This window comes from Arvicola amphibius, chromosome 6 (genome assembly GCF_903992535.2).
Source record: "Arvicola amphibius chromosome 6, mArvAmp1.2, whole genome shotgun sequence".
NCBI lineage: Eukaryota > Metazoa > Chordata > Mammalia > Rodentia > Cricetidae > Arvicola > Arvicola amphibius.
In genome coordinates, this window is record NC_052052.2 from 31,258,828 (window position 1) to 31,541,034 (window position 282,207).

The 282,207-nt window shown below is 47.2% G+C and overlaps 11 protein-coding genes and 1 pseudogene across 14 annotated transcripts; 8 read left to right on the forward strand and 4 right to left on the reverse strand.

The window, feature by feature from the left end:
- The first annotated feature begins 4,441 nt into the window (after window positions 1-4,441).
- On the forward strand, window positions 4,442-53,146 carry Ccdc30 (coiled-coil domain containing 30). Its single transcript, XM_042055348.1, has 14 exons — window positions 4,442-4,558; window positions 6,125-6,259; window positions 10,425-10,588; window positions 14,898-15,117; window positions 22,450-22,629; window positions 23,961-24,170; window positions 28,251-28,405; window positions 33,260-33,404; window positions 42,352-42,464; window positions 46,585-46,726; window positions 49,327-49,463; window positions 49,782-49,896; window positions 52,636-52,703; window positions 52,951-53,146. Exons 1-14 carry the CDS (start codon window positions 4,442-4,444, stop codon window positions 53,144-53,146), a joined length of 2,097 nt encoding a protein of 698 aa, XP_041911282.1.
- LOC119816304 lies at window positions 34,763-35,637 on the forward strand (annotated as a pseudogene).
- Window positions 53,147-57,815: 4,669 nt separating the features above from the next.
- Ppih (peptidylprolyl isomerase H) lies at window positions 57,816-73,112 on the forward strand. The gene is made up of 10 exons (XM_038335340.1): window positions 57,816-57,924; window positions 58,088-58,152; window positions 58,464-58,487; window positions 58,734-58,778; window positions 59,813-59,855; window positions 61,915-62,007; window positions 63,706-63,793; window positions 64,374-64,414; window positions 65,220-65,309; window positions 72,963-73,112. Exons 1-9 carry the CDS (start codon window positions 57,859-57,861, stop codon window positions 65,286-65,288), a joined length of 534 nt encoding a protein of 177 aa, XP_038191268.1. The 5' UTR covers window positions 57,816-57,858; the 3' UTR covers window positions 65,289-65,309; window positions 72,963-73,112.
- Window positions 73,113-81,467: 8,355 nt separating this feature from the next.
- Window positions 81,468-97,682, forward strand: Ybx1 (Y-box binding protein 1). The gene is made up of 8 exons (XM_038334197.1): window positions 81,468-81,753; window positions 82,167-82,230; window positions 89,516-89,549; window positions 91,929-92,018; window positions 92,361-92,663; window positions 93,305-93,387; window positions 96,345-96,610; window positions 97,303-97,682. Exons 1-7 carry the CDS (start codon window positions 81,594-81,596, stop codon window positions 96,577-96,579), a joined length of 969 nt encoding a protein of 322 aa, XP_038190125.1. The 5' UTR covers window positions 81,468-81,593; the 3' UTR covers window positions 96,580-96,610; window positions 97,303-97,682.
- Window positions 97,683-114,400: 16,718 nt separating this feature from the next.
- On the reverse strand, window positions 114,401-118,721 carry Cldn19 (claudin 19). Its single transcript, XM_038334772.1, has 5 exons — window positions 118,499-118,721; window positions 117,228-117,392; window positions 117,038-117,122; window positions 115,171-115,323; window positions 114,401-114,449 (listed from the first exon to the last, which is right to left on the reverse strand). The coding sequence occupies exons 1-5, from the start codon at window positions 118,719-118,721 to the stop codon at window positions 114,401-114,403; spliced, it is 675 nt and encodes a 224-aa protein (XP_038190700.1).
- Window positions 118,722-124,471: 5,750 nt separating this feature from the next.
- On the reverse strand, window positions 124,472-138,063 carry P3h1 (prolyl 3-hydroxylase 1). Its single transcript, XM_038334771.2, has 15 exons — window positions 137,541-138,063; window positions 135,614-135,766; window positions 134,891-135,080; window positions 134,178-134,309; window positions 133,406-133,545; window positions 131,120-131,209; window positions 130,773-130,825; window positions 130,482-130,603; window positions 128,749-128,876; window positions 128,531-128,626; window positions 127,916-128,066; window positions 126,321-126,438; window positions 125,646-125,721; window positions 125,283-125,423; window positions 124,472-124,946 (listed from the first exon to the last, which is right to left on the reverse strand). Exons 1-15 carry the CDS (start codon window positions 138,012-138,014, stop codon window positions 124,791-124,793), a joined length of 2,220 nt encoding a protein of 739 aa, XP_038190699.1. The 5' UTR covers window positions 138,015-138,063; the 3' UTR covers window positions 124,472-124,790.
- A 186-nt stretch (window positions 138,064-138,249) lies between these two features.
- On the forward strand, window positions 138,250-146,032 carry C6H1orf50 (chromosome 6 C1orf50 homolog). The gene is made up of 5 exons (XM_038334876.2): window positions 138,250-138,381; window positions 138,498-138,613; window positions 144,023-144,109; window positions 145,191-145,322; window positions 145,801-146,032. Exons 1-5 carry the CDS (start codon window positions 138,303-138,305, stop codon window positions 145,984-145,986), a joined length of 600 nt encoding a protein of 199 aa, XP_038190804.1. The 5' UTR covers window positions 138,250-138,302; the 3' UTR covers window positions 145,987-146,032.
- A 308-nt stretch (window positions 146,033-146,340) lies between these two features.
- Tmem269 (transmembrane protein 269) lies at window positions 146,341-166,257 on the forward strand. 3 transcript variants are annotated; one of them, XM_038334874.1, is made up of 8 exons: window positions 146,341-146,474; window positions 148,780-148,858; window positions 154,664-154,735; window positions 157,664-157,793; window positions 160,755-160,852; window positions 161,796-161,939; window positions 162,516-162,719; window positions 165,980-166,257. In XM_038334874.1, the coding sequence occupies exons 2-8, from the start codon at window positions 148,834-148,836 to the stop codon at window positions 166,099-166,101; spliced, it is 795 nt and encodes a 264-aa protein (XP_038190802.1). In that variant the 5' UTR covers window positions 146,341-146,474; window positions 148,780-148,833; the 3' UTR covers window positions 166,102-166,257. The 3 variants fall into 3 exon arrangements, with proteins under 3 accessions (XP_038190802.1, XP_041911283.1, XP_038190803.1); XM_042055349.1 differs by lacking the exon at window positions 146,341-146,474 and having other exon boundaries at window positions 146,843-148,858; XM_038334875.1 differs by lacking the exon at window positions 146,341-146,474 and having other exon boundaries at window positions 146,843-148,858; window positions 162,519-162,719.
- A 7,189-nt stretch (window positions 166,258-173,446) lies between these two features.
- Window positions 173,447-179,043, reverse strand: LOC119817678 (small vasohibin binding protein). The gene is made up of 3 exons (XM_038335037.1): window positions 178,899-179,043; window positions 178,370-178,519; window positions 173,447-173,802 (listed from the first exon to the last, which is right to left on the reverse strand). The coding sequence occupies exons 2-3, from the start codon at window positions 178,481-178,483 to the stop codon at window positions 173,716-173,718; spliced, it is 201 nt and encodes a 66-aa protein (XP_038190965.1). The 5' UTR covers window positions 178,484-178,519; window positions 178,899-179,043; the 3' UTR covers window positions 173,447-173,715.
- Window positions 179,044-186,755: 7,712 nt separating this feature from the next.
- On the forward strand, window positions 186,756-196,972 carry LOC119817815 (erythroblast membrane associated protein (Scianna blood group)). 2 transcript variants are annotated; one of them, XM_038335234.1, is made up of 11 exons: window positions 186,756-186,848; window positions 187,021-187,359; window positions 188,759-189,040; window positions 190,769-190,885; window positions 191,462-191,494; window positions 191,924-191,956; window positions 193,623-193,643; window positions 194,595-194,615; window positions 194,711-194,737; window positions 194,827-194,853; window positions 196,257-196,972. In XM_038335234.1, the coding sequence occupies exons 1-11, from the start codon at window positions 186,761-186,763 to the stop codon at window positions 196,970-196,972; spliced, it is 1,704 nt and encodes a 567-aa protein (XP_038191162.1). In that variant the 5' UTR covers window positions 186,756-186,760. The 2 variants fall into 2 exon arrangements, with proteins under 2 accessions (XP_038191162.1, XP_038191164.1); XM_038335236.1 differs by having other exon boundaries at window positions 188,765-189,040.
- Window positions 196,973-200,262: 3,290 nt separating this feature from the next.
- On the forward strand, window positions 200,263-204,905 carry Znf691 (zinc finger protein 691). Its single transcript, XM_038334465.1, has 2 exons — window positions 200,263-200,349; window positions 203,454-204,905. The coding sequence occupies exon 2, from the start codon at window positions 203,463-203,465 to the stop codon at window positions 204,312-204,314; it is 852 nt and encodes a 283-aa protein (XP_038190393.1). The 5' UTR covers window positions 200,263-200,349; window positions 203,454-203,462; the 3' UTR covers window positions 204,315-204,905.
- A 24,697-nt stretch (window positions 204,906-229,602) lies between these two features.
- Window positions 229,603-258,399, reverse strand: Slc2a1 (solute carrier family 2 member 1). The gene is made up of 10 exons (XM_038333692.1): window positions 258,186-258,399; window positions 246,090-246,185; window positions 234,851-235,011; window positions 234,462-234,702; window positions 233,795-233,957; window positions 233,515-233,702; window positions 233,140-233,244; window positions 232,623-232,724; window positions 230,960-231,163; window positions 229,603-230,670 (listed from the first exon to the last, which is right to left on the reverse strand). The coding sequence occupies exons 1-10, from the start codon at window positions 258,201-258,203 to the stop codon at window positions 230,470-230,472; spliced, it is 1,479 nt and encodes a 492-aa protein (XP_038189620.1). The 5' UTR covers window positions 258,204-258,399; the 3' UTR covers window positions 229,603-230,469.
- Between the last annotated feature and the right edge of the window lie 23,808 nt (window positions 258,400-282,207).

The following is a 282,207-nucleotide window of genomic DNA, read 5'->3' on the forward strand; positions in this document are numbered from 1 at the left end:
TTCATCAAGGAAGCAGGCAGGAGTATTCCCCCTGCATATTTTTGAGACCTGTAGGAGATCTAACCAAAGGAAGAGTCGGCCAGAAGTTGACTATACAGTACCAACTCCCATGGAGATCTATAGAGATTTCTATAGGGAATTACTTGTAACCTATAGAGGTCGTAGCATGCCCAAAGTTGTGTACAGAAACCACTCCACCTAGAGGTGAGTGGGCAGTGTTTTGCCCTCTGTCATGCCTTAGCCATGTATGACCCAGAGAGGTGACAGCAGTGAGATCTACTTACCAGTCTGCGCCCAGGAGGCATGGTTAAATTCAGAGCAGTAAGTGGGCCCCACCTCCCAGACAGAACAGTGACTGTGCTGTGTTCTGAGCCGTTAAACGGTTCCTCAAAGTCTGGGCAGCTGGCCCTTGTGAAGGAGGCAAACCTGCGACAAGTCACCGGCTTTCCTCTCCCTTTGCTGACTAGGTGAGCTCCCTTTCGACTCAGAGCCGCCCTCAGACACTCAGCATTTGCATCCATTTCCAGCTTCAAGCTTTGGTTACAGGTCTCATGAAGTATGTGATTGCTCAAATGCATACCTGTATTCAGTGTGCCATAAGTTATGGTAAATTTTATATGCTATTTGTAAAATATATTTAAATGCTTTCCAATATAAAATAAGCTATGTTAATTAGTGTTATATACTAAGTATAAATTATTTTCCAGTTTTCAAATATATTAGTTGAAAAGGCTATCTTAAATATTTTTTTTAAAAATCTATCTTAAAAATAGCCAGTTGTGATAGCAGACATGGTTTTGGGAATCAAAGGCAAGCAGATGTCTGTGAGTTCAAAGCCTGCTTGGTCTACATAGTGAGCTCACACAGCCAAAGATACATAGTGAGACTGTCTCAAGAAAAAAAAAAGTTAGGGGCTGGAGAGATGGCTCAGAGGTTAAGAGCACTGACTGCTCTTCCAGAGGTCCTGAGTTCAATTCCCAGCAACCACATGGTGGCTCACAACCATCTGTAATGAGATCTGGTGCCCTCTTCTGGCCTGCAAGTATACATGCAAGCAGAACACTGTATATGTAATAAATAAATAAATCTTTTTTAAAAAAGTTAAAATACGTGACATTCTTCTTTTTTTTTGCTTATAGTCTTTTGTTAAATTTTTAATGATTTTTTTGAGGTTAGAATTATATCGTTTCCTCCTTTTTCTCCCTCCAAAGCCTCCCATGTACACGTCTTCCACCATGTTCTCTTTCAAATTCATGGCCTCCTTTTCAATTATTGTTACACACACACACACACACGGAGAAAGAGAGAGAGAGATTCCTAAATATATAACTACAACCTACTCAGTCTATATAAGTTACTGGTACATGTGTGTTTTGACCCGTTGGTATTGGATAACCAACTGGTGACTCTTCCTGGGGAAGATTGCTTCTCTGCTCTCAGGATCCCTTCGTTGCCTGTGTTTCTTTGTCTAGGGTTGAGACCTCATGATCTTTACCCCATCCATGCTCATGTGCCTATTGGTGTTCTTGTTCTGGATGGCGTTCTAATAGTAAGAAAATACAAGGAAAATGTAAGGCGGTCTTAGTTTGAAGAGTTTAGGTGTGTCGTGTCCCCCCCTTTCCCCCCCCCTTTCTATTAAAGCATCAGGCACCATGCGGGTGTGCCTGGGGCTAAGGAACTCCTGCCTTGAGTGTTGAATGCATCTGAATGTCTTGGGGACATGCAAAGGTGTTCACTAGGGCAGATGTTGAGTGATAACAAGAGAGAAGATGTTTTGGGGAAAAACATCTCCTCAGGCCTTGCTATAGGTCGACACAATTCTCGACATTTTCTCCAACTACTGTCAGAAGGAGTCTAACTCACCCGAGTTTTTGTGTCCACTTTTAAGTAGCATCCCCTTCTCCTTCCTAACTCATCAGTTTGGGATTGCCCGTTCTGTTTTCTGGACCTTGAATATGAGAACTGTAAATAGTAACTTGATTAACGCAACAAGATGCTTTAGAGCTTTTTCTAAAGCTTGTTCCTTTTGGCTCACTGCCTAACAGCTAAAGCTCAAACCAGTAGGTCAGCTTGTAATTAAAGTGAACACTTGATCTAACCCAAGAAAGAAGGTAAAATTGTTGGGAGACACTTCATGGGGTTTGTCTTAGAGAAAGATACCCAAGCAATGTAGCTTGGGGCTAGAGAGATGGCTCATGGTGCTTACTCCTCTAACAAGAGAATCCAGGTTCAATGCCCAACACTCACATTGCAGCTCACAGTCATCTGTAATTTGAGTTCGAGGAGACCTGACGCCCTCTTCTGGCTGCCATGGGCACTGCATTAATGTAGTGCATATATACACCTAAAGAGCAAACACTCATACACATAAGACAAGAATAAACGTGTCTTTTCAAAAAAAAGAATGTAACTCATTTTGGGACCTGGCAAGATGAATGGGTGGGTAAAAGTGCTTGCCATACAAACTTGGAGACCCAAGTTCAATCTCTGGACCCACAAAAAGGTAGAAAAAGAAAATAGACTCCCCAAAGTTGTTCTCTGACCTCCCCATGTGCACCATTGCACAAGTGTGCCCACACATAGCTTGTGTGCACATGCACACACCCAGTAATTTAAACAAATATAAATTATTTTAAGGCTATTTTAGTAACTCTTGAGTATATTTTAACTGGTGATTTATTTGGATTGAGATTTCCATCTGAGAGGCCAAGTTATCAGTAACGTAGGAAGACGGACGAGACACCAGTATGAAAGACCAAGAGCCAATTAAAGTGCAAGATTTTAATGAGGTAAGAAATGAAAATAAAAGATGACACTCTGCTTTGAGACAGGTTTCGTACAGCCAGGCTGACTACAAACTCACTATACAGCCAATCCTAATCCTCCTGCTTCCACTTCCCACGCCCTGCTTGAAAAGATAATTCTTCAGTTCTATTTCTTAATACAAACCACATACGAATGAGCAAAACGCTGCCAACAGGCCAAGGGTGTAAACAGCCCTGGGGATGACCCATCTCCAGCTCATTGGGATGAGCTTACAGAAGGTCTCCTTGGAGAAGTCAGCGAGGCTTGTGGGAACCACGGGGATCTTGGAGAAGTCAGCGAGGCTTGTGGGAACCACGGGAATGATCAAGCTTATTGCTTCACCTGGATGGGTGAGAGTTCAGAACAATATGGCACTTTGTCTCTGAGCAAAGTGTTCATAAATGTCCAGGCACTGCAGTCCTTGGTTTTCATAAGGGGAAACTGAGGCTAATGGTGGAATAGCCATCTCGTACACTATTGGTGTTAAAGCACAGGCGGCGCGGCTCTGCCCTACCGGCTGTGTTTGCCTTGACAGCCTGTCCTTTCCATGGAGCGCGTCAAGGGGACTCTCACTCCGTGCTCACTAAAGCACATTTTGATTATAGATGGACACCCTGGTAGGCTTCATACACAACAAGAAGTGTGCATGACATGACTGTACAGAGCAGATATGGTAAGGACTTATAAGAGGTGGACTTGGAAGTGAACAAATGCTGTCTGACCTTGAGATGTGACTTAATGTCTGAGACTGACTGGTGGCCTGTGGGGGACGTGTGATGACCGTTACGTTCCTATCCCACACTGCTCCTCCAGAGACAATGTGAGATTGTTCAGGTAGAGCATTCACCGTAGTGTCTGATGCATGATAGCCCCTCCGTGAACGTAGTCATTCCAGCCATTACCCCATTTGTCATCAGAATTACATTTGGGGAGATTCGATCAGCTTCTTACGTTTGGGGCCTGGGGAAATGGCTTAAGGGCAGTGGTTCTCAACTCTCCTCATATTGTGGAGACCCCCAACCATAAAATTATTTTCATTGCTATTTCATAACTGTAATTTTGCTACTGTTATTATTTGAAATGTAAATATCTGATATGCAGGATGGCCTTAGATCACCCCAGTGAAAGCGTCGTTAATGACCCCCTTTAGGGTCGACCTACAGGTTGAGAACCACTGGATTAGAGGGTACAGGTGCTTGCTGCTAAGCCTAACCAGCTGAGTTTGACTCCTGGGACCCCTCACGTGGTGGAAGAAGAGAACTCACTCTCACCAATTGTCCTCTGACAAACATTATGATGCGTGTGTTCTCCCTCACACTAAATAAATCGTGAAATTTAATATATCTCATGCATGATTAACATTTGTAAAATGTCTTCAAAACCACAAAGTACCCCTGTCATGGTGGCTATGTTGGAGGCAGGATAAGGCTCACTACATGTAGCAGCTCTGTCAACTGGCTTAGAGAGAAAAATATGTCCTATGAACTAGTTTTCCTAAGTTTCTATAGCCCACACAGGACTTTAGCATCCAGTTAAGCAGGAGGTTATTGTTATTAAATTTTACAGGTAACAGTGCTATTGTATAATAATAGTTCATAAAGTGAATTTTGCAAAATGCCTTTTACAGATACTGAAAATGAGCCAAGAGAATATTAAAATATTTGAGAGTGACTTGTCAGAGGAGAGACAGAAGCGACAGCAGCTGGCGTCTGCCTTTCTTACTATTCAGAAGTCCTTGAGAGTGGACAGTGAGGTATCACATTGCGGGTGGCGCTCTCTTCCTGTTTTTCTACTTGAAGGATTTCATGTGGCCATTTGTTCCTATTGTTAAACAAACTATGACCTTGGGGAGACTGATCAGTAGGTAAGAGCCCTTGCTATGCAAGCATGGAGTCCTGAATTTGAATCTCCAGCACCATGTAAAAAGTCAGGCATGACTACATGTGTCTGAAAGCTCAGCGCTGGGGACAGAAATCACTGGCCAGTCAACCAAGCAGAAACAGCAGTCTGCCCACTCAATGAAAAACCCTAAAATGAACAGGCAGGGAGTCATGGAGGAAGACACCCAGCTCTCTCTCATGCCCGGGCCATGCAACACAATAAAAAAAAAAAAATAGAACTTAGGCTGAGCACTGTCATTCAGTACCATTGGCTGTGACTTCCTTATAGTCCCAGAGGCTGGAAAGTCCTGGCCACCTTCTGTGTCCTCTTAACAGAGTGTGACCCATGTGTCTCTTCTCTTCTTACAAGGGCTCCAACCTGTCAGACCAGGGCCCCACCCTTCTGTTCTCATTTGACTGGATTTAGGAGCCCCTCCCCACTTGAAGCTTTTTTACAGCCTCACCCCCACCTTCCATTCCCTCTGACGTCAAAGCTTTCAGAGAACATCAAATAGCCCTTTCTCCTAAAGTGTCATGTGACCTATTAGCTACTGGGTATCACAAACTGTCACTCCCTCATCATCCCCCATCAAACACTGCATATCCGTGCAGTCTGTGCGAAAGTGTGAGAAATTGCGTGACCTGCATCAAAACGCACAGTCCAAGGACTGGAGGAAATGCTGGTTAATGAGTCAGCGAGCACACATTGTACAGCAGCAGGATCTGTAGTTAAGGGCACAAGTCAGAGAGATGTGGGAAGCGGCTTCCCAGTTTCCTGGCTACCTGAGGTGAAGTTCCGGTAGTCTGCCCAGCCCTAGTTTCAGAGGTAGCCCTGCTGGGGTGCAGATCAAAGCTACACCACACTGTAGCACGAAGTTCTGTGAAAGACGCTGCGAGATGCATTTTAAACTTGTTAGTTATTGTATGTGTATATATGGTCAGGGAGAGAATACATTGTCACTGCACAAGTGCTGAGGCCGGAGGACCACTCTGGAGCCAGTTTTCTCCATCCTTTACATGAATTCCAGGGATCAAATTTAGGTCCCCAGGCTTGCATGGGAAACTTGTTCACCCACTGAGCCATCTTGTCAGCCCTGTATTTTTAAGGCAAATAATTAATGCAGGCGCTGGTGACGATTTTACTTTCATTCAAGCTTTGCTTTAATAAGTGTAGACACCCAGTCTTTCAACCTGTAAATACTGAAACACTGCGTTTAGGAACATGTAATGGTGAACAGTTCATTTGGACTATTTCAAAAATCCTTTGGAGAAACTTTCTTCCTTTGCAGGGAAGTAGACTTGATTTATCCTACAAAAGATCTTCTTTTCTTTTTTGTTTTTTTAATGTTTTTATTTTTTACTTTAGAAACTTTATTATTTAAAATGAGTTTAGATTTAAATATATTTTTATTATAAAAAAATCTTCATTTGTTAAACAGGAATTCCAAAAATCAAAGTCAGAACTCCTGTGCCTTTATAAGGAGATCCAAACTCTTCCACGGGCCGAGGGCAGAGACCAGTTTTTAGTGGCATATAACCTGCTACAGAGAGAGAATTCTGAGTTAGAAGCCAAGGTGAGATTAAATTATTGATGACTTGAGTGTTCAATATTTAACATGTCTTGTGTGTGAATGGAATAAAAGGAAACTTTAAGTAGCAGATTTAGAAATCAAAGTTCCTTTTACTACCATATAACAAAAGGATGTATAGCGTGGGTAATAAGTCAGGGCAAACATTTAGACTTCCACCGCCTGTGGATGTCTGACCTTAAATCAGTTCCTGCCAACTGAATTTCTGGAGTGTGGATTATGGTATGGAATGTAGGGAGGAAACGGTCCAGAATCCAGGGAGATGTGTGGGCAACGGTTACAAGCAGCCTTTGTTTGTGGGACACTGTTAGCAAGGTGAGTCATCGGCACCCTGAGCAGTCAGCCCTACTCCTTAACAGAAATGGAGAAGAGGATGAAGAGGAGGAGGAGATAATGAAGGAGAAGGAGACGATTGGAGGAGGAGGAGAAAGAGGAGGAGGAGATGAAGAGGAGAACAACAACTCAAAACATTTCTAGTCTAAGATACAATATAAGATCGCTGAAAGCTTTTTAAGCCCCTGAATCTGCCCACAGGAGTTGTCTGTCTGTCTATGAGGTTTTTGAAGAAGTCTTTGTTTGGCAGCTTGAGCAGAAAGCATAGACTGGGCGGGTTAAATGACAAGCATTTATTGCCCACAGCTCTGCAGGATGGAAGTTCACAGTCAGGGCACCAATGATCCCCATTTGGTGAAGGCTGCTTTCCAGCTTGCAGATGGCCATCTTCTTGGAATGTTCGTGTGTGTGTGTGAGTGTGGACATGCTCGTGCCACAACATGGGCAGCGGTCAACCTCAGCTGCCCTTCCAGTTGGTTTGAGTTAGGGTTTCCTATTTTTGGTTACTATCTATGCTAGGCTAGCTGGTCTGCAAGTTTTGTATATCCTCCTGACTCTGCCCCATCATGTTGTAGGAGCGCTGAGATTCTACACACACTTCCACCCTCCACGCACCCCCACACATCCCCCTATCACATCTGACTTTACGTGAGTTCTGGGGATCCAAACTCAGGTCCTATGTTTTCACTTCAAATGCTCTACCCCCAAGCTATCTCTCCAGCCCAGATGGTTCTCATAAGAATACCAATGTCATCATGAGAGCTCTGCCCCTGTGCTTCCTAAGGTCTCCTCCTGAGACCACCTTATTGAGGGTGAGGGCTTCAAGTTTTTATTTATTTTTGTATGGTTTTAGTTATGAGTGCTCTGTCTGCATGTACATGCTAGAAGAGGGCTTCAGATCCCATTAGAGATGGTTGTGAGCCACCGTGTGGTTGCTGGAAATTGAACTCAGAACCTCTGGAAGAGCAGCCAGTGCTCTTAACCGCTGAGCCATCTCTCCAGTTCCAGGTTTCATTTTCAGTTTAGGGATTTTGAAAGAGTCACAGCCTGTTATTTGGAAGAACGTCCTTCCGTTTGGGTTTGTCTGCTGTTTCCCACAGTTTAATGCAAGCTGCTCATGCTGGGCAGGAGTCCTGTGGAAATGATGTCTCCTTCCCAGGATGTTTTATTGGGAGACTCAAGCTATGTTGTTTGGCTGAGATGCTCTCTGTTGTATCTCTCCACTGTAGAATTTATCAAGTTTCCCTTTGCAATGGTAATCATATCATGGATGGTTTCTTTGGGATGCTGCATTCCTGCCCATCAAACTATTGCTCATGAAAAGTTTTCATTTTGAGCCTCTGTATCTTGACCAGCCCCGAAGCTTCTCTTCGGAACAGACAGAGCTCTAGACTTGAAGGTGTCCTGCTCGGTGGAAGGCGGGCTGTGCCTTATGGATTTGCCAAAGCTTCTTATTTCACAGACTTTTTGTCTAGGTCACATCTAGACTCATGTCACAGAAATTTGTAGCAGAAATAGGTGTGATTGTGTAGGCTAGCTCATTCAGTTTATAGGAAGAACCCAGAGGCCCTGGGCAATTGAACTACCCGCAAGCAGCTTGGCATTTCTCAGCCTGTGCTCTTTCTGTCCTACCCTAAGGTCTCACAGACTGGAGCCCTGACCTTAGTTCTTTGGTATTTAGACGTGGCTGCTGATTAGACTGAACTGTTATTACTAAGATCAAGTAGAAGCTTGTCCTTTCCCACATCATCCATCTCCTAGAAGGGCCAATGGGGTTAACTTTCTCCATGATAAATAGCAACATTTTGGAGCTGGAGAAATGACTTGATGCTTAAGAGCACCTATTGCTCATTCAGAGGATCCCAGTTTGATTCCCAGCACCCACATCAAGAAGCTCACAACTGCCTGTAATTCCAGCTCCAGGGGACCTGATTTCCTTTTCTGAATTACCAGGCAACTTCATGTACATGCTAATATATACACATAATTTTAAAAAGATAAAAAGAAATATGTTTTTATAAAAAAAAAAAAAAGAGGAGAATTTCCAGCTGCTTGAGACATCCCAACGTTGTATGTGGGTCCAGAGGACCCAGAAAATGCTTGGTGTTTGTGTTACTATTGTTTTTTTTTTGTTTTTTTTTCAAGAGCTAGTACTATTGTTTTTAATTTGCTAGAATATTCATCCCAAGTTCTGCTGCCTGCTGTCCTTTAAAAAGTAGGATTTATTGTCATTATGTAATGTTTGCATTTTCAGAATAACTGTAAAAACTAAGTAGCATTTTGGAATTTATTTTCCTGCTTGCAAAATTAATATATGTTCATTAGGAAAACAATCTCCCAGCTGGGCAGTGGTGGCGCATACCTTTAATCACAGCACTGGGGAGGCAGAGGCAGGCAGATCTCTGTGAGTTCAAAGCCAGCCTGGCCTACAAGAACTAGTTCCAGGACAGGTTCCAAAGCTACAGAGAAAGGAAGGGAGGAAGGAAGGAAGGAGGGAGGGAGGAAGGAAGGAAGGAAGGAAGGAAGGAAGGAAGGAAGGAAGGAAGGAAACCATCTCCTAAGATTTTCCCCCACTGCCTGTCTTCTTGTTTCCTCTCATGTTATGGCCTTCTCCCTCCTCTTCAAAGCAACTTGGGTCAACTGTGTGTCTGTCTTTGACCACACGCTCCCCACGCTTCAAATAAGCCATCCATAGCCTCCAAGGTTCAAGACCCACCTTCACTGGAAAGGGACAGCCCTTGGGAGAGCTATGTGGACTGAAGTCTATACTGCAATCTGTAGTTCCTCTTGAGAGGACTGGAAAGTCTTAGGAGACCAAGGGAATCCCTTAAAGTACATGGAAATTAAGCTTTGGATTTTATTCCTTGGCTCTCAGAATCGAGTACAATTACTGTAGGAACTTTGCGTTCTCAGACAAGCAGTTGTTTACTCTGATTCAGGACTGTGACGTGAACCATCTTCTGTTCATAGAACTATTTCCCAGCGAACCTCTCTGCTGGAAGGAGGTCTGCTTGGATTTCGTGTGAACATACCACTAGACACCATTGAGGAGGGGAAATTTCAGGGTCTTCCAAGAGCAAACAAGCAGAAATTAATGTTTTACTTAGTCCTGCCAGATTCTCCTAAGAATCTTATACCCCCAAGCAGTTTCCACCCAGACACCGAGCCTGAGCCTCACAGTAGCCTTTTAAATAAACTGCCACATAGGCTGACATTTAGGGGCCACCGCAGTCACCAAGAAACCTTTACAAGTTCAAGTGTTTTCAAATAAATAGGGTCAGCCTGGAAGAAATGTCCCTTTTATAATAGCCTTCTACGATTTTCTCGAAGCAACATGTTACTGCTTTATGAATCAGAGAAGTGCAGTCAAAACGTGGGCACGAAAGTGTGTGGTGGGCACGAAAGTGTGTGGTGGGCACGTCAAAGCCTAAGAATTGCTGGAGTTTTGTTGCCGCTTGTTTCTTTGTTCCTGCTTAAAGGTACAGCCCCTTATAATCAGCAATCAATCGACATACCAACATCAAAGACCAAACTACCTGTTGGTTTGGTTGGTTGGTTGGTTGGTTGGTTGGTTGGTTGATTGGTTAAACTGTGGAGTTACATACAGTCTAGTGTAAGCATGGATTACGTCATGATGCCTACTAAGTATTTAACTAGATGTAATAAGACTTACTGTAGGGCCTTACTGTAGGGCACCGGTTTGACTAGCTTAAGGCAGGAATGAAGCATTGGGTGGCGTCGATATGCTTTTTTTTTTTTTCACAGACGTACAAGAGTTTGCAAAATAGGACATTTGCTTTCTCGCTTAACTTTGCAGGTCTTGAAGTTTTCACAAGAATTGGAACAGTTAAAATATTGCTCTGTAGGGGACAGAACTGCTAATTTAATGACAAGCAAGGACCTCTATGAAGATCTGGTGTCTAAAGTGCCACCTTTGGAAGTAGAGGTTCTGAGCCCAAGTGAAGAAAGACAGGCACTCTGGTAAATTGAGAAACTCCTGAACACAGTAGTAATTGGAGGGGGATTTTATTTGGCTTGGTTATCCGAAAGATTTGATGTTCCTTTTCAAGAGATGTAATCAGAAAAGAAAATTAGTTCTGAGAATTTCCTAGAGTTTGTCTTTTTTTTTTTAAACCACTGAGTGTTGAGTGCTATGGAAGAGAGCAGGTGGGCTGGGCAGTGTGTAGGGCACCGCTTGCAGCATAGGGCAGTGGGCTGGCAGTGCGCTGCTTTCTGATTTAGCACTAACATTACAGTTTGAAACTTTCCCTCTTGCTTTTGAAAGTTAGCACAGGCTTTCTGCTGGAATTTAGGAAGGACGTAAAAGTAAAAGGGGGTTACAATAACCCACAATCCTCTTCAGGGAGAGACACCCACCCACCTCTCTTCTGTGCACACAAGTATGCAGGTAAATTGGATTTGGTTTTGGTTGGTTGGTTGGTTGTTTTGTTTAGTTTTTGAGAGAGGGTTTCTCTATATAATGGCCCTGGCTGGCCTGGAATTCACTCTGTAGACTGTAGGTGGGGTTTCCTGTCCCAACTGCCTGGTCCCAAATAACCAACTCAGAGGCTGAATATGAATTATAAATGCTTGGCTGATAGCTCAGGCTTATTACTAGCTCACTCTTAAACTTAGATTAGCACATATTTTTAGTTATTCTTTGTCACGTGACTCATGGCTTGTTGCCTTACTTTTACACATCCTGTTTCATTGGTGACTGGCTGGCATCTCCCTGACTCTGTCCTCCTTCTTCCCATCATTCTCAGTTTAGCTTTCCCGCCTAACTTCCTGCCCAGCTACCAGCCTGTCAGCTTTTTATTAACCAATGAGAACAATACATATTCATAGTGTAGAAAAGGATTGTTCCACAGCACTAGACCAAACTGGACTCGAACTCACAGAGATCCGCCTGCCTGTGCCTCCCTAGTGCTAGGATTAATGGTGTGTGCCTCCACTGCCCGCGGTAAGTTGTTTTTACACAATCAAAGCTGTACTCTGTAAGGACTTTCTGTTTTGCTGACCTTATTTGACATTATATCTGATAATTGAGTTTTCAGAACTCTTCTAATTTTTTTTTTGTTTAATTTTGCTACCTAACTCTGTTTTTACAAATTCTAACCAAAATTATCCTTCACAGGAGTTTTGGAGATTTTAGGCAAATGGTCTGCTCTAATCTAGTACAAAAACTAATAGAAACAAATGACTTTGTGTGGACAAAAGTCTAAAGGTCACTGAGAAGGAAGCAGTAGAAGCCCATGCTCCTTAGACACTGACCTAAAGGGCAGCCTTTTTTGTCTATTTTTTTTTTATTTTTATTGAGCTCTACATTTTTCTCTGCTCCCTTCTTTGCCTCTCCACTCCCCTTCAACCCTATCCCAAGGTCTCCATGCTCCCAATTTACTCAGGAGATCATGTCTTTTTCTACTGCCCAAGGACAGCCTTTTCTATGAACTGGGGAGATTGGGTCCTGATGCCACCAAATTTATTTCTGCATGAATGTTCTCAGATAAATATTGCTCCTGATTTTTCTGCTATGTTAAAAATTTCTTTTAACTTAAGAATTAGCTTGGCGGGGCTGGAGACATGGCTCAGTGATCAAGAGCATTGCCTGCTCTTCCAAAGGTCCTGAGTTCAATTTCCAGCAACCATATGGTGGCTCACAACCATCTGTAATGAGGTCTGGTGCCCTCTTCTGTCGTGCAGGCATACACACAGATAGAATACTGTATACATAATGAATATATATATATATATATATATATATATATATATATATATATATATATATAAAAGAATTAGCTTGGAGTCCAAGATTCTCAAGCAAGAAACTGAGAGGTAGAGGGGAAAAGGCATCTTGGAGAGATGGGGTTGGCAGGTGTGGGGTGGGAAGGGCATCTTGGAGAGATGGAGGCAGTTCTCTAATAGTGAGCCCCAAAACAAGGAACTGAGAAGCTGGTTCACCATATTTAGGTTTGGTGGCGGGATCAAGAAAGCCTAATTCTAGAGCACGGGGACAGTGTGACAGGTTTCAAGGGAAGTTGTCCTAGCAACTCCTTAGATGAAGATGGAAGGTTACAGGCAGGTCGGTTAATCCATTGTGAGCCACGATGAAGAAACAGTAGCCCGGAGCAAGAAGCTGTCAGGGTGTAGCAGTAACCCTGGAAATGCTTCATGGAAAGAACTGACAATATCAGTCAGAACTGCTCAACCATGCCTGGCTGCATTGGGTCACCAGTGGGGAGACTTGCCACGGTAGCAAGGCTGGTTGGTACCTACATCCCTCTGTGCAAACAGGAGCAGTGTTTCTCCACAAGCTGCTGCTTTAAAAACGCATTATTATGGGCAGATTTGAACACTGAACTTTTCTTCTTATGAGTTATTTTATTACAATTACAATATTTTTATGGAGGCTGGGGTTACAGCTCAATAAATACCACAGCACCTTCCTAATGTGCATGAAACCCTAGATCCAGTTCACAGCACCACACAATATATGTTCATGGTTATAATTTTTCAGATTCTCAACATTTTAAGATAGCTCAGGGCTTTCTTTTTTAATTAATTATTTTTATGTGTATGGATGTTTTGCCTGCATGTATGTCTGTATATCACATGTATGCCTGGTACCTCGAGGCTGGAAGAAGAAACTAGATTCCCTGGAACTGGAGTTAGAGATGGTTTTGAACTGTCAACTAGGTATTTAACCCAGGTGCTCTGCAAGAGCAACCAATGTTCTTAACTGCTGAGCCATCTCTCCAGCCTCAGATTCTAAGTATTTTTATGGCTCTTGATTTGTGTTGCCAACTCCTTCTTGAATGTGAGTAGCAACTATGATTGGTGAAGCATGCAATGCTGGGCTCCAAGGTGCCCCAAACAAACTTCAGATTGAGGGACTAGACATAAAAGTGGGGCTGGGGTGTAGCTTCATGGCAGAGTGCTTACCTAGCATGCAGAAAGCTCTGCCCCAAAAGAAAGATAGCAGAAGCAAAATGCAGCCAAACCACCCAGCATGCTTGTGTGCACTGTAGTCTATACATTCTCTGAGGGCTGAAGCTGCGCCCCTCCTTCTGTGTCTGTGGCCTAAATTCTCAAGGATGCCCCCTCTTTCTCTGGCTTTCCAGCCCCTTCTGCTTGCTCTTTACAAGCCTTTGGCTTCCATCTAAGATGACCCCTTTACCCATCATCCTCCTCTTCCCATGTCCTTGGGTACAGTGCCGAGGTTTCTGCCCCTGCTCCCCTGTGTCCAGATCCTCAAAAGCATTCCTTATGCACACCCTGCCAGCCTAGTCCACCATCCAGTCGTGAGTTTGCCCAGGTAGAAATCCAGATGCAGTCTTGTCTCCCTCACCTGCCACATCTGGCTGATGGTGAATGTCATGAACACCGACTGAAAGTCTCTCCAGACCCACTCCTGGTTCCCACCCCTGATTTTTATTACTTTTATTATGTGGATGGAGACAACAGTCTCTCATCAAGGTTCCCTGGCATGTTTTCTTTATTTAAAAACAAAAGTAAAAGCAAACCCATTTACTTAACTGGGGAATGGGAGGTGCAAGCATGCCATAGCACCTTTGTAGAGGTCAGAGGACAACTTAAAGGGCTTGATTCTCTCCTTCTACCATGTGAGTCCCAAGGATTGAACTCAGGTCATCAGGCCTGGCAACAAGCACCTTTCCCCACTGAACCATCTTGCTGGCCCCTGCAGATCTTATTTGTTAAACCATCCTGGGATACTTTGTTTTCCCATGTTCCTATCTGTACTAAAATCTCCTACCAACATCTGTGTGTGTGTGTGTGTGTGTGTGTGTGTGTGAGTGTGTGTGTGCAAACACACGTACACTTTTACTCCTGTCTTTCGTTAGCTCATGTCAATGATTAACCAAGCCATATATTACTACTCAGCCTAATTACCGTCTAGATAGCCTTATTTCTCAATTATAAACCTCTTATAGCCCACTGTAGCCTCGTTGCCTGTTGAAGTACCTGCTTTTGAGTGGCATTTGGAACTCTCTATGACCTGAATCTGCCCAGCACAATACTAAAAGTCCAGAAAGGACAAAAAAAAAATGTAAACTGGTCGTTGAGCTGTAAGTAAAAATGTATGATGGGTCATCTCCTTGACTGTGGGAGAAAATGTAAGAGTCAATGCTATAAACTTCACCCAGAACAACTTCCAGCCTTGCCATTCACGTTTGAAAAAAAAATCCCCTAGCGTGTAGGATTTTCTTCACTCGTCTGCAACAAGATTATTTGTTTGATAGATTTTTTTTATTGTTATATTTGTGCCAAGTTCCAAACTAGGAGAAAGTAAGCAGGAAGAAATGCCAGAGGAGTCAGTGAAGGCGGCCACTTCCCCAAGAGAGAGGCGGGAGGAGCCACAGCAGAATGGAGACTGGAGAGGCCATGTGCAGCTGTTGGCCACGGAGCGCAGAGAAGTTGGGAGGCTTGGAGAGGAGCTGAGCCTCCAGCCTCAGAGCTGTGGGGATAGTTCCGATGACAGTAGCACCCAGGTAGGTGCTGCAGACACACGCTCTGCTCCGGGCCTGGTCCCTCTGACTAGCCTTGGAGACAAGCATCGTTTTTACCACCTCCTTTCTTGATGTCTGTTTCTTCTATAACATTACAGCCATGGCTTGACTGGTAATAAACTTACGACCGAAATCTGAACCTGTTGATTCACTTCGTTATTGAAGGGTTGCTTTTTTAATTACGGGGGAGGAGCAACGCAGCCCTGTTGAGCGGGTTCTCTCCTAAATGCAGCCCTATTGAACGGGTTCTCTCCTCCTGCCTCCCTGTGGGATTTTGAGCATGGCCCGTAATCTCAAGGCGGACTCAGAAGGAACACATCTGCCTCCGGTGGATGGAGTGGAGGGTCAGCAGCGTATGTGCCACCCTCCTATTGCAGGGAGCTTAGTAAACCAAGTGTTCCTTTTAGTAGAGAAAATGGCATCAGAGAATGGTTCTAAATATGGCCCCTTGCTATTGATTCAGGTCTGTCTGTAAGAGAATTAAAGGGAGTGGCCGCCCGCCCCACTTTGGTTCTTAATCTCATAGGACTCCATTGTACAACGTACGATTTCTCTGTAGATACCTTCCCAGAAATTACCTTGCGAGCCTCAGAGGACTGTTGTATTTGCAGGTAAACTATCTTCAAAAAATGCCAGGTGCTATCCTGCTAGCCCAGGATTTCAGAGGCAGAGGCAAGAGGATCAAAAGTTCTAGGTCACCCTCTTGTTACCTAGTGACTTTGAGTCTATCCTGGGCTGTAAGAGAAAAAAAACATGTTGACAAAATGTGCTTGAGAAGTAAGTCAAAGGAATGCTTTACAAAAAGGGAGGCTGGAGAGTTGACTCAGCAGTTTAGAGTGAGTACTGCTGGGACTGGAGAGATAGCTCAGAGGTTAAAAGCACTGTCTGTTCTTTCAGAGGTCCTGAGTTCAATTCCCAGCAACCACATGGTGGCTCACAGCCATCATATAATGAGATATGGTGCCCTCTTCTGGCCTGCAGCATTCATGCAGACAGAACGCTGTACACACAATAAATAAATCTTAAAGAATAAGTACTGCTCTTGCAGAGAACCTGAACGCAAGTCCCAGAACCCACAGTGGGTGACTCCCAATTGCTGTGACTCCAGCTTGAAGGGGATTTAGCATCTCTGGCCTCAGGGTACTTGTAGTCACGTGCACAGATACACCCAGAGAGACATAGATCAACTTTTTGGTTTTATTATTTATTTATTTTGAAGCAATATCTCACTGTGTAACCTTGGCTGGTCTGGAACTCTATAGAGGCCAGGATGAGTCACAGAGATCTGCATGCCTCTCCAGAGTGCTAAGATTAAAGGCATGGGACACCAGGACCTACCCAAAATAAGTTTTTGGTTTAAGTGTGTGTGTGTTTTAGTGTTTTGTTTTGTTTCAAGACAAGGGTTTTTTTTTTTTTTTTGTATAGCCTTGGCTGTCCTGGAACTAGCTCTGCCTCCCGAGTGCTGGGATTAAAGGTCACCACCACCACCCAGCTAGTTTATTTTGTTTGTTTGTTTTGTTTTTTAATGTAAGTGAAGGACTGGAAGTGTAAGCTTGCCCAGGACTGAATCCAGCATGGAGAGAGAATAGGAGAAAGAGGAGAGTAAAACATACATTTGGAAATGGAATTTAAAATTAGGAGAAGCTATAGTAATTAAAGAAAATACAACTAGGTTTAGTGGTTCATGACTATAAACTCACCGGAGACTGAAGAGGGAGGACCACACGGGAGTTCAAAGGCAGCCTGTGCTGCAGAATGAGACCTTGTCAGATCTCTCTCTCTCTCTCTCTCTCTCTCTCTCTCTCTCTCTCTCTCTCTCTCTCACACACACACACACACACACACACACACACACACACACACACGAAAGGTGATTAAGATCTTGTTTGACTCTGAAGCCCAAAGAAGAACAAGACATCAGATGCCCAACAATAAGTCCCATTTGGATGGACCACCAGCTCTCCCTTTCTAGGACGCTGGGCCAGAGTCGTAGGCTTGAGAAAATGCTGAATGGGATGCAAAGATGACAAAACCGTTGTTTTTGTTGTTCGAAGTGTTGTTGTTGTTTGGTTGATTTTGGGGGTCGCGGTGTTGCTTTGCGATGAGGCTAGCCTGAAATTCAATATAGAGCCCAGGCTAACCTCAAACTCAGTCTTCCTAGCTCACTCCTGAGTGATGGAATCACTGATGTGCTATCAAGCTCAGACTATATATTCACCTGCATATAACTTGATGTCTGAAAGGTAATTGCTGACTAGTTTGTTAGTTTAATGTATCTTTCTCCTTTGTTTGAAGCACTTATTCATCAACACCTAGTAACCAAAAAAAAAAAAAAAAAAACTGGGGGGGTAGAGGGAAGAGGGGGAAGAATAGGAGGGCAGGGAATGGGGTTTGATTGATCAGAACTTTATAAAACAACAGAAACAGGGACACTCACAATAATGGCAAATAGACAGTTTGGAACTACAAAATATGCAAAATTTTCTAAGAAAATTTCGAGCCTCGCCACTTTGCAGAAGGGCAGATAGTTCTACATCTCACACAGCCCCTTGAGACTTCATTCCAGTGTTGTTCCGTAGGTTTTTCCCCTAATGACTGTGAGTTACTGAAAAAATTGAAGTTCTTATGTCTTCAACCAAAACGGATTGCCTGGGATGCAGTGAATACGGGTGATGGAGCTAACGCCGCATTAGGGTCCAGCTAGATGGTTTGTGGTCCAACAGGACCCGCTCTTTCTTCCTGGTCATGCTAAGCTCAAGGTGAATGTTTAGCGCGTTGGAGGGGTGCCCAGCACTGTCGAAGTTTACCCTACGTTGAAAGGTTCCGTATCAAGATGAGTGAGTGCGGAGTCCACTCACACTGCCCACGCAAACCACAGGGACCACTCTGAATTGTCATCATCTGCCTGCGCGTGTCAGTTGTCATAGAGTTCTGTATGTCTTGCTGTGTCTCTGTATTAGATAAGCTCAGGGTCTGAAGATGATCTAGAGAGCTGTGTCACCTCTATAAACAGGGCCAGGACCTAAAGCCCTACTTACGGCAGCTTCCAAACAGACACCAACACACATGCCTCAGCTTTGCCCAGGAAGTTGGTGGCCAGAGATCTCCCTCCTTGTCTTCCAAGGCTGTTCTCTCATGTCTCCCAGGGGATGTGCGGCATCTCTATGGGGCTCACCACACAGCACTTGGAATAGTTCGGTTTGGGGACATAACAATTGCTTGGTCTTGGTTATTCTGGGTGAAAGATGTGAAAAGTTTAGGGGAAAGATATTAATTTTATATTTTAATTAAAAAAATGTGTGTGGGTGTTTTGCCTGCATGTATGTCTGTGCGCCCTGAGACTGGAGTTACACATAGTTGCAAACCTCCTTGTGGGTTCTGGGAATTAAACCCAGGTCCTCTGAAAGAATAATTTGTGCTCTTGACCATTGAGCCATCTCTCCAGCTTCTCAATGTTATTTTTAAGTGCAATTATTGACATAGTTTGAACTGCATAGGTTCAAATGTTTGGATGCGTGGTCCCCAGTTTGTGGGAAGGTTTGGGAAAGATGAGATGTTGTTGGAGAAGGTATGTCACTCGGGGCAGGCTTAAGATTTCAAAAGACTAGCACCATTTCCTTCCCAATGTGCTCTCTGTCTCTTGCTTGTAGTTGGAGATGTGATTTGTGCTCTTAGCTGCTCCTACCACCATGGTCTTTGCTCAACCATCATGGACTCTAGCCCCTGGGACCATATGCCTAATTAAATTGCTTTTCTTTCTTCCTTTCTTTCTTCCTTCCTTTCTTTCTCTCTATTTATTTACTTACTTACTTACTTACTTATTTTGGTTTTTTGAGACAGGGTTTCTCTGTGTAGCTTTGGAGCCTGTCCTAGAACTCACTCTGTAGATCAGGCTGACCTTGAACTCACAGAGATCTGCCTGCCTCTACCTCCCAGTACTGGGATTAAAGACTTGTACCACCACCACCTGGCTATGCTTTCTTTTATAAGTTGCCTTGGTCATAGTGCTTTATGATAGCAACAGAAAAGTAACAAATGGGGCTGGGGAGGTTGCTCAATGGTTAAGAGCACTGGCTGCTCTTCCAGAAGACCCAGGTTCAATTCCCAGCACCCACATGGCAGCTCACAACTGTCTGTAATTCCAGCTCCAGAGGATTCAACAACCTCATACAGATATGCATGCAGGCAAAACCCTAATGCACATAAAAATAAAAATAAACAAATCATTTTTTAAATAAAGGTAACTAAGAGCCCATACAATGTAAGCATTTGAAATAGGTGCTTCAGTTGTCACTTTAGAAACAGCGTCTGTCCTGTCCTAGCTTCTTTCTGTTGCTGGGATAAAACGCTCTGACAGAAGCAACTTAGAGGAGAGGGTCTGGCTCCAAGTCACAGTCCTTGGCTGAGGGTGGGCGGGGCAGGAGTGGGCGGGGCAGGAGCTCAACCAGAGACTGAAGGCGGCCACTGTCATTCCACACAGCATTGCCTCTACTAACGCACTCCCAGCAGAGGAAGTACAGCAGAAACCACGGAGGAGCTCTGCTTGGTGGATGGCACAGACTCCACCAGCTTCCTTAACCACCTGCCCGGGGAATGGTGCCGCCCATGGTCAACTAACAATCAATCAGTATCCCATTGTGAAAACAGAACTTCCTTCTGTAGTAGTTTGACCAAGAGGGAACCCAAATTTGAATTTACTACTTCCTTCCATCTGTGGTCTGCAGGTGGTCTATCTGTGGGGTGTGTGTGTGTGTGTGTGTGTGTGTGTAAAATGTGTCTTTATTGCCTGTTTGTTGTGCCTGTATCCTGTGTCTGTGCCTAAAAAGAGGATTTCTCTGTATTTACTGAGTAGCACAGAAAATAAGGAATGGATTTTTTTTTTTTTTTACGGAGCTCTTTACCAGAGCTTTACAAGCAAAGAGGTTATTTACTGACCCCAGTAGATCAAGACCTCACACAGATATTATCAGCCTGTATCCACGTGTTGCTTCCAACATTTATGGGATATTTATTTTGTTTAAGGTTGCTTTCAATATGCTAGCTATTTTCAACAAATGATCACCTCCACCACCACCACCACTGCCACCTACACATACACACACAAAACATAGCATTATTCTCTGTCAAAGTATGGAAGAGTCCACAATTTAAGATTAAAGCTGTGCATTTAACTGAGGCTGTAAAAGCCGGTGTGTGGGAAATCCAGGACATAGTAAGGTTGGTTAGACTGGTTAAACCTATGCTGAGTCCATAGTAGGACAGCAGGCTAAGTGCATAGTTTCTTCAATTATCTCGAGGCATATTATTAACTCGGCTGCAAGGTCAGACAGAAGTCCAGGAGGCAGAGGCAAGCAGATCTCTGAGTTTGAGGCAGCCTTGTCTACAGAGAGAGGTCCAGGACATCCAGGGTTACACAGAGAAACCTTGTCTTGAAAAAAACAGCCGGGCAGTGCACACCTTTAATCCCAACTCTTGGGAGGCAGAGGCAGGTGGATGTCTGTGAGTTCAAAAGCCAACCTGATCTGCAGAGCTAGTTCCAGGACAGCTAGGGCTGTTACACAGAGAAACTCTGTCTTGAAAAGCCAAAAAAGAAAAAAGAAAAGAAAAAAAAGAAATTCTGAAGGATGCTTGGCTTGATGACTCATTTTATTGCCCATGCCATCCACGTCCCCGGACAGGAAGATGTAAAGCCTGTAGTTTTACTCTATTTCCATAATAGGAATGATCTTCCCATGAAACCAGCATTTGAGCTTTGGTTTGCATTTAGGTTTTCATTATATTATTTTTTAACATTTATTTATTTATTATGTATACAACATTCTGTCTGTGTGTATGTCTGCAGGCCAGAAGAGGGCACCAGACCCCATTACAGATGGTTGTGAGCCACCATGTGGTTGCTGGGAATTGAACCCAGGACCTTTGGAAGAGCAGACAATGCTCTTAACCTCTGAGCCATCTCTCCAGCCCCTATTATTTTTTTTAAGCTGGGCTAGTGAAACGGCTTGGTAAGAGGCACTTGCTGTTCAACCTAATTAACGACCCGAGTTTCATCCCCAAGACACATATGTGGAAGGAGAGAACAACCTCCTGAGAGTTGTCTTCTGGTTGCCACACATGTATAGCAGCATGCATGTTTACATGTGTGTGCAAACGCACACATACACACACACAAATTAAAAGGTTAAATGTGGAACTAGAGAGGTGGCTCAACACTTAAGAGTGTCAACTGCTCTTTCAGAGGACCCATGTTTGATTCCCAGCACCCACATGTCAGTTCACACCTGTTTGTAACTCTAGCTCCAAGGGATCTGACCCACTTCTGGCCTCCTCAGGCATCAGGTATGCAAGCAGTGCACAGGCATACATGCAGGCCAAGCCCATAGACATAAAATAAAATACAATTGTATATTAAACATTTTTTAGAAACTACAAAATATGTTGGGTGGTGGTGGCAGAGGAAGAGGCAGGCAGATCTCAGTGAGTTCCAGGCCAAACTGGTCAATAAAGCGAGTTCCAGGACAGCCAGAACTGTAGCACAGAGAAACCCTGTCTCAAAAAAAAAAAAAAAATGGCTCAGAGGTTAAGAGCACTGTCTGTTCTTCCTGAGGTCCTGAGTTTAATTCCCAGCAACCACATGGTGGCTCACAACCATCTGAAATGAGATCTGGTGCCCTCTACTGGCTTATAGGATATATGTAAGCAGAATACTGTATACATAATAAATAAATCTTTAAAAAAAAGACAGCAACAACAACAAAACTACAAAATAGTATGGGTTCCTGGATTTTTGTTTTGCTTTGTTTTGTTCATTTGTTTGTTTTTCGAGACAGGGTTTCTCTGTAGCTTTGGAGTCTGTCCTGGAACTAGCTCTTGTAGACCAGGATGGGCTTGAACTCACAGTGATCCGCCTGCCTCTGTCTCCCGAGTGCTGAGATTAAAGACGTGGGCTACCACCGCCCAGCAGGTTCCTAGTTGTTTTAATTGTTAATGAATTTTGTAGTTCTGAGACTCAAAAGGGTGTGTTTTACTCTAAAATCCTCTATTCTGTTTGCCTTTCATTGATATGAGACATTAAGAAGGTTAGTGGTCCATGCACATCTGCTTTGTCCCCATAATTCGCTGGCCTTTTCACTCCAGTGTAGAAGCTCTTGGGCTACAGGAGCATCACCAAGCAGCCCCAGGTGTAGAAGCATTGTTTGCTGTAGGTGAACCAACACCCGAGCACTCAGGCTCCTACAGCCGTGCTGACAGCTTGAGCCCACACATCACCAGTGCTCTCTCGAGTGCGTCTCTCTCTTAAAATGTCTGCCTCAGTACCTAACATCTGGAGAGAAAGCGAACTGCCAGCACCACGGGGAAGTGCAGCAGCTGCGACAGAACCTGCACCGCCTGCAGGTCCTGTGCAACTCGGCTGAAAAGGAGCTGCGCTACGAGCGGGGCAGGAGCTCGGACTTCAAACAGCACAACAGTTTGCTACAGGAGGAGAACATCAAGGTGAGTCTCCCAAGCACATCCTTTTCTGCCCGGCCCCAGCTGTAACTGGGCAGAGCCAAATCGCTGTGTTCATAGCTCCCTTGTTCCACCTTCTCCAGTGCTATTGGACTTGCTGAGTTTTTTGCAGCAAAGTTTTACTTGAAAATGAAAACTCTGGGTTTCCTGATAGGCCAGAGTTCCTTCTCCTTTTGAGAAAAAAAAAATGAAGCAGTAACAGATTGGCTAATAATGTTAATAGTTTGTCAGTACCCAGTGTGTCAGTACCCAATGAGAACACGAGGAGAACTGAGACATTGCACTGGCTTGATGGGAAGAAAAGGGAGTGTTCACTAGGAAAGGGGCAGTTTATTAACGCTCAGTCTCGAGTTTCTTCTTTGCGTTACCACAGAGATAAGGCTAATGAGCATTTGTTTCCTATTGACCTTTGACCCATCGATTACAAGAAGCCTTTGGCTCTTAGGTTGTAATCTCTTCATACATTTTCATCCCCCTTGAGATCTGACTTTTACATGTCCCTTACCGTCTTTGGAGATGACATCTCTCTTGTCTTCCGGAATTAGTAAGAGCTCATTATTTCAGTAATGTCCAACTCACGGCTGAAGCGCTCTTTCCTGTGTAGTATAAACAGTTAGGGTTGCTGGTTGGTCCTTCTACTTTTTAAAGGATGTGGACATGTATGCCCAGGTATGTGTGCTCATGTACATAAGCGCGGCTCTCTGGGAAGACAGCGAAGGGAGATCGCTCAGCTATGGGGCAGTGCATGGGTTACTCACGTCCTTATCTGGCCTGTTTCTATCTGCGCTGGGTAAGAATCAGCATCGCTTCCATCCTCACCAGTTCCTGACACTGTCACACTTTGAAACTTACCTGCTAATATAGTATATATGCATAGCGATAACTCCTTGAGGTTTATTATCATCATTAATAATATAGTTGCGCGTGTGTGCAATGTAGGTGTGTGTGTGGTGCACATGTCCCATGGCATACACACACACAGAGGTCAGAGAACAGCTTTTGGTAATCAGTTCTCTCCTTCCACCATGTAGCATCCAGCGGATTTAATTCAGGTCATCAAACTGGGTGCCAAGCACTTTTACTGACCAAGCCATCTTGCCAGCCTCCATGTTTATTTTTAATCTTTGTGTGTGTGTGTGTGTGTGTGTGTGTGTGTGTGTGTGTGGTGTGTGTGTGTGTGTGTATGTGTGCATGCGTGTGCGCTTGCATGCTCTGGGCCTCCAACCCGGTGCCTCAGAAATGCCAGACATACTTTCTACTATTTAATTACATTCCCAGCCCTGTTTTTATGATTTGTGTTTATGCCCCATCTCTAGATCAAAATCGAACTCAAGCAGGCCCAGGAGAAGTTGCTGGACAGTGCCAGGATGCAGTCCTCGCTCACAGCGGAGTGGAAGCACTGTCAGCAGAAAGTCAAGGAGCTGGAGCTGGAAGGGCTTCGGCAGGCTCAGAGCATTAAATCCCAGCAGAGCCTGCAGGAAAAGCTGGCTCGAGAGCAGTTGAAGGCGGCCGATGCACAGGAGAAGGTAAGTATCTTCACGCTCAAGAAGCAATGTGCAGAGAGAAGCAGTACGCCATGTTCACATCTAGAGCCCTGCTCCCTGAGGACCTTAAGAGACGGTTGTGTGCAAACCTGGACACACGCTAATCTTTTTCTTTACTCTCCCTGTGCTTTCCTCTTTTTCATAATTTTAGTCCATCTGCCCCTACCATTCTAATAAGTTTTATATTTTTAAAAAAAATTATGAAGATAAAAATGTAAATTCTGGGACTAGGGAGGTGGCTCAGTCTGTAAAGCGCTTGCCCCACAAGCATGAGGACCTGAGTTCGGATCCCCAGAACCCACAGTGCACGCCTGTAATCCCAGCTTTGTAGAAACAGAAACAGGAGGTTCCCTGGACTTGGTTGGCCAACCGAAGCTGAAGTAGTGAGCTCCAAGCCAGCAAGAGACCCTGCCTCAAAAAACAAGATGGAGAGAGACAGAGGAGGATACATCATCAACTCTTGGTCTCTGCACATCTATACACATATGGGTGCACACACACATCTATATTTATATAGATAGATAGATACATACATACAAATATAAATCTACTTAAAACTATAACATGAACTTAAAACTGATTGAAGCCATAGGACATTTTTTTAATATTAAAGCATTTTTCTCTCATTTGAATTGCCTTCTTATATGGTTTTTATTTTGTAATCTCTTAAAAAATAGACTTTTTATTTTATGCATGTATGTATGCGCACCACGTGCATGTCTGGTGCCTTGTTGACAGAAGCTGCTAGTCATTTCCCAACCACCCTGACTCAAAATAATCACACAGAAACTATATTATTTGCAAGACTATTTGACCAGTAGCTTAAGCATATTTCTAGCTAGCTTTTATATCCTAAACTAACCCATCTCCATTAATGTGTACATCACCACGAGGTTGTGGCCTACCAGCAAAGTTTTGGTGGGCTCCAGCGGAGGCATCTGTCTCCTGTGGGCAGCTACATGGCTTCTCCTTGACTTCACCTACTCTGTCCTCCTCTGTCTTCTTGGAATCCTCACCTTGCCCTATTCTGATAAGTCACTGGCCAAAATAGCTTTATTTTTTAACCAATAAAAGCAACACATAGACAAAAGGACTTCCCATAGCATTTCCCCTTTTCTGTTTAAATAAAAAGGAAGGTTTTAATTTTAACATAGTAAAATTACATATAACAAAACAGTTATCAAGCAAGAATTATAGTTGTAATATTTATATCTACTATCTCTTATCATAACTAAGGAAAACTATAATTGTAACTATCTGCTCTTCAATGCCATCAAAGACTGCAGTAAGATATAACACTACCTAAGTTAACAGGAAGTGCATTGCGAGCAACTTCCAAAACCCCAGAATTGACAGAGACATCTCACTGCCTGGACAGTCACCCAAAGTTCTTCTGTAACATTGGGGCCGGGCGGTGGTGGCGCACGCCTTTAATCCCAGCACTCGGGAGGCAGAGGCAGGCGGATCTCTGTGAGTTCGAGACCAGCCTGGTCTACAAGAGCTAGTTCCAGGACAGGCTCCAAAGCCACAGAGAAACCCTGTCTCGAAAAACCAAAAAAAAAAAAAAAAAAAAAAAAAAAAAAAAAAAAAAAAAAACATTGGGGCACCCATCTTCAGCCTACTGGTCCATAGTATCCGGCAGACTTTTCCATGAAGAAAGGAAATTTCAAAGACAGTTCCACCTATATTGGCAGTTTGTCAGTCACTTTCTTCTGTGTCCTGCAGAATGTCTGGCAGAATCATGAAACAGGAACCCCGCAGGACCATCTCACCTTTAGGCAATTTCAGCAGTCATCTCTCCATGGGTTCTACACAGCATAACATCAAGCAGTTCAGGCAAGAGCAGTCTCTTGCCCAAATGGCCAACAAACTCTATAAGTAGCCTCTTTGGTGCCCATCATCCTCTTGAAGTAGATTGGTGCTTCCAGAAGCAGATGAGTCTCACTGTCATGAAAAATCCTCAGTTCTTAAAACATTTTAAATGCCATATTCTGTAAGTCTTTAAAAGGTTTTAAGATTATCTATCTAACTGAAATATATCTTTATATATCTAGAAAACCTAACTAGCATGACTACAAGCTTGACCATTATGGATGATTATCTATTAATCTATATTTCTTAATTATACATTACATTTTTAATGTGATGCACAAACACAATACCTTAATCAAGAGCAGAAATATACATTCAACAAAATTGACCTTAAATTTGTATCGATAAATCAAGACCCATACCGATGTAAATCTCTATAGCATATCCCCCTTTAAATGTAAACAAATATTTATAAACAATATTTTGGAATTTGGGCATAGTTCTCTCCAAGCTGCTTCCTGCTTTTTGTTGGGCAAAATAATTTTTGAGGTGTTCACAGCAACATTTCAGGGAGTCTTGGTCCATCAAACCACATTAGTCTGGAAGGAAACCACAGGTTCTCATCCTCTGTAAAAACAAACAAAAAAAAAAGAACGTCTTTTCCAAAGCACAAATCCTTAGACCCAAATTTTGAAGTCAAGATACCTCTAAAACATATATGTTGGTTTAGCTTAGCAGCCTGTACAATGAAATGTCTCTCTGTACTTAGCTTATTTACAGTCAAAAAATTCAAAGACAACACAATAATATACATGAGCCAGACTCTGTGTATATTCTATCTTTACGTGGCTTATTTTTCTTACTCTATTGCGAGGGCTGGATCCCTGGAACTAGAGTTAACAGACGGCTGAGAGCTGACGTGGGTGCTGGGAACTGAACCCAGGTTGTTTTCGAAATCAGCAAGTGCCCTTAACCACTGAGCCTTCTTCCATCTTGTAATTTTAAGATTTTTGCTGTGAAATTAGCTTTTATCAAATATTGCCCCTGCATTTTGTATTGCTTAACACCAGGTACAAATAGAATATAACAGCTAGATGGTGGTGTTACACGACTTTAATCCCAGCACTTGGGAGGCAGAGGCAAGCAGCTCTCTGAGTCCTGAGTTCCAGGCCAGCCTGGAGTGAGTTCCAGCCAAGGCTACACACAGAGAAATCCTGTTTCCAAAAAAAAAAAAAAAAAAAAAACCAATGGTTTATAATGTGTGTGTGTGTGTAGCTAGCCCCCTCTTTTGCTGTCTTACTGCCTTGAAACTACTAAACAGCATATGTGTGTCAGGAGATGAGGGTGCATTCATCTTCAGAGGGACAGCATTCCAAACAGCATGTCGGTAAAGATAAGCACTGCCCACTTCCCCAGGACACAGTAGATGAGCCGCTGTGTGTGTACAGCAGTGAACAGTGGGTGTGACCAGGACACCAGGAGCTCACTTATTGCTGCCTGTTGCTTGCAGAAGCCAGTGAACAGAAGCCAGGTGTGGTGGTACATGCCTTCTAGCAGGTGGATCTCTGGATCTGAAGGTAGCCTGGTTTACACAGCCTATTCCAGGCCAGCCAAGGCTTCACAGGGAAATCAAAACAAAAAAACAAACAAACAAACAAAAAACCACCCAAACTTTGCTTTATTTGGAGAGCTAGCAATCTGAAAAGATGGCAGATTAACATTTTAAAAAAACTGTCTTCTGTCTCAGCCTCTAGCCAGTGATTACATGGGGAGAAGGAGAGGTAGAACAGGAGCAAGCAGGCAGCCCATGAGAGTATAAATTGGCCCCTCCACTCAGGGGCTCAACCACGCTTCTGGTACTCAAGATATCTGTGACCCTCTGCCACCCTCATTCTTCCCTTGTCCTCTGGATGTTTTTGCTTAGGTCCTTGAAACGCTGAGTCACCATTAGTCTCTGCTAGCATCAACTTTGTCCCTTCCAGGGCACCCGGACTGGTGGGGGTTAGTTAACTGAGAACACATAGACCATTAACATGTCTGCGAAGCTACCAACCACGTGCACATACAGATTCCTTTTCACAGTGTGAAGCATGAGAATATCTTTATAACACAGAATAGGAAAGTGTCCCTAACAGCCCCTCCTGTCTTTCATCATAGGTCCTTGCTATAGTTCAATTTAATATCGAGTTTGTTGTTGAAGAGAGGTCAACCTCCCCCTCCCCCTGATAATGCTTCACTTTTTCATCCAAGATTTTGGACCTGCAGCAGAAATTAGACCATGCTCGACAAGTCTGCCTTTCAGATGCTTGTCTTCTGCATAAGAAACAGCTAGAGGAGGAGATCAAGGAAGCAAGGAGCAGTGAGGCTAGGCTGCAGCAGCAGTGTCAGGAGGAGCAGCGGAGGAGGTAAGGACCACCAGGGTGTGGGACTCCTAGGGGGGAGGGCTTACCAGCAGCATTGGGTAAACTGCCTTAACTGGATTAGCCTGTGAAATCTGACACATTGCTTGCCTTGCTCTCTGATGTGACCTACACAAATTCAGATTTCATTGAAGTTATGTTTTTATTCATTGGCTAATGTCCTTTTGGTAGTTCTAGATCATTATAGAAATCTTTGGCATCAACAAACTGGTTAAGGTTAAGAGCCATCCATGGTTTTCCCCTTGAATATAAGTGCTATGATCCTGACTTAAAACATCCTCTTGGATACCCTGGACCTCAATGGCAGGTGCTTCTCATTTGTAGAAGTTCAGAATGAGCCATACACATTTTGAGAAAATATATTATCCACTGAAAACACACAGAGAGGTTCACACATACTTTGTAGCTCAGAATCCTATTCCCAGCTATAGTTAGAAGTTCTATTCTAGGACCCAGCACAAAATACTACTGAGTAAATATTTATTGAATGAATGAATGTTTGAGTATGTTCCTGGCTTCATATTTGTGTACATGAAGACCGAATACACTCAATGAGATGCCGTGGGGAAACACTTGTTTTCTTAACCTTCCATGTCTTGCAAGTCGGTGGGTTAACCTGTCAGAGTGCAGTTAGATCCTAGCTGGTAGCAAGTACTGGTCACAGAAGGCAGGAGGGCAAACCCTGAGCTGACACAAGTCTGATGAATGACAGCGCTTGCAGATCAAGGGGCAGATAACAGTAGCTGTGGCACATTGAGGAGTGCCAGCAAGCTTGCCACAAGTCCAGATAGCTGAAATAAGAAAACCATTTTAAAAGTGATCTGGGGAGGACTGGAGAGATGGCTCAGTGGTTAAGAGCACTGGCTGCTCTTCCAGAGGTCCTGAGTTCAATTCCCAGCAACCACATGGTGGCTCACAACCACCTGTAATGAGATCTGGTGCCCTCTTCTGGCGTGTGGGCATACATGGAGGCAGAATGTTATATACATAATAAATAAATAAATCTTAAAAAAAAATAGTTCAGCCCATTCATCATCAGACTTACCAGATCTGTGTCACAGAGTTGTTAATGATGTTATAACAATATAATAATATCCTTTGTTGTCCTTTCAATACCCGTGGGACCAATAGAGATGGCCCCTGTTTCATTCTGTGCATCTTGGTTCTCCTCCCTAGATAGAGGTTTGTCAACTGTCTTGGTCTTTTCAAAGAACTTCCTTTTAGTTTTATTTCATTTTCTCTATTTTTTTTTCTGATTCCATTTATCTGTCTACCTCCCCACTCCACACTTCTTGACAGGGTCTCATGTAGCCCAGGCTGGCCTCCGATTCACTATATAACTGAGACTGGCGTTAAACTCCTGATCCTTAGGTTGCCACCTTCCATGTGGCATGGGATTACATGTGAGCCACTGCACCCCACTTGGTTTGAGACCACAGAGTCTCACTTTGTAGTCCAGGCTGTCTTGAAACTCACTATATACCCAAGCTTGCCTCGAACTGACAGCAATTCTTCTGCCTCAGCTTCCAGAATACTGGAATTGCAGACATGCACCACCACGCCTGGCTCAGGTTCTCGTCTTATTATTCTTTTCTTCTGTTTGTTCTGGGGTTATAATCCTAGTCTTCCTCTGGCTTCTTATGGTGGAAAATTTTGAGTACTGGTTTTAGATGTTCCTTCCTTTATAACATACATATTTACTGGTACCAGTTTCTCTGCTTCTGGTGCATTCCATAAAGTCTGTATGTTCTGTTTCTGTTTAATTCAAAATATTCTTGACTCATCATGAAACATCCTTGCCTCTGTAACACTTAGGAGACTGTTGACTCTGGACATCTGTGGTTTCCTGTTGATGGTGTATGGTTTCATAAATACTATCATTTTAAATTGTTGTATAGTAATCTCTTGCATAATGACAGTTAATCTTGGTTTTCAACCTGATTAGCTTTAGAGATACCCAGAACATTGGCAAAGCATACATCTAGGTATCTGTGAGGGTTGCTGGACAAGACCAGGATGTGGGTCAGTGTACTGAGTGGGAGAGACCTGCTCCGAATGAACGGCCGCTTCCAAAAGTCTGGGGCCCAGATGAAATGGAAGATGAGGGGAGAAACTGGCTCTCCAAGAGCAGGACCATCTGTGGGATGGGAGTGAAGTGATTGGTGGGGTAAGCTGAGAGGTGACGATTACCTCTCAGCGGAAGGAGGACAGGGAAAGGTCACGTGGATGTGGGAGAGTAGCCACTGGTGAGAAAATGAGTCAGGTGGCCGGATTCACGCAGAGGTGAAGGGCAGTCCACACTGAATAGTGGGACTCTACTGGAAGAACGGGGGTGGGGGGCAATGAAGGATGCTATGAAAGGGATTGTGGAGTTGAGAGTGGAGCTAGCAGGTATGAGACACTGGGGTCAACCACGAACACCAGAAAAATGATGGAGGGTGTTCTAGGAGCCAGTTGTGACTTAGGAAGGAAACTGTCTCCTGCATAAATGATGGATTGGTGAAGAGAGTCGGACCGTAGGGAAAATGGAGGATCTTGGCGGATCTTGTCAATCTCAAGACCTGCTAGTCTTTCATCGCTGAAACTGTATTTTGTGAAGTGTCTGTTCTATTTGGTAGTTCCTAGCAAATCCCAGAGTTGCTTTTTTTGATTCAAACTTCTCATTTTTCAACTCCCATTTGAACTCCCAGACTGTGCTGTAGACAGCCCAAGGTCATCTCAGTTCTGGCTGCCCTACATCCCTTCAGCTCCAGAGCTTACCACTTGCCCATGCCCTTGAGCCAAGACTAGGGATGGAGCTAGCTGTCACTGGATCTCACTCTGCTTTCCCTCAGCTCCCCAGCCCTCATGAAAAGTCTGCAAAAGAATTCAGACTAGACTTGCAAAGTGTGATGCAGAAGACAGCTTACTAGAGACCGGGGAGACGTGGGCAAATGGACTCTGTGTCAGTCCGCATTTTAGGTGGCATTTGATGGTTTCTGAGGTCTCTAGGACAAGCAGTTTTCCCATTCATGTGACCGACAAGCCTGTCTAGGTTGACCTGCAGAAGAAAGCAATGTTTTGTCCTTGTTCTTTTTTTATGGGTGGCGTAGGGGAGTGCTTTTGAAACAAGGTCTCTTTGTGTATCTCTGGCGATCCTGGAACTCACTCTATAGACCAGGTTGGTCTCAAACTCACAGAGATCCACCTGCCTCTGCCTCCCTGAGTGCTGGGATTAAAGGCATGTGCCACTACTGCCTGACCTGTTCTTTACCAGAATATCTCCAGCTTTGCAGTAGCCTTGTAAGGTTTAGGGCTCTTGAGGCCAGCTTCAATACTTATTATTAAGGATGCTCACGGTAATTCAGGATGTCATGTCTCCTCATAGAGTCAGAAATAGGACTCAGGTCTGTTCACAGAGGTTTCTGCCCCACCAGGTCCCGCAGTCATTAAGTCCCAAAGGAATACACAGAGGTCTACATTCATCATAAACTGGTTGGCCTATTAGCTCAAGCTTCTTATTAATTATTACATCTTAACCCATAATTCTTGTCTGTGCTAGCCACGTGGCTGGGTACCTTTCATCAGCGAGGCATTCTCATCTGTAGACTGACCTTTCCTCTTCCCAGAATTCTCCTGTTCTCATTGTCCTACCTCTACTTCCTGCCTGGTTGCCCCACCTATACTTCCTGCCTGTTTGCCCTGCCTATACTTCCTGCCTGGCTACTGGCCAATCAGCACTTTATTAAACAAGTACAAGAAACAAATCTTTACAGGGTAAAACCATTGTCCCACAGCACAGGTCCATTTCCCTGGCTGGTACTTAACATCCTACTGTCCCCATTCTTTATAAGCTATGGATTATGAAGGAAGGGTCCAACCCCAGTGTCTTCCAAGGTTGCTAGCTAGCTAACAAAAACATAAAGAAGAAAAAGATTATAACAGCAGGAATTGCTCACATATACATATAGTGATTTGGATAAAGCAAAAATGGCAGTGAGAAAGGTGTAGGGTTAGGTGTGGTTGGTAGAATTACGTTACAATAATCCTTAGAGTGCCCTGCACTTACATCCAAGAACATAAGAGCAAGAGGTGCAGAGCCAAGAGCCAGTGTCTCGGATAGTCTACCATCCAATAACCTGCAAAGCTGTCTGTCCAGTGTTAGGATTTAATGCCCTGGCATACAGTGGCATACAGGTGAGATTTTTGCCCATCGGTGCTATTTCATTATTGCCATCATCATATTCTTTGAGATGACTCTCCTGGATATGGAGAATCTCAGTTTGAAACCTCAGAAAGTCTTTCCAGGAACTGTAGTTTGGCAAGTCTCTCCAAAAGAGCAGGTACTGATGGCACTCAATAGGACAGGTGAATTTCCCCATCAGTGTAGCTCAGTAGTCCACGATGTAGCTGTAGCAGGTGCTGTGTGTGTACCAGCACCTGCAGTGTGTGGATTCAGCCGTAGCAGGTGCCATGTGTGCACCAGCACCAGCAGTGTGTGGAGTCAGAAGGTTTCGGGGATAACCTGTAGAGCACTAGGGTAAAAGGAACATGGATTCAGGAGAAGAGCCCCATGTCAGCCTTGTCCTAGATGTTCTTGGTGCCATGTCTCTCTTATCTCTGCCATAAAGAAAATTATTTCTTCCTTATGGACTTGTTTTGATGGCAATGGGAGAATTAAGAAAAAGCTTCTGTTAGGTAGGAAGTTCCCTGCACAGGTCCTTTTACCTTACAGATACATGACTTACCTCACTACTGGACCCACAAGCTCCCTCTTGCTGGCACAAAAGTTGTAGGTCTAGGACTCATTTGCAGAGTGTGGCAGTACAGAGTGATCTGATGTGCACTGATTGCCCTCAGGGTACTCCTGGACCAGGACATAAATGAGCTCCAGAAACAAGTGAGAACCTTGCAGGAGAAGGAGGACCAGCTGGAAGCAAGCAATTCCCAGCAGCGAGAGGCTCTCCGCAAGCAGCTGGAAAACGAGAGCAGAAAGTGTGAAGAGGTAAGGAAGTGGCGGACATGCTTCCCCGTTTTCCTCTTCCCATAGACAGGAATGCGTGTTCATCATTGCTATTTAGCCACTTACCATGGAGTACACTTTACCTACTGAATTTAGCTAGGAAAAAGAATCTACCCTAACTATATTATATCCAGGTGAAGGGGTGGGAATATGACCTCCCCGTAGCCTTCTGGGCTGTTTGGCTAGGCTGTAAATTAAATTGGCAGGAGCTGGAGATAGTTCAATGATTAAGAGCACTGGCTGCTCTTTTGGAGGTCATGAGCTTGATTCTAAGTACCTACATGTAAGCTCCCCCTGTCTATAACTCTAGTTCAGATGGATCCTACATCCTCTTCAGAACTCCTCAGGCACCAGACATGCATATGGTGCACAGATATACATGCAGGCAAAAAATCCATATACATAAAATAAAAATGAAAAAGATATGTTTTTTAAAGATTAATCAACATAGGGCAAACAAGGAGGAGCAGGACCACTTTAATTACATGTATATGCATGAGTGTCCCACAAAACATGATACTTGAAACAGGTCAGTCACCCAAAGCTTGTACAACATCCTGAGCTATCTAGAAAGAGCCTTGGAACCTCTGGAGCACAATGGAGACCAGCTATGGAAGGGCAGGGTGAAGAAGGGGTTGTCTCAGATACAGATAAACATCCAATAGGCAGTACTGGTGCACACCTTCAATCCCAGCACTCGGGAGGCAGAGGCAGGTGGATCTCTGAGTTCGAGACCAGCCTGGTCTATAGAGTGAGTTCCAGGACAGCCAAGGCTACACAGAGAAACCTTGTCTTGAAAAACAAAAACAAACAAAAAAATTGAGAAAGAAAGAAAGAAAGAAAGAAAGAAAGAAAGAAAGAAAGAAAGAAAGAAGAAAGAAAATGCCTTACTTCTGGCTCTTATGGAGGCGTCCTGTTCTGCTGTCATGTTTTGGGGTGATGTGCCCTGAGCCCCAACACAGACAAGAAGGTATTTAATACATAAGGAAAAACACTTGCAAAGCTGCTGGATGGGAAATCAGAAGGACCTGTTGTGGGCTCCCACTCTGGCTTCCGGGGATGTGATGCCGTCTTCCGGCCTCTGTGGGAGAGGCAGACACACATATACATAAAAGCAGGAATATCCAGAAGTTAATGTCAGATGCTGAACCACAAATCTGGAAAGTCTGGAGAATGCCAATCAAGATGAGTGACAGAAAAACTACATGTAGGTTCATAATGTTTAAACCAAACTTCAAAGAAAAGGGGGAAATCCTGCAAGAAGACAGAGGAATAAAATACTTTCTCAGACAAACAGAAACTGGGGAGTTTGTTGCCTGCAAACCAGCTTTGAAAATGAGATGTTCTTTAGGGGACTGGGCAGTGATGGCTCATGCCAGGTGATACTAGGCATGTGCCTGGGCTCCCGGCTATTGTGGGGCATTGGTGGCAGGCACAGGCAGTTCAGAGTGTGAGGTGTCAAGTGTGAGGGGTCAAGGAAGGCGGCAGGTGGTGCAGCCATGGCAGCAGGGGAGAGTGTGGCTCAGCGGATGGTCCAGGTGGAGCCATAGAAGACAGGATTGGACATTGAGAAGGATCAGATTATTGAGATGGCTGTCTGATAACCGACTCTTATCTTAACATCTTTTTTTTTTTTTTTTTTTTTTTTTTTTTTTTTTTTTTTTTTTTTGGTTTTTCGATACAGGGTTTCTCTGCAGCTTTAGAGCCTGTCCTGGAGCTAGCTCTTGTAGACCAGACTGGCCTCGAACTCACAGAGATCCATCCATCTCCCTCTGCCTCCTGAGTGCTGAGATTAAAGGCGTGCGCCACCACGGTCCCGCTTGATCTTAACATCTTGACTGAAGGTCCCAAGCTGATCAGCGAGCAGCTGGAGGAGTTGCTGGACAGCCCATCAGACTGATGCAAGGAGCATCGTGGGACGTCTGGCATTAGCAAGGCAGTGAAGGAGAATATGATTACATTTCTTGACAAACACACACCACAGTTCATGAACCATCTTCATTCTAGAATAATTGGTGTGAGCTGTTAAGGGCTGTGCAGACGCTGGTCTCCAGAAGAGTGGGGATTGCTGCAAAGAAGGCTGCTTCTCACAGAGCACTCGATGATACTCAAAAACACCAAGGAGCTTTGGTTTTACCGAAATAACATCTTCAAGAAAAAGACAGAGGAAGAGGAAAGAACAGAAAATGGGGGGAATGAGAGGACTGTGAGTTGATGCCGGCTCTCGAGCTGCCCAGCCCTCCGAATTCTCCAGAAGCCACTTTAGTGTCTCTCTCCTGCTGATGACTCAGCAGGACACCCTTTCTAAAGAGAGAAAATAAGTTCCCTTTGCATCTCCGGAGCCCTCAAGCAGACAAGACATCACGATTAGTTTCTTCTAACCTGCTGTTTCCATTCTGACACAGTGCCTCCTTTGTGAGCTTTAGGCCACGCCCACCCCTCAGTCCATATCTGCATTTGCTATGGTCCATAGGCCATTCCTTTTGTTTGAAAAATAAATATAAACAAATGAAAAGACAAGAGAAAAACAAAGCAATAACAAAAACCACAAAAAGACAAGAATCTACCTAAAGCAAAGAAGCCAGCGGCCAGATGGCTCACTGGGTAGAGAATCTTGCTGCCAAGCTGCAGACAGCTGAAAGTTGTGTCACGTACGCCAAGGCACAAACACACACAACAAATAAATAATTATGTAATAAATATGACTGGGCAGTGGTGGTGCACACCTTTAATCTCAGCATTCAGGAGGCAGAGACAGGTGGATCTCTGTGAGTTTGAGGCCAACCTGATCTACAGAATGAGCTCCAGGACAGGCTCCAAAGCAACAGAGAAAACCTGTCTCAAAAAATCTAAATAAACAAATAAATATGAAGAGATGGCTTGGTGGTTAAGAGCATGGGCTGTTCTTGCAGAGGACCGAGGTTCAGTTCCCAGCACCCACATGGCAGCTCACAACCTTATGAGACTCCAGTTCCAGGGGATCCATTGCCTTCTTCTGGCTTCCTCAGGCATGGCGCACACATGGTTCACAGACATACATGCAGGCACAAGCACACACACATGCAGACACACACAAACAATAATTAAATGTATTTCAAAAAGAAGGGAGAGCATCAGAGAAAGACTAAGTGAAGATATAATGAAAATTTTTATTCCGATTGATCTTGCATAGTTGTTCAAAATAATAATGGCGGGCACTGGAGAGATGGCTCAGAGGTCAGAGGCACTCGCTGCTCCTCCAGAGACCCTCGCTGAGTTCCCAGCACACGTGTAGGGTGACTCACAACCACATGTAACTCCAATTCCAGATGTGACACTCACTCTTTTTTGTCCTCCTGCATACACTACATTCACACAAACAGACATGCATATACATGAATGGATCTGGAGTAATCTTAAAAAATAATAGCAATAATATAATTATACTAAAGTTGTTTTATGCACAATGCTATATGTAAGGAAAATGGATGTCAGCAGTGATACAAAGGATGGGAGAGAGGCATCACAGTTGCTGTGACTGCACTGTGCTTGCACTGCCTGAGAAACGGTACAGCATTATTTGAGAGTGAACTTGAGGTCTGCACATGTGTCCCATGCATTTAATCCCAGCACTTGGGAGACAGAGGTAGGCCAGGCGGACTGGCCTAATCCGTGAGCCCCAGGTCAATAATAGGCCTTGCATGAAAAAATAAGGTAGGGCTGGAGAGATCAGGTATGCAGGTATGCAGGCAGAACACTGTATTCATAATAAAAAAATCTTTAAAAAAAATAAGGTAGATGATGCCTCAGAAATAACACCTGATTGTCATCAGACGTATACACACACACACACACACACACACACACACATCATAAATACCATCAGAAAAGGAAGGAAGGAAGGAAGGAAAGAGGAGGGGTGGGAGAAGAGAGAGAGATCTGGAACTTGGACTGGTTATAGGTATATTACAGTCTATGGCCGTTGTTAGGGAACAACTATAAAACTAGAAAGAAAGCTGAGGGGCTGGAGAGATGGCTCAGTGGTTAAGAGCACTGCCTGCTCTTCCAAAGGTCCTGAGTTCAATTCCCAACAACCACATGGTGGCTCACAACCATCTGTAATGAGGTCTGGTGCCCTCTTCTGGCCTGCAGGCATACACACAGACAACATAATAAATATTTTTTTAAAAATAACAATGTATAAAATGTTCAGTTAAAATCACAAAAGATAGGAGGAGCACTCTGGAGGCAGAGACAGTTGGATCTCTGTGAGTTCAAGGAACTATACATAGAAAGTTCCAAGCCAGTTGAGGAGACGTAGTAGGACCAACCAAGATGCTGTGGCAAAAGGATTGTGAGTTTAAGGTCATCCTGGGATGCAAAGTAAATACACTATTTCAAAATACTCTGCTATCAAAAAGATATTCAAATTGTTTATCAATCACGGTGACCAAAGAGCCACAATCAGCTGGCTTGTTATAAGTCAATTCATTTGATGGTCCCTGTTGCCTCTGAGCAGTAACAATACCCACCCTCATCTAGGATTTAAATACTGTCACCTGTCCTCAGGAGTTCTGTAGTACTGTGTAGGGAGCCATGGGACTGGAGACAATCCCCACCCTGCTTTGGGACCACCATGGTGGAACTCATCACCCATGGTAAACTACTCCAAAATTCCTTTATCAATTTTTGGTTTCCTTCCTCTTCATTGTGTCTAAGTATAACATCTTAATGCCATTTAATATAGGTGGCTTCTGAGTCCAAGCTTCAGTAAACCAACCTAACTATTTAAAGATCCTCTTAGAAGTTCAAATTAACGTTTCAAATCCAGGAACTGGAGAGATGGCTCAGTGGTTAAGAGCTCTTGTTGCTTTTACAGAGAACCAGTGTTCAGCTCCCAGTGCCCACAGCAGGCAGCTCACACCCCACATGTAACTCCGGCTCCAGGGATTTCAGCACTGTCATCCAGCCTCTGTGGGTACCTGTACCTGCGTGCATAAATACACACACACACACAACATACACACACATACAACGTATACACAGAGAACACACACACAACATACACACACATACAACATATACACAGAACGTACACATAACATACACACACAAAACATACACACATACACTTAAAATAAATCATTAAAAAATTCAAATTCTGACTCTAATAAGCACATCCATATCAATAATGTTGGCCTGTTCAGTACTGCAGTCCTTCCTTCCTACTTTAGTCTCCTGGAAATCTATTCCTCCGCATACGCCTCAAGTTTCTGGCACTTTAAGATGCCAAATTCTGCCCATATCCCTGCTGTTCTTTATAAAATCATGGCCTATATTCCGCATCTTCTCCCCCAGTGTGTGATAGGATCTAACTGTGTTATGACTGGAGAGACAATAAGAAAAGACATGGTGGTGATATTCAGATATCTTTTAAGGACATTAGCACCTTTTTTTGAGACAAGGTTTCTCTGTGTAGTCATGGCCTACCTCTTGGATTCCCTGTGTAGCTGAGATGATCTTGAACTTCTGACCTTCCTGCCTCCACCTCCCCAGTGCTTGGACGACATGTGTGTGACACCATGCCTGGTCTATGCCAAGCTGGGGCTCATACCCAGGGCTTCATGCATGCTAGGCAAGCCCTCCACCAATAGACCTGCCTCTCTAGCAACAGGCACCTTCTTCCAAGCCACCTCCTAAGATGCATTCCACACAGATCCCCAAAGCAAGCATTTCAAGCCCTGCAGCCCGCAAGGTGGGGGCTTCTTACACTGGCACAGGGGGAGCTTGCGTTTGAGGTCCTGGGAGATGTCGTTCTTCCCAGTTGTCTGAGCACCCCCAAGCCCTGTGTTTCACATGAGACAGCAAGACCATGAAACCAATCTGTGCTGCCATCCACTTAATGAAGTGTGATTTTTTTTTTTTTGTTACACTGGCCTTCTAACTTCGAAAGAGGTTTCTCTGACTCTACCTTGTTCTGGCAATTAGACCCCTGAGTTGAACTGTGCTCCTCGGACGTTCGTTGACTTGCTCAGAGGTGTCTAGCTCACCCTGCAGACCTGGGACTGAGTTGTTAGTCCCATCATAGCACTGTCAGTTGAGTGGGTGGGTCTGTTTACATCTCTGAGGCAGAAGACTTGAGAAGGCACCTAAGGGAGAAAAGGTTGATTTCTCCTCTTGGTGTCAGAGGTCTCTGTCCCTGGCCTGGGACAAGTATCATGGTAGGAAATGCCCGGTGGAACAATTGTTTACCCGATGGCAGCCAAGAAGCAGAGAACAGAGGGGAAAGGGGTTGAACCTTTCTAGGCCATGCCTGGGTGATTACTTCCTCTAGCTAGGTTCTACCTCATTGAATCCAGCAAGGGGTTATTAATTCATTATTTAGTTCAGAAGCCTCAGGATCCAGCCAATTTCCCCAAAGCCCATCATCGGGCATCATGCCTTTGACATGAGCCTCTGAGGGATGCTTCATGCGGTCCCCATAGCACTTCCTTCCTACAGGCAACTGTTAGCTGATGATGTAATCAACTCTTTTGCTGTGTGTGCTCAGTGACAATGAGATCAGACTACAGGATTAAGAATCGCTAATCAGGGCTGGAGAGATGGCTCAGAGGTTAAGAGCAGTGGCTGCTCTTCCAGAGGTCATGAGTTCAATTCCCTGTAATCTGTAATGAGATTTGGTGCCCTCTCTGGCCTGTAGGCATACATGCAGGGAGAACATTACGAAAGAAAGAAAGAAAGAAAGAAAGAAAGAAAGAAAGAAAGAAAGAAAGAAAGAAAGAAAGAATCCCTAATCAGCTAATCAGCTGGGGTGGTGTGCATGTATTTAGGCAAATCTCTATAAATTGGAATCTCTGTAAATTGGAGGCCAACCTGGTCTACACAAAGCAAGTAGTTTCAGGACAGCTATGGCTATTACACAGAGAAACCCTGTCTTTAAAACACAAAGCCCTAATTCAAAACTTGGAAATCTAAAATGCTCCCAAATCTGAAATTTTTGGAGCTGGACCTGGTGGCGCATGCCTGTCATTCTAACTACTTGGTAGGCTGAAGCAGAAGGATTGTTTTTAGCCCAGGAGTTCTAGGCCATGGTGAAAAACACTGCAAGAACCTGTCTCAAACCAGACACACACATGCTGGAAATGTTTTGAATGCTGATATGACACTGCATGCAGCCAGCTCCACACCCAACCTCTTGTCATCAAACTAGAGCTGCACACACACGCACACACACACACACACACATACTCACACACACTCACACACACATACTCTCACATACACACACACTCACTCACACACACTCACAAAAACATGATACTCCCAGGCTATGTGAATAAGGTGTATATGAGACACACATGAATTTTGTCTTTGGCTTTGGGTCTCATCCCCAAGACCATATAGCTCATCGCGTAATTGCAAATATCGCCCAAATCCTGAATGCCTCTTATCTCAATCATTCTGGGTGAGGGGGTTCTTGACCTGAACCTTCGGATCTGACCAGTCAGATCCCCACTTTGAGGTTCTAGTCACCACAGCCACTTCTAGATGCAAATATCTTATGGGTCAAGGTCAAGAGAATTTCTTTAATTTATGCACACGTTATAAAAAAAAAGCAAACTGCCTCCTTTCCTCCTCTACTATCACATCACATCCATGAACGTGGAGGCTCATGTGACCTCAGAGATGTGTCACTTTTTTGGCCCACCAGCAAGCCAGTGACACCTCTGAGTGACCAGAAGTTGGATACCTTTCTTTCTTTCTTTCTTTCTTTCTTTCTTTCTTTCTTTCTTTCTTTCTTTCTTTCTGTCTGTCTGTCTGTCTGTCTGTCTGTCTGTCTGTCTGTCTGTCTGTCTGTCTTTCTTTCTTTCTTTCTTTCTTTCTTTCTTTCTTTCTTTCTTCCTCCAAGACAGGGTTCCTCTGTGCAGTTGACTGTCCTGGAACTTGCTCTGTAGACCAGGCTGGCCTCAATTTCAGGGATCTGCCTGCCTCTGCCTCTGCCTCCCGAGTGCTAGGATTAAAGGCGTGCGCCACCACTCCCTAGCTAGTTGCGTATCTTCTAATTCAATTCAGTTCAGACACAATCACCCTGAAGACTGTTTCTTTAGACCTGTGAGTTAGGGTTCAGTCCTCATGACTTCAGACCCAGGGGCAAGGCTGTGCCTCTGGAATTACTTGTCTCCCCCACAACCCCTTTTTTGAGACAGGTTCTCATGTGGCACCAGGTGGCCTCAAGTTCTTAAGTAGCTGAAAATGCCTTTGACCAGTTGCTAGGATTATTAAGTAAATTCCCTTCATATAATTTTATGTTAGGCTGGGAATCCAATTTAAGACTTAGTGCACAGCCAGATAGTGGTGGTGCACACCTTTAATTCCAGCACTCTTGGGAGGCAGAGATAGGCGAATCTCTATGAGTTCGAGACCAGCCTGGTCTACAGAGTAAGTTCCAGGACAGGCTCTAAAGCTACAGAGAAACTATGTCTCAAAAAACAAAAAAAAATTAAAAAAAATAAAGACTTAGTACACACTAGGCAAGCATCCTGCCAGAGGAGCCACTTCCCTATCCTGGCCTGGCAGAATTTCTGACCAACCAGAAATGGACCAGGGCCCTCGGTTCCTCCTGAGACTCAGCCTTTGCTAGGGCACTCACACAACACAGGGTTCGGTACACTTCTGTTTCCTGGTTTGTTACAAAGGGCATTTTAAAGGTTAGAAATAAGCAACCAGACAAGGGGACACATGGGGTGAGGTCCCGAATGGTCCTGAGCCAGGAGCTCCTGTCTCTCTGCAGTAGGGGTGATCCAGCTCCCAGCACATGGAAGAGTACTTTTTCGTCTCCCTGTGTTCAGCGGTCCCTAGACTCATCAGAGTCATGTGAAGACTTCTATGCCCAGGCACAGACTGCTCCCTTTCCACCATCACCCCCCCACCTTTTGTTGGTCTTTTTCAGTATGTCAAGAGCAACCAGGAACTGTCAGAGAAGCTATCAAAGTTACAGCAAGAAAAGGATGCTCTCTGGCAAGAACACGGGCGGTTTTTGGAGCAACTTGGTGAGCATGTGAGGTAAACACAGCAGGTTCCCTGTGGGCAAAGAGGACACCGGGGCTGTTCTGCCAAAACAAAGAATCAAACAAACCAGAGCAGTCACACTGATGGGGCCATCAGCAGGATTTCCCTGTCCTATCTGCACGCTGTTCCAAGGAAGATGCTGGGCCCAATTCCTTCCTGAGAAGAGGGACTTAACTGTTTTCTGAGCTCTCTATATCTTGCTTTCTTCAGATATACCCTCTCATTGTCTTCAAGGGTTTTCCCTACATTCTTTAATATTTACTTATTTGTTTTTAATTTCTGTGTATGTGTATGAGTCTGCATGCATTCATGTGCACTGTGTGGGAGCCCTTGGTGGCCAGTAGAGGGTGTCAGAACCCCTGGAATAGGAGTTACCCATGCTTGTGAGCTGCCATGTGGGTTCTGGGAACTGAACTGGTGTCCTCTGCAAGAGCAACAGGCATGCCTAACCACTGAGCCATTCCTCCAGTCTCTTTCTTCCTTTCCTCAGTCTGGACAGTACGTGCCTGACAACCAGGGAGCTCAAAAGTCTCAGCTGAGACTTTGGCTTATACTTGGCCAAGCACATTAGCCATCACTACCATGTCACCTGCCTCCGTGGAGCCTTCCTGGGACCTCCCTGAGGCCAGGCACAAGTCTCATTCTCGCACTGCTAGCGACAAATCCTGTCAGCATGCTGGTACCAACCTGCTACAGAACTCCCCCTGCTGGTGGTTATGAAACTACACTATTTTACTCAGTGTATTTCATGCTTTAGCCAGCAGTTGGCGCCAGACAGCGCATAGAGCAAAAATGCAAGCGGAAAAAGCTTTGCTGGCTCTAGACCTGCTGGAATCCGTCAGTCATCCCGCCACAGCCCTGGTTCTGTTTGGAATAACTCAGTGGTCCAATGATTGAATAGTACTATGCCTCATTAATGCACTGGCAAGCGTTCAAAAGCATCTCTCCTCTACTGCCATCGTGATGGAGGAGTTGCTGTTTCTCCACATCCCTCTTTGTGGCAAGTACCATAGTCGAGGTGGGGAGGGGACCTTGATGAAAATTTCCTCCAACTTTCTTGCTTTTGATGTATGTAGAACACATGTCCAAAAAACTAATATACAGTTCATTGCATTGTGACAAGTGCGTATATGCATGTAACTCTCACCTCTATCACGACGTGGAACGTGTCCCCCCACTGCTGAATTGTCTCCTGTTTGTGTGCAGTCTGCTGCTCTCTCTTATCCTTAGAAAGCCACTGTTGTGACGTCTGTGCTTTCTAGATTTCTGAACAGACTCATTTTGCACGGTATTCTCTTCATGTCTGACTTCCGTCACCTGCCATCTCCCATTATTTACATATACACTTAGCCAGGGCTTTCCACTCTATTTTGTGTGTGTATGGGGGGCGGCGGGGGTTACATCTGTGAGGTTGGATAATTTTCCATGTTATTTATGCATGACCTTTAGAAAAATGGATCCAACCCTGGCTGCATGTGCCCGGGTACTGACATACATAAATTTAATCAAGATCTATGGGGGCGGGGGGAGTCAGTGATTTCCCAAAGTATCACCATATGTTTGTAACATGTATCCAGAGTTGAAGAGCACAGATCTCCGAAGCACAGTTTTTTATTTTTTTAATAATTCATTTAAATTCATTTTATGTACATTGGTTTGAAGGTGTCAGATCCCCTGGAATTGGAGTTACAGACAGTTGTAAGCTGCCACGTGGGTCCAGGTCTTCTGGAAGAGCAGCCAGTGCTCTTAACCACTGAGCCATCTCTCCAGCCTCCGAGACACAGTGCTTTAGAAAAGAAAACTGTCGTGATTTTACTGTAGTGGCACACACCTATAATCTCAGCTCTCAGAAAGTGGAGGCAGAAGGATCAGGAGTTCAAAGCCAGCATGGGCCGCAATGTGAGGCACTGCCTCAAATCCAGGAAGTCCACTGGGGCCCCTGTGAACACCTGGGAGATGTGGAGGAGGGAAGGAGGGTTGATGTACTGTGAGGTGCTCTACCTCTGATGCGCCTCAGGATCAGTCCCGCCACCATTCCCAACGCCACAGGAAATGAGATTGTGCATGGGAGGGAGTCAGCTTCTTGGGAACTGAAAATGATCACAGAAGTGTTTGTCTCACACTATGTAGTAGCTGCTGTGCAAGGGCCTCGGATTGGAATGGGTCTGTGGCAAATTTACGAATGAAGCTGTCTATTGTGAGTGCTTTAGTTAGGGTACTGTATGAGACACTGAATAGAAATGGCTTCAGAGGCCGGGGGCAGCTCAGTCAGTAGCATTACATGAGGGCCTGAGTTTGGGTCCACAGAAACCACGTAACAAGCTTGTAACCCTGGTGCTCAGGGAGAGGAGGAGACGGGCAGATCCCTGGAGCTCCTGGCCAGTCAGCCTAGGCAAACGGGTGAGCTTCAGTTTCAGTGAGAGACTCTATCTACATATAAGGTGGAGGGTAACACCCAGACATCGACCTCGGGCTTCTGTAATTAACCACACATTTATGCATGCCTGCATGTACACATGAACACACATACACGCATGCACACATATACTCACACACAAAGCAGAAGATATAAAACTGGACATGGTGATGCATATCCATAACCCCGGCACTGGGATTTTGAGTCTGAGGCCAGTCTGGGCGACATAGTGAGTTCCAGGCCAGTCTAAGCTATACAGCAGGACTCTGCCTAAAGAACTGAAAAGGGGCATGCAGTATGTGGGGGTGTTTCTGTCTTAGCGGACAGTGCAGACACAAGCAGTCCAGGCTTGCATGGAGCTTCACTACATCAGAAGCCTAGGCTTCTATTATTCTGCTGTTGCCCAAGCATCTTGTAGGGGCTTTTTGTTGTTGTTGTTGTTGATGTGGTGGTGGTTGTAGTCAGGGTTAGTTGGTTAGTTAGTTTTTGATTTTTCAAGACAGGGTTTCTCTGTGTAGCCCTGGCTGTCCTGGAACTAGGCCAGGCTGGCCTCTTGGAACCCACTCACATGGCTGATGACATTTCACTACAACAGCTGCATCTCGGTCAGTAAACAGGCAGAGAAAGCAGTGCATGCTGGGTTCCTTTAAGGCACGCTGCTTTCCTCTTTATATTTTGTTAGCTAAAATGGATGTGGATTTATGTAGCCGTAACAAAAGCTAAACAAATCTAGCTATTAATTTCGATTTTAATTTAGATATTTAGATTGATTTAGGTTTTTTTTTTTTCAAGACAACCCTTACTCGGTCAAAACTCATGGATTCTGTAAAGACAAAAAGAAAACAAGGGGGACTGGAAAGATGACTCAGAGGTTAAGAGCACTGACTGCTCTTCCAGAGGTCGGGAGTTTAGTTCCCAGCAACCCCATGGAGGCTCACAGTCATCTGTCATGAGATCTGGTGCCCTCTTCTGGCATGCAGGCATACATGCAGACAGAACACTATGAATAATAAACATTTTTTTAAAAAAATTTTAAAAAAGAAAGAAAGAAAACTAGGGGCGAGTCAGAGGCTCAGTGATAAAGGCACTTGTCACAAAACCTCAAGCCCTGAGCTCAGTCCCTGAGACCCACATGGTAAAAGGAGAGAAGCAACTCCAAGTTGTCCTCTGACCTCCAAAAACATGTTGTAGAAATAATAATAATTTTTAAAAATTTAAAGAGTGTAGGCTGGGTGTGGTGGCACATGCCTCTAGGTTCATCACTTGGGAGGAAGGCAAAGACAGGTGAATCCCTGTGAGTTCAAGGCCAGTCTGGTTCATATGGAGAGTTCCAGGCCAGCCAGGGCTATATGATGAGACCCTGTCTCAAAACAAAGCAAATAAAACAGTATAGGCAGGAACTAGAAAACTGTTAGTAGTAATTCTCATCAGTGGGACAGGATCAGAATTCCTGTGTCCAGGGGGTTCCAGAACTAAATTCAGACACTAAAGCTGTCATCAGTTCAAACCAAGGTGGTCCAGAGGCTTGAATTCATGGGACTGTCTGAAAAGGGGGGGGGGTTATTTCGGATTCACCCACACATGGCGTCAAGAAGTGAAGCAAGAAAGCATCCCCACTAAAGGTCCGTAGGTCCCAAAGGAGGCCAAGCAGGCCCTACTTGTATTCGGGCAAGTTCATACTGAATTTTGCTTTTATAGAAACTACAAAGACAAACACCACTGCCACAAAGCCAAGCTTCAAAAGGTCAAGGACCATCTAACCCATGAGTTAGAAATACGAAATAAGAGGATTAAAGAACTCGAAGATGAAACTGGGAAACTGCAGCAAAAGATTGAACTGGTGAGGAAAAAAAGAAAAAAAGCCCAGAGCACACTGACATCACCGGTGGTTAGCCGTTCAAGAGCGCTTGCCTATCTCTCATTACCCACGGCCCCACCTTCCATCTTTCAGTGTGGTGAATTCTCTTTATTTTTAACGCATGTGTATGTATGTGCACACATCCTTGTGTGTGCATGTCTGTGTGTCCGCGTGTGTGCATGATCGCTTATATGTTGATGCATGTGGATGATGTCAGGAGACCAGGTCAGGGGTCATCTCCCAGAGCATGCATGGAGCTCCTCCTTTCTCTCATTGGCCTGGTATTCACCAAGGAGACTAAAGCCTGCAGGGGCCCAGGGATCCCCATCTCTTTACCACTCATGGCTGGGATTCCAAGCGTTCAAGCCATGCCCAACATTTTTAGGTGGGTTCTAGGGATCAGACTCAGGGTCTCATACTTACAGGGCACGTTACTAACCCAGCTAACCCCACCAGCCTCAATGTAAAGAATCCCCTAAGGACCTGCAAGGCTTTTAGGGTTGCTAACCCAAATAGGATATTGAAGAGGTTCCTCACTAGTAATCCGCCATTGTCTCACCTACAAATGGAAATATCCATCTTAGAGCAATGGCGCAGGAGTTAAGAGTACTTGCTGCTTTTACAGTGGACCCAGGTCTGGTTCTCAGAACACTCATGGTGGCTCATAATCATCCAGTTCTAGGGGATCTGACACCCTCTTCTGGCTCCATGGGGCACCAGTCATGCATGTGGTTCGCATACATGTATATGTAGGCAAAGCACACATATACATAAAATAAAAAGAAATCTTTTTTTAAAAAAATTAGTCTTTTGTGTGTATATGTGCATGAACTTGGTAAAACAGTGTCCCCCAAATTCATGTCTCTTACGTAGAGTACCAGATGCAACCTGCCAATTTGGAAAGCCTGCCTTTGCAGGTGTAGTCAGTTAAAATAAGGTCATCCTAGAAGAGAGCAAATTCAAAGTCCAATTGTCTGTGTCTTTGTAAGAGGAGTGGCAGATGCACATCCCATGGAAAGGAGCATCTCATGAGGACAGAAGTGGAGAGGGAAAGGGAATGTCTATAAAGCCAGAGAACATGGAGGATGCCAGGCAACCATGCAACAGGAGGAGGCTTGGAACAGGCTCCCTGTGAGGGCTCAGGGTACAGTCCAGCATAGAGCACTTCCCTGACAGGCACAAGGCACTGACTTCAACCTCTCCAGTACTGACAGGGAGACCTTCTAGGTCCCTAGACTAACCCTGCCAACATCTTGATTCACATGTAGGCCTCTAGAATGGTAATAAAGTCAATTTGCCCCATAAAGCCACTAGGTATGTAATAATTTGATTTGTCTAAGACCGGTAAGGAGGCTAAGTTCTTAACTTTCTCTCTCTGCCTAAAGATGAATGTAACTGTGGGCCGGCTAGATGACTCCGCCAGTTAAAATCTCTTGCTGCCAAGCCTGACAACCTGAGTTCAATCCCCAGGCCTCACATGGTGGAGGGAGAGAACTGATTCCTGCTGCTTATACCTAGTCCTCCACATACATGTTGTGGTGCACACCCATACACACATAATTGCTTAAAATAAATTAACAAATTAAAAGAGAACACAGCAAGTTGAGCATGGTGACACAGGCCACAATCCCAGCACTCAAGAGGCTAAGGCAAGACTCTCACCATAGAGTATATCAAAACAACAACAACAAAATATCTGTCTACAAAGCCGGTGGAAATGTATCCAGGGGCAAGAACATGGAAAGCAGTTGTACTTTACTGCTGGTTTGATACCTATTGGGATTAAAATACAGAAAAGACACTGTTGCTTGCTTGAAATTGAGTGTCACAGTATTTCGTTTTTCTTTTTTTTTTTTTTTTCTTTTTTTTTTTTGGTTTTTCGAGACAGGGTTTCTCTGCAGCTTTAGAGCCTGTCCTGGAACTAGCTCTTGTAGACCAGGCTGGTCTCGAACTCACAGAGATCAGCCTGCCTCTGCCTCCCGAGTGCTGGGATTAAAGGTGTGCGCCACCACCACCCGGCCACAGTATTTCTTTGTTGTTGTTGTTTTGTTTTGTTTTTTTCAAGACAGGATTTCTCTGTGTATCCCTGACTGTCCTGGAACTCCCTCTATAGACCAGACTGTCTTGGTCTGGGACTCTCAGAGATCCACCTGCCTCTGCCTCCCAAGTACTGGGATTAAAGCTGTGCCCCACTATCACCCAGCCGACCATGGTATTTCTAATTGTGAATGCATAATTCCCTAAGTAAACACCACCAACAGGAGGACATCTAGTATAACTAAGGATGTTGGCAGCAGAGACGTGCCAACAGATTTGGGGCCAGAAACAGAGAAAGCAAGAGTTACTGTTAAGACATGGGAACAGGGGCTGGGAGATGGCTCAGAGGTTAAGAGCACTGACTGTTCTTCTGGAGGTCCTGAGTTCAATTCCCAGCAACCACATGGTGGCAATCTGGTGCCCAGAACACTTTAAACATAATACCTGAATCTTAAAAAAAAAAAAAAAAAAAAAAAAAAAACAAAGCCATGGGAACAGACTGAAGTCTTTCATGTATATGTTGTTCTCCCTGTGCTCATCCCCAGGAGAAGGAGTTCCAGGGCCAGATCATGACCCAAAATGACATCCTCCTCCTGGAAAAGAGGAAACTGCTAGAACAAGTCACAAATCAAGAGGAACTGATCTGCAGCAATAAGTCCACAATCTCTGCAATCCAGAGCAAGTAGGTGCAGCGGGTACACAGGTGGTCCTGGGGACAGTCGGGTGTGGGGGGTGGTGTCTGAGAGACTGTTCTGCTGACTTCTGCTTCCAGGTGTTCATGCAAGTGGAAGGCACCGTGGCATTAAAGAAGTTGCCGGGGTGGGGGGAGTCTGTATAACAGTGGTAAAGCACATGTTTAGCATGCTTGAGGGCCTGTGTGTGATTCCTGCACAGACAGAAAGGGAAGGAGGGAGCGAAGGAGAGAGGGAGGGGGAAAGGGAAGGAGAGAGGAAGCAAGGAAGACATTTCTAGCTATGCCTCTGATTTATGCCATGTTTAGGGCATTTTTACTGGATAAAGAAAACCAGCAACTGCAGGAAAACTGTCTCCGGCTCATGCAGCAAATCAGTCTCTTAGAACGCATTATAAGGAGCATCCAGATTCGCAGAGCGGAAGTAAGATGTGCACTTCGTACTGGGTCCTGACTCTAAGGTTTGGTTCACTGGTTCTCTCTCTTGGCTTCTTCTAAGATACATGGAGCAGCAAACCTGTGACCGTTCTTGGTGACTCCTGCTCATCATTGGGTCAATTTTGATAACCATTTTACCCTGTGTGATTCCCAAAGACATCTGTGTATGCCTCTGAGCATCTTTCTTCACGTGCTACATTGTCATTACCTTTTCTCTTCTCTATATCAATAACTCAGCAGTGAGGTCCCAGAGGGCAAGAACTGTAGCTCATACATGACCATATCCGAGGACAGACATAGCTCATACACGACCATATCCGAGGACAGACATAGCTCATACATGACCATATCCGAGGACAGGCATAGCTCATACACGACCATATCCAAGGACAGACATAGCTCATACATGACCATATCCGAGGACAGGCATAGCTCATACACGACCATATCCAAGGACAGACATAGCTCATACATGACCATATCCGAGGACAGATATAGATCATACTTATCTGTATCTGCAGACAGACACAATAGAATGCTTTGAGAATGAATGGATGCTGTTTTCCCAGATACCCCTCCTTCTGAACAACCCTATTGGCAGTGTATTAGTCTAACCCTGTTTAGAAAGAAAGAAAAACAAATCTGAGGCTCGGAAAGGTGGGTCCAGTGAAGCCAGTTTAGTCTTCTAATGTCAAGACTAAGGAGGAGAACCGAGTCAGAGAAAAACATGTTCCAAATTCAAACAGACGAATAGCCAAGAAGAACTGAGGAGACGGGTATAGGCTCCATCGAGGTCCAGCGTCTGGCTGGTGAAGACCGAGGGAGTTCAGTAAGCAGAACTGATGCTGAATCCAGGGTAGAGGTTGCCTCCTCTCTTCCATGTGTGTATCCCCTGCAAGGCATCCCCTTTGGAAGATGCTTCTCCATAGATCTGGTGACTGTGAAGTTGCTACAGTTGCTATAAGTTCTGTATCTTGTTTATTCTCACAAAGGTGACAAAGGCTACCCGAGGTATTTATTTTCTAGTCTTCATCCAAAGCAAAACTGACATGACCTGGTTGCCAATAATTTTTCTATTTGCTGGAGTGAGTTTTTTCTCAACTTTCTACATAGTCATTCATCAACCATTAGCTCCAGCAACTCGGCCAAATCCTGGACTACAGAGTCTGTGCTTTCTTAAGTCTTGACTCCAGAACAGAAAGGCACACACACACACACACACACACACACACACACACACACACGAATAAATATGATAGAATTACAAATTGGAGTTAAAAGACTAAATGGAGGCTGGACATGGTGGCTCACGCCTGTAATCCCAGCACAGAGAAGCCTGAAAAAGGAGGGTAAGAAGTTCAAGACTTGCTTCTGCGACTTAATGATTTCAAGGCCAGTCTGGGGCACATAAGACTCTCTCAACCAAGGGAAAAAAAACCAGCAGCAACAGTATACACACATTCAACAACAACAAAAACCAACAAAGCTGGATTGGTAGAGTGGCCTTAGCCTAAAGACCTAAGCGTTCCCTGATACCCACAGGTCAAAGAAGAGAACCAAGTCCTCTGACCCCCACATACACACAAATTAATTAATAAAAATAATTAAAATATAATTAAATTTCTTAAAAACAGGGTGCACTTCTGTAAGTCCTGGATGGGGTCACTTGACAAAGAGGCTTCCAAACAGGAAACAAAGAAGTGAAACTGTCACTGTTGGCTGATGATATGATCTCACATACAGAAAATCATAACTGCCCCATACTCCCTCTAAAACTCCAGTAGAACAAGAAAAGAAGACAGTTAAGTTACAGGATCACATACAACCAAGCACCTCAGTTCACTAACAATGACTCACTTGAGAAAAAAATAAGCCAGCAAGACGGCTCACTGGGTGAAAATGCTTGCTGGCAAGCCTGATCACTGAGTTCCATCCCTAGAATGCACATGGTGGAAGGGAGAACCAGCTCCCACAAGATATTTTCTGGTCTCTGCATACAGACAGACAAACAAATGTAATGGGGAAAGAAAGAAATCAGGAAAGAGACGAGTGTAGAATGCTTGTCTGGGATACTCAGCGTCCTAGTTCAATATCCACTGCCTCTCCCCTCTAAAGTTTGGGCTGGGGCTGTAGTTCAGTTGTTAGAATACTTGGCTAGTATGCACTTGGCTCTTGGTTTGCTCCCTAGCAACGTGTGTGTGGGTGAGAGTGTGTTCAAAGCAATAAATATGTAGAACCTGTGTGTGTGTGTGTGTGTGTGTGTGTGTGTGTGTGTGTGTAGAGAGAGAGAGAGAGAGAGAGAGAGAGAGAGAGAGAGAGAGAGAGAGAGAGAGGGGATGGTGGAAGAGGGAGAGAAGAAAGTGAAGAAGTGAAGAAGGGAGAAGAGAGAGGGAGAAAGAGAAGAGGGCAGGAAGGGAAGAGAGGCAAGAGGTATGGGAAGGCATTGGTAGGGGGAGGACAGCTATTCATTCTCTACCCTTCTATTCTTATATTGCTTGTAGTATGTTGTATGGTTTAAGACTGAATAGGGCTGGAGCGTTGTTCAGTGGTTAAGAGTAACTGTTGTTCTTGCAGAGTACCTGGGTTTTCTTCCCTGCACCCACAACAGGTGGCTCCCAGCCACTGGTACCTCCAGCTCCTGGGAATCTCACACACATACATACACATACTCACACGCAAAACAAAAATAATAAATATTTTAAAGTTATAATATTTTTTCTTTTAGGAAACGATAATCAGCGGCAACGCTGCTTTTGAAATACTCAAAAAGATACTACCTTTGCAGAGCTCCAGGTGAGTCACTGCACCAAGACAGCCGCTACCTGCACACCTGGCTCCTCACCCCCTTTCTAGTCCTACAGAATGCAGATCTCAGGCAGAGGGTAATTCCTGAGCATGGGCTTCCGGAAGCCTTTGTTTTGTTGTTTTAGTTGATCCTGACAAACAACAACTGTCCCTATCAATGCCATAGGCCCGTAGCCACGCACATCCTCCAGGAAGTTCTGTGTATGTTTATGTCGTCACACGTGGCCTTTCTCAGTTTCTCAGGAACAGGTTTGGTATTGACAGCTGAAAATCTCCAGGAGACTGAACTACATAAATCAGAAGGAACCACAGCAATCCCCAAGTCCCCTGAACCTCTTTCATGTTCACAGAATTCTGAAGGTGGATATATAAATGTGACTTCTCTAAAAGAGTCATACAACATGCAAGGGGACCAAAAGTCGGGACTGTGACATCACTGCTGTCGAAAACAATGCTAACTGGACCTAGTGACTCAGAGCATGGATGTAAAGACGCAAACTGACCTGGAGAGGACTCACAGAACACCCTGGAAAGCAACAAGGAGTCTTCAAATCGCTGACTAAACAGTCATTAAAAACTTTCTAAAAGTGGAGTTGTTGTTTGTTTGACAGACCCACTATAATGATTTTTTGTTTTATTTTCTGTGTATTGATGTTTTGTCTGTAAGTGTCTGTCTGCTCCGTGCATGAATGGCCAGAAAGGGCATTGGTTCCCCTGAGACTAGATTGCAGACAGCTGTGAACTGTTAAGTGGGCGCTAGGAATGGAACCTCAGCCCTCTGCAAGAACAAGTGTTCAAAACCACTGTAACGTCTCCCCAGCCCTAAGAAACTAATTTTTAAAAATAACTTTAATAGGGCTGGAGCAATGGCTCAGAGGTTAAGAGTGCTGATTGTACTTCCAGAGGTCCTGAGTTCAATTCCCAGCAACCACATGGTGGCTCATTATGAGACATGGGGTCCTCTTCTGGTCTGCATGGATAAGTGCAGAGAGAACTCTGTATACATAATAAATAAAAAAACTTATTTTAAAAAATAACTTTAATAATCCCCCACCAGACAAGATTAATGTCACACACAAATATTCTCCGCATTGGTCATGGCCGGGAAGGGACTAGCAGCTAGTGAGTAAATTCACTGTTTAGACCATACCTTTTACTTTACAAGAGCCAGTGGGGTGGACACTAAGAGAAACACACTTGTAACTTAACCATTCTTTTTTTTGGTTTTTTTTTTAATATTTATTTATTTATTTATTTATTATGTATACAATATTCTGCCTGTGTATATGACCGCCGGCCAGAAGAGGGCACCAGACCCCATTACAGATGGTTGTGAGCCACCATGTGGTTGACTGGGAATTGAACTCAGGACCTTTGGAAGAGCAGGCAATGCTCTTAACCTCTGAGCTATCTCTCCAGCCCCTTTTTTTGGTTTTTCGAGACAGGGTTTCTCTGTGGCTTTGGAGCCTGTCCTGGAACTAGCTCTGTAGACCAGGCTGGTCTCGAACTCACAGAGACCCGCCTGCCTCTGCCTCCCGAGTGCTGGAATTAAAGGCGTGCGCCACCATCGCCCGGCCTAACTTAACCATTCTTTTTTTGCTTTTTTTTTTTTTTTTTCGAGACAGGGTTTCCCTGTAGTTTCTAGAGCCTGTCCTGGAACTAGCTCTTGTAGACCAGGCTGGCCTCGAACTCAGAGATCCGCCTGCCTCTGCCTCCCGAGTGCTGGGATTAAAGGCGTGCGCCACCATCGCCCGGCTAACTTAACCATTCTTATCCAAACACATTTCATTTTGGAGTTAGTTAATCGCTTATTGTCCTTATTCAAATATGTTTTTTGTTTGGGGACTTTTGAGACATCAGCTCATGTGGCCCAGCTGAGCCTAGATTTTGATGGGCCAGAAGATGACCCTGAACTCCTAATCTTCCTACTTCCACCTCCCAAATACCGGGATTGCAAGCACGCTCTACCACATCCTGCTAACACATGGGTTTTTATTTTAAGTTTTCATTAGCTCTTTGAGAACTTCATCTAGTGTGTTTTGAGTATAATCAACCCCTCTCCCAACTTCTCCCAGAGCCACACCCCTACCCTACCCTATGTACCCAACTCGATGTTTTGGATTTTGTTTTTTTTGTTTTTGTTTTTGTTTTTGTTTTTTTTTTTTGGTTTTTCGAGACAGGGTTTCTCTGTGGCTTTGGAGCCTGTCCTGGAACTTGCTCTTGTAGACCAGGCTGGCCTCAAACTCACAGAAATCTGCCTGTCGCTGCCTCCCAAGGGCTGGGATTAAAGGCATGCGCCACCACTGCCCAGCCGATGTTCTTTTTTAAAGCTCATCAAGACCAATTTTTGCTGCTCATATGTTCATGTGGCCTTCCAATGAAGCATGGACGACTTAGCAGTTGCTAAGACACTATTAAAGAAAACTGATTCCCCCCCTCTCCCAGCAGCTACCGATTGACAATAGCTCCTTGAAATACGTATTTTTTTACAGCCATTATCATATTGTACATTCATAATACAGTTTTTTGTGTGTGGATGTCCATGTAGAGGTGAGGATTCAACACTGAATACCTTCCTCGATCTCTGCAGTTTTTACAATCAGTATTTCTCTGTGTGTGTGCATACCTATGCAAGCACTGAGGCCGGAAGAGGACATCAAGAGTCTTCCTCTATTATTTACCACCTATTACTTTGAGGCACAAGCTTTCCTTGTAATGAATAATTAAAATGCAGGATCCCAGGTGGCAGCAGGCAGCAGAAATGCTGCAGGTCCCCAAGCAGTGTTAGCGGGGCCCTGTGGCAGCAGGCAGCGGGCCCTGAGAGCAGCCAGTCCCAGGCAGGGACAGCTACAGGTCCCTGAGCTGTGGTTGGTCCTGGACAGGGCGACACGAGACCAAGCTGCAGGTGGCTGGTCCCGGGCTGTGAGCCAGACGGCGGCAAGAGAAAGACGGACGTGCAGGCTGTGCCAAGTGAGGTCAGGCTGGAACGTGAAGATCAGCCTGCCTCAGTGGATGGGGGAGGGAGTGGGCGTGGCTTGTCTCTTAAAGAGACAGAACAATTATTACACTCCTTGAACCCGGGGTTCACATTTTCTCAACTAGGTTGGAAGCCAGTAAGCCTTCGAACATCTTGTCTCCGCCCTCGTTGGAACTGAGATTACAGGTATGTGCACGATACCCAATTTGTCACATGGGTGCTGGGATGCTCTGGACCTTGTAAGCATTGTGACTCAGATGGATAGGGATCCTGGCAGTTGGGATTCAAGAAATACTGAGCGTTACAGCTTGGGTGGGAAGAGTATTCTGGCAGTCGGGAGCCAGAGAATACTGAGTGTAACAGCTTGGGAGCCAGAAAATATTGAGTGTTTCAACTCGGGTGGAAGAGTGCGCAGGCAATCGGGAGCCAGAGAACTCTGAGGGTTACAGCTAGGATGCAAGAGTGTTCTGGCAATTGGGGGCCAGGGAATAGCGGTAGCAGCTGACAGCCCTGCTCTATGGAAAGGTTTCCCCAATGTAACAACTCTGTTCCCACAGGAGAGGGCTTCCCAGGCAAAGTTGTTACAGTTTGGCTCCAGTGCTCAGGAGTGTAGCAACTCTGCTCTGCTAGGGGTAGGGTTCTCCAGGAAAAGGGTTACAGCCCTGTTCCGCTCTGCTCCTGTCTCTGACTGCAAAGTTGTAACAACTCGCAGCTGCTAGGGGAAGGAGCCCCCAGAGAAAGTGTTAACAATCCCACTCTGCTCAGCTTGCTCCGTCTGCTCCATCTCTGCTCTGGGAAAAGAAGGTCTTCACCTAACTTCTCCTGCAAGGAATTTATTGGGAGGGAAGAATCCAGGAGAGTGGTTGCCTCTACCAGGGTGGAAGAGGAGCCACCGCAAACTGAACAGGTGCAGGACTTATATAGATAGGGCTTCTTGGGATGGGAGTCGGGGGAGCCAAATTGTGTTTTCTTCACTGGCCTTTATAAGCTTTTTGGCTCTAGTTTTGGGGCCAGGGCATATTTTTTTCACTGACTCTGATTCTAGGGTCAAAGTGTGTTTCTTTGACACTGGTTTCAGAGTCACGGTGTATTTCTTAGGTTCTGGGTTTGGGGCTAAAGTGTGTCTTTCACTGGTTCGGGTCTCAGAACCATGGTGTATTTCTTTCGCTGGAGCCCGGGAGGGGGTCTTTGACTGCCCCTTTTCTACTACAAACACCCTAAACCATCTGTTCAGCCCTGATTCCAAAAGGATATGGCAAACCATGTATGTAATCCCAACATTTTGAGAGGCTGAGGTTGGAAGATGGTGCGTTTGAAGCCAGCCGATGAAACACAGCAAGACTGTCTAAAAATAAAAACATAAGGTGAAAAAAAATTTCAAAAAGACCTCAAGGCCCTAAAGGACATAGCAATCTAATGTCCTCCACAACAGAGGCAGAAAGGGTAGGCATTTCATCCTTGTGTCCAGTAAATGGCTAACATTCCTGTTCGGTAATTGAGAAGAGTGGTATGAGACGAGGCTAGGAAGGGGCAGGGGAGGGGTCTCTACTTCCGGGCCTTAGCTACCAACGGTGGCAACTAGGTGCCCTTTAGAGCTTCGCATAAACAACTGCATTTATTTTAAATATGCCAAGCCCCACACGATTTACAAGCACAAAGGTTGGTTTTAAAACTGCAGCTCTGAGGGAAATGAGCTGGAAGCTTGAGGCAGAAATGAAATTACATTTCCAGCATCGGGAATAAGCAAGCCTACATATCAGACCAATTTAAAATATGGAGGGCGACCCGGAGGGTTCTCCTCTCGTGGGTGCCCCTTCAGGGTGGGGGGGGGGGACACACGACACATCAAGTGTGACAGTTCAGCAAATGCTGCCTGCAGGAGATTCATTTGTATTGCACTAGTACAGTCAGGCGAGTGGGGAGCCCGTCGCCTTTGGCAAAGATGCCTGCGCTTCCTTGCTTCTGCATCTTCTCCCCTCATCCCCGCCTTCCCTCAGCGTGGACCTGCAGACCCGCTACGTCGCACGCTTTGCAAGCTCCCCGCAGGCCGCCCCACACTTCCGGGGGCGGAGCCCAACCACGGTCGGTTTCCCCTGCGTCTGAGCTTTGGATGAATTCCGCCAGACCGGTCGCCGGAAGCTGTGCTTCTACTTCCGGGTCGGGGCCATGGCGGTGGCAAATTCAAGTCCAGTCAATCCGGTGGTCTTCTTTGATGTCAGCATTGGCGGCCAGGTGAGGTGTGGGCAGCCCAGCGGACCTGCGCGGGCGGGCAGGACACGGGTGAGGGGGGCTGTCCTCCCGAGACCGGCTGGGCCAGGGCGGCGGAGGTGGGAGCTCCTGAGCTGCGTGGGCTGCGGCCGTGGGCGCTGAGCCTTGCGTCTCCCGTCCCTTGCAGGAAGTTGGTCGCATGAAGATCGAGCTGTTTGCAGACGTGGTACCTAAGACGGCGGAGAACTTTAGGTAAGGAGATGCTCCAACTGAACCAGAGTAGCTGAGCTCGAAGCCGGCCTTTACAATGTCTGCCCTTGTCCATCCGTTCACTGCCTTGGGAGCTCTGTGTTTTGGGTATTACCCTAGCTGGGTAGCTACCGGGTTTGACCGTTCTCGTGTCAGTTTCTGTTACTAGGCTACATGCTTGCATGCCCTGCTTTTGGCCGACCAGTTAGTGAACTTGGTGGCCCCACTGTGGGTACTCTCCTCTCCTGAGATTAGAGATGCTTCAAGCAGTGATGACGTGGTGACTGAATCGTTCACCCTTTCTTTCCTTTTAGGCAATTCTGCACTGGAGAGTTCAGGTTAGTCTCGGATGTGTTTGACCTTTCCCTTACTCCTGAAGGGTGTCCTGGGGGTTTGGTGAGGATATTGGGGAACCATGGGCAAATCTTGAGTGATGGAAGATGATATTCAGAGGGTGTCACCATTATTGATGTGTTCTTTAGCTCAGTTCTATCCAGATCTTTATGAGAGTCCGCTTAGCTTCCAGTGTGTCCTAAACGGGAAGAACCCCTCATCACTCCAAGCCTCCTTCTTTTTGGTTACAGGAAAGATGGTGTTCCGATCGGGTACAAAGGAAGCACTTTCCATAGGTAAGACTTCCAGCATACAGGAAATGCGGTCATCGTTTGGTGTCTGTACAGGCAATCCTGTACACCTGAGTACAAAACCTATGCGTGGTTGTTGTTTAAAGTGTCCGTGTTCAGGGCTGAGGATATAGCTGGGCAGAGAATTTGCCCAGCATGCATGAGGCCCTGGGTTCACACTCAGCACCGGATAGCTGGGGCACAGCTCCCTTTGCACCTTAAGTCACCCACGCTGGCTCTGTGTAATACCGTATTGGAGAAATGATGGCAAGGAAGACACTGAATCAGTTCGGTTACGGGTGCGCTTTTGTATGCTTCCATACCCGGCTTCTATGTGGGATCTGGGCCTCATATCGAGGACTTTATGCACTGAATCATCTCTCTCGCTCCAGGTTATGATTTTAGTAGAGGCTTTTGTAATAATCACTGTTATCAGGAAGTCATCTGTAGGAACCTGACCTTCATGAACGCCTGGCTTTCTGTATTTACCTGTTTTTGTTAGGGTTTGATAGAAGTCATACCACTTTAATCCTGAAAAATTTTCATGTCCCCCATATCAGGGGCGTTAGAGCTGTGGTCATTAATCCTCCCCGGCATTCTTGTGCAGTAGTGTGTGTTATCCACATTCTTTATGGAAGGAAACTGAGGCCGAGAAAGGCTAAGGACTGAGCCTGGGTATAATAGCTTACGTTACCGTGTGTGTAGTGGTCCATTGCACATGTAGTTGCTAGTGTTCTATTCCCCCAAATTGAGCCCTTGACATGTTTTTCTTTTGGCAAATATGTTGTTATTTCTTCCTGCCAAGTTTCAGCCCCTTCCTACTGTTCAGGTACTGACTCATACACCTCAGATCAACCCAAAGATGCCCCTGAAGTTAAAAACTTTCTGTTAGTAATCCCTCAGCTTGCTCACTCCAGGGGTGAAGACTCATTCTCCGTGCCACCGTGGTAAACGCTGTACTTCAGAAAAACTACTAATCAACCGTGTCAGTGACTAAACCACTGATCCTTCCCTCAGGACTTTTTCTTATTCTGTTTCAGGGTCATAAAGGATTTCATGATTCAGGGTGGAGATTTTGTTAATGTGAGTACTGCTTTTTTACTGGGCTCTTCTTCCAGTCAGGCCCCAGTCTTGAGATCTAAGAATACTGCTAAGTTAAGTGGAGAGAGCGTGGACGTGGGGATGTACTGTAGAGTTGCTGGCTACCACTGTCTGTGTCCTCAGAACACGTAACCCTACCAAACTTGAATCATTAAGTTCCATTCTCCAAACCTGAGCCTTTTGTAACCAGAAATTGGACTTTGCTAGGATACCTAAAGATGATCCGAGGTGGTCCACGTAAATTGTTCACAAAAAAACTTCGAAATTAACTGCAATTTTTTTCCCCCAAAAGAAAGTGAGCTGGCTGTTTATGTCTCCTATTTTTCCTTCCACTTCTGGTGTCACTGTCTAAAACTCTAGTTTTTTGTTTGGTTTTTGTGGGTCTTCCTTTCTTTTTTCCTTTCGAAAGCTGAGGTTTTAGCCACAACCCAGTTAGTGGCAAGGGATCCGATTAGGAAAGGCAGGTGGTTCGAAGGGGCTTTGCTCTGCTTGCTGAGGTATCCCTGGGATCTCCGTCCTTCGCTGCTGACATTTTTTGTGTCCACACTATTTGTGTTCCCATCCCAACTTTGGGGTGTGTCCAGTAAGCTAGGATTTTTCTTTCTTACACTGCTTTTCCCTTAGCCGCTCGCTTCTGCGCATGCTGTTTTTTTACCATCAGTATCGCATAGTTGGGTATGGTGCCAACTCCGTGTGTCTGGGAAACGTAAGTGTAGATTTAGATTCCTGGGAGTTTTTAGGATCTTACTCCCCGTACAGAGGGTAGCATAGGATCTTACTCCCCCTACGGAGGGTAGCATAGGATCCTGCTCCCCCTTCGTAGGGTAGCAATGGGAGTTTTAGGCCTCATCCTGGGGTCACTTGTGCTGTGATTCGACTGTAGTTCTATAAAACTGGGAAATCTGGGAGGCTGGAGAGGGAGCTCAGCAGGTCAGAGCACCTACTGTTCTTCCAAAGGACTTGAGTCCCTGTCTCATCGTTGTCTGCACCTCCATTTCTGGAGTATCTGACGCTTCTGGCCTCTGTGGGCACCTAAACTTACATGCATGTACCCACACCACACACACAACAAACACATAATTAAAAATAATACAAATAAACCATTTATTAAAATTGGAAAGTTTGGGAGCCAGAGAAATGGCTCAGAGATTAAGAGCCCTGGTGGCTCTTCCAGAGGACACAGGTTTGATTCCCAGCACCTACATGGTAGCTCATAGCCAACTCTAACTCCAGCTATATGAATGTGAAAATGAATAAGAAGGGGTATATGGGAGGGTTTGCGGGGGGGGGGGGAGGAAATTATGTGATTATCTCAAATTTTAAAACATTTTTAAAAAATAATAAATCTTTTTTTGTTTGTTTTTATTTTTTCTAGACAGGGTTTCTCTGTGGCTTTGGAGCCTGTCCTGGAACTAGCTCTTGTAGACCAGGCTAGGCTGGCCTAGAACTCACAGAGATCCGCCTGCCTCTGCTTCCTGAGGGCTGGGATTAAAGGTGTGCGCCACCACCACCTGCCTGCCTAATAATAAATCTTAAAAAGATAAAGAACCTAGACTTTAAGTGCAACAGTGTTTCTTCTCTTTGCCCATCCAGTGGGTGTGCATTAGTGGGCATGCATGTGTGGAAGCCTGTGGGTGTGTGTGTACACTAGTAGGCACATGGGTGAGCAAGTCTATGGATGTTGAATGTGTGTGTACGGGAAGACATTAGGTATTCCCTGTCAGTCACTTATTGTCTTAAGGAAAGGTCTCAGTAGATCATTTGCTGTTTGGTTCAGTGAGGGTAGCTGACTGGTTAGCTCACGGTATCTGCCTTTCTCCACATGTTAATTCTGGAGGCATGTACAGCCATGCCTAGCTTTTTTGTCCCCCCTTCTTTTTCTTCTTAATGTGTGTGCTAAGGATTTGAACTCAGGTCCTCATGGTTGGATAGCAACCAGTTTTATCTACTGAGCCATTCTCCCCAGCCCTGTGAGTGTTCTTCCTCTGGTTTCAAGGGTGCCAAATACTTCAGATGACTAACATATCTCTGCTCTACTTAGGGAGATGGTACTGGAGTCGCTAGCATTTACCGCGGTCCATTTGCAGATGAAAATTTTAAACTTAGACACTCGGCTCCAGGCCTGCTTTCCATGGTAAGTGAGGTTCAGTTAAGATTTGGGGTTGGAGGAAGAGCAGATTTCTGGTGCCTTGTTGAGGTCCAGCTCTGTCTCTTGGAATAGGAGCAGATGCTTCTCTTACTTCAGTCAGACCTCTCCTGCACCTACACTTTCCTCCTTCCTTGGTCTGGTTTGATGTTGTTGGCTGGGGTCTAGCAGCTGTAGAATGGAACCGAGCTCTGACTTGTGTTGTTGCCTTTATTGGTATGAAGTGTGTGGATGGGCTTTAGCCTTAGTGTTCAGACTGATGCTCATCTGCTTGTTGCCCTGGCTGCTCTGATGCACTCACTGCAGTAGCTGCATGCTGGCCACGCTCCTGCTTCCCTTTCTCTCCATGCAGTTTCCTTCCTAGTCCCATGTCCTGCTATCTCTCCCCATTCCTAATCCCCGCTCAGACTCCCTTTATCTAACTCAGCTCTGCTCACTGCTTGCCCCCTTCGCATTGCTCGCCCTCACTCCTCCTTTCCCTTGCTCCCCTCTTTTCTCCCTCACCTCCCACTCCTCACAGTCCTGCCATCAGCGCTGCAGTCCTCACCTCCTGGTGCTGGTGTCTGTGTGTACATCCTCTGTCCTTCCTGCCTGCTCTTCACTCTTCTTGGGCATTATGAGAATTTGTGAAAATTTGTCCACAGCCGTTCCATTCAGGCCTTAGGGCAAAGCACAGGGACACAAACATGACCCCTGCCGTGTCACATGTAACGTCTAACCCAAATTTGGTACCCAGCACCCGCATCAGGCAGCTGACAACCGTCGGCAACTACAGGTCTTGGGGATCCTTCATGAATATGGTGTACATAAAATTATAATGGGAATACATAATACAAGTAGATAAATTTTAATACATTGCAAAACCACTTCAAACAGCTGATTTCATAGGCAGTGTGTCTTTTCTTAACTACTAATCAATTTGTAAGTATAACCCAGTTATAACTAATTTGCAGCTAAATACACTAAGTCAAGTCATGTAAGAAGGGAAAGGGGGATAACTCAGCAAGTAAAGGCAAGGGATAAAGACGCCTGCTGCACATGCCTGAGTTCAATCCTAGTCCCGTGTCATGGTGGAAGTAGAGAACTGACTCCACAAAGCTATTCTCTGACCTCATAAACGTGTACACGCATGCACGCACACAATTTTTTTTTAAAAAATTTAAAAGAAAGAAGCAGAAGGGGAACCATTAGAGACAAGGGAACCAGTTAGAGAGATGAGAGGATGTAGGGGAAGAGAATCAATAAGAACAGAGTATAATAAATGTACATATGAAAATGCCATAATTAAAGCATTACTTTGTATGCTAACCTAAAACTTAATTAAATCTTGTCTTTGCTTGTTTTAAATGAGCAGTCATTCCCATTACAAAACCTTACACTAGGGGCTCAGCGGGTAAAGATGCTTACCATCAAGTCAGATGGCCTGAATTCAGTCCCCAGGACCTACATGATGGAAAGAGAGGCCTGACTCCTACAGAACCTGACAAGGAAATTGTTCATTGATTGAAGAACGTAGATCCTCAGGGGTGGAGCCTATGTCCTATTTGTCTGTCTGTCCTTATCTAGACCTGAGCTCATAACAGGTGCTCAGTTGGGTTGCATTTAGAGCTGTGTATTCTAGGAAATCTTGCCCTTCACCCAATACAGCCAGAGAAACTTACTGCAGGTACGTTTGGTTCTTATCAGGCAAACAGTGGTCCCAGTACAAACGGCTGCCAGTTCTTTATCACATGTTCTAAGTGTGATTGGCTGGATGGGAAGCACGTAGTGTTTGGTAAGTCTTACTCCCATCCCATTGTCCCAGTCATCTATCTGCCACATTTTCCACACTCACTAAGGCTGATGGTAGGGGTGGCTGGGGCCGATGGACGTGGTGGGGTGGCTGGGGCTGGTGGACGTGGGGATTGGCTAGAACTCATGGAAAAGACAAGGGTGCCGGGCAGTGGTGGCGCACGCCTTTAATCCCAGCACGTGGGAGGCAGAGGCAGACGGATCTCTGTGAGTTCGAGGCCAGCCTGGTCTACAAGAGCTAGTTCCAGGACAGGCTCCAAAGCCACAGAGAAACCCTGTCTCGAAAAACCAAAAAAAAAAAAAAAGACAAGGGTATTCCAATCAATACTCATGAAATAAATAATGAAGAAATGCCCCAGAGATAGCATGGATGAGTGTGGTTCAATCCTGTATCCTGGTTTCCTGCGTATATTCCTTATGACTTCGGGCAAGTCAGCTTGCCTCATTGAACTCAGTTTCCTTTCGTTGTAAGAGGGTTTGAGATGCCAACTAAGAATGGGCACTGGGAATTGAGTGCAGTACCAGCACCAAGAAAGAAACCTGACTTAATGTTCTTCCTGCAGGAAAAATCATTGATGGACTTCTAGTGATGAGAAAAATCGAGGTTGGTCCTGCTGGGGTGGCCCTGTAGCCTTTCTGATCAGTGCCTTGTGCCTATTAATGAGGAGCTAGAGAAGGGTAAACGGGCTCCAGTTTCCTAGATAGACTTGTCACTGTCTGCAGTTACGGCCTTCTCCTTCCTTGGGGAAGACAGGAGAGGTCAAGCCTTCTTGGCTCCGTTCATTATCCTGCCCAGTACATCCTAGGGTTTGGCTTCTGATCCTGATGCCCACTTGATAAAATTCCACTTCTTGGCATTGCATTCAGGATCCTGAATCATGACCTGTACCCTGCCTATCCCTCCATGACCCCTTCTGCCACTGCCTTCTCTTCTCTGGTCAGTGGCATCACACTCCTGGCTCTTCTTTAAGGAGGTTGACCAGAACAGGTGCGTGCCTCCTGCTCTTCCCAGCCCCAAGCTTTGACTCCAGTCCTCTCTTCCTGAAGAGCTCCTCCTTTGGGATCTTATCTGCCCTTGATGGCTCAGTTCAGATCACCCTCTTCTGTGACTCCTCCATAAGCTGGGTCCCTGGTCAGTGCTCTTCCGACTTGCTACATTGTTAGGTTGTGGAGCCAAGGCCTCTGAGTGTTACTTTTCTGTTGGGTCTTTTATACTTTAATGTCTGTCAGGACACACACCACATCAGTCTGATCCTGGGCCCTTGCTTAGGGGATGGGGATATGTTAGACTTTACTGTCTGTCAGGATGCATGCCGCATTAGTCTGATCTTGGGCCCTTTCTTGGGATGTAAGCAAGGCACTGAGCAGGTGCCTTAGGGCATCTCATGTTCTTATGCTTTGTTTTCTAGAATGTTCCCACGGGCCCTAACAATAAGCCCAAACTGCCAGTGGTAATCTCCCAGTGTGGGGAAATGTAATCTAGACCAAGACTGAACCAGGTAAGTGATCTCTTCTTCCAGTTAAGAAAAGGAATCATGACTTGAGGGAGACTTTCCACTCTCAGATGTGGGTTGAGTCCATTCCTCTGCATATGAGCGTGGAGCAGGCATTCCTCAAAGAATGTCTCCTCAGCTGTCAGGAGAGGATGTCAGCCTGAGGGTCACTGTGAGGAGCAAAAGGGGGGACACTCTAAATAATCCTTTTCTACTGCTCATCCAGTGTCACCCTGAAAAGTATCTGACTCCCAGGTGACTGGGACCAGCCTGCTATCCAGTCCTGGAGGTGTGGGCCTCACGTGCAGCTTCCATGGCTTACTTTCTCTTACTTGCCACTGGCTGCTCTGCACTGGGGCCTTTTGGGAAAGAACTAAAAGGCACTCCCAGGAGCAAATTCACGCTCTGAGGTGACTGCTAGTGACGTGAGTGGCTTGCGCGTTAGCACACGCGGGGAAGATGGGTCCGTCCACCTCTGTGAGAGGTCGTGGTATTTTGTTGGTCTTTTCAGTTTTTTTTAAACCTACAAGAAAATTTGGAAAAATGTTGATTAATGACCCATAACCTCAGAGCTAGTGATGGACATTTGCTTGTAGCTGTGCTGTCCCCTCCCTCCGTTCGCCCTCTCCTTCACTGTCTTGTCTCTCTCCTTTCCTGCCCTCATTGCCTTCGTTCTCATCCTAAAACTGCAGATCTCTTGACACTTCACCCTCAGGTGCTTCAGCAGGAGCCCTAAAAACAAAGCTAATTACTAAGACTAAATAAACAATGATATTTGTAATATATATTCAAAATCAGAATTACCAGTTGTCTCCAAAGTAACTTTTAAATAATACAGAAACTTATTTTATTTGTGGTGCTAGGGATTTAACCAAGATTTGTACATTCATGACCAACAGGCTGAAGAGATGGCTCAGGGGTTAAGGGCACTTACCACTCTTACAGAGGACCCAGCACTCATACTAGGCAGCTGACAACTGATGGTTTAATACCACTACCGCCTGGCTAAAAAAATCCCCAGCACTCAGAAGGGGTCACCATGCCACCTGTTTGTTTCTTTCTATCGATCAATAAAGGTCTCTGTAGCAGGATAGAGAGATGGAGAGATGGCTGCTCTTCCAGAGGTCCTGAGTTCAATTCCCAGCAACCACATGGTGGCTCACAACCATCTGTAATGAGGTCTGGCGCCCTCTTCTGGCCTGCAGGGAGACACACAGACAGAATATTGTATACATAATAAATAAATAAATTTTAAAAAAAAGAGAGAAATGAAATGAAAATGTCCGGGCTGGAAAGGTGGCTCAGCGGTTAAGAGCACTGACCGCGGGCTGGAGAGATGGCTCAGCGGTTAAGAGCACTGCCTGTTCTTCCAAAGGTCCTGAGTTCAATTCCCAGCAACCACATGGTGGCTCACAACCATCTGTAATGAGGTCTGGTACCCTCTTCTGGCCTGCAGGGAGACACACAGACAGAATATTGTATACATAATAAATAAATAAATAAAATTAAAAAAAAAAGCACTGACCGCTCTTCAGCACACATGCACATGGCAGCTCACAACTTACTGTCTCTAAGATCTGACACCCTCACACAAACGTGCATGCACGCAAAACACTAATGCAAGTAAAAACAAATAATTTAAAGAAAAGTCTCTAGTTGAGACTGACCTCAAATCCATAGTCCTCCTGCCTCCCAGGTATGAGATTAGAAAACCACCCATACTAGTTTACTTGCCTCAGCTTCCTGATTACCAGGAATATTATCACCTAGATATGGTGGCACACACCTTTAATTCCAGCAATTCAGGAGACAGGCAGGCGGATCTCTGAGCCCAAGGCCAGCCTGCTCTACAGAGTGAGTTCCAGGACTGCCAGGCAAAAATGAAAAAAATTTAGTTGGGTGTGGTAGTACACACCAGTAACTCTGTAATCCCAGCCAGGGAGAGGTGGCCAAGAGGTGACAAGTTTGAGGACTGCCTGGGTATAAGAATGTTTTCTAGGCTAGTCTGGCAACTTCGTGACCCCATATAAAAGAGGGACCAAGCAAAGTCTGCTCAGTGGCAGGTAAAGGTGAGGGCTGCCAAGCTTGTAGACCTGAGTTTGGTCCCCAGGACCAGCTGGTGGGAAGAGAGAACTGACTCCTGCAGATTTCCCTCTGATGTGTGCTGTGGCACTCACACATCCGTACGTACATGCACAAAATGAGTAAATAAATAAATGCAAATTTTTTGGTGGAGCTGGTTGTGGAGGCTTGCACCTCAGGATCTTAGCATTTGGAGACTGAGGCAAGACTGCCACAAATTCACAGAGGGCCATGGTGGCAGCAGCTTGGCCACCAGCAAAAAAGAAGGCTGGGGTGTTGCTCAAGAACACAAAGCACACACACAGGGTCTATCCCTTCTACAGCAAAGGACAAGAACACAAAGCGCACACACACAGGGTCTATCCCTTCTATAGCAAAGGACAAGAAAAATATATATAGAAGTTCTAATTTGATGGTGTCAAGATTATTGGTCCCTTAATAACTTTCCTGCTTTGTCTTATCTAACTTTCACTACCTCCAATCATAATATCCTCTATAGTACTGGGTCTGTACCCTTTGACATTTCTGTACTTTAGCTGCATGCTTAGAAAATTATATCTGTTTATTGTAGGTAAGAATAGAGGTTAAAGAACAACTTTTTAAAGTCTGTTCTCTTCTACCCTGTGGTCCCTGGAATCAAACTGAGACTAAGCAGCAAGGGTCTTAACCCTCTGGGTCATCTCACTGGCCTGGAGTCTTGTTTGTTTGTCTGTTTGCTTAAATATTTATTTATTATGTATATAGTGTTCTTCCTGCATATGTCCTTGCAGGCCAGAAGAGGGCACCAGATCTCATTACAGATGGTTGTGAGCCACCATGTGGTTGCTGGGACTTGAACTCAGGACTTCTGGAAGAGTAGCCAGTACCCTTAACCTCTGAGCCATCTCTTCAGCCCTCTTTTGTTTTGTTTTGTTTGTTTTTGTTTTTCGATATAGGGTTTCTCTGTGTAGCTTTGGAGCCTGTCCTGGAACTTAACCAGGCTGACCTTGAACTCAGAGGTCTATTTGCCTCTGTCTCCTGAGTACTGGGATTAAAATAAAGGTGTGCATCACCACCATGTGACTTTTGTTGAATTTATTTTGTGTTTATTTGTGTGGGGGGGAGGACAGGGTTTCTCTGTAACAGCCTTGACTGCCCTGGAACTAGCTCTTGTAGACCAGGCTGGTCTCGAACTCACAGAGATCCGCCTGCCTCTGCCTCCTGAGTGCTGGGATGAAAGACACGCTCCACCATGGCAGGCAGTCTCTTATTTTTTAAGTAGAGATCAGTTAGATACCAAACAACCTCAGTGACTGTATCCACATCATCTGTGACATGCTTGTGCTCAGAGCATCAGGAATTTACGGACTTTGGGTGACACTCCACGAGGCAGCGAGGGAAAACCAAGCACTTTGGGGAGGGCTGGAATGAGAGAGCTGAGGCGGGGATGCACAGGCGCTCCTCGGGAGCTACCTGTGGGCCAGTGCTTCCCTCTCAGGCTCAGTGAACACCACGAGCCTCTCTCCCCACTTCAGGAGCTACTGGCTATTCTCTCCTGGTTTCTCTCATTTCTTTGATGTCTATTGCTAATGATGAGATTTCTGATCATTGCTAAATGATAGAAGATTACAAAAAAAAAAAAAAAGACTGAAAAACATTAAGAAATCTCATAAAGCCTACCTAAAAATTTAGGTCTTTTTAAAACTGCCTGCTTTCACCTAGTGAGGGTTATGTTTTACAGTGGTCTCTTTGGCCAGTGCCACTCTCATGCCGTGAGGGTGCCCCATTTTGCTTTGTAATAAACTCTCTTCCATACATATATAAAAGATAAAATTGAAAAGATTGTTCAGGTTGGGTGGTGGTGGTGCATGCTTTTAATCCCAACACTGGGGCAGGGGGCGGGGGTTATTCAGGAATTTTTTTTTTTTTTTGAAAGGGGTTTCAAGACAGGGTTTCTCTGTGTTGCCCAGGCTATCTTAGAAATCACTTTGAAAACGACACTAGCCTTGAACTCTACTTGAGTGCTGGAATTAAAGGAGTTCACCACCACTGCCCTGCTCAGGAATCATTATTTTAGGGGCACAGGGATTGTAGCTTAGTGACAGGGTCCTTGCTTGACAGACAAGATTCACTGCCCAACACAAGAAACAAAACAAAACAAAAAACAACCTTTTTTACATTGGAGTCTCTTTTCTGAACAGTTCTTTACAGAACTGGAAAGCCCTTTTGGGGACTTTCAGAATCATTAGCCGGCCTCCCCACTATTAGCAAAAGTCATTTAGCTCTTTGTCTGTCAAAGTCCCTGTTGTGGACCAAGTGAAACAAATTCCTCAGTGGTCATTCACATCCCAGAGGCCCTCCAGACTGGGTATGTCCATTGGACAGCCCTGTGCAGTGATGGAAATGTCTGTGTCTGTGCTCAGGTAGATGGCAGAGCTAGTTGCAGCCCTGTGTGGTTACAAAGCATGTAAAACTTGGCTGGGGTGGCTGAGGGGATGGGCATTTTGTTTCTTTGTTTTTGTTTTTTACTCACAGGGATCCACCTGTCTCTGCCTCCTGAGTACTGGGATTAAAGACGTGTACGGCTACCACCCCTGGCTTCTTTGGTTGTTTTTGTTGTTGTTATTTTTATTTTTTTACTTACAAGGAAGGGAGGACTTTGAAACAGGGTCTTATATTTCAGCCCTAGCAGACCAAGAATTCACTTTGTAACCCAGTAACTGAAACTGTAGCAGGCCTCCTGTCTCTGCCTCCCAAGGGCAGAAATTAAGCATGCATCACTATGCCCAGCTATGTTTTATTATTTTTGAGACAAGGTCTCAGATAATCCAGGCTGGCTTCAAACTTGCTGTAGCTGAGGATGACCTTGGATTTATGATCCTTCTGCCCCCCCCCTCTGGGTCCTGGGATGGGGGCGGAGATATTTGGTCTGTGTGGTGCTAGAGATTGACCCCAGAGTTTCCTATATAATAGGCAAGTGTTTCACCAACTGAACTACATACCCAGCCTCTCCTGAATTTTTAACTTCATTTAAATTTTTGTTTTTTGAGACAGGGTTTTTCTTTGTAGCCTTGGCTTTCCTGGAACTGGCTCTGTAGAGCAGGCTGGCCTCGAACTCACAGAGATTCACATGCCTCTCCCTCCCAGACACGCACCACCACCTCCCAGCTACTTTAATTAAATCTGAAGGGTTACATGTGGCTGTAATGGCTGCCGTATTATATAGTGAGCCTTGGACTTGCGCCCCAGTTCACTCTCCAGCCCTGACTTGCTCAGGCTTATGCTGTAGCTAATACCTAGGCGCATGGCGGTGACATCAGTTATCCTGGGTAGTTCAGCCACTGCAGAGACTGAGGAGCACAGAAGCCCAGGAACTCAAGGTTAGCCTGGGTAAAGCATAGAAGTATAACATGACTGCATTTTATTTTGAAAGCAAAGTACCTGTGGAGCAAGCTTTCTGTGCACCCCTCACCCCAAGTGTTTTTTTACTATACCAAGTGTTTTAGGTGGAAGAATGGTAAAAGAGCCATATAGATGATTTTAAGACATATTGGGCAATTGTTTGTTGTTTGGTTGGATTTTTTGGGGGGGGGGGGGAACTGATTTGTAACAGAGTCTCATCATTGTGAGTATCCAAATTACAGACATGGGTCACCATGCTAGGCATTATTTCTCATACTTTAATGTACTCCATTAATGTACTCCCGGATCCTCATCTTTTTTCCAAACACTAGACCTTCAGGTCCCCAGGAGCACATGTGAAGACATGTAGAACACAAGAGCAGTAGCGACTGTGTGAGCATGCACACCTCTAAGATCCTTCACCTCTCCCTGCGCTGTAGTATGTATTAACTTGTGTTCACTTATTGTGTGTGTTATGTGTGGGCATGCATGCTATGGTGCTCAGAGGAGTTTACAAGAGGGCTAGTTTTGATGAGTTTTCACAGGTAATAGTGAGTTGTGAAGCTCAGCATGGGATTGACAGGGTTTGTCCTTTCAAGGAGTAAGCCAGCCCAGGAGGAGATGACCTCCTGATGCTCCAGCCAGAGTCATGCCAGCAAGGTGTGCCCCCATGTATTTGTCTGTTTGTTGGGTGTGTGGCACTGTTCTCTGCCACAAGAGAGGTAGAATGTCTGGCTCTACTCCAGTCCAAAGGCAAGGCCCCTACACTGTCTTCACAGTCACGGTGTGGCTCTTCTATGCACTACCATTCAGCCTTATGAAAAAGAAAGGATCTGTGTACTGGGAAGATTTCAGAGTAAATGAATGACTACGGAGATGATTGTGCTGCACAAACGTGGCACTCTGTTGAATGTTTTAGAACTTTTGGGGCTAAATAGCACATTGCCACTAAGTAGAGGCAGCAAAGACTTTCTTTTCAGTCTATTTTTTTCCATTAATATTTGAATTCTACCCTGAACTTAAATCTTCTAATAGACACATTGTGTGTATATGTGTATATATCCCAAGTCTTTCTATTCTCTCCCTGAAGTATGCCTATGGCTAACATCAATTTAGAAATCCTGTCTGGGGGGCTGGAGAGATGGTGCAGAGGTTAAGAACATTGACTGCTCTTCCAAAGGTCCTGAGTTCAACTCCCAGCAACCACATGGTGGCTCACAACCATCTGTAATGGGGTCTGGTGCCCTCTTCTGGCCTGCAGAAATACACACAGACAGAATATTGTATACATAATAAATAAATATTTAAAAAAAAAAAAAAGAAAGAAATCCTGTCTGTGTCCCTCTTCTGGATTTAGCCCAGTCCGTGGTTCCCACCAGGTACTATCACAACACTTAGCACAGTGAGTGTATTGCAGTGTATATATTAGGCTAGCTTTGTCTTGACTGGGAACACCTTGAAGCAAGGGCCATATTGAGAACACAGTGCATGATGTCATAGACCTTCATCTCCAGTACACTGAACTGTTTATAATGCACTTATGCATTCTTACACACTGAGGACCCAGGGTAACTTGTGAAACCAGAACTCACTGTTCCTTAGAAGACGGTGTGTCCACATAAGGGGGCTGATGAGAGAAAGGCAGTGGTACACATCCCTTACTCTTAGTACAGCAAGCTCTCAAAGCCTGGTGAAGACACAAACCTTGAGCCAGACAGAAAGCCCCAACATTGTTAATTCTGTGGCCTTAGTCAAGTCATTAAGCTTCCTGGAACTCATTTGTCCCTTTGCGTGGAGATAGTATATACAGGCCAGGAGCTAGTACAGCAGGTAACAACACTTGCTGCTAAGTCCAACACCTGAGCTGAATCCCCAGGACCTATGTGGTTGAGTGACCCAACTCACGCAGGATGTCCTCTGAGCACCATAGCATGCATGCCCACACATAACACACACAATAAGTGAATACAAGTTAATACATACTACAGCACAGGGAGAGGTGAAGGATCTTAGAGGTGTGCATGCTCACACAGTCGCTACTGCTCTTGTGTTCTACGTCTTCACGTGCTCCTGGGGACCCAAAGGTTTGGGAAAAAGAAGATCAGGATCCGGGTGCATTTGTTTCATAGAGGTGCCCTTCCTGTTCCTTTGAGCTGTTTATCCCTATCTTCTCACTGACCTGTCTTTACCATTTAGGTCTTCTGTGTTGGGTGACACTCCCCCTGAGTCTGACAAGCTGAACTGACCTCTGCCTCCACAGTGTGTGAGCCAGAACCTGGAAGTCTCACAAATCAGAACCAAGATCTTGTTTAAATTTTGAACTGTAAATAAAGGATTTTTTTTTAATGTTGGTGTTTGTGTTGCCTACTTTTATAAAGTCAAGCAACGCCAATGTTTATTCAAATAGGAAAGTTTAATTAGGTTTAAATGAAAAGTCCCTAGAGCCGGATACTTTAATGTCAGCACCTAGGAAGCATAGGTGAGTTTAAAGCTTGCCTGATATAGTTAGTTCCAGGCCAACCAAGGCCAAATACCTATCTCAAAGAACAGCAGACAAGCAGTAAAACTCTGCAGAACCGCTTTATCAGAATAAGTAGAAAGGGGTGTGGGGTGGAGAAAAGGTAAGGAAACCCAAGTATCAGAAAAAGCAAAAGCATGCTTAGGTCTTGGCCTGCATCCAAGAGACAGGGAAGGTTGTACCTGAGTCAAGATAGGTCAGGTGGGCAAACGAACCAGACTTCGCTGATGTTGGTGTGTGTGGTTTTAAGTGGCAGTAGGGACAGTCCTGTCTTCTCGCCCCTGTGCTTCAGCTAGGACTGGCTCTCGTCAGAGGCCAGCATGGGGAAGAGCGAAGTGCCGTGTGTGTGTATCGAAGCCTCCAACTTGGCAACAGTGAAATGCAGGCCTGTTCAGCAGTAGGTAGTCCAGGATATCCCAGCAGATTTGATCCCTTTAGCTCTGGAGCAACTGGTCAAGGGGTCACTATCTCAGGATGTGTGGGGAGGAGACCATCTGATAGAATGCGTCTTGATCAAGCAGGAATCATGGGGTGGAGGAATCTTCAGGACACTTTTGAACCCAGTTTCCTAATCTGTAAAATGAGGTGGCTGAAAGGGATGGTGGGAGGCATTGTAAAACCTGCCTGAGGCAGGAGAACTGCAGTAAATTCAAGGACGGCCTGGATTACTCTGGAGACCCAAGGAGGTTAGGAGTAGATGGGTGTGGTGTCATGCACCTCTTATCCTGTCCTTGGGAGGTGAAGGCCAAAGGATAGGAACTCAAGGCCAACCTTGGCTGTGTGACACCTTGTCTCAAAATTCAAGCAGCCACACAGGACAGATAGATACCATACCTTGGAAAATTTTGGAATAGGAATGATCTAACATGGAAAGATTCCACTGCCTATGGAGTATAATGTGAGGATGAGAAAGTTACTATGAGCTAGAGCGTGGTGGTACACGCCTTTAATCCCACACTCAGATGCAGGCTGATCTCTGAATTCAAGGCTGGATTACACAGTTCCAGGACAACCAGGGCTATGTAGCAAGATGCTATCACACACACACACATACACACACACACACACACACACAAGAAAGGTCCTCTGATGTAACTTTCATGAGGTATTTAATGTATCCATTTAGCAAGACCCTGTCTTAAATATACACAAGAAAGTTCCTCTGGATGTGGGGTAAGGGGAATGCTACTCCATTGCTGGTGGGAGTGCAAACTTGTACAGCTGCTTTGGAAATCAGTGTAGTGATTTCTCAGAAAATTAGGAAACAATCTACCTCAAAACTCAGCAATACTGCTTTTGGGTATGTACCCAAAGGACAATCAAACCACAATGATATGTGCTCAACTTTGTTCATAGCAGTATTATTTGTAATAGCCAGAACATAGAAACTAGAGGCCCATCAACTAAAGAATGAATTGAGAAAATGTGGTACATTTACACAATGGAGTACTACACAACGGTAAAAAATAATGACATATTGTAATTTGCATGCAGATGGATGGGTCTAGACAAAAAAACATTGAGTGAGGTAACAAGTATATGTGCTCACTCATAAGTGACTTCTAGGCACAAAGCAAAGGAAGAAAATGAACCTACAGTCCACAACAACTCCAGACAACCAGACGACTGTAAGAGACTACACGGATCTATATAGATCGAAAGGAGAAAAAGACAAGATCTCCTGAGTAAATTGGGAGCATGGAGGCCATGGGAGAGGGTAGAAGGGGAGAGGAGAGGAAGGGAGAACAGTAGAGAAAAATGTATAGCTCAATAAAAACAATAAAGAAAGTTCTGTAATACAACTTTCATGAAGCATTTAAGGTGTCCATTTACAAGACCCTGCCTCAAACACACAAACACACAAGAAAGGGCTGGAGAGATGGCTCAGAGGTTAAGAGCATTGCCTGCTCTTCCAAAGGTCCTGAGTTCAATTCCCAGCAACCACATGGTGGCTCACAACCATCTGTAATGAGGTCTGGTGCCCTCTTCTGGCCTGCAGGCATACACACAGAATATTGTATACATATAAATAAATAAATAAATAAATAAATAAATAAATAAATAAATATTTAAAAACACACAAGAAAGTTCCTCTGATGTTATAATGTTCATGAGGCATTTACCATGTCCATTTCTATATTTTGGGAGGATAGAGTCTGCCATGTAGCCGTGTGTAGCTTGGAACTCACTGTGTGGACCAAACTGGGGTCTTCCCACCTCTTCCCCCTACTTACTGGGATTACAGCCATGTGCCACCATACCTATCCATTCCTATTTCTCCCATCTCGTGAGAGATTCCTCAACTATATGGGCAGATGAAACAGTAAAACTCTATAACAGAACTTGCCTTAAAGTGCCATTTCTGTGTCAGGGACAAGGTAGTGAAAACAAAGAGACCCTAAGTCCTCTAGCTATGTAAACAGACTTCAGATGATAAAGAAAAAAAACAAACTCATGCTAAGCAGAGGTCTGTAAGTAACCGAACAGGGCGGAGATATCAAGAGATGGAAAGATGGAACAGCTGTGCCGTAACCCAGCATCTTTGTGATCGAGTGCAGCTGAGTTCACTGACACCTGGCACTGCTGCCATGCCATCTCTGCTGCTGTGCCAGTCTCTGCTGAAGCTGGAAGAGGAGTAAGATGTGGCCCATGCTTATGACAGGAGACAGGTAGTTTTTACTTGGGTGGTAAAGGCAGGAAATGTGGTCTGGTGTCTTTAGTTTTGATGGGTTTTTAGTTGTTTCTTCAACTGCTGTGTCCCTAACACCTGGAAAAACTAAGCATTGAATATCTAGTAGGTGTTCAATCAGTATGTGTTACATAAATCAGATATTCAAGTAGTGTAGAAAGTTGAGATGAAAGGAAAAGGTTAGATTTTAAAAACAAACCCTGTCTCGAAAAACCAAAAAAAAAAAAAAAAAGATTTTTAAAACAAACAAACAAACAACCCCCACTTTAACAAGGAGAGGGATTTTCGGGCCTGGAGAGATGTCTCATCCAATAAAAGCCTTTCTGGACGAGTATGATAGTGTGAGTTCAGATCTCCAGAACCCATCAAAGAGCCAGGATGTGTTTGTAGTCCCAGTAGTTGAAGAGCAAGGTAGGAAGCTGAAACTGGAGAATTCCAGGAAAGCTTGCCAGTCAGCAACCCTGAAATATTCGGCACAACAGCAGAACTTCTCTTGAGAGAAGCTGCCCCAAAGCATCAGGAAATCAAGGACTGACATTTGTGTCCCAAGACCCACACACACATAAACACATGCACACCATATACACAAAGATAGCAAAAATTTAAAGGCACCAGACACTTGGGAAAGAGAAGCAAGTGGGTCTCTATGGAGGCCAACCTGGTATACATAGTTCCAGGCCAACCTAGGAGTACAAATCCTGTCTCAAAAAAAACAAACTTTTTCCCGGTGGTGGTGCAGCACGTGCCTTTAATTCCAGCACTCGGGAGGCAGAGGCAGGTGAATCTCTGAGAATTTAAGGCCTGGTCTACAGAGCTAGTTCCTGGAGAGGCGCCAAAGCTACAGAGAAACTCAGTCTAAAAAAAAAAAAAAAAAAACAAACAAAAAACCAAAACAAACAAAAACCCAAAACAAACAACTTTTGAAAGCTTGGAAGAATTGATGTGTGATGTAAATGTTGTGTTGACTGAGACTAGGGAGGAGGGCCTGGATGAGTCAAAATGTGTTCCTAGGGCTGGAGAGATGGCTCAGAGGTTAAGAGCATTGCCTGCTCTCCCAAAGATCCTGAGTTCAATTCCCAGCAACCACATGGTGGCTCACAACCATCTGCAATGGAGTCTGGTGTCCTCTTCTGGCCTGTAGGCATATACACAGACTGACTATTATATACATAATAAATAAATATCTTTAAAAAATGTGTTCCTAAACCAGAAACCAGAGCCTGTGAGGGATGGGGGACACAGTGAGAGCTACTTTCTGCAAAGGAGATTCCTGGGCTGTGTCCCCTTGCATTGCTTAAATACAGGAACTAGAATTGTGTGTAAGGTGGTTCTTGGACAGATTGGCAGCTATAAACTCCGAAAGTAGTGATGGTGGTGGGTAACTAGCAGAAAGTAGATGTAGGAAGTGAGTTTCAAAAGGACCTGTCAATCTTAGGGTTCATCTTTGTGTTATTTGTTTTTATTTTTCTGAGATAGTTTCTCTGTAGAGCCCTGGCTGTCCTGGAACTCACTCTGTAGACCAGGCTGGCCTCAAACTCAGTGATTCGCCTGCCTCTGCCTCCTGAGTGCTGGGATTAAAGGTGTCTGCACCAGTGCATCTTAACATGCTATCTTCATGTTTCACCAAAGCACAGAGTACCCAAATGAGGAAGTAAGGACACCCCTAAGACAAAGACAGATGTGACAGAATTGGCATTTTACCTCAAGATACCATCTTTCCAAAGCAGTTAACATTTATTTCTTTCCACATCTTTTGTATGTATATGTCATGCATATGCAGGTTTTGTGTGTGGGTGCTCAAGAGGTTGTCCAGAATTCTTTGCTAGTCCGTCTTCTTCATGGAGACAGATCACCACAATTCAACCCAGAGCGGACTGATACAGCTAGAATTGCTAGGTAGCTTGTCCTAGGGATGCAGTCTCTGCCTCTCCGGGCTGAAATTATGAGAGGGCTGCCACACCCACTCAGCATTTATTTTGGGAATCCAATTCCAGTCACGCAGATCACGGCTTGCAATCTAACCACGGAGCCATCTCCCTAGTTCCTGCTCCTTTAATCTTACGGGTTCTGTCCATGCTGGCCTGGAACTTACTATGCAGCTCACGAAGGCCTCTAAATCAGAGATCCTTCTGCTTCAGCCTCTCAACTTCTGGGAGTACAGATACCCACCACATTCTGTTATCATGGCTGTCATTGCTGTTTGTTTGTTTGTTCGTTTTTGGTTTTTTGAGACAGGGTTTCTCTGTAGCTTTGAAGCCTGTCCTGGAACTAGCTCTTGTAGACCAAGCTGGCCTCGAACTCACAGAGATCCGCCTGCCTCTGCCTCCCGAGTGCTGGGATTAAAGGCGTGCGCCACCGTCGCCCGGTTTGCTGTCTTTAGCTTTATAATTTTAGAAAAATCTCAGGCCTGCAGGGCATGCTGAGGAAGGGTGGCTAAACAGCAGCTCTCTATCCACCGTGCTGCCCCAAGCCTTTTCATCTGAATTACTGCCCAGATAACCCTGTTGCTACACTGTATCATTAACCATATGATTATTTTCAACCCTTGGCACCACAGAAACAAAAGGAGCATATATTAAAACATTACACAGCTTGACACAGTAGCACACATCTTTAATCCTAGCATTTCAGAGACAGACACAGGAATCTCTGTGAGTTCCAGGCATGGCGAGACCCTGTCTCAAATCAAAGGAAAACAAAATAACAAATACCTTAGGCACGAGATAGGTGCTCAAGCAAAGATCAGGCAGGAGGGCACGTGCTTAGACAGCTGCCACTCAGGTCATGGATTCCAGGCAGCCTGAACTTCCAAGTGGGACTCTGTCAAAGGGTGGGTGGATCTCTGTGAGTTCGAGGCCATCTTGGTCTACAGAGTGAGTTCCAGGACAGCCAGGGCTACACAGAGAAACCCTGTCTGTGGGGGAGGGGTCATAGAGGGGAGAATGTTGTAAAAGCGATTTACAGATTTACAGTGGATAGGACTTTTCGTATGTACTAACAGGTAAAACCTGATAGGCTGGACAAGGCACGAGTGGGTGGGGAGTTACTTTAAAGAAGTCATACCACATTTAATTGGGATATAATGGAGTCACAAAAGAGTTCAAGTGTTTGTAAGGTGGCAACCCCAGCCCCGAGAGGCAGAGGCAGGTGGATCTCCGTGTGAGGCTGAGTTCGAGGCCGGCATGACCTAGAAGAGCTAGTTCTAGGGCTGTTACACAGAGAGACCTGGCCTCAGAAAACCAAGGCGGGAGACTGGGTGCAGTGGTGCAGGCCTTTAACCCAGCAGGTGGGTCTCAAGGATTTGAGGCCAACCTGGGCTACACAATAAGACCCTGTTTCAAAAGACAAAACAATAAAAGAAAAACCCTGCATGTTTTTAATAGTAAAACAATTTAAAGATGACGGCCTTGTGACAAGTAAAGGCTACATCCCATTTCTAGGTCAGCTCTATGAGTAAACTGTCTCAGGGCCAGGAAGACCGCTTGATGCTGACAGAAAGGGGGATGACCTGAGTTCCACACCGGGGGCCTACACAGTGAAAGGGGAGACTGAACTCCACAAGATGTCCTCTTACCTCCATTGTGCCCCCCAAAATAAAAATAGAATATTGTCAGTAAAAAAATTTCAAAACACACGTACCCTCTGCTTTCAGAGCTAAAAGTTGATCCGTTATAACCCAACAGCCCACAAAACTTTAACATACTATGTTTTGCTGGACTGGAGAGATAGCTCAGCAGTTAAGATCACTAGTTGCTCTTCCAGAACACCTGGGTTCAATTCCCAGCACCCACATGGCAGTTCACAACTGTCTTTAACTCTAGTTCCAGGGGATCTGACACCCTCATACAGACATACATGCAGACAAAACACACCAACCCAGTGCACATAAAAACAAGAATAAGTCATTAATTTTAAAAAATTAAAAAAATTAATTATTTTTGTTGTCCCTGCTTTAAGCAAAAGTAATCACCAAAAGCAATGGCAAAGTAGCCTAAGTGGCTTCAGGATCAGATTTTCCAGAATTGACTGAGGAGACCTTTACCAAGTGGAGTGGCAGGCCTACATGGAGCAGGCAGGAAGGGTTATTGCACTAACTTTCTTCTTGTTATCCCCCAACTCCCACCCCGACAAGACAAGGTTTCTCTGTAGAAGCCTGTCCTGGAACTAGCTCTTGTAGACCAGGCTGGCCTCGAGCACAGAGTTATCTGCCTGCCTCTAAGTGCTGGGACTGAAGATGTGGGCCACCACCACTCAGCCTTTTTGTAATTTCTATTGCGTGTACTTATTTACTGGGAGGTGGGAGGTACATGCCACAGCGCACATGGGGAGGTCAAACTCAAACTTGCAGGAAAAGGCTTTCTTTTTTTCACCCTGTGGGGCTCAGGGATAAAAATCTTCAGGTAGGTCTCAAGTGCTTTTACAGAGCCATATTGGATCTCCCTAACTGCGTTCCCTATTTCCACCCTTTCTCTTTCTGCAGCCTTAAGACGGGACTCCCTATTTACAACTCCAAAGCTACCTTCCTCACTGAGACCTCAGGATAAATCTCTACAATCCAGATTTCCTTCTACTCCAACAGAATCCCTTTATTTGCATTTTCCTTGAGGCCCTATCTTTTCCTAGGCCTTTGCACAAACCTACCTTTGCCTGAAATGTCACCACCCAACTCTTCCTGTTTCCCTCCCGGAACGCTGCGCTCATCCAGCTACGCCGTGTTGGGCGTTTAAATTTCTGCTTCCGTCTGAAGGCAGAAACTGACGGGCAAACTATTTCAATCCCCAGTCAATAGTAGACGCCTAATAAAGAATGAATGAAGGTAGGCGGAGGGCCTCGGTAACAGAAGGCAGCCTGCATTTTACAGGGTGTAAAAACATGGAGAGCAATCAATTCATGTCTACATTGTTGCTTGGGGAGAGGGCTGTCTAACTTAGCCAATAAATAAGAAACTAAATTAAATCTAATTTGTGGCCAATATGAAACACATTCCTCATACGGCCGGGCAAAGGAGCACCTCCGCCCTGAACACGCTGATTTCGTGGCAGCCGGAGCGCCTGCGTGGTCCATCCAAGGTGACTGGACCGTCAAAAGCCTGAACCATTAAGGAGGCCGCGGCGCTCACCCTGTCGAGGGAGGGAGCCCCTTCTAGAAGCCCGGCTAGGCCCGGCCACCGCGGCCCACGTGCGCGACGAACGCAGCCCCGGGAAGGCACATTCCCTCTACGCGTCCTCCCGGTACTCTATGGTGCTCACGGCCGAGGAGCTCATTCTAGTTCCGGTCTCTATGGCGGCGAAGGCAGGAGCGGCTGTGGGTCGGCCGAATTAGTCGCCCAAGGGTCCAATGAGAGCGCAGGAGCCATGGAGCGTGAGCCAATAGGCGCTAGGGACCCGGTCAGGTGGTGGGACCGACGGCGGCTCGGGCCAATGGGAGAGGACGAGGGCGGGCCTATCGCAGGGCTTATCCCGCCCGTCCCGCCATTCTCGCTAGTTCGATCGGTAGCGGGAGCGGAGAGCGGACCCCAGAGAGCCCTGAGAGCCCCACCGCCGCCGCCGGCCTAGTCACCATCACACCCCGGGAGGAGCCGCAGCCGTCGCCGCCGGCCCCAGTCACCACCACCGCAACCATGAGCAGCGAGGCCGAGACCCAGCAGCCGCCCGCCGCCCCCGCCGCCGCCCTCAGCGCCGCCGACACCAAGCCCGGCTCCACGGGCAGCGGCGCGGGGAGTGGCGGCCCGGGCGGCCTCACATCGGCGGCGCCCGCCGGCGGGGACAAGAAGGTCATCGGTGAGCGCCAGAAGGGACCGGGGGTGGGGCCGCGGGCCGGACCGTTAGGCGTCGCGGCCCGGAGCCACCGACTGCGCGGCCGCCCCTCCCCCCGAGGCCCGCGGCGCGCGCACGCCCGGCTCCCGCCGCTGCTCCGGCCGCCGCCGCAGTCGCCGCCGCCCCTCCCCCGCGCCCACCAGCTTCGGGGCCTCGTGCGCGGGATCCCCGCCCCGCCGCCTACGCAGCCGGAGCGGCGCGGGCTGCTTTTCCCCGGCGCTCACGTGCTCGCCGCCCGGGCGCACACCCACCTCGGACCCGCGCTGCCCAGCGCACCCACGTGTGCGGGGAGGGCGGCTGCCCGGGCCCGCGGCCGGATCCTGGACCGACTTCCAGGGCCAGCTGCTGATTGGACGTTGTTGTGCTTTGTTTTCCAGCAACGAAGGTTTTGGGAACAGTAAAATGGTTCAATGTAAGGAACGGATACGGTTTCATCAACAGGTGAGATGCCGGTGTGGAAAGCTCGGGCCCGCCTCCGGCGTGGCTAATCTCCCGAGCCGCTGCCGCCGCGGGCCTGACAGGGAGCGGGGTTGGAAGCGTGGTGTTTGGTCCTCGGGTGCCGGGATTAGTGGCTCTGTAGACTTGCTTTGTTTTGCCGTTAAATACCAATCTCGAGCGAGCCTCAGAGCGGTGGTGGCACAAAGCAGGTCAAGGCAAGCGCGGCACATGAGCCAGCCCCATAACAGTTACCTTGCCTCAAACTGAGGCAACTCCAGGCTAAGCACGTTTTAACCTTGACATCCTTTTCTGCTTCCTGGCAATTGCTATGTAAGAATGTGACCCCCTAATTACCATACAGGTGATTTTTTTTTCACCTTGTTAACCTCTTGGGGAACGTGATTTGACATGTCAAGTGCCCGAGATGTTATCTGTACTGGAAGGTTATGTTGCCTTTGTTTAGTCGACTCAAATATGCAGTCGTTTGAGTACCTCGAGCACATTTTCTGTAGAACTCTTTCAGCCCAAGAGGGCTCTTATTTGTCCAAACGGCAGATAATACATCCGAAGAAAATGGCTCTTCCTCAATTTTTATTTCTTCTACTTCCTTGTCGGGGAATCATGCTGATCAAATGAATTTTTGTTCAAGCTTGGCTGTAGCTTATTGGCGTGGGTTTAAGTCCTTGGGAATTTAACCTTGATCGTAGTTGCAAACTACACCTTAATAGATCCGTAGAATGGTTTGTAGCCCGTGGTGTGAGTGCAGGCAGTGCCTGCACTCTGGGCTCCCTTGTGAGCCCGGCATCTTTTTCAAGATGGCTGCCAAGGCTAGTGCAGTTGCATGGGTGTAGAGCACCGCGAGTGCCAGCAGCAATCCTGGCCGTACAGCTGTGAGACTTGGCGCCATTTCAGCATTACTTGCTTGCTTAGAAGGCGTTAAATAAGTAGATAGTGAAGAGAACGCTTACGAGTGACAGAGAGTGCTTGTGAAGTGGACACTACCAAATGGGACAGCTAGGCTTTTAAAAATAACGGAGTGATGAAAAACCGTTCATTGATGGTCCACCCCGTGTTGTGGAAACACTCAAACAGGAGCGATTACAATCACTTAATGGTCTCTTCTCTACAGTAGCAATTACAGAGAAACATTTTGTTTTTCCAGACTCTAGGATTTTCTAGTGTCGTAGGCTGTTTGCTTTCCTGACCGATGCTACATTTTCCATGTTTTGTTTTTCAATGGTGATTAGTGAGCAAAGAAGAAAATGGAATGCCTTGCTTGTGCGTGGTTGGTGGCCTGTAGGCTTTTAAGCTGCAGCTGATTCGTGCTTTGATCGAGGTTTCTATGCTAACAGTCGCAGATGTCTGCACCCTACCTTTCAAGGGGCGGTTTGAACCCTTAGCCCAGTGCAGCTGACAGCCTCCTTGGCAGCCTTTTTAGTTGGATAAATTGGGGGTTTGTATGCATTTAATACATTTTCACATTTGCCTAGGCTTTTCACATTTTTTAAGCAGACAGTTTCTACCCAAGATGAGTATATTGCAGTTTTATGTTGTGCATTGTGTGGATTACAATCAATGACTGATCTTAGTAGCAGCTTAGTTGATCATTCTTAAGGCAAGTTAAATGTAATTGGCTTTTGATGATTCTTTGTTAGACTATCCTGACCCCTGTTACTGATTTAACTGATTAAAATGTGCTTTGCTTCTCATCAGGCCATTATATTGATGGTGTGGTTTTTAAATGAGATATACTGAAAAGTCTGGTTCCAGTGAGCGAGGTTTCTCTTGGTAAAGGAAAAGTAGAGAATGTAAAATAGGAGGTATTTAGTATTTGGGATACACTGAATTCTGGATTATGTGTTCTAGAATCTTTAGTTATTTTATAATTCAAATATAAGATTTGGTGTCTCCTCTGGTGCCTTTTTACAACTTGGTTAGAATTCTTTGTTCCAAGGCAATTTTTTAAAATGCTGCTGGTTTTTTTTGTAAACTTCTCAAAGGTGTTGCAGATGTAACAGACGGTGTAGAGTGCTTGTCTAGTGTTCATAAAGCCTTAATATCTTCTTTAGCACTGCATAAAAAACATAGTGTGATGCATGCATGTAATCCCAGAAGGCAAGACAAGTTAAATAAATCTGGGTGTGGTGGTTCACACCTTTAATCCTAACACAGAGGCAGAATCAAAGAGGTTTTAAAGTAGCAGAATTTTTAGTTCTTTAAAGACATTATAATCTAGGAATTGAGAGAAAATTGGTTACTTTATCCCTTTGTATACCATGTTTTTCATGTAACTTAGTTTGTATCCCTTCCCCAAGTTACTCTCTGTGCTTGATATAGAGACTGGTCCATGCTAGATAATCATGAGTCAAGAACATTTTTCAGTGGAGTGTGTTTCTTTTATGGTGATATAATTTAGGTGTTTGGGGTTACAGCTCAGTAATAGAATTTAGAATCCAGAATACCTGAGGTGAACTTAGGTTCTGCTTGTGGCCTCAACCTTTACATATGACATCGTTGCTTTTAATTTTTTTTGTCATGTGTTTGTATTGAGGGCATACCTGTCTATAGCATTGTGTATAGCATTGTGTGCAGGACAGAAGACAGACCGAACTGACTTATGGTTCAGCTGAGCTTTTCTCCAGCTGAGCTATCTCCCTGGCCCAGTCTTGCATATAATTCTCTTATGTTACTTATTCCCATTTCTCTCTGTACATAGGCCTTTTTATTTAGCCCATGATCTAAAAAGTTTAGCTTTATGTCCTTAATATAAAACTTAATGCTGTCAGTGTTAGTCTCCTTTGGTTCTCCACCCTTTGGGGGTTTCCATGTATATAACTAATGACTGCAATAACAGTGATGTGAGTAGTTCAGGATCTGTTGCTACTGATCAAGATGATCTAATTGACTTAATCATAAAACCCTTTGAGACTTATTCCTCAGGAACACAGGTTTGAGTGACTTGTCTCATAAACATAGGAAGTAGTAGAAACAAGATTTGAACTTAAGTTTTGTGCTCTGGAGTATTTAACAACTGCCGTGTTATACCATCTTAACAACTGAAGTGTCCACAGAGTTTAGTTAGTGTGCAGGTCAGCTTTACAAATGAAAGAGCTTGCTTACTGTCCCAAACTGATGTTGAGATGCAGTTGAGGAATTAAAGGAAAGAATATTGGACTTCTAGGTTTTTTTTTTTTTTGTTTTTTTGTTTTTTTTTTTTTTGAGGTAGTAAGAAAATGTGTCTTTGGGGATGCTGAGATTATAGGTGTTTCCCAACTAGACCTGGTTGGTTGGGTTTTGAGAGGGTTTCTCTGTAACAGCCCTGGCTGTCTTGGAACTCACTCTCTGTCCTTGAACTCCAGAACCCTGCCTGGCTCTGCCTCCTGAGGGCTGGGATTAAAAACATGCACCATAACAGCCTACCTGTCTTGGTTAGTTTTTAGTGTAAACTTGACATGGCCTAGAGTCACCTGGAAAGGGAGAAGCTCATTTGAAGAATTACTTACTGCGAATAGGGAAACTCTGCCTCTGGGGTTAATGCCACACTATTATACCTGGCCTTATCACCTGTGAGGAGGGGTGGTAAAGGCTGCTTTTTACTACTTAGCTGAGGTTTCACTCCAGCAGGATGGACAAAATTTGTCTTGGTCTTCATACTGGTAGGAAGCTATGTAGTCACCAGAAAAACCAAATGTGGCACATTAAAGAATACAAGAAAGCCTTGTACGCTTGGGTACAGCTGTGAAGGCCAACCCTTTTGAAAGTGCTTTAAGTACAAAGGGAATTATCCTGGGTAAGGTAGGGATTGAGGTCCAGCCTATCAAGAATAGCTAGAAAAATCACTCCTCCCTCCCCCAGTGATGGTTGCTTGAGTTTCACTGGGGGACAAATGAAGTTCTGGTTGTTTAGTTTGGTCAAGAGGATTGTACAGTGGTAACATTTGTAGAGTCCACTTCCAACCAGAGTAGCCAGTGTCTCTTGGCCTAAGAGCATAAGTATTGACAGTGTAATGCCTTTTCATATTGCTTGCAAAAAAAGTTAGCTAAGCCTATATTGTAATACTGCAAAGCCTGTAGGACTTTAATACAGTGTTCTTGGTAAAAATGAAAATTTTGTAGATTGGAAAGATTGTGGTTAAAATCTGGGCTTTTAAAAAAGTCACCCTAGTAGTCCTTACTGTGGATCCACTATAAAACAGGTGTTACACAAGGTCTGGAGGACTCTATGGCGGTGTTGGGCATGGACTCTTGGCTTTCACACATGAAGACTTGAGTGAGCTAGCTACCTGTTGGTGTATTGATTACTGATCTTAAGATGACACACGAAGGCACTATTCAATCACTGGCTTATAACTTGGAACAGGATCTTCACTTTGGGGGGGCAAGTAAAATCATTTACTCTTAAGTCCCCAGAAAGAGCAGCAAGGGTATTAGCCTTCTGTTTTCCTTTCCTTGAGACTGTAGTTGGAGTTGGGTGGCCTTCAGGCCTGTCTAGACCCTTGGAAGCATCTATGGTCACATCTGCCTAGAGAACAACTAAGGAGTTAAGTGGGATTTGTGATTTTAGGTCAAGCTTCAGGGCTTGGAAATTACAGCATGTAGAACATTTTATTTTGAATGAACTTATGGTAGGTCTTATTTAAGGCAGTAACCAAAACAACCTTGTTAGTCTGGGTAGATTGAGTAGAATAGGCATAATAATTATAGAGCTAGGGTTTGAATGATAGGCATAGATAAATGTTGTAGAGGCTTAATGGAAATTTAGATTGCTGTAGTGTGTGTCGTGGGTGGTGATGAATGGGAGAATCTTCATTTGTCCTCCTGACCACATCAGGAACTCAGAAGGAAGGGATCCTTGTTACTACGAGTCATCATAGACACAATTGTTTTAGTCTGCCTCTGAAGGTAAAGTGCGGTTCAGTGTTTAAAAACACTAGATGCTCTTCCATAGGACCCCAGCTCACTTCCAACACTTGTATCTCAGCTTCCCAGGCACCTGCACGCACTATCATTTACTCAGAAAGACACACAAATGCAAAGAGCTGCAGTTGTATTTCAGTTGCCTGCTTTGTGAAGATGGTTACACGGTGTATTTAAAACACCTAGTGTGTAGTGTTTAAAAGTTAATCGTCCAGCCGGGTGGTGGTGGCGCACACCTTTAATCCCAGCACTCGGGAGGCAGAGGCATGCGGATCTCTGTGAGTTCGAGGCCAGCCTGGTCTACAAGAGCTAGTTCCAGGACAGGCTGCAAAGCCACAGAGAAACCCTGTCTCGAAAAACCAAAAAAAAAAAAAAAGTTAATCGTCCATAATTCAGGCTGCTGTGTATGTGTGTGCTTCTTCCTGACATCCACATACACTTTGCTACTCTTCAGTAGGCTAGTCTAGTCAAAGGTCAGTAGTTGCTGTATTTGTGGTTTGGGTTTCCTATTTCTGTATGTATTCACAAAATAATAAAGTATTTCTTAAAGAATAGTGCTGTTTTATTGCTAGCATAATCTTATTTTTAAAAGTGATCTAAACCAGATTCTTAAAATGTTGTCCTAGATACATGGTATTTTATAACGCAGAAGTAAGTTCATACATAATAAAAATACCCTTGGAAAATTTTTCACTGAATTGAAAGCATACTCTTGATTTTTGAGATAGGGTCTCTGTATAACCCTGGCTGTTCTGGAACTCAGAAATCCTACCTCTGCCTCCCAAGTGTTGAGATTAAAGGTTTGCACCATCACACCTGGCTCATTTCATTATTTTATTGCATTTATTTATTGGAGTTGGGAACATTTGGAGGTCAGAGAACAACCTGCAGGAAGTATTTATATGTGGGTTCCAGGGGTCAAACTCACATTGTCAGTAAGTACTTTTACTTGCTGAAACATCTTATTGGCTCCATCAGTTTAAATAAAGCATACTGATTCAATGAATGGCTACATTGGATGAGGTGGTGCACACCTTTATTCCCAGCACTTGAGGCAGATCTTTTTTGCTTTTTACCATAATGCCAGTGGCGCCTTTGGTCATTAAATACTATGAGAGCCTGTGCTAAGCCATTTCTCTGGCTGACTAATAGTGAAAAGAGCGTGGAGTGGGTCACTAAAGGAAGGAAATCTGTTTCTCCAGTGGTTCTTCAGCTTCTCAATGTTTTCAGCCTGCCCACACTAAAGTTAAGACAGAAATGATTTTCTACTTAGTCCCCACTTCCAGTTTCTAGTTGTCTGTTTCTTCCATTTTGGTCCCAAGAAAGATAGTCTAAATATCTTCATTGGGTGGTCGTTTAGTAAAAGATGTAGTTCCTATCGGATCTTTGACCTAACTTGCTGTGTTCTGCTTATTCAGATGTTCCATTACATTTTATGCAATAGTTTTCTCATATCACATTCTTCTAATGAAATACCGTCATTTCCTGGTAAACCCCTATAACTAAGCCCAGCTAGCACTGTGAAAGCTGAAGCAGAACTGTCATAGGCTCAAGATCAGGCTAGACTTAAGGCTGTCAAAAAATAAAGCTTTGCTGGATCTGTTCACTTGACTAAGGATTGTAGTGTTCATGATGGGAGGTGAAAGGTGTGGGGTGTAAAGGAAACAGTGTTAGGCACATAAGTGCTGTGTATGTAGTTTACATGAAGTTTCATTCTCTGTGTTGTGTTTTCTAGAGAACTTTCTGTGGTGGTTTTATTACCTTGGGGAATTGAGAGTTTAGAAGTGGTGAGGAGGAAGTGAGAATGACGACTCCTGTTAGTAACGCTGGTCAGTAGGTAAGGGTGTGTGCTAGGTTATCGTTAATGTTTAATAGGATAAGGAGTGGAAGGGGCATTGCTTGTCACTCTGTCCTATTGAATTATGGCTCTTTTAGTTACACTGCCTTAGACTTGTTTGCTTTTCTTACAGGTTGTGAGTGGGCTTATCTCTGTTTCCAACAGTTTTTAGTCTTTAAAATAGTTCAGGTAGCTTGTGTTTCACTGTTATTTTCTTCTTTCCCTGCCTACTGATAGGTAGAGCTGAACATGTGAATAATTGGTTTCTCCGAGGTTCCTAATGTTGTCGCCCCTGCTCACGCTCAAAGTTAAAAGATAGAAGTGAGTTTCCACTTAATCTGAGACAGCTGGGAAGTCTCTGGGAAAATCAAGGATGTCCACTGTACAGGATGTTCTTTTTGGTTTTTCAAGACTGGGTTTCTCTGTAACCTGGTTGTACTGGGACTTGCTTTGTAGGCCAGGCTGTTCTTAATAAGCTTTAGGTAGTGAAACGTACATTGATTTTTCATTTGTTAATCTTGGTCCTGTCTTGTAGGAATGACACCAAGGAAGATGTATTTGTACACCAGGTGAGTGCTTATCTTGATTCTCTGCACTTCTGACTCAAGGCTCGTGAGAAGAAATGGGTGGGTGTGTTTTCAGACATGGTTCTTTGCTAAAGGTTAAATCCAAGGATGAGTATATTTAGTTCCTGAATCTGAAGAGTAATACCATGACTAAAGTGTAGAGTGAAGCTTTGCACTGGAGAGTCCACTTCATTTTAAAAAGTGTTACAATTAGGAATCTCATTAATTTAAAACGACTTTTTAAAATATTGAATCTGTTAACTGACGGCACGTAGTTTTCGTGCCTATTTCAGACAGATAACTACCGTGAGTCTAACTTGAATAATGCTGCTATAAATACGTGGAAACATTGGCAAGACATTTCCAGATGCTGTTATTGTCGGGTCCGCCTTTGGTAAGGACAAATTTTTATGGAACAGAGCTACAAAACAGTTACCTGAAGGAAATAGGAAGCCAGCACTGTCGAGGGTGGCTTTTTTTATTTGTTCTAAAACATTTTTTAAATAGTGGTGTTCTGTTATCACCTTTAGAGTTGGCTGGAAGCTTAAATACTAGTATTGCAGCAACGTTGTTGGTCAGTAAATTAGCCAAATATAAACTACATACAGATTACTAGGAAAATGACTAGACATTGAGGATTTAAGAATTACTGGTAAATGCTGGTAGGTGGCAGTGCGCACCTTTAATCCCAGCACTAGAGAAGCAGAGCATGCAGATCTCTCAGTTCAAGGCTACACAGAATAAACCCTGTCTTGGAAAAAAGGAAAGAATTGTTGGTAAAATAAGATGTTGCCAAGTAAGTGGTACACTGCCAGCATCAGCCTTGTATCCACACAATGAAGAGGGTTAGGAAATGTGTCACTTCCTGTGTGCTTCCAGGCAATCAGATTTTCACTAGGACTGTTGAAATATCCACTTGTGTTGAAAGTTATTTTAAGAATTTTCAACCCCCCACCCCCTTCTTTTTTTTAAACTGATTGGAGGTCAAAAGTTTCTGTACTCCTGTGGCAGTGTCCTCCTTAGGTTAACAGGGTAGCATTTTGTAGCTCCTTGAAGTGTCCTGCACAACATACATTGAGAGTTTTCTAGTGTGTTCAAAACCCTATGGAAACATTCAAATTCTAAATGTAAACTAACTGCCTAGACAAAATGTTACCTTTAAAAGATTAATGTTCTTGTTTGGGTAAGGTGACAATCTTACCTATTGTTGCAAGTTGGAAATAATATGCAGACTTAACAGACAAGAAGCAACAAGGCTTATTATTAGTCTTGCTGCCATTGACAGCCATGAAAGATTGGAAAGGGCTAAAAGATGTTGACTTAACTTGTTTGGGGATTTTAATACATACTTCTGCTATTCCTTATGACTGCAAATAATTGAGAGTTGGCTACATATATATGAAACTATACGACAGTTCAGATGACAGATGAGATCAATTATTTGACTCAACTCACTCAGTCTTATCCCACAAGGTGTCACCAATATGCTTTCCTATTTATTTTGCAAGCGGTTTCAACATAGAGCTGTTCTTGGGACTTAGGCTGCTCAGGTCGTGGTGGTGTATCAAGTAGACTGCAGTTCTGGGCACCGGAGCTTAATTGGCCTCAGATTGTTGGTTGTCCGGCCTCCTCTGGAATGGAAATGCATGAGTGATCCTGTAATGGATACTGCTGTGATGTGGAATGAACGTGGGATTTGGAGTCCCAAGACCTGGATTTAGAAAAGTTCCCCAGCCACTTTATAGCTGTGTGACCTTGGGCACTTCATAATTTTTCAAGCCCTATATAATGTTATGTTAGACTTTTCTGGGGAGGTAATAACCAACAGTCTCTACAGAGAGCGAAATATAAGTGGCATAGATACACGTGAAATGCATTTCCCTGGAAGTATTCATAGACAGGATGGAAGGGATTTTGGTTGACATTTGTAATTGCGTTTGATATGGTAACGGACAAGAGTTGGTATGGTCAAAGTTGAAGCATATAAAAACTAAACTCGCCTGTCATCTAAACTGGCTGTGTGTGGGGCTAGCTTCTACTATTAAGTGCAGTCTTTGGGGGATAGATGGAGGCCTTACTTGTTCTTTATATGTCATGCTTTTGCAAAAAGCATCTTAAAACATTTTGTTGTTTGTCTTGGGTATTAAATTACTTTAGTTTTGTAAATAGTGATAAATTGTTGGGGCCTTGTAAGATTGGAGTCCTTTGGTAGAGGTTGGGGGTAACATTGGTCCCTGCTATCCTAAATTGACAGTTTGGTCTTACATAAAGCAAATATTAAGTATATATCCAAGCTAAAAATGATATTGACAGTGGTACATTTTAAATGAAAAAGCACGTTCTTCTCCCCTGTTAATCTTATTTTTGGAATGATATTACTAGACTGCCATAAAGAAGAATAACCCCAGGAAGTACCTTCGCAGTGTAGGAGATGGAGAGACTGTGGAGTTTGATGTTGTTGAAGGAGAAAAGGTGAGGATGCTTTTTGTGTAAAGGTTTGACTTCGGTATGGAAATAATGTGGATGTGTCATCCATTAGGATGGTGGCTCTAATTGGATGGATGATATGTTCTGGTGACCATGAACACAGGTGCATCAAGCCTACTGTGCTGTGCTGGCTGCAGTTAGAGAGCAGTCCCTTCAGAGGAGTGAGGAGCCGATGATGTCATTCCTATGCACCCTTTGCTCATGCAGACAGCCTCCCTCCATTTTGTTTTCTCTTAGGTTTTATTTTTTTCCCCTCCCCACCTTGTGTGAAATTTATTGAGTATTTGGATTTCCTTTGTTATTTTCAATAAATAATGGCTTTTGTAGGGTGCGGAGGCAGCAAATGTTACAGGCCCTGGTGGAGTTCCAGTTCAAGGCAGTAAATACGCAGCAGACCGTAACCATTATAGACGCTACCCACGTCGTAGGGGTCCTCCACGTAATTACCAGCAGAATTACCAGAACAGTGAGAGTGGGGAAAAGAACGAGGGATCGGAAAGCGCTCCTGAAGGCCAAGCCCAACAACGCCGGCCGTATCGCAGGCGAAGGTTCCCACCTTACTATTTGCGGAGACCCTATGGGCGTCGACCACAGTATTCCAACCCTCCTGTGCAAGGAGAAGTGATGGAGGTAGGTGTCAGTGTGTGTGTAAGGGCATTTTTGTGTTGTCTTCTCAGCTTTGCTGTCCTGGGAACGGAAGCCAGGGCTAAATGAGAACCAGTCCTACCTACTCCTTATAACAGCTTTATAGAAAGACTACGGTTTTTTTTTTGTTTTGTTTTGTTTTGTTTTTTGGGTTTTTCGAGACAGGGTTTCCCTGTAGTTTCTAGAACCTGTCCTGGAACTAGCTCTTGTAGACCAGGCTGGCCTCGAACTCAGAGATCCGCCTGCCTCTGCCTCCCGAGTGCTGGGATTAAAGGCGTGTGCCACCACCGCCCGGCTAGAAAGACTGCAGTTTAACTCCTGGAAAATCCCCTAAATTAACCTGTTACTTACAGATTTCACTTTTGCTTATGAAGAACCGCCAAGGTTGTTTATTTATGGTATGATCATAATTACTTATTAGATACTTTACACTGGAATTTGGCCAGGATGTGGTGGTATTTGTCTTAATCCCAGTTCTCTGGAGGCCAGCCTGGTCTACGTATCCAGTTCCAGTATAGCCAGGGGCTATGTAAAGAGGCCCTGTCTCAAAATAAAAGTTTGAAGTTGCCAAATAGGGATTTTGTTCTTATTGATTCAGTAGATTTTAATTTCTGGTGTCTTTTCAGGGTGCTGACAACCAGGGTGCAGGAGAGCAAGGTAGACCAGTGAGACAGAATATGTATCGGGGTTACAGACCACGATTTCGCAGGTATGGTCCATCATAACCTGTTTCTGTTACATTCTTAAGCCAGATTTTAGAGCTTTCCAGCATCGTGAGTTAATACTTCACATTCTATTTCACAGAGGTGTAAGAAGTCCTGAAGTGAGTAATCTTGTTTGTTTGTTTTAAAAGCAAGTGTATGGAATGCCAAATTTCTATCCGTGAACAGGTAAAAGTATTTAAAATTACAGTATCTAAAACATGGCTTACTTAAAGAGAAGATAAGAGAAGGTAGGAGTATTTGTTGCCTGTTTACAAGCATCCATGCTAGAACCTGTCTACCTACTTAAGTATAGAAAGTTGTGTGTTTAGGTAAAAGGACTATTGGAATAATTGAGACTGCTGGACGTAGGCCGTGTTGGCAGTGGAGTTGTAGAGCTGTGACGTCAGCTCGGGTCACTCGTGTGGAGCACTCGCACTAGCAGCCAGTTTCTCACCCTGCTCAGAACTTGTCTGACAAATGATCATCCTGGCCATTTTTTTTTCCTTCATCATTGGACATTTTCAATCATTTTTCTCCATTTTTTAAAGATTTATTTATTATGTATACAACATTCCATGTGTGCCTGCAGGCCAGAAGAGGGCACCAGATCTTGTTATAGATGGCTGTGAGCCACCATATGGTTGCTGGGACAGCCCATTTTTCTCCATTTTTAAAATGGAGTCTTTCACTAGGTCTGGAACTCATTTCTTTGAGCTAGACTGGCTAACCAGTGAACTTTGGGGTTTCTGTCTCTGCTGGTATCACAGACAATAACGAAGCTTTTGGGGGTTTTGTTTTTTGTTTTTCAAGACAGTCTCTGTATATCCCTGAGCTCTCCTGGAACTCGTTCTGTAGGCCAAGCTGGCCTCAAACTGAGATACTCCTACCTCTGCCTTGGTGTGCCACCACTGCCCAATCACCCAGGTTTTTATGTGGTGCTGGTGATCTGGGCAGAAGTCCTTAGACTTGGTTGAGCATTTAACCACCAGCTCCTCTCCCTGGCTTTGTTTTTGTTGTGACAGAATTTAACTGAGTTACCTGGGCTGTTAGCCTCAAACTACCAGACTCTACTCTCTGCCTCAGCCTCCTGAGTGGCTAGATGAAAGGTGTACTCCAGGGCATCCAACTTGGCCAGTGGTGGTTTGTGTAATTGTAACTGACCCAGAACTCAACGAACCTTACTTGCCTCTGCCTTCTCAGGGCTGGGATTAAAAAGGAGCACACCTCCACTCCTGTCCTCCTTTGTTTTGAGACAGGGTATTTCTGTGTAGCCCTGCTGTCCTCAAACTCATATCCAAATCTGCCTGCCTCTACCTTATTAGTGCTAGGATTAAAGGGTGTGCCTTGTCCTGTTGGTGGGTTTTTGTTTTGTTTTTGAGAGTTTGGGAGCCTGTCCTGGAACTCTAACCAGGCTGGCCTCAACACAGAGATATGCCTGCTTCTGCCTCCCAAGTGCTAGGATTAAAGGTGTGTACCACCATCACCTGGTTCTATCTTTTTAATTAAGATGAATTAGGAACATTTTGCTAGTTCACTTTTAGGTTTACTTTATTTGAATGTGTCTGACACACATGTGCTGGCTGGCACCTTTCTTTGATCAGAAAGCATTTTATGCTCTAGAACTGATACTAAGAACAGGTAATTGTGGGTGATTGGGAAGCAAACCTAGCAAGAATAAGAACTTGAACTGTTAACCATTGGTATATCTGGACACTGAATATTTTATTGTGTTGTTGTCCTTGTGCTGAATTCTTCTGTCTTTTTTATGCTAATGGCTCTGTTTTTAAGATGACATGGAAATTCATTTAGTGCTGCACCCGTTGCCACACTACAAACATGTTCTCAAAGCAGTCTACGCAGAAGTCTACAGGTGTCAACATCATCTTTGTGTTTTCTTCTGTTTTGTTTTTTTTGTTTTTTTTTTTTTTTTCAGTGAAGAACTTCAAAATCTCTTTGTGTCTTGTGCAGACACCCCTTTGTTTTGATTGTTTGCCTTCTATAATGGGATGGTGGCACACTCATTTAATCAGGAGGCGGAGGCAGGTGGATCTCTGAGTTCTAGGAGAGCCAAGGCTACAGGGAAACTTTGTCTCAATGCCCCTGCCCTTCCAAAAAAAAAAACCCAGATAGATATAACCTTGTCTTACACAGACTTTTGATTTGTTATAGCTAATGTTCTTAGTTTTTTTAAATAGGGATAATTAGGAGTCGTCCATGTGGGTCCTCTGTGAATAGGTGTTCTTAACCATGCAACAATCTCTCTAAACCCTTTAATTTTATGATAACATTGCTCTTTTTTTCAAGACAGGGTTTCTTTGTAGCTTTGTGGCCTTAGCTCTTGTAGATGAGGCTGGCCTCGAATGCACAAAGATCTGCCTGCCTCTTTCTCCCAAGTGCTGGGATAAAAGGTGTGCACCATCACTGTCCAGTGATAACATTTCTCTTTTAAAGTTTGTATAAAGAGTAGAATTTTCCAACCATGCCAGAAAAGTCACTTCTCAGTGAACGGCTTGTCAATTTAAGAAAGAAGTAAATGAAGCATGTTGTCCCTTGTGCATAGCACAAGTACAAATAGAAATACGTAGTACAAATACAAAATTCTAATTGTGTGTTCACAGTTGAGAAGTATAGCTAATTTTGATGGAAAGGAACTGAGAAGACTGGGGTCAGGGATTTTTTTGGTATAAAAAAATGAAAATGATAGATGGGCGTGTGCATCAGAACAGTTATAGGCAAGAAAATAAGTTGAATCAAAGTGTTTACATAAAAGTGAGAGTGCACCATTATGGTGCAAGCCCAGCTTTACTGGTTTATATGAATGGAGTAGAGAATACGCTTCTTATACAGAATCACCACTAAGCTGTCTGAAAGTGGTTGGTGCAACTAAGTACCAAGTATTGCCACTTGTGGTTGGGTTAAAGGACAAAGGCTATTCTTGTTCCTGAGATTATATTTATTTCAGGGGCCCTCCTCGCCAAAGACAGCCTAGAGAGGACGGCAATGAAGAGGACAAAGAAAATCAAGGAGACGAGACCCAAGGTCAGCAGCCACCTCAACGTCGGTATCGCCGCAACTTCAATTACCGACGCAGACGCCCAGAGAACCCTAAACCACAAGATGGCAAAGAGACAAAAGCAGCCGATCCACCAGCTGAGAATTCGTCCGCTCCCGAGGCTGAGCAGGGCGGGGCTGAGTAAATGCCGGCTTACCATCTCTACCATCATCCGGGTAAGTATGGTTTGGTGCCCTCTGGCCTCCATTGCACTGTTTCCTAGTGCATAAGAAACTAAAAACGGTGATAGAAAAAGTGTCATTCACTATGTAATCCAAGTTAGACAAAATGTCCCCCTTTAGATCATTCTTCACATGTGCTTGTGACTGCGTTTCTGAATCAGTCAACTCTGACCTTGGCAGAAAGCTAAGCAGAGTCTTACTTAGTTCCAGTGCTCTGAAGAAATGTGGATTTCAAGGTTTTGGAAAGTAACCTTACAAAATTAATAGTGCCCACCTTTAATTCTAGTACTGCAGGTAGAGTTAAGCAGATCTCTAAATTTGAAGCTAGCCTGAAAAGCAAGTCTTCCTAGCTTACATTTGGCATTACTTGCTGGTAAAAGTAATCTCAGCCGGGCAGTGGTGGTGCACGCCTTTAATCCCAGCACTTGGGAAGCAGAGAGAGACACACAGATCTATTGAGTTCAGGACAGTCAAAACTATACACAGAAATCCTGTCTTTTAAAAAAAAAAACAGAAAAAGTCCTGGTTCTGCGGTTGCCATTTTCTCCTCCAGATGTAGTAATGTGTTGTAAACCAATCTTAGGCTGAAGCAAAATGAGGTGGTTAAAATGTGACTGTTCCTAGAGTGTGGTCTGCTATGTGAAGACTTCGGAGGATGGTAGTAAATAAGAGTCTTCTCTTTGCAGTTTGGTCATCCAACAAGAAGAAACGAATATGAAATTCCAGCAATAAGAAATGAACAAAGATTGGAGCTGAAGACCTTAAGTGCTTGCTTTTTGCCCGTTGACCAGATACGCTAGAACTATCTGCATTATCTATGCAGCATGGGGTTTTTATTATTTTTACCTAAAGATGTCTCTTTTTGGTAATGACAAATGTGTTTTTTAAAAAAAAGGTCTGGTTTTTCTCAATACACCTTTAATGGTTTTTAAATCGTTTCATATCTGGTCAAGTTAAGATTTTTAAGAACTTCATTTTTAATTTGTAATAAAAAGTTTACAACTTGATTTTTTCAAAAAAAGTCAACAAACTGCAAGCACCTGTTAATAAAGGTCTTAAATAATAATGTTTGTCTAGTTTTGTCTTAATTTAGTGATTTCCTCCCATCTGCAAATAGATGGTTCTAGTGTTAGCCACCCCCTGGGAATAGGGTACTTCCTTAAGATCAGCCTGTCTGGGGTGCTTAATGTGATAGTTTCTCTGTTTTTTTAATGTAGATTAGTTCATCTGTCCAGAATGCTGTAAGGCATCTTTCTTTTGCTACAAAGTCAAAGGGTAGAAAACTTAGGAAGTGCTTGCTGTTCAAGTCCAAGTGATGCCCCTGTAGAAAAGCTCCACAGAATTTGTGTTCTAGCACTAGAGAATGTCTGAATGGGGAATAATGGCTGTAGTTTGTCCACCAAGTCTTCCAAATTTAGTACCATTTCTCTTTTGTTTCAAGGCGGGGTTTCTCTGTATAACAGTCCTAGCTGTCCTATGACTAGCTCTTGTAGGCTAAGCTGGCTTCGAACTCAGAGATCTGCCTGCCTCTGCCTCCTGAGTGCTGGGATTAAAGGCGTGCATCACCACCGCCCAGCTAGGACCATTTCTTTATAATAGAAAGTAATAAGAATTGATGGGTCATCCCTAGTAAAGTAAATACACTGTGGGATATGTTAGTGTTTGCTTATACCAGCCATGGTTTCTGAAAAAATTCTGTGGTCAAGAGTGTAGTAGAGAAAATTACTGGCAAGATATGTATAGGTGAGTGTATCAGTATGGAGACAATTATCTAATGTGAACGTGTAGCCAGTTTTCTAGACAACCAGGAGATTAATATATGCATTAAAGTGTTTTATGTCACTTTATATTAAAATAACAGCAACTCGGTCACCTTAGACTTATAATCTGGTAGTTGCTTGGTCTTTGAAGCTAAGTGCCTTATAGCAGCCTTACCTCCTGTTCCTGGAGAGCTGTGTGTCCTCAGTCCAAAGTGGGAGCTTGAAAGCATTGGTTTTGGAATTAGGAAAGGAATCAACACATCAACTAACAACGAGGAAAAGCCAAGGAAGTAATCTGCCCTTTCTATCTGGTCTGCTCACAGAAGGCGCTACCCGTGATTTTGGATGGGTCTTCTTGTGTCAAGACAATCAGGACATTCCTTTGAATCATAGCTCCCTACACCCAGGAGATTCTAATTTGTCACTGCAGTGGTGCTGATATTGGCAAATGGAATCTCTTGGGAAGGAAAATGACCCAGGGGTTATAACTGTAGAATACCTCTGGATACCAAGTCTTAGAAGTCTAAGAGTTGGGACAGAGATCCAGAAGACAGATTGTAAAATACATTTTCAACAGTGGAGGTGTGAAGGTAGAGGGTGAAGAAATCTAGAGACATGGCAGCTGTGCTGGAGTGGAGAACACACAAGATGGGCACTTCAGCCCATCTTTAGGTAAGTGTTGGAGACCAGCTTGGTGTTGATGGGTTGATGGAAGTCTGATGTGTGACAGGCATGACTAAGTTAATGGCCATGGCTGGGCATAACGAGAATGTGATGGTCAGAAAAATACTCACCCAAATGTATAGAGCTCAGTCAGTGAAGTTAAATGGTATGAAAACTAGGGAGTAAAAACATTACTGTGGCTGGTGGTGGTGCACGCCTTTAATCCCAGTGCTTGGGGAGGCAGAGGCAGGCGGATCTGAGTTTGAGGACAGCATGGTCTTCAGAGCTACACAGAAATCCCATCTACAAATGTTACATACTGTGCTTATAAGGCCGCTGGTGAGAGCAGGTCAGGCCGTCCATGGTGACTAATTGTTGGAGGATTAGGGCTGCCTTGGTGGATGCACAGTCAGCTTCCTGGAGCCTCTCATCTGTTGTAGGGGAGTATCTTATTGCTGTGACAAAACCAGGAACAGCTAACTTGTTTTTAAGAGGGGAAAAAAAGTTAAAAGGGTTGTGTTTACAGTGGTATCAGTTAAGAGTCCATGGTAGCCAGCAAAGGCATTGTGTTAGGACTGAAAGCAAATGCCACCACACCCTTTGGAAGCTCATGTCTAATCCACAAGGCTGACCACAAACTCAACATGGCCTCAAGTCTTCGGAAACATTAAAACTACACCTAATTTTCCAAGCAGCCCAACTGAAAACCCAAGTATTGGGTCCATGGGAGCCATTTTCATTAAAACCTCTTCACTATCCTCCAGAGGCCCTTTACCACACTCAACCGCATCCATATCCAGTGACCGAATTCTGTGGTGGACTTTCAGGCCCACTCCACTACTGGTCATCTGGTAAGCTCTCTGCTGCATACTTCCCACTGAGTATAGCTTAGCAGGGTATGGTGGTACACCCAGAAAGGCAGAGGCAGAAGGACTTGTGAGTTGGAGGCCAGGCTGATCCACATAGCTCCAAACGACAGATCCCTGTCTCAAAACGAAAGTCCACAAACAAGTGTCTAGAGACTTAATCGCCCTTTGCAGGAGCTTTAACGTGCATCAGTTCTGTGCCCAGTTTGTCCCAGTTTCCTTTTCCTGGAACGTGCTAGGCACCATATACATCACAAAGCTTTCATACCATTTCCTCTTGGCTGTAACAGTTCCTGCAGATAACAAGTGACTTTCTCCCTCGGTTCTTTTAAGGCCTGTGGTTTAGAAGTTCATCCCTTACTGACAGGCTTAAAAGTGGCACCCTCTTGCTGTGCTCTCCTGGTCGCCAGGGTTCCTGTTCTGTTTATGTCCAGTCTATCTCTGGTAGGAGGTGAGCCCTATAAGGGCACGAGGGCTCATGCTTTGCTGAGTTAAAGACAATGTCAGATGTGTTGAAAATAAACAACCTTGAACAGTGAGGGCAGTAGCTGGAGGGGAAGGTGACTATAGTCGGGCCTTAAGTTCAGTTTAAGTCTTGTGATATGCCTTGCCTTCATGCTGTGTCAACAAGGCAGAGAGGAACCACTCCCATTATGAGGGCTCCGCCCTTATGACCTCATCCAAACAGAATGACTTCCTGCTAGGACTTGGATCTGAAATATACCCCAAAGGCCCATATGTTGACAGCTAACTCTTGCCAATAGCACTAGGGATGTCTGAAGGAAGGTCTCGTTTTACCAGGAAACATACCCTCAAGGGTTGTGAGCCTCTTGTTCCAGTTCTTTCTTGGGCCATGAAGTAATAAGCAGCTTGCTCTGTGTGCTTCTGGTGTGACACACTGCCTCACCACAGACCCAGAAGTTAGGGAAGAGGGCCAAAAGTCACAAAGAGAAACCTGAACCGGCTTTGGTACTGTGCTTGCATATTCTTAAGCACTCTACCAATCCCTGTTTCAGGACCACTACTGAAAGCTCACAAGAACCCCAAAGGCTCCATCATCAAATACCCTCACATGGGTAAGGACTTGAACACGAATGTGGTGAGGGGACACCCTGACACAGTTGCATCCAGCGCATTGTATAGTTTGCATATTAACCAAGTAAGTTGTGAAAGTGTGGATTAATTACCCTGGAATGGAGGATTCAGTATAGGTCAGTAAAGCTGAGGGAAGTTGGGATGAGAGAACATGATTTTATGGGGATGGAAAAAAAATCAGTTTTAGGGTCGGGGCTGATCTGGGAGGAGTGGAGGGACTGAATATGATTACTCTAAAAATTGTAAATGCTTTATTCTCTAATCTGGTACCACTAGCTCATTTTACCTGTTTTAAATTATTTGGTGATGGTGGTGGTTTGGTTTGGTTTGGTTTTGGGTTCTTTTGGCTGTCCTGGAACTAAGTAAACCAGAATAGCATCATACTCAGATCCTTCTGCCTCTGGAGTGATGGGATTAAAGGTGTGTGCCACCATGCCTGGCTGGCTCATAGCCCATTTTGAGACAAAAACCTGAGTTTCGATTCTGCCAGTGCCTCAGCCACCGTCATTCTAAAGCGAGAACTGCATTACATCAAGGACCAAGACTGAACAGAAAGACCTTGACTGGCAACCTGGTAGGCATTAAGTTGTAGAACATTCGGTTCAGTAAATTCCTTTTCAGCGCAGTTATTCATTTTGTGACCTAGAAAACCAGATCAGTGTGACATAGGAGAAAGGCAACGATAACACCAACTAAAGCTCTCACACAGGCCTTTCTCAGAGGGTGGGACTCCATGGACACTGTGACAAAGGAAGGCCAGAAGAATGGCAGGAATGCAGACCAAGTCCTGACATTGTTATTCTCTATATCAACTACTTCCAGACTTCTTAGGTGCAAGAATTAACTTTATTCATTTATTTGAGACACAACCTGGGTATGGTCCTGGTTGCCATACTTACAGACCAGGCTAACATCAGATTTGGGATCTGCCTCCCTCTGCCCTCCCTCTGTCCTGGAATTAAGGCTGTATGCCACTATCCCCAGGTATGTGTCATATGTATGTAGTGCTGTGTATCAAATTCACAGCCTTGGATATGCTAGTAAGTACTCCATCATCAAGTACACTCATAGCCCTTGGATTTTTGCGAAATGGCCCTCATAATCTCAGGTATTTGCATATTTGGTACTGTTTGGGGGAGGATTAGGTAATGGCCCTTTTTTGGGGGGGAGTCTTTGCATCTGCCTTTGTCTTGCTGGTTTTTCATAGCAACAGAAAAGTAATTAATACAGACTGGTACCCCAGCAATAGAATGGTCCTGCCTTCATTTATAGTATGTGTATCATCTGTGTTTAGTGCATGCATGTGAAGTTTGTGGGTTCACATACTCAGACACATTTGTAGGCCAGAGCAGAATATTGGGTGTTTTCTATTGCTATGTGCTTTAACTACCTTGGGACCAGGTCTCACCAGACTAGAATAGAAGCTCATCATTTGAGCCTTGCTAGCTAGCCAACAAGTGAAGAAGGATGCTTAAAAGAAGTCCCACGCTAGCTCAGAATTGAATAATAGATGGTTATTCATTTAGGGGTAGACTCACAAATCAGAATCCTCTGCTGGGACAGAGAACAGCAACCGAACCCGCAGCCAGAAAAGAGGCTGGATGCACGCTTTACATTGGCATAAATAGTATAAGAAGCCACACCCAAGTGCAGTTACTTAAAGGCTACTGGCTGTAGGATTTCCTACACCAGACAAGTTCCCATAATCTTCCCGTTTCTGCTTAGCAGTGGATGCAGTCACAAGGCATACATAGTTGTGCTAGCTTTTTACACACATACTGGGATCCAGACAGGTGCTCATAGAGCACATTCATGGCTCTTACCCACTGAGTGTCTCCCCAGCCCTACGGTGGGTTTTCCCTCTAAATGAACTCAATCCAGAAACTCATCCAGGGGACTGGAGAGCTACACTGTTGCTCCTCCAGAGAACCCAGGTCCAGGTCCCACTGCCCATGTGGCAGCTTAACTCCTGTTCCAGGGGATGTTGCCTTCATATAGACATACGTGCAGGCAAAGCAACATGTATGTTTGAAAAGGGGAGGTTGCTTGAGATGACTCATTGGTAAAGAGCACTGACTGCTTTTCCAGAGGATCTGGGTTCAATTCCCAGCACATACAAGGCAGCTCATACCTGTCTGTAACTCCAGCTCCAGGAGTTCCGACACCCTCACACAGACACACAGGCAGAAATACCAATGTGCATAAATAATTAAAAAGAAAAACTCCTTCAGACATGCTCATCAGGTTGCCTCCTCGATTATCCTAGATTCTGTCGGTATTGACAGTATTAACCATCAAAGACGCCTCCACTAACATCTTCACTTGCACTGTGCTGGCTCTGCCTTTGCTTCCCCGTTTTTTTTCACAGACACTATTAAAATTCTCAACATTGTCTTCTTGAGGCTTGAGTACTTGGAGTGCCCAGACACCAAAGCGACGTGGAAGTGTGAGCATGAGGGGCTGGGATAGCCCTGTGTGGTGATGCCTGCAGTTCCGGCACTGGGAGAGCCAAGGGTATCATTGACTGCAGCCTGGGGATGAGACTATCTCAGAGAGATGGGCCTTCTGGGAAGATGTGTGGAAGCAGCCAGAATCTGAATACCCAGAACTGGATACCACCGAGAAGTGGTTTCTGTTGTTGGAATGGAAATTCAGTCTGGACTGTTGTAACTTTATGATGTTAATGTAACTCCCATATTAACCACCAGAAAAGTAGGTATTTAAATATACATAGAGGAAAAGTGCTTTTCCCCCCATCAGGACAGGGTAACTCGCTTTGTAGACCAGGCTGGTCTCAAACTCACAGAGGTCCACTCTGCCTCCCGAGTGCTGGGATTAAAGGCGTGCGGCATTACACCCAGCTATGAAAGAATGCTTTTTGATGTTTTACTGTGAAAACAATCCAGGGAGTGGGCTTTAAGGAACATAGAAAAACAGCAAGAGGTAAAGTGATCCTCACCAGCAAGTACTTCAGGGGGAAGAAGTGGGCTCTAGTCAAATGATGGAATTTAATGGATAAAAACAGTGACCCAGTTATATGTCCTCCACAATAGATACTGCTAGATTTTGAGATAAAAATAAGAGTGGAAGAATTTAATTCCACACAAATATTTAATTGTAAGAGATCCCAGTGGTTATATTAAATTTTTGTATGTGTGGTGTGGCCAGAAGTTGACATCTGGTGTCTCAGTTCTCCTTATGTTTGGGCTGGAACTGTTTCTCTTTTCCTTGAGCCAAGGTATCTCACTGAAGGTGGAGCTGCTGGCCAGCAGTCCATGAAGATTGTCTCGCCTCCACCTCCCCGATGTTATTATAGGCAAGCTGCCCCTTGGGATTGTCCTGTGTTGGTGAAGAACCATGTCATCTGCTTAAGCAGCAGGCATTGTATCAGCCAAGCCACCTTCTCAGCCTGACACCATATTAATAAAGCAAAAGTGTATTTCAAATCTAGGAAGTTAATAAGACTGAAGGCACTCAGTAAAAGCCGAGCAAGCCTGCCAATTCAAGTTGGATACGCAGAATCATATTAAAGCCAGGTGTGGTATAGCATGTGTAATACCAGCATGGCTGAAATGGGGGACTGAGACTGGAGAATTGCCTGGAAGCCCGTGGGCCAGCTCTCCCAGAGTAAATCATTAGTGCAGCACAGGAAACCAGAGCCCCTCAGAACAAGGTGGTAAAAAAGATCTGCCTGGGAAGTTGTCCTCTGACTGCACGCGCTATGGTACACATGTCAGCATGCGTGCATCCACAGTAAATAATAAGTTTGTAAGGCATGATGTCTAATTTTAATAAACTCCAAGATAGGCGGAGTTTGTTCGTTTGCAGCTGCCCAGACCCGAAATAATCTCACAGAAACTATTAAAACACTGACCAATTATTTAGGCGTATTGCTAGCTAGCTCAATTTAAAATAATTTATATCTTAAATTAACCCGTCTATTAATTTTTGCATTACCATGGGGTTGTGGCCTACCGGCAAGGTTCCAATTGGCTCCCACAGGCTTCTTTCTTTTTCAGTGACTACATGGCATCTCCCTGACTCTGCCTTCTTTCCTCCTCTATCTGCTTGGAATTCCCACCTTACTCTATTCTGCTAAGCCACTGACCAAAACAGCTTTATTCGTTAACCAGTAAAAGCAACACATAACAGAAGGACTTCCCACATCAGCAGTTAACACAGATGAGTGGGTGGTAGTGGTCAATGCTGAGGATGGAACCCAGAACCTTGCTATACCACTGAGCTGCTTCCTAGTCTCAAGGATACAACTACTGTCTCAAAAGAACAGTACTCATAAATGATAAATGCGCGGACCAAGAAAAAAAAGCTCAAATTACCAAACTCAGAAGTGAAAGTAGGAGCCAAGTAGAGTGGCACATGTCCAGTCAGAGGCAGAGGCTAGCCTGGGCTACAGATTGAGTTCCTGGCCTTCCAGAGCTAGCTACGGCGTGTGACCCTGTCTTGAAAAATAGATAAGCCTACAGTGAAAAGCCAAAAGGTAGTCAATTAGCAAACACAAGTTGGTTTACCTGATAAAACAGACCAGATAGTTAGAAAAAATAAGGTCACTACATGTAAATAACAGTAGTAGTTAATCAGGAAGTTATAGAGTGGTAAACATTAAGTCCTGACAGTAATATTTTCCATTGTTGTCTCTTGATCAGCAAAGACACCAGGGGCAAAACAATGTACACAGAATATGTTATTCAACAGATAGGGAGGGAGTACATATGCTTCTCAGCCAGTAGTCTCTAAAATAAGTCCTAGAACACAAATAAGAGTCTATACAGAAAAGAACTAAGGTCATTTTTTCCATCCTGTCAGGTCTTAGTTCAATAAATTAGAAGTTAATAGCAAGAAACAGCAGACCATGACAGATAAACATGGACACTGAGCAGTACAACCTTGAATGGTCAGATAAAATGGAAACAGCTCACTAGAAACGTGGGAATATGTGGCTAGGTGATTCTAAGTACAGTTATGAGGATTACATTAAGACGTCAGAATATGATGGGTAGTGATGGTGCACGCCTTTAATGTCAGCACTCAGGAGGCAGCGGCAGATGGATCTCTGTGAGTTCAAGGCTAGTCTGGTCTACAGAGCTAGTTTGAGGATAGCCAAGGCTACACAAAGAAGCACTGTCTTTTTTTTTGTGTGTGTGTGGTTTTTTTTTAGATTTATTTATTCATATATATACAGTGTTCTGCAGGCCAGAGGAGGGCACCAGATCTTAACTACAGATGATCTTGAGCCACCATGTGGTTGCTGGGAATTGAACTCAGGACCTCTGGAACAGCAGGCAGTGCTCTTAACCTCTGAGCCCTCTAGCCCAAGAAACACTGTCAGATGCTGGGTGGTGGCAGCGCATGCCTTTAATCCCAGCACTTGGTAGACAGAGGTAGATGGATCTCTGAGTTCGAGGCCAGCCTGGTCTACAGAGTCTCAGGATAGAGAAACCCTGTCTTGGAAAATCCAAAAAAGCGGGGAGATTTGTCAGAACGTTGGGCTTGGGAGGTGACATAGTAAAGTTTACCATGCAAGGACCTGAATTCTGATTGCCAACACCTGCCTTAAAAAAAAAAAAAAAAAAAAAAAAAAAACACCAAGTACAATGATTCACATCTGGGGTAGCACCAAGAGGAAGGTCTCTGGTGCTCATTGGCCAATCCAGCTAAACTGGTAAACTCCGGTTTGAGAGAGACCCTGTCTCAAAAACTAATGTGAAGAGCAACAGATACTCATTGTCAACCTCTGGCCTAACGCATTTGCACACAATTTTTATATATACTCAAATATGTAAGTATTTTAAAGACCATCTTGAATAAATAACCTAATGATGGTATCTCAAAGCCTTAAAAAGAACTCGAATAATCAACCCAAAAGCTGAAGATGGCAAAAAGTAATGAGGCAGAAATTCTAGAAATACAAACTAAACAGTGAATAGGATAGATTAAAGACTTGATTCTTTGCCAAAGTAAAAATGACAAAAGACCCGAAATAATAAAATTAGAAACTGAAAGGTATTTCTAGAGATTCCTGTGAAATTCAGAGGTTTATGAGGGAATATTTTGAATTTTTTTTTTTTTTTTTTGGTTTTTTGAGACAGGGTTTCTCTGTAGCTTTGGAGCCTGTCCTGGAACTAGCTCTTGTAGACCAGGCTGGCCTCGAACTCACAGAGATCCGCCTGCCTCTGCCTCCCGAGTGCTGGGATTAAAGGTGTGCGCCACCACCACCAGGCTGAAAATATTTTTAATAAATCTGAAAATCTAGAAGAAATATGTTCCTAGACATATGATCTACCAAAATTAAACCAAATGGGTATAGCTGGCAAGTGACTCACCTCATGAGCCGAGTTTAATCCCCGGAGCCCTGTAGTGGATGGAGAGAACTGATTCTTACAAGTCATCCTCTGGCCTCCACCTCACATCCACAAAATCAAACTTAAATCAGGAGGTTATAAATAAATAGGAAGGAACCGCTTGGGTGAAGAGACATCCTCCAGAGTCGGGAAACAGCATTGCCGACTGATCCCAGGACATGACATATATAAAGATCTGCTTGCAAAACGTAAATGCTGAGACAGAAATCAGTCAACTAGGCTAATAAGTGTATCCGTTACTTTACTCATTACTACAGCGAAAGCCTTGGCCAGGACAACTTACAGGCTTTACTCTGGCTGACGGGTCTTAGCCTGCTTTCTGTCACACTGCTAAAACACTGACCAAAACTGACCTGGCATGGGAAGTGTATTTCACCTCACCTTTTAGATAGTCCATCATGAAGGGCAGTCTGGGCAGGATGCTGGAGGACAGGTATGAAGGCATGCTGCCCACTGGCTTACTACTGTTCACACTGTCCACGTTCAGGAAGCTGGGATAGATGGATGTTTGTGTTTAGCTTACTTTCTCCTTTTTACCTAGTCAGGAGCCAACCCCAGAAAGAAAACGTTGCTGTTCACAGTTAAGGTGGATCTTCTATCCTGTTCCTCTGTAGATTATCCCTCACAGGCATGAATAGACTTGACTCCTAAGTGATTCTAGATTTCATCAAGTTTGCAATATTAGCCATGAGTTGAATAAACTTCTCAAAATAAGATATACAATGGCTAACAAGGACGTCCTATTTCAAGATTCCGTTTCACCCTAGTCGGAACAGCTACCAAGAGAATGAATGACATCAAATGCAATCACATAGTAAAAGCAGGTGGATTGTGAGTTCAAGGCCAGCATGGTCTACCTAGGGAGTTCCAAGAAACCAGAGCTCTGTAGAGAGATCGTATCTCAAAAAACAAAAAAGCCTGCGGAAGTGATATTTAACCTGATTGTGTGGTAACTTAATATAGTTCATCTGTGGGTTTGGATTGTAGTGCATAATTGTTATACAAAAGGAAAATAAAATTGCTCTAGCTGAATAATAATTTTAAAATGTATTCTGAAGTTGCCTGATAGTATGTTTTAAACATTTTATTGTTACTTTGCGCATGTGTGTTGGGTCAGTTCTCTTTTTGTACCGTGTTGGTCCTGGAGGTTGAACTTAGGTTACCAGGCTTGGTCGCTTGTGCCTGAGTACTTCACTAGCCTCTGTCTTAGGATTTTGAAGACTTTCTTTTTTTTTTCTTAACTTTTTAAAACCTTATTTTTATTTTCTGTGTTCATGTGTTTTGCCTACGTGTATGTATGTGCATTGTGTGTGTGCCTGGTGCCTCTCACAGGTCAGAAGAAGGTATCAGATACCCTGCAACTGTAGCTACAGATGGTTGTGAGCCACCATGTGGGTGCTGGGACTCCACCTGGATCCTCAGCAAGAGGAACAAGTGCTCTAAACTGCTGAGCCATCTCTACAGCCCTTTTTTTCTTCTCCCTTTTCCTCCCCGTTTTGTGGTGGCTGTTATTTTGAGCCAGGGTCTCATAGATCCAGAGTGGCCTCAATCCACTGTGTAGCAGAGGAAGTTAGAGGCTGGTCTTGAACTTCTGATCTTTCTGCCTTTTTACCTCCCACATACTGGAATCACAGGTGTGTGCCCCACACCTGACTTTGTTTATTTTATTTATTTATTTTTTTTTTTGTGACAGGGTCTCAGTCTGTTAGCCTAGGCTGCCTTGGAATTTGCTGTGTAGCCCAGATCTCGGTGTGCGTGCATGCGATCTTTCTTAATGCAAATACTCAATAGTTTCCAAAATAACATAGAGATAGAGGGAAGTGACCCTGATGCTCGGTGCTCGGTGTATGTGTGGTGTGTGTGTGTGTGTGTGTGTGTGTGTGTGTGTGTGTGTGTGTGATCTTTCTGAACGCAAGTGCTCAGCAGTTTCCTAAAGAACATGGTGATAGCCAGGCTGTGGTGGCGCACGCCTTTAATCCCAGCACTCGGGAGGCGAGGCAGGCGGATCTCTGAGTTCGAGGCCAGCCTGGTCTACAAGAGCTAGTTCCAGGACAGGATCTAGAAACTACAGGGAAACCCTGTCTCGAAAAAAAAAAAAAAAAAAAAAAAAAAAAAAAAAGAACATGGTGACAGAGGAAATGACATTGATCTTCAGGGTCGCCCTCACCCTAGACATGCTGTTCATCTCTCAGAGACCACGGAGAGCCCTGAATATGGCCTGGAGGAGGCGAAAATTCAGATACCAAATGGGGCAAGCCTTGTAAACCACCCTAACTTTGGAGTTAGATACCTTCCATGGACACTCCATGCTAGTCCTTTAGACTGGCCAAGACTGTCATCCAAAAGGCCTGAGGATCTAAAGAGCCGATCTTAAAGATGTTCCTGAATTGCTTGTACCTTCAAGCATCTGGCTAAAGCAAGTTACTGAAGGAAAATGCCATAGTGCTAGGTGTACACTGTCTCCATGAATGGTTTTTCAAATGTCAAATACAGCACCAGTTTAAGATACAGAACATGACCTAAGAGAAAAGACATGAACTCGGCCCAGTAGGGAAAACATTAGAAAGGGAGCCATGGAATCCAGATACCAAATGTCAGAGGATAAAGCCGCTGCGCAACACATTTTGGGAGGAAGAGAGGGCTGGAGAAGGGTGGCAGTGTATGAGCTGCTCCGTGTGGACCATCCTGGCTTCCACATTGCGTCAACCCTCAGTATCGCAGAAGGTGACGAGTCCTTGCAGAGAAACAAACCAGCTGGCTACCTGTGATCAGGAAAATACAATATCCAAGGAAAAATCAATAGGCAGCGTTAAAGGCCGACTAAACACAGCTGAAGATAAAATTAGCTCCCTGAAAGATTGCAAAAGGCAACCGTATCAGCTCACATTTCATCTTGAGGTTAGGGAGGTTGCTTCACAGAAGCACCATTTGGGGTGAGACAAAGACACCCTAATGACTACACCAGAAATCTCTAAGAACTGATAAACAGTTCATCAAAGTAGCAGGCTACAAATCAACCCACGATAAGCAGGCACTTTCCCGTATACAAATAAAGTATGCGGAGAAAGAAATCTAACAGTTCTGCTCACCATAGCTTTAAGAAGACAACCGAGGGGCCGGGTGGTGGTGGCGCACGCCTTTAATCCCAGCACTCGGGAGGCAGAGGCAGGCGGATCTCTGTGAGTTCGAGACCAGCCTGGTCTACAAGAGCTAGTTCCAGGACAGGCTCCAAAGCCACAGAGAAACCCTGTCTCGAAAAACCAAAAAAAAAAAAAAAAGAAGACAACCGAGGAAGAAACCTAACCAAAGATCTGGAAGACTTGTACAATAAAAACCTTAAAACACAGGAGACAAAATGAAGACACTAGATTTCCTTGTGCTCATGGATTGGAAATATTAAAAGTATAAAAATGGCTATCCTATCTAAAGCTATCAGCAGATTCATTACAATTCCCGTCAACATCCCAAAAGTCATTCTTCATAGGAATAGGGGGAAGAAGCAATGCTAAAAATTCTTGTGGAGACAGGTGGATCTCTGTTAGTTCGAGGCCAGCCTGGTCTACAGGAGCTAGTTCCAGAATAGGCTTCAAAGCTACAGAGAAACCCTTGTTTTGTTTTGTTTTTTTAAAAAATTCTCATGGAGAAGGTGAGAGGTCAGCTCAGTTGGTAAAGTGTTTATCCAGTGTGCACAAGCCCCACGTCTGGTCCCTACTCCCTGGCTCTACATGAAATAGTCATAGTAGTGCATGCCTGGAACCCCAGCACTCAGGAGGTGGAGACAGGATAGTCACAAGTTTTTGGACCCTGTCTCTAATTTTTGCTGAGCTAAAGGAGTGGCTTGAGCCCTGGTTGCTGCTTCCAGAGGAGCCAAGTTCAGTTCCCGGTATCCACTTCACCTGGTTCTCAACCACACTCTGCCCTTATCCAGACTCTGGCTACCTGCACTCACTCATATGGCATACATCCGTACAAACACATATACACAATTTAAAATCTTTTTAAAGCCAGGCAGTGATGGTGCACATAGAAGTCTTGTCAAAATGACTCGTTTGACAGGAGGCCTGGGGGGAAACTGAGATGGTGAGTGGCCAACAGGCCAGGAAACACACTGATAGAGCCTGAGGCACCGTGAGACTCGAATGTGCTCAGATATCAAGTGGGTTTTTTTTATTTCTTTATTTATTTTGTATACAATATTCTGTCTGTGTGTATGCCTGCAGGCCAGAAGAGGGCACCAGACCCCATTACAGATGGTTGTGAGCCACCATGTGGTTGCTGGGAATTGAACTCAGGACCTTTGGAAGAGCAGGCAATGCTCTTAACCTCTGAGCCATCTCTCCAGCCCCATCAAGTGGTTTTTATTCCTTGGTCAGGGTGAGGATGATGACGGATGCAGCCAGAAAACACTGGAGTTCTCTTCAAACTTTTTATTTTTCTTTCATTAGCAAACATACAAAGAGAGGGGTAGAGTGGACCTCGTCAGGGGATGGAGCTTCCCAATATCATAACTTTCCTTGCCCATGAACTTGTTCTAAGAGACGTTAAAGCAAATCCAGCTATTGTTTCAGTTGTACCTTACCAGGTAAGAATCAAAAAATTTAAAAAAATAATAGCCGACACTCAAGTGTCGTTATAATACAAAGTTACAGTATTATGTAGCACAAAAATAATTTCTTGAAATTGTCTCAAAGCCTTCTGTCATATTCTTGGTTTTCAAGGTTCTTCTCAGCCTATAGCTTCCTGGTCCTTTCCCCCAGGGTCTGGGACTTCAGGAACCAAATGCATAGGCATGGTTCTTAAATGTATACAATGCCAATTTCACTTCTGGGATTTTGTTTACTAAAACACAACAGCAATGACTTTAAAACCATCCCTTTGTATGTGAGCTTATCTTCCCCAGCGTCTGCCAGAGCCCTCAGCCTGAGACCAGAGCAGTAAACAGCAGAGTGGACACAGAGTCTTAGTGTAGACGTCTGGATGGGGTCGCTTCAGGAGATGCCGGGAGGTCACAGCCCTCAAACTTACAGCTTTCACTCCTTCATTGCCTCCCACACACTTCCTCCCCACCCCAGTACCTCACGGTTTTAATCACGCCTAAATAGGTTGGGTAATCATTAAGATCTGACCCTCTGCCCTTCTAGTCCCCAGTACGGGGAAGAGTGGGCTTCCTTAAATGGAGGAACAGATAATGCCACCCTACTTCCAGGTCCCGTTCTTGCTTGGAGCTCTCTTCGCCCACAGCCTGCCCCTGAAACCAAGATGTAGCCAGTACATTCTGCCTCCAAATTCCCCCACCAAATTTTGAACCTCCTAGCCCTCAGACTCTTAAGAGGGCACACAAAGCTTCCTGCCAGCTTCATACTCAAATGCTGCTGAGTACCAGACCCGGGGAGGGGACATCTGTGTCACACTAGGTTCATGGGCTTCAAACTCTGTTAGTCAGGCTGCATGTGACAGGATTCAAAGTGGAAATCATTAAGGACAAAGGAACATCGATGGGAAGGATGTGGGCGTCTCCTCCAGGGGTCTGGATTCCGGAAAGGCAGGAGGTGGATGAGACTTCCTTTCTGGTCTTGCCTCTCCCCCGCCCTCTTCTGGCAGGCTCCTCACGCCCTCCACAGACCATTCAGAGGGTCTGAGTGTAGGCCTCAAGGAAGTACCGCCAGTGTGAAGTACACACTGCAAAGGAACTGTGTGAATTCTGATGCCTGGGTTCACCTGACCAACTAAGTCTTCATGTCTGGGAGGAGGCTGGGCATCCACTTCTAAGAGACTCCAATGTGCACCTAAGGCCAGGAACCCCCTGATGGTTTCCAGCACCCAGAGAGGACTCAGCTGCAGTTCTCACAGCTCGAGGGGCCTCGCTCAGGAAACCTGTTTAGGATCAGAAGCTTCCATGGGGGTTGACGGCTGCCGCCAATCAGAAGATTAATTGGTCACAATTTAGCAGGTATATCATTATGTGGCCATAGCAGCTCTGTCGCCTGCTTCCCCCCTCCCCCACCACTGTCAGCTGTAGTGTTTTGGCCTTTGCACCTCGGGATTGCACAGTCAGTCTTGAACAAGAAGCTGAACGAGGTTCTGGGGATTCAGTCACTTGGCGGGAGAGATGGTCACAGACTGGAAGTGGAAGAAGCTGGCGCTAGCTAGCTAGCTAGGAAGGCGTGTTGGAAGCATGAGAGGGGTAGTGGTGGATGTCTCTTCCCAGGAGAGGGACAGACCTGGAGTCCAGGGAGAGGGTTGAGTGGCCGAAGCCTGAGAGTGAAGGCAGGGGCCAGCGCACTCTGGATGGGAGCACTGAGGGTGAAGGACACGGCTGGCCCTTTGCTGAGCTTTTTTCCCCTCAGTTCCTCCAAGGACTTCACCTCTTCTAGGAGGTCACACCTGGCCTTAAAGACCCACAGCCCCGTCACCTGGCCGCACTTCAGCACAAGGAAGCTGACAATCACTGTAGGATTAGGGTGAGAGCTGTGCTGAGGGCTTGGTGTCTGTGCAGGACAGTCCTCTCTCTCCTCTTCCTCACTGAGGGAGCTCCTACAGTGTCCTGTCACTCAGTGGTGACCCAGTCCTTAATTGGGCCTTACAGAGATTGTCTTTTTCCTCGGGAGGGCTCCCAAGGAGAGCCTAGGACATTCTACCTTACCTATGGGATGGTCTCCATGGCAGGGGTTCCCTCACCCTGAGGTCCTGCACCCTTCCTAGGCCAGGCTTTAGGTGGCCTCTAGGACTAGCTGTGGTTTCCCCTCATCCAAGTCCTGGTACCAAACTCCAAGGTGGGGCAGGCAGCTCACGGAGCAGGAACTGTAAATGCTCCCTGCTTCCTCTGCCTGTGTCCTCGAGCCCACTACAATAGCCCTAGGAGTTGGTTCTGACCTCTCTAGTCCAGACCCCACCCTAGGCGCGTGGGAACAGACAGGATGACATCACACTCGGGGCTGAATGTTCGCTTCTCTTTCCATAAAGTACCAAACACACCGTCTAGATGTGGTAGTGGGGAGGACCTGGCTGGGAACCCGAACTTTACACACCCAGGGGGCCCTTGATGGAGGCGGGCAATTTAACAACCGGTCTGCAAGTCAAAAGAGAAAAAAACTGGTTAGTGGGACGAGCCAAGGTGAAACAGGCAGGGGCTGTGGAGTCGGGGTCCAGGTACAAGATTCTTAGGGCAGCCCTGCCTGGGGTCCATTCCTGGGGACAAGAGTGAGACAGTCTGACCTTGTGACCTGTATGGGTACCCAAACAGTGTTGGGCAATTAACTGCGAGAGCCTAAGGCCCGTTCTAACAGACAGGAGAGCTCTCTGAAGCTCAGTGTCCTTGGGTGTCGTGGGGGACAGACCTTGGCCTAGAGAATTTTCTCTAGCTGGTTGCTGTGAGGAGCTGCTGGGTGGGTACAAGGGCTCTCTGGCCCAAAGTGCTGTGCGCTGAGATCCTTCTGTTGCTCTGGGATCCTCAGGGCCCAGCATATAGTAGGCAGGTGGCCCCTTCAGTGAGTAAGTGCGCAGGTGAAGGAGCCTGAGGCCCTGTGTGCTCATTCTGGTATAGACAGAACAGGCTTGGGTCTCACTGGGTGACGTGTTGCCTGGGTCTTGCTTCTGATCTTTTTGAGTGTCTTGACTCTGGAGCTCAGAGCCTGTGTTGAGCACCGGACGCTGGCACTCCAGACTGAGTTCAAGGGATCCGTACCCTGCCTACCCTTGCCCAGGGTATCATGGAGGCTGGCTGGAGTTTGGGCAAGAGGATTGCTGGAAAGATGGGCTGGGCTGGGCAGGGCAGGCTGACTCAGACGTACTCTCGGGCAGCAGTTGAGGGTCCAGAGCGATAAGGCTGTGGGATGCTGTTGACTCTCTCCGGCTCTGGGCATGTGCAGCAAAGAAAGGAGCCCCCCAGCATGGCCAGGCCAGCAGAGGCCCAGCCGACAAAGAGAGCTGGACCAAATTCATACCTGTAAGAGGTAGGGAGGGCTATATCAGGGTGCAGACCCCAGACCTGCCTGGTCCCAACCAGCACCTGGCGGACAGAAGACCGCATACAAGATATCCCAGGCCTCCTCCTCCTTTTCACATGAACTAGGGTGAGTGCTCGCCCTGCCTCCCTCCCCGGTAGCATGGTCACAGCACATAGCTCAAGTCTAGGTAGGCAGTTTGGGCTCAGTTCCTCATCTGGCTGGTGGACGGATGGATACAGAAATCCAGATGGATGCAGCGGGACAATCTGTGGCCTTCTTTCCCAGTCACAGTCTGGTCTACGGACCAGCATCCAGCTGGGGTGGCTCCTCACTGCCCTCTAGAGATTGTTGCTCTTCTGTCTGATCCTCTGGGCTCTCCACATCCAGCCTGGCTCTCCCAGAGTTTTCTTCCCCTCCTAGAACAGCTACCTTCAGGGCCCAGTTCCTTTGGGACCTCCAGACTGGGATATTTGCCTTGCTGCTCTCCTCCACCCTAACCAGAAGGATCTTTTGTTTTGTTTTGTTTTTCGAGACAGGGTTTCCCTGTAGTTTCTAGAGCCTGTTCTGGAACTAGCTCTTGTAGACCAGGCTGGCCTCGAACTCAGAGATCCGCCTGCCTCTGCCTCCCGAGTGCTGGGATTAAAGGCGTGCACCACCATCGCCCGGCAACCAGAAGGATCTTTTGACCTGTACCTGTAGGGCAGACAGAGGCTTAACTGTGTTCCCAGGACTCAGCCCAGGCAGCCCCCACTTCAGGCTGTCCTAAATTGATGGTCCTAGTCCCAGATTGTCTCCTGGGATAGATCTTGCATGGCAGGTCTTTATGCTGTAGCTGCCCACCCAGGGCACAGTTCTCTTGTCCAAATTCTCTGTTTTCTCCATTGAGCCTTCCCATAGAGGCAGCCCAAGCATCCCTTCCCATCCCCCTCCACCTCAGAGTTGGCAGGATAACTGGACTGGGAACTATCATTCTTTGCTCCTGGCTGGGCTGGGAGGAAGGAAAGAATCAGGTACTTCTGAAGAAGAACCCAGGTTCTTCTGAAAACCCCTCCTCCGTGCCTTTAACCCTACAGATTCTGACCACAGTAGCTCCCAAGTACACGGCCTGCATCCCACTGCTACCTCCCTCACCCAGAGCCCTCTACTGGAGACCAAGGCAGCGGCTGCTCCACTGGGCTGGTCTCTCCTCCCTGCAGCAGAGGGCAGCTGCGGCTTCACCCAGGCTGAGGCGCAAATTCTCCTCACAGCTGCTGGGCCTTACCCTAGCTACCCGTTTGCTCCAGTCTGTATTACCAGTGCCCCACCCCCATTCTACCGCCTCCTCCAGGAAGCCACCTTGACCTGCTGCCACCAGCGCCAGCGGAAGCAAAACTGCCAGGCATCCTGAGCCCTGTACAAAACCTCTTTTCTCATCACCCCTTGGAGCCTCAGAACCACAGAAGAGCTGGTTCTGGCACGAAAAGGTTAAATCGCAAGTGACCCAGGTCACTGGCATGAACATAGAGCTAGACTTCAGACCCAGAGCTAGGGCCCTGCTCAGGGGCCTGGCTGCACCAGAATGTTCTCAGCAGGTCTCCTGTCCCTCCCAAGGACCTTCATGTGACTCTCCTTTCTCAGAAACTAGCTGGGGCCCATTCCCTATTTCTTCTTCCAAGTGGCAACTGGAGCCAGGGGAGGACAGATAGGAAGGAGGCCCAGCTCCGGCACTCACCTGGCATTGACAGGAGTGCTGGGGTTGAAGAATTCCTGGGTCACCAGGGTAGCATACCACGAGACAGCGGTCAAGGTACAGAGACCTAAGGACCAAGTAAGGGGGGGTGCTCAGCTCTGCCCGGCCCTGCCAGCCACATGGGCGGGCTAGCTGCATAGTCAAGAGTGGGGGAGGAGGTCAGGGCACTCACCTGCCAAGAGGAAGAGGGCACCCCCAGAGATGGCCACACGGCCCTTGGCGATGGGGTTACTGTCTCCAACCCGAGTGCACTTCATGCCCACGACACTGAGCACCATGGCCACAAAGCCCAGCAGCACTGCCACGACCATCAGGGCTCTCGCTGACTGGATGTGACCTGGAACAGCAAGGAGGTACTGAGCAGCAGTGGGGAACTCGGGGGGGGGGGGGGATGGCAACAAGGAGGAATGGGAGGAACCCAGTGTGGAGGGGCTTGAGCAGAGGTCCGACCACTTGCCTGCTAGTAGGAAGAGACAGTGCGTGGATGAGAACAGAGTGTGTGTGTGTGTGTGTGTGTGTGTGTGTGTGTGTGTGTGTGTGTGTGTTGGGGGGATTCCCACTGGCTCTGACTGGCTCCTCTGAATGGTGCTGAGTGACGGGATAGCTTGACCTTGCTCTTCTGTTGCTTTCTCTCGGGTCTGGTGCACCCCCAAGAAGCAGGAGAGAGGGCCGGGTGCCGCTCAGAATTGCCAGTTCAGAAAGAACCAAGAGTGTGAGGCCCACCTAAGACTAGCGTGGTTCCCAGCAGCAGCCCTGTCAATCATCCATGGGAGCGGTATGTGTGTGCTGGTCAGTTCTAGGCTGCAGACAGCTCAGGGGACCAATGATCTGCCTGGCTCAGTGTGCAGTGAGGCTGGCTGGTGGCCGTTCTCCTCAGGTACCTGCAGAGCCCTGTTGGAGCGCAGGAGGGATGGCCCTGCCAAGGTCAGAGCTGTTATTAGAGTGTCTGACTGTGAGCCAGCTTGACAGTCAAAGTGCCACATCCCAGGAATACGTGTGTATGTGAGCATGTGCATGGGTGTGTTCTAGTGCTTTGTGTCCATCTGTGTGAGGTGTACACGTGTGTGTGTGTGTGTGTGTGTATACACGTGTCTGTCAGTATGGAATGTGGAGAGAAGAAGAGCAGATGGTGTTAATAGGCTTATGGAGCCAGACCCTCATCTCAGTCCATTTTCCCATGGCCTATGTATTAGTTAGTGTCCTGGTTAAACAGGAGAACATCAGAGTGCAAAGGGTTGGGTGAGTAGCAAGACTATGGTGTCAGGACAGGGAGTCCAGGCCTCCTGTATTGATGCCTCTCCAGAGTCCAGAGACCTGGCTGGCCTGGACTCGCCAGTGTACACAGGACGGCAGTTAGGGAATCACACCGGGCTGGAGTGTGCAGCCCAGCGAGCCTGGCCTAGACCTCCCCAGTCCCCTCCCAGGCTCCCGCCTGAAGCCTACCGTCCAGGGCCAGAAGCGAATCATAGAGCTTGCATTGCACCTGCCCCGTGCTCTGAGAAGCGCAAGACATCCACAGCCCTTCGTAGAGGCCCACGGCAGTGATGATGGCGTCGCCTGCATAGGAGGACTGCTTCCACTGTGGCAGGGCAGTGCTGGCGATGATGCCCACCCAGCCACCCAGAGCTAGGAAGTAGCCCAGGAGCTGGAGGCCTGAGTTGGCCATGGCCCAGGGAGGAGTCTGAGGATTCCAGGGCTCAGAGATGGGTCAGGGTCCTGAGGAGCGCTGTGGTCATGGTGAGAGTAACAGCTGGAACAGGGAAGCTAAGTGGCACAGGAGTAGGGGAGGAGAGGGGACAGCTGACCGGCCAGCCAGAGGCAGCCCAGTAAAGGCAGTGGCTGCTGGATTCCAGAATGCAGGGGGCGGCCCAGGGGCTGGAAAAGGCCAAAACCCGCCCACAGCCAGTCCTAGGCAGAGTTCTTGCCCAGCTTCTTGGGGGTGGAGGGCTGGACCTAGTGCCCAGGATGGGGTACCCTTGCCCTCCCTGCCTCAAGAGTAAGGAAGGGAGGGGCTAGGAGGAGTGACTCTCAAGGCCTTTCCAACTAGGGAAACCCCTTCAGGAGTGTAATTTCAGCGGGAATTCTTCTAATCCCTACGCCGAACTCCAGCTCGGTGGATACCGGTTTTGCTGTGCTTTTGTCCCTGATCTGAACCTGGGCTTTCTTGCCCACTGACTTGAGGATGGAAAAGAAAAGAGATTCTAGTTATAGCAGGAAAAACTAGAGTTAGACATGCGTGTATGCTTGTGTGTGTGCACGTGTGCTCGTTTGTATGTGTGCACATGCACATGTGTGCTTGTGTGTGTGCATGTGAGTGTGTGTTTGTATGTGTGCATGTGTGCTCGTGTGTGTGCATGTGAGTGCGTGTTTGTGTGTATGTGTGCACGCATGCTCGTGTGTGTGTGCATGTGTGTGCGTGCGTGTGGTGTGTGTGTATGTGTGGAGAGCATGCTTGTGTGTGTGCTCGGTATGAAAACCAGGCCTCGCACATGTGAGGCAAGCACTCTGCCACTGAGCTCTACGCTCTAGAGTTAGTTTTTGGTAGGGGCTCTGAGGCCAGATGTGTAGAGACTAGGCTAGAATGAGGTGCTGAGAAGAGTCCTGGGTACCTGGAAGCCATGTGTGGCAAAATAAGGGGAGACAAGCCAGGGAACATGTGCTGTTGGGTCTGTTTGGGGTCTGAGGAGTCAGGAGAGGGACCCCACAGTTCCTGGGCCAGCAGTGGCTGCAGGCCAGCTTCAGATGTGATGGGGAGCTGGGGAGACCTGTGCCAGCATCTGGCATGGGCCTGGAGGAAGAACTGCTCAGCCAGTTAATCCCTTTGCTGGCTGGCTCAGCAGCTCCTGCTGGCACCTGAGACAGCAGGCCTGGGCCCCTAGCTCCAGAGCAGCCTGGCAGGGGCAGTGGCCTCTGCACATTCCTGGGGTTCAGGCTGCCCCCTCCTAGACCCCTGTCTGCCCCTTCTCACTCAGCCCTCAGGAGCAGGGAATGTTTAACTCCCCTGGGTCTCATTAGCAATCTTCTCACGTTCATTTCAGCCCCACAGGCTTGGCATGGGTGCAGGAAGAATGTTACACCCCTGCTCCCACTCCGGCCGGCCTCCCAGCCGCCCCCCTGCATCCCCTGCATCCCACTGCCTTTCCTGAGCTGCAACATGGCCAGCTTCCTCCCCCACAGCCTCAGCCCCCACCGCAGGGACAAACCCCCAGCCTGCTGCTTTGCATTCTTCACGTGGGTGCCTGGCACTGTCAGACAATGGCAAGCCTGTATGCCCGGTCAGGGCGTGGGCCCTGGTATGGCCTGCAGCTCCAGCTCCAAGCTAGGAGGAACCTGGGGGAAGCTGGGCAAGGGATGAGTGCTGTTGGGTAGACAGTGTCACACACTGGGTCCCTCTGACTTCCAGTGTACACAGGACCTGCTTCGTGGGGTAGCCTGCCAATCCCAAAATGCCAATGGGGTCCATCCAGAGTGGTGATAGAGATGGTTCTGACTTCAAATTCTTCCGCCATGCATAACAAAACGATAGGATCAAAAGAAGGAGGGGGTGGTTACTAGAGCCCGGAGTGGGGCAGAAGATACAAGCAAAAGACTCCTGGGAGACAGCGAGACCCTGTTAACCTCAAGAAGGCTTCCCCGGGTAGGCAGATAACTGGGATGTGTGTGGTGCTGGTTTCTATGGCCTCTACCCATGTTTTTACCTTTTTGGTTTTTTTTTTGGAGGGAGGCATAAGATGCTCCCACCAAATGAGATGACTGTGTAGCCTTGGTGTCTTCATCCCTAAAGGGACAGTGTTTTGCGAAACTGAGAGGATGCTTAGGGGCGGCAGAGGTTCTGCCTATTGAAAAGGTCAGACATGGCCCCTCCTCCGAAAGCTGGGCCTTGGCCTCTGTGAGGAAGAACCAGGACTCATTCTGACCTTGGGAACACTGGTCAGGTACCTGAGTCCTGGAGCCTCAGGGGTACACATAGCACTAGCTGGGACCTCTGTCTTCAGACATGTAAGAGCTGAGGAAGACGGGAAGAAGGTCACTGTCTGCAGAGCTGATGTGTCCCAGATGTGAAGTCTGAGGGCAGCAGGATGCCTGCCTGATTGTGTCTCCATTCTGGGCATTCCCTCAAGCCCCACCCTATGGACCCAGAACCTCTATGATTCTTCTTTGTTGTTTTCTTTTTGAAACAGGGTTTCCCTATGTAGCCCTGTTTGTTCTGGAACTTGCTCTGTAGACCAGGCTGGCCTCAAGCTCAGAAATCCACCTGCCTCTGCCTCCTAAGTGCTGGAATTAAAGGTGTGCACCCCCATTGCCGAGTGTAAGCCTCCATGATTCTTATGTCCTCCCCTGAAGCTCTCCCAGTTGCTTTTCCCTTTGTTATCTGAGGATTTGGGTCTGTTCTACCTAAATATCCTCCACTTCCCCAACAGCCTCCCTGCACCAATGCTCCATCTGGAGTGTAAGTCCTGCTCTGAAGAGAAGTTCCCTAGCCTGGTATAGCTTCTCCACCCTAGGGAACCTACCATTCTTGGTAGCCCTGCATCACAGTGACTCTCAGGAATGCAGAGAGGACCAGAAAGCTCAGGGTCCCCAGCCCAGCCTCTCATCAGAGCTAACAAGAACTGCCTGGGTGGACACAAGTCACAGTTTAAAATACAATGCTTTCACTTCTGGAGGGTACTGGACTTTCCTCAGCTACTGAAAAGCCTTTCTGTTAGGTAAGTCCCCAGCTTGTCTTCATCCTCAGCTGATAAATACGGTAATACCATTTGCTTGTCTAGCTCATGAGGTTATTAGGGCCATAAACTGCCATAACAGTGGCTGACCCAATCTGTCCCCAAGACATTGGTCCTAGGACATGTCTTCCCCGGTGCTGCTTCATCCTGGCATGGCAGAATGCTTAAAGCTGGAACCTGGCTGTCACCTCTTTCACTACTGTGCCCAGCTGAGGGTGGCTTTGGTAGGTAGGTATGCATTGATCATTGATGGACTGGTATGGAGGTTCGTTGTTTTTTCCTCTCGTCATACCAGGGACTGGTCCACTGTCCTCTCCCATGGCTGGTCAAGAGGGTCTGATTCAGTCGGCTGCAATCTATTATTTTCCTTGTAGGTGCCATGGGAAATTGGAGGTTTAGAAATGGTGCCAACCTTACCACCCCCCAACTGGGTTAAGTTCCCTGAACAGCCACAGGCTCAGGACAAAAATGACGCACGTTAGGCCACACAGCAAGAAAAGAAAGTCAACCATGTGCCACCCTCAGCTGCTTTTCCTGTCCAGGCATAGTTGAGCAGCCAAACTGGAATCCCACAGTCCTCTGCAGCTTCCCATCCACTGCAGCTGGCATATTGTCTTCCTCCTTCTTAAGGGCCATGAACAACTTGAAGCTTCACTAGGAGTCTCAGGTAGTTCACTGTTTGACTAGGACAAGGACATCTTGTAGTGCATGGGGCAGTCTAATGGCATCTTTACTCCTTGGGAACAGCACTATGTACAAATCTTTGGTACCTCTACCCCAGCTCTGCAGCTTCCCTAGGCACCAGAGACCAATGAGTGCCATGCCCATATCTTCCCTGGGTTTGCTGAGTTGTTCCTGATGCCTATGAAGCTCCTACAGGCTGTCTCCATCCCAAGCAAGCTTCCTCATCTTGCTGACCCGCTCTTCTACATGCTTTCCTAACACAGGCCAAGCATGTGCAGTTGCATCTCAGCTGGGACCCTGACATCACTCCTGGCTTCTGGATGAGTCTCCCAAGTTTAATTACACACATTTGCCTTGGTCCTATTGCCACTGAAAACATCTTACCTTTTGTAAGCTCGAAAGAGGTAGTCTGCTGTCAGTATGTAGTTAGCATGCATTGAAATTGTAAAAGCCAGCTGGGCAGTGGTGGCACACACCTTTGATCCCAGCATTCAGGAGGCAGAAGCAGGCAGATCTCTTGAGTTCGAGGCCAACCTGGTCTTCTACAGAATGAGTTCCAGGACATCCAGGGCTACACAGTGAAACCCTGTCTTGAAAAAAACCAACTGGCCAACTGACCAACCAACCAACCAACAAACCAACCAACCAACCAACCAAAAATTGAAAAACCCATCTGCCCCAATATAGTAACTTCTGGAAAACCAGGATGAGGCTGATGTAGAGTACTGTAGTGTAGAATTTTTCCCCTTTTTTCATTTTCTCTTTTTTTGGTTTTTCAAGACAGGGTTTCTCCGTAGCCTGTCCTGGAACTAGCTCTTTTAGACCAGGCTGGCCTTGAACTCACAGAGATCCGCCTGCCTCTGCCTCCTGAGTGCTGGGATTAAAGGCATGTGCCACCACTGCCCGGCTTTTCATTTTATTTTTTAATTTTACATATCAGTCCCAGTTCTTCCCTCCCCTCCCCTCGTCCTGTTCCCCCTACCTCCCTCTCACCCTACTCCCCACCCCCGTGAAATTGTTTCTATTGTATCAGGTTGCTGTGTGAGAGTTCTTTTGCAAATATTCTTGGGCATCTTGGGCTCAACACATGGGTTACTCCCATCTTAATGAGGAAAGAACTTGGTCGCGTACTTCATGTTTGAGATTATCCCTCAGCTCAGGGCCCAGGCCAGGTCCAGGCATCAGAGTCCCTGTAGTTGGAGAAACAGGTAGTCAAAAGTCACCTGATATGGGTACCAGGAAGCAAAGAGTAGCAAAGACTCTTAACCGCTGAGTCATCTCTTCTTCTTCTTTTGTCTTGGGGCCCTGACTTGACTTTCTACAACAAAGGCTTAGGCTATACAAACCACACTTATGATATTTACACATTTATTACATATCTCCTATAAAATACAGCTCTGTGAGGACCAGGCTTGCTTTGCTCCCTCTCATGATTCCATTACGAGGCTGCTGCTCACTAAATAAATATTGTCTGACTGACTAATGATTGTTCAGGTGCAGGTTCCTACACTGTCCTGTGGCATCTCAAGCGTGGTGAGGGCTTGGTGCTGGCTGTGTGGCCAGAGGAGCTGAATCTCCAGTTCTGTGTTTCTGGTCTCTCAGGGCATTGTCCTGCACATGAGGCTCTCAGGTACAGGTTCTGAGGCCAGCAGAGCAGGAAGCAAACATGCCAGAGCACTGCTGACTGCTGCTCTCTGCCAGAAGGATTAGCAACAACCCGGATGCTTCGTCCACGGCTTTACAGTTTATGAGGTGCTGTCACACTCAGGGCTGTATCTGGGCCATACACGTCCCGCAGACGGTGGACACAGTGAGGATCAAGATGCCCCTTCTGTACCTGGGTTCAGCATCTGGCCTGAGGCTGCACAGGAAGTAACCCTGCTGGGTACTGGGCCAAGCCTTCCTGTGTAGCATGGGCCACCACACACTGGCCAGAGAAACTGCTACCAAACACGGTCTCTGGGGTAGAATGGAAATACTTCCTCTCCTGGAACAAACCACTAAATGAAAAAAAACGCGAATCATTTATTCTTTGGTTGTTTATACAGACATTTAAATATCATGCTGCCATTAGGCAGCTGCCTACGTAGGCCCCAGGGTGGTTCTGGGCCTATGTCCTGAGCCTCCAGCCAAGCCCGGAGGAGTGGCGCCCTGCCGCGTCCACTCTAAGAACAGTAGCACCATGGGGAAGGCTGTGGGCAGGATCCTTTGGCTGGTGAGCGGACAAAAGTGCCCCTCACTCTGCAGCCGAGATGCTGGGAAGTCCAGGGTGCAGGACAGAGTTCCCATGGGTCCAGTGACACCCATGTGTAACCCAGCTGCTGTCATAGCTCATCTTTGTGCTGTAACTCTCTGCCTGACAGAGACTTGTCTCCAGGTTTTGGGGAGCCCTGTTGGTCAGGCAGAGGCTGCGTCTGGGGGATGTCCACTTCTTCTGGGCTGAACAGCATCTTCACCAGGTCATCTGCCTGCACCCTGTCCTGCAATGGCAAACCATTTCTCAGCAAGCAACCCCCTCCCCCATCCTCTTAGCTGCTGCTTCCAGAGAGAACGGCAATGCTGCTGTAGGACCACCTCCTTTCCCAGCTGGCCTAAACTTTGGTGCCTAAGCACTGGTAGTTGGAACAGGGTCCAAGGAGTGAACCAAGGACTCCCATCATGCCTACGCTGGTCCCCTACTCACATGTGAAAAGGGTGGTCCAGGGAGGGTGAGGCAGCAGTGCCTGCAGTGAGTGCATGGGGTGGGGAGGTCCTAGCCCAGAGCTACCAGCAGCAGTTCTCAGAGGAAGGCCCAGAGCCTCCGCACACCCTCTTACTCGCTCGCTGTGTCGAGGGTCCAGCGTGAACCACAGGGCAATGGCACAGCGCTGCCCCCTGGTGACAGCCTTCACTCCATGTGGGTTCTCAGTGCCGGAAGAGAATCCCACAGCCCTTCCACACTGGGGCTGCACCTCTGCCTATGGAGAGGAAAGAGGCGAAATGGGAAAAGTCTCAGGAGAGTAATGGGTAATTAGGACCAGGACCAGAGGACAGTCAAAGGAGAGCTGCCATATCCCAAAGTCCCTGGCTTGGGGACAGGTACCACTGGGGGAAGCCCAGTGGTCATTCTGTGCACTGGGGACATCAGCTCTAGAGAACAGGGCTTCTGTCCCCGGGAATGAGGACAGAAAAGCACTCACCGTCACAGTCTTGGCATCTAGTTCAGTGAAGTAAAAGTTTCCTCCATCAAAGTCGCCATTGAGGTATAGGATGGCACTGGGAAGGCAGGGAATCCAGACACGGCTTATCACCTGCTCCCTGGAACCCCCCTCTGTGTGCTTTCTTTTTTTAAAGCTTTTTATTTATTATGTATACAGGGTTCTTCCTGCATGTGTCCTACAGGCCAGAAGAGGGCACCAGATCTTATTACAGATGGTTGTGAGCTACCATGTGGCTGCTGGGAATTGAACTCAGGACCTCTGGAAGAGTGCTCTTTACCTCTGAGCCATCTCTCCAGCCCCCACTGTGTGCTTTCAGCCAGCAGCTGGAGGCCAGAATCTTTTTTGAAGCTATAAGCATCTCACAAGGTACCCCCCCCCCCCCGGCCTGGGAGACGCCATCACACCCTAGCTAGTGAGCTTGTGTGCCCAACCCCGCATGCCCTCCTATCACACCCTTCCTGAGGGCTTCCCCTACTGACAGTCTTCCTGTGTCTTCCTGTGTGGAAACTAGGGTGAGGACTGGCCCCTGCAGACAGCTTGCCTCTGCCTGTGTGCACCAAGGGTGGGGAGGCAGAGTACAGGACATGGAGGGACTTCCGAGGGCAAGTACAGTGCCCAGTACAGTGCCCTGGCACCCCCCTGTGGTGCACTTACCTGTAGTCCCGGAAAGTGTAGGCAGGGGGCTCCTTGATGCACACAAGGGTCTCAGCATTCAGGATGCAGTTATCCACATGGACTGGGTGGCTACTGTCCTTCCTCTCAGCCTGCGACTCTGAGGCCAAGAGAATCCATGTTAGAGCAGGACATACAAGAGACACAGTGAGAGACTCTCTTGTTGACACATGGGGCAGGGGACAGAGGAGTGCACTCAAATGTATGTGAGTCTATGGAACTGTCATGGACTGGGCTGTGAGGAGTCTTTGGTTAAGCCACAGCTTAGCGATGCCAACAAAGCAGATTGGGCTGAGTGCCATCATCCTGGGAGAGCTAGAGACTTTCTTAAATAGAAGGACCGTAGCAGTAAACAGAGGAAGCTGGTGGGCACAGCAGGCCTGCAGGAGGGGTGGCGCAGCTCAACAGAAACAGCATAGTGTAGCCAGAGAAGTGGGGCTCTGGGACTAGGGATGGCGGAGAACCACACAGGGAGAGAATATGGAAAGAGAACAGACAGGGTGACTGTAAATGCCAGTGGATCACACCTTCCTCCAGTGTAAACCTTGGCACACTTTGTGTGGGGATGGCAGATGCTGCCCCATTGGGTCCAGCCAACCACCCGCACCTGCCTGTCTTCCTCTACACCTCTCCTGGGGCATCTCTTCTCTCTGCCTCCTTGCCACTTCCAGATTTCCAGCCTTCATGCTCACCTACTATGGTCACTGCTGACCAGCTCCCCCGCCTCTATTCTGCTCCACCTGCTCCCAATCTTGCCACATAGAGCAGCAAGATTCATCTTTTAAAAAGGAAGGCTCTGCCAGGCCCTGCAGTGTCTGCCGATTCCTCCCCGTGCCAGCACTCCTCCACCTCGGGGCTCTGTGGCATGCAGCCAAGTGCCTGACACATTCCTGCTGTGTCCAGATTTTCTTCGAGCTTTTAACACCCTGAGGGAGAGAGAAGTGCCAGCCACCTTCCAAGGAGGTGCTGGTGCCAGAGTCTTCTGAACGCTACGGCAGGACAGAGCTGGCTGTGGGCCACAAGTGATCCCTGCAGCCTGGCTCTGCCTCCCCCCTGCTCAGGAAAGTACAGGGGGTATCAGGAAGAAGAACAAGGTCCTGTACCTCTCTGACTTCATGCCCTAGCTCCCACACAAGACTGGTATCTAACAGTTACTAAGAGAGCTAAGAGAGCGCTTGCTTGCTGCCCAGTGCGGGACCAAGTGAAAGCAGACAACACAAACTCCAGAACGTGGCTCTCTGAGTTGGCAACATTCTCAGCTCCCATGGTGCTTCCATTCTGTTAGGACTGGTCTCCCTGGCTTGCAGGGCTTCCTGTTTCCCTGTGGACTCCATAAACACATCCATCTTGCAAACTTCCCACCACTTTCCCTGGAAGGCTTCCTGACCCCTGGCTAGTTGACGGGATCTTTCTCCACGCTACTGCCAGATTCAACATGTTGGGCTGCAGCCTACGTACTTGCGCAGGTTTCTCAGCCAGCATGAAGGGACCACGCCCTCTTCTTCTCCATGTCAGTGTCCCGTGCAGCGGCAGAGCACAGCCTACTCGCGAGAAGCTGCAGGGGTGATGAGGCCTACCTTCTATTGCAGTGCGGCACACCAGGTGGGAGTAGGAGAAGTAGAGGGGTGTGTCCAGGCGGAAGTAGGACTCCATGACACGCCGAACCTTCTCTGTCACATTATAGTACATGTGGGCACTCTGCAGAGGAACTTTCCCTTCCTGCCCAAGCTGCAAAGAACACTGGTGGTCAGCGGCCCTGCCGCTCCTCTCCAGGCTGCCAGGACACTGAGGTACAGGCTGCATAGCGAGAGCATCTCCCTCCCGCTGCTGACGGGGCAAACTCTCTGTTCACTAAACCCAACATCTCCTCTCCCCTCTCCTTCATATTTCATGTACCCTGTTGAGGAACACGGCCTCTGGGGTCAGCCCCGATTCACAGCCAGCCCACACGCCTGGGGACCCGTCTCGTCTCACTTGCCTCATTTTTATTACGCCTTGTCTAACAGCCAAGATTTACAAGGAAATCTCGTTGGCAGAGCTTATCCTCACTCCCCGGCAGCTGGGATGTCAGCAACGAGACAGTTCTCCCTATCTACCTCCCACCGCACTCCTCCAGAGCTGGAGTGGCCTCCTCCTCCCTGGCCAGTAGGTTCTCCCTGCCCCATGCTCTAGAGAGCCAGGACGGACTTTACCTTGAGAGCCTTGAGGACAGTGACACCGTAGAACTTTTCATTTGGGGTGTGTGGAGAGGTCTGACCTCGGTAGCCATCTCCTGAAGTTGCTGCTGCCTAATGGGCCCAGAGGACAAGACGAAGTTAGTCAGGGCAGTGTCTGATGAGAGGTGACAACTAAGGGTAACAGGGACCCATGCACTCAGGAGGGGAGCGCTCGGAAGCGGGGCGACGCTTACGTTGGTCAGTCTCTGCAGCTCCTGGCACTCCTCGTCAGAGATCACACCATCCATCACCACCCGCCGGGAGCCATTCAAGACTTTGGAGTTCATAGTGAGACTGATGCCTTCATACAGCAAGGGGCCACCTGCAAATCAAGGACAAGGCTGACGAGTCCCGCAGAGGCTCTGCCCAAGGCCTCCTTGGAAAACACAGGCATTCTAGAGAAATCCCTCCTCAGTCATTTCCAAAGGGAGGGTAGTCCAGAGGACAGAATCAGGAGGTCCAGATCCTGGGCCTCACTCTGCCGACAAACAGCTGCCAGCTCTTGGGCCTCTACCCACTGAGTGAACGGCTACATGTAGTTTTAAAACATGCACTTCAGGGGGGCTGGAGAGATGGCTCAGAGGTTAAGAGCATTGGTTGCTCTTCCAAAGGTACTGAGTTCAATTCCCAGCAACCACATGGTGGCTCACAACCATCTGTAATGAGGTCTGGTGCCCTCTTCTGACCTGCAGGCATACACACAGACAGAATATTGTATACATAATAAATAATTAAATAAATTAAAAAAAAATGTACTTCAGAATTAAAGAACTAACTGGGTTTGAGTCCCTGAATCCCCCACTTACTGTGAGACCTTAGCAAATTACTTAATTTACTAAAATTACTCGGAGGTTAATTTCTTTTAAATATTTTATTTTTATGTGTGTGGGTGTTTTGCCTGCATGTATATCTGTGTACCACATGTGCCTGGTGTCCAACGAATTCAGAAGAAGAAATCAGATCCCCTGAGACTGAAGTTACAAACAGTTATGAGCCACCCTATGGGTTCTAGGACTCAAACCTGAGTCTTCTGGAAGAGTAGTCAGTGCTCTTACTGCTGAGCCATCTCTTCAGACACATTTTTATTTTCCTTTTTCAAGACAGAATCTCATTGTGTAGACCAGGTTGGCCTCAAACTCAGAGATCTGCTAGCCTTTTTTTTTTTTCTAAAGATGTATTTATTATGTACACAGTGTTCTGCCTGCATGTACATCTGTATGCCAGAAGAGGGCACCAGATCTCATTACAGATGGTTGTGAGCCACCATGTGGTGGCTGGGAATTGAACTCAGGACCTCTGGAAGAGCAGCCAGTGCTGGATTAAAGGTAGGCACCGCCACAGCCCAGCCCAACCTTAATTTTTGATCAATTACTCTAATAGCAGCTACCTTAGGAGTTTGACAGCAGACTAATGTGAACACACAGAGAGGATGTGAGTGGAGGATGCTTGACTACCTACTGTGGATACATGTATGGTCCTGGCATTTGTGTGTGGGAAAGGATAAGAACAGAGAGGAGCTGACAAAGGCAATGGAAGAGGAAAAGGCAGGAGAGGAGAAGGAGAGCAGAGAGCGGCCATCACCGGGGGTTGGGAGCACGGCAAATGGAGCAGAGAAGACAGGAAGGTTTTGGCTTTTAATAATACCATGAGTGGTCAGAAGAGAGTTTGGAGAGGGAGACAGGAAGGTTTATGCCATCCACACTTACTGTGACTATGCTAGTCTAACTGACACAGGAATCTCACTTCTAAGGCAAAGGCCCATTCTCAGGGCTGTCTGGATGTGGAGGAAGTCCTGGTGCCTACTGTTCAGGCAGAAGCTGGTATATGATGGGCTGAGTAAAGCCCTACTGGCTGCTGCCGCCTGGTGAATGTGGGGAGACCTGTCTGGCTGCCCACTCTGTGGGCATGCCCCCCTCTGCTGGCTCACCTTCCCTAGTTAGTCTGCTCACATCCAAAGACTCCTTGGTCTTTTCCTCCACGAGGGTCTCGATCTCCTTCATAAGGTCACCAATCTCCTGGGAGATGCGGGCTGCAGTTTCACGTTCTGACCTGTGAGCATGGCAGTGTTGAAGGTTGTGGGGGCCGGCCCCAGTTCCCACCCCAACTTCCCAGACTGAACCTGCCCACCCCTGGCAGGAGTTCTCATCTGCCTGGGCGCAGGAAGCCTCAAGCGCTTCGTCAGACCGATCCAACCATGGCATTTCTACAAGGCCCTCACTTCTGTTTCTCTTGCAGTCTCTTGGGAATCACCTCTTCCGGGGTCCACGAGTCCTGAGGTGGGTCAGAATAACAAGTAGGGTGACTTAATCTTCCAGGTCCCAGTGTATGACACGGGGCTTCCAGAAGTTCACTGCCTCAATGCCTGTGAGGAAGTGGGCTCTTGAAACCTGTCACTTTTAGTAGCCCAGGGTTCCCTTTCCTCTTCCATTTTGCCTCCCATCCTCAGGGTCCACACATCCCATTCTTGGCTCAGCCCCAGTCTCTCCTCAGAGTTGTGCAGCGTGGACTCCCTCACCTCTCAGTGCCCCCCTCTTTCCCTTCCTTCTAGTTCCTGCTGTGGCTCACCGGATCCACAAAGGGAATTCCAAAAATGTCGTAAGCGAAGAAAAGCAGTTCTTTCTCCAGCAGGCTTCGTTGTCGGTAATCCTGGGCATTCTGAGGAAATAAAGACTCTCCTAGAATTTAGCTCTACCCTTTAGCCCTAGGATGGTCCTCCCTGGCATTTTACATTTCCCTATGTGACTGAGGTATTTTCTCCCCATCACAGGTTATGTGCTGCCCAGTCTGGGCCAAAGGTCTTTCTTCTGTGCTCAAGAAGACACTGAGGGCAGCATAACTCAGCTATACTGGATGGAAGATCCCAGTGGATCTCCCAAACAGATCTGATCATTCTCAGAATGGAACATGTGCTTCACAACACCAATTTTTTTTTCAATTCTGGGAACCGAACCCAGGGCTTCAAGCATGCTAGTAAGCTCTCTGCCAACAGAGCTGTATCTGCAGCTCTCCTTTTACTTTCTTTATTTTATTTCTTTATTTTGTGTGTCCTGGAGCGTATGACTTCCACAGTGCACGTGTGGAGGTCAGAGGGTAACTTTGTGAAGTCTATGGTGTCCATCCACCTTTATGTGGGTTCTGTAGATTAAGCTAGGTCACAAGCTTGTGTGGCAAACAATTTTTTAAAAGAATCTTTTATTCTATTTATTTATTGTATGTGTATGCACATGTGTTCACGTGTCTGTGTGCATGTGTGCGTGTATACATACAAATGCTGCAGCGTAGTTGCAGAGGTTGGAGGATAATTTGCAAGTTCCCTCCTTGTATCACGTGGGTCCAGAGATCAAACTCAGGTCATCGGTCTCGGCAGCAAATGCCTTTACCCACTGAGTCATCTTGCTTGCCATTTTTGTTTTGAGACCAGGTCTTACTATTCAGCCCAGGCTAGCCTTTGCTTCCTGAGTGGGAGCCCACGGGTTAAAGAGGAAGGAGCAGCAGGACTGAGAGTGATACTCCACTCAGACCCAGGGATTGGGTCCTCGGGCCCATGTTCTTGCTACTTGGCCACCTGCCACCCCATCAGAAGGACCAGACCCCATCCCCCTGAGGGCAGGCAGCTGCAGAACAGCTAAGCGTGGCATTCTGACATCCCATGTGTGCTCAGGGGGAGGGCTTACCCAGGGCAGGGAAACTGAGTCCTTTCTGGGGTCACATCTTTCCCCAGGTCCCCTGCTAGGATCCAAGCAGCAGAAGGAAGAGAAAAGGACAGTAATAAAGGTGAGGATGTTCAAGGGGAGACATGTTAAAGGAGTCATCAGCTATCAGAATCGCCCAAGAGGAAGAGAAAATTTTAAGAAGTTTAAATTGTTTGCTTCCTCCTCCAGATGCCAGACACCAAGCCACATGTGCGACCTCACTTAACTCTCACCAACAAGTCAATGAGGGTACAGGAAGCAGACCCCATTGCTGTTACTTGTTAGCCTACAATGACCTACTGCGTATCAGCCATGTGTCAGGAACCATGTCAGTACAGGGACAAGGCAGACAGCAGATCCCTGCTGCCACTAACTAGTAAGATCCAGCGCACAAGTTATTTCACGGCTACAGCAGGCAGAATGCCTGCACAAACGACAGTCGTGCTGATTACAAAGGGGCAAGGCCTGGGCTGGGGCTCAAACCAATGCTAGCGACTCCCTTCCCGGTGGAGAGTTCTAGGTAAACGTTCCCAGGTGGAGTATTTTCCTTCCCCTTCCCGGGCTAATAGGTCATAAGGAAGGGAAAAAGTATTAACCAAGCAAGACAAAGACAGGAAAGACCGTCTTAAAGCTAGATGGCCACCATCTAGTGGCCAAGAAGGGTAACTACAAGAAAGCAAGTGTCACCTGGAGGAGCTGACAATAGGATTCTTTTCTCTGGAATCTCAATTCCAGAGAGGTGTGGGAGGAACCGTGTCGTCCCCTCAGATAGAAGTCTTTCTTTCTCATTCTAGAGCCGTGAGAAATGCTGACTGATAGGAGAGAACAGACAATGGCAGAGAGACATGCACTTGGGGGTGGGGGAACAGAACCAGAAACCCATTATGAAGGAAACAGCGCTGGTGTTGGGCAATGGCATCCAGCAGCATCTGGGTTGGGTGTCAAGCAGGGCAGAGAAACCTCTGCGTTCCAAGCTGAAGAGCACACATCCAAATTCAGAGGCCGCTGTCAGGTTCTGGCCTTCTGCAAACCCCTGGTACTCCTCCCCACCCTTAGTGACAAGCTGAGTCCAGAACCTGTCCCACCCAGCACCAGTAGCACCCTTCTGCTTTCTGATTGGGTTCAGCCAGGAGCTGTCCTCACTGAGCGACCCTCCTACCTCCCGGGGACTGATGGAGCTGGCTTCTTCTTCTCCAAGCATGGCTGTGTAATAGGCCAGATTCTGGTTCATCACCTCATCATTAGGGAAGAAGAGGAGGTAGGTCTTGGCGCATTCAATAGCCTGTGTATAGTTCCCAACTGTAAAGGAAGGAAAGAGAATGTCTTTGGGAAAGGGTGTAATCATGGGTACCAACATCCATTTAGCATGTAGTTGCGGAGAAGCCTCGAGGCCATGATGACAGGGCAAAGCAGGGCTTGCTACGCATGACTGTTTGGAAGAGGAAGATTATAAACAGATCCCTCAGCTCAGCTACACACGTACTCGTGGACACGCTATAATGGCTGGAGCCCGGTAGGTACCCAGCAAGCAACTGCTGATTTGCTGTCCCATGCCCCCTCCGCACCCCTCCATTGGGTATTTTCAGTCTCTTTACTGGGAGCAGGGCTGGGCATGTCCTGTGAGCCAGGTCAACAGTAGCACAGCCTAACTTATGCTATCCATTTTAATTCAAATGCAAAAGTAGATTACAAATGCACAAAGAGGGTCAAAAGAAAGAGGCCCTGGAGTCCTCTGTTCTTAGCTTTTGGGCCACTGACATTGGCTACCTCAGCCAGTGGCTTGTGACGAAATACCCAGGGATCACTGGGCATGTGGCCTCCCATAGACACAGATGTCAGACACATTGAAGAAGCAGAGTGGCTGCAAACCCTGCCTGTCTGGCTAACCTTCTTGCTGAGGCATCAGAGAAAGGAAAGAGAGTAGGCCTTACTGTTGTAGTAGGCAAACTGTAGATAATTATAATGTGAAGGAAGGAAGTCTTCGAAAGGCTTTTCTCGACTTGGGTGGGAAGCCAGCTCGGTGACACAGCTCTGCTTACAGCTGAGGACCTGGACATAATGATCTGGAAGGAATCAAAGATGACGAATAAGAAAGCCATGGTTTAGGATTCAAATTCTAGCTAAGATGGACAAACTGAAGTGGAAAGCAACCTTTGTGTGGTGGATATGCACATATATTTGTGCAGGTGTGTGCAGGGGTGTGGTACGCGTGAGTGCACATGTGTAGAGGCCAGAGGTGATGCCAGGGGTCTTCCTCCAGCATTTCTCACCTTATTACTACTTTTTTTTTTCGAGACAGGGTCTCTCACACAGAAGCTCATACATATGATGAGACTGCCTGACCACCAAGCTCTAGCACAGGGATTACATGGATGTGCTGCTGTGCTTGGCTTTATGTGGGTGCTTAGGAATCTTTTGCTTGAGGCAGAGGCAGGCAGATCTTTGTGAGTTCAAGGTCAGCCTGGTCTACAGAGCAAGTTCCAGGACAGCCAGGGCTACACAGAGAAAGCTTGTCTCGAAAAACATTAAAAAAAAAAAAAAAAGAAGAAAAAAAAAAAAGAAGAGACTGAGGATGAGGCTTCAGGTAGTGTGCACGCGCATCAATCTGCCCTCCCAGCCCCGGGAGGCTGGAGGATGGAGGTACCTGTGATGGCCTGGAAGAGGTCGGCACTGTAGTCCAGGTAGTTGTAGCCATTGTAGTCATAGGGCCCCTCGCAGAGGGCACGGCACTCCTCATCAGCCACAAAGTACTCTTGCAGCGCCGCCTCTAGGTGGGGCACAGCTTCCTGGGGCTTCTCCTCGGAGTAGAGGCGCACTCCTAGCCGGAACTCATGCTACTGGAGAAAAGGTATACTCAAACAGGCCCCAGAGGAACCCCTCACCTTGTCTGGAATCACTGACATGAAGGTTTTAATCCCTACTTCTAAACTGTGGACGCAAAGGGGGAGTCTGGGTCAGCTACATAAAGAAGCTGTGAGTAGATGGGCTTCCCAATAGCTTTGGATACACACAGAACTCCTAGTGCAGGGGAAGGCAGAGTTTGCTCTGTAATCCTTACACATTGCTGTAGAGCCTACAGTTTTCAGATAACGGGCTAGAGAAAGATGGTTCAGTGATTAACAACATGTACTTTCAGAGGATTTGAGATTAGTTCCCAGCACCCACAAAGGGTGGCTGGCAACTGCCTATGACTCCAGCTCTAGGGGCTATGATATTCTCTCCCTTCTCTCCCAGCCTCTTCAGGCACCCACATAAATATTCTCTCTCTCTCTCTCTCTCTCGCTCTCTCTCTCTCTCTCTCTCTCTCTCTCACACACACACACACACACACACACAGACACACAGAGGGTGAGGGGTGTCTTTTCACCATATGGGGCTTGGCCTCGAGATCCTTGAAGTCTGCTTCCTTTACCCCAGACATGGTTTGGTAATAGTCGAGGTTCTGCCGCATCTCCATGTGCTCAGGATTGCCCACAAAGAAGGTGTGTGCTGCTGCCACAGCTTTCTCTAGCTTGTTTATCTACAGATGAAGTAAAAGACTGAGTTCCCATCCAAACTCTGCGGGGTTTTCATTGTCGCTGGGTTGGTTTCTCTGTGGGTGTGTCTACTAACATGGGCTGTTGCCCTGCAGGTCAGCCTCAAACTCTCATCCCCCGACTCAGATCCCAAGTGCTGGGATGGCAGGTGAAACTTTGTCTCCAAACAAACAATTGAAATGTAGCGGCTGAAGAGTCTAAAGCCGCAATGATCTGGGAATAGGGCAAAAAAGGCGGTGAACAATTACACTGAGGTAAGAATCCAGGGGCTGGGACCAGAGGACCGCCACCATGCCCAGCTCGCACTCCCCAGTGCTCCAGGATGGGTGCCTTCCTTCCTTACCCACCCCACCTATGAACCTTTTCACCTCTAGGCACTGGTGGACTACGGCACAAGGGCTCTTTCTCCTCTTTCCACTGCCACCACTTTCTCCTTCCACCTATTCTATCCATCTGGCTTCCAGAATTAGCCTTCTGAAAGCTAAGTCTGATGGTGGTTGTCCCAAGTGTGCAGAAGGTTCCTCTGAATCCGGCCTCCCTAAACTTTGTGGTCACTTCTGTTCTCCACATACACCCCCACACCGGAGTCACTCCGGTGAACTGCCCCCATGGCACGGAGTGTATTATGCTCTAGCTCTTCTTCCCCTTGCTGGGGGTGTGTGTGGGGAACCATTCTTCAACGCCACCTCTTCTCTCAGGCAGGCCTAATTTAACTGAAGTTCCCCCCTTTGTGCTCCCACAACCCTAACTATCTGCATAACCACTTTAGCTAGCCCTTAGTGCAGTGTCTCCTAGCAGTAACACAAGGAAAAAAGAGTCAACCAGTTATTTTAATCACCTGCCCAAGAACTGGAATGTAGCAGATATTCAGTGATTGTCAATGCCAATAAATTTTAAGTAGTGCTTTTAAGTGCCATGACCTAAGTCAGAACCCAACCATTTGGGGCTTGTAGGTCCAGCTCTCCTTCCAATAACCAGAAGGGATGGAGGGCAGAAGAGGAAATCTGAGGTCTACAAGAGCCTTCAAACCTTTTAGGGAGAATCGAAGGTCTCTCAAACTTGTTGTAGTTGTACAGTCTGTGCGCGCAGCCCCACCCCCAAATGGGACTAATAGAATCTATTCAAAAGATACTGCTTCACGGCAAATCAGTTAATAAACGCCAAGTGCCCCGAGTCCTGGAAGTACACGCTGCCAGACAAGTCTGCTCCAAGCCCGTTTGTTGGTTTGGCCTTAAAGCGCTGCGGCATCCCTGAAGACAGTCATTTTCTTTAAACACAAATACAAAAACAAACAACAAAACCAAAAACTGGCATACTAGCCAGAGGGTCCTCCACAGGGAAGAACCAGGCAGCCCATGCTGGCGACGTGGCAATCCCACGTCCTGAAGGCGCTGCTCTTGAATTCGGGAGCAGGAAAAGCATGATTGGAGAAGGAACCGGAAGGAAGATGCTGCAGAAGCGCCTAGCTTCTCACTTGGACCACTTGCAATGAAGTAGGGCTGGGAGACCCAAGCGGTCGCCTCGGTTCCCTCTAGGAGGCCTTTCCAGAAGGAAAGGTCAGGTTCTTCTGGGCTTGGGCTGTCACTACTGTTTAGACCTTTAGGGTTAGCATCTGCCCATAAGAACTGGATGAAGGGGCCTGAGTCCGCCAAGGGCTCCCTAGCCAAAAGGCCCCTTTCCTCCCTGCGGACTCGTTCCTGCTCTGCTCCCCGAGAACCCCAGGTCTCCCCGGGCCGACGGGCTCCGGGCTAGTCGCACCTTGAAGTAGGCGACTTGCAAGTAGTTGTAGGGACTCCTCTTGTTGAACTCCAGGTCCAGCTCCTCGCTCATCAAGTGGGCAGCAGGAGGCCCGAGGCAGCGTCGCAGGCAGGCGGCACGGCGCAGCAGGGCCCCGAAGAAGCGCAGGTCGCGCAGGGCGGTGGCGCCTAGGTCCTGGCTCAGGTTGGGGGCCGGGCCGAGATCGAGGTCAGGCGCCCACGGCAGCTCGGCCGCGCAGCGTGTGCGACAGCGGAGGCGGAGGGCACGTAGAGTGGCCCGCGAGCGCAGCGCCCGCTCCATGTTCAGGACCACCCCGGGCCAGTCCCCGCGCGCGTAGGCGGCGGTCCCCTCTGCGTAAAGCAGATCAGGGGCTGCCACGTCCCATCCCGACTCAGAATCCTCCGCCGCCCGCGACACGGCAGCTGCGGCGACGGCCAGCAGCGCGGCCAGCAGCCTGCTGGCGCTCATCGCCATGGCCTGGCTCCTTCACTTAACGGGACAGCTCGCCTCGGGCACAAGCCAGAGTCCCGCCCCACAGAAGCCACACTCGGAGACGAGCCACGCCTCAAGCCCCGGAGTCCGAGGCCAGGAAGTTTGTACCGCCTCTTGCTTTCAACCAATCGGAACATTCGTTCTTCGCGGGGCTCCGCCTCCAAGCTCAGACACGCCGTTCAATGGCTTGCGGATGAGAAAGCTCCGCCCACAAACTGTTGTGCGCCTGCGCTTCATTTCCCCCGTGTGCGGTGGGGCCGAAGTGCTGTCATGGCGGACCCGGCGGCTCCCGGCCGGTTGGAAAGAGGCAATGGAAATCTAGGGGTACAGGAGGCGGCGGGTCCTGGAGGTAGGTGGGGCTGAATTGTCCGGGGGAAGAGATCGTTGCCGGGCGGCTCGTTTCTGCTGCCTCGCGGGAGGCTGAGGGCTACAACTTATGCCGGTGTTCCCGGGTGTGTGTCGCAGGAGCCCTGGTGGAGCTCACCCCGACCCCCGGCGGCCTGGCTCTGGTGAGCCCCTACCACACCAACCGGGTTGGGGATCCCTTAGACCTCGTGGCGCTCGCCGAGCAGGTGCAAAAGGTGAGGAATCGCCATCTCCGTACTTTAAACCCTGCGTCTTTGGGCTCCGACCTAAAATTTCATCTGCGTCCTCGGACAGCCTGTGAGCTCGGCAGTACCTACCATCCCATTTTACACACGAGGAGGATCACTCTATCTCCAGTTCTTCGTTGTTGTTAGCTTGTTTTTTATACAGGGTTATCATGGAACTCACTATTAGACTGGTCTGGTTTCCAACTCAGTTCCACCTGCCTCGGCCTCCTGAGTTCTGGGATTAAAGGTGTGTGCCAGCAAGCTCATCATCTATCCCATAAACAAAAAATTGGTGCTGGAGGTGTAGTTTAGTGGTCACATCACTTGCCTAGTCTGAGTTTGATCCTCAGCACCACCAAAAACAACGTGTAAAAAGGGACAGGGTAAAATTCCCGTTTTAGATGAAAACAACAACTGGAGACAGTTTCATCTTGCTGGATAGCCAGGCTGGCTTCCTATTCAGCCTCCCAAAGGCTGGGTATTAACGGGGGCAGCCACACCTGGTGAATTTCAGTGGGTTCAGTATTCCTATGTGCAGAGCTTAGACATCAGTTCCCATAATAGGTAAAGAACATTTGCAAGATAATGGAAAAGGCAATAGAAGTCTGGGCACGTTAGCTTTGGACGGGTTGTCTGGAGCTCAGGGTCTGTAAAATGAATTTGAGGTGGGAGAGCCCCTAGGTCCTTCTCTTCTCTGAGCAAGGCTTCCAGCTGTAGAATTCTTTTCAGTGCCAGAGCCTGACTACTTTGAAAGCTTCTAGTGTCCCCTCCCTCTTGTGTAAACTAGCTTATTTGGCAATAATCGTGTTCAAAAGATTGCTTTGGTCAAGAAAATTAATGATAATGTGGCCAAATCCCTCACATAAAAAGCTATGTATGCTGTTTTATTTGAGAAAACTTCAAATGTTTAGGGAAGCGTCTTTAATTAAAGCCTTACCTTTTTATAATAATGGAAATGGGAACAAAATAGAACTTTTGTGGATTAGAAGGCTATCATGGGTCTACTTAGTCAAATTGCTATTGAGAGGGAAGTATCAAGGTTCAAAATCTTGGGCAAACAGTACTTTGAGTTTCTCTGAGTGACTATCACCTCAGCCAAAGAAAGAAGGAATATAGTTTTTGTCTTTTATACCATAACCTAGTGAAATATAAAGGTTATATTATTCTGTTGCCTCCAATTCTCCAGTATAACCGATCCATCTTGGAGAAACTGAAGAAAAAGATGCTGTGCAAACAAATTGAGGGCTGGAAAGATGGCTCGGTGGTTAAGAGCACCGACTGCTCTTGGAAAGGACCCAGGTTCTGTTACTAGCACCCACATTACAACTCAGTCATTTGTAACTCCAGTCCCAGGGGATCAAATGCCCTCTCTGACCACCGTGGGCATTGCTTGAACATGATGCACCTACACGCATGCAGCCGGACACCTGTCCCCATACAAGAAAAAACTAAAGGCTAAGTGAATCAACATACTCACGGTCTACATATGAAATGCACTTGCTAAGAGGACTGACTCCTGGCTCCCTTAAGAGTGTTCAGAAAGCTTGGGAGATTTGGTACTGAGGCATGGATTTTTGGAATTAGACTCATCTGTGTTCAGATCCCTCAACTGCCATTTATTAATTGTAAAACCTCAGTTGCTTCACCCAAGTCTTAATGCCTAAGTAAGGTTATCATATCTAGAGAGCTAGATGTCATTATTAATACAGAGGTTCTTGGACTGGTTAGGTACAGGATCAATGCTTAGCAGTTATAAGTACTCTTTGAGACTGAAGAGATGGCTGAGGGGTTAAGAGTACTTGCTCTTGCAGAGGACACATGTTTGGTTTCTAGAAGCTACCTGGCGGCTCACAGCCATTCATTACTCCAGTTCAGTGCCCTCTTCTGAATTCTTCAGATGCCAGGCACACACGGTGCACATACATTCAGGTGAAACACTTATACACTCATACTGTCTTAGTTAGGGTTTCAATTTCTGTGAAGAGACACTGTGGCCGCAACAACTTTTATAAAGGAAAACATTTAATGGGGGCTTAGAACTTCAGAGGTTTAGTCCATTATCATCTTGGTGGGACATGGTGGCATGCAGGAAGACATGGTCCTGGAGCTGAGAGTCCTACATCTTGATAGGCTGGCAGCAGGAAGTGAACTGAGACACTGGGTGTATCTTGAGCATTTGAGATCTCAGAGCTTAGCTCCACAGTGACACACTTCCTCTAAAAAAGCCATACCTACCTTAACAGACTAAACCTCTTAATAGTGCTACTCCCTTTAGGGGCCATTTTCTTTCAAATTATTGCATTCCACTCCCTCTTTCCCAAAGGCTTTTAGACATATCATAATGCAAAAATCAGTCCAACTTCAAAAGTCTCCATTGCCTGTAACAGTCTCAAACTTATTTAAATGTCTAAAGTTCAAAGTCTCTTCTGAGATACATGTAATCTCTTAACTGTAATCCCCTGTAAAATCAAAATAGAAAAGCAGATAACATACTTTCACTTTATAATGGCACAGGATGTACATTACCATTCCAAAACGTAGTGAAGGGAGTAGAGTGAGGAAATACGAGACCAAAGCAAGACCGAAAACCAGACAGACAAACTCAAAACTCTGCATCTCCATGTCTGATGTCAGAACTTTCCAGATCTCCAATTCCTTTCAGTTTTGTTGATTGCAACACATTTTTCTCTCTTGGGCTGGTTCCACTCGCTGTTAACAGCTTTTCTTGGCAGGTATACCATAGCTCTCTGGCATCTCCAAAATCTTGGGGTCTCCAACAAAATCCAGGCTTCACTTTCACATCTTCATGCAGTGGCCTCTCTGGGCCTCCATGCAGGGACACCCATGCCTGGCCTCAGTGGCTTTCCTTACTCATTGGGGGAGGCTCCATAATGCTTCTTCTATTCTTGACTCTAAAGCCAGAACCACGTGGCTGAAGGTGCAAAGTTCAGCTGGTTTCAGTTGCTGAAGTAGACACCATGACCACAGCAACTTTTATAAAGGAAAACATTTAATTGGGGTAGCTTACAGTTTCAATCCATTATCATTATTGTGGGACATGGTGGCATACAGGCAGAAATGGTGCTAGAGGAAGAGCTGAGGGTTCTCTATCTTGATCTGCAGGCAACAGGAAGTGAACTGTGTTCCACACTGGGTGTAGCTTGAGTATAGGAGACCTCATAGCCTACCCATACAGTGACACACTTCCTCTAACAAGGCTGCTCATCCTAGTAGTGTCATATCCTTTGGGGGCCATTTTCTTTGAAACCACCACACATATAATAAATAAAAGTTAAAAAAATACTTTTCATTTCTTTTTAGTTAGGTTCTAGTTTACATGCTGCCACCTTAAAAGGAAAAGGGGTTAGAGAGATGACCCAGCCATCTTGTTTGTTTATTTGTTTTGAGACTTGCTGCTCTTGCAGAGGACCTGGGTTCAGTACCCATTTCCATGATGGTTTATACCCTCTACAACTTTGATTCCATGGGCCCTGATACTGTCTGGCTTCCTCAGGCATCAAGCAAGCACATGGTGCACATATATACATGCATGTAAACATTCGTATATAAAAAATAAATTTATTTTTGTTTTTTTTTTTGTTGTTGTTGTTGTTTTTCAAGACAGGGTTTCTCTGTACTTTGGAATCTGTCCTGGAACTCACTCTGTAGACCAGGCTGGCCTTGAACTCACAGAGATCCACCTGTCTCTGCCTCCCAAGTGTTGAGATTAAAGGTGTGTGCCACCACTGCTATGCTAAAAATACACTTTTAAAGAAAAGGGGGTTGATTATGAGGTTACCCCCATTCTGAACCTGCCTTGCATATGGAGGCAGCTGCTCTTTTCATTAGCCGTATGGATTTTCTTGTCTTAAGAACAAAGTGCATCTTTCCTCATGGGCTGTAGGACCATCTGTTGCTGCCCTTTCCCCTTTTAAATTTATTATGTGTATGCGCTGAAGTTCTAGGTAGGTATGATGTAGGTGATCCAATAGAGGTGATGGGCAGAGTCCATCACAAGTATCTTTTGATTTTATTTTCTTGCTGTTTGAGACACAGTCTCAGTATGTAGCCCTGGCTGTAGACCAGGCTGGCTTCCAACTCACAGAGCTCCACTTGCCTCTGCCTTCTGAGTGCTGGGATGAAAGGCATGTGCCACCACATCTGGCTTGATTTTCATTGTAAAACCCATTTTTTTTTTTTAAATTTTAAAGGAGCAGTGGTAGCACACACCTTTAATCCCAGCACTTGAGAGGCAGAGAGAGGCAGGCAGATCTCTGTGAGTGTGAAGCCAGCCTAGTCTTCAGAGCGAGTTCCAGGACAGGCTCCAAAGCTACAGAGAAACCCTGTCTCGAAAAACTAACCAGCCAACAAAAAAACCTTCATTTGAGCTGGGTGGTGGTGGCGCATGCCTTTAATCCCAGCACTTGGGAGGCAGAGGCAGGCAGATCTGGTCTACAAAAGCTAGTTCCAGGACAGGCTCCAAAGCTACAGAGAAACCCTGTCTCAAAAACCAAAAAGTGTTCAAACATTGAAAACAAATGGGTTGAGTGTGGTGGTGCTCACTGATAATCTTCATATTTGGGAAGAAGAGGCAGAACGGTTGCAAGCTTGAGCCAGCCTGGGTTCATTAGTGAGTTCTATAACTCTAGTAGGAGATTGGTCTTTCATTTCCAGCCGCCCAGACCCGAATAATCACCCAGAAACTATATTAATTACAACACTGCTTGGCCAATGACTCAGATATATTTCTAGCTAGCTATTACATCTTGAATTAACCCATTTCTATTAATCTGTGTATTGCCACAAGGCTATGGCTTACTGGTAAAGGTTCTGGGTATCTGTCTCCTTTAGTAGCGACATGGTGTCTCTTTGACTCTGCCTAATCTCTCTCTTTATCTCTGTTTGGATTTCCTGCCTGGCTTTACTGTGCTAAGCCATTGGCCAAAACAGCTTTACTCATCAACCAATAAAGCAGCACATATATAAGGACATCCCACATCACATAACAGCCTGGACTCCACAATGGGAAAGCAAAACCAAACAAGGGGCTTGAGAAATGGGAGGACTTGGTTGTGCAGAGAGGAAAGGGAGTGATCATTAGATGGAGGACGTGCTCGTGTTTGGTGGCAGGAGGTGAGGGTGCGGAAGCACCAAAACCTTGTGATTAGAGCTGAGAGCGAACAGTAGTGGAGATAGATGAAGGGTGCGGGGTCATTACAGTGTGGGCTTCTCCTGAGTTGGGCCCTAGGGTGGGTGGGAATTTACATGGCAATGGAATAGAAAGAACCCTTTAGGTAGAAGCAGAAGCTGTTGGCATAAGTCACTGAATTGCATCTTGATGTGACCACAGGTGCCACTTGCCTTTTCACCCTACAGTATGGTTTCTCTCCTTTGTAGGCTGATGAATTCATCCGAGCAAATGCTACTAACAAGCTGACAGTCATTGCTGAGCAAATCCAACACTTGCAAGAACAAGCTAGGAAGGTGAGAAAGATAGATGTTCAAGGCCAGTGCAGGTTAGGCAGGCTTTCCTTTTCCTTTGCTTGGGAGGGTTAGCTGAACTTATAATCATGGTGCCTTCTTTGTTTTTCATACATTCTGAACATGTAGACCTTTTGATTAAATGCCAGAAATATGCCCAAGAGGTTTCATTAGTTTATTTTGTGTTGCTATGATGAAATACCTGGAGCAGGTTAGTCCTATAATGATGTTTATTTTGTACATACATTTAGAGGTTCGAGGGGCATGGTGCTGGTGTAGCTCAGCTCTGGGGAGAACTCTCTGGGTCACATCTAGTCACAGCAGAACATGTATGGGAGAACAGACACATCTTGAAACGAGGCTACAGATTCAGGTGTCAGGCCCTGGCTTTTACAACATCGAGTCCTGGTTTGTGTCTTTATGTCGCTCTCCCCAGAGTTCCCTTCTGAGAGCAGTGCCCTCCCTCTTACGTCACTGTGCTGGTGGCCAGGATCCTAGCATCCTTTAGGAGACAAATGACATCTGAACCATAACAGAAGTTAAGCAGAAGTGGGTTTTGTTTCCTATCTAGGAGAAAGGAAAGATAAAGCTTTTTAAGGGAAGAAGAGTTTCTTTTATTTATTTATTTGTTTGTTTGTTTATTATGTATACAATATTCTTTCTGTGTGTATGCCTGAAGGCCAGAAGAGGGCACCAGACTTCATGACAGATGGTTGTGAGCCACCATGTGGTTGCTGGGAATTGAACTCAGGACCTTTGGAAGAGCAGGCAATGCTCTTAACCGCCGAGCCATCTCTCCAGCCCCCGGAGGGAGAGTTTCTTAAGAAATGTACTTTACCCAGAAAAAGAAGAACTTAGAATCCCCCAAGTCAGCCACACCAACATTTAAAAATCTTACCCCTCTAATAGCTTTCCCAGCACAACTTATATAACCTCCACTCTTCCAAACCGTTTGCACCCCAGTAGTGAGCCATTGCTGCTGGGGAACCAGACTGCAAGCTTGGAGTTTGTGCTTTGGTTAGGGTGATGTGGGTGAGGCCGGGTACCTCTGACTCATCTCCTGCCTTACCTGTGTGGCTGGCAGGTACTGGAAGATGCTCGCAGAGATGCTGACTTGCACCACGTAGCTTGTAATATGGTGAAAAAACCTGGCAGCATTTACTATCTTTACCAGCGGGAAAGTGGCCAGCAGTACTTTTCCATCATTTCTCCAGAGGTAAGAACATTCATTCTTAACTCTAGACCAGCTCCAGCCTTTGAGAAATGCTGGGCATGTTTGTATGAAAATGTAGCCTGCAGCTTGGTCAGTGGTTTCCTAGAAAGTGAGGTGATGTGAGCCCAGGTATGATGAAAAGTTGTATGTGTGCTTGAATGATATTCTTTCCTTTTTTCTTTGTTTTTGTTTTTCAAGACAGGGTTTTTCTGTGTAACAGTCCTAGCTTTCCTGGAACTCACTTTGTAGACCACACTTGCCTCAAACTCACAGGGATCTGTCTGCCTGACACTGTCCCCAAGTCCTGGGATTAAAGGCGTGTGCCACCACCACCTGGTGATACTCATTATTTCTGATGTGTAGTATAACTTCCAATGATGGTTTGAATAGTCTGAAGTGAAAAGCATAAAAAGAAGTCTGTGTAGAGAAAGAGCCCTGTTCACTTCTCATCCTGATGAGGACTTGTTCCTTTGCCCTCTAGGAATGGGGAGCAGGCTGTCCACATGACTTCCTTGGTGCCTACAAGCTGCAACATGACTTGTCGTGGACTCCATACGAAGACATTGAGAAGCAAGATGCTAAAATTGGCATGATGGACAAGCTGCTGAGCCAGCCCATGGCCTTGCCCCCATGCACCGAACCCACCTTCCAGGGACTCACTCACTGAGTGTGGCTCTGAGGAACAGCGCTCATGACAAAGGCCTGACCACCAACCGTCTCCTTGTCCACATTCTCTTCCGTGTGTGTGTGTGTGTGTGTGTGTGTGTGTGTGTGTGTGTGTGTGTGTTGGGAGGGGGCTCATGAGGACTTTGGGTTTTGGGGTGAATCATGAACTTCTTGGAAGGAAAGCCTGGTGAATGTAGACATTCACCAGATAAGGATGGTGAATGGAATCGCTGAACTCGTGTGGGATCTTCCTGGGCCCACTGATGCCCAGTCACTCGGTTTCAGAGGATTAGCTAGTGCTTTCCTTACCTCAGCACTGGGGAAGGAAGAATTCTCTTCCCACAACAAGCTGGTGGGTCATTTCTTGTCTTTTGTGTCAGGTTGGTATTGAAGCTGTCTACGTAGATGCTGTGCCAATTTAAGGTTGATTCAGGAATTGCAGTGTTGCCTATGGAGGATTAAAAGAAACAGACAACTTGGCCTGGCTGGGTGAGAGTGCTGATTCTAGAGTTTCAGTCCTCATAGCGTCCTTCTGGTTTGCCCTTCTGCCCTTCCTGCCTAGTGAGAGTGACTGGAGCCTGAGGCAGCCATCCTAAACCTCGCAGAGGCTTAGAGCTGGAAGAGGTCGCAAAGGCTGCTGCTGTCTGAACCCACTCTGAGCCTCCTTAGGACAGCCTGAGCTCAGCACACCGCAGGCCAAACCCATCAAATGGCATTTTTAAGATAGAGTGTGGAAGGGCTGGAGAGGGGGTCCAGCAGTTCAGGGTGCTTGCTGCTTTGCTAGAGGGCCCAAGCTCCATTCCGAACACCCATGTCGGGCAGCTCACAACTACCCGTTTTTTTGTTGTTTTTTTTTTTTTAATTTTTCGAGAGAGGGTTTCTCAGCAATTATGGAGCCTATCCTGGAACTTGCTCTATAGACCAGGGTGGCCTCGAACTCACAGAGTTCCTCCTGCTTCTGCCTCCTGAGTGCTGGGATTAAAGGCATGCACCAACACCGCCTGGCCCACCTGTAACTCTTAACTCCAGGAGATCTCATACACACTTGATTTCCATGAGCCATACAGACACCCAGATATACATATTTATACATTTAAAATCTTTTCAAAAAGAGACTGTGGAAGAGAGTAGAGCAGTGGGGGTGAAAACAAGAAAAATGACTCATCTGTTCACAGATTGTGGGTTGACTGGGATTATTTATAGGTTTTCTGTAGCCCAGGTTAGCCTGCAGCTGACTAGCACAGGCTAACCTTGATCAATGTGATAATCCTGCCTTAGCCTCCCTAGTGGACTGAACATCACACCTAACATGTTAACAGTGATTGAAACTCATTTCTATTGCTTACTGAATAAGTCATAAACTGTAGAGGGACCGGGGATATAGCTTAATGTTAATGTGTTTACATAGCATGCATGAGAGTGTTTACACAGCATGCATGAGGCTCTGGTTCCATCTCCAGTACTGTACACAAGCAGTACCGAATGGGGCCTTTTGTGCCCAAAACTCTTTTTTTTAAAAAAATATTTATTTATTATGTATACAATATTCTGTTTGTGTGTATGCCTGCAGGCCAGAAGAGGGCACCAGACCCCATTACAGATGGTTGTGAGCCACCATGTGGTTGCTGGGAATTGAACTCAGGACCTTTGGAAGAGCAGTCAGTGCTCTTAACCTCTGAGCCATCTCTCCAGCCCTGCCCAAAACTCTTATGAGTGAACTTTTTTGGATTCTACCTCGTTTCCTATTTGTTTAGCTGAGTTAGCTAAATTTATAGCATAAGCAGAGTGACTGTTTCTTCATTGCCATGTAGTCTATTGTAATGTGTTCTAAAGAACATGAGGGATATGTGCTGGAGCCCACAAGCCCAACTTCAGGTATACACTGTCTTGGTGTTCACGGCTTCCCTTATGAACAGTGCACCTTGTGAGCTAGAAGTGGTCCATGCCTAGCACAAGAAGCCGAGATCTAGCAAGGAACATGGCCATTCAGTTCACACAGAACTGTCTTGTGTGAGCTGCGGAAAGCCCCTCGCTGGGAAGCGGCAGACCTGGTAGACTTTACTGGGGTGTTTTGGATCCTAACTCCAGAACATTGCCCAGGTCTTGAGGAGGTTCTGACCTGGTAGTAATGACGGGTTTTGAGTAGTGCATAGTTTGTAAGGAGGTAAGCATTGTCGCAGGGCTGGTGGTTTAAGGCGACACTCACCTACTTATGGTTTCACTGCCTTCAGCCTCAGGGTTTCTTTGGTACTGCAAGGCTGTAGTCAGGTTTTTGGCTAGGGCTGGATTCTCAGGGCCTTACTATCTGCTTCCAAGCTCATGTGATTTTGGCAGAATTTTGGTTCCTTGAAGATTGCTGGGCTACCTGCTGATGGATAGGTAGAGGTCTCTCTCACCTTACCACAGGAATCCCAGCAGACATAGGTGGACTCTGCATCAGAAAGGATGGGAGCTCACGAGCAGAACGGAGTCACACCACAGAAATGACATCTTTGCTGTATTCTGTCTAGAAGCCAGTCTCTAGGCCAACCTATTTAAGGGAAAGCATTACACAAGAGCGTGGAGATCAGAATTCAGAGATCAGTGTTGAGACAGAAAAAGTAACCAGTTTTGGGTAAAAGGCGATTGTGGTTGGGTGGTGTTGATACCACGGATCTGGACTCAACACAGCACTGGCAGAATAACCTCCTGGCTACATTCCGGTTCCCTCTGTCTTTCTCAGTTCCTTTGGCATGCAGTATCACGCTGAATCACTGAAAATGTAGATGTCTCTCACTTTTGATATTTCCAACAGCGAGCTGCGCCTGGAGATCAGTGGTTTCCAAAGAGAAACTTCTTGTCCAAGAAGATGTACTTCCCATTTTGGCCACCAGGTAGTGCCAGTGCTCTTACCTGGGTAATCTGATTGCCTGGCTGAGGGATGGCTAATGATGATGAATGGGGGATTAGGGCCAATGAGTGTATGCAGCAGCTACTCTCCGTCAGCACTCATCCCTCTGTCCTGCTGATTTCCTAAGCACCAAGTGCCCTCTCATTTCCAGGTTCTAGAGGATTATCTCAGCACAGGGCCCTGTTTCAAAGAAGCCCACAGTCTGCTAGGGGAACAAGCAGGTTAGCAATTACAATGTGGTACAAGGACTTAGTGGAGGTATGCATAGGCCATTGTAGAATACAGGAAGACTTCCAGTGTATAGGAGGCTTGTCTTTCGGGGTGTAGGGAGGGTTCTTTTTGGGTGGAATTTATTGGATATGCTCTTAACATCAAGCAAAGTCACCCTGGTCTTTACAAGGGGTGTGGTAAGACTGTCCTGGCTAGAAAACTCTAACTAAGGAGGTCAGTGCCAGGAGAAGGAATGCAGTTGACAAAAATAGCATGAAAGGCGTTGCTGGCAGCCTGGCCGCTTCGGCAGTACAGCAGCTGAAGTGAACGCTGGCTGGGGCGATGGGACGGAAACCAAGGTCTGTACTACTGGACTCGAAGACGCAGAGGCTGGTTGGAGGGAAGGGCGTGAAGAGCTTCCATTCCCTCATCCTGCAGGAACCAATGAGGGTCTGGACTAAGCTCGCAGCACTGGAGTGTGAGGTGCCGGATTGTGTCAGTTGTACAGGAATTAATTCCTCTGTGTTCACATATCTGGAATCTGAGTGCTCCTAGAAGTCAGTGGCCTGTCACTTTGGTTTTTTTTTTGGGGGGGGGGGTTTACCAGGGGATCTGTGCACATAAGCAGGTACCCACAGAGGCCAGAGATGTGAGGCTCTTCTCTGCAAGAGCAGCACGCACTCGCCACCCACTGATTTCCAATTCCCTGTTTGGTTTTGACTTTTCCCCCTTAGAGCTACATAACAGTGGTGTGACTTAGAGTGAGCGCCGTCTGCGGTGATGATGCATAGCATGTTGAGGTGCGATAGACTGCTACCTTGTTAGCTAATAAATGTGAGGACATGCGTGAGAGGAGGAGATCTTAGGAAGTTCTTGAATTTCTGGCCAAAGTGTGTTGATCCACTCAACAAAATGTGGAAGAGAAAGACGTGGGGTTTTCACCAGAGAAGACCGCTTGGACATGGGTTTAAGCCAATATAAAGTCTTATTAGCCCGCGGGTGACTACACTGGGTATTCAGGAATCCCAGTGTACCCTCAAGCCTTTCTCAGGGTGACCTTTCAAGCACAAAATCCATGTCCTGGGTTGACATCAGTTAACAAGCACAATCAGCCAGAAGCAGAGCTACAGAAGCCAAAATGGAAGGTTGGTGCATTCAGAGACTTTCCCAGAACTATGGACTTTGATGGATTAGGTCTTTGTTTGCATCTTGGCAGATGGTGCTGTCTACATGTTTTACAGCCTGAATGATACTTCCATCATGGAGTCAGTTGTGCTAACATCTGGGACCCTGTTACAGACATTCTGATATTTTCTAGCATAAATAGTGATCTGTATTTGCTTCAAGAATCTACCTTGCTGACTCTGCCCAGGCTCACTGGGTGTAGCCATTGACTGAGCGCCTCTCCACCCCAGGGGTCTGGAAGGAGGCCTTACTTGTGTATTTACCTTCTCAAGCCATTACTTGTTCCCCAAACATGGATGATACTAGCCATAGATGAGATGATGCTCTCTAGGGAACTGCACAACAACAAGGGAGCGTCTGTTTTGAAGAAGTGAAAAAAGGTGTATGGGGAACTGGGGAGATAGGTAATAAAATACTTGTCGCATAAACAGGACCTGAGTTTGATCCTCAGCATCCACATTAAAAAATCTGGGCATGGGGGATGGAGTGATGGCTTGGTAGTTAAAGAGCACTGGCTGCTCTTCCAGAGGACCCAGGTTCAATTCCCAGCACCCACATGGCAGCTCACAACTGTCTGTAGATCCAGTTCCAGGGGATCTGACACCCTCTCATGCAGGCAAAACACCAATGCACATAAAACTGAATTAAAAAAATCTGGGCATGGTCGCACATGCTTGTAATCTCAGTGCTGGCAGGATGGAGTTCACTGATGAGCCTAGCCTAGTTGGTGGATCCCAGCCACCCCCCCAAAAGAAACCCCAACAAGGTGGACAGCCTTTCTGAGAATGTGTACATACACTCAGCCTCCAAAATCAAATGAAAGCACAATGAAAGTGAGCTAATGAGGGAACCGCTCACTCAGTGTTCAGTGTTTGGCATGTAGAGGAGGTTAGCCATGGCCACAGAAGTAATTTCCCTAGCATTATACTATGCATAAACAACTGAACCCATGTCTCTGGCATTCACCGTGTGTGCCAAAGGTAAGTTTGTTTCGTAAGGAGCTGGTGCTTGGAGTGCCTGCCTGGAGAAACTGGACTTGGATGGTTGTAAACATTTGATTCAGTGGAGTTGCTCACTACTTGATAGTGTGTCGGAACCCACTCTGGTAGAAATCAGCTGGGAGTACCCTGGGATGGGGCACTGAGGCTGGGGCTCCCACACAAGTGCTTGTCATCTAGATTTGGAATATTGTCCTATCCTCTTCTACTTTACTTTTTCTGAATCCAAACCTCCTCTGGGGTCAGGTTCTTGGCACTTTCTCCCTCCTGCATGCTCTAACCCATTCCCATGCCTTAGCGCCCTTAAGCTGCCAGCTCACACGTTCCAAGCTCTGATCTGAGTTCTGTTCATGCACATTTGTCCTGCTGCTATACTTGACCCCTTTACTACTTGACTCAGTCATTACAAACTTAATGTGTCCACAGGAACTCTGTTTACCCCGAAGCCTTCACATCCTTGGCATTCCCATGGTCACCTATCTCACGTTATTTATTTATTTATTTATTTATTTATTTATTTATTTATTATGTATACAGTATTCTATCTGTGTGTATGCCTGCAGGCCAGAAGAGGGCACCAGACCTCATTACAGATGGTTGTGAGCCACCATGTAGTTGCTGGGAATTGAACTCAGAACCTTTGAAAGAGCAGGCAATGCTCTTAACCACTGAGCCATCTCTTCAGCCCCTCTCACGTTATTTAGTTCACAAAAGCTACGCTATCTTTTATTCCATTTGCTCTCCGCATGCCAGTCAGCTCTGCTTTTAAAATACATCCCCATATCTGACCCCCTTTTCCCTTGGTCCAAGCGACCTACATATCTAGCCTAAGGCAGTAGTTTCCTGGTGGGTCTCCTTGCTTCCTTCCCCACCCTGAGTGTTTCCACAGACACCACCAGCAGCATCCTTTATCGCTAGCAGTATCCCAACATCTGTTTCAAAACATCCCCAGGCTCCGTGTGACCCTCCAGAGAGACCGCAGAGGGCAGTGGTGTTGACTGCACTTGTCGCACGATCTTGCCAGCCCTCCACCCTCCCAGCCCCGACTCCTGCCTGTTTTAGTTTAGAGACACCCAGGTCTGACTTTAGTGTCAGATTCTTTTCTGGTCTCAGCTCTGCAAGTTCTTATTTTAATGTTAGGTGCAGGGGATTAAGTCTAGGGCCTTTGAACACACTGAGCAAGTGCTTATAATAAGCCTACAATCCCCAACCCAGGTGGGGTTGGGTGGAGCCGACAGTAAATGAACTTGTTGATCCACCATTTCCTTGACAGGCAGGGCCAGTCTAAGACCCAGGAAGATACCATGGATGTCCTCCAGCCTAGTGTCTGATGGCCTCTGGGCTCAGTCAGGTCCTCTCTCCCTTGCTGATTGTTGTGTCACATGGCCTCTTAGCCCCACCCTTTCTATTGCATATTCTCTGGGCTCTGGATACTCCTGCTGGTGTACTTATCCTTAGTGTGGAGTGGATGTGGGACAGGTAAGGGTGGACCCTACTTAGAACATTGTCCAACATGGTTTCTTTCCAAGTCTGAGTGTCTCACACCTGTAATCTCAGTACTTGGGAGACTGCGGCAGGAGGATCACACAAGTACAAGGCTAGCCTCAGCTATGTAGTTTCAGGTTAACCTTGTCTACAGTGTAAGACAGTGTCTTAAAGCAAAAACAAAAAATAAAGGCTTCTGTCCTTGTTCAGGGCCTTCCTCACACTCTTAGGGCTCCTCCCACACTGGCTGCCTCCCCATTCCCAGACACAGCTTCCGTCTTACTACCTCCTTTCTTTACAGTGACTACCAGAACCACCCTTCTGAAAGAACCCTACCTAAACACATTGTCTTCATTCTTGGGTCTCAGTTCCTCAGATCCTCGTCCCTCTTAGAAATGTTCTTACATGTCTACACCACCTCGTAGGTACAAAGAACCAGTCCTATGAAAGGCCATACCTGCTCGGAGCTGACCCTCAAGGGGCTCTTCATGATGTGGATCCCAGCCTGCTTTTTATAGTCCTTCAACTCACTCCCAGCCCACCTCCAATCCCAGGCACTCAACCAGCGGGGGCTCCGCACTAAGCGGAAGCCCTCAGTGAATGATGGTTTTATCCAGCGGATGGAGAAAGCAGACCCCTCCCTCTGCGAGTCCGCCATGCCCCGCCCCCTAGCGGCCCACTGCAAGATCTGTAAATTAAGGTGCTGGTGCCTCTGCCCTAAGACTCCTCAGCCCCTCCCTGACCTCGGGATTGTGAGCTAAGAGCCAGGCTAAGAGACTGGACCCACATCCATGCGCCCTTGACTGGGCTGGACCCCTCCACCTCAACAGCAGCAGGAAAGACTGCTGCGGGGCTCCAGCCCCACCTAGAAATGTCTGATCCCCAGGTGAGCATTCCCGACTGACATGGAGCTGGTTAGGCAATAAAGAGGTACTGGGACATCAGGCCAGCCAACCCCTCGTCATCCGACAGAATTAGGTTTAACGGGGTTACCCGGACAACCCGCGGGGAAGCTGGCGAGAGAGCAGTGTTGTTTCCTGTTCTCAAGTGGGCAGGTTTCTGCAGGATATGGCCTCTGGCCTCCAGGGAAGGGGTGGCAGTGTGCATGATGAAGAAGGACAAGAAACACCACTGCTGGAAAATATACCTTCATCCTCACCGGCCACCCATGGTGTCTGGTGAGGGAACCCTTCTTCTCACTCATTCCTCTTTCTAGAAACCCACAGTCACGTGAACTCTGTCTGCGACTTCGGCCTTGCGGTTTGACCTTCAGTTTCCGTTCCTCGATTTCTCACCACTCCTCCTTCCATTTCCTTCCCAGACATCACAGGGCTGGCCCACAGTCACCTCCGGGAGAGCCCCAGCTTAGAGCTCACCAACTTGATCTTCAGTCACCCGGCTTTGGGGTGCCAGGACCTCGCTGTATTTTTAATTCTCTTTGGCTACTACACCCTCCCCCATCCTTAGAGACCCTGATAAATGTCACCACGTTGTTGAAACCCTCCCTTGGCCTTGCCTCAGACTTGGTCTTTGCCTCCTGGTATACCTAGGGCAACTGGAACATGCCCTACTTACACATAACATGTCTCTCAAGCTCCTAGTACATGGAGACTCTATCTTCCAAGGCATCACATAGGTCTTGTTCTATTTACCAAAAAGACAAAGTCTGGCCTAGAGAGGCATCGGAAAGAATAAGTGAACAATAAGGATTGAGTTGAAGGGGATGTGGGGGGGGTCTTCATCAAAAATGGCTTTTCGGAGGACTCAGTGAAGAGGACTAGATTCTGGGTACATTAGAATCCGTGCAGCTAAAGACCTAAGTGGTGTATTGTAACTAACATTAGAATCTGTGCAGCTAAAGACCTAAGTGGTGTATTGTATTAACTAACATTGAGCTCTTTTATTGTTAGGCCTCATGCTTGGCACAGGGGACCCAAGTCTGCACTCAAGTCGTGTCCCCTCTAGGAGAAAAGGAAGACAAGGTAGGCGAAGCCAGTACAGAATGGCAGGTGTTGCACGGTGAGCACAAGAAATCTTCCAAGATAAGCATTTACAGGCTCTGTGGGCTGCCAGGAGGCTCCTCAAAGAGGACCAACCCAAGACCTAAGAATGGACCCCAGAGAAGGGTTTCAATCGGGCTGGAGAGGGGAAGCTGGAGAGCTAAGCAGGGCTGGGCTCCACAGAGGGATTGAGAAACTGACATATGACCAAATCTGCTTGGGGTAGAACCCAGATTCTACCCCTCCTCTGAAAGCCTCCCCCAGGCAGGCCAGTCCCTACCAGTGCTCACGTGGTCCTGTCTCTTCTTCCATGCTGGGTTGCGTCCTCTGCTTGACTGTTCCTTGAGAGATCAGCTCACAGTCATCTCTGTGTCTGCAGCACCAAGCATCAGCTTTGCTCCTAAACACGCATCCTGCTGTAGGAGTGAGTAGATTACTCGCTATTTCTGGGGACTTAAACTGTCCTTCTTCTCAAATCCCCATCCTTTGGCTCCTGGGACCTGTGTATAGTTTTTACAAATCATATTTAACCAAGAAAGGGGAGACTCAGTTCAAGTCCCCGCTCCACCTTTTCTGAGACAAGCCCTTTCCTATTTGGAAGGCTCACTTTCCCACCTGTAAAATCGTGTGCTTGTGTCTCATTTCTCTAGACCATGGTTCTCCACTGCCTAAAGCTGTGACCCATTAATATATAATTCCTCATCTTGTGGTGACCCCCAACTATAAAATTATTAATATATAATTCCTCATGTTGTGGTGACCCCCAACTATAAAATTATTTTTGTTGTTACTTTGTACTGTGATTTTGCTATTATGAATCATAAATATCTGATATGCGACCCCTATGAAAGGGTTATTCAACCCCCGAGAAGGGTCACCATCCACAGATTGAGAACCACTGCTCTAGACAGACAGACTGACCGATTGTTCTTTGAAGGCAGCTGCCCAGGGGTTCTCTTAGCTTAGACTAAGCATAGAGCCTGAGAAACATTCCTGTTGGCTGACAGATGGCAGACTACAGAGAACACTCAAGGTAGAACTGATCCTCATCCTGTAACTTCCGAGTGACCGCTCCCAAGGCTTTCCCCTCTCTGTTGTTTGCTTTCCTTGGGATATATAAGCAGGGATGACAGCCCTAGCCAGACTGAGCTCACATGGCCAAAGGGGATCCCAGGTGTCCAGTGCTCTGTGAACAGGGTAGACGGTACAGCAGGTGACTAATCATTAATTAACGCTAAAGCATCTGTGAAGTGGTACAAATGAGGCAGCGTCTGTTGGAAGACTAGCCATCTGCTCACCTGCCCTGAGAGGCAGAGATGCAGAGTTGCTGTTCTTTAGGACGATGGTAGGTGGACCGGCAGGTGACCAGGGCCTGGCCCAGGCACTGAAGTATCCAGTCCTGCAGGGCTTGGCTGCCTTAAAATAGGAGAGATGGCTGTGTAGATTGATGGAGTGGGATGGTACAGCCAAAATCTTCTCCCCTTCACTCCCAGCTTTCTCAGTCTTACATCATTTCCTATTTTAGGTGTTAATCCTGATGGCTTTGGTCACATGGTTGTTGATTCTTGGGGTGACCGAGGTTGTCTATGGGAACAACAAGCCCTCCACTGATGCCTTAGGATATTCCAGTCCCAGACCCAAGTCCAGCCCCTTGTAGCACTGAACATCTTGGTGGCAGCTTTCTTCTTCTTTTTTTTAAAGATCATAGTTTGTCTCAATCCCTTTTTTATTATTAATTAATTAATTAATTAATTTTTTGAGACAGGACTCACTATGTAGCTTTGTCTGTCCTGGATACTCATGACGTAGACCAGGCTGGCCTCAAACTCACAGACCCACTTGCTCTGCCTCCCAGATGCTAGGGTTAAAGATGTGTGCGGCCACATCTGGTCTTGTCTCAATTCTTGCTCAGACCTTAAGGGCTGGGAACTGACCAGAGGGCCTGTTTGGAGGCCAAGCCTGAGCCTCGAAATGAGTGAAGGATTTAAGAGAAAATGGATGCGAGAAGGAGAATTACTCATACCTCTCAAAGATAGGGCTACTCTGTGTGACTGATGTGTTTATCCCAATGGTGGGGCTTGTCTGTCTCAGAGAGGACACAAATGGTTGATGTTTAAGGAGCACATTTGTTTGGACATAGTGTAAAAACAAAGTTAAGACTGTGAAGACGGATAGGCCAGCTGGCTCCCTGCTGCTGTGAGAGATGCCATGGTGGTCAAAGGCCTGGCCGTGGCCTGTGCTGGCATGCAGAGGCTATTTGGTAAGGCTATCCCAGTGACTTCCTCAGTTCTAGTTCCCAAACCACCTCCTTCTGGGGCCAGGAACAGCAGCAGATGAGGAGCAAGCAGCGGGGTTTGCTTCTACTAACTTACTGTGTGACATTGAGCAGATGTTGCCAATTTGCTAAACTTGAGGTTCTTCATTCACAAAATAGGGGAAGAAAGAGTATACCCTTTAAATTAGCCCAGACCAGAGGAAAGAACACAGTGGAAGGTGCTGGGGAGCCACTGAATGCTGTCCACATCCATTCTGTAGAGTTGATTTCCTTCTCTGTTGGAGATGGGACCAGTGTTGTGTTGTGCTCTCAGGTCTCTGAGGGAGTGGCATAGCCTCTCTAAAGTCAGCCATTAATCTATGACAAGCTGTATCTCTCAGATGGAGGCCTTTGAGGTGTCAAAAGGCTCCTGGGAGGATGTCTGTGCCATGGGACCAGGGCAAGAGAGGATGGGATGACCATGTGCATTCTTCACCTGCCCTACTGCTGAGCTTATCTCGGGTGTCTCCTTGCTAACCTGTATTCTCAATCAGTGAGATAGGATGTGGAGAGGCAGTTCTGGGATGGGGTCTCTGAGAGCTCTTTCAAGACCCCTTGACCTTGGGAACCCTGTGCACCTCTCTTCTGGGCCACAGGTCAGGACATCTTGAGTCATGAGCAGACCATTCCTCAGGTGGCGGAACTTTCCTGGAAGGATGTTATTAATGCCTTGTCCCTTGCCAACATGGTCCTGGGGCTCTTCTCCATCTTCTGCAGCTTCAGCAGGTAGGTCTGGGGCACAGCCTTCTCTTAGTCTGAGCAATGGGAGGCGGGGACGGAAACAGGATACTAGTTTCAAAGCCAGGATCATGGCCTTTATGTTGCTACCTTTCTGGTAAGTGACTTCAGTTCCGTTACATCTCTGAGCCTCGGTCTCCCTTTGTACCACGAAGAGTTTGTGTTATAATTAATCTTCCTTATTCCTTCAAGCTATAGCAGTTCAGAATGGCTGTAGGAGAAAAAAAAAGATGCATAGTAGTATTCATAGGCCCTCCCCAACCTCCTTCCTCTCCCTAATGGAGCCCAGGATGGTCTTGAACTCACTATGTGGCTTAGGATGGCCTTGAACTTCAGATCCTTCGGCTTCCACCTCCCAGCTCTGGGACTGTAGGTGAGTCACCTCACTTGGCTTCACTCATATATTCTGGCTCTTGAATCAGAACATACGACTTGAATACCCGACGTTAGCACTTTTCTGGAGATTGTCCTACTTAAGGTGCCACCAAGAAAGCAGGAGCAGTTTATGTTCCTGTAAGTTGGGTTCTATTTCGAGGCCTTTGGCAGCTCAGTTCTTTAAAGGGAACTCTTTCTGACGCACTGCTGGTGTGCCTGATTCTCCAGGACCAGCATGTGGCTTCTTTCTGTATCCAGTTTTCATCCATAAACCTGGAGTCTAATAAACGGAGAATGCACATCTGTGGTAGGAAAATCTCAGTTTAGCCAAATCCGCTGAGAGGGTAATTTTGTGTTATGATTGCAGGTTCTGTTATTTTCATTTAGCCTCAGGACCCTTTAAGATACTCAGTTGTAGTTTAAACAAATGTTGAAAGTTGTTTGGAGATGGCTGAGGTCAGAGGTCAGGCTCTCTGCTTCTGCTGGGTCACCTAAGCATCGTAATCCAGTGCAGGGTTGGCAGTAGACCTGTAGGCAGGTTCCCTTTGGACTGTGTGGCCACTCGCGAAGGGACCATATGGGAGCATCTCATGATGGATGAGGTGCAATGAGGAAGGTGAGGGCCAGCACTCAAATGTGAGAGGATATGGGAGACACTGATGGATCCTTGCCACACACGCATCAAACCCAAGAGAACTTGGCAGACACTGGCAGATCCACACTACAGGTGGAAATGTCAACACCCGTCGCTCATCCACGGAAAATCAGCAAGCATATCTATCTTGGCCACACCCTCCGGTGTCTGGCTGTGGTTGACAGCTGCAGACACTGTCCAAGAACAACAGACTGCATAGGATTCTCAGGCTCTCTTAGAGGGCTCTGTCTACATTCTAGCCATATCAAAGACTAGAAGTCATAAAGAAGGTGATCTCAGGCCAAGTGGAATTAATCTAAAGCTCAGAAATGGAAAGAACACGCAAACCCTGACCAGGGATAGATAGCTCATGGAAAAGCACTTGCCTGGAATGTGTGAGGCCCGAGCTTCAGTCTCCAGTACTGAAGAAGGAAAAACACAAAGTACCAGATGGTTAACACTGTAGGAAGGTCAGAATTTAGTTAGATATGGTGGCATAAAATTGTAATCCCTGAACTTGGGAGGTGGAGGCAGGAGGATCCAAAGTCCAAGACCAAGTTTGGGGGACGATCGCTCAGGCAATAAAGTTGTTGTGGCCCAAGCATGAGGGCCTGTGTTCAGTTCTGGGCAGCCATGGAAGAAAGCCGAGCACAGTGTGTGCCCTCAGGATCCCAGTGCTGGAGAGGCAGAGACTCTGTGGGGCTCACTGGACATCCAGCCTTGCCAGACCAGTGAGCCCCAGGTCTCACTGAGAAACCCTTCAGGGGCAGTGGCTCCTGAAGAACAGGTGTCTCAGCTACTTTCTCTGTTGCTGTCATAAAACACCATGACAGGCAACTTAGGAAAGAAAGCCTGTAGCTGGGTTTAGTCCATGAGGGCAGAGCAAAGGCAGGCGGCAGAAGCCGCTGATGGTGGGCGTCTTGATCTGAAAGCCGGAGGCAGAGAGAGTGATGCTGAGAATGGCAGGAGTTTTTTGAAACCTCAAAGTCTGTCCCTGTGACACAGCGTCTTCAACAAGGCCACACCTAATCCTTTCCAAACACTTCCACCGACTGGGGACCAAGTATTTGAACATATGAGCTATGGGGGACATTCTCATTCAAACTACCACAGAACGAAAGAAAGGAAGAGGGGAGGGGAAAAGAGAAGAGAGGAGAGGAGATCACATAGCACAAATCCTTCATTTCACAAGTGGAGAAAGAGACACAGACAAACAGTAATTTATCTGAAAAGCCACAGAGGGATAGTGGTAGAGGCTGCACTAGGAACGAGGAAGGAGCCTGTGCTGTCACATACATTGAGGCTTAAGAATTGGAAGGAGTTGGGTGGTGGTGGCACACGTCTTTAATCCCAGCACTCAGGCGGCAGAGGCAGGTGGATCACTGGGTTTGAGGCTAAACTGGTCTACAGAATGAGTTCCAGGACAGCCAGAGCTACACAGAGAAACCCTATCTTGAAACACCCTCTCCCACCAAGAAAGGAGTTGGAAGGGACTTTGGTGATTATTGGAGGGTTGCAGGTATCAGGGAACCTCTTTAAACTATTGGTTGGGGTTGAAAGATGGCTCAGTGGTTAAGAGCACTAGCTGCTTTTCTAGAGGATCTGGGTTTGATTATCCACACCCACATGGTGTGGTTTACAGTCCTTTATAACTCCAGTTCCATGAGATTCCACATCCTCTTCTTATCTTCCCGGGTACTGTATTGAATGTGGTGTACAGATGCATAGACAGGCAAAACAACTCAGACACATAACATTTAAAGAATTATAAAAAGACTATGTATTGGGAGTTTGGGAGGGATAGAGCCTTCTATGAGGGGTGAGTAAAATACTCAGAACAGTGTATGCTGGAAGGGATGTGAGTGAGCGAAGCGTAGGTATTGAGTGTGGGCTTGTCCAGTCGGGACTACGAGAAGCTGCCCTGCTGGCCTGCACTCTAGGAAATCCCACTGTGCTTCCTGGATGCTTTTGATCAGCTTCCTGTTAGACATGGCAGTAGGGACGATGATCAGGCACCTCAACATCTGCCACAAATTAGGTGAGTTCAACCTTGGGGCCCTCTAATCCCTATCCTGGGGGAACATCCATCCAGGCTACTACCGTCCATCCCTCTGACACCAGGCAGACCTTCCTCAGTCACCCCCAATTGTTCACATGCCAATAGAGGAAGCCGTCCTGCCCCGGGAGTGAGGCTATCTGCAGCCTGGACCCATCTCCTGGGCTGGATCCATCTCCTGCAGCCTGGACCCATCTCCTGGGCTGGACCCATCTCCTGGGCTGGACCCATTTCCTGAAGCCTGGACCCATCTCCTGGGCTGGACCCATCTCCTGGGCTGGACCCATCTCCTGGCTGGCTGGCTCCCCCATCTTAGCCCTGCCCTTACCCTCAAGTTTGGTTCTTATTTTCCTCACCCCTCTGCTCCAATCCCATTTCCTCTTTTGGTTTATGTGATTTTGCTAAGGATTCTGGTCTTGTGTTTATACTCTGTAGTACATTATTATGGTTATTGTGAGTTTTATGAGGTAAGATTTCACTTTGAGTTAATCCAGCATTTTCTTTGCTGTTGATCCTTTCCTGCCTTCCAAGTGTTCCCTGGGCTCACCTTCATTCTTAGTGAGGAATATGCGTTGTAGATTTCTTCGTGAAGTGAAGGGGATGATGAGGGTCAGTGAGAGGGTGAGAGACATCCCCAGGTGAAGCAGCTGGTTCAAAATACCTTGAGATGTTTCCATATAAGGTTTTTCCTGAAAAAGGTCCTGAGGCTTGTGAACTTGGGCTTGCATATTGAGTGACAAGGACCAGCAGAGAGAGAGAGCTGGGAGTGGGGGGACGACCCAGGCTTTGATCCTCAGACCATCTTGAGGGAGTAGCTGCTGCCCTCTGAGACCCCAGCACCCCAGCTGTCCCTGCTCCAGCCACCCGAGAGAGGCTGGGGTGTAGATGTAGACTGCATGCCTGTGAACCTTGACCTCTGAAGCAGGACTTGAACTGAACGACTTCGCTGTCTTCACCACCTTTGGCCTGGCCTCTGCTCTGCTCCTTGGTGTGGATGGGCCTCTGAACGGGTTCCTAGCTGTCATCTATGTGTTAACAACTTCCTTCCGCCTGTGCTTCTACTCAGCTGGTGAGTGGAACCCAGTCTATCTCAGGACTGTGATAGGGATCAAGGGGCAGGAGAAACTGCTGGGAGCCAGAAACCAAGGACTGCTCATGGACTCCTCCTCCTCATCATGAGTCCCATGCCTGCTGGAGGTTGAGGGCCGTATTGGCAGAGCCCTGGTCTGGGAGACACAAGTCCTTGCTTCTCTAGGAGTTATGTCTCTTTTCTGTACTCTATCTGTATTGTAGACACACTCCAGAAATGGAGTTCTAGAGAACTCCAGGTCCCCCAAACAAAGGAAGCTGTGGTAGTGAGGACAGCTCGGAAGAACTCACGGAAAGGGGGTGCAAACCCAGCATTGAGCTCAGCCTGGCCTTCCAAGGACCTGTTAAGGTGTGGGCACACTGGGTCTATGCTGATTGCCTGCTGTCCCCCAGAAACCAACCCAAACCTGTGCAGCATCAGCTTGTAATAACCGAATGACCTACATACTCCTCCCCACCCCTGGGCTAAGGGAATTTGGTAGCTCAGGGAGAGGAGACCCAAAGTGATAGGTGTCCTTGGAGCCAGGAAACAGCTCATTCTATGATCTCTCCCTAGAAGGAGGTCCCTCTGCATACAAAGGCCTACCTTGTCCCTATGCTTCCTGTGTTCTGGCCTCCACCTGCTTACTGACCAAGGGCAACACATTTATTCTCTGCTGCATGGCTTCACTCATGATTCTGTTCATGATCGACCAGAGTTGCTACCCACATGATGAAATCCTGGAGTCAGAGAACTGGAAAAAAGTGGTTTACATAGGAGGTGAGTTCAAATCACTGCCACTAGAGGTTTACGGTCACACTGTCTGTCCTCCCAGCGGCTCTGTCCATGCTCTTCGTCCTCACGTATTCTTCACCGTCAACTTTGTTGTTAACCAACATAGGACACACTTTAAATGCCTGAAAATACTAAATGTGCTCACACCCACAGAAGTTTTCTTCGTGCTCTGATTTCCAGTGCCCAGTACATGTCTACTTCATGTTAATGAGGTCAGTAGAATTTAGGGGGTGCATGCTTATGTGCCAGGTACAGGGGTCACTCTGGCGAACTAGACATAGTTCCTGCCTGAGACGCCAAGAAAGTTACTGAAAAGCAAAACAAACTAGCTAATAAAAATGGTGAAGATAATTGGGAACAAACAGCTGGGTACAGTGGCCTGTGTCTAATTCCAGTTCTTGGGAAGCTGAGACTGGAGGATCCTTGCAAGTTCAAGATATAGTGAATTCCGGGTCATATCCTGAGCTATAGAGTGAAATTCTGTCTGAAACAATAAAGTAACAACAAGCAGTTTTGATGCTCTGGGAAAGTACAGGGTGACTCGCTGGTCACCCTCTGAGGTGGCGTGAGAGGAGAAAATGCTCTTCAGGGAGGATGTTTAAGCAAGATTGGAGAGATGAGCTCACAGAAGAGCAGGAAGAGTGGTTCAGGCAGAAGCTGCTGTCTTGTGATGATGGGAGGCCGAGAATGTGCTGGAAGGGAGCAGTGTGGCTGAACTTGTGTGGAAAGCCAGTAACAAAAACTTAAGCTAGTGAAGTGGGCAGACTGGGCAGGATTAGGATTAGGGATTGGATGCCTTGGGAGGGATCCAGGTAGCAAGTGATACACGATGAGGGCAGCCGCTTCCTGGCGTCGCCTGGGCTAACAGAGAACAGACAAGGGAGCACCAGGGGGAGGTGTTCAGAAGTGGTGGTGTGAAGGCTGGAGAGAGGCAACTGGACGTGAGGTAAGTATCGGAACGAGAGCTGACATTGAAGGAGGAAGTTCATGTAGGATGCTCACAGTTTGTCCCGAGTTAGGGCTTCCTTTAAGTTGTGCAAGCCAACAAGAAAAGCATCCTTGGGGGCTTGAGTTTCTCCCATTCTCCCTTTGCTGGCAGTGCACTCTGGGGCATAGAGCCTGCTTCCTTCAGGGTCATATCTTATGTGGCATTAGTACAGTCTCCTTGACCAAGTTCTGGGTGCTGACTCTCCTGTGCCCTAGGTGGCAGAGGCAGGATGGTGAGGAGAATCTGGGTTTGTAGCTAAACGTACCTCAGTTGAAGCTCTGACTTCCGCATATGGGTGTATAAACTTGGACTAACACCTCACCATCTTGAACTCAGTTCCAAGTTCCTGAAGCTTACAGGCTCACAGCAACTGAATGAGGCAATGAGGTAGTCCTGTGGTAGGGTCCTGGACTAGAAATGGCAATCGCTGGGTCCATCTTTTCTACCTCCTCTCTCCCGGCTCATAGTAAGTGTTTTCCTCAGAGGTCATTGTTCCTGGAGTTGATCCCCGTTGCTCAAAGTAAACCACACACATAGCATGAGACTCCTGGGTTGCTTTGCTGTATGAGTTAAGGAGGAAGTGGCACCTCATAGATTCTGACACCTGTTAATGCCAGTATTGCGCACATTTCAGAGTGGACGCTGTAGATATCCCGCTTGCCTGGGGACGGCCGGTCACCTTAGACTGAAGACCCCTCTTTCCTACAGAGCTTCAAGGAGCTGGCCCATGGCTAGCTTTGGGGGAGATAATGTCATCTATTTTTTAGGACAATTCTGACTTTAAACCTTGCGTCCTTGTCTCAGCAGATTAATGATTGGTCTCCAGTTATAGAATACAGAAACTCTAGCACATTAACTGATTCTTTCCCCTGGAAGTGACATTTCGTTAGGTCACCTGTTATGATCTAACAGGTTCTCACAGAATACGCGTTGGTCAGGTTGGGCTTGTGGTTCAGTTGGTAGAGTACTTGCTTGGCTTGCACGGATCCCTGGGGTTTGATCTCTGGTACCGCACTGGCTGTGGTGGTGCGCACCTGTAATCTCAGCACTGTGGAGCTGAAGGCAGAAGGATCAGAAGTTCAAAGTCATCCTCAGTCACAGAGCAAGTTTGAGGACAGCCTGGGCTACACGAGAGCTGGTCATAAGACTACTGTTTCCCCATATTCTTGTTAACTGAGGAAGAATGTCTAGCTTTTAAAGGCCAGGCCTTGAATAATATCCCTGTGTAGGTTACTTCCTCCTGATCTCTTATGAGGATAGAGGTAATTCTAAGTCATAGGAGCCTAATGAAGTGTAAGTGAAGCAATTGGTAGCACCTGGCAGAGTATCCAGTACCGAGTAGATGCGCCCCTAATTTGGAGTCCTTGTGTCTGATGTGTTTTATGTGGAATTCCATTGTCTTGGGAGTTCCTGAGACTAGATCTAGGTCCAGTGATTTGTTAGGACCGGGCATGCTGCTGTGCTCATAGCTAAGACTGGTTAGGATACCAGGAGGTAGGCCGGTGAGGTTACACCTGACTTCATCCCTGCACTCGGGAGGCAGAGGGAGTTGGAGCTCTCGAGTTCTAGGTTAGCCTGGTCTACAGAGTCAGTTCCAGGACAGCCAGGGCTATAACAGAGAAACTAAAACAAACAAAAACAAAAATAAAGGATGTGGCTCAAAATCACGAGAGGGAAAAGGTGCGTGGGAAGTGACCACAGAAGAGAGTCACACTCTACTTCCCAAGCCCTGAACTGTGGTCATGCACATGAAACATTGTCTTGCAGGGAAGGTCATCAGAGACTCACATAGGTGCCCTCTGCCTTGCAGGTACCGAATGCCAGACTCGAGAAGGGAAGTGGCTGCTCAGCACAGACTGTATTTGCACAGGCTGGGCGGAGCGAGTCACTGATTACTCAGTGCTATTGGCGTGAGCCTGAGGCCACTCCGTAAGCAGCCTCAAGCATGGAACATTGCATGTTAAACTCCAAACAATCAGGAAGATGTTTTCCCCCTGAAAAGGCTCTGGCCAACTTGAATTCAGTCTTGGCCAGAACTTGGCTTCTGGTCTGAGATCAAACAGAATGGACCCCGAGATTGCATTAGCTTCCAATTAGGGGCTTACATATACTTACTAAACTGAACATAAACACGGGGCTTTGTCTCTCTTGCTGCGGTCTCCTCGCCTCTGTGAGAGACGTGTGAGGGACCGAGGGTGGGGTAGGAGCCCCGTGAGGCACTTCATGAGACTGAGTGTCTGCTTCTCTCTCTCTGCAGGTGTCGCCATGCTGTTCCTCTCCCCGTTCACACTCACAGCCTTCTACTGTCTGATTTGGTCGCTCTCCTACATCTTCTTCCCAGATGCCCTGTGGGGCAAGGGGGTTTGTATTAAGCTCTAGCGAGGGGGTACCATGACTTCACTACTCCTGCTGGCTCTGTGGGCTCTGCACTTAGCACGCTGGACCAAGACCTGCCTCATCCTCACTAAAGCTTTCCTGGTGCCTGTATTGTCATCTGCTGTCTCTTGTCTTGAATCACAGTGACCCACAGTGGGCCCAGAAGCCTTTGTTTCTTTCTCCTTATTCAGGGTTCAGGTTCCCTTTTGGGTAATACTTGAAACAGGTTTTTTTGGTTTTGCTTTTTTGTTTTGTTTTTGTTTTTTGAGACAGGGTTTCACTGTGTTGTCCAGGCTGTCCTGGAACTCATTCTGTAGACCAGGCTGGCCTCAAACTCAGAGATCCACTTGCCTCTGCCTCTCAAGTGCTGGGATTAAAGGTGTGCACCACCACCATTGGCCTGGGCAATACTTGAATCAGTCATGTAGGGTAGACTTTTGTTTCTAAGCTAAGTTTGGGCTGGTTTGAGTTTCAGCTTAGGATCTGGAGTTCCAGGCCAGCCTCGGATACATGATACCTTATCTCAGAAAGTTGGCAGCCCAAATGTATCACCTGGTGTATTAAGGTTTTCTAGAGTAACAGAGTGGATTGAATGAATATCTATCTATCTATCTATCTATCTATCTATCTATCTATCTATCTATCTATCTATCTACCTACCTATCTATCTATCTATCTATCTACCTATCATCTATCTATCTACCCATCTCTCTCTCTCTCTCTCTCTCTCTCTCTCTCTCTCTCTCTCTCTCTCTCTCTAAATGGCGTTTATTAGAGTGGCTAGCTGTGATCTAGCTAGTCCAGCAATGGCTGTCTACCAAGAGAAAGTCTAAGAATCCAGTGGTTGTTCAGTTTATGAGGCTGGATGTCTCAGCTGGTCTTCAGTATACAACATAATCCTGAAGAAGGAGGCCCTAATGCCAGTGAAGGAATGGATTTGTTAGTGGGGGCAAGCAGGCAAAGAGAGTAATCTTCCTTTTCCCGTGTCTTTTATTTATATAGGCTGCCACCAGAAGTGTGGCCCAGATTAAAGGTGGCTCTTCCCACCTCAAAAAAAAAAAAATCCTGATTAAAGAGAAAATTCCCTCATGCCAGGTATTGTGGCACATACTTTTAATCCCAGCATTTGGGAGGCAGAGACAGGGGGATCTCTGTGAGTTCGAGGTCTGCCTGGTCTACATAGAGATAACATAGACTACATAGACAGCCAGGACTACATATAAAGAACCTGTCTCAAAACCAAAAAAAAAAAAAAAAAAAGGAAAATCCCTGTAAAAACTAACTAAACCTACTTTGGTTTAGTTAGTTACAGATATTGCTGACAACCAAGAATAGCCATAAGACTAGCCACCACACCTGGCTTCCAGTGAGCTCATTCTGTGTGTATCTCTTCTAAGTTCTCAAACACTAACACTAAACTCCACTTAGATGTCACTTTGTCTTATTAAACTCAAATCAGACAGAAATACTGCATGCTCTTATATTGTATTTCCAAAAAAAAAATTGTATATATGTATTCCATGCATCTTATGGAGAATAACCAGGAAGCCTAGCTTCACTCTGGGTTCTGTCTTCAGGTGGTAGGGACATCCAGAGGGCTGGCTAATTCTGCCCCTTCCCACACGGTGGCGCCTGAGCTCTTCAACAACATGTCTGCCACTGAAGGCTTTTGTTTTTAATACTTTAATTATTTTATTTTATTGGTCTTTTGCCTGTATGTATGTCTGTGTGAGGGGGTTGAATCCTGGAGTTACAGTTATGAGCTGTCATGTGGGTGCTGGGAACTGAACTTGGGTCCTCTGGAAAAACAGTCAATGCTCTTAACTGCTGAACCATCTCTACAGCCCCCGGCACTGAAGTTTTACGAAGTACTATATATGAGCTGGGCGGTGGTGGCGCACACCTTTAATCCCAGCGCTTGGGAGGCAGAGGCAGGCGGATCTCTGTGAGTTCGAGGTCAGTCCAGTCTACAGAGCGAGTTCTAGGTCAGGCTCCAAAGCTACACATAAAAATCCTCAAAAAACCAAAAAAAAAAACCCAAAACAAAAAAGAGTATATATGTGGTAAATTTGCCTCAAATCTAATTAAACTAAAAATAAATACCAACTTACAAATGAAAGAAAAAAGGAAAATGGCAATATCATTACAACTGTATGGAGGCTGGCAGCATCGTCTCTCCCAGGCCCCTCTTCCCCAGTGTTTCATCTTTATGTGGTCACTGTAGATGATTCTACTGTGTTCTGCTAGACATAATGGCCTTTCTCTTTCATTTATGCTTATTATTTCTAGCACCTGACACAGTGCCTAGCACTCAAAAAATGTTGACTTTGCAGGTGAATCAGTTTCCCTGTGGATTCTCAGAAGTTATAAAGAAGGTTACTATAGTAAGAATACATCCACTCGGGCTCAGACATATCCAGGTGATGCTGTTCCATGCCGACATTCATGTCGTGTGAGCCTACACTTAACCAATCCTTGAGAACTGTTCACGCGAGCTCTCAGGGACCAGGAGCTAGCACGGCGCTTTCATAGAGTAGGCGATAGGAAACAATGCTTGTGCTACTCTCAACCAATTCAATTTCGTTCAAAGATCTGATGTTTGAGATTAGTCAATGGTGTCCTCACATTACTCCCGAGTTTTGATCAAATCAAATGATGTCTGACTGTTTCTCTGTTCAAAAGAAAAACAAAACAAAACCCCAAAGAACTGTGATTCCAGTCATGTCCATTTGAAGTGGCAGAAGCAGAGTTAAAGCAGGAGATAGTTCCCCCAAAGACTGCAACAGTGATGACTCTTACTCCATTGCTCTTTGCCTTTGTCCCCTTGGGCTAGTGACACCAGGGCAGGGGCAGCACCAGGGTGGCTGAGGCATCCTTGCAGTCTTGGCTGCTTCTCAGCAGGCTAGGGACTCAGCTGCCAGCTCACCTCAGCACCTTTATTCCCTAGAAAGCAGTTTTTCTGAGACTCTTCCTGGGCTTCCCTAAACAAACACAAAGGCAAGGATGCTGGGAGAGCTTCTTTCAGCACACGATTGAAGTCAGGGAATCTGGGCGGGTTTCTTGTCTAAACCCAGGATGGCGGCAATGCCTCTCAAAGCACTGCTCCTTACCTGAGTGGAATCCTGTGACAGAATCCTATCGCTTTTGTACTGGCTCTGAGTGAAGTGTTTAATCTCTATAAGTCCACTTCCTTTTCTTTCTTTTTTGTTTTTGTTTTCTGAGACAGGGTTTTTCTCTGTGTAACTCTGGCTGTCCTAGAACTCACTCTATAGAACAGGCTGGCCGTGAACTAACAGAGATCCACCTGCCTCTGCCTCCGAGTACTGCACGTGCCGCCACTGCCCAGCGTTCATTTCCTTGCTTCTAACAAGATTTCCTTCCCCCTGGGAAGGCAAACACACAAGCTAGGGCAGTTCCAACTGGGTATGGGGTATGAACCAAGTGTGCCTGTCACTTCAAGAAAAAGGTCTGTTGTGGGGGCTGTGTTTTGGGGGGCTGGAGACACAGCACAGCAGTGAAGAGCACTGCCTGCTCCTGCAGAGGACTTAGGTTTTGTTTCCAGCATTAACGTGTTAGTGCAGAACGTCTGTGACCCCAGTTTAGGAGGCCCACGCCCTCTTCTGGCCTCTGTGGGCACATACATAACACGTAGACAGACTGAATAAATTTTTTAAAATGTGGACTTTCATATAAAAACTGGAATTTTTGAAAACTCAGGTGCTGTGGCATAGAATATTTGTTTATGTAAAGATGTGTTGCATTTGCTGATGCTGCATTTGTTTAACTATGTAGGGGTGTGTTGCTGTTTTACTTCGCCTGCTTGGGGCTCCTGATTTGCTAGTGGAGGGCTAGACGGCCAGTGGGTGGGCGGAGGAGGGACAGGCGGAGTTGGGGGGTCGAGAGAAAAGGGGAGCCAGCCAGCCAGGTGCAGAGGAAGCAGGAGAGCCGGATTGACAGTCTGTAGATGAGGTGAAGGAGCCTCCAGGCAGCAAACGCATTAACAGAAATGGGCTGATTTAAGTTAAAATAGGGACTAGCTGGAAACAAGCCTACGCTAGGGCCGAGCATGTGTGGCTGCTGGTAAGTCTCCGCGTCATGACTTGGGGCTGGTGCTCCAGGAAAGCCCATTACACTCAGGTCTGCGACTGTGAGCTTAATTCATTCCTAATGCTCAAGCGTTTTCCAATGGGATCAAGTGGGTATAAACCAATATGTAATTTTCTCTTTAGTTTTTTTTTTTCCTTTTAGGGTGAAATGTTCAAAAATCTATTGTTTAATAAACACCATTTACATGTTCTGGGTTGTCAGGCTTCATAAGTAAGATGAGATTTTTCTTAACCCATTTTTTTTTTCCTGGATTCTTGAATTCATCATCTAATTCAGTGGTTCTCAACCTTCCTAATGTTGTGACCTTTTAATACAGTTCCTCATGTTGTTATGACCGCTAACCCTAAAATTATTTCATTACTACTTCATAACTTGATTTTGCTAGTTATGAAAGGTAATGTAAATATCTTTGTTTCTGCTATCTTAGGTGTTCCTGTGAAAGGGTCATTTGATCCCCAAAGGGGTCGTGACCCACAGGTTGAGAACCACTGATTTAATTGGCTCCATATTTTGAAGGACAGATGAAAGGAATAATTTAGCAAGTCCTTCAAGTTAAAAATAGTATTCTTTTTTAAAGAAGATTTTAGTTAGCTAGGCATGGTGGCACAGACCCTTGATCCCAGCCCTTGCTCAGCATCGCAGTAACCCTGCTGGAACATTCTGGAGTGATTACACTCCTGAAGCACAGTCTGAGATAACTGTAGGCCTCCACCCCTAGAAGAGGAAGCCGGGCAATGGCCGTTTGGTTCCTAAGGGAGCAGTCTGAACATTCCCTTCACAAACCTGACTCGGCGGGTGAAGAAGTCCCAAGATGAAAACCGGAAAGTACTTGGACTGCCCTCCTAGAGTTGCTGTTAGCTGCAGTCACAGGGTGGGGGTGGGGGAAATCCTGGCTTCCCGCCCCTCAACCCTGGCTAGTAGCTCAATGGGAGTAAAGACTCAGTTATTATGTGTGTGACTGGATGCCTGTGATCAGCAGGGTTTAGAACAACCTTAGAAGTAGGCATGGCTTTTCTTTGTTGTTTTTTGCTTTTTGAGACAAGGTTTCTCTGCATAGGCCTGGCTATCCAGGACTCAATTTGTAGACTAGGCTGGCTTTGAACTCACAAAGATCTGCCTGCCTTGCTTTCCTGAGTGCTGGGATTAAAGGTGTGCGCCATCATGCCGCCTCTTGTTTTCTTCTCTATTCCTGTTCATGTAGGGTGGAATGTGCTTTCTGCTTTTTCTGAAGGGAAAGGAAGGGAAGGAAGACAGAAAGAGAGGGAGGAGGAAAAGAAGAAAGAAGGGAAGGAAGAAAGGGAGAGAAGGAGGGAGGGAGAAAAAAGGAGAGGAAGAAAGGAGGGAGGAGAGGAAGGAAGGAAGGAAGGGAAAGGAGGAAAGGAAGGAAGGGAGAGAGGGAAGGAGGGAAGGAAGAAGGGAGGATGGGTGGCTCTAGAGTCCTCCCTGTTCAATGTCACAGAGAAACAGTAGTAACAGCGGGAATCCCAGTGTATAGATAACTTCACTGCCACAACAGCTTTTAATATTTTGCTGACTAAAGAGTAAGAGCGCCTTTTAAGGTTTACTAGGGACTCAGGTGGGAGTTATGCCCCAGCTGTGCTGCTTCCCGAGCACAGGTGCACTCCAGATGTGGCGCTCTCCATCTCACTGACTCAAGAGAAGCAGAAATAGTAACATCCTCCTGAAGACTCCAAGAAGCCAAATGACTTGCCAAAGGTCACTCGACAAATCCTGACAGTTCTCGAAGACAGCTGTCCCAGGACTCTGGCTTCCCAGTCCTCCAGCAAACTCCAAAGAGCTAGTCCTCCATCCCACTCCAGCCTTCTATAGTCATTACCAGTAAGAGTGGCCTCTCTGGCCTGTTCCTAGTCTCTAATCATCCCTCAGGATGCTTCTAGAAGCTCAGTTTCAGCCACAGTAGAAGCTCTAATGCATGAGCCTTAGACACCGTTCAAAGCCCCTCACCCTCTTCCAGTTCTCATTTACTGAGTCAGGGTCTCGCTATGGAGCCCAGGCTGGCCTCCAACTTCTGATCCCCCTGCCTCAGCCTCCCAAGTGCTGGGATTACAGGTGTGCGTCACCACTTCTGGATCTCATTTACTTTTTCACACAGCTGAGAGCCGGGTCCGTCGTTACAATGCATGCACTGGGAATACGCACCTCCCTACCCTTCTTTGCTTCCACTTTAGCTGCTGAGCAAAGCCCTGGTTCTCCATCTCCTGCGCCTCCCTCCAGCAGGGCTGAGAACACTGCATGGCTGTGCTGCTGGTGTCTATGTCTGCTCATCCCGGGTGGCCTTCCTGCTGTCCAGCTGTCATCCCACGTGTCCCTGACGTCTGTTTTCACTCTCTGTGGAACTAGACTGTTGCTTCATACCCTCTCTCCTCAAGCCTCCATCACCTTCCCTGTCCACTCTCGTCACCCTGCTTCTTGCTCTCCAAAGACTACCATACTTACCAAATCCACAGACTCCTGCGTTCTTTCCCCTTGAGGGAAATAATGAGCTGTCCTCATACCCAAGGCAAAGCAGCTCCTCTGTCCCCGTGGACACTGGATCCCATTCCGTGTGTGTCTTTGTGTGTGTGTGCGTGTGCGTGTGTGTTTGAGACAGGGTCTCATTATGTAGCTTTGGCTAGCTTGGGACTTGCTATGTAGAACAGGTTGACCTCAAACTCACAGGTATCTGCTTGCCTCTGCTTCAGTTTACTAAAGGTATGTGCTATCATGCCAGCTCTTTTTTTAAAAGACAGTTTATTTTTTAACTATGTGCACACACACACACACACACACACACACACACACACACGTCTTTGTGGGTATAGGCGGGAGTGAGGTGCTCAGAGTACAGAAAAAGATGTTGGATGCACAGAGCTGGAGTTCCAGGTGGTTGTAAAATGTTGGATATGGATGCTGGGAACTGAACCTGGGCCCTCTGCAAGAGCAGTTAGTGCTCTTAACTGCTGAACCATCCCTCGAGCCCTTACCCTCTCCATTCTTTTTTTAAAAATATTTATTTATTATATATACAGTATTCTGTCTGTGTGTATGCCTGCAGGCCAGAAGAGGGCACCAGACCTCATTACAGATGGTTGTGAGCCACCATGTGGTTGCTGGGAATTGAACTCAGGACCTTTGGAAGAGCAGGCAATGCTCTTAACCACTGAGCCATCTCTCCAGCCCCCTCTCCATTCTTTATTCCATTTTCTGTGAGCAGCCATTCCCACCCAAAAGTAAGAACAAATGAACATTCTGCATTTTATTGTTTTTAGGGAAGACGCACAGTTTCACTAGAAACAATGATTTTTCTCGCACAGTAGAAAAAAGGCCTTTTTAAAAAAAATCTGCTGTCCCAGATGAAAAGTCTACCCAGCAAGCACTGGGCCAGTTCTGAGAGGAGGAACCAGTGTGGTGAAAGTTACCTACAGAAAGTTCAGTGCAGAGTTCTCCACAAGTCTTGTTTAGTTCCGAGAGGCTCCAGTTCCTCAGACTACGCAGGCTATGCAGGCCGGCTCACTCCCCAGGGGGCTGCATTTGCTTACAGAACTCGTCAAATTGCTGCTGCTCCAGCTCTGTCATGACTCTGTTGAGAGCGTAGATCTGAGGGGAGAACAGATACATTAGCAGTGGAAGAAGCCGCATCTCTACCAGGAGGGGCTGTGACAAGAAGAGGACAGCAGCTTCTGTTAGGGAGTGGAGCGAGCAGCAGTGAGGGTGTGGTCTTTAGAGGACAGAACCTGACAGGTCTGAGGGAAGTCAAGGGAGGCAGCAGGGGGAACATGGCCTAGTGCAGGCCATGCACTAGAGAGAATCTTGAAAACATTTTAAGCTTGATGGTGGAGGTTGTCCTTTGACCCTCACACATGTTCCATGACACATACATAAATGTAGCAAGAAAAAAAATGTCCAGGGGAGAGCCAATCCATGGCCAGAAAGGTTTGGTCCCCAGCACCCACAACTGCCTTTAACCAGTTCCCGGGGATCCTATGCCCTCATCGCCTCCATGGGCATTGCTCACTTGGTTCACAGAGATACTTGCAGACAAAACACTCATAAAAATAAAGGTATCTGAGAGGCACTTGGAGGCAGAGGCCGGTAGACCTTTGTGAGTCTGAGGACAGTCTAGTCCACATAGTGAGTTCTAGAATAGCAGTGCTATATAGTAGAGACCACGCCTCAAGAAAACAAAATCTGAGAGGCAAAAGTGGGATAGAAGTTGGGATGGCTCAGCAGTTAGAGCACTGCTGCTCTTACCATGGGACTGGGGGGTTCAGGTCCCAGCACCCATGCTCCAGGCAAACACAAATATACATAAATAATGGTTAAAAAATAAATCTTAAAAAAATAGTTGTGTGTGGTGACTCAAGTCTTTAATCCCAGCACTCTGGTGGCAGAGGCAGGAAGATCTCTGAGTTCAAGACCCGCCTGGTCTACATAAAGAGTTTCAGGCCAGGCAGTAAGTTCATAGAGAACAGCAAAGGAATGATTAGCATAAAATTAAACAAAGCAGCTTATGTGAATGGGCCCATGACCAGAAGTGAGCACCGGAACTTCCAAGTTACTGGTCTATTTCCCCTCTTTTTCCCCTTTCCTTTTTTTTTAAAGATTATTTATTATGCATACAATGTTCTATTAACATATATACACCAGAAGAGGCACCAGATCTCATTATAGATGGTTGTGAGCCACCATGTGGTTGCTGGGAATTGAACCCAGGACCTCTAGAAGAGCAGCCAGTGCTCTTAACCTCTGAGCCACCTCTCCAGCCCTCTCCTTTCCTTTTTTTTCCTTCGAGACAAGGCCTCACTATGTTACTTAAGCTGGTCTTGAACTCATGTACTTATTGATCCTCCTCAGCCTCCCAAATGCTGGGACTACAAGTGTGTGCCATTGGGCTTGGCTTCAAGTTCAGTTTCTTAGGCTGAGTGGTAGATAACGAGGGTGTTTATTCTTATACCACACATGATTACATGTGTACTTTATAATATATTTGAAAAGCAGAACAGTCTCTGCTTTGTAGGTTTGACACCTGCCAGCCTTTGTGATCTGTATAGTACTTTCTGTTCTGGGACTGACAGGCATATTAAGTGTGTTCTGGAGACCTTCCAGTCAGAAAGAGAATGGCAGGAGAAAGGGGGAAATAAGCAGGGCATACAGAGATTTACAATGTCCAGGGTGTCTGAGCTAAGGAGTGAGACGTTCGGCCTAGAAGGAAAGGATCACAGCAGTGTGATGTGCTGTTGCAACTGATAACAAATTCCCATCCCCAAGCATGGCATGCCTCCCTTCTGGAATATGGCATTCTTATCCCTTCCTCCTGAGGAGGTGATGACACATTCCTAAGGGAAATTCCATTCCATTCTGGGGAACACAGACAAAATAGCAAAACAGCTGTTGGGGGAGCAAATGGTAGCTTGGGCCTGGAGGTGTAGCTCAGTGGTAGAGCACAGGCACATATAGACTCTGGGTTCAAGCCTTACATGACAGGTAAAACCAAGAGGCGACCAAGTAGGGAGCACTGATCTGACCAGAGGTCTGTCCCTACTATGGCCGGACTCGGTCACCCCACTTCTTTTCCAGAAGGATTCACAAAGGCTAAGTGGGAAATAGTAACACTTGCTCAGCATTCGCTCACACGTGCAGGCCTGGCTCAGGCTGACATAGAGGAGCTAACAGGTGCCAGCTGCTGCCAGCATGCACACCCAATCTGATACCTCAGCAAGCAAATCTGGATACAACCAGCTGGTCCCTCTGAGTCCACATGGTAAGAGCACATCGGCTTGGAAGCATGGTGTCTCTAGACCGTGATCACTGCTGATTGTCAAACACCTTCTGTGCGCCAGGCACCATGCTAAGTGCTTTCCATATGTAATTTCTATTCCTTACGATACTGTGAGGTAGATACCACCACCCTCATTTTACCAAAGAGGCATCAAGGAAGTGGTGTTCAGAAGTATGTTTTCCAAGGTCATGTGGGAAGAATGAGTGGAAGCCAGCAGGGACAGGAACAATGCCCTCCACATCTATCTTTCAGTGTGCGCAGAACAGTTTGGGGCTGTTTCTTACAGCTCCCCTTGAACTGTCTGCTAAAGCACAAAGCAATTAAGATCATCTTGGACCTGAGTAAAGAAAGCGCATATTTATTTATAGAACGGAGGACCACAACTTTCAGATGCCCTGCCTTAGGCCATGGGGAGACTTTGGGGTGCAAGGGAAATTCAGACATGCTCCCGAGTTTATTATGATTACTGGAATGCACACTCTATGAAGGCAGGAACTGTTCTGCCTTGTCCTGTCATGTGTCTCACTCAAGCCCATATGCTGTGCAGCAGCTGGGCATCTGTTTAATAAACGGATCCAGTAAACAAAGTTGGACAATATCAACTGTCAGACCAAAAGGAACAAGAAGTGTCTCACACGACCAACAGAAGTACAAGCTTGAGGAATCCCTCTGAAAGTTATTTGGCAATGTCTAAGAAAACTGAAATGGCACCTGGTAATTTCTCTGGTCATACCTGACAGAAATCCTAGCATAGATGCCAAGAAGCACCTAAAAGGTTTTCTTCACCACAAATGTTTGTAAAAAGCAAAATTGTAAATAATTACAATATCCATACGGGAGGGACGGGTGAACACTGAATAAGGCAGTTCAGGGGCTGGAGAGAGGGCTCGGTGGTTAAGAGCCCTTGCTTCTCTTCCAAAGGACCCTGATTTGAGTCTCAGCACCTCTGTCAGTGCTCATAACCACCTGTGATTCCGTTCTAGAGCATCTGATGCACTTTTATGGCCTCCATGGGCACCTGAACTCTTGTCCACATTCCTACCACACTCATAATTAACAATAAATCTTTTTTAAAAGTTTATAGAGACTATAAAGAACAAAGAAAACAGATCAAGAGTAACATGAACAGCTCTAAAGAGCCATGCAAACAAAGCTCAAATGTACAGATAATTTATTCAGCTATTTGAATGAAAATGCATCTAAAAAAAAGGGGGGGTAGTCTCTGGATGGTAAAGGCACACACCTTTAATCCCAGCACTCAGGAGGAAGCAGAAGCATGCAGATTGTTGAGTTCTGAGTTCGAGGTCAGCCTTGTCTACAGAGTGAGTTCCAGGAAAGTGAGTTCCAGGACAGCTAAGGCTATACAGAGAAACCCTCTCTTGAAAAAAATAAATAAAATAAAAAAGGCTTACCCATGGAGATAGAGAAAAGGTGTAAGACAAATGGTCAAAGGGGACAGTAAACTAACTTATGTGACTTTGTTTATCTTAAGAAAATTCTATGAAAATTCAATCCCACTGATCACTACCAGTCGGAGAAAGCTGTATTTTAAAATTCCTCAAAAACACGGGCAACCAAGAGGCAGAAAAGACCAGCAAGCTTATTCCTGATACTAAATATTAAAATATTCACGTCTGGATATGGTTCATTGGCAATGTAAACGTTTTAAAGCTTTTTATCCTTAAAACGCTTAAGTGTTGAGAGAACAAAGAAACACAGGGGTGGGCTCAAAGCCTGGGCCTTTACATGGTTAGGAGCAGACGCTTAAAACTTGGTGGTGGTGGTGGTGGTGGTGGTGTGTGTGTGTGTGTGTGTGTGTGTGTGTGTGTGTGTGTGCGCGCGCGTGTGTGCGTGCACGCCACGACAATGTGGAGGTCAGAGGACAGTTTCCTGTAGTCTTTCTCTTCTACCTATACATGGATTCCGGGGAACAGACTCAGGGAGTCAGGCTTCTGCGGCAGGCGCAGGCACTCACCCACTAACTAGCTACTTTTCCCACCAAATGCACAGGTGTAGCCGGGTCACAGGACACACTGGCATTTCATGAATTCTGATCCATTCATTTATTCATATTCTCCCTCCTCTCCCGCATCCCTCCTTTTTCCGCGGCCGCTTCTTCTCTTTTCACGCGTTCCTCAGATCGCTAGCACAAAAGCTCGGTGCCAGGAATCACCTAGAGACCTGGTGGTACAGGTGGGGATCCTGACACTAACTTGGCCTGTGACTCTCGGCTTCCACTTTACCATTCTAGACCTCGATGGCCTTTCTTCCCCGAAATGTCCTGCCTAGAGACAAGCAGGGACCCCTAGCAAAGTTTTCTCTGCTGTTTTCTTCCAGCACCTTCTCCAGCTGACACAGGCACTGTGAGCCCCTCCTCAGTCTCACCTCTGCTCTTTGTCTTTGCTTCAGCTCCTGCTGGGCAGATTTCTGCTTAGCCTTCTCCACTCTGAAGGCAGGTTCTTTAACTTTGGATTTTTCTTTCCGGGCAGGTGGATCCATGGCTTGGCTTCTGAATGCTTTTTGGTCAGCTCTGACCTGGTGGTACAAAAAGAGAAGGGCTTGCTAGTCTTTCTCCCAACTCCCTCGCTTGGCAGCGAGGCAGGGTGCCCTGGAGTCCCACTGCCAGCACCTCGCTGTGTGTTGCTAGCCGAGTCTCCTCACTTCGGAGTCTCAGTTTCCTGCACAATGGGACAGCAGTCATTTCCTGGGCCTTTCCCTACCAACACCGGGTGAGCAGCAGATGAGAAGGACCGAGAAAGCAGCTCCAACCCGGGGGCGTGCGCCACGGCCGGGTCTCTGAGGCCGAGGGGCTAGCAACTCCGTCAGCGGCAGCGCCCTCAGCCAGCCCCGCCCTCCCGGCCTCCCGGCCCCTCCGCAGCAAGATGGCGGCTCGGGGGTCCGCGCCCTTCCCTACCCGGTCTCGGGCTCCCGGCCTCCGCCACGTCGCAGACCAGCCCCCACGCGGGGATCAGCCTCGCCTTCCCCTTCCGCGGGACCGGAGCACCCAGCCCCGCTGCCCTTGAACTGGGCGGGCCGCGCCGGGGAGGGCGGGGCCGCGGCCTAAGGTGTCCCACCCGCAGGAGCCACTGCGCGCGCGCAGAGAGCTCACCTGGGCGTGGCCAGACTGAGAGGGGCGGAGTCGGAGGCGGGTAGGGCGGGGTCTGTGGCTGGAGGGCGGGACCTGGAAGTGGGAGGGGAGGGACCTGTGGCAGGGACGTTCTTACAAGTAACCAAAGCTTTTCCCGGCTTCTAGTTTCTGGGACAACTGCAAGACTTTGAAGGGCGAAATGTGATTCCTGGGATTGGAATTGGCTAGCACTGGAATTCTGAGCATCAGGTTCGAAATCCAAAAAGTCAGGATTGCTGATTGCTTCCTTCCTGATTTACCGGTTTTTTTAAAGGAGGATCAAATGCTATTCTGTTTGCCACCGTGGTTTGAAAGCTTTGAAAAAAAAAACATTTTAAATACAGGGCCCATAGTCAGACCTAGAGGTGCACACCTTTAATCTCAGCACTTGGGAGGCATAGGCACGAGGGTCTCTATGAGCTGGGGAGAGGAGTAGTGGAAAGAGAAAGACACCATGGATAATCAAAGGGGTGTAAAATAAAATTTCTAGCTATCGTTTCATTTGTTATATTAGCAAGAATTGACTAAAGAAGAGAAGGTAGAGGAGGATCCAGAGTAATAGCAATATTTGCTTCCCTTTGGGTCTTCCTATCTTCCTGGCACTCTTCTTAGAATATTACATTACTAAGTTCCTAGTACTCATAATAAGGATGTATTCTATAGACATGTACCAATAAGCTTTCTTCTTCTTCTCCTTCTCCTTCTCCTCTTCCTCCTCCTCCTCCTTCCTCCTCCTCCTTCTTCTTTTTCCCCTTTGAATGAGTTGGTTTAATTCAAAGTGATACAGAATTCAGAGTACAACAAAGACGAAACAGCAGGCTCTGGCAGGATTCCAGACTGGGTTTACTTTAAATTCACAGCTGAGGTAGGAACTGCTGAACACTAGAGACAATGAGCCATTGTATTATTTATTTTATTTTTTTCCTATTCAGTATTTTTTATTGATTTATAAATAATACCATTCAAAATTTCCACCTCCTCCCCTCCTCCCATTTCCTTCCCACTCCCCCCTTATTATTATTTTTTTTACGAAAGTTTATTACAATGTACAACAGATTCCAGGATAACACTTCATTCTAGCTGTAGATGGCAAAGATGTTATGGCAGGGAATCCAGATGTTTAAATAAGAATGGAAGAGGGTCACCATCATCTTAGATATGAGGAACAGCTTACTTTTGCCAGATTTATTAATTCCACCTGTGGACAGGGGTCCCTTCCCCTCAGCCTTGGCTTTTAGCTCCTCCAGTTTCTTCTGCTCCTCTTTTTGTTTCTGCTTGAAAGCCTTATCTTCTTTATCCATTTCCTTGGCCTGCTTCTTGGACAGTTTCAGGGGCTTCTTTTTGCCACCTTCCCGGCCCGGCATGGCACCTCCAGACACCCCCTCTTCCAGATCCCTTCAGAGCTGCTTCTTTGTCTTTGTCAAAGTGGCAAAGATTTCTGTACATGACTGTGCACACTTAATCCCAGTACTCCAAAGGCAGAGGCAAACAGATCTCTGTGTATTTGAGGTCAGTCTGGTCTACCTAGCAAATTCCAGACCTCCCAAGCCTACACATTAAGCATCCAGTGGGGAGTCTACAAGGACTCTCAGGTACTTTCAGTCTAAGTGTGAGTTGTTATATTGTCTTGGGAGGCTAATTCTGCATTAGATTTTAAAACCTTAAAAATGGGCATAATCTCACACATACACATACACATTAATTACTGCTTGCTTTCATTTATACAAGGTATCAAAAGTAGTCAAACTCTAAGAAACAGAAAGGGCCAGGAGCTGGGCTGGGGGGTGGGGGTGACTGCCAGGGTGTGTGTGTGGGGAGTGGTTTCCAGAGAAGGGGGGGAGTAGAAAGGAGAGTTATTGTTCTATGGGTATAGAGTTCACTTTACAAGACAAAATCCTAGAGAGTTAGTGTATAGCAATGTTAACACTTTTGTATATAGACTTTAAATGACTGAAATGTTTTTCCTCTAATCCCAACCACTGAAAAAGCCGAGGCAGGAGGATCACAAGTTGAATGCCAGCCTGGGCTACATACAGAGTGAGTTAAAGATCAGCCTAAGGCACCTCACTGAGACTCTGTCTTAAAAAAGGAAGAGGAGAGTTGGGGATGCAGCTCAGTGGTAGAGCACCTGCCACAGTGTGTGTGAGACCCTAAAGTCAATCCTCAACACCTCCTAGAGGGGAGCAAAAAGGTAAAATGGTTTTATCCCAGCTTTAAGGGTTGACTCCAACCATTTTAAGCAGTTTCACTTCTAAGAAGTTGTCCTAAGCAAATAGTCAGAAATAGCAGTATTTATAAGGGGAAAACACTATACTGGCCAACATTTTAAATTTTTTTCTCTGTGTAGCCCTGGCTGGCCTGGAACTCAGTCTGTAGACCAGGCTGGCCTGTTCTGCCTCCCGAGTGCTGGGATTAAAGGTGTGCACCACCACTGTTGGGCTAACAGCCAACATTTTATCATCGGAATTAAGATGAATGAAAGAGCGAGGCATAGTGGCGCACACCTCTAATCTCGCACTCGGGAGGCAGAGGTAGGCTGATCTCTGTGAGTTTGAGGCTAGCCTGCTCTACAGAGAGTGAGTTCTAGGCCAGCCAGGGCTATGTAGAAAGACCCTGCTTCAAAACAAAAACAAAAAGGATGGACGAAAGGGTAGCTATAATAAAACTCAAGACAACCATTAAAATGGCACAGAAGAAAGTTTTATGACATAATAAAATGCTTTCTAAACAGACAGATCCCCAAAGCATGACAACCAGGCAACCTAAGCACTTTGGTGGGCCCAGGTTCAGTTAGAGACTGTCTCAAAATATAAGGTGGAGTTCAATAGAGGAAGACACTTGACATTGACCTCTGATCTCTCTCTCTCTCTCTCTCTCACACACACACACACACACACACACAGTGCTTTAGCATACTAAATTTTTAAAAGCCATAAAGAACATATATTGTCTAACTACAGTATTTGTTTTATAGTTTCAAAACAGAAAATGGGATTTCAAAGCACACCAAAATTGTTAATACATCTTATTTTATTAGTAGGGATTATATTCATCTTGTTTGAGTTTTTCTGTATTTTGTGAAATTTCAACAGTGGATATTTATACATCACAGGAGAAAGTACAAGAGCCAGGTGCCGGGATGAGAGGCTGTAATCACAGCACTCAGGAGGGTCTCAAGTCGGAGGCCAGCTTGGGCTACCCAGCAGACTCCGCCTCAAATAAAGGAGAAAAGACAAGAAATGCCCTTTGAAAAGTCTAGTAGCTAGGGGACTAGGGAGGTGTTCAAAGAAACCACATTTATTTAGCTGGAAGTCCAGAACTCTGTCCATTTACCCCTTAAAGCAAAGAAGCATGGTAGGGCCTGATTTTGCGAATGGCTGTACTCCCATCACTCAGGAGACAGATGTAGGAGGATTACAAGTTTGACGCCAACCTGGACTATGTAGTGAGATGTTGTCTGAAAACAAAACAATTAAAACTTGAGCAAAGGGACAGACACAAAGGCTAATTATGACTGCCAATGCATAGTTCTATAGGAGAGGTAAGCTGTAGTGTTCTAGGGTGAGAACATTTATAATAATCTATTACATATTCAAGAGAGAGGAGTTTGAAGTTTCCTAACACAAATGAGTGATGAATGTGTAAGGAGTATGTGTGTTTGTGTGTGTGTGTGTTTGTATGTGTGTCTGTGTTTGTATGTGTGTTTGTGTGTGTGTGTGTGTGTGTGTGTATGTCTGTGTGTGCGCCAGAGAGGAAACCTAGAGCCTTGCCAGATGGATGAATTCCAGTATCTTAATCACTACACCACTCCATACCCAAAGCAGAGTGTGAGACAAGCCCTTCAACACAAGAATTTTCAGGCAGATATCCAGGAGAAGAAAAGGCTTTCTTGCATCTAGGTTTCCAGTGGGGAATCTTGGAGGAGTATGTAGTAAAGAAGGTTCAGAACTTGATTCCTTAGAGCACGACCTATGGTGAACTCTAGGGATGCCCACGGACTAAATAGGCTGCCAAGCCTTTGTATAGACTCTCAGACAGTAAGCAAAGAGCTGCTGAGGTCCTAAAGCCTGCTGAAAAGTCTCAGCTACTCTGAAACTGGAAGACAGGTCAGCTCTCAACAGGGGACCTGGTGCCGGCCACCACCAACATCTGCTAGACTCAAAACCCAAGGAAGTATGTATGACGAGTACATCTTTCTAAAAGTCAAAGTGCATAGTTTGTATGGCAATGAATACAGTCCTGGGTGGTATGAGGGTAAGCCAGTTAGGAAGGGTGTAACACAGGAGGGGCAGGAAGCAAGTTTGCTCTTCTGAAAGCGTGCAAGCAGGCATCAAGGTGTAGCTGGAGATAAAGCCATGGGCTAAAGGGTAGGGCTGATTGGCGGGTGTCTTGAAGCCTACCTTCTAATTTTTAAAGTTAGTTGAAGTTAGCACACAGAGTGATGGGTTTCCTCATGGGATTTTCATGTGTATATGTTTATAGTTTATCCTCACTCACCCCCTCCCCCAGTGCCTTCCCACATATCCCGAGCCCTTCTTGCAGTTCCCCCTCCTCTGCTTTTATGTTGCCTGTATTACTTTGCTCTCCCCCTGAGTTTTATGGTTTCTTTCTTCTCTCCCATGGAATCCTTTCTACTTTCATGACCCCTGAGACACACACACACACACACACACACACACACACACACACCTTTAAGTGTAAATCCCACACATAGGTGGAAATGAGCAGTATTGACTTCCTGAGTCTGCCTTATTTCCCTTTACACAACGGGCTCCGGTTCCGTTCACGGATCTTCTCATCTGTACTGGTTGAGAAATAAAGGAGAGCAAGCTTTTAAGAAAAGGGGTGATGGGGTCAAATTGCAGGAGTCACTGTTGTACCAGGCACTGGAGGAAAAGAGAGTTGGAGGAAAAGTCCTTTCTTTGCCGTGACAGTAGACAGTTCCCTTGCTGCTGGGGAGCCTCTCCTTTCTACACCCTGGCTTTATCAGGGATGGGCAGACAGGGCGTGACTTGTGTGTTTTTAGGGACTGCCAGAAGGCCATCTGTGGGGCAGAGGGAGCTCTTGGCTTTGAAGCTCTGGTCATCAGTCTAGAATATGAACTTTTCCCAGACCCGTCTTTTGGGATGTTCCTGGCATTCTTGGCTGATGTTGGATCACCCTGCCTGTGGGGAGATGGTATTCCCAGCTAGGAGGCTCCAGTTTTACCACTAAAGGACAAGGATCTCGCGTCCCAAATGTGGTGAGTTCTCTCCCGTCTCCCTTCTTTTCTTAGTCTGTCTAGTTCTTTAAATTTCTCAGGATCGTCAAGCTCATGAATGTAGAGAAATAGTCTTTCCTTTTACAAAGAGAACATCTTTGTTTTGTTTTTCAAGACAAGGTTTCTCTGTGTAAGAGCCCAAGCTGTCCTGGAACCAGCTCTGTAGACCAGACTGGCCTCTAACAGAGATCAGCCTGCCTCTGCACACCCCCCCTCAAGTGCTGGGATTAAAGGCATGCGCCACTGCTGTCCAGCTTCAAAGAACATCTTAAAAAGGGATAAAAAGGAACAATGGTTACCTGTCACTTAGGAGCCCCACAGCAAGTGACAAGAATGAGGGGTGGCTCTGTCTGAAGACTTTTACTTAACACTGCAGTGCTATTAATATTTCAGCAGGCAGGCAGTTTGCCCTCACCATCCGCTGGGTCCGGAACTGGGTGACTGCGAAGTTATAGGTACCTGGGGTCTTCTTAAACTGCTCAACATGGGCAAAGAACGTTTGTTGGGACCCTTTCCTCCTCTCCTTCTTTTTTTCTGACTTAGAAGTTTCAAAACTCAAACTAGTTCAAACTTACAATGTAACTGACTCTGAGGGAAAATACTTGCAACTTGTATCATGGGAAAAAAATGGTTACTATATGAAGAATTTTGCAAGCTATTAAGAAACAAATGTGTCAAAGAAAAAAAAAAACCCAGCAAAATACAGAGGAAATCATTGACAAGGACCAAATAAATGAATAATCAAAGAAGTACAGATTAGCACAAGGGACTATCCAATTCTAAGAAATACAGTTTCGTTATCAAATTGGTAAAAACTTTAAAAACTTGATACATTCTACTGAAGGCAGGATTGTAGGAAAACAAGAAAATTAATTAATTAATTAATTTGCTTTGACCTTTCCTTAGGGCAATTTGGTTGTGAAACTGTAAAACATTTCTATTTTAAAATTAGGAAAGGCAAGGCCTAAGAGTTTCAGCAGCTTCCTTTTACTCAGACTCTTACTTAGTTGAAGACCGCACTGCTACCCCTCGGACGAAGCCTCCTACTTCCAGCCGCCAACCCGCTGTCATTTGTAACAATGTTTAAGCAACCTACTATATTTAATTTGTTTTTTAAAATTCTCACAGGTCTGTGTTGGAACACTGAATCTGGTCGAAGAATACATGTTAGCATGGAAAATGTGTGTGATGCCACATTCCTGGAAAACATCAGGTACCAAAGCGCCACGATGGTTTTATGCTTTTAAAATTTTTTTTTTATTTTATGTGTATGAGTGTTTGCATGCATGTATGTATGGCAGGTACATGCTTAGTGCCTGTGGAGTTCAGAAGAGGACATTGAATCCCCTGGAATTGGAGTTACAGATGGTTGTGAGCTACCATTTGGATGCTGGGATCGAACCCAGGTCCTCTCTGCAAGAGCAGGCAGTGCATATAAGAGCTGAACCATTTCTCCAGCCCCTCCAGACTGTTTCCCAGTAACCAAAGTGATACAAAGGATGTGAAATGTTGGAGAGACTTTGGGAGTGTTCTTGCCTCCTAGAGTGTTGGCATTTTCAACGTTTTCCTTAGTGTGGCTGGAAAGATTCTGCTTCCTGTTAACGGCATTTTGGGCAATGACAAGTGGGTGGGCGGAGCTTTACTAGGGAGCCCCCTGGGGGTCTCCCGCTGCTAGAGCACACAGTGCACCTCTGAGTTATGACTAGCTCCTTTTCGCTCAGTACACATTTATCATGGACTTGTTCTCCAGACATCTATGTATTAAGTCCTCCCACCTACGTCTGAAGACAGGCCCCTACCCCATGGACTAAGCATGTGGCATCACAGATAGTACACAACCTTGCTAGAGATGTGGAGCTAGCAAAGGAAAATAGGTGAGACCTGAACCCAGGTTTATTCAACCCCCAGTGCCAGATTGAAGGATTAGTGTCTTCATGATGAAACGGTGGACTTGGAAGCCTCTGTTGGTTATATATAAATCTAAAAGGGCGTCAGAGAGGCTGGAGAGATGGCTCAGCAGTTAAGAGTACTTGCTGCTTTTCCTAGGGACCATTCTCAGTCCCCATATCAGGCTTCTCACAACCACCAGCGTCTCCTGTTAAGAGGGGAGCCGACGCCCTCCTCTAGCCTCCCAGAGGACCCGCACTCACGTGGTATACACACCTCCCCTCGAATATACATACAATTTAAAGTATTTAAGGATGAAGAAAAGAAAATGTTTCTGAGAATTTTAGTCACTTTGTCACACGAGCGTAAGGGTAGTGAAGCTGGGCTTCGAAGCACTCGTCCTTGCTCCTTAGGTGGAATGCGTGACCTGGGTCTCGGCCCCACCTCCTAGGTTCCTCAGCTCAAGTTCATCAGTCCTCTTCCGGTGTCTGTCCTAGTTCATATGGAGAGACCACCAAGTCCCTCTGGCTCCCGGCTTCTCAGCTGCCTCCTTGCTCTAGCCTTCCTCCAGCTGCCTGCTCAGGTGTCAGGTAGGAGTTTTGGATCTTTCTCTGCCTGGGAGGTCTGACCGGGATGAGGCATGGCACTGCAATTTGGTCTGCTGACCTTCCCAGGCTCAGCCTTCCTTAAGAAACTCCCTTCTCATTCATCTCCAAGCCATCTCTTCAGCGTCCTTCTCCCCGTTTGGTCTCTGTTCCACAGGAAATACCGACAAGTTCTACCTGGCCCCACTCGGGGGCAGAGCCGAGCTGCCCTGCCCCCTCTTGCTCTGGCCAGGCATGGTGCTCAGCGAGGTGAGGTGGGAACGGCCTGCACACCTGCCTGGCACCCAGGCTGTCCACGTGCTCCGGGATGGGCAGGACAGTGATGAAGATCTGATACCAGAATATAAGGGCAGGACCACGCTGGTGAGAGATACCCACAAGCAAAGTTACATTCTGTATATCAGTAACGTGAGGCTCGAGGACCGAGGGCCATACCAATGCCAGTTCCGGGTCGGAAACCAGAGTCAAGAGGGCAACGTGACCCTGCAAGTGGCAGGTTAGGATGCTTTGCAGGGGCCTGGGTCATTTGTGGCAATCGCTTTGTCAGCTCTGTCTTCTCTAGCCGGGTCTGCTCATCTCAATGAAGCCCTGAGTGGTGATTCTTCCGGGGAGGGGACGACACCTGGACTTTGGAAAACACTGTACAGTGCAGGACCCGGATAAACACAGGCTGGTGGGCTCAGACAAGGGCAACATTCTTGGCTTCATTACCAAGAAACTCACAACCCTGGCTGAAAGAAAAAGTCCTCAAGGGCCAGAATTCCCTGCTATGATAAGGAATTGCTTCACAGTGCATTTCCAGGTTCTTGAGTGTTTAAAGAGCCAGAGGTCAGAGACTGTTCCTCAAACCAGCTTCAGTGTTTTTTTTTTTTTTTTTTTTTTTTTTGGTTTTTCGAGACAGGGTTTCTCTGCAGCTTTGGAGCCTGTCCTGGAACTAGCTCTTGTAGACCAGGCTGGTCTCGAACTCACAGAGATCCGCCTGCCTCTGCCTCCCGAGTGCTGGGATTAAAGGCGTGCGCCACCACCGCCCGGGCTTCAGTGTTTTTATAAAAATCAGTCTACCGCAGACCCAGCCCAAGTCTCTGCTCTCACTTCAGGCCTGTCCATGGGGTTACCATTGACAATCTTTTTTAAAGATTCATTTACTTTTATTTTATGTGTTTGGGTGTTTTGCCTGCTCGAATATCTGTCTACCACATAGGTACCTGGGGCCTACAGACCCCAGAAGAGAGTGTCAGATCCCCTTGGGACTAGAACTACAGGCAGTTGTGAGTTGCCATGGGGGTGGTGGGTCCTCTGGAAGGGCAGCCAGTACTTTTAACCCTGAGCCAGCTCATCTCTCCAATCCCTGGTCATCTTTGCTTGTCACTTAGTTTATGAAAGAGGGAAGAATTTATTTAAAATGCATAGTAGTTGGTAGATTCTTTCCAGTCACGGAGTCTTTTGGCCGGGGGTTGGCAAATCACCTTTCAAACAGGGGCTGAGAGCCGGGCGGCGGTGGCGCATGCCTTTAATCCCAGCACTCGGGAGGCAGAGGCAGGCGGATCTCTGTGAGTTCGAAACCAGCCTGGTCTACAAGAGCTAGTTCCAGGACAGGCTCCAAAGCTACAGAGAAACTCTGTCTCGAAAAACAAAACAAACAAACAAAAAAACAGGGGCTGAGGTGCCCAAAGAGTCAGAAGAGTGTGGTACCAGTGTTGTCATGAGCAGATCTTGAATTTCATTTGGATTGACTGTTTTATCCCATTGTGGTGGTCAGAGCCACTGTGGGTAAAGGAAAGGCAGAAACGAGAGCTCTATTAAGAGCTGTCCACTGGAGGAAGGGTTGGAGGGCACCTTGGCACGCCCCTGCCAGTCAGTTGGGTTGCCTCAATCAGACAATCTGTCCCCTTTAGTTTCAGGTTCTGATCCCTTCATCCATGTGAAGAGCTATGATGCTGGCTGGATCCAGCTGGTGTGCTGGTCAATGGGATGGTTCCCAAAGCCATGGACCGAGTGGAGAGACGCTCAGGGCAGAGTGCTCCTGTCGCTCTCAGAGACCCACTCGCTGGATGAAACTGGGCTATTCCGAACAGCAGTGTCCAGCCGCATCAGGGACAGCACTCTGGGGAATGTGTCCTGCACTGTCCGTAATGAGGTCCTCGGCCAAGAGAAGACCACAGCCATGGTCATTGCAGGTAATGCAGGGGTGCAAATCAGCTTGAGGCTCCTGAGGAGCTTGAAGGAAACTCTACCTTGTGGGGACTTTGTAAAGAATTTTCAGGGGAAGGGAGATGGCTCGGTGGTTGGGGTATCAGAAACACACATGCTACACAGACATACATGCAAGCCAAACACCAATACACATGAAAATTTTAAATTGATTTTTTTCAATTTTTTTTTGTTCTATGAATTGAAGCTCTAAGAATGTGTATTGTAAAAAATGCACATGAGGGGCTGGAGAGATGGCTCAGAGGATAAGAGCATTGTCTGCTCTTCCAAAGGTCCTGAGTTCAATTCCCAGCAACCACATGGTGGCTCACAACCATCTTTAATAGTGTCTGGTGCCCTCTTCTGGCCTGCAGGCATACACACAGACAGAATATTGTATACATAATAAATAAATAAATATTTTTTTAAAATACACATGAAAAAAGTGGAACATTTTAGAGAAATCAAAAACAGTGGCATAGAATCTCATAAATCATAGAGAATTACTGCTAATGTTTTGGGAGTCTACATTCACATGTCCTCGAGGAGTGTGCCCACGCTTCTGTGTATGTGTCCATGTTTGTCCCTCATTTCTTTTCTCACTTCTCAAGTCATAAGCTATTTGTTGTCTAATTCTGAAGTGTTTTTTCATAAATTGATTTTTGGGGAGGCATCAAGTTCCATCATGTGGCTATTGATCAAAACAAAGTAACTAAAGGGACTCCAGATGCTTTGCAATCCCCCGACGCCCCCTCCCCCGCACCTGAGAACTACTGATGCAGTGGACATCTTCACACTTATTTGGAGCTGATTCAGAACACATTCTTAAAAAAATAGAACTGCTGGGTTAAAAAGGGTGAAGCTTTGAAATATCCTTGAAATACGGAGTCATGTGATAAAATAAGTCGGTAGAGAAGCCTCCTGGACATCTGCCAATCCTTTTCTTCATTCCTCCCTTTATGCTCCTCCCCTCTTACTTCTGCCCTCGCCTCTCCCTAGCTGATAAGAGTTTAAGGTGACTTATTTAAGTCCTTCCCCTCCCCCATAGTCCCAAGGAATTAAGACTCTTACCAGCTCCATTTTACAGATGAATAACCCAGGTTGGGAGAGGCTGGGTCTCTTGCCTAGGGCCTCCCAATGGTTGAACAAGGATGCACAGCCAGCTGGGGCTCCTCACAGCCCCACACTTTCCTGTCCTGCCTCCTGGGGTCACAGACATGCAGTCCTATCTCCTGCACTCCTTTCCCCTTCCTGTCTGAGCTCCAGGCCTGCGGCTGTGGTCCATAGACCTTGTGTTGCCACTGCTGACGGTGCAGAGAGGCAGCCTGGAGCCTGGAACACATTGTTGTAGCCAAGTCTGTGGTTGCACAACAGAAAGGGTTTGAGGAGAAGGCAGGTGGGACTCATGAGGGACTGTTGGGAACTGTTAAGGAGCACACATTCTGGACTTTGAGGTCTCTAGAATATTTGTCCAGAGAATTAGAAGACAGGGTGAACTTGTGGTTGAGAAATCTTCATGAGATGCAAACACCCCATTTCTCTCTGTCACCCAGAGTGTGAGTTAACAAGGGAAGCAAAGCGCCTCATCAGTCTTGGCAGGGTTCTTCTTAGAGCCGATGGAGATGGTTGGATATGCCTGAGCCACCTACCCTCCGAGGCAGAGAACTGCTCTCAGACGTCTTCTTGAGGGTGGTCATTGATGGTCTCTGTTTCAGCCCCAGCTCCCGGAAGTCTGTCCTCTCCAGCCGTGGCTCTCTCTGTGGTCCTGCCTATCTTGGGACTCCTTATCCTTCTTGGCATTTGGCTCATCTGTAAACAAAAAAGATCAAAAGGTAACTTGGCTGTAGAGGAGCTGTGGGGACAGTGATTGTAGGGTGTGGGGTGAGGTCTGTGGGAGACTGTGACTGCTCTAGGGAAAGACTAGCAGAAGTAGATGTGGGCATGGCATCTACCAGAGGTGGGAGACCCCGCAAGTTGAAAACTGGGACAGTCATAAACCCGGGACTCACACACGGCAGAGGGAATGCAGTAGACTGCGGAGAGGCCTGGGTAGAGCTGTGAGTTCTCACCCTTTGAGAAATTAGACAGCAACCAACCCTGGCAGCTTTCTAATTAACTAAGAAATTAGAGCCTTCTAATCAGGAAATCCAATTATATCCATTTGGATAAAACCCTCATTAAAATGGTCACATTTCTTGGGCTCTTGATTGCAAAGGATTTGGAAAGTTACGTAACCCAACATTTCTTCCCCCTTTTGATGGTGTGAAGACTCTGATCTTTTCAAATGGCCATACACCTATATTGGCAAGGGGTCAATCCTAATCAGACAGCTTAGGCCATGTTTGGGCATGTGTGTTAGGAAAAAATGCTTCCTAAGCTGAGCTCACTCTCCCCTCTCTCCTTTCCAGAGAAGCTTCTGTACGAACAGGTGATGGAGGTAGGTAAGTGTTCTGGGTACGGGTGGGGAACATGTTTTTGTTTTGTTGGTTTCTGTATCTCCAGTGCTCACAGAACTACACTGGTACCTGAAAGTTCCGCCACCTTCTGTTTGTGTTGATGGAGGAACTCAGTCTTTCTCCTAAAAGCAGAGGTAACGCACTGAATGGGGAAATCCTGATCAGAATGGCGCTCTGAAGAGGGCTCTTTGGCTACTGGGTTGTGAAGAGACCAGAGGAGTAAGACAGGACCTGCCAGACAAATTGGGTTCCCATTTTGTGGTACAGAAGAGAGATGACGGGCTGGATCAGGAGGGGCCGAAATGAAGATGGCAGAGTTGGGGGCAGTTCAAGAGCTGATAAAACCAACAGGGACTCAGAACCTTCCCTTGAAAAGGCCAAGAATTTTATCTGCTTTCCCTTTTCTTTCTCTAGAAAATCTTCTGGAAGACCACGCCAAAGAAAAAGGTATGTACCGAGCAAGAGGCAGTGAGCAAGTATAATGTTCTTTCTACTTACAGTAGATGCCAGCAGTTCCTCCATAGTACTAAAATTCAGTTTCTGGTGTCGAGGGGCAATGGAGTTGGTGCCTGTGGGTGAGGAGGTGCCAATGCCCAGATGCATGTGTCTGGATCGCCATGTGCTCCTTCATCAGTCTTTCTAGCAATCCTCTTAAAAGGGGGTCTGCCTGTGACTGAAAGATATATGAGCAAGGTCACACGGGATGAATGAGAAGCTCAGGGATCCACATGACCTTGACATACAGAGCAGTGGCGTGATGCCATGGAAGTGCTGCAGGCTTTGGGGTCGACCGTACTTGATTCAGCTTGCTGGTCTCTCATATTGTGGCCTTGAGTTTTGAGTCTTGCCCTGGACTCTGGATTCCTCATCTGTAATACGGGGATGCTAAGTTCCAGTGTTAAAAGAGAAAACCTTTTCAAAAGATCTGCCACAGGGTCTGGGACTCCTTTCTCTCAATGCCACTTCAGCATCATTAATTGGATGAACCCGTGCTGGGGTCCCCCCAGGACAAAAGACATGCTTTTGGAGTCTTGTGGAGATCTATCACTGACTTGATGGCTCCTAGTTCAATGATGTTAGAATCTGGACCCTACGTCGTTTCTCCCCAACCTGGGGTTGGAGAGTGGACGGACTGTACACTGCAGTCAGGCTGACTGCTCTGCCCAAGAGCACAAAGGAACAGCATTGTGTGATGGCAAGGGACACTGACTTAGAAGTCAGACAGACTTGAGTTCAAATCCCGTCTTCTTGGTCACTTACTAGATCAATGACCTTGAGAAAATTTCATGGTCCTTCTGAGCCTCAGCCTATTTTCTTCAAAGCAGGAATAATAATTCCATGCATGTCACTGCTAAGGGGTTCCAGGTCTCACTCTGTGTAAGAGCAGGACACGGTAAATGGAGGCAGTTAGTTGTGGAAGTGACAGTCATACATCCTAGGCTCCTGAGAAGCTATGGCATATTCAGCGTCACTGTTCCAAGCCAGAAGCCTCCCCTGGGTCTACCCCTTAGCTGGGTGGACTCAGACGCAACAGCTCCACTTCTCTGACAAGGATAATGCTAGGCTGGGGAAGATAAGGGCCGGGTGGGTCCTCTAGAGAAGCTAGAAGCACTCATGCAAAGCACAGGAAGCATATAAATATTCCAACTTCCTGGGGCCCTGAATTGTGAAAATGGTGACTTTGGAGAATTGCTCTAGAGAATTATAAAGTCACTCCAGTGAGTGAATTAGTGATGGGCCTTAGATACTGTAAACAGGAGGCTGCAGAAAGGCAGTAAGGCATGAGAACGTGCACACACACACACACACACACACACACACACACACCCTAGTATTACTAACATGGAAACAGAGGAAGTGAGACCAGACAGAAACAAAAGGAAAGGAGAAGCAAAGGGGGGGCTACCAGCAGGAAAATTACACAAGCTCCATTGGACTCTTAAGTCTGACCTTAACCAGGGATTAGATTAGGAACTGATGGAAGCAGCTCCGACCTTTCCTTCTTGGTGGTGTGTGTGTGTGTGTGTAGTGGAGTGGTGGGCCTTCCAGGGCCCCAGGGGTAAAGGATTAGGTCACTCACTCCTCTCTCTCTTTCTCTCTCTCTGGTTTTCAGGAAGACTCCACAAAGCCCTCAGTAAGTTCTGTCAAGTTCTCTTAAGCCACCTTCTTTCTGCTACTGTCTCTGCTGCGGGCTGAATGACTCAGTGACTATCTGGGCAGGGGGAACAGGGTAATTCAAACCAAGGAGGGTTGCCTGACTCTTGACATCCCTATTGTGAGCGCTGTTTCTCTTTCCTACACAGGATTTATCTAGCTCCCAAATGGGAGCTGTTTTACCGAGATGTGTGCCTCTCTTAGATGAAGCTACTGGGACGTCCTCTATACCCGGGCATAGTGCTCCCTAGGCAGGGTCTATGGCTATTGAGTCCCCTCTGGAATGTGACACAGCCTTCTAAATTCTCAGTCATTTCATCCACAGGAACCAATTTTTAACACTTAATAATAACAAAAAACCAGCCAGGCAAGGTGGCACACACCTTTAATCCCAGCACTCAGGCAAATCTGTGAGTTTGAAGCCAGCCTGGTCTGTATATCAAGTTCCAGATCAGCCAAAGCTACATGGTGAGACCCTCATCCAAAACAAAACAAAAACCAACACCAACAAATAAGAAAACAAGAAGACAAACAAAAAGCTGAAGGCATGTGACATGTCTACATATTTTACACAGAAAAAATACACATGCTAGCAAGATTTTATAGGGACTTGGCGATGGTTTTACATAAACTTTTATCTTATTTGATAACATCTTCACATACTTCACTTACACTGTCACCTACAAATGTAATATTTATTGTCCTGAAGGTAAGGTTTGACTCACATAGGAATTTGGGGATCATCTGTCATATCTCTGGGGACTCCTAGGCCACAGCAGGGAGCCATGCACTATTGCAGGCATCATTATGGGGGAAGTCCCAGGACACAGCTGCTTCTAATCTGTTATGGGAATGTGGGTGTGAGGGACAGAAGCCTAGCGAGCGGGTAATGGTCCTTGTTCTGATGCGTCCAACTGTTTTTATTCTTCAGAGAAGCTCCGAAGTGAACTGAGTAAGTCTGCCATGTTTTTGTAATTTCCATGCCAACCTATTTCCTGCCCCAAGTCCAGTGACAGATAGCTCACCCCTTGTTTCTTCCCCCCCCAGAGTTGAAAAGAGCCGCCGCCAACGCAGGTGAGATGCTCCTACTCTGGGTTTGGCTCTGCCCTCTGGGCTGCCTCCATTCCTACTCCGCTTTAACAAATCCTTCCTTTGCCTTTCAGGTTGGAGACGAGCCCGGCTGCATTTTGGTAAGTTAAGTCAGCCTTCCCGGTTTCCATTCCAGAGTCCATGCTTCTCAGACTCTGTCCTTTAAGTTTTCATCCTGTCCCACTTGAATCCAGATGTGAATTTATGTCATCATAAGTAGTGGTTGTGTCGCTAGGCAGCACAGCTGGATCAAATCTGTCATTCTCCTTGGCTTCCCTCAGAGGACTGTGACCCAGGAGATGTAAGTCAAATAAACCCTTTCCTCCCCAGTTCCTTTTGGTCAAGGTGTTTCGTCCCAGCAATAGCAACCGTAACTAAGACAGGAGGAGAGGATATATTTGGCTTACAGCTTCCGATTAATCATCAGTCAAACCCAAAAACAGGAATCTGGAAGCAGAGACTAAAGTGCAGACCATAGGGACATGCGGCTTACTGGCTTGCTCTGTGTGACTTGTCCAGCCTGCTTTCTCATACAACGCAGGACCACCCGCCCAGGGGTGACACCACCCACAGTGGGCTGAGTCCTGCCGTATCAATCATTAATCAAGAAAGTGAACCCAACAGTTTTTCCTACAGTTAAATCTGATGGAGACAGCTTTTGTTTTGTGTTGTTGTTGTTGTTCTGGAGACAGGGTTTCTCTGTGTGGTCCTGGTTGTCCTGGAACTCACTCTGTAGATCAGGCTGGCCCTGGAACTAGCTCTACAGAACAGGTTGGCCTCAAACTCACAGAGATCTGCCTGCCTCTGTCTCCTGAGTGCTGAGATTAAAGACATGTGCCGCCACCACCAGGCTGGGAAGCATTTTCTTAACTGAGTTTCCCTCTTCCCAGATTACTCTAGCACAGTAGTTCTCAACCTTCCTAATGCTGCAACCATTTAATATGCAGCTCCTCACATTGTGGTGGCCCCCAACCATAAGGTTACTTCATTGCTACTTCATAACTGTAATTTTGTACTGTTATGAATTAGAATGTAAATATCTAATATGCAGGATCTCTGATATACAATTCCCAAAGGGGTCGTGACCCATAGGTTGAGAACCACTAGATTCCAGCTTGTTATTAGATTGTCAAAAAGCTAACCAGAACACGGTCTAACATCCAAGTCTAGATTTTTTTTTGGCTTTTTGAGGCTATCCAATGGTTTGAATTCTCTCTGAGGCCACGGATGACCCTGAGCTACTGATGCTCCAGCCTCCACTCCCCAATACCATCATACTACATCATCCCACCTGTTTTACATAGTGCTGGAAATGGAACCTAGGGCTCCAGGCTCACTGGGCAAGCTTTCTGTCTGCAAGCTAAAAGTCTGGTTCCAGTACGTCTGTGGATGTGGTCGAGGAAAGCCATGAACTAAAACAGATTAGTGACAGATTGCAGGCCTCCAGAGCATTTCCCCTCCAACCCTACCTGAAGATTCTCTTCTCCCCTCCAACTCTCTACAGTGGTGGTGACCCTGGACCCTGACACGGCCCATCCCAAACTCATCCTGTCTGAGGATCGGAGATGTGTGAGGCTTGGCGACAAGAAGCGGTCTGTTCCTGACCACCCTCAGAGGTTTGATTTTGTCGTCAGCGTGCTTGGCTCTGAGTACTTCACCACTGGCTGTCATTACTGGGAGGTGTACGTGGGCGAGAAGACCAAATGGATCCTTGGCGTGTGCAGTGACTCCGTGATCAGGAAGGGGAAGGTCACGGCCTCACCTGCCAATGGCCACTGGCTCCTGCGGCAGAGCCGTCGCAATGAGTATGAAGCTCTCACGTCCCCGCAGACCTCCTTCCGTCTGAAAGAGCCTCCGAAGTGTGTGGGGGTTTTCTTGGACTATGAAGCCGGAGTCATCTCCTTCTACAACGTGACTGACAAGTCCCACATCTTTACTTTCACCCACAGTTTCTCCAGCCCCCTCCGTCCTTTCTTTGAACCTTGTCTTCACGATGAGGGGAGGAACACGGCTCCTCTAGTTATTTGTACCGAACTGCAGAAGTCAGACGAATCGGTTGTCACCAAACATGAAGGAAAAGGCCGTGCTAATGGAGATGTGACCCTGAAGGTGAATCCGTCCTTACTATCTCCTCAGGGTTCTGAGCTTTTCCCAGTCAACGATACCTGGCCCTCTAGCCTCGGCCCTGCCCTTCAGGGGTTCAAGGCTCCTTCTCTGTAGGGCTGTGCCCTGTGATCTGATCCATGCAGGTGAGCATCTTCTAGCCTGGCACCCTGGACTCTGTCTTCCGGCCCAGCAACTGTTTCTCCAGTACCTCTCTGGTCCAAAGACCAGACCCAAATCCAGACCCTTCTGTGGCTTCTCTTTGTACTACCTTTCTTCCAGGGTTCAATTCTGAACACTGCCTTTTTTTCTGGAGACTAGACATTCCCATTGCCCTGGTGGATGACTTCTTGATATGAACAGAGCTCACTCAGTGGAGGTTTTAGTAGGAGACGTTGGCTGTGTCTCGCAGTGTTCTGTGCAGACTCAGGGGACAGGCTCTGTACCTGAGGGAATCCTGATAAGAACTTATCACGACATCAATGGGTTTTCAGTAGTGAAGCTACAGCCCCAGACTCTGACTTCTTCCATCAAAGACTGTTCTTCTCTACCCCTGACCCTGCCCCCAGTTCAGGCCTCCAACTCCCAAAGCCAGCTTTTTACAAGTGTATGTCTTGTGAATCGCACATCCTCCCTTCTTTGTTCAGGATTGAAGCAGAAGTGTCAACATCCCGTTGTTTTCTATTTTCTTCATGCTGTTGACAGCACAGTCTGGAGACAACCAGAGTATGTTTTCAACAGCTAGCTTGAAAGGGAGCCATCCAGAATGTACGTGTTTTCAGAATCAATTTACCTACATGTTGACCAGGAACTATAATACCTCCAAAACCCTCAACATAGGCATGGATCTGGGAGGCATAGCTGTAACCAAAGCCATCCAGCTATGTGGTCACTCTGCAGTCTATGGCTCTGACCCTCTGAAGACCTCATGAAGTTCAGAGAGGCCCAGTGAGAAAAAGTGGCAGTTTGAGCCACTCACCGCAATAGACCCACAAGACCATTATTCTTCAAGACTCGACAATAGCCTCTGGGTCATAGATTACTGATTTCAAGAAAGTTGGTCTTATTTAAAATAAGATGTCTTATTGCTGGGTATGATGATGCACATCTTTAGTCCCAGCAGGTGGATCTCTGTAAGTTTGAGACCAGCCTGGTCTACATAGTGAGTTCCAGGATAGCCAGAGGTATATGGAGAGACCCAATCTCAAGTCCCCCAACCCCCCAAAACCCAATAAGACATCTTAATTGAAAGATTATATAGTGAGACAATAAAATAATGAATTCAAGGCTGGAAATACGAGCTTACACTGCTCTTGCAGAGGACCTGAGTTTGGTTTCTGGCACCCCTATTGGGCAGTTGACAACCACCTGAAACTCCAGCTCCAGAGGGTGAGGCTTCCTCTTCTAGCTTTCAAGGGCACCTTCAATTCACTGCACATAACTATACATCAACACACACATGCATACACTCACACACTACACATTTATTTTTTTGGATGCGGATTGGAAAAAGAAGGCAAGGAACTTTCAGGTAATACCCATGTATGTGAGGCAGCCTCTTTGTGGAGCTTCCCATCAGTCTGCAGGTGAGAAGGCAGCTGGACCCCTCTGGAACTAGATCTGTTACACGTTCTTTCCAATAGTGCCTGCATTAGCCAGGGTTCCCTAGAGAAACAGAGCCAACTCTGTGTGTGTGTGTGTGTGTGTGTGTGTGTGTGTGTGTGTAGTGAGGGAATGGGGGCAGAAAATGAATACATACGAGACTGAAGTTGGCAGGTTGGAGATCCAGAAAGAGCCAATGTTTTAATTTCAGTCCAAGGCAAGGGAAAGACCTGAAGTCCTGTCCAACGCCGGACAGGCCCCAAAACGGGTCTGGAATCTTCCACTGATTGGATGGCTCCCACTGGAATTAACGAGGGTAACTGCTTTCCTCAATCTACTGATTAAATGTTAATCTTGTCCAAACTGCCCTCATAGGGACAGTTATAAGGTCTGACGAAATATCTGGGAACTTTGTGACCCGGTCAAGGTGATATGTAAAACTTGCTATTACAGAGCCTCAAAGGACTATTTTGTTTGTCTTTGTACAGTTATTAAATACAACTTTTGGTATTTACGGTTTGGCATGTTGTCTTCATTGGGAAGGAAAACTGTGGAGAAAACACATGATGGGGGGGTGCCTGAACAGCTCAGCCTCCGTTCAAGCACGCTTTAGACACAGTTCATAATAAACCCAGTTCAAGCACGCTTTAGACAAAGTTCATGATAAACCCAGTTCGATTCCCGAGTCTGCCTCTGAGGTTTTATCTTTGCCAATTTATAAATTAATAGTGTATAATACTTATATTTCACACACATCTTCAGCTCCAAACACAGTTTCCTAAATAGTCAACCCTAAAACCAAGTCCACTGGTCTTACCGATTGAGAGAAGTCACCACAGAAACCAGAGCTATTTGAGGAGGCAGGAGATTATCTATCTAGTCACTCATTCAGTCTCTGCAATAGCTGAGTCAGGGATTTTACAGAGGAAAGAACTGGGATTATACAGTTTGTGGCTCTCTTTCTTTTCAGGTGTGTGTGTGTGTGTGTGTGTGTGTGTGTGTGTGTGTGTACTCATGCACATGTGTGTACTCATGTGCAGGTGCCCAGGAGGCCAGAAGAGGACATTGGATCCCCTGGATCTGGAGTTGGTTGTAAGCTCCTTGATGTGGATGCTAGAAATTGAACTCGGGTCCCCTGAAAGAACAGTAATTGCTCTTAACCACTGAACCATCTCTAGCCTTAACCCTTTTCCAGCTCCAAAGTCAGGCACTGAAAGACCATATAAACACGAAAAGCTTGTAGTTATCATATAAATTCAATTAATCTCTACACTCTATCTTGCTCCTAATCTTTATTGTTTTTAAAAATAAAACCTCCCAAACAAACAAACCCCCAAACCAAATTCCAGCTCTTGGTACTTAACTGTCTGCTGTATCCAAACTGATGAGATTTTTGGGTTAACTGAGGATCATGAAGGACACAGAAAATCCCTGTACTGGGCCCCTGGCTGACCTGGCTGAAGGCCAGTCCTTGGACGGGGACACTCCTCTTCTTGGACAAAGAGATCAGAATACTTATCTTTAAACTTATTTCCAGGTACATGCTCTTTTAATTTTAAACTATAAACATTAAATGAAGTACGAGGCTTCTATCGAGGGTCACCATCTCAAAAGTAAAACAGAAAAGAAACCTAATGACCTTAGAAGTGAAGACAGCTTCACAGCTAGCTGTGTTCTGAACTGGGCAAATGTTTGCAGCAACGCAAACCGCCTCAGGACTACAACTCCCAGCATGCCGCGCCCTAGACCAATGTTTATTGGCCGTAGAGAGAAAGGATGTCCCCAGAATCCAATCCCGACGCGGCGGAGGCTGGTCCTTTCTGGGTTCCGGCTCCGGCTCCTTCCCCCGCCCACCCAGGCGGCGCTGTCCCTGACCGAGCTGCGGGAGTGAGGTGGGTCGTGGTTGTGCTGAGGTGACGTGGGGGGAGGCGGACGCGACGCGCGGGGCGCTTGGAGCGCGGCCCCTTCTCTCTCGCAAAAATGGCTTGGAAGCTGCTGTTTCGCTTCGTGGGTTCCAAAGGCCGCCGGGGGCTGTATGTCCCTTCGCCGTGATCCTGTCCGAGTCTTTCTGCCCTCCCGCCTTTACCGTCGGCCTTGGACCACTCCCTGCTCCTCCCAAACACCGTGCCTTTAGGGTCGCTCCTCGTGCTCTTCCACCTCCAGCCCCAAGCCCCTCGACCTCTCTGAACCCAGCTCCTGCCCTCCAGGACGCTGTACCCTGACTCCTCCAACTTTCCCCTGTCCTACCCACTCAGACAGCCTCTTTGGACACTTCTGCAGCCTTTGTCCCCTCTCCGTGACCACATCAGACTCAGGCTCCTTTGATGTTCCATCTCTGACCCACTATGCAGCTCCCGTGAGTCTCCACTCCTTGCCCCTGGTCCTTCCACGCTACCCGCGGTGCCCTTGACTTGTACCCAGATCTGGAACTTTAATCTTTCAGGCCACAGGTTGGCGTCACCCCTCTAATCCAGGCTTTTATCCTTCATCCCTTTCTCATCTGTGATTACCAAGCTCTGTCTTCTTGGCTTGTTCCTAGAACTGGTCCCTCCTCTGCACGCTTGTTCCAGACTGTGCCACTGAGCTCCTAAGAAGAAAACCCAATATACACTAGCTCTCTTCTCCCTCAGATCTTAGAAGTGCAATGTGAATACGATCTTGTATTTGAGCTGCCCTGTCTTTTCAGTGAGTAATGGACTCCCTCCCTGTTCCTGCCAGTTCTGGTCTTGCTCATCTATCCATCTTGCAAGTCATAGTTCAAATACCACCTCCCCCATGAAGCTGCTTCTGCGCCCTCCTTAGAGACACTCTTGGAGTCTCAGTGTGGTCCTAACTGCTGTAGCGCTCTCCCATTTCTTTCTTCCTTTTCTCCCTCCAGCAGCAGTGTAAAAACTTCAGCCTAGGGTGATGGCGCTAGGCTTCAGTTTTGCATGCGTATAGGCTTTCGATTGCTGTGTGCTCCTGGGCTAGTGACTTAGTTTCTCTGCGTTTCAGTTTCATCATTTCTAAAATAAGTATGAAAAATAAATAGTTGAGCCCAGGTGGCAGAGGCTGGCCTAGTCTACATAGTGAGTTCCAGGACAGCCAGAGCTACATAGTGAGACCCTATCTCAAAAAAAAAAAAAAAAAAAAAAAAAAAAAAGATGAATTGAGATGATGCATATGTAGTGCTCAGCTGTAGTCTAGTGCTTTGTAGGACCTTTAGAAAATGTTACCTTTTTTTCACCCTCCAAGACAGAGTTTCTCTGTGTAACTTTGGAGATTGTTCTGGAACTTGCTTTGTAGGCCAGGCTGGCCTCAAACTCACAGAGATCTGCCTGCCTCTGCCTCTCGAGTGCTGGGATTAAAGGCGTGTGCCACCGCCGGGGAGAAAGTGTTACATGTGCAATGCTGGGCCATGAAGGATGGGGACAGATGTGGCTCAGTCACTCTCTTCCCTGGAACCTCATGTTCTGTATTGTGTTCACGATCTGCTTCATTCTGTTGTGTCATAACTGTATGAGGGTGGTAATCATAATCTTACATCTTTTTAAAAATTGTATTTATTATTCAGTGGGTGTGGCAGTGGCACCACAGCTTGTATATGGAGGTCAGAGGACAGCGTTCGGAGTCAATCAGTTTTCTTTACGGTGGGTTCCAGCACTGAACCCAGCTCGTGAGGCTTCTGTGGCAAGTGCTTTTAACCATAGCTGGTCAGTCTCATCGGTCCCATCATCCAACCCTAAATCATTCTACTATTTAAAAAGAAAAAAAAACATTTCTTTATTTGCGCACGTGTGTGTATGTGTGTGTGTGTACTTGACACCGTGTGTATTGGGGCTCAGAGGACCACTTGCAGGAGTTGGTTCCTGCCTCCTTCCATGGTGTCCTGGGGATCAAACTGAGATTCAGGCTTGGTCACTTGTGTCTTTATCTACTGAGTCATTTTTCCACCTCAGTTTAAAAAATGTATTATATGTGTGTGTGTGAGCACCTGAGTAAATGTCTATGCACCACATGCGTGCAGATGCCTGTGGAGCCCCTGGAGTTGGAACTACCTGATATGGGTGCTTGGAACTGAACCTGGGTCCTCTGCAAGGCCAGCAAGTGCTCTTAACCACTGAGCCAACTCTCCAATCACCAACTCAGTCCTTTATTTGTTTGCTTATTTGTTTGTTGAGACAGAACTCTGACTGTTCCAAAACTCATTATGTAGACCAGGCAGTCCTTAAATGCACAGAGATCTGCCTGCCTCTGCCTCCCAAGTGGTGGGGTTAAAGGTATGTGCCACTATGCCTGGCAGTCTTTTTACTCTTTTTAAATTATTATTATGTGTAGTGTTCTTATCTGCATATATGTCTGCAGGCCAGAAGAGGGCGCCAGATCTCATTACAGATGGTTGTGAACCACCATGTGGTTCCTGGGAATTGAACTCAGGACCTTTGAAAGAATAGCCAGTGCTCTTAATTGCTGAGCCGTCTCTCCAGCCCCTTTTTACTTTTTATATTTACCCAGCATTCAGCCTTGGATAGATACTTGGTAAAATATGACCTCAGCAGTTTTAAAAGAGAGTGGGTGTGGTGGCACATGCTTTTAAATCTAGCACTCAGGAGGCAGAGGAAGGTGGATCTCTGTGAATTCAGGGTTAACCTGGTCTGTATAGAGAGTTCCAGGACAGCCACAGCTGTTGGGAGCAGTGAGACCCCAGATCCTGAATTTCTTGTAATCCCCTGATCTGAGTGCCTACAGCTGCTCTGAGCACGAGACCTTTAGGAGTTCCTGATGGCAGGAGAGTGGTTTCTGGTGGGTTTGGCTCATAGACCAATACAAGGGGTTTTCTTACCAGGCTTCACACAGAGCTTTCTGCGTGATTGGGATTCACCAGGAGGCTTTCGACAAGTATTCCAGTTAGTTGAGGTTATTCCTGGGGGAGGAAGCTTCAACCAGAATGCAAGATTCTCTGATCTGATGGCCTGACACAGGACTGAAGGTGTTGACCATTTGTGTTCGCTCCCAGGGTTCAGAGATGGGCAGTGAGAAGGAGCAGAGTCCAGAAGCACACCTGCCTGAGGAAGGGGAAGGGGAGAAGCCTTGGAGAGTGGATGACTCAGAGGGTTCTCAGATCATATCTGGGGAGGAACATGGGCAGGCGAGTCTGTCAAAGGGTCTTCAAGGAACACATTCAAAAACGCCATGGCAGAAAGTCGCTGCCCAAGCTGGAGGCCCTGGGAACCCCATTGCTTTTGTAAGCCCAGAGGCGGATGAGAAGCCTTTTATATGTGTGCAGTGTGGCAAAACCTTCAACAATACCTCCAACCTGAGAACACACCAGCGGATCCACACTGGTGAGAAGCCATACAAGTGTTCGGAGTGTGGCAAGAGCTTCTCCCGAAGCTCCAACCGCATCCGGCACGAGAGGATCCACCTGGAAGAGAAGCTCTACCAGTGTGCTAAGTGTCAGGAGAGCTTTCGGCGGCGCTCAGACCTCACTACTCACCAGCAGGACCACCTGGGCCAGCGGCCGTACCGCTGTGACATCTGTGGCAAGAGCTTTAGCCAGAGCGCCACGCTGGCTGTCCATCGGCGCACCCACCTGGAGCCAGCACCTTACATCTGCTGCGAGTGTGGGAAGAGCTTTAGCAACAGCTCCAGCTTTGGGGTACACCACCGTACCCACACGGGTGAGAGGCCTTATGAGTGCACTGAGTGCGGACGGACTTTCAGTGATATCTCCAACTTTGGTGCACACCAGAGGACGCACAGAGGGGAGAAGCCGTACCGCTGCACTCTGTGTGGGAAGCACTTCTCCCGAAGCTCCAACCTCATCCGACACCAGAAGACACACTTGGGTGAGCAGGATGAGAAAGATTCTAACTAAAGGGGAGTCCTGCTTAGAAAGTGGAGGAGAGCATAGAGCCCACCTCGATAGGAGATGGAGGCCTTAAGGACCTGCTGTGGCCACCTGGCCTGCAAACCCTTCCCTTTGTAGAATGGTCCCATGTTGCCTTTGAAGTCAGGGAATCCTGCCTCCTCCCAGGCAGTTTCTTGCCTTGGAAAATCAGAGTGCCCAGTCTTCACTTCCTCAGGGGTGGAGAAAGTGGGATAGGCTCAGGACATGCACTTGTCATTGGGACATCAGTCCCTGGCTTTTTGGGAAGTGCCTGAGATGGCGTCACTGTCTGAGGGTCCTTTAAAGCCATCTAGCTTCAGACACACCGCAGTGCCCTGTGAGTTCCTACCTGCTGTGCCTCATCCAACACAACTTCTAGAACCCTAGGCCAGGAGGCGTGGCCTCTGTTGGAGGGGCCTCTCTGTCTGAGAAGAGGCCTGTGGTCCCTCAGTAAGAAGGAAAAGGAAGCCTCAGGGATCCAGAGTCCAGGGACCCTCACACTCCCCGTGTCTGTTACCTATCCTCCTCACCCCAACTTCTGTCTCCTCAGTGATCACCAGTAAAACACATCAATGAGAAGAACATGTGTACTTATTTGGTGATGTGGGGATCTGGGGAGATTGCTCCAGGGCAGCCTTCCCGTGAAGGAGTTGAATTCCGAGACATGGCGGCTCCTCTGAAATGTGAAGGACAGCAGGCCAAGCCTCTGAAGCTTTTAGAGGAGAGAAAGGGAATGAGTCGGCTGTGGGTTGTACGTGCCATTCTTTATCTCATTTGGTTGCCACAGAGACCCCCGAGGACGGATGAAAACACTCACTGAAAGGAAGGTCACCCAGTGGGTGTGCGGTGGGGCCCGTGTAGACGCTGACCTCTGCAGCTATTCCGCGTGCTTTTCACGTGGGCATTGTTGGCCTCTGAAGGAGGCTGGCCTAGAGGTGGGGGCTAGTGTGGCGGAAGTCAGTGTCAGGATGAGGACCTTTCAAACTTTAGGTTATGATTGAACACTTGTGGCTGGGAAAAATGACAGCGGCAGGGAGTAGGGGATTGGGAATGGGATAATATGAAAATTCTTAAAACCCAGGATGATAGTGTGCCATTAATAGCAGTAAATTCTTCCCTGGGACTCAGACAGCAAGGTTGCCTGGTTTCCGATTTAGGCCTGGTCTCACATGGCAGTTTCTCACATGGAAGCTTAGTGTCCACCCAGCTTCCCTTTATCAAATACAAGGTACCCTTTCTATCTCTTCTGTTAGTCTGGGGTCCCGCCTCCTTTTTCCTTCCTCTGCTCCATCCCACTTCTCTTCTTGAACTGTGAGGCCAGGTTTACCCTAATTTAAGACTTGTAGCCCAGCATATGCATACGCCTTTAATACCAGGATGTGAGAGGCAGAGGCAGGTAGATATCTATGGGTTTAACTCATATAGAGTTCCAGGACAACCAGAGCTACATAATGAGGCCCTGACTCAAGAAACAAAAAGGAAAAAACAAGAAACCTTAGACATGTAATTTGGCATAAGCAGAAACAAAAGCCTGCTGCAGGGCTGAAGTTGACACCAGGGGGCGCAAGATATTATGAACTCCTAACACTTCTAATGAGAAAAAAACATCTTCAGATGTGGTGGTGCACACCTTCAATTCCAGCACTTTGGGGGAAAGGCACATGGATCTTTGAGTTTGAGGCCAGCCTGGTCTACATAGTGAGAGTTCCAGGACAGCTAGGGCTATGTAGAGAGACCCTATCCCTCCAAAGCATTGGAAGACTGCCCCCACCTCACCCCATAGTGTAGATAGGCTGATTATTGAAGGTGCTTCCCAATATGAATGCAAACTGGAACTCAGAAGAAAATGATGCAGGAAGAATTTGAGGATATTAGCAGAGAGGAGCTTTAAGAAGCCAAACAAATATCCTTAAATGGAAAATTATAGTGATTGAAAAATACACTAGAGGGGCTGGAGAGATGGCTCAGAGGTTAAGAGCATTGCCTGCTCTTCCAAAGGTCCTGAGTTCAATTCCCAGCAACCACATGGTGGCTCACAACCATCTGTAATGGGATCTGGTGCCCTCTTCTGGCCAGCGGGCATACATGCAGACAGAATATTGTATACATAATAAATAAATAAATACTTAAAAAAAAAAGAAGAAAAAGAAAAATACACTAGAGCAGTGATTCTCAACCTGTGGGTCCTGAACAGTTTAGGGGCCAAATGACCCTTCATAGGGGTTGCATATCAGCCTGCATATCAAATATTTATATTATGATCGTAACAGTATCAAAATTACAGTTATAAAGCAGCAATGAAATAATTTTATGTTGGGGGTCACCACAACATGAACTGTATCAAAGGGCTGCAGCATTAGGAAGCTGAGATCCACTGCTGGAGAGGATTTCAGTAACAGACTTGAGCAAGCAGCAGAATCTGCATGGGCCAGCGGGACGGCTCAATGAGTAAAGTACTTCACCGCACACATCTGACATCTGAGATTCATCCCCTGCTCCACTGTAAAGGAGAGAACCTAGCCTCAAAAGATATCCTCTGCAGCTGGGGAGAGGCTTGGTGGTTAGGAGAGCTTACTGCCCTTGCAAAAGATCTGGATTCAGTTCCCAGCCCCCACACCAGGGGATTCCAAAAGACTCTGGCCTCTATAGGCACCTGCACACATGGTACACACATTTTAAATATATGAATACATATATTTAAAAATAATATTAAGTCTGGGCAGAGGGGCCCTTGCCTTTAATCCCAGCATTGGGGAGGCAGTTCTCTGTGAGTTCAAGGCCAGCCTGATCTACGGATTGCATTCCTGGACAGCTAGAGCTAAGTGGTGACATCCTATCTAAAAAACAAACAAAAAACAGAAAGAAAGCTGTGCCCTTACAGATATGTGCCTTATACCCTATTTTTAAAAAGATTTTAATATGTTATTTTTAGAAAAAAATTAATTTTTTATTGTGTGCAAGATGTGTGTGTGTGGGGGGGTACATGTGCCACGGTGTCCACACATGGAAGCTAGAAGAAAACCCTGCAGGATCGGTTCTTGCCTTCCTTCTTTACATGGACTCCGGGGATCAGGCCCAGGTTGTCAGGCTTTTGAGGCAAGAGCCTCTCCCCACAGCAGCCCAGATGATACTAAAAGAAGATTCTGCAAACTCAGAGTCTAGTCTGCCAGATCATAGGAGCAGAAATGAAGAGCAGGGCATGGTGGCGTGTTCTGTAACGCCAGCACTAGGGCGGCTAGAAGCAAGGGCTTACCAGAAGCTACAGGCAAGCCTGAGCTATATCTTGAGTTTCAGGCCAGCCTTGGCTACCTAGTAAAACCTTGTCTTGAGAAAAATAAAAGTGAAAAAAGTGATAGAATCCGAAGGGACTTACAGGACGCCATCAAGTAGGCTGATGCATTATGGGAGTTTCATGAAGAGGAAAATGGAGGCGGGAGGGACAGAGAGCATATTTCAAGAGATACGAAAACCGGCGGCTGGAGAGATGGCCCAGCGGTTAAGAGCATTGACTGCTCTTCTCAAGGACCCGGGTTCAATTCCCAGCACCCACATGGCAGCTCACAACTGTCTGAAAAATCCAGTTCCAGGGGATCTGACACCTTTACACCAATGCCCATAAAAAATAAAGTTAAATAATTAAAAAAAAAAAAAAAGAAATACGAAAACCTCCCAAATCTGAGGCTAGAAATGAATGACTATGCCTAAGAGACTCAGAGAATTCTGAGGTGAACCAAAGACACCCATTCTAAGAAATATAGTCCAAATATCATAAAGAAAACTGAGAGAAAGTCAAATTATTACACACAAGGGATCTCTCAAAATATCATGAAGAAATTTCTCAGCAGAAAGCTAGCTGGCGGGCTGGAGAGATGGCTCAGAGGTTAAGAGCACTGACTGCTCTTCCAGAGGTCCTGAGTTCAATTCCCAGCAACCACATGGCTTACAACCATCTGTACTGAGATCTGGGGCCCTCCTCTGGCTTGCAGGCATACATCGAGGGAGAATGTTGTATACATAATAAATAAATAAATCTTTAAAAAAAAAAAGAAAGCTAGCTGGCAAGAAGGCAGTGCAATGGTATACTCAAAATGATGACAGGAAAAAGAAGAAATACAGTCCAACAAAAATGTCCTTCAGAAAGTGGAGGAGGGGTGAAGACTTCCAAGCTCAAAGCTGAGGGAGTTCATCACTAGACCTGATCTACAAGAAACACTTCCTGCTTTGCTGATTGGCAATCCAGCGACTCCATAGGCGACATCAGGAAAGGCCAGCCTGGGCTTCAACAAAAACGACAGGCCAGGGTGGCTGACATCTAGCACTCTGAGGCACAAGCAGGTGGAGCTCTGTGAGGTCAAGGCCCCAAGGGCTACATAAGGAAACCCTGTCTCAAAACCAAAACAAAAAGAAGAAAAAGAAAACTGAAGGAAATTCTTTTTTTTTTAAAGATTTGTTTATTTATTATGTATACAACATTCTGCCTCCTTGAATGCTTGCAGGCCAGAAGAGGGCAACAGATCTCACTACAGATAGTTGTGAGCCACCATGTGGTTGCTGGGAATTGAACTCAGGACCTTTGGAAGAGCAGGCAATGCTCTTAACCACTGAGCCATCTCTCCAGCCCCTGAAGGAAATTCTTGCGTTCAAGCAGGGAGACTCAAGTTCAGACAGACAACACAGGACAACGCAAAGCATGGGAGAGGAGTTGGGATTTAGTTTAGTGATTCCCAAAAGTCCTGGGTCCAATAGACAGACTGAATGGAAAAAAAAAACATAAAATATAAATATCACTGGTGATTTCATAATTATAGACAAATATAGATTAATATAGTGCTGGGGATTGAATTCAGGGCTTCTCACATGCTAGGAGAGCACTCCTTGGCCCTGTGAATCATTAATTCTGGGATAGAATTCATTTAAGTTTTTTTTTTTTTTTTGAGACAGCATCTCATGTAGCCCAGACTAGCCTCAAACTCACTATGTAGCTGAAAAGGACCTTAAATTTCTGATCCTCTTATCTCTACCTCCAGAGTTGCTGGGATTACTGGCATATACCACTCTGACTGGTTTATGTGGTTCTAGAGGTCAAACCCAGGGCTCGTGCATGTCAGTTAAACACCCTACCAACCCAAGTCCCGTGTGGAGTTATCTCTATATCTATATCTATATCTATATCGACATCTACATCTGCATCTACATCTATATGTCTATATCTATACACACATACACACACACATATGGTATGGTAGTGTATGCCTGTAATTCTAGCCCTCGGGGCAGGCAGAAAGACCGCTCATGAATTCAAGACTAGCCTCCGCTGCATAGCGAGACCCTGACTCACAGGAAAACTGCGGAAAGATTTCAGTAGTTTCCAGTCTGTCCTGAAAGGGAAAGCCTGAACAAATGGAACACCTAGCACTTCTTAAGTCCATTAGAGACTAGTACCACAGGCCACGCCATCACCTCTGGAGTGGAGACAGATGGCTGGAGGGAGTTACACAGGAGCTCATACTGTGGGAACCAGTGCCAGTGCAGGAAAACCTGGGACTCCGGTGTGGACAATCTAACAGCGAGAAGCTGTTGGGATAGTCCGTGTGCTGGAAGGCTCCACACAGCTCTGAGTTTAACCTCCGGGGACTTCACTAAGTTGTTACAATTACTGTTGGGGGATAGTGTCCTTTAGATAGGAGGAGGGAAAAGAGACCCTTTAAAAATATACCAGAACTTCCTAGGTAATTCCAGCACTCGGGAGGCAGAGGCAGGAGAATCTCTGTGAATTCAAGGCCAGCCTGGTCTACATATTAAATATTTACTTAATTTATTACTAGAACATTATTTACTAGAAAGAAAAAAATAAAGCCCTGTATTTACAGGTGACAATATTGTGTTCATACAGAGCCAGAAAGAAAGATGTGGCTGCAGAATTGGCTCAGTGGTTAAGAACAGTAGCTGTTCTTCTAGAGAACTGGGGACTGGTTCCTAGCAGAGCCACCTTCTGGCCTCTGAGGGCACAGACACAAACATAATGCATAGACATACATTCAGAAAAAACACTCATGCACATAAACATAAAAATTCAAAAATCTAAAAAAGAGAGAGTGAAAAGGAAGCCAGACTGCCTCCAACAATTAAGAAATTATAAAAAGATTATAGGATGCAATAAAAGTTGATCACTTTCCTAAATACCAGCATTGAATAAGTAGAATTTTGAGATTAAATATATAGTGCCATTTAGGCCAGCAAAATGGCTCAGTGGGAAGAGGGACTTGCCACCTCCCCCGGTGACCTGAAAGATGAAAACTGACTTCACAAGTTATCCTCTGATCTCCCCACGCTGTGGCATGTGTAGGTGTGCTCTCTCTCTCTCTCTCACATACACAAATACACATACACACACACACACAAATATATAAAAATTAGTCACCAGGGAGTGGCAGTATTTGAAAAAGTTAAAAGGATTGGGAGGTGTGGCCTTACTGGAGGAAGTGTGTCACTATGAGTAGGCTTTTGTTTTTTTCCCCCGAGACAGGGTTTCTCTGCAGCTTTTGGAGCCTGTCCTGGAACTAGCTCTTGTAGACCATGCTGGCCTCGAACTCACAGAGCCTGCCTGCCTCTGCCTCCTGAGTGCTGGGATTAAAGGTGTGTGCCACCACCGCCCAGCTAGCTTTGAGGTTTCAAAAGACCCTGCCCAGGCTCAGAGTCTCTCTCTCTCTCTCTCTCTCTCTCTTTGCCTATGGATCAGGATGTAGAACTCTCAGTTACTCTGAAGCTCTGTTTGTCTGTGCACTGCCATGCTCCCCACCATGATGATAAAGTACTAAACCTCCAAACTGTAAGCCAGCCCCCAGTTAAATGCTTTCTTTTATGAGTTGCCTTAGTCATGGTGTAATAGAACAATGCCTAAGACAGTATCATTTACATTAGCATCCCTAAAAGTGGAAATAGGTGGAAAATATAGCAATGTGTGGTACAGGATGTACATGAGAAAAGTTATAAGAGCGATGAAAGAATTAAACACATAGATATTGCACATTTTGTTCAACTGACCTAAGTGCTGGGAACCGAACACCAGTCCTCTGGAAGAGCAACAGTGACTTTAACCACTGAGCTATCTCTCCAGCTCATTTAAAAACTGATTAATTACATGCAGGACATCTCTAGAGGCCAACCCCAGAAAAGGTAGGAAGACGCGAGACAAACTCCCCAGCTTTGTTGGGGAATCCCAAATGCATTTATGGATCTAGTGATCTGGAGACATGGTTTTGGTTTGTCTGTTTGAGACAGGGTCTCACGCAACCAAGCCACCTGGCCTTGAACTCCGATCTCCTGCTAGGGACGTGGTTTTAAAAATACGAGAACACGAGAAGAAGCTGGGGAGCTGGGCTTATGTCGGGTGGAGATTTGTAACTGACCTCAGTATGTTGCATCCTTACCATGAAAGTGAACTTTAAAGCAGTCTCCTGCTTCCGTGGGCTTGTATTTAATGCTGTTGGTCTGGGGCTCGCTATCACAGTTTGGAATGTTTGGGGCCAGCAAGCTGACTCCTTGGGTAAAAGTGCTTACTGTGCAAACCTGATGGCATGATACAGGTGGAAGTTCTTCTCTGACCTCCATACATGCTCCCATAGCCTCTCCCTCGGACGTACATACGCAGTAAAGAACTGCATACAGGAAATCCTTCCACGAGAACGTTTGCAGTAAAGCATTTTAAGTTTATTCACGTGAAGGAAGTAGTTTTACTCTTAAGGTTAAGGTTAAATGTTATGCTGGGAGTAGCCACAAGAGCAATAAAAATTCCATTCCGGGGCTGGGGAGATGACTCGGTGAGCCGAGCGCTTCTGCACAAGGTGAGCACTTGAGTTGGGATGTTCAGAACCCACAGAAAGCAGGGTGTGGCAGTGCGTGTCTGCAGTCCTAGTGCTCTTTGGTGAGAGGTAGGTGGGGTGGGGGTGGGACCTCTAGGGTCAGCCGGCCTTGTATGCAGAGGCTAACAACAAAGAGACCCCTCTCTGGTTCAAACGAGGTGGAGCTGAAGACTGACAACCAGGGCTGTCCCCCGACCACACATAGGCCAGAGCGTGCACATCCTCTGCACCCCAAATTCCACTTACCAAAACAGGAAAACACAACTTTAAGGCTGATCAGTCCCAATGAAAACAGGACAAACAAAAAATGGTTTTCCAAATGAAAATAGAAATGCAGTAAACTTATCAAAAGACAGAGTTTTCAGATCAGCTAAGGAAGCACATGCCCAGATATAGCTTGTTTACAAGAGGTTTACCTAAACTGTAAGGGCGCAGTGCGGTAGTCAGCTACCGCTGTTAAAACACATCAGGATAATTAATTAGCTGATAGAAAAGATGTGTGGGGGCTGGCTGCGTTTGGAGGCTCCAGCCCACGATCAGTCGGACCCTTTGCTTGGGTGTGTGGGGCACAGCATGTGCAGGTACACACACATTTCTTGCATTATGAACCCGGGATCAAAAGGAAGAGGCCTGACTTGCCAACTCCCAAGGGCTCCATCTCATCCCAACAGCGCCACCTTGGGGACCAAGCTTGAATGTGTGCACTTTGGGGAACTGTCAAGATCCAAGCTGTGCAACCTTTAATCCCAGCACTCAAGAGGCAGAGGCAGGTGGATTTCTGAGTTTAAGGCCATCTTGGTCTACAAAGGGAATTCCGGGATACTCAGGGCTACACAAGAGAAACCCTGTCTTGGAGGAAAAAAGATCCAAGCTGTACATAGAGAAGTTGAAACTGAAAGGTGTGCTCAGTCATCACGAAGCAAAAGGAGGTTAGTGCACAGCTTTGTTAAGATCAGAAAAGGGACACTAAAGGAAAAGGTAGTGCTAGCTACAAAGCGTACGGAGGGGCTGGAGAGACGGCTCTGTGGCCAAGAGACCTTGCGGCTCTTGCAGTGGACACTAGGTGGATTCCTAGCATTCATGTGGACAGCGCACTGCAACTCCTGCTCCAGGGCCCCTGGCACCTTCTTCTGGCCTCCATAGGCGCCTACACACGCAGGTCCAGGCACATACATGTACACATAAATATAATAAAGATAAATCTTTTTAAAAGGGCTATATAATGAATTGCCAGCCATCAGAACATAATTGTAAAATGATTGCATCCTATAAAACCTTTTAATGCATTTTATTTTTATTTATGTATATGTGTATGTCTATGTGTGTGAGCCACATGTGTGTGGGTGCTAGGGGAGGCCAGAAAAGGGCACTGGAGTCGGGTGGTAGTGCTGCACACCTTTAATCCTAGCCCTTGGGAGGCAGAGGAAGGCGCACCTCTGAGTTTGAGGCCAGCCTGGTCTACAGAGTGAGTTCCAGGACAGCTAGGATTGTTACACAGAGAAACCCTGTCTAAAAAAAAGGAAGGAAGAGAGAGAGAGAGAGAGAGAGAGAGAGAGAGAAAGATCTGGAACTGTACTTACAGATGGTTGCGTTAGCCACCATGTGGCTGCTGAGAATTGATTGTGGGTCCTCTGGAAGAGTAGTCAGTACTCTTAATTGCTGAGCTATCTCTCCAGCTTCTCTACCCAAATAAAGCCTCAAAGGCTGGGCATGGCCATGTGACTTCTGCAGGAGTTCTGAGAATCCATGTCTTTCCCACATGCTCTCCCTTCCTAGGCTGGCAGTCAGGCCTGCTCTGACAAGGGCTTTCTCCATCCATCCTGATCCCAGAGCAAGGGTGAGGATAACACTCCTAACCAACTCATGATGAACATAGAACACAAACAAGAAAGAAATCCATGATGGAATCTTGACAGCTTTATTGAGATATAATTGACATTCGGTGACCACTACATGCTCAAGTGTACATGGATGAAAAGGCCTCAGTAGTTTTTGTTTTTGTTTTTTAAGGAACGATTGTATAAACTATCTTCTTTTAAAACAAATTTTTATTACACTTAAATTTTTTTTTATTTATGGGAGGTGCATGTACCACTATGTATATATGGAGGTCAGAGGGCAACTTGTAAGATTTAGCTCTCTCCTTTCGCCACAAGGGTCCCAGGGGTCCAATTCAGGTGGTCAGGCTTCCAGCAAGCACCTTTAATCACCAAGCCATAACCCATCTTAAGAGGTTCAAAGGGCTGGAGAGATGGCTCAGAGGTTAAGAGCATTGCCTGCTCTTCCAAAGAACCCGAGTTCGATTCCCAGCAACCACATGGTGGCTCACAACCATCTGTAATGGGGTCTGGTGCCCTCTTCTGGCCTGCAGGCATACACACAGACAGAATATTGTGTACATAATAAATAAGTAAATAAATAAATAAATGAGATTTTAAAAAAAGAAGACTATGCCCCAAAGCTCCAAATAATCAGTAGAAATATTATCTTGAAAAAAGAAGGAAGGTAAGAAAGAACACACTAAAACCCTGTAGGTTCATGCTTGTCATCCCAGCACTTCGGAGGCTGAAGCAGGAAATTTGTCTAAGCTACATAGCAAATCCCAGGGCAGCCTGGGCCATAGAGTGAGACCCTGTTACAAACCAAACAGGCAGGCGAGACTGCTCACTGCTAAGAGTACCTGCGGCCAAGGCTGACAACCTGAGCTCAACACTGGGATCCACATGGTGAAAGAAGAGAAGCAGCTCCTGCCATGTTGTCCTCTGACTTCCACATACATGCTACAGTGTGCACATCACATGCACTTACACACACACTGAATAAATACATAGAAAATTAAAACACAAACCAGTATTCACTAATTATAATACAAGTTCCATATACATATATGTATGTATTCATGTATGCATATATGTATGTGTGTATATGTTAGATGAACTTGCAAACTTGCCGGCTGATTGCAGAAGGATGTAATTTGAATCCAGGAGGAAGATACGGAGTAGAAGTCCCATCTTGTCTTGGTGGTTTTGCAAAGGGCTCACTGTATCTACCGTGACTCGGTTAGAAACATCCTGGAGGTCTGCAAAGCTCAGGTCCTGTCCCAGGTGTCAAATTTCTGACTGATAATGACATCGTGTTGACAAATTATCCACCCACCAGCCTCAATGTAAGATGTCAACCTCAGCTTCCCTGAGTAGGGAGCGATATCACAGCCTGGAATTGTTGAGCGGTCACCTCAGCTTGGTTGCCCGAGAATGTAATTCTATCGTGGTTGTGAATTGTTGACCCAGTAATCTGAACTCCTGGAGATGGTGGGTGACCGGTGGTTTTTTTCAAGCCCAAGGTTTAGGATTAAATACAGAGTGTGGCCCTACCACAGGAATGCACCACATCTTGAAAAGTGAGCAGGCCTGGTTGGTACCTGGATGGGAGAATTAAATACAGAGGTGAGAAATAAATGAGGCATCTTATATTAACAATTTTGTGTTTAAAATAATATTCTGTGCATTTGTTTCCTATTTCAAGTGAGATTTTAAAACAACATTGCAGGGCTGGAGAGATGGCTCAGCGGTTAAGAGCATTGCGTGCTCTTCCAAAGGACCCGAGTTCGATTCCCAGCAACCACATGGTGGCTCACAACCATCTGTAATGAGGTCTGGTGTCCTCTTCTTGCCTGCAGGCATATATGCAAACAGAACATTGTATCCATAATAAATAAATATTTTAAAAAAAAAAAACAACATTGCATACTACAGAGTCTGATAGGTCGGCATAATGGATTAAGACTTATGAGCTAGCCCGGCGGTGGTGGCGCACGCCTTTAATCCCAGCACTCGGGAGGCAGAGGCAGGCGGATCTCTGTGAGTTCGAGACCAGCCTGGTCTACAAGAGCTAGCTCCAGGACAGGCTCTAAAAAGCTGCAGAGAAACCCTGTCTCGGAAAAAAAAAAAAAGACTTATGAGCTATAAGAAAATTTCATGAGAGTCACCATGTGGGCACTGGGAGCTGAACCTGGTTAAGTCACTGCTCTTAACCACTGAGCCAGTTCTTCAGCTCTCACACGGGTTTCCTGAAACATCTGTATGATGTACACTGGCCTCCTTCCCTGTGCTCCTCTCGCGGTATTACCACCCATTCTCCCAGGTAGCCCTGCTCTTGTTTTAGTGGCCTATGGACATAGATGATTTTATGTGTGGATGGAAAGTCGAGGATCCATAGGGGAGAGAGACTGTGATTAAGTATATGTTTATTAAATGATTCTTGGAGGTCTAAGTAAAACCAATGTTTTGAGTTTCGATTGATAAATTTAATATTAATTTTTAACTTTTGATGCTGTAAATAGTCTTGGCTCACAAAATCTGCCTTCACACACGAAAAAGAATCCCGTTAGCCTGGAACTCACTGTGTAGCCCTGACTGGCTCCCAACTAAGGATCCTCCTGCCTCTTCTCCCTGGATGTGGCCACCTTGAGATGACGGCTGTGGGTCTTGAGTGCTAACTCAACAGGTAAGATCGTTGACTGCTCCTTCAGAGCACACAGGTTCTGTTGCCAGCACATACCTGGTGACTCACAACCATTGGTGAACCTCAGTTCCAGGCTATCCATCACCCTCTTTTGACCTCCGCGGGCACCATGCGCATGTACATACATGCAGACCAAACACTCAGACAAATGAAATAAACCTAAAAGAAATTTAAGAAAGAAGAAAAGCTGCTGCATCATTTGCATTTAGGAAGTGAAGGAATCAAAGCTTCGGAAGCTTAAGAATGAGAAGCAGCTGCATGTCTGGCTAGCTTGAAAGCCTGTCCCCCAGCCTCTGAGGACATAGCTACTGTCAGGTGGCCTGGGGACAGCTTAGCTAGGTCTGCTCATGAGCCTCAGGCTTGGGTCTGTAGCTCAACAATTAATTTCAGCCTTGGGAAAGCCGGTTTCTTGGCTCTGCAGGAAAGGCTGGCTTCAGGCTTAGTGACTAAAGACATAAGGCTACCTTCTGTCTGTCCGTCTGTTCAGGTTGACCCCCTTCAGAAAGGCCTTCTTCCCCCCTGTGCCCAGGTTGGAGATGTCTGTCTGGGCTCAGGTTTAGCTGAAAAGAAAATGTGACTGGTGTATATGAGTGTGGATAGCTATCAGAAGCTCCAGTGTATATGGCAGAGAAAGTATTCTGACTAGGGTGGTTGTGTCCACACTGGTGGAAATGCCTCACATCTCGGCAGATCAGAAAACAGAGTAGGACCAGAGATGGGTCTGGCCAAAACCCTCAAGAGCCCTGCCCCTAGTGGCCTACACACATGCATAACTAGACTGAGCATCCAAAGGTTTGCCATTCTCCCAAAACAATGTCACCAGCTGGGAACCAAGTGTTCAAGTACATGAACCTGAGGGGAACATATCACACCCAAACTGTAACAATGGGTGTCCCTTAACTCAGGCAAGTTGGCACAAAAAATGAACCATCACAAACCCACACCATTAGCCTGGCACTGGTGTGTTCCTTAAAGCACATTTCGTCTCCAAATAAAGACAACAATGATGTCATGGTCCTGTGTAACACAGTGCCGCTATCTGTGCCACTCACCCTTTCCCAAGAGGACATGAAGTCTACGAATGATGCAAATTTCCCTCGCGATATCTCACAGATTAATACTGTGACATGAATCTGACAACACTCAACGCTGCTCCCAAGTCAACACATCCCACATCACAAGCTAGCTGAAAGGAAGAAAGAAAACAAAGATGTTTGTTTGGTATTGTAGACGGACAAATCATGGAGGAAATATTGGTGGCAATTGGAGTACTCGTCCCTGGAAGTGATCACGTGATGGCAGCTGATATTTCAGAACTATCTGCTCCCACTCTGTATTCACTTTACCTCAAGCAAGAGCCCAGCTGACCAGGGTTCTTCACCAGGTGTGAGAAGTTGTATGGGACCCAAACCTTCATTCCTGAAGAGTGCAGAGATCCTCCAGGTTTTGCCTCTTGCCGGGATTAAAGGTTTGTGCCGCCACACCTAGCTCAAGTTCTTTTTCACCAAATTTCCAGTCACGTTCCTTACCAGTTCCTGACGGGTCAGGCAAAGCGTTGGCTTCAAGTAGAGAAGCTGTGTGCTTGTACTTCTGCATTTCTGGCGAGTTCTCCTTCCAAGCAGAGTACATAACCGGGGGCCCTAAGTTCCCCGAAGATTTCCCCGAATAACTGCCCTTGATAATATCATAGATAGATAGGGCTGCGGCTGTCTGCTTGCAGGTAGTGCCTGCACAGTGCAGAATCATCCTTACACCAAGACTATGTCTTCTTTCCCTCTGTGGGATGATCGTACGGAAATCCCCACAAGGCCCTAAGTGCAGGGAGAGCGAATGCAGAGGGGCAGGAGTGAAGGGCCTTGGTCTTTGGGCCGTTTCATGTAACTTACCTGTGTCTGCAGGGCCTGCCTCGCTTAGTCACACACTTCCATCTGATGACAGGGTGTGCACACACCTAACTTTATGACCTTACAGGACAGATAATCATAACACCTGTACAATGATAAGCTGTGTGGGTCACAGAGTAACTTCGTGGCAATGGTCAAGCTTTTAGTTTCTACGGAAGGTAGAAAGGAGAGAGTAGTTATCTGTGGATGATGGCAGGAACTTGCTTCAAAGTCCTAAAGGCTACACTGCAGCTCTTGGTCCCTGCCAGGGACTCTGACAGCACCTTCCTTGCGCTTGACCTCCATCGGATTGTCGACTCAGTGGCCCACATGGCAGAACAACATGCCTGAAGGATGAACCTGTCTTAAACCTTCTCTAGTTCTGAGTCCCACCCAAAACTAGCAGCGTTTGGAGGGGGAGGCACTGTTAAAAGAGCTGGAGGAGCTCAATGAGAAACATGTATCTGCCAGTATCCAAAGAAGCTGGGTAGATGGTGTTCTCTTTCTTGGTTGTAGGAGAGCCCAGATCCAAAAGCTAACCCTTCATCTGAGGGTGGGCTATCTCAGTGCCCCACAACTCTGCATCTGAGGGTGGGCTATCTCAGTGCCCCACACCTCTGCATCTGAGGGTGGGCTATCTCAGTGCCCCACACCTCTGCATCTGAGGGTGGGCTATCTCAGTGTGTCCCACACCTCTGCATCTGAGGGTGGGCTATCTCAGAATGCCCCACACCTCTGCATCTTTAGAAATTTCCCCAAATTTTTGTTTGTTTGATTGACTTTTTCTTCTTCTTTCTTTTTTTTTTTTCATTTTTCAAGACAGGGTTTCTCTGTGGAACAGATCTGGCCATCCTGGAAATCGATTTGTAGACCAGGCTGTCCTCGAACTCACTGAGATCCACCTACCTCTGCCTTCCACATGCTGGGTTTAAAGGCATACACCACCACCTACTGGCTAATTTCCCCAAATTTTAATTGTAATTTCTGAGGTTTTGCTGCTGGTATCTTACATAAGTCTAAAGTGGCTGATGCTTCCTCATCATTGAAGTTCAGGGACTTATTATCGGTGTTGTGGACCAGTGTGAGAGAAAGGTAAGGAAGATCCCAGAAAATTAAAATAAGATATAGGACTCAAGAGTCCATAGACTTCTGAGACTGGGTGGTGAAATGTGTTGCTGGCCTTTCTGGTTAAATGGAAGCTGCATTGGTGGCTAGAGAAAAGGGCATTTTCCAGAGTAAAGAATACATACCAAGTATGAGGAGATGTGTAAATTTCCCAAACAATGAAACCATATCTATAATAAAAGATACCTTTGGAGTTATCATTTGGTTAAGTGTGTCACAATCTAACTTAAGTCTCCACAATCCACTTGTGTTCTGCACAGACCAGATAAGAACATTGAATGCACGTGTAGAATGAATTGCCACCCTTGCATTTTTCAAGTCTTTGATGGTGACATTAATCTCTGCCCTATATCAAAAGCAGCATTGCTTTTGATTTTCTGGTGTTCTAGGTACCATGCTAATTAAGGAAAAGAGTGATGTGGGTACTGTGGAACTCTGTTCCCTCTTGTCCTGACTCATTGTGTTTGTGACAGGAACAGGTTGGTCAGGAGGCCACACCCACAAACTTTTAAAGAAACAAGAAGGAGGTGTCCATACAATGAATTTGAACCACCATCCCCAGGCCCACCACGAGGTCTCTGGGGGAGGTCTGTGCTGACTGGATTAGAGATGCAAAAGAAAAAAAAATCTAAGAGCAAAAGAACAAGTCTGAAAGTCCCCAAATACTGATAATCACTACAAGACAAACCTTCAAGGGTTCGACAGCAGGTGCTTCCAAAGGAGAGCCACACGTGGCTCTCCCACCACCCACGCTCCTGTAAGCCATAACTCACCACCCACGCTCCTGTAAGCCATCACCCACCGACCTGCACAGTCCTTCTGGGGTAGTTAAACAGATCGCTTCTAGCAATGCTGAGCCAGGAGTGGAGGCTGACATCACTATTGCAGATGTCCAAATCAGCTATTTTAATAAGTTGACCTAATGGGTTGTGAGAGGGAGGAAGAGAGAGAGAACACAAAGGATTAATGCTCTGAATGAAAGAGGCCACATCAGTGCCGACCTCCTGGGTTGGGAGTAACTGAGAGACACTAGAGCACTTTAGCCAGGGTGTAGTCTCCCGTCTGCTGCTGGGACTGCCCGCCACCAGCAAGGCAACCTCTAAAAGAAAGTGTTTAATTGGGCTTACCATCCTGGAGGGTTAGCGTTTACAATGGCAGATCAAAGATATGGAAGCAGGTACCTAGCAGTGGAGAGCATACATCTTGAACCTTAAGCAGGAGCCAGAGAGAGCGCTAAGTAGGATACCCATCTTTTGAAACCTCAAAGCCCGCACCCAGTGACACACTTCTTTGGTGGTGTGACTACCAATAACTACCCTAAAAGTAACCCTTCACCTACTCTCCCATTAGTAACTCTCACCTCTTCTCCTGTAGTAGCCCTACCCAGGCTCCTGTAAGGCTACATCCACGCTCCTGTAAGCCATAACCCACCACCCATGCTCCTGTGAGCCATAACCCACCACCCACGCTCCTCCCACCACCCACACTCCTCCCACCACCCACGCTCCTGTGAGCAACTCCACTTTTACTCATTTCCTTGCTAAGATAGAAATGTCGTTTCTGTCATAGGCACCCTTCATGGGCTGGAGATATGGCTGTTCACATCTCCCCAGGGCAAGTCACACATGGGACACCAAGAGGACGTGACAGACCCAAAGACAAGTTTGGGAGAAGCAGTTGTGCTGGAGGAAGGGAAGACCGAGTAGTCAATGATTCCCTTCCAGTGAAACCTTTAATGCTGAGGGGGTGACCCCAGGAGTCATCATGCGGACAGGGCTCATCGAGGTGCAGTACACGAGACTGATAACCAGGGGTCGTGTAGCTTCGGAACTGCTTTGAATTGGATAGACCTTTAACTGAGACATGAGAGAGCCTCCCACATCCTGGCCAATGAGTGTGGGACATGAGAGCAGGTGGGAGCAGTCTGAGTGCTGTGGAAGGGGAGAGACTGAACCATCTAACTACCCATCCCTCTTTGAGACATTGGGTATAGGCTGTGAGGCAAGAGGAGAGAAATCTGGCGGGCTGACTCTTATGAGCTGTTAGGGACCCTTGGTCATCACCAGCTTAGATCCCCATGAAGATCAGGGATGGAAAGACAAGAGAGGAAGGACAGGCTCTACTGAGGACATTGGGGATTTGAGAGGTGGCGGTTGGTCCTCAGGTAACCTGCCCAGTAAGGATAGATTCATAGCAGAGTTAAAGAGAAGCTGATCATCTGGCATTAATCCCAGCACTCAGGTGGTAGATGCAGGTCACTGTGAGTTCCAGACCAGTCACTGTCTCAAAACAACAACAACAATAAAAAGTTAACTGTTAGCCGGGCGGTGGTGGCGCACGCTTTTAATCCCAGCACTCGGGAGGCAGAGGCAGGTGGATCTCTGTGAGTTCGAGACCAGCCTGGTCTACAAGAGCTAGCTCCAGGACAGGCTCTAAAGCTGCAGAGAAACCCTGTCTCGAAAAAGCAAAAAAAAAAAAAAAAAAAAGTTAACTGTTGATGCAGCAGAAACTTTGGAGCTGTCGGGGGCTTTAGTAGCTTTGTTTATTTCAATCAATTTTTTGTAGCACCATGAATATCAACCTTTTTTTCCTTCTTCCTGCTGTATCCAGGCATCTGGGAGGTGCTTGGTAAATGAATGTAATGAAACTAGAATTCTGATTTCCATGACAGGAAACTTCTGGCATCTGGTACCCTATGGAGGGTTGTTTTATAGGATGCCATCAGAGCTGGAGATGACCATAGGAATAAGGAAATAGGACAGGGTTGTAGCTCATAGCTCAGTTGGCAGAGAGCTTTCCTTGCATGCACAAGGCCTTGGGTTCAGTTTCCAGCACACTGCGCAGCAGATGTGGTAATGAAGGTCTGCGTTGCACATTCTTGGGAGACAGGGATAGGAGGATCACAACTTCAAGGTCGTCCGTGGCTACGTAATTAGCTTGAGATCAGCTTGGACTACATAAGATGTGTCTCAAAAAGAAGAAAAAATGTAAACCAAGGCTGCTCGTTTGTTTCCTGGCTGCCCAGACCCGAATAATCACATAGAAACTTTTTTAATTACAACACTGCTTGGCTAATAATGTAGGCGTATTTTTAGCTAGTTCTTATATCTTAAATTAATCCATTTCTATTAATCTGTGTATTGCCACGAGGCCGTGGCTTACCAATAAGGTTCTGTTCTTTCTCCTTTGGCAGCTTCAATGGCGTCTCTTTTACTCTGCCTACTCTCTCTCTTTATCTCTTCCAGCCTGGTTATATTCTAACCTGCCTTAGGCCAAAATAGCTGTAGTCATTAACCAATAAAAGCCAACACATATATAGAAGAATATCTCACATCAAAAAAAAAAAGTAGAAGAGGAGGAGGAGATTCCTAGAAATTTAAGTTTACGTAAACCAAGTATACGATCATCTTACCCAACTATGAACCCTGTGAGCTACAATCACTGTTGGCATGGCAATATCTCACTTCTGGTGCAACAGTGGCATGGATATTATGGGAGTAACCAACAACTTTCTGATTTGATTCAAAGCCCACTCTACAAGACAGAACTCATATTTGAGACTTGATACTGTTAGCTGGGCCAAAACCCACGTCTGGCTAATTCACAGGCCCTAGGGGAGAGCCTGTTGCCGTGATTCTGCTAACTGGACATATTAACAAATTATTCCCTAAATCCTTCTCTTTATGTTCAGAGATTAGTACATCTCTCAGCCCTCATCAGAAAAGCCTCTTTTTGCAGCAGATGGAGATTAACAGAGGCCCATAACTGGTCAACCTATATAAAGAGACCGTAGAATATTTAGTCCTAAATGAGAAATCTGTATCACACGTCTTTCGCTATGGCTCAAGAAATCACTGACGAAGAAGTGGATAAATTGTAAGAGCCAGAAGTTGTGGGCATCTTCAGTCAAATGTTGTTTGCTGGTGTGCCAGGACTCTCACGCACATGAGCGCAGGCAGCAGTGACTGCGTGCACAAGACCTGTACAACGTCTGAAATCCCAGCACAGACAGTGAGGCGCTCATGAAGCTCCTCCTCCATCTGCAGAACTTTGGCAATGAGTGGCTGCTGTGGGAGGGAGAGTTGATTTTCTTCGGGGAGGCAGGCAGCTCCTGAAACGGCTATCCATTGTTTTAGCACATGACCCCACATCCGTGCTCATACAGGTAGCACTGAATGGAGTAGGTCAAAAAAAAAGAGAACTGGGGGGCTGGAGAGATGGCTCAGAGGTTAAGAGCATTGCCTGCTCTCCCAAAGGTCCTGAGTTCAATTCCCAGCAACCACATGGTGGCTCACAACCATCTCTAATGGGGTCTGGTGCCATCTTCTGGCGTGTAGGCATACACGCAGACAGAATATTGTATAAATAATAATAATTAAATATAAATAAATAAATAAATAGAACTGGGAGTTCATGCTAAAGAGATGGCTCAGCAGTTAAGAACTCTGGCTGCTCTTCCACACTTAGATTCTGAGCACACACATAACAGCTCACAACTGCAACAGGGGATTCAATGCCCTCTTCTGGCCTCCACAGGCACCAGACACACACATATTGCATAGACATACATGCAGGCAAGATGCTCATATACATAAGATTTTAAATAGTTTAAATTTATTTATTTATTTATTTATTTATTTTGGACAGGGTTTCTCTGTAGCTTTGGAGCCTGTCCTGGAGCTAGCTCTTGTAGACCAGGCTGGCCTCAAACTCACAGAGATCTACCTGCCTCTGCTTCCTGAGCACTGGGATTAAAGATGTGCGCCACCACTGCCCGGCTTGTTTATTTATTTTTGAGACAGGGTTTCTCTGTGTAGCCTTGGTTGTCCTGGAACTCATTAGGTAGACAAGCTAGCCTTGAACTCACAGAGATGCTCCTGCCTCTACGTCCTGAGTGTTAGATGTGAAGGCCACTATGCCTGGCTAGTTTAAATTTCAAAACACAATGAGCTGGGCATAGTGGTATATGTCTTTAATCCCAGCACCAGAGAGGCAGAAGCAAGCTGATCTCTGGAAATTTAAGGCCGGCCTTGTCTAGATAGTGAATTCTAGGCCATGTTCCCATAGTGAGTCCCTATCTCCAAAAACAAAACAAAAACCCAAAACAAAGAAAAAAAAACCCAAAAAACAAAACAAACAAAAGAAAAGGAGAGAAATCAGTGAGTGCACATGAAGATGGGAAGAAAACGGGGTGGGAGAGAATGCAGGGGCTGGCAAATTTGATGAAAACACACTTTATACATATATGAAATTCTTATTTTAAACCTCTTTGGGGGGAGAAGTATTGCTTTCTGAAAAATGAAATGGGTGAGGAGAATGTGACCCCAGCTGACACCTGCATACACTTAGCCCACTGTTCTGTTTCTTCGATACAGGGTTTTTCTGTGTTCCAAGCCTGGAACTCACTTTGGAGACCAGGCTGGCTTGGAACTCACCGAGATCCGCCTGTCTCTGCCTCTCAAGTGTTGGGATTAAAGGCGATTGCCACCTCTGCCAGCATACTCACCGTCCTCGGCAAGCTTATTCCGTTTTAATATGCCAACAGATGAGGACGCTGGGGATCGGAAGAGTGAAGAGACTTGTCCACGATGACTCAGCTAAGTGGCAGACGGTCTAGAGTTAGCTGCTTCGGACTCGTTCCTAAGGCAGTGCAGCCAAAGGAGAATGTGTATGTAGTGTGTGCTTGATTACGTTAAGAGCTGAAGGGATGAACAAATGCCCCAGAGAGAGTGACAGTTAACTGGTCTCCCGTGACCACGCCACGTTATACAGGCAGATGTGGAATGCTGTTTTCTGAAGAGAGCAGCCATTGCCAGCGGGGCTACAGGCATGTATCACAGCACCTGGCTCATTCGGAGCTGCTTGGATGACGCACAATCAGCCCTGGGGTTTGGAACTGTTGGGAGGACAGGTGGGATGAGTCTTCAGACCCTTGCCTGAGGTTCCAGCCACTCTCTCTTAAACCCTCCCCTAAACTTTGCCCCAGCTACACAGTCTTGAGAAGACTCTGGAGTTTCTAGACAGTGAAAGGTTAATAACTGAAGTAGGGACTCCATTTGCGAAGCTGCGGGTAGCTCATAACCCATGCTGTGGGGAGACTCCTCAGTGGTATGGCTATTTAGGGACCTATGTCCCTGGAAGTAAGGCTATTAAATTCATTGGTTCTCAAAGCTAGGCCCTTTCGTTGGTTCCCTATCTGGGGAGCATAAATGTTTGTTCATGTCTCCCCAGGAAAAGTTCATGTAACAACAGAACAAAAGCAGACCAGGAGAAAAAAGGCTCATGTGCATATGTGTTAGATTAAGACAGTTACTGGGAGGAGCTTTCTAGGGAACACTGAGTAGTCAGCCTGGCTGGACCATAGGGCCTCGAGCACACTGTGTGGGCTCTAAGAATTAGAATTTGCTTAAAAATTTTGGACTGTATCATGCAACAGCGTGGGGTATTAAGCCGTATGATAATATGACAGATGTTGCTTTAGTGAAATCACTTTGAGTGGATGGAACAAGGTGACCAAATGGACCTGTCCTCTCCAAAGCCATTTATTCTCTAAAGAAGAGAAGCAGAAGTTTTAAAATCAGCCCTGGCTTAAATGTTAACCCACCAATCACTAGTAGGCAGCACTGTGCCAATGAGTGGCTAGGCCAGGCCTGGATGTTTCCTCCGGAGAATGGCTGCCTGGAGAATGGGAATCAGGAGTAGTGGGGAGGGAATCTGTGTGAAGTGTACCCCAAAGACACAGAGGGGAAAGGGGATGTGGTAGCCAAAGGCTTGGTCTCTGGAGGATATCGACCCGGGGGGGGGGGGGGATGAGGGCCATTGGTGAAAAGGCCATCAAGAAGAACCTTGAATTTTCACACTAAGAAAGTTGGAAATTAAGATGTGCCCACTGATACGACGGAATCAACTCTGATATGGGGATAATCAACTACTTTCTGATTGAAACAGGCCTGTTCTACAGGAAGAGAACTCATGTCTGGTTCTGTAGCCCCTCTCAAAGCCCATGACTGGACATGTCACAGGCTCTCGTGGGAAGCTGCAGTTGTTTTGTTAAATAGACATGGCATGGCCATCAATTTGCCTTCTGATAATTAACTTATCCCATAGATTAGTGCCGCTGCTAGTTTCTGTCAGGGAAGCGTCATGCAGCAGGCAGAAGTCACTGCAGATTCTTAAAGTCTTAAAGTCAACACTGCTTAAAGTTGTCCAGCCCTAAGTGGGACATCCATATTGCTCCATTCAAAGCTCAGCGTCACTGAGGAAGAGAGGGTAGAAAGGACAAGGGAACAGAAAGATGTGGAGAGTTCTGGGAGTCTGATTTCTGGACAGGATACTGACTGTCGCTCTGGAACTCACAGCAGCTGTGATTGAGGACCTGCACAAGACTGGGCCATTAACATCCTCTCAGGGAGGGAGGCGGGACTCCGCCCATCTCTGAGGACTTAGAGGCATTTAGTGGTTGATGAGGGATGGATTGGTATTTTCTTTACGACGTAGTCACTGGCAAGGTGCCCGTGCTCCTGTAAACAAGCTCTCTCTCACGGATGCTCCTGCAAGCAACCCTAGTGAAAAGTCACGGGTAGGGAGAAGGAGAAAGGGATGGGGAGGAGGAGGAAAGACCAGCAGGATAGTTCCGCAGGAAGAAGTAAGTGCTTGTCACTCAAGCCAGAGTTCACACACACACACACACATACACACACACACACACACACGCACACGCACACACACACACACACAGAGGCACCCATGTGTGCGTTCCCATCACCACTGCTGCCAATAATTCAATAAAATTCTTAAAATTAAAAAAAAATGAAATTAGATGGGTCTAGTTGGGTAGAGGCAAGAGCTCAGCAAGAGAGATAGAGAGAGGTAACAGTGTAATGGAGGTGAATATGATCAAATATATTACATGCATGCATAAAGTGCCATAATGAAACCTATTATGTGTACTAATGCAATAAAAAGAAAGATGGGCATTATACTGAGGGAAAGGGGGACCCAGGAAGTTTATAAAAAGACACAAGTAAATTTTAGAAGCATCGCTACCATGAGAACAGAGACTGAAAGGAGAAAGGAGTGAGGGGACTGTTGCCTGATTGGGGAGAGGATAAGCGGCCGCTACTGCCAGCAGTTGAATTGCCTGGGGACTGGAGAGACAATCAGAATAGGAGGAGGGGCCATGAATATGCACTTTTGTCAAAAGACAATAGGCATTCTATCCCTATTAATGAATGTACTTTCTGAATCGGCTCTCCTGCCTAAAACTGCGTTGGAGCTATTCGGTTTGGGAAGTCGAGACTAAGTTCTTGTGCTCTCATCTGAAGTCTTGACCAGGATCTCTGTTGGAAACAGGTCTAGGAATGGTTTAGCTTTGGCCCTCTTTGCGCTGGCGGAAGGGACCGTTGACTCCTGCAGTGGACGGACAGCACTATAAGGAAAATATAGGCTGCCGCCTTGTTCGGTTTCCAGGGAGACTGAGGCAGGATTGCAGATAAAGTGCCAAACTGTCTAGGCGCTGGTGAGAATAGAAAGGCGTCTGGGAGCAATCCCGGTACCCGTTGGCTTCCTTTCAGAAACCGAAGGCTTCACCTGATGTGGGACAGGTGTGTTCCTCCCTGGCTCGGAGCCCGCCCCCTCGCTCTGATTGGCGAAGACGTCACCTAACTCCGCCTCCCTTGCCCACTGTGAGCTGACTGCGTACTTGCAGCGTGACCCGGGAGGATGGAGCCACCTCGGCCACTTCTGTGCGCCTGCGCGTCGCAGCGGCCGGCGACAGGGTAGACTATAGGGTGGGGAGGTCTGCTGAGGGTTTTTTTTTTCAGCCCTGGACCCTGAACCGGGTGATGTCCGTCCCCTACCCCTTCAACCCCAACTTGGAAGTCTTCGGGTCTTAGGCCACCCACCTCGCCACGCTTGACCTCTGCTGAAGCTCTCCCCACATGTCCCTACTCTGTCTTGGCAGAGGTGGGTTCCTGGGCCTTGCAGTTGGCAAAAGGCGTACTAACCGGTCTTACTTCCTCACCTGACCTCAGCAGCTCAGGCTCGGCCCTTCTCAGCTTTGTTCCTCAGTTGGGAAGGGGCTGGAGAAAGACCTTACATTTTCTCCAGTTTCCTCTCCTCAACCCCCTGGTCATTCAGGCTGAGATTCTATTGCTGTCTGCATAGTCAGGAAGGAAAATTCCCTCTAGGTTTTCTAACCTTTAGAGACAGGATACTTTATTTCCTGAGTGCCTAGCCAGCAGTGGATTAGATGATGCTGAAAAGCCAGATAAAACCATTCAGGTGGGAGGTTACACTGCCAGAGGAAAGTCCCTTCAAGGGCCTCTGAATTCAAGTGGGGGCGGGTCTCTGGGAAGGACCTGCCTGTTCAGTGCTGCTCTGGACACCCCCTCAGGTGGCCTCTGGTTTCTGTAAATAAGAAAGCTGCCTTGGATACAAAGCACCCTAACAACTCACTAGGGCAGTATAAATAACTTATTTTGTTTGAGGGAGAGGAACAGGCTACAGGGAAGTAAAATAGGCTTGCTAAAGTGTGGCTGGGGTGGGCTGTGAGATTGCATCCATTGGAAAGTTCTTGAAGCCTGCCAGAGGACACCTATCTTCACTTCGGGATGATTCTCAAGCCTGAGTATCAGGGCTAGCAGTTCTCAGTCTGAAAGGCACATGGTGAAAATGCTGACTGCCAGGACAGAGAACTTGGTTTTCCTCTGGGTAAGAGGTCACACAGATTTTTAAGCAATCAAGGGCCGATGAACAGGTGTTTGGAACTGACAGGATCCTGAGCCAAGCAGTCCAAAGCCACTGCATGGCTACAACCATGCTTTGCTTCTCACTTTCATCCAGACCTTCCTGGTCCCAATCCACGAGCATTCTGAAACCACATTTCTAAAAACCAGCCATTTATATCTGCTTAGGTAAAGTTACAGGAGTATGGTGGTGTATTTACAAGTGGGTTTGTCCAGATAGACTATAACTTAGTGTCTGTATTTAATATTGACAACCAAAAAATATATAAATATCTTCCATCTATACACAGCAGGGCAGGAGTGTCCATGTCTTCAGCAGTGAGTTCTCAGCCTCCGAGGCCCTTCTCGTGGTGATGTCTGGCCCTCAGTGCACAAGAGACTAGAACCTGGCCAGCCCCTCCCCTCCCCTCCCTGCACTCCAGTGCTTCCAACTGGTCTCAGGCAAGGAAAGATTAATTGAGTGGTTGGGAAGGAAGAGTTAGGAATGGGCGAATCCTAAAATGGAGCCCGACCCCTATAATGGGGAGATCCGGGCCTGTGGAAGGGGGTGGCAGCTACCACCTCCTGGGGTAAAGCCTCATAGTTCATAGTTCGATTAGTGTGTCCTTGGTCATAGGTCCAGCCCTACAGATTAGCTTGGCGAAGAAGGCATTGTGTCTGGACAGGGCTTAGTCCCCACCCTCAGGCACTGAGCCATTCAAGGTGAAGACAAGGGTGTGAAGATAGGAGAGTGGCTGATAAAAAAAAAAGTAACAAAAATCAGTAATAAAAAAAATTATAAAACCTGTTGCTTATCTGAACAGATTTGAGCAACAGTCTTGCTTTCATTAAAATTCTGCAGCCATCCTGAATATTCTTCTGGACATCATTGCTGGCTGATGAAAGGCGCCCAAGCCCGGCTCGCCTGAGATCTGTCAGTTTGGAAGAGGTCTCATCTAGCTGCCTGTGCTCCAGAGAGATCCGTGGGGCTGCTGGGAGCAGGCCGGGCTGGGTGTGGGGCTCCTCACACTTGGGAGTCGGCCCCCAGAGGGTGGAACAGCTCTTCAGGTGTCTTGTCGCTTTGACTTGCACCCCCCTGCCGGAAGCCGGAAGCGATCTCATCGAAGGTCCGGCCTTTGGTCTCAGGAACTTTGAAGTAGGTGAAGATGAAGAACAGCACCAGGAGCACCGTGAAGATGATGAAGACATAGGGGCCACACAGTTGCTGGAAAACAGACACGCCATCACCCCCTATCCTAGCTAAAAGGACTCTGCCTCTGAGCCTTTGATCTGGAGAAGGGAATTGCTATGAGCCCCCCCAGGGGTGCTATCAAAACTAAGTGAGCCTGCTCACACGTGACAGACTCCAGAAATGGCATGAAAACTAAGGGAAGGGCCTGGGCTGGGCAGGGTTTGGCCCGGTGACGTGGGCTTCCGACCGCTTGCCAGCATTGATTCAGGTGAGTACTTCAGAAAGCATGCAGTTGAGGAAAGGTAGACAAAGATGTTCTCACCTCCACATACTGGAAGCACATGCCCACGATGAAATTTGAGGTCCAGTTAGAGAAGCCAGCCACAGCAATAGCAGCAGGACGGGGCCCCTGGCTAAACAGCTCAGCCACAATGAACCATGGGATGGGACCAGGGCCTACTTCAAAGAAGGCCACAAAGCCGAAGATGGCCACGATGCTCAGATAGGACATCCAGGGCAGCCGTTCCTGTGGAGAGGGATGGGGTGAGAGGTTAGACCAGGATATGATGACTTTTTAGAAGGAAGAGAAGCTGCAGAAATCTCCAGTCTGGGCTGAAAGGTCGTCCCCCAGACTGTTGCACAGCCCAGTGTGGTGGTCTGAATGAACATGGGCTCCAGTTGATGGAACTGTTTGGGAAGGATGGGGCGTGGCCTCGTTGGAGGAGGTGTGTCACTGGGAGTGGGCTTTCAGGTTTCAAAACTAAAGCTATTCTCTCTGCTTCATGTTTGAAGGGTAAGGATATAAGTAAGCTTTCAGTAACTGCTCCAGTACCATGCCCGCCTACCTGCTAACATGTTTTCTGCCATGATGGTCATGGACTCTAGCCTTCTAAATTCATGAGCCCCCAAATACAATGCCTTAAGGTTCCTTGCATGGTGTCTCATTACAGCAATGAAAAAGTAACTGAGACACCCGGTAGCCTATGCAGGTCTCACTCTCAAGGGTCTACTTTGTACCTATCCTCTAGTGCCCTTGGACCATGTCTTGAACTTTTCCTCACTTGGGTTGGACAAAGGAGTGTGTGTGTGTGTGTGTGTGTATGCATGCCTGCATGGTACAGGTTGTCAGTGATTAGTGACAGGCTAGGGAACTGCCGACCTAAGATCAATTCTTAGCTTCATTCCTTATCCAACATGGGACCTTAGTTTGAGTATAATGGCTGAACATCTCCAATCTGAAAAACCAGAAGTGCAAAATGCCTCCAAATCTGAAGCTCTTTGAATGCTGGTAACATGACACCAAAAGTGGAAAATTCCACACCTGACCATGTCAGTCATGATAAATAAAAACAAACCATTCAAATTTACCATCAGCCTATGTGTGGATGGTACATACGAAACATAAATGAATTTTATGTTTAGGTCTCAGTTCTAGTCTTTTTTTTTTCTGAGACAGGGTAACTTAAAGTAACATGTTGTGCATATGTAGATAGATATTCACATATCTGAAACCCAAGGCATATCTGGCCTGAGCACTTCAGGAAAGGGATTCTCAAGCTACATCTAACTGCACAGCTCCTGATCTGGAGAATGGAGACAGGTGTGTTTGTGTACCTCTGTGCCACAGAGGGGACATTATATTGCTGAGGGTTGTTGTGGAGATGAATTGAAGCTATAGGTAAAAGCTCTGCAAGGCAGTTTCATATGGAGATGAGAGCTTGGGCTCTCCAGCCAGACGTGCTGGGTCAGGAAATCCCCAATCGGGGAAGAGAAGGCTCAAGAGGGGAGGCGATGACCTGAGAAGCACAAGGTCAGACCCCGGTCCAGAGGCATGTCCACATTGGGCAGCCTAGGTTGGGTTTAACATGGGCATCTGGGGATCTAAATAAATCAGGGTGGAATCTACAGCTACTGGTGCCTGGGTCTGTCTAAATCCAGGTCCCCACCCTACCTCGCCCTGGTCCTTCCAGGGCAGGGCCACTCACCAGCAGGGCCAGCGCGATGGTCATGAGCACAGCACAGCCTGCCATGCCAGCCAGGCCAATGAGGTGCAGAGTCCGCCGTCCAGCTCGCTCTACCACGAACAGCTGTGGACAAGGAAAGAGTCATGTTCCCTCTGCCTGGTCTGGTGCCTCTTGGAGCCTACCAGTGCAGAGGCTCACCTCAATAGCCAGAAACAAGGACCTGCACACACTCATGGGGGAAACAACACCTTTCCCCATCAGGCTGAAGCTTAGAGGCCTCATAGGAGATCAGAGCAGAATTCTGAGTCTAACAAGTAACAGGGTGAGAGGAGGCCCTGGGAATCAGACAGCAAGAGCATCTTGGCTGTGACCTTGGGAGGTATTCTCACCTCCCTGGAGGCCTGTGTCAGCTGTACAGTGTGAGCAAGGAACTTTACAAGTTTATTGACACAAGCCTAGCTCCCAGTATAGGCTGTCATTCTGTCACGAGGTCCTGAGCTGAACCCTGGCTGCTGACCAAAAGCAAGCAAAGACTCACCGATACCACAGTGAAGGCTGTGTTGACGATACCCGAGCCGATGGTGGCATACACAGGCTGCTGCACGCCTGCCTTCTCGAAGATGCTTGTCGAGTAATAGAACACCTGCCAGAAAGGGAGACAGTTGGTGATCTGCCGCGCCACGGCCTTCTCCTGCCTCTGTGCTAGTCACTAGTGGGTGTGGGATCCAAGGTGATTAAATGGGTGCTGGGGGGGATGAACACTTCTCAGGCAGGAGGATATTGCCACGGTTTTGGTTCCATAGGTTTACTACTTTGGCAGAATTTGCTTATGGTTGTGTTTAGGATTCTCTCTGGTGCACACTTGAGCCTGGACTTGGCCGGGGCTACAGGAAGGGGTTGGTGGGGTACTCACAGCATTGATACCCGACAGCTGCTGGGACAGCTGCAGCACCACAGCAATGAGGAGAGGCTGGCGGTAGGCGGCTGAGCGGAACAGCTCCAGGATGGTGACCTTCTTCTCCCTCATCATCTGCCGACCCTCTTCTTTCATCTCCTGCAGGTCTCGGGTCACATCAGCTGTCCCTCGAAGCTTCTTCAGCACTGGTGGGACCGGAGGGAAGGTGGGGTGGCTCAGAGTGGGAAAAAGGCCTGAGCTCAGGGGGGCAGGGAGGAGGGCAGGGCCCAGCCCGTACCACTCTTGGCCCGGTTCTCCTCGTTTCGATTGATGAGCAGGAAGCGGGGGCTCTCAGGGCAGAAGGGCAACAGGATACACTGTAGCAGGGCTGGGACGAAGATGATACTGAGCAGCAGAGGCCACAAGTTTGCATTGCCCATAATGGAGTCCAGGCCGAAAATCTGGACAAAGAAACCAGGGACCGTGAGTGCCCCTGCCCTGCCCATCCCACTCAACCAGTGGCCTTCCTAGCCCACCAGCTGCTAGGAGACAGGAAGACCTTGCCGAGCCTGTTGCTCATCTGTAAAACCAGCTCAAATTACAAGGACAAGGGACAAGGCCACATATAAATGTGTCTAGCACAGCTTGTGGGGACTGTTACTCAGCTACAGGAGGATTAAAGAACGGGGAGCCTCAAGGAGAGAAGGTACGGTGTGCAAGGCTTACAGGCCTGGAGGCCCAAGAGCCCAGCACGTTGAACTGGGGCCCCTGCGATGAAGGGAGGTGAGGCCAAGGGCTCTTGCTCTTAGGCTGGTGTGGTTAGGGGTTATGTGTGCTCTGGAACTTGCCTACTGTGAGGGTGTCCTAGGGTTGGGGAGAGAAGTTCTCCTCTGCGGGACTGTGACCCGAGGGCCAGAGCTGTGGGCAGAGGCAGTACAGGGTGGGTAGACCTAGAACTGGCTTACCTGGGCAATGAGGATGCCAACGACAATGCCCAGCTGGTGCAGCGTGCCGAGAGCTCCGCGGAGAGCGGTAGGTGACACCTCGCCCACATACATGGGCACAAAGCCAGTGGTCAGGCCACAGTACACTCCAATGATAAAGCGGCCCAGGATCAGCATCTCAAAAGACTTGCCCAGTTTGGAGAAGCCCATGAGCACGGCAGACACAAAGGCCAACAGGTTCATCATCAGCATGGAGTTCCGCCTGCGGAGCAGGTCACAGGTCAGCCAGCTCCCAGGACCCCCAGGCTCCCCAGGGATGAGGCCAGTCAGGGTATCTCTGCCTCTGCCATACCCCCCCCTCCAGAACTCCATGGACTCCCCAAGGCAGGGCTGGGGCCTTTCCTGCTTACCTGCCAAAGCGATTAACAAAGAGGCCCACAGAGAAGGAGCCAATCATGCCACCGACGGAGAAGATGGCCACCGAGAGGGACCAGAGCGTAGTGAGTGTGGTGGGCAGGATGGATTCTCCATAGCGGTGGACCCATGTCTGGTTGTAGAACTCCTCAATAACCTGCAGGGAGAAGATCCTGGGTAGGTGGCCCCTCCAGACAAGAGTGGCCACTTCATTCCAAGACGCCCTGAGTTGGCTCTTCTGCAAAGATACTTCACCTGCTTCTTTCCTTTATGTAGGACCAGTTTCCCTGGGTGAGAAGAGGACTGGGCTCTCCCATCCCAAGGTGCTTAAGACTTGCTGGGGAAGATGGCAAGAAAGACTGAGCCAGTGTGGGCACAGGACTCAAGTGGCTCCCTGTACACTGCAGGCCACTAGGGCACAGCTGTGGGCCCTGGGCCCTCTCCCAACCCCCTGTTGGGGAGGAAGCACAGCTGGACAGACAGGTTCTGCCATTCTGAGGGCCTGTGGGAAGCGCACACTGACTCTGCATTTTGAGCCTGGAGGACTAAAGGACACACTCTAAGGCACACTGTCACCTTCTGTCTCCTCGGCCAGCTCCCCTGTGGCTGGCTGGAAATGCCACCTTGAAGGAACCATGCCTCCTTCCTTTTCTAAGTGCTCAGCTGAGAGATTCGGGGAAAGGCCCTGGGCAAGGAAGTGGTTCCAGGAACTGGAGACATCTGTCCTGGTATGAGCCTGCTCATTAGCCCTGCCCCAACACCAGGGAGGGCCTAACCTGGTGCCAAGGATGTGGCCATAGGCGGGTGGCGCTGGATCTCTCACACACACCACACTGTCAGGCCATACTGACAACACCCGGTGCCACAGACTTAGCCAGACCCACCCAGCACACATGTAGCCATGGGCAGGCCCAAGTATATACGGAGAAACAACTTTCTGTGTACTTGCCCTGACATGACACATACTATACTTTGATTTCACCTTACTTTCTTTCTCTCTCCTGGGTCTCAGGAGCTCACAGTAATCCTCTTGCCTCAGCCTCTTGAATGTTAGGATCATAGATGTGAGTGACCGTGCCTGGATCATATTGTACTCGCGAGGCTCTCGGTTTTGACCAGTCACAACCCCTCCTCCATCCTTATCACTTGCACCTCTTACACAATCCCACACTGACACAAGCCACTCCCTCCCTAGGTGCACACGGCAGCACACACCCTCTCCATAGCCACCGCTTCTCGAGTCCTTCTGACTCTAATACTGAAGTATGGCAGAAAGGAAGGGATGGGTAGCTGAAGCTGCCAAAGGAAAAGGGTGTGGAGCAGCCCCTAGGGTGCCCACTGGGCCCGGGCTGGCTCTGCTGTCATTGTATATCAAGTCCAGAACCTGACAGAGCCAGGCTCCAGGGGTTAGGACAGACTGATGGGAAAAAGGCCGTCTAAGCACATACTTGTCTGCTGTATAAAGAGAAGCCAGACAGTGCAGGGGTCAGAACCTAGTTCTGAATGGAAACACAATCAAGTTCTGATCCCAGGCCTATCCCTGTGCTCCAGAGGTTGACTGTGGGCAAGTTCCAGCAGCTCTGAGCTCCGAGCTCCTCTTCCCCGACACCGACTTCAGCACTGCAGCCACGTATCACTTAGTGGGGGCACAGCCTAAGAAATGTGTTATTAGTTGATTCCATTATGCGAACATCAGAGTGCATTTAGAATAAACCTAAGTGGTGTGGGTCATTCAGGGGCTCTTGGTACAATTAAGAGATTGCAAACATGAGATCCGCCAGGATGCTGCTGCGCGACCAGGCTGTTCTATGTGTAGAAGGAACTCACTGTAAAGCTATAATTAAAAAATACTAGATAAATAATAGCTACCTCTGTTGCCATTTTATAATTTTTAAAAAATTTTTATTTTAAATTATATGTGCGTATCTATATGTGGGTATGTATACACGAATACAGGTGCTTATGCGCGCTAGAAAAGGGTGTCAGATTCCCTGGAACTGGCATTATAGGATATTGTCAGTCACCTGGGTATGGGTGCTGGGAACTAAACCTGGGTTCTCTGCAAGAGCAATCGTACTCTGTACCCGAGGCATCTCTCCAGTCCCTGTCGTCATTTTGTATATGACTGTGTGTGCTAAACACTTTATTTCTGCTATAGGGAAGACTGGGCATATGAGGCAAGGGCTCGCTCACTGAGCTATAGATGGCCACAGCTCTGTGCTCAGCTTTTACGACCTGGAGCACAGTGGGTATGTTTACAGATGGAAGAGCAACGCTAGGATGCCAGTGTTTCTAGCCCTCAGAAATATTTTCTACATGACTTTGTTTTGTGGTGTGGGGATAAACTCAGGTCAAGTGCCCTCCCGCTGAGCGACCCTGCAGCTGTTTACAGAATGGCCACGCTGAACATCTGTAGACTGTCATAGAAAGATCTTTATGGTATGGGGGCTGGAGAGATGGCTCAGAGGTTAAGAGCATTGCCTGCTCTTCCAAAGGTCCTGAGTTCAATTCCCAGCAACCACATGGTGGCTCACAACCATCTGTAATGGGGTCTGGTGCCCTCTTCTGGCCTGAAGGCATACACACAGACAGAATATTGTCTACATAATAAATAAATATTTTTTTTTAAAAAAAACACTAGGCATCAACTTGTGATAAAAAAAAAGATCTTTATGGAACATGACTGCCTCCATTACAGTGCCAGGGGAAATTCAGGACACCAGCTTCTGGTACCCAGCACACACTGTCCTGACTCCAGTTCAGTGAAAGCCATTGACTAAGTCTGAGTACACTTCCTTGCCACAATTTAACATCAAGAGTCACGCCCCATGAATCCAGCCTCCATCCCACCTTCCCTCCCTGCTGTTGTTACTCCTGCCTTTGAGATATAGCCCAGAGATTTCTAGACTCCCAGGAGTTGGTCCTCCTGGAGGTGTTAGGGGCCAGAGCCAGTGGTCGTGGTACCTTGAGTCAAAGGGACTTTAGGCTCTCTTCCTAGAAACCCTTGACCTTAGGGGCAAGGGCAGAGACCAGGCTGACTGCAGCCAACAAAACAAAGTACTTGTGTTCTTCAAGGGATGCCACATCCCAGAGAACGGCAGGAATGGCAAGGCCCTGTTTATCAGGCTCTGCAGAGAACAGGCCGTTCTGAATAAGGGAGCCATATAGATAAACGGCAAGCGCTTCTTCAGGACCCAACTGGGAACTGGGTCTCTGTCCCTTTGTCACTCAGGGTGACCAAGCAGACCCACAAGAAGAATTTAAAGTTATTGAAGTCCTTGCAGGCAAAACACTCACAAACATTTAAAAGAAACAAGCACAAGTTTTTGAGGCAAGGTCTTTCTACGTAGCCCTGGTCGTCCCGGAATTCTCTATGTAGATGCCAGGCTCTCCTTGAACTCAGAGATCTGCCTGCTTCTGCCTCCTGAGTGCTGGGATTAAATGCATTCAACATTACAACTGAGTAAAACACAATTTTTGAAGTCAGCTAATGAAGCTTATCTGAACTGTGTGCAGACAGTGGATTTGTGCTGAGACGAAGTCAGTTAAGCTGCCTAGACAACCTTAAGGATGGGCACTGAGCTTCTCGTCTCTTCCCACAGCTCAGGTCTTTAGCTCTCCTCACAGGGCAGGGAGAGGCAGCTCTGAGTGATGAGGTGCTCCTGAGCTCTTCCACATCAAGTAAAGTCCCTGCCTGGCCTAGATTGTCAAGCACGAGCCAAAGCTCAAGCTCACGCTCTCCCAGCTCTCTGTGCTGCTAAGTCCCCCTGCTGAGCACAAAGGAGTGTGGGCAGCTGGCTTCCTAACTTCAGCACCACTGGCCCCACCCCCAGGGACAGCAGAGCCTAAGTGGTGGGCTTCCACTCAGAATCAGGAATATTATGTCACGAGCCTTTCAGCCCTCTGCTGTTAGAGACTCTCCTTTTGCAGGGGTCCACATGGGGCTCCAAGCTGACATTGGCTCAGGAAAGAGTGGCCCCAGAGAATCCTAATTTAATACAGGTGGGGGAAATTCTAGGGTCACCGTTTCCACCCAGCTACTGCCCTCAGCATCCTCCTGGGGGATGGAAGGTGTCCCCTAGGGAGAGAGTGCCTGCTCACTTCACCCCTCACAGGATCCCATGGAGCAGCCTCCTTCACACCGGCATATCACCGAGGTGAGGAGCAGCAGCTGCTTGTCCTGAAGGTTCCTGCCCCTTGTGCCAATCACAAGCCCAGGAGTTATCCCTGATGCTGCCACTGCCCCACCCCAGCATCCCAGGTCTGTTGAATGTTGTGCAACAGCTGCCCCAGCTCTAGCCTGGGTTCTCTTCCTGTCTTTCACCCCCAAAGCCTCACCTTCACAGGGGTAACAACTAAGCACAGCTTTCCACTGCTCCCCTGCGCTGGGAACATTTGGAGCAAATTCTCCTAGAACAGGCACAGGCGACAGCTTAGGTTAAGTGGGCCTATTCAGAAGGACCCAAAGTCACATATGGCTCTCACTTGCTTTCCATATAATCCCTTTAAAATGTAAAGCCAGGGGGTTGGAGAGAAGACCCAGGTTCTGTTCCCAGCACCCAAATGGCAGCTTACAACCATCTGTAATGCCAGTTCTAAGAGATCTGCTCTTTTCTAACCCCCATGAGCATGTGGCACACAGACATACAATTAAAAACAAATAAAAATGAAATATGAAACTATTTCTTCATGGGTTCATGTTGAGATAGGGAGGGCCCTGGTCAGTTGAAAGAACAGTCATGGAACCGGCTGTCACGAGAGCTGAGGTCCTAGTGATGCTCTTGATTCGTGCAGAAGGTACCCAGGCTCGTATGGAAGCACATTGGCTCTGTGTAGCTGAAGTCCTTGGGCTCGGACAGTTTGCAAGAAAAGGCTAATCCTCACCAGGCAGCTCTCCTGGGGTCAGGAGAGGGAGCCGCACATGCCCAAGGGTATCTTGAGAATCTCAAGGTCACACTCTCCCAGGCCCTGGCAACTGTGGGTGAGCATGCCTGCTCTCTACAGAGGAAGTGCTCACTTCCTCTCTGTGGTGGTGGGGTGGTGTCTTGTAAAGGGACGTGAGGCAGAACACGTAGCCTATACACAGAATAAACCGCTACTGATGTCACTCACTGTTGCTCCCAGGAGAAAAGCCACCTTTCAGATAGAAGCAGGAGGACACTAGGGGGTGACTACATTGTAGAATGCTTTCTTAGCATACACTGGGCCCTAAGGTTCAAGCCCTAGAAAAGCAAAAACAAGTGAATCCAACAAAAAATGAGAACCCAAAGACTCAAAAAATACATAAACTACAGAGGAGCAGGTGAGGCAGGGTTCCCAGATTACATTGCTAGGCACAGGTGACTACTACATGAACCAAACAGGGCAAGATGAACCTGAAGAAACCCAAGGGTCTGACTCAGGAACCCTAGAGGGCTGAAGTCCCGAGTTCCTAGGTTTCTGAGCAAGAGGCTCCCCACCTTAAGAGTGGGAGTTCCTTGGTATGGGGAGCTTGCTAAAAAGTAAGCCTGAAGCCACAAACAGCCGTCACTTTCTTCAATCCTTTCAAAGTTTGAGACCCATTTTGGCTCACAGGCTACATACAACGGTGTGCTGGCTAGCTTGGCCATCCTGCTGACCTGACCAGGATTCTAGACTGCTGCAGGTCTATTTGGGAATCTCTGGCTGCTCTCAATACCCACCGGTTGGATATTCTACTTTCAGGCCTGAATCTTTTCCCACATCCCAGCAACTACCCCCTCAGCTCTCTTTCCTTTACTTTCTGTGGGATCGAAGGGTATATGGCCCAGCCTTCCCATTCCTCTTACAAGGAAAAAGGGGTCAGGTTGTCCAGCTCAGTCCCTTGGCCTGGCCTTCACCCCTATGCCCAGCCTCTTTTCTTTCCCAGAACGCAGGCTCCTGCATCTCTTCTCCCCTCCCAGGGCTTGTCTCGGTAACAATGCAGCTACACCCGAGGGTCAGTAGTGAACCTGGGGCCAGATGTTCCAGGTGGGTCTGGATAGTCCCACCCACTGTATCCCCAGGGGCCCCTCTTTGAAACCAAGGAGGAAGAGGTTCAGGCTAAAGCTAGAAGCAGACTCAGACCACCCAGGCTGCTTGAGAGGATCCAGAGCTGGCCTTCCTCCTCGGCAAGGACAGGCCTCTACCTCTGCCCTGGCAAGGGTCCCTTCCCTGCTCCACAGCCTGCAGGAGCTTCCCACGTAGACAAACTTCACCTCACTGTGGCAGTCACAGCAAGCAGAGCCCTCTCAGGCCTCAGGATGAAGTGTCTCTTCACCAGCACCATGACTCATATCCTTTCTGGGCAGACAGTGACCCCACATCTCAAAATGCTCTTTCCCTTCCATTTGATCACCTTTCAGGGAATGCAATTCCCCTCTGGGAAGTCCCCTGGCCACTCCTTCCTTCCATGAAAGCTGTTTTCAAACAAGAGTAATCTGCTCCTTAGAGAACATCTGTCATGTCTACAATGCCTGCTGGCATCCTACTGAATACAGACAGGACAGCCCATCACAATAAATACTGAAGAACTATCCGGTACACAGTACCCATGGTGCTGAGGTTGAGAAAATAGTTAGGGCTAACTGCCACCTCTGCTCCTCTGTGTCCGTCCACGTCTCTACCACTGTCCTTGGACAGCTGACCAGAAGGTGCTGTGATGTAGAACAAACGTGGTCTGATCCATGTGTCACTGGGCATGGGGAACTGAGGGGGCTCACAATGACGGGGCTGTGGCAGTGTGAGGGCGTGAGGGATTGTGCAACAGTTCTGTGGGAAGTTCTTGAGTTGTCTGTGCATGACTGAACTTGACTCGGCTCTGAGCTCACAGCACAGTGGGCTAGAAGTGTGACAAGGGTGAGGAAGGGTCCAGAGGCAGAGGCAGGGGCAGGGGATCTGTGTGAGTTCAAGGCCAGTCACGTAGGGACAGGGGGAGGGAGGGAGGGAGGAGAGGGGAAGAGAGAGAATATCTAGATGCCACCCTTTCTCAGCACCTGTCTCTCAAGAGGTTGAACACACAACGGACCCAGACTCTGTGCTTATGGTGTGTCCTTGGTGTAGCCTCTTCAAACCTCTACACTCCTTTCTCAGAAAATGGAGGTTATGGTGCCTACCTGATGAGGTTCTGATGAGAACAACCCAATGAGCATTTCTAAAGCACTTAGAACACACACAGGAGACTAAGGCAGCGGTCAGGTCTGTGGCGATAGGAGAAAGGCCATAGCTTGTGTCTCTAGAGAGGAGTCAGTTCAGCCACGGGGCACTGGGCTGGAGCTGGGAAGCAGGTCTAGCTCAGTTCTTTCACTGGTAAAGCCAGGTCACTTCAGGCAAGGCTCACTCACTTCCTCTGCAGACCAGGATCCTCCCTTGCCAAACAAGAAGGCCTGAGCTGACATCAGGTCCCTCCCTACAGTCTCTCTGGGTTCAATGGAGCCTCTTTCTTGGATATGCTGGGTCTTGTCCTCTCAGACGGGAGAGAGGCACTGTGTAGGTCAGCCACACCTTTTCACCCCATTTTAAAGGAACTGGACTGGAGCCCACCCCCACCAATCCCACTGTACCCCAGCTCAGCCTTTGACTCACCAGGTGCCTTTCCCCAGCCTTGGTTTCCTCACCCACAAAAAGGAAGACAGTCTTGCCTGCCAGGCTTAGAAGGTACAGGGAGAGGAGTTAATTTGAGGGCAAGTGCTGTATAAACACTTAAGATAATATCACGATTAATTACTACTTCCGGGTAGGAGCCTTTCAGGCCTGTTTTATGGCAAAGAACAAACTCCTGGCGATGAGTGGAGTAATGTCTATTCACTGTGGGCAAAGCTTTGAGAGCATGGCCACCCAGCCTCGCTCCTAAGAGAAGCACTTGGAACAGACCTGGGAAGCTGGAGTGCCAGTGCAGGTGGACAGATTCCACATCAGGGGAGCCCTTTCCCGTGACCAAGTCCTGCACACTTTTCGTCTGGGCATCTGGCCCTCCTTGCTATGAGTGCCAAATCCTTCATAAAGCCCTTCTGCCGCCGCCCCTCCCCTAACCTCTCCTCTTCTTTTGAAATCTCTGTATTCGACCAGCTGGGGAACATAAATATTTGTAAGAAAAACTGCATCTCTGCTGACCATGGACAGACTGTTTTGTCGTTAGTCCCTCAACAATATGGAAGTACAGCAAATAAATACCGACATTTGTGTGGCCTCAGATGCAGGTAAGCAAGGGGTGAGTGAGCGAGAGGAACAATGTACACAGATTTGTGCAGCACTGTACTATTCCATCAGGAGGGTCCTGGAGCCTACTCCTTACAGATCCCCACACTCCCCCTTTCCTAAAGGGTCTCCTCATCCCTTGAGATGGGATGACTTTTGAAACCAGAATGTGTTCTGTGGTGTCAGCGCCATATCTCCTTGCTGCAGAGTGCATTCTGGGTAAGTCCTTGCTGCACGCCAGTGCTAGCAGAACTGAATCACCGTGCCTTCCTTGGGCAATGGATCCGGTCTTACTCAAGCATGGTGGCCACTGTGTGTGCTACATGCTGGCCGAGCCACACTTGGGTCCTCTCTTCATGCACCTATCCTCTGACGCCATGCCATCTCCACTCCGGCACTGGCCTTTGACTGTTCCTCACTCGCTAGGAAGCCTCCAAGGCAGACAAACTCATTCCAGCTTTGCTCACATTTTCAGAGTATCTTGTTCCTCCTTGCCAAGAGCAGTCTCCTAGACTCCTTCCTGCCCAACAGCTGCCTCCTACAGGCTCCCTGCACTTACCTTAGTCTTTCCCTCTCCTCTACTGATGCCTTACATCGTGTTTATAAAGAAATCTGGAATAAGAACAAAAAATCCCAGCACAAACACCAATCTATGTCAAGCCTCCAGTCACTCCGACCTTTTTTCTCTATCAAGTATCCTCAAGTCTCTTGAGCCGCCTGCCTCCACTTCTCGAATATTCTAGGTGGGCACCACCCTGCATGCCCACCTGGCTTTAGATGTCAGCTCCTCTCCCTAGAGTCCTCTCCATCTGCCACTGGGAATGAGCTAAACACTTGCTCATACTTCAGAGATCCTCCCCCATTCCCATCTGGATAGCAGTGACTCTCGCTCAATCACTCTCCAGTCTTTGTGTTCAAGAAGCCAGGTCAAATGGATGAGCACCTCTGCACATCTCCAAAGGCAGACAAACCAATTCCTGCCACCTCACCCCTACTAACTCCTCCCCTGAACCAAAAATACAAAAGCCATTCTTGAACCGCACTCCCTCATGTTCTCATACTGAACTGATTGACTAAATCCTGTCTATCTCTCCTTTCCAGATTAAGAAAAACAAGTGACATTTGTATGGGGAGGGCATGTGTGTACTCTGACACATGGTGATCAAAGGACAACTTGTAGGAATCTGTCCTCTTCTTCTACCACATGGGTGCGGGGACCAAGCTCAGGTGGTCAGGCCTGGTGGCCGGCACCTTTTACATTGACCCATCTCTCCAGCACCCGGCAGTTGTTCTTACTCCACTAGTCTGAGTGTTTCTAACCCCGGCTCACTTTTCACTTTCAGATCTATTCAATTCCAGGTGCCCAAATATCTCCAAAGACGCAGATCTGATCAGGCCTGTCCTCCGCCACGGGCTCAAAGGTCCATGATATCCTCCACCTGTCCACATGGCTGTGCCATGCCAAGATGGGGGCTGGCTATGCTGCAGGTCCAAGTCATTCGTGCAAGGACTACAGTCGTCCAGTTCTGACTTGCCGTGAACCCAAATTCTCTTCTCCCCCAGCCCACCGTCCTGAGATGCCGAAATACTCACTCTTCACGGACGTAGCGCTCTGTGCTCTGTGCATCCCATCATCTCACTGCCCCTCCCCTGCTCACTCCACCCCGTCTGTGCTGGGAAAAACTCCTGTATCCCAGTTATGTCACCAACTCACTGTAACCACAGTTAAGACATTGCTTAACCCAGTACTTCCCAACTCCAGCTACCCGCTGGAAACAGTGAAGGCGCTTCCTCAGCATCCCACACCAATTACTTCAGAATCTGGGGGTGTGTAGGGAACCTCGATGTGCAAACTTCTCTTCCTACTTCCTCCTATCTTGTCTCACAGGCTTTCCGTCTGCTCAGATTCCCGGAAAGAGCCCGCTCCAAAGCACACACCTTGGTGGGAGCTCTCTATGCACTCAGTAAAAGCATGGGCTCGCGGTCGCCATGACAGATCCCGGAAAAATCCCAGGAGGGCTGCTGCAGCTCAGCATGAGTCAGCAGCCAAGCCTTCCAGTGACCAGCATCAGGCGTGGCCCCTGTAGCCAAGCCCCGCCTACTTGGAAGAAGCCCAGGTCTAATTTCACACAGTCTGGTGCTTTCGCTGGGGCTCTGGTCCCGGGGTTAACTGCACTCACTGTCTAGCCTCATCAGTCTGGCTAGTGAGCACGGTCCTGACGGGAGGGCTACTTCCATTTCCCGATCCCTGTGAAAGTGTGGATTGTTAAACCGGCAAGAGAGTGCTGGGTCAGGAAGGTAGCCCGAGGCTATGGAAACAAAGAGTTTGGCTTCAGACGCCACCATTCACTAGCATGTGACCTTGGGCCCATGGGTCATTTCATCAGCCCCGGTGTCTATAAAATAGAAACCAGCACCCAACATTATAAACACACGCAAAGGGCCCAGTGTAGAGGGGACGACTGCGCAGCCTCCATTTCTGTTCCTACCCTCTCTTTCCCCCCTTCTCCCAGAACAAGGAGGCGACTGCCGGAGTCCTCTCCAGTCTAGACTCCCAGAGAGCAAGTGGGGGCAGATTTGGGATGTGCAATGTGCAATGGGGAGAAAGAAGCCAGGCCTCTAGCTCCTGCGGTGCCTCAGGGCAATCAGCCATGCTTGCTTAAATTAACATGGAAACTCCAGAAGAGGAAGGCGTTTCAATCTGGAAATGGGCTGTGCTGTAAGGACGTAAAACCCGCACAATAGGGCAGCTCTGCACACTGGCTCTGTCTGTCCACCTCGGTGGCACTGGGGAAGGTTCCTCTACTCTGACCATGTCCCCCAGACCTGCCCTGCGGCAGGTGTGGCGCTCTCAGGAGCCCCACAACCATGTAAAGGAGGCCTGCTACACTGATCATGGTAAATGTCTGTGCTAGGTGACCTACCAAGATCCTAGAATTCCAGCTGATGTTAATGGCAGACACCCAGGAGGTACCATGAGTATGCGGGTGGGAGCATGGGTGGTGGTGGTGGTATGTGTGGCTGGGATGGTGTAGCACTTACCTTCTGGGGGGCATTGATCACGCCAGTGTTGTAGCCGAACTGCAGGGATCCGAGCACTGCCCCTCCCACGGCCAGCATGAGGCGGCCAGTCACCTTCTGCAGAGGAAGAAATCACAGCGTTACAGACATGTCTGGGCCCTGAGTACTACAGAGCCAAGCCAATGCTGGCAGGGTCACATGTTCAGATGACTCGCCTAACTCCTGGCAACACACCTATCCTTCTCCCAGGAAACTTGGCTACTTCCTGGCCTCGGGTGCCCAAACCTGCTGAGCTGACTTCTAGACTTTTCTCGGAGGACAGAGCAATCAGGGTCTTCTCTACACAGTTCGAGAGAGGCCTTGAGTTTTCCAGGTCTCATTCTCCAGGTAGAGTGATGTCTGCACTTCAGGTGGCTCCAGACTCTGGGAGGACCAGGAACCAACCTTCCCTCTTGTGCCAGGGAGGCCAAACTAAATGAAAGGAACAGTGCAGATGGGGAAGAACGGCTCTGGATCTGAAGCCAAGGGCAATGGTCTAGCCCATGGCAACTACAGAAGGCTGGACCTCCCTGCCCCACACTGCATCCCTACCTTTTATGTGCCTATCTGCAAAATGGGAACAATCACATTGTTCAGCATTAGAGACAGGACGCTGCCCTTCCCACCCTTCCGGGGCCAGAAGCAAAGCTCTGGAATCTCAGAGCAGGAAACCAAAGTTCCAGTCTACTCAGGGGTCTTCAGCAGGATCAGGGTTGAAACTCAGGGCCCAGGAGATGCGATTCAGTGCTCCTCACCCCCAAACCATAAGCTTTCAGAGTCACTTGTGCCCAGGTAAAACACCAGCCAGAAATGCAATTCAAATAGTCCATGACCCGAGGTGACTAAGCGCTGAATCCTAAGGAGCACAGGGTTGGAGGCAGCAGGTAGGGGAGAGGCCAGCAGGTGAAAGGGCCTGCTTACAGAGGTGAAAGGCCAGTGAGTGTCCACCTAGGTAGACAAAAGGGACTCCTTCCAGCTTTTCAAACGAGGCAGGCCTTTCACTGGGTGTGGGAAAACAGAGCTGGGGAGACATGCCAAAAAAGAAAATAGACAGGAGTCTGAAGATGTAGAACCCCTGCACTAGACTGGGCTGGGCACTGCAGGTCCAGGAGAATCCTGGGATTCTGAGTCATGTGAGACTCCAGGACAGTGGAGGATCATCTGAGCCAGACCTTGGCTTGTCTGGGACTCTGGGCCTGTTTCCCCACAGTACCGAGAAGCAGCGCTGACTTCTAGATTGTTAGATAGAGCTGGGCGTAGCTGTTAAGCAGACATGTTCCTAGGTCTTCTCATTTTCCAGAAGCCCGCAGGACAAGGATTGCCAAAGCGACAGTTGTCACATCAGAGGCTGAGAAAGGGGAAGGTCTGTGTCTGCCGTAGCACGCACAACAGAATATTGGGATCTGTCCTCTAATGGCCCGTCTGTCTGTTTCTCCTTGGCTGACCTTGCAAACTCATCCTTTGCGGCTTCCCTTCAATCCCCAACTGTGGGACCAAAGCGAAAGGCTGGGTCTTCAAAGCTCCTGCCTCCCAGCTCTCTAGGGAGCTTGCAGACCCACGGCTTCTGGTTGAGTGGGCAGTGAGCACATGACAGCCAAGCCAAGGGTCATCAGGTGACCACTGGGACTCAAGAGGCTGTGGTAAACATCAGCGGCAGGGCTCAGTGGTGACAGCTGGGTCCCATCATGTGCCAGGCGGGCAGTCTGTGAGGGACATGCTCAGGCTGTTCTCAGGTGTAATACTTAAGGTATGCAAATGTTCATTTTTCTAATACACACTAGAACAGAAATAAAATTAGAACACACCGATGGTTTAGTAAGCCATGGCATAGCAATATAATGGAATTTTTATTATTTGTTTTTATTTCATGGGCATTGGTGTTTTTGTCTATATGAGGGTATCAGATCTGGAGTTCCAGACAGTTGTGAACTGCCATGTGGGTGCTGGGAATTGAACCTGGGTTCTCTGGGACAGCAGCCAGTGCTTATCACTGAGCCATCTTCCCAGCCCCCATATAATGGAATATTAAAGATGTATTGGTTTGGGACAGTCTCCAAATCACAATTATTATAAGTGTAAGCCAGCTTACATTATACATACATTACAGCAGCATTCATATTGAATGTCACCCATGATATGAAAAAAATTGGAGGAATATGAATAACCACTTTTAAATGCATGTATATAAAGGATAATAAAGGTTGAGAATGGTGGTCCGCATCTTTAATCCCAGCACTTGGGAAACAGAGGCCAGAAGATCTGAGTTCAGGGCTAGCTTAGGCTAGATAATAATGATCACCGGGGGTCCTGGGTGGCTGGCCAGAGGTAAGGCAAAAATGATACTTCATTTTAGACCCTTGTGCAGGTTCTTGAATTCTGAACATTGTGACTGAATTCACCTACATAAATTTTTATGAGCTCAAGATTTCACATTACTTATAACAAAGTATTTTATTATCATATTTCAACAATTACGCAGGTAGAACATGAGTAGCGGCTGCTGCAATGGGATAGGTGAGGTGCGCACTGTGACAGCGGGCCTGTTTATAGTATGTCTGGCTCTGATGACAGAAATCCTTAGGCGTGTCCTCCTTAAGGTCCTATTCAACAGGCGAGGGTGGGAGTGATGGGGGATTGGCGGGGAGGGGTGGGAAGCTGCTGGGGAACAAAGACAAACCCCTTCCTAAGGGACTGACTCTGCCACTGGCAGGCCAAGGTCTAACTCCACTGTAGAAGACCTGCCCACCAAGTATGGGGTTACATCTACCTAGGCAGGCTGCCTTGTTAGAACTTTAAACACTCGGTGAACAGGTCCAGTTGCCATGTGCAAGACCTGGGGCTCAGGACCCAGGAGGCCCATGCCTGAGGCCAAGGAGACGGCTAAGAGAGCTAGTGAGCTCCTGTGGCGGGGAGGCAGACCCGATGACCATCCAAGGCATCTAGATTTCAGTAGAGGTGCTTGAGGAATTGAGGAGGCTCTGGAAGACACACTTCTAGTTTGCCCTGTGGGCAGTCAAAACTCAATTCCCAGTAGGTGACATTGGAATCAGCTTGAAGGGCAAGCACCCAGTCTGCCAAGTAGGAAGGCAGTGAGCAGCAGGACTACATTCCAGGTGGACAGCACAGTACGTGCCGAGTTAGACACCGGGGTGGCTGATATGGCCAGGTTAAGAAATTGAGTGTTTAGCAAGGCTCAGTACAAGCTAAAGGGGAGGAATGGAACGTCTCTCCCTTGGTAGGCACATGGCCCCGAGATCTGCCACCTGCCCCAGGTCCCCCCCTCACATTCCACACCCTGTTTGATCACTGCCGACTTAGAATTAAGGGGAATAAGGTTTAGATACAGTCTACCACATCAATTTTTACCTTGTTAGGATTTGAGGCAAGCCCTACTTCTGAGCCTTAATTTTCTAGGGCCTGGGAAATCTCAATCAACAAGAGTTTGCTTAATGAAGCCAGAATAGGAAGCCACCCTCAGGGGCCACCATTGTCCATCTGCTCCCATTAGCTTGCAGATGAGATTGAAACCAACTCACTCAGCTTGTGCTTATCTTTACCAGCCTGTGGTGGTTGTGCCTTAGGGAGGGCTGCAAACTGCACCTGAGAAGGAGGATCTTTTAGCACACCCTTGGTGTGTGCTCCACAGCCTCTAGCCTAACACACTCATCTGCCAGCAACTGCAGACCCCGAGAAGGAAACCTGGCTTTGCTGCCCCTGCAGCAGAATAATGCCAGGGGTGGGAAGGAGTGAAGAACATCCATAAAGACCCACTTCTCAACTTACTGTTTGTATCTTTCATCAGAATGACACCTTATGTATGCTGGAACATCAGAGCTCTGAGAAGTGGAAATGGCTGACGCCCTTCCCAAGCCCTCTGAGGAGAGTTCAGATCCCTTAGGTGCTCCATGGGCTCCCAGTTCATCTGAGCTCAGGCACCCACACACAAGAGGCCTTCCATGTCCCCCTCCTCCCTGTCCCAGAAAGCAGGTGGTATAGTATTAGCTTCGGGGACCTTCATTCCCACGAGCTGGGATGATGGAACAGCTTGGCCACAGTGGATAGCTTTGGATCTCTGGCCTTTTCACCCCACCTGTGTGCCCTTCCAGCCTGGCTTGTCCAGTAGCAGACTCTTCGTCAATATTGGCAGAGGGCGGGATGGGACGTGGCATCACCACTAGGAGGCAGAGGCAGGGCGTTTCCTTGTGGGAGGAGAGTCCCGGCTTAGATGTCACTCTGTCTTACTCCACTGCTTCCTACAGTCTTTGGGTGTGGGAGCACGAGCCACTGTAGCTTTTTAGTCCTATGGGGCAGGGAGGACGTCCAGCCCCCTTTATTCATTTGCTTATTTATATATATGTATATATATCACATATGTATGTATACATACATATATCTTTTCTAAAAATGCATTTGAGCAAAGTTCTGAGTATTCTAAAAAAAAAAAGAAAAAAACCCGAGATATTGCACATCCACGTGCCATGATCATTTGATAGATAAGGAAGGTGAGGTTGGAGAACAGGGACCCTGGTTTCTTAGCAAACATAAAGGCTAAGGGCAGGACTAGAGTTCTCTGGACTCCTAGCCTGCTATTTTACTCATCAAGCCTCCCAAATCTTAACAGTGATGCTCTAATCCCACATCGCTGACCTTCAAGTGACCTTAGGCCCTGATTCCTCTTGAATCAGTTTCCTTAAAGCCTTCTAGTGGTGTTAAAACTTGCATGACTGACTCCTGGGCACTCTGTGGTGGCCCTGGAGGCAGGCGGTGCACATGGGTCTTTACAGGGGGAGGAGTAGGAGCCGGGCACTTATCAGTACCACCAGTAATGTGCCAGGCACCCTGCCAGGGGCTGCTCACATCCTGGCTTGACCACCATGAACATACTCTTTCCGCTCTAGAAGAGATTGCTTCTACTTTACCAGAGAATGGCAGGCTCAGAGGAAAAAAGCTCCTACCCTGGGGTTCAGGGACTTCTCTGAAGGTTCAAACAGGGGGCAGGACAAACTCTGGTAGCCTCATGTTCTGTCCTTCCTGGTCAGGTTCTCCCCACTACTTCCCGGTACTGGTTCCTGAAGGAAACAAGGTTTCTACCTGGTGCTTTCTATGTAGGTCAAATTCCATCCCAGCAGCTAGTTCTGAAGCCAGCAGCCAAGCTCTGGGAACCTTTTGGCCATCTTTACTGGAGTTTACTCTAAGACAAGGTTGGCTGACAATCACTGCAGGGCAGAGGGACCAGATCCCACCTACCAGCTAAGAATGGGCTTTACATTTCTAAAGGGTAGGGTTGCGTTACATTAAATCAGAATTTCCATGACCATTTACAAAACTCATGCTCATGGTTTCTGTGCCAACTCAGCTGCTGTTGCGGCAAGCCAAGGCAGACAGATCTTGTGGCCCACAAAGCCAACAGTATTTACTATCCTGCCCTCTATAGACAATTTGTTTTGCTGAAATGTAGGTCCTTGAGCTGCCGGATGGAAAGTCAATTCCTGAATGGTGCGGGATTTTCAAAGACTTTCAGGAAAAATCACGCCACCCTCTTTAAGTAGCTGAAAAAGGGTGTCTGTCCTTCCTGTGAGGAGCAAACAAACACCTCCCTGGTCTGTGGGTAAGAGCCTGCAGTGAATAAAGGGACCCTGAAGATGCTGACACTCCCAAGGTGTATTTAGTGCTGTGCTGGCACCAACCCAGCTGAGATAAAATTAATTTTTTAATATATTAATTTATTTTTATGTTATTTTCACTGGTGTTTGTCTGCATGTTTATCTGTGTGAGGGTGTCAGATGCCCTGGAACTGGAGTTACAGACAGCTTTGAGCTGCCATGTGGGTGCTGGGACTTGAAACTGGGTTTCCAGAAGAGTAGTCAGTGCTTCTAACTGCTGAACTATCTCTGCAGCCCTGATAAAATTAACTTGTTTAAGACTGAGTGAGCATAGACAGGTCACTGCCACTCTTAGCAAGCGTAAGTCCTAGATCTTCCACTTTTGTGGCCATCTGAAAACCCCTCCCCTACAGCTTCCTTTCTCCGTGAGGTTCTCCTTAGACACCAGAGTGAAGAGTGTGCCTGAACACACATTCTCCATGCTACCTGAGTGAATGGGATTCGGTTAGGAACTGAAGCAAATCCCTGTCTATGCAATTTGATATTTTAGTTGACAGCCAGAGCAGAAAAAGAAATCATATAATGCATCAGGTGGTGAGCAGAATTAAAATAAAAGTGCAGGGGCCCTGCTTCCCAGTCACAGCGAAGCATGCCTGTAATGGAATAGTATGCAGCTGTTGGAAAGAATGCAAAACATCTGTATGTGCTTGAAATGAAGAGCCCTGGAGTGGCTTGTTAGAAAAAGAAAAACCAAAGCAGAAGCTCCAGGTACAATTATATTGTATGAGGAAAAGGGCAGACCTTACCTCAAAGTCCCCTGGGCTGCTAGAGGTAAGCCAGTGACTTAACCGCGCAGGCACTGAAGTAAGTACCCTGGGCTGGTGAATGGGGTAGGTTGCACAACACAGAAGTGTGAACTATCACCAACATTGCACTCGAGGGTTACCGGGAGTAACTGCTAATTGTGGAAACTGGGAAGAAAGATGCTTTTTGTCCTTTGACTTTTCTGGTTCTCTTTGGTTTGCTCCATTACTTCTGTGCTTTTTAAAATCCAATTTTATTTTCCAGAAATATCTGGGAATTTTACTAGACACGGCTCACAGTCAGGACCTAGCAGGCCCAGTCCACTATCATCAGAAGTATTGGGGAGAATGGCAATCCCCCTATGCAGCACTCTGGGAGATGCTGATGGCAGCTGTAGGAACAGGTCAGCTCTTACAAAGTAAATGTTTAGTGGAGAGAGAAGTGACATTATGGTGGGATACCCTCCCTGGTCAGGCAAGATGTGGGTCCAGTTGACTGACATGAGTTGGGCAGGAGCAAGGACAGGGCCAACAGAGTAGACTAACTCACAAGATCTAGTACTGAGAGGCAACTGCCCATGGGCACGACACACTAACGGCTCTGGAGTGCAGAGGGCCTTGAATCTCATACTCTGGCTGTTGGGGTTGGAGGAGCTCTTTATGGAGAAGAAAATGGTGGTCCCGAACCAGAGACCAAGTGTCTGGGTGAGGTTGAAGATTGACTATGGTCACACGGTTCAGGGCTAGCACAATGATGCAGCCCACAATGCTAATGGCAAAGCTGCCTACCGAGCCATTAAGCCAGTGCCCAACTGAAGGAAATCCCCTCAGCAGCTAGCAGTACTATCCAGCGAACTGATGCTGAGGACTGACACACCATGCCAGTCACATGACTAAAGTGGCCACCATAGGCAGTACCCAAAGCTGTGGTAGGGAGATGAGGTTAGGATCCTGGAGAACCACTCAAAGCCACACCAGAAAAGCTGAGCAGGAAGCCATGGCTCAGGTCAGGAGGACAGTCACAGCTTGATGTTCAAGAGGCACTGTTTTCTTCTTCCCTTTAGCCAGGTACCCCACCCCAAGAAAGTCCCGCCCCCTCCAGCAGAGGGCCTTCCAGACACCTGGCCCCAGCACATACTTCGCTGTGAAGACAGACCAGAGATCGGGCACTCTTCAAGCTTGCTGCACAAGGTGGCCCACATCTAACAAACCTGGTGAGCATAGGCTGGGGACATATGATACAGTAATAAAGCAGTTTCTGAGTATCCCTTCCCCGGACACTCCCAATTTCAGGACAGGGGACATGAGCTGTGAATTAAACAGTTTGGACAGATGTTCTATCCAGCAAATGCCAAGATAGTTAAAGCCTTCGTTGATGAGGGCCTGGCAAGAATGCTCTGCCTTTTCTGGGTGTTGAAGCCTTGACCAAGCAAAAGCCAGGTTCGAGGCCCAGGAGCCCCTGGCTCAGTTACTGCAAAATCTCAAGTTTATGTATTCGCTACTGCCAAGGCTCCATGGCTGAATGACAGAGCCTCAGGCTCCACTCCACCCCTCCCCGGGAGGGAGGTAACAATTGGAGATTTGTTTTGGGCCAGCCTGGACACAACCTCCCTGGGCTGTTGAGGCCGCCAGGAGCTCTCCTGGCCTCGCCATCCTGGGACACTGGTTGCTAGACTGAATGGCTTTGTCACCTCTGTACCCAGGAGAGAGGTGAGGGGTGAGGCTGCAGGGCCCCAAGCCAACGCTGCACACTTTCCCCTTTGTTCCAGGCCTCCTAGCTCTGCCAGCCAGCTGGAGGTGGGGGTGGGCTTGATGTTTGTACCCTTGGTGCTGGAGCAGATCTTCGGCCCTGATAGCCTGTAGGAGGCACAGGGTAAAGCTGCGCTCTCTGAAGCCACAAGCTGATTAGCGGGGATTTGGGGCTGACCCAGTGAGGGGCAAGGAAAGGCGGAACCCAAGGGTGGCTCAACCCTGGAGAAGGATGGTCTTGGGGCTGTTTATATTGTTTGTATATCTAAGCTGGCCAAGAAAAAAAGATTTTTCCATTTAAAACAGCCACCTCCCTGGTTGAGAACATGGGACACAGTCTTATCCACAATTACCAGAGAAAGAAACCGAGGTTCCAGGAAAGCTACTTCCTTCACAGAGGTGTACACTTCTATCTAAGGCAAGCTTTACACTCCTACAGTGCCCATAAATGGCCGTGAAGTCCTGAAGCCCGAGGACTTCTGCCCACTTGGGACTAGTGGGAGATGGGCACAGAACATGGGATAAGAGAGGGGATTCCATCGGTCCCATCGAACACCTCAAATCTTGACAGTCTTGTCTTGGACTTTACTAGCCTCAGTTTCCCCTCTGTAAAAGGGAGGGCTAAGGCTGGGTGGTGGTGGTGGCACATGCCTTTAATCTCAGCACTCGAGAGGCTAAGGCAGGCGGATGTCTGTTGAGTTCGAGACCAGCCTGATCTACAGAGCTAGTTCCAGGACAGGCTCCAAAGCTACAGAGAAACCCTGTCTTGAAAAACAAAAAAAGGAAGGGCTAAACCATGTCTGGGTCTCTTCTTGATGAGTTCTCTTAATCTTCATGCTACCTGCAAAGGTTAGAAGCATGTTTTTTGAGGGTGGGGGTGGGGAGACTCAGCACATAACCTTGACGAAGTCACTTTTCTCTGAACTTTAAGGTCATCATGGACTCCCATTCCCCCACAGTGCGGTAGTGAGGATCTCAAGAGAAAGTTCCATCACAGGGATGAAACCCTCAGGCTCTACCCCTGAGCTGCGCATGCCCCCAGCACTGGGAGGTGCTTTCCTATTCACCCAAGTGCTCAGCAGAAAGCTGAAACAGAAGCCCCGGGCACGGCAGGCAGCCACACTAGATGGCTCAGCTCTGGGCCTGACACCCTGAGCACCACTCACCCTCCCATCCCCCATCCCAGTGCGTGCTATCTCCACACACCAGATTCCATACCAATGAGAGCTTTAATGAGGCCCCTAAGTAACAACATCCTGGTCCCCAAAAAGCACAGGCAGGATGCAGGCTTCAGCTGAGACTGAAGGTTACTCAAGGTTACTCAGGGCCCAGCCTGTCATGGGAATTCAAGAAAGCAAGGATGGCTTATGAAGCAACTATAGGGACTGGCACACATATTTTGGGTTTGTTCTCCCCAAATTCTACTTATTTGTTTATTTATTTAGGGACAGAACCTTAGTTACTAGCTGAAAGTCACCATATACACAAGGCCAGCATCAAGCTCAGAGATCCGCTTGCAAGCCTGACTGGCTTTTTTTTTAACTTTTAAGTTACATCTACTTACTTATTTGTGTAGGGCGGAAACACATGCCAGTGTGCATGTGGAGGTCAGAGAACAACGTGTAGGAATCGGTTCTCTGCTTCTACCATGTGAATCCCAGGGATGAACTAAGATCCTCCAGCCTGACAGTAAAGTGCCTTCACTGGGTCAGCCATCTCTCTAGGCTCCCCCACTGCTCAATTCTAGCCCTCCAGTGATTAAAACCGCCGTCACTCTGCAGCTGAGGCAACTAAGCTCAATGAGGATTCAAAACCTCATCCTGAGTCTCAATTCCGTTCTTCTACCACTGGATCCTGAAGAACCCTGTGTTTTTTTTTTTTTTTTTTAATGTCATCTGTTGGGTGAAGAGACTTACCAGTAGCAAAAAGGGCAGCAGGGACTAGCCTATGGGTTAGCCTAGCCAGGATGGCCACAAAAAGGGAAACACGGAGAAAGCGAACCCCCCTTGGCCAAGGAGAGCTTGCCCCTCCCTGCTTCCCACTCGGGAGTTCATAACTAGAGGAGTGCATCAGAGAAATGCCGGACATTTAAACAGCTCTCCAGGATTCTGTTTTAATGTATAGCACAAAAGGCTACAGCCCTGACTGAGAAATCAGTAGTCTCCAAAGGACTCCCCCCCCCCCCCCCCGAGAATGTACACAAGATAATTAAAACAAACCCAAACTGGGCATGGTAATGCGTGTCTTTAATTCCAGCACTGGAAGGCAGAAGCAGGTGAATCTCTGAGTTCAAGGACAGTCTGGTCCACTGATCTACATAGTGAGTTCCAGGACCCTCCCTCAAAAAACCAAAGAATTACAGCTGCTCTTTTGTGCTTCCAGCGTCGTTTTATTTAAGCACAAAATCTATTGGTATAAGCAGTTCAAGTGCATGGATTCATCAGTCCAGATATAAACCACGGGAAGGAGGTAGTCCACGGTTTACCGGTGGAACCAGCATTGCTCCAGACACCACAAGGGCTGCCCGAGAAGTTAAGCAAATTCTCCCAGCATCACACAGTTCAAGAGACACTAGTGAAAAGAGCTCAGACCTTAGGATCTGTGCGACTTTAGGAAACTTACTTCCGTCTGTGTGTTCCTGGGGAGGAAGCACAGAACGACATGGAAAAAGCAGTTTAGCCATGAGCCAGCGGCGGACGATTTTCGCCTTCACTCTTCTGCACTCAGAATATTCACCTTATCCACTCAAGAAATAAGTATTTGGCCGAGTGTGGTGGTGCCTGGGAGGCAGAAGCAGGCGGATCTGAGTTCGAGGCCAGCTTGGTCTATATAGAGTTCTAGGGCAGCCAGGGCTGCATAGTAAGACTCTTGTCTCCAAAACAAAATAAAAATAAAATCCAAGGAAAAAAGGTGGACAGATCGACCCGGGTCTGTCCTTTTGACTGCTTCCTTTTGAAGAAGCGGGAGAGAAAAGTTCTATGTGGAAAAACCGAAGATAGCAGTTTAAGTGGCCTCTGAAAGACTCTGGGCCTCAGTCTTTCGTTTTTTGTGTTTTTACTAAGTCACACCGTATCATCGTGGCTCTACAAAGACAGTCAGTAGGACCATCGGGAGCTAACTAGAGCTTCCTTTACGTACCACTCAGCTCAAGTCCGTGGGCTGAAGAACAAATCACAGGAGCTCAACAGGCATGGGGGAGCCTGGGCTCACACTACTGGGTCCCATCACACGCCTTCACTGCCCACAGTAAGGGCAGCCCGGGATTTAGCCCATGTCCGCGCGGTTCTCAGCTTTAAAAAGGGAAGGGGGGGGGGCGTGAAGGTGCGCATCCTTTGGCCTCCCTATACTAAGACGGGAAAATCCAAATGTTTTAAAAAGCGACTAGAACAAACTCTACACAAAGCAAAGGCGCGACAGGAAAGAAACAATGTCGCACACCCTGGAGAGGTACAGTAAATCGGCCCCCTGCGGGGCAAGCCTGTTCACAGGTGCTGAGAGATCCTATCTAGACATTGGCTAGCCTCGGGAAAAGGCCCCACATCCCTGGAGGACTGCGCAGCGTGCAGTCCCCCGACCCAGGCCTGGAGGAAGTGCCTTCTCCTCCTGGCCACCCCCAAGGCCCGGGTTCCGGGCGCGGCGCGGGCTCCGGGCGGGTCCCGCCTCCTCCGCGCCCAGCCGGGGCCCGGCCGGGGGCTCGGCCCTCTTAGCCAATGGGCGCCGCGTTCCGGCCCCCTCCCCCGCGCGGGAGGAGCCGCCGAGGTCGTGTGCGACGTGCGGTTCCTGGGCCCCTGATCCGCGGCCCCCGCCCCGACCGCGTGAAGCGCGGGGCGGCCGCGTGAAGCGCGCGGGGCCTCGGACGGGCTCCCGGGCCCGGCGCTGAGCAGCACATCTCCGCCCGGGGCGCACAGCCCCGTTATCCTCACCTTGCTGCTGGGCTCCATGGCCGCGCTGCGATCGTGGCTCTAGCTGTGCCGGCTGCGATACGGGAAAAGGGCGTGCTCTGACTCTGCGTCTCCCGCCGGATCTCCACGCCTCGGCGCACGCACTTGGGACCACTTGGCTTAGACCAGGACACCTCACGAGCGACTCCTCCACTCAGTTGCTAGCAGGAGCCCGCGAGCAAGCTTTTATAGGACCGTCGCCATTGGCCTGCGCTGCGGGGGAGGGGCCCGAAGTGGGTGGAGCCTGAGCAGCACGTCCGGGGCGGGGTCCCGAGGGGCGTGGTTCTTTCGGGAGGGGCGAAGGGCTCCTGACCGCAGCCCGGGCTTTGGATGCTCAATTCCCCGGTCCCGGGCGCGCGGGGCACCTGTTGGGGGCGCTCGCTGTGTGTCTCTGGGCTGGTGCTTGCACCTCTCTGAGTCTCAGCGGCCGCTAGCAAAATGGTAGCGCTTGGTACCGGGATGTATTGCCCCGCCGGGACTCCGGCTTCCTCACTCGACTGCCGGATAACTTTGGTAAACTGGGGATAATAGTACAACCTCTTGGGTTGTTAGGAAGATTAAGCGAGTTAATATTTGGAGTGTGTTTACATCGCGTCTGTTACGTGTAAATTGGCATTAAATTTATTACAAAGACCACGGGAGGTCTGACTCCGAGGCAGGGTTTTACCCTCTCCGTCCTCTGTATTTCTAGTCCAAAGCCCAAGCTCCTCTTTTGCTCCTAGAAACCCTGCTCACTGCTTCTCTAGGCTATAAAACCACCGCCTCCCTCTATATCGGACTCTGTGTGACACGTGTTAAGACCTGAGAGGCTGGGTGCCTAAATGGTTAAGGACACAGAAGACCTTTGTCATTGAACCAGCTCACCTATAAACCGGCGCTAACTGATCCCGGGCAAGCCCCAGGCCAGTGAGCCACAGTTTTCTTTTGGATTAAATGGAATTCTTCTTAAACCCTATGCTATCAGAATTACAGGCGAGCTCCTGAGTACCGTAGCCGCAGCCTCTATAGAGGCGGCACTGTGGTCTTCGGAGTTTCACTGTTTTCTTTTCTAGAGGCGATGGAGGGACCTCCAGTCCCAGCTTCTCACCTAGGTCCAGCTGAGGGAGGGATCTGGGAGAAGTTAGTTTCTGTTAACAGAGACAGAGAGCTGAGCTGTGTGCCAGTTGCTGGCCTAGGGGGCACCCTGGTTGGGCATGGGTCTCTGAAAGGAAAAGCACCTCCTCCCACTTTGCACACCACCTCACCCTCTTTCTTCCCCTGCTGTCTCCAAGACCTGTCCTGCACTCACTTCCTCTGACCCTGGACCCTGTTCCTTTCTTTCCCTCAGTACATCCGATGTCAGGCTGGAGCAAGGCCCGAGCCTGCTCATCCTGGCCCTTCCTTAGGGCACCAGTTCAGGAACTCCACCTCACTCATCATAAGAGCACATGTCTGTCTCTCAGTCAAGTCACACTCACCAATCAGTCACCTTCTTCTCTGCCATGGTCCTATGCTAATCAGGTTCCCAGGGACAGAGGCAGGAGAGCCTACTTCTTCAGGGAGTCCCCAAGCTAGAGGGACGCGGGGCGGGGGGGGGGGGGGAGATATAAAACATGGCCAAGGGAGAATATAGGGCAAGTCTCCAGAAAGAACTGGGGAGGGGGGGGCAGGACATAGCTCTTTGGGAAGGGGGAGGTGATGCAGAGCAGGGTTTGGAAGGTAGAATAGGAACTCAATGGGTGGCCAGATGGGAAAACCATTCTTGACAGAGGGAAGAGGAGGTACGAAGGCAGCAGACAGACTGATTTCAGAAAGAAAGAGTATCTCTAGACAGTACCCTGAACCACAAGTTTCAGACTTCAGAGTCCCAGCTCTGCAATTTGCTTGCCAAACATCTGAGCTCATCTCTCCTCAGCTTCAAAACCCACATCTCTAAAATGGGTCTAACAGTCTCCTCCTGGGGTGGATAAGGGTCTGTCAAAGAAATTGCATGAATTCTTTTTTTTTTTTTTTTTTTTTTTTGAGACAGCTGTCCTGGAATTCTTCAGATTCACAGAGATCCACTTGCTTACCAAGTACTGGGTTAAAGGCTTGAACTACCAGAACCCTGATCAAACTGCACTGACTCCTGTGTCAGCATTTCAGGTCCAGTCCCATGTTGCCATGGCACTCACGGAACAGCAGAGTAGTCAGGAAAACAACTTTGCTTTTCCTCATCTCACCTGCCCAGACACAGATCCCATTGTCTGCGTGGAATTCCACTTCTGTCCTCTTCTGAAAATGTTTTATGGCCCCTGGAGGTTACTGTTTAGAGGCAAATTCACTGGGAGCTATGGACACTGGATCAGAGGTTAGATTCTTAGGTGGGCTGTTATCTTGGAGACTCAGTCCTTGGAAACAGAATTTAACCCTATCTAGGGAGAGAACACCAGAAAAAAACCCAAGAGATGTATAAAGCCTTGGCAGAAAGACGTGCCACAGAGGGAAGGATGTGGGCAGAAGCCAGGAGAAGTGGCTCTTTGTAGTGTGATTGGCTTTTAGGAATTTGGGGGGGGGAGGCGGGGGAACAGGGAGATGAGGCTGAAGAGGTAGTTGCAAAGACCCCTCCCTGGGTGCCATCTGGTAGAGGCCAGAGCTTTATTTATTGGATGGGTAGTGGGGAGCCACAGAGAGTTTCAGAGAGAAAGAACCCAATGACATCTGGGCATCTCCAAACTCTCCCCTACCTGAGCTCCTAAAGGGGATGTGGGATGGAGGTGGGGTTCCACAGCGCCCCTCCCCCCAACCCGGTGAGACTCTCTAGCCGGTGCCTACACTGGCAGCTTTGTTCCCTGGAGGCTGACTTCAGCCCTTAAAGGAACGGAGTCTTTTCTGGGTTGCTTTCCAAGCTGCTCCAGCCCCAGCCAGTCTGGGGGGGGGGGGGGGGGGAAGAGGTCCCGGGATTAGAGGGAAGGTGCTTAGAATGATGCGGGCAGCTGCCGGCCTGATGCGTGTCTGCCAGCACGCCTGGGGCCGGAGTCTTAGAAATGGGGGCGGTGCTTTACGGGGCGGGCCCTAGCGGCTACGGAGTGAGTAAGACAGCCCGGAAAAGGCTCTGTTGCCTTTAAAGGCAAGTGTCCCTGGTAAGGCGAAAAGGCTTTGCTGAATCAGTGGCAGCTGATGCAAGGGGCGCAGGCAGGGACTGGGATGGGGAACCCCTAATCCGAAGGTTGTTTTGCAACTCAAATCCTCCCGTGCTGGAGGAAAGTATAGTATAGAACTCCGAGAGGGCAAGCTGGGCCACGCAGGACGCTTCTCTGTGTTAATATTTTATTCTGATTTGCACATGTGCTCCAATCACCTGCTCCTATTCCTTATCCTTTTGTGTGCCCCTCTGTAAGTGCCACCACCATTCATCGATCTGGAGGGGGATGCTGAAGGAACCCTTCCCTACTGTTTGCCGAGCTCTAGAACTGCCTCCAGGAGAGTGTTTTGGGTGTCCCACAGGTGTGCACACTCACCATGCTTAAAACTGGACTCATCACTGCACCCTCTGTCCTCCAAGTACCCCAAAGATGGTACCTCCAAACTGCCCTACTAGCTACCTGGCGGCCACCAAACTCTTCACCCTGGTTACCCTAGTCCAGCCAATTTTGTGGCTTCTGCCTCCTTGACTTCCTCTCCACTCCTACCCCTCATCAGATAGAGAGCCATTCACACTTGCCATGGCCTTTGTCTCTCAAAAAAGTCACTCCTTGCTTTAAGCATTTTCTGGTGACATATGACAATGTGGCTAACTCTTACAGGCATCACGTGAAGGGCCATATGCAAAAGTATGTGCCTATAGTCACATAACACGCAAAACATTCCTGAGCTCAGAAGCAGCTCTGGATAGCAGTTCTGTCTGGAAGGGAGGGGCTCCGCTGGGAGGGGGGCTGCTGGGTAATCAGGGTGAGGCAGGCAGAGAACAAATCAGCAGTCCTGGTGTTTTTCTCTTTGCCCTTAGCTTTTATATGACTCAGCATCTCACAGTAACCAATCCCATCTTTATTGAAAATTTTGATACTTTGTTATCCTGGAGTTTTCTTTTTTATATTGGCTTTGATTTCTCATAAATAAGGCATTAAGGACTGGGACTGCACCTCAGTGGTAGAGTGTCTGCCGAGCCTGGATTTGATTTCCTAGCACTAGAGTGAAAAATTGCATTAAGATTCTTGTTTATCCTCACAACTGGGTTTTGGGGCACCCCTGCCTTGAACTTTACTTGGGAAGGAAGGAAGGGTCATCTGGCCACACCTGATTCCTGACTCTGGTGATAATGCTCTTCATGGGGCTGCTGGGTACACAGGTGTGTTCCATTTGTGAAAATACCAAGCTGTGTGTGTTTCTAATTTCTGCATTTGCCAGAATACATATCAGGCTTCTGTTCCTTTTCACTTAGAACCTTTACACGGCTCTAGCGAAATGTCCCCTGCTGGTGTCTTCTAGTATCCCAAGATCCCAAACCAATAGCTGCTACACACTGGGTCTCTTAACATATTTCTGTTTTATTTTGAATCTTTTTCTTTTTCTTTTTGTTTTGTTTTGTTTTGTTTTTTGTTTTTCGAGACAGGGTTTCTCAGTGGCTTTTGGAGCCTGTCCTGGAACTAGCTCTTGTAGACCAGGCTGGTCTCGAACTCACAGAGATCGGCCTGCCTCTGCCTCCCGAGTGCTGGGATTAAAGGCGTGCACCACCACCGCCCGGCTTTCTTTTTCGTTTTTTTTTTTTTTTTTTTTTTTGCAGGCATAGAACTGGACATTTATTACTTACAGGAGAGAGAGAGAGAGAGAGAGAGAGAGAGAGAGAGAGGGAGAAGAAGAGGGAGAGGGAGAGGGAAAGAGAGAGAAGAGAAAGGAGAGAGACAGGGGGACAGAGAGACAGAGAGATACGTGTACACACGCCAAGAAAGGACAGGAAGAGAGACTATTTTGAATCTTTTTCATTTGTTAGTTTGTTTTTCAGCCAGAGTTACATTGTGTCAAACTCATAATCTTCCTGCCTCAGCCTCCAAGTGAAGCACTACCTCTTGGATTCTTTTGTAAGTTTGTTAAATGAAACAATACAATAACCCAGTTGATTTAATCTCAGGAATTCTGTGAGATGAATGTTTCTCCCTCTGTTTTCCAAAGGTTAAAAGAAAACCTCTACACAGTCAACAAATTTGCCCAAATCCTATAGGTTGTAAATATGAGTTTTTGGTACCTAGGTTTTAAAACCATGGGGCCAGCAAGATGGCCCACTGGATGAAAGGGCTTGTTGTGCAAGGCTTTGCTGGAGTTCAAACCCTAGAACCTGTTTAAAAAGCCAGAGGCTGCATCTGTAAACCCAGCACACCCAGATGGAATGGGAGGTGGAGACAGAAGCCCCCACTGGCAAAACAATGGCAGAAACAAGAGAAAGACCCTGCTTCAAAAGCAAGGTGGAAGTTAGAAGGGAAGAGAGTAACAAAATTTATTTTATATATATATATATATATATATATATATCACATACACACAGAGAGAGAGAGGGAGAGAGGGAGAGACAGAGAGAGAGAGAGAGAGAGAGAGAGAGAGAGAGAGAGAGAGAGAGAGAGAGAGAGAGAGAGAGAGAAGAAGAAGAGATGGGACTGTGGAAAAGTTGCCCTTTGACCTCTGCGTGCTGTAACTCCCACACTCACACACGAATCTTTAAAATAAATAAAGACTGGACCAGCAGCACCTTGTCTGGGCCACTGACCCAGTACCAACCAAGCACTTGCCTGGCCTGGTTCTAATCACTCAGATTACAATTATTTGGGCCTTATCTTCCCCTGCGATAACTACCTCCCTAGGGCAAGCACTCTAGTGCTTCCAGCTTCCTCTGTCCAGCAAGTTAGTTGGCACCGGAAATAACCTATAAATGCTTAATGAGTGACAGAGGAAGGCTAAATGAAGGTGGAGGTGACAAGGTGTGGAGAAGATTCGGAGACCTGCTTCGCGGTGTGATTTGGGTGTGTGACCTGATCTGCGTCTTCCAGACACATCATGGGAATAGCTCCACCGGAAGAACTGATATGGAATGAGAAAGAGGCTGTCAGCTGATACGTGGTCTCGCCATCCAAGTACCTGGAGAACAGTAGCCATTATATCCAGGTTTTTACATCCTCAAAACCCTGTTTACTTCTGGGGTGGGTGCAGGCTTCTGTCTCTTGCAATATCTATATGTTGTTTTTTCCTAGGGGCCTCTGAGGTTGGAGAGAGGATTGGATGTGGCCCCAACACCTCTGTTCCTCAAGCCTTCAGGAAGAGCAGAGTGCCAGGAGTCGGAAGTCTGGTCTTATCGCCAGCGGGGTTGTTTTAGGCCCGTTACTCCTTCCCTGGTAGGTGGGTTCTATGTCTTGCCCTGGGCCTAGCACACAGTAGGCCTTCCGTAAAGATTGGGTGTGAGGAACAATGAGTAAGACAGCCTGAGGAGCTCAGAGCTGATGGGAAGACAGACAGCCAGGCTTGGCTAGCTTGCTCTGAGAACTGACTTCTACAGAGGTGTGGCCTGGGCATGTGCTTCATGCTGTTGTAACCAACGAGACACCTTCCCACAAAGCTGCCCCCCCCCCCCCGCCACAGACACCTTTACAGGGCAGGTAAGGCAGGTTGAGGAAGCTGTAGCAGGGACATTAAGCTGCTGCTGGAGGCCATGGTGAGAGAGGAATTTAGCAGCAAATAGCAGACATGAAACATGGGCATCTTCACTTCTAGAATCTACTGTGCAGCAATTTAGACCCCAAAGAAACACATAACTCACCCCTAACAGGGCAGATTATCGCAAGTTAGCCCGTGTTCATCTTTCCTGGCTGTCCCCAGAGCCCCCCACCTGGATGTGTCCTGGCAATCAGAGGCACGTTCCTCAGGGAGAGCTGGATGACTCACCCTGACGCGGGAGCTGACTCATGCTGTAGAAGGGGGAGAGTGAGATCCCATCTTTATGGAAGTTTGAAATGACTATTCCAGACCCAGGACAGTCTAGCTTCTACGACAGGGTGACTACTGTGGCTGGGGATTCAAAAGGAGGGAGATTTGCTTGAGTCTGGGCACCCTGACGAGTTTGCTGGGTGACTTCAGGCTAGTCATTGTCCCTCAGACTCTTCAGCTTTATAATGGGAAACATCGCCACAGGTGACCCCTTTCCCAGTCACAAACACAGCAGACAGAGGCCTTCTCTGTGCCGGGACCTGGTGACACATGCCACACAGAGCACATGTGTACTGCCATGGAAAGGAAGCCAAGGTATTCTGGAGTAGAAAAACAGGTTACAAAACTGTAAGTTTGTCATGATTTCAAACACAAATAATCCAAGCCAGGCCATGGTGGTGCACTCCTTTAGTCCCAGCACTCAGGAGCCAGAGGCAGGTACATCTACGGGTTCAAGGCCAGCCTGCTCCACAGAGTGAGTTCCAGGACAGCAAGGTCTACACAGAGAAACCCTGTCTTGAGAAAACAACATGAAACGTAAATAATCCAGGGGTAGTTTACTCACCTGTAATCTCAGAATTTGGGAGACCGAGGCAGGAGGATTGTCCTTAGTTTGAGGCCAGCCTGGGTTACAGAGTGAAGCTCTACCTGTGCCTCAGAGTTAGCTTTCGGTAGCTACAAGCTAGATGTCAACTGAAGTTACCTATGGGACATAAAACTAGAGATAGTTTTGTTTTCTTTTGAAATAATTTTTCTGTTTTTTCTGTCAGGAATTGAGTAGCTATTGAGTAATGTTTTTCCTCACAGGAAAATGAAGACACACACACACTATATATATATATATATATATATATAGTGTGTGTGTGTGTGTGTATTTATTATGCTCCTGCTGGTATATTGTGAAAGCTGCACAATCGGGGTAGGTCCAGTAAACTGGGGTTGCTCAGAGCTCTGCCTCCCTGTGGCTCACAAGGGTGGGGACATTGAAGCCATTTCAGGAGAAGTCTGTATGCTCTCTGAAGACTAGACATGACAACAGCTGTGTTGCTTCAGCCACAAGGCAGGAGAGGAAGCAGCTCCAAACTTAGTGTCTTTAAACAGCAAGGATTGCACGTGACATCAGCAGAGGTCACTCATGTAGCTGTGTTTCTAGACACACGGTTGGGTCCATCTTTCTACAGTGTATTGCATCCTCCTCTGTTGCAGGATAGCCCGCTTCCTTGTAGCCTGGCAGCTGCATGTTAGGAAGACAAGGCCCAATGTGATAAACTTATTGGTTTATTGGCCAGCCATATCAATGTAGATCATTCTGGGTTTAGATTGCTGCCACTTGACCAATAATGACCAATGATCATGTCCCTGCAAGTAGAAATTTCCCAACACAATGTATATATTTTTGAGACAGTATCTTACATTGCCCAGGCTGTGTTGGACTCCTGGCCTTCTAGACTCTAGCTCCCAAGAGCTAGGATTTATAGCCCCGGGCCACCGCATCAGAGCCAACATAGTTTTTGACTACTGACAGCCTATTGGTTGAATTTAGGCTCCACTGAAATACTTTAGGTAGTTTTCCTCTGGAGACAATTATAAATAACTCTATAAACGAAAATATAAAGATTCCAACATAAATTTTTGTAGGAGAGGAATTACAAGGTGAAAAGATAAGAGTAATTTTTAAGATTTTGACATATCATGCTTCAAGAATTATACGTTTTTCAGGATGTGGTGGCTTATACTTGCAATCCTAATGCTCGAGGCAGGAGGATTGTGGAAAGCTTGAGGTGGGCCAGGGCTACAAGGTAAAACCTTGTCTCAAAACCTGATTTTCATTTTTTACATCTCGTTCTTCTGCCTGCTGAAGTATGAGCTTTCCTTCAGATCTGACTTGCTGCATGGTGGATTCGAGAGTGAAGACGCCCAGGTGTCATAGCTCCAGTTTGCCACCGCCTGCCTGTCCTATGTTGTTGTTGTTGTTTGTCAACTTGACACAAGCTAGAGTTATCTGGGTAGAGGACTCTAAACTGAGAAAATGTCTTCATAAGTATTGACTTATAGACAAGTCTGTAGAGATTTTTTTTTAAAAAAAAGATTTATTTATTTATTGTCTATACAGTATTCTGCCTACATGCATGCCTGCAGGCCAGAAAAGAGCAGCAGATCTCTTTACAGATGGTTGTGAGCCACCATGTGGTTGCTGGGAATTGAACTCAGAACCTTTAGATGAGCAAGTGGTGCTCTTAACCACTGAGCCATCTCTCCAGCCCGAGATTTTTTTTTTTTTTTTGAGACAGGAATGTAGCCCTGGTTGTTCTGGGGACTCACTCTATAGACCAGGGTGGCCTTGAAGTTTCAGAGAGCCACCTGCCTCTGCCTCCAGAGTGCTGGGATTAAAGGGCCACACCGCCATGACCTTCCAGCATTTTTTTTGACTAATGACTGATACGGAAAGGCCCAGCAGGAGTGGTACCAACCCTGGGCAGGTGGTCCTAGGGTAGATAAGAAAGCAGGCTGAACATGCTTTAGGGAGCAAGCCAGTAAACGGCATTCTTCCCTGGCTTCTGTTTCAGTGTCTGCTTACAGATTCCTGCCTTGAGTTCCTGCCCTGACTTCCCTCAGTGATGGAGTATGATCTGAGAATTGTCAAATAAATAAATAAACCCTTTTCTCCCCAAGTTGCTTTTGGTCATGATCAGGTCCTGGAAGCCTGTCAGGGGTGATGGCGGGATGAAGAAAGGACGGACACACATACAGAAAATCTGGGATGGGGTGGGTTGTGAGTTCTGATGAAATCACATCACCCCTACCAGCAACAACCCAGAAACTGACACCTTTATTTTATCCCTCTGAATCGAGGAGGTGGGTTTCAGGAGATGGTCTCTGTAGGGGCTGCCTCAGGTGCATCATCCCGGAGGAGGAAGCTGTGGCTGATACACTCTATACAGGCTGGCCAGTTGTCCATAGCGCTCATCCTTGGGCCAGAGGAAGGCTTTGCCATCTGTCTATGAGTCTGAAGCACTGGGGTCCTCATAATGGCTGTGCTCATGTCAACAACACATCCACTCAGGACTTCATCTCTTCCTCGCACATGGTGATTTATCAGAGCCACAGAAACCCTAACAGGGATACTGCTCGTTCACAGTATGCATCAATCCTAAGTGTCCTTTAAGTCTTTGACGACTGGGTCCATGAGAAATGGTGTCTTATTATTCTAAAGAGAGAGAAGATTCAAAGTGGCTCTGAGCCAAATGCAGTTTGGTGAGTTGGTGATCAGCTCTGGGTAGGCAAGCTGGAAATAAGCAAGAGTACTTGGTTTTAACTTAGAGACAGTGAGAGCAAGCACAAGATACAGGGACAGACTGGGAAATCAGCGCTCCGTGCTGACAGCCAAGCTCCTGGCAGTGGGTCTAAGGTCACTGTCTTCGTAGTGCCAGCTATTGGGACAAGCCCACTGATTTCCTGTCCTGTATCTGTGGACTTTCTGGTGGGAACAGGGCATGTGGCCTCACCTGCCACACCTGTCCTGTTGTGATTGTTCCCTCTGACCTAGTCTGGAGGATCTGGGCTGTAGCTGGGCCTGGCCATTACTGAAGAGGGTATAACAAGAGTCATATAAGGTGAAGCCCTGGGATAAATCTTATCCTCAGAAACTCATGGGCTCTGCTGAAGATGTGGCTGGGTGGCAGATTTTCCTGGCATGAGAGGAGCCCTGGCAAGACAAAAACAAAGTGACGAACACCTACTGCCCTGGGAGTTGCCTTTCCGAGTGCAAGCAGACTCCTGAACTCTGCTGGCTTCTTCGGACTATGGAATGAACCATGGGACTGAGGCCAGCTAGACAGCACTTCAGTCAAAACTGATGACCTGAGTATAGTCCCCAGGACCCAACATAGAGGGAGGAAACCATTCCTGAACCATGTCCTCTAAATGCCACATGTGTGTCATGGGCATGCACATGTACACACACACACACACACACACACAGATGACAGACACAGATGACGAAAGATGTGTCTTCATCTAGAGAAGAAGGGACGAGAGTTTCGGGGTCTGAGATGTACTTCTGTTGCCTGACACTTGTGATCCTCTTAAAAACCCTCAACGCCTGGGAGCGTCCTGCCCCCTTTACAGTTGAGCAACGTGAGACCCAGAAAAGAGAAGTGGCTCATGTGAGCTCCCTTGGGAATGAGCAGCAGAGCTGGTGATGAACTCAGACTTATCAGAAAAAAGCCATCTGGCTTTGCATGATTGGCTGATCTGATCAAGGGAGAAAGTGAAGAAACTGGTAACGAGCACACCTCTAATACAGCACTCAGGTGAAAGCAGGAATTCAAGGTCATCCTCAGCTATGTACTGAATTCAACTCCCTCCTGGCTACTTGACACACCACCTCGAAACACAAACCCAAAACAGAGGTGGGGGAGGGGCTGGGCACCATCACAGCATTCAAGATCAGCTTTGGCACAACAAGACCCACTGGGTGGTGAAGTCGAGTTACAGATGTCATTCTCAGTGGGTGTGGTATGATGGCTGGACTGGGAACCCACCCTGGAGACCAGACAAGAGTCTGACAAGCTGCCCCATGAAGTCCCTGCATTCCACAGAGAAAGGCAAGGCTTCGCTGATACTTGCCACACTAGCTGCTAATGGAGTCCTGCCCCGGGGTTAATGACCTTTAACTGCGTGGCCTTGCTTCAGGTCTTGCAGTGTACAGAGTATACTGCTAGGATTCCTGTTTACTAGATGAGGTCCAGAAGGGCACCAACAAGGTTAGATAAATGTCCAGGGTTTCCCGGCTGACTCAGGACCCCCTACTCTCTAAATCATTGCCCAAGAATGAGGCAGTTAGAGTGGGACCATTAGCATGTATCCTAACCATGCTCGGTCTCGGTCCTGGCAGGTAGCAGCGCAGGGCCATTCTCCACCTTTCCCGTGGAGAAACTGAGGCGGGGGAGGAGAAAAGGCAGGTGCTTTTCCTTGTCTCGACAGGCTCAGTGTGGAACGCAGGCTAGGAAACTCAGGAAAAAGCTTGAGTGTTTCTGGATCCCCGCCTGCCTAGGAAGCAGTGACCTCCTCCAGGCCTGGCTGGCCTCACTTCCAGGGAATCAAGGTGGGGCAGGATGAGTAGGGAGTGAGGTCAGAGGGGAAGCAGGCCTAGAAAAGGAGGCGGCAAGTCCCTGGGGGTTGTGGGAAGAGAGCAGAAGGGAACCCGAATAGGCAAGGGGGTCAGCCCAGGGTAACTTCGCAAGGGTTTAAGTGGGGGCCGTTTGGGAGTGTGCAGCCCCAGGGTCAGAGGTTCTGGAATGAAGATGTCGAGTTTGGGCTAATGGTCTCCATGCACTTCACTGTTTCCATCCGTCAAAGAATGAAGATCCAGTGGCCTGGGTTAGGTCCTGGGTTTCCTACCTACTATGTGGTCTGGGACAAATGAATTCACCCCTGTAGGTCTCAGTGTCCTTATCGGATAACCAAACAAGTCCCATATCAAAGGCGTGTTGGGAGGATGAGGGGGTCCAGCAGACTCTTTACCTGGTTTTACTGTCCTCCTCCCTCTCATCGCTGCTTCTCACTGCCGTCACCACAGCTGTCCTTGTGTCCTTGTCAGCCATCTCAAGGGGTCCTAGGGAGGCTTATGCAAAGCAACGTGTGCTGAATGTCTGGCACTGGTGTCATTAAATAATAATAGGCAAGCGAGTGGCAGATGCTGTGTGACCAGGGTGATAGAGGTGCCAGGAGACTCACAGTGACAAGAAGAGTTCTGCTCAGTAGGGCGATGGGGAAGACGGCCCTGAGAAGGCAGCACTGTAGCTGGGCCTCAAACCCGTGGAAGTTCTCAGGTGAGGAAGGGTGGGAGGCAGAGACAGCTTATGTGACACATTGGTAAGAAGGGAACCTGAAGCCCGGACGGTGGTGGCGCACACCGTTAATCCCAGCACTCAGGGGGGCAGAGGCAGCTGGATCTCTGAGTTCAAGGCCAACCTGGCCTATAGGGTGAGTTCCAGGACAGCCGAGGCCTTACAGAGAAACCCTGTCTTAAGAATACGAAAACAGGGCTGGAGAGATGGCTCAGCCGTTAAGAGTTCTGAGTGCTCTTCCAGAGGACCCAGCTTTAATTCCCCAGCATCCATGTCACGTGGCAGCTCACAACTGTTCCAGGGGATATGGTACCCTCACACAGAGGAGGGTCAAACACCAATGTACATAAAATAAAAATAAATAAATCTTTTTTTAAAAAAGAAAAGAAAACCAATCAAATAAAACAAATACCCCTCCCCGCAAAAGGGAGGGAATCTGAACGTGTTTCACGGAATAAGGAGACATCATGAGGAGGAATCGTGGGGCACTGAGGGTCAAGGCTGCACCTAGCCACTGCAGCCAGGTCTCACGGGAATGCCTTGCTGAGGGGCTAGGGTGCAGCTGAATATCATCTCCTAGGCAGAGCACTGTGAGCTGTCAACCTAACAGCGTTGTTTGGGTCAGTCTCCAACAATACCAGTTCCTGGTCCAAACAGTCAACTTTCTGAGCCAACAGTTCTCAGGTGAGACCCAGGAACCAACCGTCATTGTGGAGAGCCTATGTCCACTAGGATGAAGTCTGCTTTTCCTTTATTCCACTTGTTTCTGGATCCCACCAGGTACCAGGCCTTTCTCAGGCCATGTAAATGAGGTGCAAATAGGTCTCTTTCTGCCTACCGCAGTTCACTCCTGTTCCTTCAGCTCCTCTAAGCTTGAAATGCTTTGTCACCTAGAGTCTGACTAGGAACAAGAAGGCTGGGAGGGGAAACTCACCCTGGGAGTCAAACATTTGCTTCAGGGTCCACTGGTCCAGCCTCAACTTCTTGAGGCTTCCTGATCCCTTTTTTTTTTTCCCCCAATCTTTTCTGTTCTGGCTCAAGCCTCCCCTTTGGGTTCCCATACCCTGGCCCAGACGAGGAGGTCCTGGTGCTTAGGTTGGAGCAAATTGTGCAGCCCACTCTCCATCCCCAGCCCACCCAAAAGACAATTGTCTTGGGTAAGGTCTGAGTGGCTCTTCCCAAGGACAGAGGTCAAGGATCACTTCCTCCCAGGGTAGCTGAAACAACAAACACGAGGAAATGACAGGATTCCGGGGATTTTAAGAGCACAGAGCTCAGGTACAGGATGGACCCCTGCAGAGAGCTGAGACTGCCACTCAGGGCAGCTTCCTTGCCTCCCTCCTGGAGCCGGCTCTGTGTCTTCGTGCTTCGTCTGGTCTCTTCTTTCATCAGGGTCCCTCGTCCACTCCAACCCCCAACTCTGCTTCTGCCTCCAGTCACCTGGGACCCCCGGCCGCCTTTTATTCATTTCCTTCCTTCCTCCATCAGACACATCGTGACATAGAGGGACTGAGAGCCAGACACACATACAGCTAGCAGGACAATGTGTCCTCACCTGGGGAAACCGTGTGACTGAGCAACTCTGAAATGACATCTTTATTGCCACTGTCGTGTCGTGTGTACAACTTTCTAAAGCCAGGGTGTGACCAATGGAAGGCTGATTGGAGAGCGAGTGGGGACTTGGACAGGAAAGGCAAAGACACAAAGGTGTGAGCTGGCATTTGCATTTGCCTTGGAGAGAACACAGGTGAGGTTCAAGAGTGCAGAGGGAGTGGAGGTTGAGTCAGCCGGGTAGCTGGTGAAGGGCCCTGCGTGCCACTGTAGGAACGGGTGTGTAGCAGCTGGGTGTGAGTGTGTGTGTGTGTATGTGTGTGTGTGTGTGTGTGTGTGAGAGAGAGAGAGAGAGAGAGAGAGAGAGAGAGAGAGAGAGAGAGAGAGAGAGAGAGAGAGAGAGAGAGAGAGAGAGAGAGAGAGAGAGGGAGAGAAAACAGCTTTGCGCTCTAGAATAGTCGTGTGGCAGTTGGGTGGGGAAAGGGCGAGACACAGCATCAGTGTGGGGTCTGTCCCCCTGGAGAGAGCTGTCGCTGGAGGGGTGGCTGGGCTGCAGAGCTGGCTCCACTGAGGCAGAGGGGTATCCGCCTGTGGCTGGGCAAGCAGGAACTGAACTCCTGGACTTTGGGGCTTGCAGACACTTGGAGGTAGATGCAGCTGTGTTTGCAGCTGTGCCTGTGGATTGTCCCCAGCAGTCCACACCTGGGAACCAGGGCAAAGGTCAGGCCTGGGGCTTTCACAGTCATAATATCAGTTGGGTCACTGAAGTGAGACACTCAGGCACAAGGCTGAGGACACCTGACTTTTGCATACGTATGTATGCAATGACCTCCTCTTTTTTTTTCTTTTAATGGCTACTTGCAAAGATGAGTCACTCATCCCTAGGGCATTTGGGCACATTTTCTTACTCTGTGGCCACCCTCATGAACTCCCCTCAGGCTCCTCATTGGGATTCCAGTTCCCATGTGCTCCAGACCTGGGACTTAGGTCTGTCTTGCTCTTGACTCCAGGCTCATGTGTGGCTAAACTCTGGCTGGCTTTACCTGCTTGGGTGACTTTAAGAACATGCCCACCTTGCCAATCCCCCTCTGATGCAACGATGATGACCTTGGTGGGCACCAGAGCTCATTTCCTGCAGCTCATTGGCCAACTGGTTATCCATACAATAACCATGCCTTGTGAGCTTGCCTGACTTTCAGGTCCAGGGACGGAGAGCTAGCTCTACAGGCTGACTCCAGTTTAATCTGCGTGCTAGAAGAATTCCCAGTTGATGGAGACAAACATCCAACACAGCACAACCTATTACAGAAGAGCACAACCAGCACAGCTGCCATGTGTCCTCTGAGCTCCACCAGTGCGCGCGCACACACACACACACACACACACACACAATAAATAAATAAACTTTTTTTTTGCTAAAAGCAGCTCATATTTTTTTATCAATTTTTTAATTGTTTTTATTGCACTATACATTTTTCTCTGACAAATAAATGTTTCCAGACGATTAATGGACCTGGACTGGGGAAATGACACGGGGACAACAGTGTTTATCCCATAAGTTTGAGCGAGACTGAAACATGGAAAGTGCCCAGCACAGTGCCGTGATGTGGCAGATGCAACAAAATGACAGGGCTTAGATGTCTACATACGCTTGGATTCTCTTCTGTTTCTTCTTCTATTGTTGTTGTGTTTGTCTTTGTGTGTGTGTGTGTGTGTCTGAGAGAGAGAGAAAGAGAGAGAGAGAGAGAGAGAGAGAGAGAGAGAGAGAGAGAGACTCACTAAGTAGCTCTACCTGTCCTAGAACCCACTAGAACTCTGTAGACCAGGCTGACCTCAAACTCACAGAGATTCACCTGCGTCTGCCTCCTGAGTGCTGGGATTAAAGGCGTGCACCACTACACACCTTGGATTCTCAAAGTCAGAGAACTTAAGAACTGCAGAACCCTAGGCCTTTAAAACCTTAAACATAGGACCTAACTAAAAAAAAAATTAGTGCCCAAAATTAAAAAAAAAAATCGTAATAAAAATAAGCTGGGCACAGTGGCGCACGCCTTTAATCCCAGCACTGGGAGGCAGAGGCAGGTGAATCTCTGTGAGTTGGAGGCCAGCCTGGTCTACAGGGTGAATTCCAGGACAGCCTGGGCTACATAGTAACCCTGTCTCAAAACAACAGCAACAAAATATCAAAGCTTAAATATTAGCTAGAGGGGATTATTGAGGAGAAGCTTTTTGTCCCTGTAGATGGAAGTGAAATTTTCCTTCATGCCTCAGGGTCCAAGGTGGCTGCGTTCAGTTGTTTGGATTTGTACTCTGTGCCTCTAGAGGAGGCTTCTGGCAGACTCATCTGGAATCTCTTGAAACCATATGACGTATATTAACATGAGAGAAGACTCTGCTTTCTCCGAGAGAAGCCTGCCAGATCCCAAGAGGCTCAGCCTCATCCCCATATAGTCTCGCTCCAGAGAGCACGTCCACTGTGCTCTGGACCACAATGACCCAATGTGATGGAATTAGATCTCGAATTTTGTACAGAAGTATCACACACCCCCCCAAGCATTCTTTTTTATTTGTTTGTTTTTTTCCAAGCACAGCTTCTCTGTGTAACCCTGGCTGACCTGGAACTATACTTGTAAAGCAGCAGGCTTTGAACTCAGAGATCCACCTGCTTCTGCCCCCTCAGAGCTGGGATTGAAGGTGCACACTCCCAAATCCATCCTCCCCCAAGCATTCTTTCTGCTTTTTTTTGTTTTGTTTTTGTGTTTTGTTTTATAGTTTTGTTTGTTTGGTTGGTTTTGTTTTTTGACTCCCAACCATGATTAAGAGTAGACTACAAAGGTTTTAGAATGTTCTAGAGATACTGTCATCCAGATGGTCCTAGAAGATCTGTGCTCCTTTTCTCTCCATCTTAATCTCTTCTCCTCTCCTCCCCTCTCAGTTTGTTCCTCAGGAGCTCGAGTATTCTCAGGCTTTAACTCTCCCACATCTGTTGTGAGACATCCACTCAAAACCGTTACCAAAGTACTGTCTCCCCAAAATGCAGCTCCTTCTTACAGGTGGATATCTAAATAGTATGTTTTAAATTTCTCATTATGTTCTTGTTTTTTAAGACAAGGTTTCTTTGTGTAGCCCTGGCTGTCCTGGAACTTGCTGTGTTCGAGGCTGGCCTCAAACTCACAGAGATCCACCTGTCTCTGCTTCCTAAATGCTGGGATTAAAGACATGCGCCACCACTGCCCAGACTGAGCTCAGTGGTTAAGATCACTAAGACTGGGTTCAGTTCCCAGCACTCATATGGCAGCTCACAATTGTCTGTAACTTCAGTTCTAGGATCTGACACTCTCATACAGACATACATGTAGGCGAAACACCAATGCATCTAAAATAAAAACAAATAAATTATTTTTAAAAAAGAAAACTAGGTTGGAGAGATTTTTTTTCTTTCTCAAATGTTTAATTTTTTTCTTCTTTTTTTTTTAGGTGGGGGGTGGGCTTAGGTTCTTTGTTCCTGTGTTTGTTTTACCTTCTCTACTTTCAAGATTTTAAAAATAGACCTCTGGTTTTCTGCAGCTTGAATACCATATGTCTGAATGTAAAGATTTTTGCCTTTTTTCCTTCCTTCCTTCCTTCCTTCCTTCCTTCCTTCCTTCCTTTCTTTCTTTCTTTCTTTCTTCTTTTGTATTTATCCTTCTTGGCCATCTCTGCTCTGCCCAGGTTTGCTGTGCTTGCCATCAAGTTGGTGACGTTCTGAGCCATTATCACTTCAAATGTGGCTTCCTTTGCATTCTTCTCAAGCAACAAGCATTCCTCTTAGTACCAACAGCGGTCCCAGGAGCCCTGGAAATTCTGTTTGTCAGCAATCTTTCTCTTCACATTTCAGTTTTGAATGTCCCTACCGAGCCGAGTGTGGTGCACGCCTGCAATACCAGTGCTCGGGAGCAGGATGTAGGAGAGCAAGAGTTCAAATTTATTCTTAATTATGTAGTGAGTCAGAGGCCATTATAGGCTTCAAGAGACCCATCTCTAAAAAAGAAAAAGAATTCTCTTGGTTTGTTTTCAGGCTTAGAGATACTTTTCTCAGTCTTATCAGTCTACTGAACCTACAAAAGGCATTCTTTATTGCAGCTCCTATTTAATTAGTATTTTACTTAATTTTTAAATTTATTTATTTGATTTTAGATTTTGAGACAGGGTTTCTCTATGTAGCCCTGGCTGTTCTAGAACTTGCTCTGGAGACCAGGCTGGCCTCAAACTCATAGAGATCTGTTTGCCTCTGCTTCCCAAGTGCTGGGATTAAAGATGTGCACCACCACTGCCTGATTTTTAATTTACTTTTTCAGGTAGGGTCTTGCTTATATAATGAAGGCTGATCTGGACTTCTCTATATACCCCTTGTTGGCCTTGATTTCACGATCCTCCTGCTTCTACCTCCCTGGTGCCTGTGATTACCAGAGTGCTCTGCCATGCCTGGCTTGCCCTTTTTTTAACCTTAGCATGTCCATCACTCTGCTTACACTGCCCATTTGTTGATGCCACTTTCCCTGACATCCCTGAGTCTATTAATTAACCCCATTTAAAATCCCCAGTCTGACACTTCCAGCGCTCTGTCATATCTGATTCTGGTTCCAATGCTTGCGTTTCTCCAGACTTATTCGGCCTTCAGAGTGGGTCAGGATTTGCCGTCGTTGAAAGCTGTAAACGGTAGTTGATGAAAGGGATGTGGTCTAATAAAATAGGTCTTGCGAGGGTAGCAGCGAGGTCCAGGGCAAGGAATGGTGTTCTACGGCTGTGTCTTAGTCCGAGGCTGAGGCTGGACTTCCCTTGTGTTTTTAGGTTTTCCTTCCTTCAGTTGAGACAGAGTGGCGAGAGAAAGCTGTAGCTGACTGGTCCCTTCTCCTGAAAGGGAAACTAGAAGATGCTGATGTTGGATGTTTATTTTCCCCCAGGCTAACTGGGCTCTGCCACAGTCCCTAAGGATGCACCCTGACAAAATAGCTTCCCTTGAGTTCAGGTCCCAGAAGAGCAGCATATTCAACATGGGATAGTTCTAAAACATCACTCTTCCTTGGACAAAAATGATGCCTTCCAGTTCCACCTCTCTTTTTCTTCTATTATTTTATGCATGTGGGGATTTTGCTTACATGTATGTTTGTGCACTACATGCGGGCCTGGTGCCCAAGGAGGTCAGACAAGGCCATTTGGTCCCCTAGAATGGAATTACAGGTGTTCATGAATGGCCTCGTGGGTGCTGGAAGTCAGATGCTGGTCCTTGGAAGAGCAGCCAGTGTTTTTAACTACTGAACACCTCTCTCTCCCTCTCTCTCTCTCTCTCTTTCTCTCTCCATCTCTAGCCCCCTTTCCCCCCTTTGAGACAGGTTTTTAAATAGCTCTGGCTGACCTTCAATAGATATGTAGTTGAGGAATGATCTTGAACTCCTGATCCTTCAGCCTCTAGCTCCCGAATGCTTAGATTATTGGCATGTGCCATCTCTCTTGGTTTATACAGTACTGGGGATTGAACTTGGGGTTTCATGGTGTTAGATAAGCGTTCTATCACCTACCCACACTTCTAGCTCCTAAACTCCTTCTAATTGGACATTTGAAATCTTGCTACCAAGTGTTGAACACTCATGTGGAAGTAAACACTTTAAATATTATCTTATCTAAACTCACCAAGCCTATGAAGCAATGCCACTGCTCCAGTCTATGGAACTGATTGTTGTAGCTTAGTAAGAACTAAGCAGGTTGCTCCAAGTAATACAGGTAGGCATCAGGATTTGATCTCAGCACTTGGAAACAAAGGCAGGCAGATCTCTGTGAGCTCAAGGCCAGCCTGTTCTACAAAGCGAGTTCCAGGACAGCCAGGGCTAAACAGAGAAAGTGTCTCACAAAAACAAACAAAACAAAAAAACAAAAACCAATAACAATAAAACAGAATTTGCACTTGGGTCTGTCTGTTTATAGAGTCTGTATCCTACCTACCATGCTGTACTCCACATCGAGCAGACTCGGGTTTCAGGGTCAGAGGCAGACACAAGTCAGATCTGAAATCTGAATTCCAGACTGAAGTGAAGGAAGAGAAGGCTAAGAAGGTTCCCAGAACTCGTTCTTAGCCAGCCAGCGCCAGGACTCTGGAGGTTAAGTGTCTAATCCTCCCCGTTCTTCCTCTCTGCAGCCCATCACTGGGCAGCTTCATTACTTCTTCTAGCCCCAAGTTCTTAGCAGGTAACTCAGAGGCCAGCAAATGGTAACTGCTTAAAAGAAAAGCCGGTTTTCGGTTTTTGTGTTGGTGGTAAGTGGTGAGGTTGTAACTGTCAGCTGACTACATCCTGAGCGAAGGAGGATGCTGGGGAGGAATCGGGCAGGTCTGGAGGTCTTTCTTCCAGTGACATTATGAGATGTGGTAGACCTGGTTTCCCGTGGCCACGCTGATGGTCTCTTTCCTCTGACTACTGACCTGTTAACACTCAGTGCCTGTCAGCTTCAGAGCACAATGGGACTGGTCCCTCTGGTCCTTGCAGCTAAGTGTCCCAACTATTGAGAAGGAGAAAAAAAAACCAAACCAAACTACAAACCCCAAAAATCCTCATAGCTCCTGCTCAGAGCCAACCCTGACACTTCTCAACCGATATCAATGGCAAGGTCATGAACCTCTGGTCAGGGTGGCGTAAGAGACTAGGTTTATACTCCTACACGAAATAGTTTAAAAAACAAAACAGACCAAAGGAGTGGCACTCCAGACAACTCCAATTAGGCAATGATGAACAGTGATCTACAAGAGAAAGGAAGGAAAACAAGGTGCGTCCCGGGGCTGACTTACCGTTGGGAAACCCATCTAAGGTCACGGTACTCAGAGAGTGAGTAAGACATGCCTGGGAGTCCAGGGCAGCCAGTGATACTAGAGTCTCTGGGAGGTGCGGCAGTGTGTTGGGGAAAGGAGAGCCACAGAAAAAGAGACTGGAGAGACACAGGATAAGCCGAGGGTTGGATCTTCAATTGACTATTGCCAATGGATACTGCCTGAGGCTAGGAGAGGCCCACCCAAAAAGACAACAAGAAGCTCTTAGAACTCACACAAGGCTGGGAAGCAGAGCTTGCTTTTGAGAGCCAGAGAGAAAGCTTCTTAGTTCAAGGGGCAAGGGTGAGAATTCCTATAAAGGGCCTTGGCTAAGAGGTGGGGATAACTGACGTGGGACTGTTCCGTGGGATGGTTGAGGGGAAGGTTTTATTTGTAGATATGAAAGGGAGGACAGCCAGAGGCATCTGAAAGAGTCCAGAGCAGAGAGAGAAAGTAGACAGGACATGGCCAGAGCTGTCAGGGAGAGAGGGGAGAGTATCAGGGGGTGAGAATGGAGAAAATGTTGTGGAATATTACTTGAACTAGGCAAAGGTGTGCTGCATTTGTCTAATTATGTAAGGTGTGTTGCTGTTTCACCTTGTCTGCCTAAGGGACCTGACTGGTCTAATAAAAAGCTGAATGGCTGATAGCTAGGCAGTAGAGGGATAGGCGGGGCTGGCAGACAGAGAGAATAAGCAGGAGAAAGAATCTAGGCTCAAAAGAGGAGAAAGGAGAGAATGAGGGAGAAAGAGAGGGAGATGCCCAGGGCCAGCCAGGCAGGCAGCTGCCAGCCAGCCAGCCATTGAGGAAGCAGTGAAAGTAGGACTCACAGAAAGCAAGAAAGAAAGAAGAAAGAGAGAAAGAAAGAAAGAAAGAAAGAAAGAAAGAAAGGTAAAAAGCCCCGAGATAAAATGTCGATGAAAAAACAAAGGCTAATTAAGTTATAAGAGCTGATGGGACAAGCGTAAGATAAGGCTGAACATTTATAATAAGTTTCCGTGTCATGAATCGGGAGCTGACTGTTGGCCCAAAAGAAAGCCTGCTTACAAGAAAACAGAGAGAAGCAGGAGCAGCGCACACACACACACACACACACACACACACACACACACACACACACGGGCGGGGGAACTGTGAGAACAGCAGGGTTATAAGGAGGAGTAGCTGCAGGAGGGAAGCCTGTGAGCTGGGGGAGTTTAGGGGAGGTGAGGAGGTGAGAAGGGCTAGGAGGTGAGCATGGATTTTGAAATGTTGACAGGTTCTTGTGATATTGAGGGAGCCTGGAGGGCAGCATAAACGTTGATACGCCAGTCGGCACCACCAGTAGTCCTGTGCACCTTCTGCCAGAGGTAGGGAAATGACTCCTTTTGGTGAGGGGAACCAGTTTTGCAAGTTCTTGGGGGGGGGGGGGAATAGTGGCTTTTAGCCAAGCACCAGGAAGCCTCCTCTAGTCCAAGTTAAGCCCATACTTGGATCTTTGGACCACCTTTGGAGTTTAGGGAACTGGAGTTTCCTTTGGACCTGACAGGAAGGAAGCAGCTTTATGCAAATTCAGCTCCATCTCATTTTAACCAAAGGATTAAACTCTCTCCAAGTAGCTTTATTCTCGGAATAAAACTCAGCATTCTTTATATAAACACAAAACACATGTAGCACCCAATGTATTCAAATGGACAAGTATCTGGCTTCCAGCCAGCAGTTGCCAAGAATAGAGGATCAAAGAGAAAGAACACCTGCCCACACTGCCTTGAGATGTCTAGATCTCAAGGCATTTTCTATGCAAGTCTGGGGACCTCAGGCGGAAGACAGAACTTCACAGAGTTGTATTCTGACCCCGACACACACACACACACACACACCTAAAAGAGAAAAGAACTCTGCCTACAGCGAAAATATCAACCAGTCCATAGGCACTGGCACGGGAATGACACAGACGGTAGAACCAGTAGACAGTGATAGAACAAAATGAAATAGAGGATGGAGAGATGACTCAGTGGTTAAGAGACCTGTCTGCTCTTCCATAGGACCTGAGTTCAGTTCCCAGCACCCACACCAGGTGGCTCATAACTGTAACCTTGGCTCCTGTGGGCATCTGTGTGTGTACCCACATGTAGACACGCATACCTGTACATAATTTTAAAAAATTTAAAATGCATAAAAACGAAATATTTAGGGGTTGGGAATATGGCCGGTAGGTAAAGTGCTTGCCCTGCAAACATGAGCATCTGAGTTCAAATCCGCAAGCCCCACGGTAAAGCCAGGTTCAGTAGAGCACAAATCCCGGTACACTCCTACCACAGGATGGGAAAGAGAGAAAGGAGAGTCTACTGAAGTCTGTGGGCTAGCCTGGCACACAGAGCTGTGAGCAGCGCAGAGTCCCTGCCTCACACAAGGCAGAAATCAAAGACACCTGGGTTTGTCCTCTGCCCACCAGCACGCAGGTGGGTGCTGTCACACCCACAAACATGCCCACATACCTCATACACCAAACACACACACACACACACACACACGCACACACTCATGCACGCATGCAAGCACCACATGGTCAAAATGAAATATTTAGGGATAGATCTGATAAAATATATGTAAGACCTAAAATATCAAACTGATGAAATTGCTGAGATAACTTAGCATACCCCAAAAGAGAGAAATTGATAAATTTCATTTCACAAAAATTAAAACTGGCTGCTCTCAAGAACTCGTTGCTAAGAATGAGAAAAAGATGAATCCCAAATAGAAAACAGAGTCATCTGGCAAGAGATTTGCTTCAAAATATGAAAAGTCATTACAAGTTGGTACTAAGAAAACAAACAATGTAATTAAAATATGGGCAAAG

What these genes read in the sequence shown, in the direction of transcription:
- Ppih (XM_038335340.1), top strand. Translation starts at nt 57,859, where the DNA reads ATGGCGGTGGCAAATTCAAGTCCAGTCAATCCGGTGGTCTTCTTTGAT. An exon ending in TGGGAAGCACGTAGTGTTTG is followed by an intron (nt 63,794 to 64,373) that starts GTAAGTCTTACT and finishes TTCTTCCTGCAG; the next exon opens with GAAAAATCATTGATGGACTT. An exon ending in TAGTGATGAGAAAAATCGAG is followed by an intron (nt 64,415 to 65,219) that starts GTTGGTCCTGCT and finishes TTTGTTTTCTAG; the next exon opens with AATGTTCCCACGGGCCCTAA.
- Ybx1 (XM_038334197.1), top strand. Translation starts at nt 81,594, where the DNA reads ATGAGCAGCGAGGCCGAGACCCAGCAGCCGCCCGCCGCCCCCGCCGCC. An exon ending in ATGTTGTTGAAGGAGAAAAG is followed by an intron (nt 92,019 to 92,360) that starts GTGAGGATGCTT and finishes TGGCTTTTGTAG; the next exon opens with GGTGCGGAGGCAGCAAATGT. An exon ending in TGCAAGGAGAAGTGATGGAG is followed by an intron (nt 92,664 to 93,304) that starts GTAGGTGTCAGT and finishes GTGTCTTTTCAG; the next exon opens with GGTGCTGACAACCAGGGTGC.
- Tmem269 (XM_038334874.1), top strand. Translation starts at nt 148,834, where the DNA reads ATGTACTTCCCATTTTGGCCACCAG. An exon ending in CTTCCCATTTTGGCCACCAG is followed by an intron (nt 148,859 to 154,663) that starts GTAGTGCCAGTG and finishes TTTTATTGTTAG; the next exon opens with GCCTCATGCTTGGCACAGGG. An exon ending in TAGGAGAAAAGGAAGACAAG is followed by an intron (nt 154,736 to 157,663) that starts GTAGGCGAAGCC and finishes TCTGGGCCACAG; the next exon opens with GTCAGGACATCTTGAGTCAT.
- Slc2a1 (XM_038333692.1), bottom strand. An exon ending in TTGGCATCCTCATTGCCCAG is followed by an intron (nt 233,958 to 234,461) that starts GTAAGCCAGTTC and finishes TTCTTTGTCCAG; the next exon opens with ATTTTCGGCCTGGACTCCAT. An exon ending in GGAGAACCGGGCCAAGAGTG is followed by an intron (nt 233,703 to 233,794) that starts GTACGGGCTGGG and finishes CGGTCCCACCAG; the next exon opens with TGCTGAAGAAGCTTCGAGGG.
- C6H1orf50 (XM_038334876.2), top strand. Translation starts at nt 138,303, where the DNA reads ATGGCGGACCCGGCGGCTCCCGGCCGGTTGGAAAGAGGCAATGGAAAT. An exon ending in TGCAAGAACAAGCTAGGAAG is followed by an intron (nt 144,110 to 145,190) that starts GTGAGAAAGATA and finishes TGTGGCTGGCAG; the next exon opens with GTACTGGAAGATGCTCGCAG. An exon ending in TTTCCATCATTTCTCCAGAG is followed by an intron (nt 145,323 to 145,800) that starts GTAAGAACATTC and finishes TTTGCCCTCTAG; the next exon opens with GAATGGGGAGCAGGCTGTCC.
- Znf691 (XM_038334465.1), top strand. Translation starts at nt 203,463, where the DNA reads ATGGGCAGTGAGAAGGAGCAGAGTCCAGAAGCACACCTGCCTGAGGAA.
- LOC119817815 (XM_038335234.1), top strand. Translation starts at nt 186,761, where the DNA reads ATGGAGAGACCACCAAGTCCCTCTGGCTCCCGGCTTCTCAGCTGCCTC. An exon ending in CACAGCCATGGTCATTGCAG is followed by an intron (nt 189,041 to 190,768) that starts GTAATGCAGGGG and finishes TCTCTGTTTCAG; the next exon opens with CCCCAGCTCCCGGAAGTCTG. An exon ending in AGACCACGCCAAAGAAAAAG is followed by an intron (nt 191,957 to 193,622) that starts GTATGTACCGAG and finishes TCTGGTTTTCAG; the next exon opens with GAAGACTCCACAAAGCCCTC.
- Cldn19 (XM_038334772.1), bottom strand. Translation starts at nt 118,721, where the DNA reads ATGGCCAACTCAGGCCTCCAGCTCCTGGGCTACTTCCTAGCTCTGGGT. An exon ending in TGCCCTCTTCCTCTTGGCAG is followed by an intron (nt 117,123 to 117,227) that starts GTGAGTGCCCTG and finishes CTTGGTCCTTAG; the next exon opens with GTCTCTGTACCTTGACCGCT. An exon ending in CCCTCAACTGCTGCCCGAGA is followed by an intron (nt 114,450 to 115,170) that starts GTACGTCTGAGT and finishes TTTGACTTGCAG; the next exon opens with ACCGGTTGTTAAATTGCCCG.
- Ccdc30 (XM_042055348.1), top strand. Translation starts at nt 4,442, where the DNA reads ATGAGCCAAGAGAATATTAAAATATTTGAGAGTGACTTGTCAGAGGAG. An exon ending in ATTCTGAGTTAGAAGCCAAG is followed by an intron (nt 6,260 to 10,424) that starts GTGAGATTAAAT and finishes TTAACTTTGCAG; the next exon opens with GTCTTGAAGTTTTCACAAGA. An exon ending in CGGCCGATGCACAGGAGAAG is followed by an intron (nt 24,171 to 28,250) that starts GTAAGTATCTTC and finishes TTTTCATCCAAG; the next exon opens with ATTTTGGACCTGCAGCAGAA.
- LOC119817678 (XM_038335037.1), bottom strand. Translation starts at nt 178,483, where the DNA reads ATGGATCCACCTGCCCGGAAAGAAAAATCCAAAGTTAAAGAACCTGCC. An exon ending in AGCAAAGACAAAGAGCAGAG is followed by an intron (nt 173,803 to 178,369) that starts GTGAGACTGAGG and finishes TTCTCCCCTCAG; the next exon opens with ATCTACGCTCTCAACAGAGT.
- P3h1 (XM_038334771.2), bottom strand. Translation starts at nt 138,014, where the DNA reads ATGGCGATGAGCGCCAGCAGGCTGCTGGCCGCGCTGCTGGCCGTCGCC. An exon ending in GAGCAGACTAACTAGGGAAG is followed by an intron (nt 128,877 to 130,481) that starts GTGAGCCAGCAG and finishes CTTGATTTGCAG; the next exon opens with GTGGCCCCTTGCTGTATGAA. An exon ending in ACCCTCGACACAGCGAGCGA is followed by an intron (nt 124,947 to 125,282) that starts GTAAGAGGGTGT and finishes TTGCCATTGCAG; the next exon opens with GACAGGGTGCAGGCAGATGA.